The sequence below is a fragment of the Canis aureus genome, chromosome 8 (assembly GCF_053574225.1).
Source record: "Canis aureus isolate CA01 chromosome 8, VMU_Caureus_v.1.0, whole genome shotgun sequence".
NCBI lineage: Eukaryota > Metazoa > Chordata > Mammalia > Carnivora > Canidae > Canis > Canis aureus.
Window position 1 is genome coordinate 21,133,493 of NC_135618.1, and position 249,888 is coordinate 21,383,380.

The 249,888-nt window shown below is 36.1% G+C and overlaps 1 protein-coding gene across 10 annotated transcripts; it reads right to left on the bottom strand.

The window, feature by feature from the left end:
- Positions 1 to 17,406: 17,406 nt before the first annotated feature.
- Positions 17,407 to 210,689, bottom strand: EVI5 (ecotropic viral integration site 5). Of its 10 annotated transcripts, none has more exons than XM_077905436.1 (20): positions 209,963 to 210,118; positions 165,128 to 165,357; positions 148,679 to 148,868; positions 147,799 to 148,023; positions 146,958 to 147,032; positions 140,962 to 141,087; positions 138,893 to 139,036; positions 137,698 to 137,787; positions 137,493 to 137,590; positions 129,883 to 129,943; positions 121,068 to 121,121; positions 119,193 to 119,225; positions 118,491 to 118,637; positions 97,805 to 97,939; positions 94,803 to 94,943; positions 93,557 to 93,715; positions 84,214 to 84,360; positions 76,279 to 76,374; positions 46,857 to 46,952; positions 17,407 to 21,639 (listed from the first exon to the last, which is right to left on the bottom strand). In XM_077905436.1, exons 2-20 carry the CDS (start codon positions 165,274 to 165,276, stop codon positions 21,328 to 21,330), a joined length of 2,478 nt encoding a protein of 825 aa, XP_077761562.1. In that variant the 5' UTR covers positions 165,277 to 165,357; positions 209,963 to 210,118; the 3' UTR covers positions 17,407 to 21,327. The 10 variants fall into 10 exon arrangements, with proteins under 10 accessions (XP_077761562.1, XP_077761563.1, XP_077761564.1 ...); XM_077905437.1 differs by lacking the exon at positions 209,963 to 210,118 and adding an exon at positions 167,815 to 168,157; XM_077905438.1 differs by lacking the exon at positions 209,963 to 210,118 and adding an exon at positions 167,687 to 167,807.
- Between the last annotated feature and the right edge of the window lie 39,199 nt (positions 210,690 to 249,888).

A 249,888-nucleotide genomic window follows, 5' to 3' on the forward strand; every position in this document is an offset into this window, starting at 1 on the left:
AGACAGTGGTTACACCCTGTCGTATTGCCATGGTTTTTTCCTCTTGGTATTAAAAAACTATTTAATTTTTGTCTCTGGATTAGCTATTTTGGTGAGTGTAGTCAGAAACACAAGTTTTATGTATTTTCTAAATTGTATGAGTTCAAAGAAAATAAATGCAGAGTGATAATTATGTGATACCTTATTGCAAATGTTAGATATTATAATTGTCTCCCTTCTACTCTTGCGGGTGGCAGGTTATCAAAATAAAACACAAATGACACTATAAGTCAGAATAAGATAGATGGTATCATCATTTATGGAAAGTGGGTAATGCTTTTTTACCAACATACGCAAAAATTGGGAAATGGGGTAAAGGAGAAATTAGGAGATAAACAACTGAATACAAGACTTATGCTATGAGTAAGACCCAATCTCATATTATTATTTGGAACCTTTTCTAATATAAAGAAAACACTGTTTTCTTTTAATAAACATTTTGTGATTGATATATTTAAATGTGGTCACATTATAAAAATACTCCATTACTATGAAAAATTAAAATTAAACTTTTACATTAAGGATTTCAAACGGCTTAAGACATAGAGGCTCTCAGACATAGAGGTGTTCAGAGTTCAAATAAGAACGTTGTTAACCTCACCACATATATATTTTTACATTGTTCCTAAGAACAGATTGACTGAATAAAGTGTCATCTTATGTGTGGGCTGTATGAGATGACTCTTCATAGAAACATACTCGGCGTGAACTTTTATGGAAAAAAACAAAGGAGTAGATTTTACTTGGTGAATGGAAAATAAAATGAGAGAGAAAGGTAGAATTATTTTTCTTTTGAGTTTTTCATCATTTCCTCCAGGATGTTTGGTTATCATTTTACCCTACCCCAGATGAAACACTTCACTTTAAAACAGTAAAGCCTCTATATTGTAACTTTGAAAAATCATTCACAAAACACAGCTCCCCTGGGGGAATGTTTGACCCCATACCTAAAGGTAAGGTAGGAGCTGGGGATCCTGGAAACCTTAGGCCAGCTGTGAGGCTCACATGAATACCCCAGGCTCAAGTTGAGAGGCAAATCCCTGGGCAGATGGCATGAACCCGTAGTAGGCAGGTGCAGCCCACTGGGTACTCACAGCTTTGCTGTGCTGGCCTCATGGAGGAGAAGCGAAGGCTGAGAGTTCTCTGAGGCAGACGTTAAAGTCACTTGTTTCCTGCATAAGGACACCAGTGTTTAAGAAGCCCAGGTTCTGATAACTATCAGCTTTTTGAAACCCAACCAAATCTGTTGATTCCAAATCTTGTCTCTTTCTACCAAACCACGTTGAATCAGTAGATTGAGTAAAGAAGATTGCCCTCGCCATTGGCTGGCTCATCCGATCTCCTGAGGGCCCTCATAGAACAGAAAGGTGGAAGGGAAGGGTGACTCCTCTCTCTCTCTCTCTATCTTTCTTATCTTGAGTTGGGACGTTCATCTTCTCTTGCCCTCCTGGTTCTGGGCCTCTGGGGTCCAGGTACACCAGTAGTCCTCCAGTCCTCACGTGTAACTGGAGTTACACCATCAGCTACCCTGATTTTCAGGCGTTTGGACAGAGAATAAATTATACCATTAGTCCCTTGGTTCTATAGATTGCAGATGGTGGCACTTCTTGGCTTCCATTACAGTGTGAGCCAATTCCTGTAAGAAAATTCTTCTTATATATATACTGATATACCCCATTTTTTCAAGTTTGCTTTATGCCACTTGCTTTTACAAAAGACCTAGTTAGTACCTGTTTTTGCTAACAGAATGGAATCTGAAGAGGATCTCAACTTGGGTGTATGTCTATGTAAAAATTAACCAAGCCAGAATCTTAAGATTTATGCCCTTTTACAGTAAAAGTTTATTAAGTACTTTTAATCTTTATCTACAGTAAATATTACATACAGTAGATGTTTATTAAAAAGAATAAAGCACTGAAGACTTTATTTTTAGAGCTGTTTAAGAGGATATGAAAAAAAGGCAAAAAAGTGAAAATAGTATTCAGCATATGTTTTGCATCAAGCACTTACAGAGGGAGCACATACTCTGAGCAGTGAGAGTGATCCCACTAAGTTCCTTCCTTAGACACTACACTCGGCATCTCAGCATCAAGTTGCCATAGTTTAGTTTGTTTTTCTTTTAAGATTTATTTATTTATTTTAGAGAGAGAGGGCATGAGTGGGAGGGGCAGAGCAAGAGGGAGAGAGAATCTTAAGCAGACTCCCCCACTTAGCCCAGAGACCAAGCTGGGGCTCCATCTGATGACCCTGAGATCAAAACCTGAGCCAAAACCTAGAGTCGGAAGCTTAACCGACTAAACCACCCAGGTGCCCCAAGTTGCCATCGCTTTGAACTGTGTCTGTGAGCATCTGTGCTTTATCTGGACTTATTTTGTTTATCAATTAGCAAAATGTGTCCTAAGGTGTTAGAAAAGTCTAAGAGGGGTTATTTTTGAGTCTGGCAACACTCAAAAAATTTTCCATATAATTGAAGAGTAACTCCTTTTTCCTTTACACCAGTTCAGCTTACAAAAGGTTTCATATGAATGCTCTACCTTAGGAGAGTGGGGAAAACCTGTAAGTCTATACATATATATTCTATTGATCCTGCTTCCCTGAAGAACCCTGACTAATATAACCAGTTGATACCTGGCAGTTTGTGCTACAAATCTGAGACTCAAGTGATATGAAGCAGGGGTTAGGACTTGGGAGCATCAAAATATTCTACTAGTTGTAGAAGAATGTGATCTATTTTATGCACAAAGACATGTTTGCTTCTGCTCTGGGAAGCATTTTGCAGTTTAGATTGTAGAAAGGAATGGATTTTGGCATATACCATGCTACTTTTCGTACCAAAACTTAATGTTTTTGCTAGGATTCTTTGAAGAAGGAGCCAGAGAGAGGAGGTAGAAATTTCTTTTTCTTTCTTTCTTTCTTTCTTTCTTTCTTTCTTTCTTTCTTTCTTTCTTTCTTTCTTTCTTCTTTCTTTTTCTTTTCTTTCTTTCTTTCTTCTTTTTCTTTCTTTTTCTTTCTCTTCTTTTCTCCTTTCTTTCCTTCTTCCTTTCTTTCATTGCCAAGTTGAGGTTAAGTAATACTACTAACTATTTTTTGTGCCAAGATCAGATATGTTTTCCTCTGGGGTCCTAAAAATGATTATTGTGACAGAAATAAATAATGTTTTCAGATATCCTTAAAATAGATGCAACAAGGGATGCCTGGGTGGCTCAGCAGTTGAGTGGTTGCTTTTGATGCAGGGTGCAAGGCGTGATCCTGGGGTCTGGGATTGAGTCCCACATCATGCTCCCTGCATGGAGCCTGCTTCTCCCTCTGCCTGTGTTTCTGTCTCTCTTTCTCTCTGTCTCTCATGAATAAGTAAATAAAATCTTTTAAAAAAATAGATGCGACAAAAGTTGCTGTGTCTCATAATACTTAATATACATTGTTGACATCATACAAAAGTACAATTTGGTAAAAATTATACTTTGGGAAACTATGGCACTGTCTAGCAAGGTACCAGCTGTCTATTGATCTGGTTTAATCCATGGATAAGTTTTAGCCTAGACCGTCTGAAAAAAATGCATAGGTTGATGTATACTTGAAATAATCTTCCCTGAAAATTGCTTCTCCCTACTGAGTTTTTAATAAATCTTCAATGACAAAATGAGATTATACTCCCATCTAAATCCTGGAATGTAGCTGTCTGAGTTGTCAAAATTCGGACACATATACCTTAATAAACAATTCATAGTAGAGTGTGCCCTATTATGAAAGCTGAGGTACTAAGGACAGCTGGCTGTTTAAAAGGCTTTTCTCACCTGCAAGGGAAAACCAAGGCAGGTGTAAGGTTTTTCAAGGAAATTGTTTTGAGTCTGCATAGCACAAAATTGAGACCCTAAAACATTACTTCCATAGAATATGGACAAAATAATATTCTTCCAATTTTATATTTTTATATAGACAAGTTTAAATGATAGTATAATGAACATCCAAATAATTTCAGCTACACTCAGCATTGATATAACCTTAATATAAAAACATCTTTTAAAAATATTAACACTGGGATGCCTGGGTGGCTCAGCGGTTGAGCATCTGCCTTTGGCTCAGGGCTTGACTCCGGGGTCCTGGGATCGAGTCTCGCATGGGGCTCCCTGCATGAGAGACACAGAGAAAGGGGCAGAGACATAGGCAGAGGAAGATGCAGGCTCTATGTTGTCTGGTCCTTATGTGCACCACGTTAGCCTGATGAACCCAGGCTTGATAGTTGTCAACCGAGCTAATAACTAATTTGTTTTGGTTGTTGACAATGAGACTGTACCTGTTCTCTCACCATATTATCTCACTGAATACAACAACCCTTGAGGTAGGCACAATTATCATTATTATTCCTATTTTATGGGTAAGGAAATTTTGCCCAAAGTCACAGTTATTTATTTATTTTTTAATTCATGAGAGACAGAAAGAGAGAGAGTCAGAGACATAGGCAGAGGGAGAAGCAGGCTTCCTGAGGGGAGCCCGATGCAGGACTCAATTCTAGGACCCTGGGATCACAACCTGAGCTGAAGGCAGACGCTTCAACCACTGAGCCACCCAGGTGCCCCCACATGATTATTTAATGGCTTTCAAACTTATGTGATTTTGACATTAAAGCCCAGACTTTTTTTTTTTTAAGATTTATTTATTCATGAGAGACACACAGAGAGAGAGAGAGAGAGAGAGAGAGAAACAGGCAGAGATACAGGGCAGAGACACAGGCAGAGGGGGAGGCAGGCTCCATGCAGGGAGCCCAATGCGGGACTGGATCCTGGGTCTCCAGGATCATACCCTGGGCTGAAGGCAGTGCTAAACTGCTGAGCCACCCGGGCTGCCCAACTCTGCCCAACTTTAACTCTGGTTATGCTGTCCCCTATAGTAAGCAAACATTAAATTGTCTTTTATTCAGGCTGGCTTTATAAAAGATGAGATAAATGATGCTATGGGTATGATCATGCCTGTAGAGGCAACAAGTCAGCAATACCACTTGTTTATGAGGATCGGAGCTTATAATTCACAGCAATTCTTAAACAGCTCTAGAAATTGTGTTGGGTGCTTTATCCTCTTTTATAAACTTTTATTTTTTATTTTATTTTATTTTATTTTATTTTATTTTTTTTTTATTTTATTTTTTTTTATTTTTTTTATTTTTTTTTTATATTTTTTATTTTAAATAAAATATTTAATTTATTTATTCATGAGAGACACAGAAAGAGGCAGAGACAAAGGCAGAAGGATAAGAAGGCTCCATGCAGGGAGCCCGATGTGGGACTCGATCTCGGGACTTCAGGATCACGCCCTGAGCCGAAGGCAGATGCTCAACCACTGAGCCACCCAGGTGTCTCTATAAACCTTTATTGATGTATAATTTACATACAGTAAATGTGCATAAATCTTGAGTATAGCTTGGTTAATTTTTACATAGTAATACATCCAAGTCAAGGTCTAGATGATTTCCAGCACATCAGGTGTTTTATTGAATTCATATTTTTAAAAAAGATTTATTTATTTATTTGAGAGAGAAGGATAGTGTGAGCAGGAGGAGAGACAGAGTGGAGAGAATCCCCAGCAGACTCCCCACTGAGCTTATATCCCAATGTAGGGATCCAGCCTAGGCCCTTGAGATCATGACCTGAGCTGCAATAAAGAGTCAGTTGCTTAACTGAGTGAGCCACCCAGGCACTACTGAATTCATATCTTTTAATCAATTGCTTCTAGTGGAAGACCATTACTGAGTTCCAGTTACAAACTGGCTTGTGAGCTACAAAAATCCAGGCCATTGACCATGGTTTATAGAGTTAGGTACAATGAGTTACCTCCCATGAGCCAACTCACATCTAGGATATGACTCCATCATTTTGCCTCAGAGACTGTGTTTACATTGCCAAATCTAATGGCAATTTAAATGAAATATAATGGCCTACATAATCATAGAAAAGGAGGTTTTATTGTTTTTGTATCATTTTGGTTTTTGTGGGAAATAACAAATATATACAGAGAGAGTAGTAAAATATCCCCTGTGTACTCACCATGCAGCTTCAACAGTAAATCTATGGCCATACTTGTCTTATTTATCTCCCCATCCACTGCTTCCCTTCTTCCCCTGACTATTCTGAAGTAAATCCCAAATGTCATACCATTTCTTCTGTAAATATTTCAAGATGCCTCTATAAAGAATAAGGACATTTCTTAGAAATAGCTTTTGAGGCAAGGAAAAATTACAGTAGATATCTTTACTTTTATAACATTAGGTGGTTATTCTCTTTTTGTTTTTCTTTTTTATCACTAAGCCTACTAAAATTTTCTTGTCTATCTTCTAGTCCTTGACAAATCACATCTAGGAAGGTGGTAACTTCATTTTTGGTAAAAACCGATTGTACGTTTTCTACATCCAAAGCAGTTTATTTAAATTCAGCTAATAATAATCAATGGAACAGAATAAAGAGCCCAGAAATAAACCCACAATTATATGGTCAGTTAATCTTCAACAAAGGAAGCAAGAATATGTAATGGTAAAAGGATAGTTTCTTCAACAAATGGTGCTGGAAAAACTGGACAGTTACATGCAAAAGAATGAAACTGGACCACTTTCTTATACCATACACTAAAATAAACTCAAAATTTAAGGACCTAAATGTGAGGCTTGAAACCATACAAATCCTAAAAGTAAGACCATAGGCAGTAATTTCTCTGATTTTGGCCATAGCTGCATTTTTCTAGATATATCTCCTGAGGCAAGAGAAACAAAAACAAAAATTAACTATCGGGGCTACATTGAGATAAAAAAAAAAAAAAACACTTCTGCACAACACAGTAAACAATCACTAAAAGACAACCTACTGAATAGGAAAATATATTTGCAAAGGACGTCTCTGATAAAGGGTTAGTCTTCAAAATATATAAAGAATTTACACAACTCAATACCACCAAAAACAGATAATCCAAAAAATGGACAGAAAACATAAACAGACACTGCCAAAGAAGACATCCAGATGGCCAACAGACACATGCAAAGATGCTCAACAGCACTCATCATCAGTGACGCACAAATCAAAACCACGAGAACCACCTCATATCTGTCAAAATGGCTAAAATAAAAAACACAAGAAACAAGAGTTGGCGAGAATGTGGAGAAAAAGAAAACTTGTGCACTCTTAGTGGGAATGCAAACTAGTGCAGCCTCTGTGGAAAACAGTATGTTGTTTCCTCAAAAAATTAAAATTAGAACTACCGTATGATCTAGTAATTTCACTACTGAGTATTTACCCAAAGAATATAAAACCACTAATTGGAAAAGATATATGCACTGCTATGTTTATTGCAGCATTATTTACAATAGTCAGATTATGTGAGCAGCCCATGTCCATGGATAGATGAATGGATAAGAATGTGGTATGCATATATACAATGGGATATTTACTCAGCCATAAAAAGAATGGAATTGGGGCACTTGGGTGGCTCAGTTGGTTAAATGTCTGACTCTGGTTCAGGTCATGATCCGAGTCCTGGGATTGAGTCCTCAGTTGGGCTCCCTGCTCAGTCGGGAGCCTGCTTCTCCCTCTACTCCTCCCCCTCTGCTTGTGATGCCTCTCTCTCTCTCTCATGCTTATGCTCTCTCTCTCTCTCAAATAAATAAAATCCTTAAAAAATTAAATCTTACTATTTGCAACAACATGGATGAGTATAATGCTATGTGAAATAAGTCAGAAAAAGACAAATACCATATGATCTCACTGATACGTAGAATTTAAGAAATAAATAAACAAAGGAAAAAAGAGACAAAAGAAAAAAGACTTTTTTTTTCAAAGTAGGCTCCATGCCCAACATGGGGCTTGAACTCACAACCCTGAGATCAAGAGTCACATGCTCTACATACCGAGCCAGCCAGGTGCCCCACAAAAAGCAAACTATTAACTTCAGAGAACAAATTGATGGCTATCAGAGGGGAGGTAGATGGCGTGATGGGTGAAACAGATGAAAGAGATTAAGAGTATACTTATGGTGATGAGCACTGAGTAATCTGTAGAAGTGTTGAATCTCTATATTGTACATCTGAAACTAATTTAACATTGTATGTTCACTATACTAGAACTAAAATTTATTTTTTTTTAAGATTTTATTTATTTATTCATAGAGACAGAGAAAGAGAGGCAGGGACACAGGCAGAGGGAGAAGCAGGCTCCATGCAGAGAGCTGACGTGGGACTCGATCCAGGGTCTCCAGGATCATGCCCTGGGCTGCAGGCGGCACTAAACCACTGCGCCACCGGGGCTGCCCTAGAACTAAAATTTAAAAATAAACAATAAAATTCAGCTAATGGTAAGTCACCAGGTGCTTGAAAGCTCTTGGTCACCTTACTCTTTGCAGTGCCTTTCACCTTAATCTAATGCCTTAGTATCACAGCTCTAGGACAAGGATGCTTTTAAATAAGCCAGAGGAAAGATAACTATGTGTAATCCAGAGCATTTGTTCTAAGGATGGTTAGAAGCATAATAGTGTTAATATATGTTATAACTATAGTCTATGAAGCTATTGCTCAGATTAGAGAGGAAAATTTCCGCAAAATATATTCAATCCCTACAAGTTTCCATTTATAACGAATATATCTTCAGTTTTAAATTAGCTTATCTGTTTCCAAAAGTATGTTCTATAAGGAAAATAAATATGCTTTTATATTGATAATGGAAACGTTAATTCGTGAAGGGTAACTGACATAATGTACACAAAAAAGTTTTTTTTTAAGATTTTATTTATTTATTCATGAGAGACACAGAGAGAGAGAGAGAGAGAGAGAGAGAGAGAGAGGCAGAGACACAGGCAGAGGGAGAAGCAGGCTCCGTGCAGGGAGCCCGATGTGGGACTCGATCCCAGGACACCAGGATCATGTCCTGGACTGAAGGCGGCGCTAAACCGCTGAGCCACCCTGCCCCACAAAAAAGTATTTAAAATATCTAGGAATTAAGTTTTTAATAATATAAGGAAATAAAGATGTGCATTATAACTTATTTTAAAAAGTTTCATGGCAATAATAGGGAACACATACTCAACAATAGAACATTAGTTAAATAAATTTAAGATTGTTTATATGATGTACAGCCATTAAAATATGTAAAAAAAAAAAAAAAAAGAAAGTTAAGTTAAAAAATCAATGTGAGGGATCCGTGAGTGGCTCAGCAGTTCAGCGCCTGCCTTTGGCCCAGGGTGTGATCCTGGAGTCCCGGGATGGAGTCCCATGTCAGGCTCCCTGCATGGAGCCTGCTTCTCTCTCTGCCTGTGTCTCTGCCTCTCTCTCTCTCTCTCTCTCTCTCTCTCTCTCTCCCTCTCTCTCTCTCTATCATAAATAAATAAATAAAATCTTAAAAAAATAAATCAATGTGATAATATTCCCAATTTTGGAAAATGACTAATTCAATAAGGAAAACAAGAGAGAAAAAGACAGAAAAATCAGAGGATCAATCCAGGAGCTCCAACATCTCACTAATAGAATGAAAAAGGAAATTATCACAGAAATAAACACAGTGTTTCCAAATCTGAAGGACATAAGTCTCTCTATGGAAAGGATCCAGTAAGAGCCCAACGCAATGAATGAAAAAAGCCCCCATACCCAGAGACAGCATTGTGAAAGAATCCAAAGATGCTGGGGGGACATGGGGCAGTCTCTGCCATACTGCCTAAACTGTCAATCACATAGAATAAAAACATTTTCAAGCTGGCAACATCGCAATATTTAACTCCAGGTAGCTTCCTTGGGCAGCAACTGAAGGATGTAGTATATAATTTATCTATAGTTAGGGATTGATGACAAAGATGAGAACAATTCTATCACTTCATTTTTATTTTATTTTATTTTAAGATTTTATTTATTCATTCATGAATTTTATTTTTTTATTTTCCATTCCATCACTTCTTAGCTATATAACCTTGGGCAAGTGACTTGGGCTCTTTGTGCATTAATTTCCTCATCTGCAAAATGAATTACACTATTGTGAGAATTAAGTGACTTAACATATAAAAAGTACTTAGCTAAAAAAAAAGTACTTAGCTAAATGCAAGGTGGCATCCTGAATTGGATTCTGGAATAGAAAAAAAAGAACATTTGTAGAAAAACTGGCAGGATCTAAAAGCCTATATTTTTTTTTTAAGATTTTATTTAGCTTTTTTTTAAATAGAGATTTTATTTATTTATTCATGAGAGACACAGAGAAAGAGGGGCAGAGACATAGGCAGAGAGAAGCAGGCTCCATGCAGGGAGCCTGATGTGGGACTCCATCCCAAGTCTCCAGGATCATGCCCTGGGCCAAAGGCAGGTGATCAACTGCTGAGCCACCCAGGGATCCCTAAGAGCCTATAGTTTAGTTAGAACTATCATACCATTCAAAAATAAAATAAAAAAAATAAAATAAAATAAAATAACTTTTATGCCATTAATAATTTCTTATTTTGACAGATATATAATATTTACTTTAGGCATTAGGTGAAGCTGGATAAAGGCTATAGGGGAACTCTGTACTATCTTTGCAACTTTTGCAAATCTGAAATTATTCCAATATAAAGGTTTATATAAAGAAACTACTTCATCCCTACCTTACACCATATACAAAATGGATCATCAAACTAAATCTAAGGGCTAACCTCTCAAACTCCTAGAAGAAAATAGAGGGACCTCAAATTAGGCAACTGTTTCTTAGATATGACATCCAAAGTACAAGCAACCAAAGGAAAGATAGACAAAATGGATTTCATCAATATTAAACACTTTTGTGCTTCAAAGGATACCATTTGGAACGTAAAAAGACAGCTTATAGTATAAGGAGACAATATTTGCAAATCAAACATGATAAGGGACCTCTAGGCAGAATAAAGAATCTTACAACTCAATAACAACAACAAAAAACCCCAATCCAATTAAAAAATGCATAAAAGCTTTATTTTTTTAATTCTTATTTTATTTTATTTATTTATGATAGGCACACAGTGAGAGAGAGAGAGGCAGAGACATAGGCAGAGGGAGAAGCAGGCTCCATGCACCGGGAGCCCGACGTAGGATTCGATCCCGGGTCTCCAGGATCGCGCCCTGGGCCAAAGGCAGGCACTAAACCGCTGTGCCACCCAGGGATCCCCTGCATAAAAGCTTTAAAAAGACATTTCCAAGAAAGATATACAAAGGGTCTTTAAACACATGAAAAGACAATATCATAAGTCATCAGGGAAATGCAAATCAAAACCACAAAGAGCTACCACTTCATACCTACTAGGATGCTTATAATAAAAAGAATAGACAATTATAAGTGTTGATAAAGGTATAGAGAAATTGGAATCCTCATACATTGTTGATGGAATTGTAAAAATACTGCAGACACTTGAAACAATTTGGTAGTTCCTCAAAATGTTACCAAAAAACAGAGTTCCCATATGACCCAGAAATTCCACTTTTAAGTATGTACCCAAGAGAATTGAAAATATCTATGTCCAACAGAGATGTATACACAAATGTGCATAGCATCATTCACAATAGCAAACAATTAGTAACGACCCAAATGTGTATCAATGATGAATGGATAAACAAAATGTGGTGTACCCATACACAGGAATATTATGGGCGGCGGGAATGAGATACTGATATATGCTACAACATGAATGAGTCCTAAAAACATTATGCTAAGTGAATTCCACAGAAAAGGTCATCTATTATATCCTTCCATTTATGTAAAATATCTCAAATAGAGAAATCTATAGAAACAAATTAGACTAGTAATTGCCTAGTAGTAGTAGAGACTAGGGGAAGGAGAGAATAAAGAGTGACCACTGATGGGTATTCTCATTTCTTTTTTGGAGTAATGAAAATATTCCAAAATTGATGTGAATATCCTGAAACCAGTGGGAGCCATTGTCTTTAGTGATGCTGATTGAGTAATTCTGCAAGTACTAAAAATTATGTAATTGTATACTTTCAAGGGCCAAATTATTTGGTGTATGATTTATACTAAAGTTGTTTTTTAAGAAATGTATTTAGCATAGTTAACAAAGTAGGTACCATTTTTCCAAATATTCATCACTTCTGTCTGGGGGTGTGTGAATCATGGGACTTATGTTAGCCAGTGAAATATAGCTGGAAGTGATGTATATCACTTCCTGGCAAAAGTGTTGGGGGCTAGCATGTCATCACCATATCGCTTTCCCCTCTGCCATAACAATCAGCATTATTCAAAGTAGAAGTGGCTTTCCCAGCCTTGGTCCTAGGGTGAAAACAATGGAGAGCAGAGCAGTGGGCAACTTTTGATGGATATGTAGTGTGAGTGAGAAAAGATACTGTAAGCCACTGAAATTTTAGGATACACGAACAAAAAGAACCACAGGAACAAGTGGTATTATTACCACCACTGGCAGAAATAGGAAATAGGAAAACTGTCAGGCCAACATGTCAAACAACACATTTAGGTGGAAATACCATGTAGACAGTGGTAAAACAGAACTGAAGTACAATGAGAAGTCAAGGCAGGAGGAGGTACATTCAAATCAAAACTATTTTCTGAGAGGCCCGTATTGATCGGTTCTGGGGATCCAGAGATGCAATACACAATCTCTTTTAGCTAACATTGATTGAGCACTCACTCACTCACTATGTGCCTAGCCGTTTTGGGTTTGGCACACGTGTGGTCTCCAGTCTCACCAAAGAGCAGTTTGGTGATGAACAAGAAGCTTCTCCAATTTTGACCCACAAATAGACAATTCTATTTTAGAGAAATTAGTGAAGCAAATGAAAGGCTGTGGGATACATTTAAAATAGCTACAGATTGTTAAGGGCCATGAGCCAGAGCAAACAGCACACCTTCCCACACGCCCCACTTGGCCTGTGATTACTCAAATCCCAGCATTGGCCGGGGCTGCTGCCCGTCGGGAACATCCCTGCAAAGAGCACCACTGGAAGGTAGTTTGCCAGGAAAGGGAAGAGCTAGACTGTACCTGGGCATGACATTTTCCCTTGTATTTATAAATTTGTGCTTAACATCACGACTCCCCACTGTTTGGTTTTCCATCTCCTCCGCTGGCAGTTTGCTTGTGTAGCACCGGCAGGAGCTCGGCCAGGCTGAGGAAGGGCTGGGAGAGGGACGTGGCTCAGGGGCTGCTTCAGGCTGAGCAGCCCAAGCGGGACCAGAAGCTCATCTGGTAGTAAGGAGGCTGTAGGGATGTACATTTATTCATGCACCAAAGGTTTTAAACAACTTGTAAATGGAGTGTGGTTGGTCCAATCCTGAGCTCTGGTGAAGGGCACAGGGGGGCAGAAGCTGGATCTCGAGACGTAAAAACATAAGTGACAATGTGGGACAGTGGGGAATAGATGCTATCTCTTTTACTCACAGGAAGAGTCGGCCTGGTGGAGGTTAGGCCCCCCACAATTGTGTCTTGAAGGGAGATGTACAGCAAACACCAAGGCACCTAGTCCTGGGGTGGGAGGGACATAGGGGACACCAGAGACTGGAAAAGCCTCTGCCTGAAAAGGAAGAAGAGCCCTTGGCCAGGTGGGAGACATCGGGTTCGAGGCCCAGTGACTTCACTGGTTGCCCTGCTCCGGTCTGCTGTGGAGGGCTGTGTGCTGCGGCTGCCTGTCCCACCCCCTGAGGCCGAGCCAGGAACAGTTGGGGGCTCCCAGGTGCATCTCAACTGCCACAGCATCTTTCAGCCTTGGAGTCTCTCATGTGTACAGTATGCATTTCCTTTAAAAAAAAAATCAGAGAAACAGCATCTTTAAAGCCAACTAGTTTTTTTCCACCTCACTCTGATCAGAGAAGATCCCTCGCAGTTCTGAAAAAGTGGCCAGGCTGGGTGACAAGGAGGTGGGGATCTTACATGGACACAGCAGCAGCTACCTTGTGAGAATCGATTCAGGAGGATTTAGAATGGTTCTCTGGGCCTGAAATCCCACATTGTGACTGGTTGAAGAGGCTTCATTTCTAGACAGGCAGGAAGGATGTGGCCATGCACTCAAATCAGGAGATATTAGCACCTCTGTATGAGCAGGCCATTAGACTAGGAGATAGTGGGGCACACCAGGCAGTCGTGACAGGGATCATTGGCCCTGCCAAAGTGCAAGATGGGGCTTCTGAATGGGCAGGGAGCCGGGGAAGGAATCAAAGAGACCATTCCTCTATTCTGGACATAACCTTTGAGTTCCCACGACATTGTGTCAGTACAATTGCATCTCATTCCACGTGTGAGGACAGGAGTTGGTCTGGTTCCCCTGTGGCCTCCTCACTGGTGCCTGCTGGATGTCTTGTGCCAAAGCAATATTCAGTATGTAGAGGTCCTGGGAGCTAGGTTGGCTGTATTGGAATTCTGGGTTTTCCACTGACATATTTCCAAAGAGGTTTATCCCAATTTATTCATTCATTCATTCATTCATTCATTCATTCATTCATTCATGAGAGACACAGAGAGAGAGAGACGCAGAGACATAGGCAGAGGGAGAAGCAGACTCCACGCAGGGAGCCCGATGTGGGACTCGATCCCGAGACCCCAGGATCATGCCCTGGGCTGAAGGCGGCACTAAACCGCTGAGCCACCCGGGCTGCCCTATCCCATTTTAATAGTAAACAAACTGAAGTATCATGATTTATTCAACCATTCATTCAACAAATATTTATTGTGAGCTAAAGCAGTATTTTGAGTAACCGGGGATAGAGATAAACGTCATAAAGCTTTCGGTCTAGAGTGGGTAGACGAAAACAAATGAAGGCATAAAATGTGTAGAATGTGAGACAGTCGTCAATGCTATGGAGAAAAATAAGCCTGGAAAGAGACTTAAAAAGGAATTGTCACAAAAGGCCTCCTCTGTGGGTGACACCTGAGCAGAAACCAGGAGGAGGGGGGGAGCTAGCCTTGTGGGCATGTGGCCAAACCCATTCCAGGAAGGGCAAGGGTCTGGATGGGAGTGTGGTGTTCAAGGAGCAAGAAGGAGGCCATTGAGTTCTGTGATCTGTCCAGGTTTCGTCAACACAATGCTTGAGTTCCGGTCTAGTGTTAGAAATCTACATCTAAAAAATTCTTTTTAATGGGTACTGTAAATCTTATAACTACTCAGATTTTAGTTTTTTTCTCCTATAATTTATATTTGAACATATTTAATTATAAGCTGACTTTAAGTTAACATGCTTTTTTTTTTTTTACCATTTTAACAACTTTCAGCAGCATTAAATACATTTGATGCTGTGCAACCATCACTACTAACCATTTTCAGAACTTTTTCATCATCCCAAACATAAGCTCTGTATCCATTAACTCCCCTTCCCCCCCACCTCTATTCCCTTGTAACAGCTACTCTATTTGTCTCTTTTGAATTTGCTATTCTAGTTACTTCACATCAGTGGAGCTATATTATGTGTAGAACTTATTTTATTTAGCATGTTTTCAAGGTTTATTCACATTGTAGTATGTATTAGAATTTCATTCTTTTTTTGGTTGAGTAATAGTCTCTTTTATGTATGCCTCATTTTATTTTCTCATCCGTTAATAATGGGCATGTTGTTGGGCAGCCCCGGTGGTGCAGCGGTTTAGCGCCGCCTGCAGCCCGGGTCGTGATCTGGAGACCCTGGATCGAGTCCCGCGTCAGGTTCTCTGCGTGGAGCCTGCTTCTCCCTCTGCCTGTGTCTCTGCCTCTCTCTCTCTCTGCATCTCTACGAATAAATAAATAAAATCTTTAAAAAAAATAATGGGCATGTTGTTTCTATCTTTTGGCTATTGTGGATAATACTATTATGAACACTGGTGTACGATTATCTCTTTGAATCTCTTTTGAGTACATATCTAGAAGTGGAAGTGCTGGATCATATGGTAATTCTATGTTTAACTTTGAGGAACTGCCAAAATTTTTCACAATGGCTGCACCATTTTACATTCCCAACAATGCAGAGGTCCAATTTTTCCATATCCCTGCCAATACCTTTTTTTTTTTTAAAGATTTTATTCATTTATTTATTTATTCATGAGAGACACACACAGAAAGAGGCAGAGACATAGGCAGAGAGAGAGAAGCAGGCTCCATGCAGGGAGCCCAACGCGGGACCAGATCCTGGGACTCCAGAATAAAGCCCTGGGCCGCAGGCAGGCGCTAAACTGCTGAGCCACCCAAGGATCCCCATCAATACGTTTTCTTTTTTAAAAAATATTTTATTTATTCACGAGAACACAGAGAGAGAGAGAGGCAGAGACACAGGCAGAGGGAGAAGCAGGCTCCATGCAGGAAGCCCGACGTGGGACTCGATCCCGGGTCTCCAGAATCACGCCCTGGGCTGAAGGCGGCGCTAAACCGCTGAGCCACCCGGGCTGCCCAATGTTTTTAATTGCCATCCTAGTAAGTGTGAATTGGCACCTCACTGTGGCTCAGGTTTTACTTTTCTTACTACTAAAAAGTCAAATTTGCAAACTTTCTTCAATAAGTATATATATTTTTAGTTTGGGTCCTAGTGGCTTAGAGTTTTTTGACCCACTTCTAAATTATACTACAGATTCTCAACCAGGGGTGATTTCCATTCCCAATCCTCCTGACTGGGGACACTGGCAACAAGTGGAGGTCCTTTGGGTTGTAACTGAAGGATGGCTGGTACTGGCATCTAGTGGGTAGAAGCCATGGATGTTGCTGCATATCCCTACCATGTACACGACAGCCTCCTGCCACAATTTGGCCTCAAACATCAGTAGTGCCAAGGTGCACAGACCCTGGATTACAACTATCTTGTCATATTTCGTGTACCTTTATAAAGAAGTATCTTAAATCCTTCAGGAACAAAGCAGAATATATAGTGAACTGCTTCTGAAATAAACGATGTTAACATTGTGAAAAAGATGCAGAAAGCCTAACTTTTCACAATAGCATATTCGTTATATATTTGAATATACTTATTGACTTAGTTGCTAATCAATTCAATCGCCTAAAATACAATGTTAGATGAAAATATTTTATTAATATTTTCAAAGAGTTAACATGTTCCTGATTATATCTTGCCTTTCATTAAATTGAAAAATGTTATGTACCCGGCTCTCTGTTTGGCACTAATTATACATGGGTGGACCACGTGGATATGGTCCTTGTACTCATGGAGCGTAAACCTCACTAATGAATATGTGATGTTAGGCCAAGCATAATTTTTTAAAAAATATTTTATTTATTTTTTCATAAGAGAAACAGAGAGAGGCAGAGACACAGGAAAAGGGAGAAGCAGGCTCCATTCAGGAAGCCTACTCTGGGACTCGATCCCGGGACTCAGGGATTACGCCCTGGGCCGAAGGCAGACGCTTAACTGCTGAGCCACCCAGGTGTCCTGCCTCTCCCCTTTTAAGTTGAATAGTTTAAGGAAACAGAAATTCTTATAAAATGAAAAACTTTAATAATTGTTTAAAGTAAAGGCACAAGTAAACATTTCAGGTTATCATACAATGTTACAATAAGAAACTCCAACAGTAAAATGAAAAACATTATAATTTTGCATCTCTATAGTATATCTAATGTATTATTCTATCATCTTTTCTTTGGAGTGAAAAGAAAGGATAGGTCGATCAATGGATGGGATGTAAAAAGTTGGATTATAAAGAGCATCCACTCTACTTTTAACCAGGAACTTTAATTCCAGGACAATTAATTAAATTAAAATCCATTAGTTTTAAAAACTGTTTTGTTAATGATAGAGCAGCAATAACTTTCAGGCTAAAGCACACCGTTTTAATAAAGTAAATCACTGATTTAATAAAATGTACCTTACACATGGTACTACACAATGATTAAGTTGGCCGTGAAAGGGCTTTACTGAAACACAATTCATATACTTATTTTACTTTAAATCTGAAAATGATAGTGTGTTATGTAAAAGGTAAAGCAGAAGATGGAACCAATTCATTTCTTATGATGTTAAAAATAAAATACTTAAAAAGGTCTAGACCTTGTTTTCAAAGGCACTATCTGGAGAGTAACAAGCTGTATCATGCTCAGAGCTAAGAGAAAGTTTTTTTTTTCTTCCAAACTAGCGTGCCAGGTGAGACTTGATGTCCCAATAGTCATCGAACATTGAATACTTAATATCTATCAATAGAAAGGGTAAAAATTGTGTAATGTTAGATCTTTGACTGCTTTTTACAGGAAGAAAATATTTACCACTGATTTTTAAAAGGCTGCTGAAATATTTGCTTGATCTAAAAGTTCTGTTTCATCACCCCATGCAATTTCCATTTCATTCAGATCCTACTTTTAGTGTTTCAACCTAGATGGCAACAACACCAGGAAGGTAAGTACCCTGTGAGAGTACTTTGTGTGCTATTTATTTTATTCACTTTTCCTCCCTGAATATTCTTCAGCTCTAAGTGTTTAACTGAGTAACATTTAAATGACACAGAGTACCAGGGATTAAATAAAATCTATCAAGAGAACATTTTCTGATACCTCAAAAGTCTTAATATCAAATCAGGGCATAGTATCCTGTTGCATCCTAAAAACCAGGAAGATTCTAAACGCTTCTAAGGAGTATTTGAATCAAAGCTCTTAAATGAGATGATTGTTGTTTCTAGTTTTTCATTGTCCAAATTACAAGATCAATGGATTTACTTACTACGATTCTTGTTAACACCTAATTCCTAACCGGAAAACAGTACGTAGGAAATTCTCTAAGAATATCTTTCAAATTTAGAATTCAAACATGATTCTAGAAAGATGTTATTTTAAAGTCAAATTATAACACTGGCTCATTGAAGCATACACTAAAGGTCAATATGCCTGCTTGCAAGAACAGTGCTGGGATTCTGGAATTCTTCCCTTTCTCCATTTCCAAAGGTACAGATGTCCTTCCAAATTTGTCTTTGGCATCAAAGACTTCATGATATAAAACAGCTGGAACATTTTCCATTTTGAATAGTTATGAGTTTAAGATCCACTAGGAAATTTTAGGCTTCCAAACCATTAGTTCTACAGCAGAAACAGGTAGTTTGAGCTTCTACTGAGACAAACTTAAGATGTAAACCTACATTTTGGACAGTTTGTACCATACAGTACCTGTTGTAACTACTCAACTTTGCCATGGTAGCAGAGAAGCAGCCACAGATGTCAATGGACAAGCATGGGTAAGCTCCAATAAAATTTTGTCAATACTGAATTTCGTATGATTTTCATGTGACATAAAATATTGTTCTTTTGATTTTTTTTCTCCCAAGTATTTAAAAATTAAAAAGCTCTAAGCTTGTGAGTCATGTAAAAACAGGAAGCTGGTTGGAATAGCCTCATGTCCTGTATTTGCTGACCCTTGGTCTAGATCATTTAGATTTCTTATTGTGGGGGTCAAAGCAATCATGTGGCCATGACTCACCTCATTTTACCTGGGCATCAACAGCCCCTAGGCTGACAGTAATGAACTCCAAAAGAGAATCCCAAATAGCACCAGTCAGGCAATTCTAGTAGATAATTCTAGTAGACCTCTGCAGAGTTTATGAGTGTTGATACATCTATACGTATAGATCTATATATATTCAGGAAACCAATGAAATCACATTAATTGCCAGAAAAGCAGAGAATTGAGAAATTCATTAGCTGAACCTTTTCAGCTTGGTGTCAGAGAGATCTTGATGAAACTTTTGGCTCTGCTACTTACTAACTTGTAACCACAGGTAAATTACTTAACCACTAGAATTTAACCTGGTGATATGGACACAACAGGTGTTATTTTCAATCTGGTTTCCCAAGCAAATAGCTACAAAGTGCTTGCTGGAAAAGCCTAATCCATAAATATACCATAAAGCTTAACTCCTGGCTTTAGACACAAAAATGATTCTTTCTCTTCTACTCCATCCTGTCATACAAATTTTTTTTTTTTCTGCATGCAACATACTGTGCAAAGTTGTATCTCCATATATACTGAATTCTACTTTCCTCTTATCCTTGAAGGCTATTTTTTTTTCCATAGGCTGCTGATGAAAATGGAAGTGGAAAGCATCCAGTCAACACATTATTGTTATCTTTAAGTAATCTAAGTGTAATTTGGTGTTTCTACCAATTTACCATTGACAGTCACTCAAATTTCCATGAAAAAAAGTCTAGATAAAAAGGAAGAATTGGTAGAAAAAAATTCTTATGGCTTTATCTATGGATTAGTAACTAGAGAATCTGAAGATAATGTTCATAGATTATTTGCAGATATAATTTTTGTGTATCTTGGACCTCAGTCCATTGTTTAAATTATATTAAGTAGATATTAGCACTAAGTAATACGTGCTATCACCTCTTTAATCATGAAAAATTTATTAGTTATATACACATGAAGTAAAATGTCACCAATAGTGTTTCTGAACAAGCATTAGTTCACTTATGAATCTGCTAGTGTTGAATGCTAAGCAAAATACTAAAGCTATTAAAATATTAGTGTTTGGTTTTATTTTCAATTTTCTTTTAACCTATTATTTACAGAAGTCCTGTTGGAATGCTGAAGGCAGTCATTTTGCAACATGTACATTCTTCATATAAAATGATGTTCAATGTGGGTGATGTAGACTTATAAATATGTACAAAAACCCAATTTATTTTTAGTTAACCTTCTATTCTGACCAGTAGGCAACACACGGAAGCATTATGTACATAAAAATTAGAAATTAAAACAAAACTTAAAACTCTCAAGACAAATGACCATTAATTTGTGTTTGCAAAATTATATGGAAAAAAGAAAAGGCTTTGTGTTTGGGAGCTTTCAGTGGCTCATTACCAAAGCAGTAATTTTAACTGAAAACAACAAAACAACAAACAAACAAAAAAACCAACCCAAAAAACTCCCCCAACACAAAAACACAAGATTAATTCAACGTTTATATTGGTCAAATGTTTGTAGACAGCTGCCCTGAAAACAAATTGATAAATATAAATATGTAATTTGTTGAATGACCATGACATATTGCATTAGAGCAGTTTTATCTGAAGAAAATTCAATTTTCCATAGTTCTGAACTTCAAAATACTTCTCACATATAGATAAATTGCATTTTCTAAACAAGAAACATTAATATTCAGTAATACTGTTAGAACCTTATTTTTCCCATTAACCATATTCCAGTCTACTTTATGGCAATGGTAAGTCAGTGGTGAAGATTTGGCAAAGATAAAAAGGCAGATAAGACTGTAAAATATATATATATATATATATATATATATATAGGTATATAAGTATGTACATATGAAACAGATATGTTCCCCAAACCCTTAATCATATGATAATAACTGATCCCTTAAAAAACCCCACAGTCTAGGTCACAGTGATGGTCAGACAGTGGTTGAGTACGATTCTCTTCTTGGGGGCTGCTCCTTTCGGGTCACTTGGTTGCTGTCTCTGGTCTCCAACACACTGTCTTCTGTTTCGCTTTCAATACCATCTGCCACAGCGGGGTCCAAAGACATTGGGCCAGATTTTCTGTGCAAAGGAAAACCAATGCCACCTTCCCGTAAGGAATTATCCATAAAATCTTCATCAGAGGAATGGAATGATTCATCATCTCCTATTAAATGGTTGACAATGTGGATTCCATCAAAAGAAGGCTGACCTGAGAAGACCCTCTGGCCTTTTAGGCACCTGAGCTGTCAAAACAAAATCCAAGTTAATATACTCAACTGGGGGAAACACACACTAAGAAAGCAAATGTTTCATGTTTAAGAAGGAAGATACATTTTTTTCCATTTGTAGATAAAATAGTAGCTACTAATTTTTGTGTGTCTCCTATGTGTTATGTAATGGGCACATAACTTGTTATTTTAATTGAATTATCACGACAGTCCTATGTGGTAGATTCTATCATTCTCATTTTAGAGATTAGGAGACAGAAACTGAGATAGAGTAACTTGCTGAGGACACATATCTAATAGCATAATTTAGATTCAAACAGAACCTTCATTATATTATCGATAATATAATGAACTCCATGTACCCATCACCTAATTTCAATAACAAAACAACATTCTTGTTACATTTGTACCTCTCCTGTCCCTGGATTACTCTGAGGTAAATCCCAGACGTTCTATCAGTTTACTTGTAAATATTTCAGCATGCATCTCTAAAAGATGAGGATTTTAAGACCATACTCTGATCACTCACACTGTCTTAAGAGCACATCTCCCTAATTCTGTGAATGATGAAAATCATTTACAAAAGACGAAATTTTGCTGTGAGTCCCTGTTCTATTATAATATCCCAAAGACCACCAAACCACTCAAGGCAGGGATGCATCTTGCAACCAATGAGATTTCTCTCTGCATGGGAAGAGTGTCAGTAGCATATAATTTTTTTTAAAGATTTATTTATTTATTTATGATAGACAGAGGTGGGGGGCGGCACAGAGACACAGGAAGAGGGAGAAGCAGGCTCCATGCCGGGAGCCCGACGTGGGACTCGATCCCGGGACTCCAGGATCGTGCCCTGGGCGAAAGGTAGGTGCCAAACCACTGAGCCACCCAGGGATCCCCCTTAGCATATAATCTTATCTTCTTTCCCCTACTCCTCCCCAGGGAGAAGGAGCAACTTCTCTCATGAGGGAATAGGGGAGAGGAATGGCATACACTGCTCAGCTATTTTTCTTTCCACCTTTCAGAACCAGGTCTGGCTATCCCAGGAGTTTCACATGGCCAGAAGTTCATGTTGACACCATATGTTACCTGTTACGGGTGGGCAAGCCTGACTAATTCTAGAGATCAGCAATGAAAAATCCATTGTCACAAATCCAAACCACATTCTCCAAAACCAGCTTCTTCAGGAATAAAGGTGATTTCTTTCTATCATCTCCCACTTTTTTGCCTAAGTTATCTTAAATTCCCAAACCTACTGGCATGCATACTATGACTTCTACTAGCATATAATTGAGACATCACCTCCATCATCAAGAGCTTAGGTTTTAAATATGAAATTTAATTTGATATTGTCACTTGTTCAATTTCCCCCACACACCATGAATTTTCTCTTAAAATAGAGAAGAGCTAAAAACAAAACAACCCAAACAGTAATAGAAAAAAACTAATTACCAAAATCTACCTTGACTTGCAAGAATTTAGCTGAAACAGATCCCATGCCTCCTACCCTTATTGCTGTTAACCTTCAACTTTGTTTCTCAGGGGCAAATTCCTGGTCACTCATTATCTCTCAAATCTTAAGATAAAGCCTGTGTGAAATATTCAGGAACTATTACGTATACTTTCAAAACTAACGGTTCTGAAAGAAAAGACATTACTGCCTTGCTATCCACCTGCCAGCTTTCCTGACAGACTTCCAGGAAGAAGTGAAGAAACATCAACTCTTCCTGGCTGATGTGCGAACAACGGGAAACAAGAAGGACGCTGAGACTCAGTGCAGCCATGTCAGCCTCAGGCAAACCTTCAACCTTAAAGAAATTCTTATGCCCTGGGCCAAAAGAACAAAATTACAGTGAGGTACAATGTAATTTAAGTAACACCATCTCCCTTGGCAGAGAAGAAAGGACTTAAACTTGTAGTTGAATTTTTACCAAAAGTGCACAGAGCACCAAAAAACCTCCGCAGAGCTGTGATACCCACTGCATTACTACAACTGCCACGTTCTGATGCAACATCCTATCACCACATTGCAACACACAATTTATAGCTCCAAGTGTTAAATTAAGTCAGTTAATCTCTTTCTTTCTTTTCTTCCCAGATCCTTTTGAAGAAATAATATGGAACACATGTTTTCCTTTTCCCTGGCTGTTACCAAAGGAGAATGGCAGGGAAACCACAACTTCCCAATTGTTTGGAAAGCTGCAGCTCTAACAAATTTTATTGCAATTAAAAATCTGCAGCCTCCTATCAGATGTAATAATGACCTCAAATATTATATAAAACTCACTTTAGGTTGAGGGGTCATTTCCTCACTGTCAAAGGGGATGCAACTAAAGCTTTTCTGAGAACTGCTAATAAAGAATAGTATTAGCATAAAGGAGCTCTGGAGAGAAGGACAAATTGAAAACTGAAGCTATCCCTTAGTTAGCTCTTAGACCCAGGAGTGTGCTCATTGGTTCTGAGAGGAAGGCCTGTACAGGCCCTGAAAGGGGACATTTGGGCAAGGAATTTCAGGGTACTGAGAACCCATATTGTGGTCTAGAAGGGGCTGAACTTCAGGTGAGGATATCCTGGGGGACTCCTCATTCTGTGAAGAGAGGTTTGGCTAGAGAAGGCCACAGCTGGGCCCTCTAAAGTGCAAAGCTTTGGGTGACTGGATCTAAGAGCTGTACTGCTAATCCTATTACTAGACTTTTAGGAGCTAATTATATTTAAACAACAAAATCCAGACAATTTTCTCAACCTTATACCCCTCAAAACTTCCACAGATATTATTGTTATTCTTGGTAGCACACTTAGATTAGTATAGCTCAAAATATGGTCCACTGCTCATCTCCATCAGGATAACCAAGGATAATTATTAAAAATGCAGAATCCATTCTCAGATCTAAGGAATCAAAATCTGGAGTGTGAAACTTTTTAAAATTTGTTTATTATTTTTTTAAAGATTTTATTTGTGTATCTGCAGGAGACACAGACAGAGAGGCAGAGACATGGGCAGAGGGAGAAGCAGGCTCCCCACAAGGAGCCCCATTGGAGACTCGATCCCGTACCACAGGATCTTGCCCTGAGCGAAGGCAGATACTCAACCACTGAGTCACCCAGGAGTCCCAATTTATTATTTTTTTTAGATAATCTCTACACTCGCTGTGGGGCTCAAACTCACAACTCTTAGGTCAAGAGTTGTAGGCTCCATTAACTGAGCCAGCCAGGTGCCCTGAGAGTGAAACATTTTTTTTTACAAGCATCTCAGGAAATCTTGATATCTCAGTTTGAGAATCACTGTGGTAGATTGTTCAAACCAAATGAGGCTGAGTCAGAAAGCAGTTGATTTACCTGAAATGGAAGTCTTATTCACAATTTAAATGCTTCTGAACAATGAACAACTGCCTGTGTGTATCTGACATACAGAAATGGATACAACCAAGTAGTACAACCAAGCTGTTCTGAGAAAAATACACTACCTGATGGTTGAAACAAGGACCAGTCTGTTTAAATGCCTTTTCTTGAAACTTTCTCTTGGTATAGGGTAGGATCTAGGAATGTGTATGTTCAAAAGACCAAGGTAATTTTGATGCACATCCCAGAGTAAGGGCCACTACTTTAGGCAATGTTTTGTTTGGTTTGCTTTGTTTGGTATCTCCTTTGAATCAATTCCTGTCAGGATCAGGAATTTGACAAAAGCTACTGACTGTCTTTCTTGAAAAGTGCATATATATACTTTAATATACTTTTCTGTAGCCCCTTGTCTTTTTAATTTTTGGTTAAAGAGCATTTTTATAAAACAACAACAAAACAGCAAAACTTTGTGAAATGTCAGTAACACACTCATATCATAAAAAAGATTTTAAAAGTATTATTTTTCTAGGTGAAACCAGACATAGGCTTTAAAGTCACTGAATGTGAATACAAGTACTTTTGAGACTCACCAAGGAAACAGAGGAACCAGGACTCTTTGGAATTTTAGGCAGAGGGACTCTATTCTGGTGAATTTTGGGATTTTCCCAAAGAAGGGTCTCAGCTAGATCACAGTAAACAGAACCCTATCCAGGCATTCAGAATTTTCTCCCAGCTTTTTAAAGTTCTCTAAACCTAAAGTTTGAGCAGAGAGTCAATTATTTTTTACAAAACCACCTAAGAGACACTAGGGGGAAAAAGGCAACTAGGAGGAAACAGACTATTGGTGAAAAAGAAAACTCTTTAAAAATCATTTATTTCCTCTGAAGAAACTGTATCTGTGTTTAAAAAAAAATCCAGGTTACTCTAAAAAAGAGGTTTCAGACATAAATTTCTCTAACCTGACAGACATGAGCTTTGAGATTGAAAAAGCTTATCAAGTATCCATCACAATGGATAAAAGTAGACTTACACAATGGTACCTCACAATGAAATTTCAGGATACTGGGAACAAGAAAAGATAAAGCATCTAGCCAAAAAACAAAAATATGTTTTATATAAAAGATTAAGAATCACAAAGATAGGGGATCCCTGGGTGGCTTAGTGGTTTGGCGCCTGCCTTTGGCCCAGGGCGTGATCCTGGAGTCCCAGGATAGGATCGAGTCCCGTGTCGGGCTCCCTGCATGGAGCCTGCTTCTCCCTCCTCCTGTGTCTCTGCCTCTCTCTCTCTCTCTCATAAATAAATAAATACATCTTAAAAAAAAAAAAAGAATCACAAAGATATTAGGCTTCTCAACTGTAAAGAGAGTATAGCAAGGCCTTCAAAATTCTGAGAAAAAATTTCCAACATATATGTAAAGTATTTTAATTATCTTAAAAAAATGTTTTAAATACAGGGAATAATTTAGTGGGTTCCTGTGTTGTCATCACCTAGCTATTTGGAAGCAAATGAAAAAGGATTTTTATTTTCATGTTTTTTTCTCCTGATCAATATGATGACATTTATCTTCAATAGCTTTTATTCTGCCACCAGGAGTATTTGAGCATGCCTATTATATCTGGCCCTGGCCAGCATGACCGTTACATATTTTTCTCTATTATAATTCCCACTATTATGGTCACTTTGTTTCTTTGATTACTGCTGGGATGATTGAGAAATGCCTTCTAGTTCTGTAACATTTAAAAATACTTACTTTAGGTATTAAGCAGATTTGCCATTTTTCAAACATAAGCTAAAAGAGCCACAAACTACCAGAGATGATCTCAGGGACTATTCAACTCAGTAGGTCATTCTGGAGTCCTTACTTTTGGGAGAATGTTGGTGATGTTAATAGCACCCTCTGATTTCCTAATTCTCTAGAACAATAATTAATAGTGTTATGTATAAAACCTGAAATTCTTATTTTAAAATATGTAGATTCTTGGGCCCCTCCTCTTAGACACCTGGATTCAGGAATCTGTATTTTAAACAAGTACTCCAGGTAATTCTGAATAGGATGATCTATAGATCCCATTCTGAGAGACGCTGGTCTAAATGGATCATATTTAGGGATTTACTATATTAGGATTATGATTTTTATAAGATTATTTATTTATGATAGAGAGAGAGACAGAGAGAGAAGCAGAGACATAGGCAGAAGGAGAAGAGAAGCAGGCTCCATGCCGGGAGCCCGACGTGGCACTTGATCCCGGGACTCCAGGATCGCGCCCTGGGCCAAAGGCAAGCACCAAACCGCTGAGCCACCCAGGGATCCCCTATTAGGATTATGTTAAGAAAATTTGGTAAGGATAAATAAATTTGAACTTAAGATGTTCTTTTTTTTTTTAAGATTTTATTTATTTATTCACGAGACACACACACACACAGAGAGAGAGAGAGAGAGAGAGAGAGGGGCAGAGACACAGGCAGAGGGAGAAGCAGACTCCATTCAGGAAGCCTGACATGGGACTCGATCCCGGGTCTCCAGGATCAGGCTGAAGGCAGTGCTAAACTGCTGAGCCAACCGGGCTGCCCCTAAGATGTTCTTTTTAATTTATCACTGCCATCATAACATTGGCCACTGTCATATTTTAAAAATACAATGGCCTAATGTACACAACCAACTGGGGGGGGGAGCAAATAAAAATGCAAAGAGCTATGAAGCTAATAAAAATTTTAATATATGATACCTTCACCATCTAGTTTCAAATCTAGTTCCCTTGGGATTCATTACTGAGGGATTCATTACTGAGGAACATCATCCAGTTTTAGACATCTCAACATCTCAGTTTATATCCAAGTGAGTGAACACGTGTTCAGAGTCAGAGCCTTCTCTTCTCCTATCAAATGTCAGTCAGCTTTCAAGTTCAAACTTTATTCTGAGAATCAGCTTCATTCATACCCAGGCGACAGATTATGCATTTTAAAGCATAACATGTCTAACCTTAGGAGTATAGTTCTAGCTTTACAGCTCTTCATTGAAAAACTATTTCTTTTTTTTTTTTTTAAGACTTATTTATTTTATGGAGGGGAAGGGCAGAAGGAGAGGGAGAGAGAAACTCAGACTCTGCACTGAACCCAATGTGGGGTCAATCTCAAAACCCTGAGATTAGGACCCAACCAGAACCAAGAGCCAGTTCTTTAGCCAACTGCACCACCCAGGTGCCCATAAGTAGCCTGATACTAAAAAGTATATTCTATATGGTTCCATTGCAATAGTTTAAAAAAAGTTCAAAAACAAGCAAAAAAAAAAAAGAGAAAAAGAAAAATTTTAAGTTTAGTGATAGAAACACAAAGTTCATTAGATTTATTCTCCCTGCATTTGTAAATGTTTGAAAATTTCCATAATAAAAAACATGCACATTAAAAAATAAGGTTATCAATGAAACCTCTCAAAAATGCTTCCAAATTCATTTGTATCTGATCATTTTGATAAGCAGTTACACTCACAAAAGTCTCAATGAATCCAATGACAAAACAAAACAGAAAAAACTGCTTCCTTTACATTTAAAAGTATTTTTTTGTTTTCTGGTATTATTTTGGTATTAGTTTAAAATATTAGCACTTTAATCATATTAAAACATATTTAATACATTAACAGGCATAAATATTTTCATAAACTTTAATACTGTATTGATTGACACATATTTGAATGTACTATTTACAGATAAGGTTTTTTCCAAGTTATAATGAATATTTAAAATCAGCACTGGATGGTTGTTGTACATATATTCTAGCTCCTCTGTTGGCCTCTGATGACGGAAACTGTTTCTAAATCATTTTTGTATCCTAGAACTCAGCATTCTGACTTGACAAGAGTGGACACAAAAGAAATATTGATGAACTACATTGAAAAGATAACAGGATTCTTGAGAAAACCCCCAGGTACTAATTATTCATCCCATCTTTTTTGAATGAGAATATTAAGAAGAAGACAAAGGGGAGTGCTAATATACAAGACCCCAATAATGTACTGTTTCTTACCTGATATGGACTGCTTCATCATGTTATGCATAAAGAGAGTAAAAAAATAAAAACATGTAGAATTTGTTTAAATAATACTTCAGATATTCTGACATATTCATTACAACTTTAAAGGCTAACAAAATCTTAACCTCTCACTAGCTTCAAGGAGATGGATTTTAAGATTTCCCTGCATGCATTCAACAATACAACCCAAAGAGAGTATTTAGTAAGTAAAAAAAGAAAGTGTTAAGATATTATACAAACTTCTAAAAAATATAGCACAAGAGGCAGTATAGCTAATAAGAAAACAGGAAACTGTCATGTTCATAGTCTGATGAACGTAGGTTTTGACAGGAAACAGCAGAGTTTCTACTGCATGATAGTAAAAATTCAAACACTTAAAAATGAATATTAAAAACTATTATAGTTATTTCACATAAAGATTATCAGTAAAAATTGAAAGCAGGGACACAAACCAGCAGGAATGAATATTCTGAAGGCCCAAAGGACTCACAATCATTAAAGATACACAAGTATTTTAAAAATTTCTTATTAGTCTACTTCATTAACTAAATCTCTACATGTTAAGATAGAAGTTTCTTTTGTAAAACAGAGAAATGTCATAGCTTTAGATACTTGTAGACTTTAAATATAACTTCCTAATAAATAATAGAGAAATCTGTGCTGAGAAATTTGATCACCTGGGCTATGCCCAGGTGGATAGAGTACACATGTTCTCTCTGTGTTTGCTTTCTTTCAGTAATTACAGAATACTGGTAACTTGAAAAGTTTTGGGCTGATTTTTAGAGTTGATTTTAAAGAGACATAACAGGTTATCCTTCCTCAATTTTAATGTGTAGGGGTAATAGAATTAATAATAAACCCTTATATTTATATGAGGTTTTACAGTTAAAGGTGCTCCCATGCATATTATTTCAAGTTAAAAAAAATTTCCCCTGTGTGTGACTGGAGGCTGAATTGTACAGACAGCTACCACTTTCTGAGATTCAAAAGAATTAAGAAGGGCTGCACTGAATATTCTGAAAGACAATCAGTCCACAACAAAGTGGAAAAAAGTCATCCACACACCAAAAAAACCCCTAACCAAATGAACTTTGATCACTACTAGACAGGGTTTAAACCATTTAAGTGAGTCATGTGATAACCAAGTGAACTGCAAAACAGATGCAGTAAGTTTCCAAGACTGAGTCATATCAGATTATAAAAGCTCCTATTTGTACATTTGGGTTTATATAATCAATTTTTGTAAAACACTGAACTATCACTGTTAAAGCTAAATGTAACATTTCTGTAAGTAATGTAGAAGTTATAAAATTTTAAATAACTATACGTTATACTTTATATGAGAAGATGGACATAAAGTTCAACAATCACAAAGATTTGTATTTCTAAGTTCTAGAGGCTTTGCTCTTTTCCGTCAAAGAGTAATTAGTGATTTTGTTGAAATCCTTAATACTTTTAATAGTTTTTCTCAGTTTTCAAAATGTAAAAGGGAAATGGTGTGCTAAATTAATTCTCAATTATCAGCTTCTTCCAAAAATGAATTGTACGCATGACAAAGATTAAAACTAGCCATAAGCACACAAACCAAAAGATTTCCAGTGAATCAGAACAGGAAACCAATAAAAGCAATCAATTGGAGGTCATGACTTCTTGATCAGTGTATTACATAGACAAGAGTAAAAATTCAGACCTACAGTCCTTAAAAGCAGATTAACTTGAAAAATGCAAGAATTTTTTTGAAACAATACAAAACAATGTTGAAAATGGTTTTGGCTTTAAGCTAAGTAAATTATTTTTAAAAACAAAATAAAACACTTAAAATTTAAAAAGCATACAGATTCTGTGTTAAATGTATAAAATGCAATAGTTAAAGACCCATGCTTTTAGAAGCAAAAAAAAAATCTGTATACACGACAATAAGTGAAAAAGGTGGAAAGGAAAGAAAGTCTGGCACTGAAGAAATTTGTTACTAGAGGAGAGAGAGAGAGAAGAACGAAGTCATTTACAAAGAACTTAGTCTTTCTCTAGTGTATGCTTAGATTTACCTAGTATACTACGGCAAACAAAATGAAACTGCATTGTACTCTTCCTGGCAGCTGACACATCTTGATAAAATTGAAACCATTAACATTATTTAGAAGGTACTCTAATGTCAATGGTGATGAGGTTAGGAATATATGAGCTTCTATGTAAATTTATGACCAATTACAGGAAATAAATCACTTCACACTTGTTTCACTCTGAACTTTTAAAGCTACATCAAAGTACATTTCATTTGATTTAACCTTTAGCTGAAGTACTGAAAAAATTCAAATGTTTGGCAAAACATCCTCATCGAAACGAAGTACTTCTTTTCTATCTGGATTGAATAGTCAATCTCTAAAGCTAAATCATAGGTTTTATCAGTCTAATTACTTACCCTCCAAATTTTTTTTTAAGATTTTATTTATTTATTCATGAGAGAGAGAGAGAGGCAGAGACACAGGCAGAGGGAGAAGCAGGCTCCATGCAGGGAGTCCAATGTGGAACTCAATCCCAGGACTCCAGGATCATGCCCTGGGTCAACGGCAGGTGTTAAACCGCTGAGCCACCCAGGGATCCCCATACTTACCCAAAATTTAAACCATTTATCTGATAAAGGGTTTATATCTAAAATACATAAAGAACTCTTACAACTCAATTATAAAAAGACAACCCAATTATGAAATGGGCAAAGGATCTGACTAAATAGTTCTCTAAAGAAGATATAATAAGCCTATCACAAGATGCCCAATATCATCAGCCACCAGGAAAACACAAATCAAAACCAAAATGAGATGACATTCATAGTTACTAGGATGACTGTAACAAAAAAGAGAGATAATATCAAGTACTGGCAAGCATGTGGAGAAATTGGAACCCTCATACACAGCTGGTGGAAATGTGAAATGGTACAGCTGCTTTGGGAAACAACTGCAGTCTTCAAATGGTTAAACATAGAGTGACAACATGACCCGGCAATTCCACTAGTAAGTAACATTCAACACAAATGAAAACACATGGTCACAATGAAATATGTACACTCACATCAGCATTATTTATAACAACCAAAAGGTGAAAACAACCCAAATGTTCATCAATCAATAAATGGATAAATAGGATGTGGTATATACCCTTTTGATGGAATATTATCAGGCAATAAAAAGGAATGAAGTACTGATACACGCTACAACATGAATGAACCTTGAAAACACTATGCTAATGAAAACCCAAAGATGACCACACATTGTATAATCCCATTTACATGAACCAGAATAGGGAAATCTACAAAGGCAAAAAGAAGAGTAGTAGTTGCCTAGAGCTGGGGGAAGGGAGCTTGGGGGAAATGAGGAATGACTGCTGATGGAAACGGTATTAATTTTTGGAGTGATAAAAACGTTCTAAAATTGTGGTAATACTGCACAACTCTATGAAGATACTAAAAATGACTAAAATGTACACTTAAAATGGGTGAACTGTACTATGTGAATTATACCTCAAATAAACCTGTTTTAAATATATATGTTTGTATTAAAATATATATTAAAAAATCAGATCACCATATTGTGTGTTTCCTTTTTTTCTTTTTAAATTTTATTTATTTATTCATGAGAGACACAGATAGAGAGAGAGGCAGAGACACAGACAGAGGAGAAGCAGGCTCCATGCAGGGAGCCTGATGTGGGACTCGATCCCAAGTCTCCAGGTCTCCAGAATCACGCCCTGGGCCAAAGGCAGGTGCCAAACCACTGAGCCACCCGGGGGATCCCCTGTGTGTATGTTTCCAATAGAGATACTGCCACACTGAAAATGAGTAATTTTCTCTTTAGGAAATATAGAAAATTTAATTGATTAAAAAATTCATCAACAGTTTTAGTCTTCAACGTCCAATTTTTTCCTCAACAGAAAGAGGTGCTATTTCCTACAGCTTTATCTTAATAGGCAGAAAATATGTGCAGTAAAAAGTTTAATACTTTAGACAGAAGTATTAAGTAAAAGGAGATGAATGCATTTGTAGCTTTTGCTTTTTTCCAGAAACTAAAATTAACTCCTGATGGAAAAATTATTTTAAAAATACATAATATACACATATAGCTACAGACCTACAGTATTTTGTCACTGGACACAAAATGAATTTTCACACAGAAAAGGTTAGTAGCCCTCTCTTCCTCATTCTGAGGTGCTCATAAGCTGCTAAGTTAAGATTGGGCACTTGTAAACCACATGACCTCATGAATGCTATCTTATCATATCACAGGTTCCTCAGACTGACCACAACAACTTAAATCAGACAGGCAGCAAAATAGTGCTCAGTCTTTGACACATATTATTGGTATGACATTTTTAGCTGTCCAGTTCGTGGGGGAGCGAAAATCTGATTATCTCAAGTCCAACTGCATCTGTGAGATAGGGTCCATGGAAAGCACATGATTTACTGCACTAAAGACTTCCAACCACATTTAAATTTTTAGTTTTTCTAAATCTGAGGGAGCTAGCTCATCTTTTATCAATTCTCCTTTAGTTGACATTTAGTAAGTTTGCAGAACACCACATTTACAAATGTGCCTAGTTTGAAAAACTGTCAATACTATGTTACTGTTTCTTTTGAAAACTAGCATTTTAAAACTGAATACTTGATGCAAAAGAAAATAAGGTTTTAAAAAAGACTGGTTATATTTCAAAATCTTGGTATAGCTAAAGAAACTAGACTTTTAGATTTAAGAATATACAGCAATAAAAAACAAGTGTGAAGCTTGGATAGCTTGGATAATAGGAAGAGAACATCGAAATTAAACTGAAAAGATTCAAACTCTCAAATGCACTGTGTGGACCAAGGGCTTAAAGAGAATATAATTCAAAACATAATCAAGGAAGAACATTCTAATTTATGAATTTCCTTCTTGTCTGATTAAGTAAGCTTTACTCTCAGCCCTCATATCAATCTCTCTAAATGCTATTTTCAGGACCACACACTAAAAACAAACTGATCGGGCTAAGTCTCCAGTTTCAGAAATGCTCCTCTCTACTTATTTCCCTGCTACTTTTTTTTTTTTTTAAAGATTTTATTTATTCATGAAAGACAGAGAGAGAGAGAGGCAGAGACACAGGCAGAGGGAGAAGCAGGTTCCATGCAGGGAGCCTGATATGGGACTTGATCCCGGAACTCCAGGATTATGCCCTGGGCTGAAGGCAGACGCTCAACTGCTGAGCCACCCAGGTGTCCCTCCTTGCTACTTTTATAACTGTTCTGTCTCCTTTCTGAGCTCTTTATTTGCCTCCAAATCTTTGCATATGATGGCCTCTCTGCCTAAATACTCTTCTACTCTCTTTTTCTTGGCTATTTTCTCCTCCTCCTCCAACACAGTGTAGGTAGCCCCGCACCCAGAGATTTTTGGATACATTTCTAGGCCATGTTACCACATGGTTCTAGCACAGCATTGCCCATACATACTGTTCTCCCTACCAGTCCGAATTCCTTCACAATTCGGACAATGACTTTTATATACCAAGCACAGGACTGGGATGGAAAGCACTTTAGCTTATTTAGCATGACTGCTTTAGGATGCAGTAAATGAAGCAAGGCCTGAGGCATGCTTGGGAGCTAAATGATGTCTGAATGCTCATTGACCGACTGAATTTATGAAGTAAATTGGCATCCTAAGGTTACACAGTTAACCAGTGGTAGAACTACGCCTGCAATCCAGGTCTCCTGACTCTATGTCCACTGTTCCACAAATGATACTTTTCTCAACCACGTGTAGTAAATTCTTTTTGGAGAACAAAGACACAAAATTCAGCAACAAAACTAAACTTAATCAATTTAAAAACAAAAAATCCAGAACTGTCATTAAGAACTTGATAAATTGCACATGTACCTATAAATTTTCCCCTCTTCTCGCTTTTATGGATGTGTTTAGAAATATTGGTATGGGGATCCCTGGGTGGCGCAGCGGTTTGGCGCCTGCCTTTGGCCCAGGGCGCGATCCTGGAGACCCGGGATCGAATCCCACGTCGGGCTCCCGGTGCATGGAGCCTGCTTCTCCCTCTGCCTGTGTCTCTGCCTCTCTCTCTCTGTGACTATCATAAATAAATAAAAATTAAAAAAAAAAAAATTAAAAAAAAAATATTGGTATGATAATGAAAGGAGAAAGTAAGAGTCAGATGAAGAGTAGGGATAATTAGTTTTGTTTTTTTAAAGTAGTCTCCCTGCCCTGTGTGGAGCCCAACACAGGGCCTGAACTCACGAGCTGGAAATCAAGACCTAAGCTCAGATCAAGAGTCAGATGCTTAAAAGGAAAGAGTCAGATGCTTAACTGACAGAGCTACCCCAGAAGCCCCAGGATAATTAGCTTTTGAATAAATGAAAATTTTTATATTTATTTTTTTGTATTTTTTTTTGAGTTTGATTTGCCAACATACAGTATAACTAAAGGAAAAATTTTAAAAATGAATCTCAAGTCTTGAAACCTGAGTATATGAGTAAGTTCACTAGACTTTAAAACTGTAGCTCGGGATCCCTGGGTGGCGCAGCGGTTTAGTGCCTGCCTTTGGCCCAGGGCGCGATCCTGGAGACCCGGGATCGAATCCCACGTCGGGCTCCCGGTGCATGGAGCCTGCTTCTCCCTCTGCCTGTGTCTCTGCCTCTCTCTCTCTCTCTCTCTCTGTGTGACTATCATAAATAAATAAAAATTAAAACAAAAAATTAAAAAAAAAACAAAAAAAACTGTAGCTCATTTGGTTACCCAAATCAGGCTGAATGAAATCATTAAGCATGAGGTGCCTGGGTAGATCAGTGGTTAAGCATCTGCTTTTGGCTCTGGTTGTCATCCCGGGGTCCTGAGATCGAGTCCCGCACTGGGCTCCCTGTAGGGAGCCTGCTTCTCCCTCTTCCTCTGTCTCTGCCTCTCTCTGTCTCTCTCAGGAATAAATAAATCTTAAAAAAAAAAAAAATTTGGGATCCCTGGGTGGCACAGCGGTTTAGCGCCTGCCTTTGGCCCAGGGCGCGATCCTGGAGACCCGGGATCGAGTCCCACGTCGGGCTCCCGGTGCATGGAGCCTGCTTCTCTCTCTGCCTATGTCTCTGCCTCTCTCTCTCACTGTGTGACTATCATAAAATAAAATTAAAAATTAAAAAAAATTAAAAAAAATCTTCAAGGATATCCTATTAGTTTCACTTAAATGTTAACAATACATCTAATACTGTAATCACGTTATAATCTTTATACATTATTGAAATAGTTTAAAAGAAATTATATGGTTTATTTGTGTGCGGTGTAAGTCAACTGTTAACCATGTAATTTATTGCAAAGGAGAGAGAGAATCTTAAGTAGGATCCACACCCAATGTGGAGCCCAATGGGGCTAGATCTCATGACCTGAGCTGAAATCAAGAGCTGGAGGCTTAACTGACTGAGCCACCCAGGTGCCCTTGAAATAGTTTGGATTTATATCTTATTTTTCCCATGTCTAAGATTTAAGAATATGCTATTAGATGATGTTTTCATGGGAATGCTCCTATCCTTACTGAATGAAATCTATTTAAGAACACTTATTTTCGGGGATCCCTGGGTGACTCAGTGGTTTAGCGCCTGCCTTTGGCCCAGGGGGACCTGGATCAAGTCCCACATCGGGCTCCCTGCTTGGAGCCAGCTTCTCCCTCTGCCTGTGTCTCTGCCTCTCTCTCTCTCTCTCTCTCTCTCTCTCTCTGTGTCTCTCATGAATAAATAAATAAAATCTTAAAAAAAAAAAGAACACACATTTTCATTAGCAAATTTAAACATCTTTTTTTTTTTTTTTTTTTTTTTTTTTTTTTTACCTATAGTAGGAATAGAATACATAGAGGCATATAATTGGGTTGAACACTGCCCCCTTTTCTGAATATAGCATAAAACTGGAAAGTGGTTAAAAGTCTTGAATAAAAAGTCAGATTTCCTGTGTGGGATTATTATAGTTTTCCTCTGTGTTATATATTCTTTTTGGAGACAAAGAATGAATGGGAAGATATATAGCCTTGGAGATTTAAAAAAATTAATCTAGAAACAATTGTTGGAAGTTTGGTCACAAGTTAAACAACAAACTCTTGCAACAGAATGTATTGAAGAGCTGAGCTAATTTATGTCCTTGAGTAAGCTTGTATTTCTTAAATAATAGGTATATATGAAATTGGGTTAGCTATTTTTATCTAGTTCTATGTTTCTGGGAACGTCAAATTTGGCTAGAAAATCCAAGTTGCCTCTGTTTTTCAGAAAAATCATCTAATATATAAAAGTTAAGATTTTAGTAGCATCTACTGGAAACTGAAACAAAATCTGAAGGGTCAAGTCATACCAATTCTCCAGTTTCAGATGGAAGAGAAATCCAGAATCTGATGCTGGAAGAATAAAGAATACTAGGTGATAGTAGAGTTCTATTAACTAGACATTAGGTTTCCATCTGAGAGAAGTAATTTATTTTAATTTAATTAAACACTTATGGGACTCCTACTACATCTAACTAACATGTGACAATTACATGGGTCGGCAGGATTGTGGTAGGGCAGTGGGATGTAGTAGATCAGAAGTCAGAATGCCTGGGCAGTAGTTCCGTCTTTGCCACCAACTAGCTGTGTAACTTTGGGTAAGTCCCTTAACTCTTATGCCCTCAGCTTCCTCATTTATCAAGTGAAAAACTAGATAAACTTTGGGAACATGCCGGCTTAAAAATATATGAATCTGAAATCTCAGCTTTAAGTCTTCTACATAGTGATATTACTGCAGGCATAAAATACTGTACACTATTCAGTATTTTTTTATCTTATGACTTCAAATAAAATAAACCAATTATCCAAGATTAAAAGTAACATATAAGAGGAATAGGAATAATAACACTAAAGGTCATTAAGAATGAATTTTTATTCTATAAATGGAGGTTGTAAGATTTAAAAACAGTGCTAAAGGTTTAATTCAAAGAGCCTTAATGCAATTTTCATAGAAGTACAAATATGATCTTTCATTATCTATATGAGACTTTTTGGCAGCAGAGAAAATTTTCCTGTAGTGAGACTTGTGTGAACTTCTGCATGATACTTTACACTGATTTAACTAGAGAAAAAGCAAATTTAAAGGAATTTGTTCTTTTATTAAGAAGTTGCAACACTGGGAAACTGGGTACTTTTTATTGTAACAACAGGCACGAATACTTATAACTCCCTGTATTGAAATTAAAAAAAAAAAAATAATTCTAGGGCAGCCTGGGTGGCTCAGCAGTTTAGTGCTGCCTTCGGCCCAGGGTGTGATCCTGGAGATCCAGGATCGAGTCCCACTTTGGGCTCCCTGCATTGAGCCTGCTTCTCCCTCTGCCTGTGTCTCTGCCTCTCTCTCTCTCTCTCTCTCTGTCTCTCACATGAATAAATAAATAAAATTTTAAAGGTAATAATTCTAAAATTAAGATTCAATTATCAGCAGACACCAATACAAAAGAAAACACTACTTTTGTTTTTTATTTCTGCCTCCACCCACTAATACCCTATTATGAATGCAGTTTGTAAAAGTGTCAATTGTATTTTAGGTTATCTTCTGTAAACTAGGTAATATAATACTTGGGGTTTTACAAGATTTTCAAGGAAATAAAGACTAGTACAGACAATCAATATAGAATAAGCATACAGTTAAAAAAACAAAAAAATATTATTTATTGTTTGAAATAGAGAGAAAAAATAGCTGCCAATAACCAGAGCCAAATCACTAAGTTCTTTTCTACTTTTAATATTCTAGTTTTGATGCCTAGATGAAGATCAATATCAAATGATTCTTTAAGCTTCTTTTTAAAAATTCAAGTTCGGACAGCCCCGGTGGCTTAGCGGTTTAGCGCCGCCTTCGGCCCAGGGCGTGATCCTGGGGATCCAGGATCAAGTCCCACATCAGGCTCCTGGGACGGAGCCCGCTTCTCCCTCTGCCTGTGTCTCTGCACACCCCCCCCCCCCCGTGTCTCTAATACATAAAAAAAATCTTAAAAAAAAATTCAAGTTCAACTGATTTTATTAACTATGTTTAAACTGGAAAATACAGAGCAAAGAAGAAAAGATTCACAGTTTTATAAAGGGCAGTCTGTCATGTGATTCCCAAAGTTCCTCATTTCAAAAATTCTAGTTTAATAACAAATGAGTATACATATTAAATATATTAATAATGGTTAGGATATTCAAAATGACTTTTTGGTAGATATTTAACTAAATCTATAGCTCAAGCATAAACAGTTATCAGAATTTTATTTTATTTTATTTTATTTTTTTTTAAATTTTTATTTATTTATGATAGTCACAGAGAGAGAGAGGCACAGAGACACAGGCAGAGGGAGAAGCAGGCTCCATGCACCGGGAGCCCAACGTGGGATTCGATCCCGGGTCTCCAGGATCGCGCCCTGGGCCAAAGGCAGGCGCCAAACCGCTGCGCCACCCAGGGATCCCAGTTATCAGAATTTTAAAAAGAATACTCATGTATAAACATTTTCTAAGTCAAACTTCAAAATGGGTTTTTTTAGATTTTGTTTTATTTACTCAAAATTTTAATTTTGTACTTGGCTTGTAGAAATAACAGAAGATTCTTATAACACAGGATAACTTAAAAAACTGTCTCCTCAAGAGAGAAGACAGGATGACAGAAGACCCTTGGGTACTGGGAACCAGCACAAAGGCTCTCCTTAAAATGAAAGTTGGCTTTACTTACCTGGGTTGTATATTATTTATAGCATCCTATAATAGTGTTTTATATTGTTTTGGGTTTTGGCCAGCTTTGTCCTGAAATAGCTGACATTTCTGTTAGTTTTTCAGGAAGGGGGTCTCAGTGCTTGTTCAATGAAAGACAATTCCTCCTGTCAAGTTCTTTTATAAATTATCTATCATTCTCTGATAAATGGTAAAAAAAAAAAAAAAAAAAAGTGCTGAAGATAACTTAATACATTCTTCCCTGAAGAAGACCAGGGAGGTTTAGAATCAAATTAAAATAACTATGTTGAAATGCTCCCTTCTTGATAGTCTCCTTTCTGGGGCTCCTTATCCAGAGCTGCCAGTTTCCCTCCACAAGTAGTTTTGATCTTCTTTATTGGCTCTTGATCTTATAGGTCGAGAGTGCCATACACTTGCTCCTAGAACCTCTTCCCTTTATCTATGAATAGCATTTATATGCCAATAGCTACTATACCTATTTTTAGCCCCAACATCTTTTTTAGAACCTCATACACCTTATATTTTCATTTTAATGTTTAATAGGAATCTCAATCTTAATATAAGCAAAACAGAGCTCTTGATATTCTACTCCTTCCCAACCTCAGTAAATGGCACCAACCAATCACTCAGATGTCAAGCCAAAAATCTCTGGAGTCACTATTTTATCTTATGTCCCTCATATAATCCATCAGCAAGTTCTCAATCTCTAAAACGTATCTTTAATATATTCGTGTGGCTAACATTTTCACTTTTCTCATCCTTCTAAGTCACCTTTGCTCTTACCTAGACTATTTTAATAGCCTTCATTTCCCCATTTCTATTCTTGCTCTCCTACAATCAATTCACCATATAGAAGGTAGGGCAAATCAGATCACATCACTCTTTGCTTAAAACCATCCAAAGGCTTTCCAATGAACCATGAATAAAACACAATCTATTTATTCTGGCTTATAAAGCACTATATAGGATTGACCTAATCTATCTCTTTAACCCTATCTCACATTATTTTTTCCTCACCCTTCACTATACTCTAGTCACATTAGTATGATTTCTCACAAAGTCCATTATGTTTTCTCCTAACTTCTTTGTGCTAGTTGTTTCTTCTGCCTCGAATGTTCTTTCTTCTTTTCTTTTCTTTTCTTTCTTTCTCTCTCCCTCTTTCTTTAAGATTTTATTTATTAATTCATGAGAGAGACACACACAGAAAGAGAGGGGTGGGCAGAGACATAGGCAGAGAGAGAAGAAAGCTCCATGCAGGGAGTCTGATGTGGGACTCATCCTGGACCTCCGTATCACACCCTGAGCCAAAGGCATATGCTCAAACACTGAGCCACCCAGGCATCCCTGGAATGTTCTTTCCACTGATTTTTGCACATTAGAAAGCTTCTTAGCATTCCTATTAAAGCTTTTATGTTACCTTGTCAGCAAAGCTTTTTGAAATCATTTATTCATTAATTTTTTTTTCATGGAATATCTACTACATGGCAACATTGTTCTAGGTGCCAGGGGAAAAAAGTTACTCAAGTACACATTAAAACCATAATGAGAAACCTCTTCAAAGCCAGAGAATGATAGAAATTAGATAAAGACAATCAATTCTACATGTTGATGAGGATGTAGAACAATAAGAACTGTCTTCATGACTCATAGAGTGTAAAACGGCATAACCATTTGCAGTAGTGTCCTTAACAGATCAAACCCGAAATAATTCAAATGTTCACCAACAAAAAGATAAATAAATTGTAGTATACTTATACAAAGGAAAATTACACAGTGATGAGAATGAATAATCTATAGCTACATTTTAAAATAACATAGTTAAATTTCACAATTTTAAGCAAAAGAAGACACAAAAGAATATATATTATAAGCAGCCATTTATATAAAATTCAAAACTTAAACTATTGTATTAATGTTGAGATCATGGTTATCTTTGAAGGAGAGGGTGAGAATAGTGGTTTCAAGAGTGTATGAATGGGACTTTGAGTTTATTTCTCGGACATGGGTGGTAGTTACATGGGTGTGATCACTTTGTGATAATTTATTGAGCTGTAAACCTATCACCTGGGCACTTTCCTCCATGTTATAATTCTATCAAAAATCTTTCAAGGCTTTAAACTGTTCAATTTTTATGATTGTGAACCCATTTTATTATAGAATGTTAAGGGTAATAGCTGGTCTATAATAGTTGGTCATACTAGAAGGTTTTGTTCATGAATAAGCAATGAAGAAACTGCTGTTTGGATTTACCATCAGGAACAGTTGCAGCTCTCCTAACCAACTGGTCTGTTTTCATTACACATTCACTCTGAAATGTTCAAAGTGACCAGGTTTCCCCTTTTTTTGTGTTGATTGCTGGAAACCCTAGAGCCAAGTTTGAGGCCCACTTTTAAGAAATATCTAGATACTCCTGTGGTATGCATTTTTGTATGGGTCTTATTCATGGCTCCATGTTATATTCCTACAGTTTTCTTTCCTTTTGTCTCACAAAAATAGAGTTTGCTATTCTGCATCTTTTACAAACTTGCTTCATTATGTCTAGAACAAGGCAAGGTATGTATTAATGAAAAAAAATGCTCTAAAGGTTTTTTCTCTTTCTTTTTAAAAATATATAGTTTGTTTTGGTTTTACTTCATTTTAAAATTAATGCATTACAGTCAACTGAAAGTCCTACTTGATTTAAGTTTCTGCTACTTACTGATTATATGACTGAAGACATGTTATTTAGCCTCTCTGAGGCTATAAAATAATTTTCACAGGATAATTGTGAAAATTAAAATAATCACCCAAAATATCTACACCCAGTGTAACAACTACCACTAGAAAAAAGCTTAATGAAAAAAGGGAAAACTTGCTCCATATTGAAAACTTACTAAACAAATATAACTAGAATTACTTTTGTGAGATTTTAAGGACATAGAGCATATTAGAACTATTATGACATTATAAAAATTCAGCAAAGATGTTTAATAAAAATATTTAATTTTTAGCATACATAAACTATCTTTGGACTGGAATAAATTTACGTATTCCTGCAACATCCACCAGAACATATCATCATCAAGAACAAGTGAAAACATAATCTACATCCAAAAACGTTTTCAAATCAGCTATGTAGTATGCATTTTCCTATAAAATAATACTGTAAATAGCAGCAAGGCTTCAAAGGACCCAGAAAAGACTAGTCAGCTGGTAATTTGGCTAAACCACAGGATTATACCTACATAAGTCCTGAGTGTATTTCTTTTGGCTTCTAAGTGGGAGTATCTTTCTACCTTCTTCTAGCTCCCTTTCCTGGCATTTAGAAAATATTCTTTGTCTTTAGTGGTCAGTAGCTGTAAGTAGACAGACCTACGTTGCAAAAGTACATGGCTTATTCATTCCTAGAACTTACAATTTTGTTTTTTGTACTGACTTATATGCTTGTGATGCCCAATCTTCGTGACAAATTTTTTCTCAATTTTCAAAGTCCAACCCAAGTGCTGTTACCATTTTATTCCATATGTTTCAAAAAATGCTATAATATATGGCGTTAAGTACATGAATGGGCTTGGAGTCATATAACCTGAATTACCTCTATCACTAACTAGCATATGACCATGGGGAGTTATTTAGTACCCCAGAACCTCAGTTTTATTAAGTGTAAAACATGAATAATAATGATGCTACCTACTTCATAGGAATGTCATGAAGATTAAAAGAAACAATGTAAGTATAATATTTAGGACAGTGTCTGGCACAGAGCAACTATTAAATGAATGCTAGTTAACTACTATAATGCTATATTTTTCATTATATATTACAATCTATTTGTATACCTATTTCTGTTGTTAGGCTGTGAACCTGTTGAGGGATATGAGTTATATTTCAATCTTTAACTTCAGTTCTAAACTAAAGTGCCTAGTAGGGGCTGTCATGATAGATGGACAGGAGTTGTAAGAGGTGGGGAAGATGGAATAAGAAAAGCACTTGAACTAGGATGCATGTTCTTTTTTTTTGTATGCCATGAGGATAGGATGTAAAGATAGGGGAGGATTTAACCTAGGTTCTTGTCAGATCTGGGGCAGCAAGGGTTTCCACAGTGGCTTCTATGAGGGTCCTGGCAGGGTTTGAGAGGCTCCAAGAAGTAGGTAAGATTAAGAGCATAATTAGTTAGGTGATGATGATAGGAACTGCAGGAGTTGGGAGTCAGAGAAGGCACACGGACAGATCACAGTAAACTGCAGGAAGTGAAGATAAATCTCCATATGCAAAGCTAACAGAGAGAGAGAGACTCCCGTGGCTAGGTCAACTGCAGAATTCACTCACTGAATGTATACAAAGTAATGTTTCTGGGAGGAACAACACAGTTAAAATACTGTCATTAGTTTCCACTCTAGATTTTTAAATACTGATGACATGTTTTCTAATATCATGTCTGTAACAGCACAGAAAAAAAATAAACCAAACTTGATTCAATCCTGGTTCAACCATTTACTACTTGTATAACCCCAGCAAGTTACTTAATTATTGTGAGTCTTTTTATTCAACTGAGAATACTGCCATCATGTGGGATTATTATGAGGGTTAGTAACAACAAATATAAAGTGTCTGATACAATACTTGACCAATAGAGGGGTACTCAATAAACAGTAACTGCTACTGTTATTTTATAGATCTGCAAAGTTTCTCTGAACATTTCCTTCAACATTTTGAGAAGTATAATAATCAGCTAACAAAGTAACTGTTAACAGTCACATGTTCAAATATAACATGAATATTTTAAAGTTAATTTTTATGTTGAAAGGTAAAGATTCTGGCAGTCTGGGTGGCTCAGCGGTTTAGTGCCGCCTTCAGCCCAGGGTGTGATCCTGGAGACCGAGGATTGAGTTCTGTGTCAGGCTCCCTACATGGAGCCTGCTTCTCCCTCTGCCTGTGTCTCTGCCTCTCTCTGTCTCTCATGAATAAATAAATAAAATCTTAAAAAAAAAAAAAAAAGGTAAAGATTCTGGCAAATTATAGCACACAAGGCAAAAGTTAAGTTGTAGAGATCAGACTGACTTCGGTTATGGTTTCCCCCCCCATTGTGAAGTGCTGTAGCACAAGAATGAAAATCACTAGAACAAAAAAGTGATACCTTTTTAACCCTCTTAAGAAACTGGCCCAGCCAAAGGAAATGTGTATAGTAGGTGTACTTATAACCTATTACATTGGTTTGAAATTTCACTTGTTTTCATTTATCTTTTCTTTAGTTGGAAAATTTTGAAACAGGTGAATGTATTAAAATCTGTTCAGAAAACATAATGAAAAGGAACCTCTAACTGAAGACCTATAATGGTTTCATCTTATTTAGTAAATTTAATCTCTCCTGGCTTTGAAGATTCACCATAAGCTGGTTCTATGCAATCTACCCTTATTTACCACAACTTAATTTCATTAATTCTTAATCGAGTCTAGCCTCTAAATCCTACACCCATGCTGGCTCACTCTCACCTCTGCACTCTTGTGTGGTCCCCAGCTGCACTGTACTCACCCTCTATAGGTTTTCTCACTGGGGCCTGCTTATGCCCAGGACCTGTGCCCTATGAATAGCACAATTAGCATCTCATCACAAACTGTTCTAGTTTTTAATTTACACAATCCAGCTCTTTAACAGTAGAAAATTCTACTCTATTAATTAATTTCTTTTCCATGTTTGTTCAAAACAAAAGACTACCTTGCAGGCCACACATTAAAAAATGACATTGAAGTGAGACCTCTCATGAACCATCTTCTGCCAGTCCTGACGAGGAGATTATAATTTTTTTTTAGTGAAGTTACATGACAGGCAAAGTTAGTATTTGTTGGCTGATTTTTAGACAAGTCTTGGAAATAAAGTCAATCCTGTACAATTTTCTTAATTCAGCAACGTTAAAGCTTTCTAATCACTCTAAATCAAAATTATAAAAAATTAAAAAGGGAGAGACTGCTTTAGTCAAAATTTCCTTTGAGAAAAGCTTTTGAACAAAAAGAATAATTCCTAGGATTTTCAAAACGAGAAGAATTTCTACATCTTATTTGTAACTTGTTCTTTCACACATGGCTATTAGATCAGAATAGATTATAAAAACACACAAATAAGTAAAAATTAAATATAATCCTGAATTCCTTAAATGTTATTATTGGTTGAAAATCACAGGAATGACTCCCAAAATTTAGGACAAGTTAAATTAAACCACATTTAAGATTTATCATTTTTGTTACTGTTTTGTTTCTTCATTCAGAATTTACTTAGATTGACTACCTCCAGGAGTTATTACCCAAAACACTCAGACTTTAACTGAAGGGTGTAATATCAGGAAAGAGTAATGTCCAAACTTTTCCTTTGAGGTTTCAATTAATTTAGTGGTCAAAATGAGTTTCTTTCTCAACAAATGAAGTTATGTTACCTGCTCAAATCTTATCAACTATAAACCTTATTGTACAAATAATTTAAGATAAGAATATGCTTTTGTATTCATGTTTAGATAAGTACTTATCATTAAAAAATAATAAGGGATGAGGAAATTGACCTAGAGCCCCATTAACAAAAAGTATCTCTCTAATCAAAACACATGAATTTAAATTACTTAGGAGAGTACTTAATAATACTATTTGAAAATTTCATGAGTCAAATCTCATAGATTCAAGGTAGTGCCAGTTTAAAAAGTACTTAGATACTAAGAAATCTGTTAACTGATATTAGGCAAGTATCCTTTTTTGCAATCTCAGTAATACCACCATGAAGGGAATAAGAAGACAAGAGTAAAAAGACTTCCCTCTATCCACAACGGTAAATAACACAAATCTAGGTATAAAGAAAGGTATAAAGAAAGCTTTAGTTTAACAAAAGTAACTTATGACACCTAGACAAACTATCAAAGGTTTACAGATCACAATTTAAAAAAACTGCCATGCCAGTATTAATAATTTTAGATCATGATAAAAAGGCTTAAGGAAAATTATTCTCAATATTGTAAAAGAATAATTCTTATTAAAAAGACAATTTTCTAAAATATTATTATTTAATCATAATCAAGGATTCACAGAAAATATTTATCATGAAAGAGTCAGCCACAGCCAGTAATACAGTGTTGTTACAATACAGAGGAAGGAAGAAAGAAATATGTGAAGATCAAAATTTATCACTTACCTCATGATTCAGCTCTGCTATCTGATCTTTCAGTTCCCTAATATACTGGTTAGAATCAGACTTGTTAAGCTGTCCTTGAAGCTTTCCTTCTTCTTTCTGTTTTGTGACAACAGAACAAACCAAAAACAAGAGACAGCGTTCACAACATGTACTCAAATATTTGAAGATATAGGACAGCATAAAGGCATATCCTTTTACCGGCTAAATTCTGAACTAATCTGTAAGGTATTCTCAAACTATGTCTGGAACGTAATTTATAGTAAACTATACTGAATATTTCTAAATAATGCTTAGTGGAAGTTGTTTACAACAAATACAACTTGTAAAATGTACCTTTTGAGAGATTCTTAGAAATCAACAATTGAATGGGTCTACCAGTGAAAAAATTACCCTAGAATTTCAAAGGCATTCTCCTAGTTACATTGGGCACAAATGATTTTCTATCTCTACTATAAGAGATTCAACTCTTAGTTGATAAGGTAGTGGGCCTCCCACAGCTACCCTGGGAATTAGCTTTTGTTTGGCGAACAGAGGAAAGAACAAAGAAAAGGTTCTGCAACCATTCTTAAAAGGAAAAGGATAGCTCTGAATCTCTTCTGTTTAATTAATTTAGGAAACTATGTTGGGAGTCCTAGATATAGCTGATAAAAAGGTACTCCAATAATAACAAATAGATCTAGAACCACACTGTGACCATTTTCCAGGGATACAGATCGGGGAGGAGAGAAGCTGCCTTTTTCTTTATCATCGGAAAACAAATGTGACTTTTAAGATATAGGGCTTATGAGAGGATGAAACTGAATTGTTTATGACATCTCCAGATTATTTTAAGTTGATGCTTAAAATGTGAAGAAGCTGTGATCCAGAAACATCTACTGAAATTACTAACTCCTGATAGCAGAAAAGTACTGGTTTACTTTTAATAGTCACAACCACTCAATTTCCTTCCAATGGAGACAACCACCATTGACATTTTTTTAGTGTAATCTTTTCATGATATTTTGTACATACGTAATCAAACACAATTATATACACACACATATTTTTACCTATACTACAGACACTCTATACACTGTTCTACACTTGCTATTATTCTTAAAAATCCAACTTGCCCCAGGTCAGGCTCCCTGCTCAGCAGGGAGTCTGTCTCCTTCTCTCTCTGCCCCTCCTCCTACTCCACACAGGGTCTCTTGGTTAAGAAAAAAAAAAAAAATCTAAAAAAAAACGAAACAAACCAACCTGAAGATCATTTAGTATCACTACATACATATAGGTAAAAAAGAGCTACATTTTGATTGAAAGAGTTTTAAGTCTCTGTAAAAGTTATCTTAGTGCTATCTGAATATAAGTTTTTTAAAAGTAAATTTTAAAATGTACTGTAGGTCCATAAAATTACCTGGAAAGTAAAGGGTTGTACTGCAGAGCACTTTCCAATGTGGAGATCTCTACTGCAATCTTTCCATTCACAGTAAGAAGGGACCCTAGACATCACCTGGTTTGGTCCTCTGACTGTAGCTAAGTACATGCTCTACTTTCCTTCTTACATACCTTCTCCTAATATCCTTGGTAGAAAGAAGAACTAACTAGAATTGCTCCAGTAACAGAATGGGTGACTCCCCTATAAAATCAGGGTACCATTCCAAAAGAATTGCTCTTCTTCATTAACTGTCCTTCTCACCTTGATTGCATTCTTGTGTACCCTTAGTCTACTCTTCAAATCCTATCCAATTATTCTTACAGGCCAACTCCTTTTTCTTCTCCTTCTGTTTATGGCAATCTGCCTTAAAAATCTTTCACTAGAATATGGCCTGCTGAAGCAGTTTAGCTAATATTTGTATAGATATAAAGGAAAAACTATAGTTTCTATAGGCTTTAAGAGTCTCATGCTCTACCGAATGAGCTAGCCGGTGCTTCTACAGGCTTTAAAACTTTTCTTATATATTTGAACACATGAAAATCACATATTATCATCTAGGCAAAGAACTGTCTAATTTAGGGGTACCTGGCTGGCTCAGTCACTGGAGCATGTGGCTCTTGATCTTGGGGTTATGAGTTTGAGCCACAAGCTGGGTGTGGATATTTCTTAAAAATAAAATCTTATTTACAAAAAGGAACTAATTTAACAATTATATTTCAAATGCACTAGGCTTCTTAAACATATTAAACAGACACCTTATGATTTTTAGCCATAAGCCCATATTTAAGAAAAAAATATTTTTTGAAAATTTAGTTAGAAACATTGGTTTAAGCCAAAGCAATCCTGATAAAGAAGAACAAACATCTTAAAAAAAAAAAGATTGATTGATTGGTTGATTGATGAGAGAGAGAGAGAGAGAGAGAGAGAGAGAGAGGGGCAGATACACAGGCAGAGGGAGAAGCAGGCTCCATGCAGGGAGCCCAACGTGGGACTCGATCCCGAGTCTCCAGGATCACACCCCGGGCCAAAGGCAGGCGCCAAACCGCTGAGCCACCCAGGGACCCCAAGAACAAACATCTTATAATACCAGATTTCAAAATATACTACAAAGCTGCAGTAATCAAAACAGTATGGTACTGGCAAAAAATATATATAGACACATAGATCAATGGAGCCCCAGAAATAAACCCATGATTATATAGTCAATCTATGACAAAGGAAGCAAGTATATATGTGTGTGTGTATATATATTTAAATTTTTATTTATTTATGATAGTCACACACACACAGAGAGAGAGAGAGAGAGACAGAGGCAGAGACACAGGCAGAGGGAGAAGCAGGCTCCATGCACCAGGAGCCCGACGTGGGATTCGATCCCGGGTCTCCAGGATCGCGCCCTGGGCCAAAGGCAGGCGCTAAACCGCTGTGCCACCCAGGGATCCCCAGCAAGTATATATATAATGAGGAAAAGACAGTCTCTTCAATAAATGGTGCTGGGAAAACTATATAGGTACAAAAAAAACAAAAAAAAGAAACTGAACCATTTTTCTTACACCATATACACACACACACAAACCCTCAAAATGAATTAAAGACCTACATGGGACACATGAAACCATAAAAATCCTACAAGAGAGTGCAGACAATAATTTCTCTGACATTGGCTATAGCAACATTTTTTTCCTACATGTTTCCTAAGACAAGGGAAACAAAAGCAAAAATAAACTACTGGACTACACCAAAATAGAAAGCTTTATGCACAGCAAAGGAAATCATCAAGAAAAAGGCAATAAAACAAAAAGGCAATCTACTGAATGGGAGAAGATATATGCAAATGATACATCCAATAAGGAGTTCCTATCCCCAAACCCAAACAATCCAATTTAAAATGGGAAAAGGAGGGCAGCCCCGATGGCCCAGTGGTTTAGCGGAAAATGTAAATCAAAACCACATGAGTTATCACCTCACACCTGTCAACAACAAATGGCTAGAATTAAAAAGAGAAGAAATAGGGCCGAGCAGTTTGGCGCCGCCTTCAGCCCGGGGATGATCCTGGAGATCCGGGATCGAGTTCCACATCAGGCTCTCTGCATGGAGCCTGCTTCTCTCTCTGCCTGTGTCTCTGCCTCTCTCTCTCTTTCTCTCTCTCTCGCTTGCTGTGTCTGTCATGAATAAATAAATAAAATTAAAAAAAATAAAAGATGTGAGAGCCCAAAATAAACACTTATATTTTTTTAAAAAAGAAGAAGAAATAACAAGTGCTGACAAGGATGTGGAGTATAAGGAATCCTCATGACCTACTGACAGAAATGTAAATTGATGCAACCACTCTGGAAAACAGTATGGAATTTCCTCAAAAAATAAAAAATAGAATAACTGGATCATAAAATATGATCCAATGTTTCCACTATTGGGTATTAACCCAGAGAAAACAAAAACACAAATTTAAAAAGATATATGCACCCTTATGTTTATTGCAGCATATCTGCAATAGCCAGGAAGGAAGCAACCTAAGTATCCATCAATAGACAAATAGATAAGGAATTTGTGGTATGTATATTCAATAGAATATTGCATATCCATAAAAAGGATAAGACCATGCCATTTGAAACAATGTTATTGGACCTAGAGGGTATAATGTTAAGTGAAATAAGTCAGATTGAGAAAGACAACTACCATATGATTTCACTTATAAGTGGAATCTTAAAAGAAAAAAATTAATAAACACATAAAAAGCAGAATCAGACCTATAAATAGAACAAACTAATGGTTGCTAGAGGGGAAGGGGATGTGGGTTTGGGCAAAATGAGTGAAGGGGAGTGGGAGATACAGGCTTCCAGTTATGGGAATAAAGGCACAGCATAAGGAATACAGTCGATGATATTGTAATAGCAATGTAATGGGACAGATGGTAGCTATATTGGTGGTGAACATAATGTATAAACTTGTCAAATCACTAAACTGTACACCTGAAACTAATATAACATTGTATGTCAATTATACTCAGTTAAAAAAACCAAAACCAAAACAGCAGAGATATCAACTCAGAGCCCCAATTAAATCATATATGAAGCTGTGTTTTTTTTTTTTTCATTCATATGTTCCACAATTTCCCTTGGTTCTAGACTTATTCCATCTCAGTTCTGTATATCCTCAAAGTAGGAGAAGATTATGTCAAGTAGAAGGGAAAAGTAGTGAGTGAATCAAGGGGGGAGAAAAGGAAGAATGTGGAAAAAAGAAAAAAATATATGGAGAAAGAATATTCACTGAAAATTAAATTAATTTTATAGAATGTATTTTCCAAAATTCAATATATGGCATGAGAAATGGCAACTTCCAAAGGGGACTAATTTGATAAGAATCACTCCTTTGGTTATTATGTGTTTAGCTGTCCTCTTTGATGGCTTCTAATTTTAGCCTAATTTTAGCATTGTGCCATATTAACTGTCTTGAAATAGTTGATTAAATGGAAAGTATAATTGCCTACTAGGAAGAAATCCTCATGGAAGAGATGGAAAGGCTAGATATCTGTGGTTTGGGATTAGATTTAGAAAAGTTTTCTTTAAATCCGGTCTCCAGTGAAAGCAAAGGTCTTGACAATTTTGAATATCCCAAAGTAAGAGTATCATGCAGGACAAAATAAAATCCTCAGGATGAATAAAATGACAATGTCCAAAGTAAGTACTAATGTTGTAAGAGAGAAGTTCAAGAATGCAAAACACATTAGGTCTGAAAAGCTGTCAAATGACCAATAATCATAATTAATACTAATTCTTTCCTATAGGGAAACCTGCATGAAAGAAAAGTTTGGCATGTAAGATGAAATTTGGGATGCCTGGGTGGCTCAGTGGTTGAGCAGCTGCCTTTGGCTCAGGGTGTGATCCTAGAGTCCTGGGATCTAGTCTCAGGATGGAGTCCCACATCGGGTTTCCTGCATGGAGCCTGCTTCTCCCTCTGCCTCTCTCTCTCACGTTCTGTGTGTCTCTCATGAATAAATAAAATCTTAAAAAAAAAAAAAAAAAAAAGAATGATTAAATTTGTTTTACAAAAAGTGACTGACTCCAAAGATATGTTACCCCAAAGGTAGGTCTTAGTAAGATTTAGCCAAAAATTTTGCACCTTGATTTCTTTAGAGGAAAGCCAGTATTTAATAAAAAGCAGGGCAATTAAGAAATTTTACAATAAAGAAATGGAATGTTTTTTACTTAAGGAAAAAAAAAAAGACTCCTGAATGATATTTGTGAAAAGTCAAAGAAGCCCTCTTATGGCCTTTATGACTAAAAAAATCAAGTGTTCCTTGAATTTCAATTCAATGTAGAAAAAAGGCAGAATTTCAAAGGGAAAAATTTTATATATTTGATTAAATATAATTGTATATAATTGTTCTTTTAGATTTAAACATAACTATTTAAGCTTAATATTATGTTTCTCTGGAAAACTTTTAACATACATTCAAAAGTTTAGCAAAAAAATCTGATGCCGGGCAGCCCAGGTGGCTCAGTGGTTTAGTGCCGCCTTCGGCCCAGGGCGTGATCCTGGAGGCTTGGGATTTAGTCCCATGTCGGGCTCCCTGCATGGAGCCTGCTTCTCCCTCTGCCTATGTCTCTGATGAACAAATAAATAAAATCTTAAAAAAAAAAAATCTGATACCCATCAAACCATTATTTCTGTAGGTACACACAAATACACACACACCCAAATAATAACTTGTAAGGCACACTGACTAAACTGAGGGCAAAGGAAGGGTAATTAAGCAGCTCTACACTCTAGCACTGACCCCATCCCTGCACAGTTACCACATTTTAATAGCAAGCATGCCAGTATGACAGGCATACTGGTTGAAATGCTCTGCATAAGGTTCTGATTTAACAGTCTGCTGCAAGGGAATATGGCTGGTACTTCAAGAAGTGGAGTAAAGTGAGAGATGTCCTACATGCTAATTAATAAATTTAAAAATATAAGTAACATTTTCTCTAAAAGTCTGATTTTTATGCTCTGCAAATGGGCTCTCATTTAAATATGTTAATCAAAGCTCTTTAGGGTCTTCCTTAAAGGTAACTAAATACACATTTACAATGCCAAAAAAAAAAAAAAATCCAGTTAACTATTATAAAAAGTGGGTAACAATTTAATTTCACCTCTGAGAGAGTTTATTCAATTATCTAATGTTTAAGGGTTTTTTGCAAAAATTTTTAGTTTTCTCTTTTCAATCATGTCCACATGGTTCTTTTCTGATAAGGAGGTGGGAAAATGTCAGCTATACTAATAAATTTACCACTAACCTGGATTTTCTTGACATTTTCTTTTGGCTCAGCTGATAGTAACAACAGATTGCCAGTTAAGTGGTTTCCTAAGCAAAACTAATTAGGCAAGTAACACACTTAAAGTAAGAGCTCCAATACATCAACAAGTTTGGTAATTCTATAATTTCACTGAACTGACCTTAAGTATATTAGCTTTGTCATGCAATAAAAGAAACTTTAGATTAAGAGAACATAAAGTGATATTTATAAAAGGCTTCAATTCACTTTCACTCTTGGATCTTTCAATAATTATTTTAGCAATTATCATCATGATGTCCATAATAATCTAATTCATATTAAAGCTTTAAGCTATAGTTACATGTAGAAGTTTCTTAGTCAAAAGTTCATCAAAAATCTAAAGATAGGCATGTTTAAGTGATTAGGGAGAGAGTATAACAACTTTAACTTACTCTGAAATGCATAAAAAAAATAAAAGATAGTTTGAATGGTGGATAGGTAAGTATCTAATAAAGCAACAGATAAAACAAATATATAAAAATATTAATTCCATATGGAGGTGGTGAATGTTCCCTGTCCAACTCTTTCAACTTTTGTATGTTTGAAAATCTTCATAATAAAATACTGGAAGAAATCATCAATACAAAAAGAATACATGCCTCCCATCCCTCTAGAAAACAAGCACTTAAGCCATACTGTAGTTCATTTCCATATGTGGGAGGTATTTATCTCCCCAAGGTTACTTACTGGTTCTTTGTTTATAATCTACCTGTTGCTCTAAAATTAGAACTTTCTCCATATTTTACTAGAAACTTAAGAAACTGAAAATATTAAATCATAAATTAGTACTTCATTAAAACAATGTAATTTTAGAGACTAAGCTGAGTTACAGTTTATCTCTATAGTATTTTAGAGTAGATTTTACAATCGTTATATCAGGATCTATTTTCTCTCCTTCATTATGTAGTGGTCATAGGATAGGAATTATCCCCATCCTTAACCTCACAGGTAGGCCCTGATTGGTAGGGTTTAAACCAAACAGGATAGTCACATCTGTTTGTACTGTGTGTCTGGTTCAGGTCTTACTCAAATAGTGACTCTCAAAACTTTTACTGGAAATTATGGGTTATACCTTCTTATTCTGGATATTATGATAAGTAGGTATAAGGCTTATTTGTTAGCCATTTTAACACAATGAGAAAAGCCTTCTAAGGATAAAAAATGACAAGCAGAAGGGGGCTTGGCTAGCTCAGTCCAATAAGTGACTGACTCTTGATTCCGACTCAGGTCATGATCTTGGGGTCCTGAGACTGAGCCCTGCATCCAGCTCTGTGCTCAGCAGGGCATCTGGTTGAGGTTTCTCTCTCCCTTCTCTGCCCCTCCTCCCACTCGCACAATCTCTCCTAAAATGAATAAATTTAAAAAAAAAAAAGATAAGCAGAGCCTTTAGAATCACGTCTAATGAAACATGTTGGAACCCAAATCAAACTTTTCCTGAAATACATCCTATTTCTGGACTTTTCAAATACATAAGCCAATAAATTTCCTTCATTATTTAAGCCATAAATACATCCAGAATAGAGTCTCCTATTATCTGCAACAAAAACATCCTAAGAGATATATTTTTTAAAGATTTTATTTATTCATGAGAAACACACAGAGACACAGGTAGGGGGAGAAGCAGGCTCCATGAAGGGAACCTGACGTGGGACTCGATGCCGGGTCTCCAGATTCACACCCTGGGCTGAAGGCAGCCCTAAACCGCTGAGCCACCCGGGCTGCCCTAAGAGATATTTTTTAAAATGTGGCTAACTAAATGAATACAAATAAAATTTATAACATAAACAACAAGGTATACAAATATACTACAAACAACATAACTTAGGAAATGCTTAAAACAGTGATTCCCAAAGATGATAATGGTTAGGCGTTTTGTAAACACACAGATTAAGAGAATCTATTTCTGACCTAATGAATTCTAAACATCCGTGAATGGGGTTTGAAATTCTGCACACTTTGATAGTTATATAAGTGGTAGTTCTGATATAGCTATTGTGTAGATCTATAATTCAAACACACTGGCTGGGCAGCCCCGGTGGCTCAGTGGTTTGGCATCGCCTTCAGCCCAGGGTATGATCCTGGAGACCCGGGATTGAGTCCCACATTGGGCTCCCTGTATGGAGCCTGCTTCTCCCTCTGCCTGTGTCCCTGTGTCTCTGTCTCTCTCTCTCTCTGTCTCTCTCATGAATAAATAAGTAAAATCTTAAAAAAAAAAAAAAAGATTAAAAAAGAAAAGAAAGAAACACACTGGCTTGTACCATCTTTGAAAATTTTGAATACAAATTCAAAATTTTATTTATATGCCAGTTTTGAAACACTTTCACCTTTTAAGATTCTCAAATATTTTACAAGTGTATGCTTATTATAGAATTTACTTACTCTACCTTTGTATATAAAAAAGAGGTAACTTGACGGGATGAGCACTGGGTGTTATTCTGTATGTTGGCAAATTGAACACCAATAAAAAATAAATTTATTATTTTAAAAAAATTTTAAAAAGCACACAAAACAATCCCCCCATATAAATACATAAATAAATAAATACATAAATAAATAAATACATAAATAAAAAGAGGTAAATATTTCTTTTAACTACCAGCACAAAGTTTGGTAAATGACCAAGACTAATAAACTTATTTACACATAATCTCTACATTCCAAGAGTGAATGTATTTTAAAACAAAGGAAAACTGGTAAGGTTTCTTAAATTAATTTCTTCTAATTCTGCTATCAGTTTCACTTCATATTATTTCTATATTAGTTTCAGCTGGTCAGTTCCCTGTCTATAGAGGTTGGTTCAATTTTGAACTCAAATCCCTTTCTTAGTTAACTTAGCTCTCAAAGAGAAAATATTATTATTTTAAAGTTTAGTAATGTATGATGAGGAACTAAATAATGTTTAAGATCAGAAAAACAGGGATCCCTGGGTGGCTCAGCAGTTTGGCGCCTGCCTTTGCCCAGGGTGTGGTCCTGGAGTTTCCGGGATCGAGTCCCATGTTAGGCTCCCTTCATGGAGCCTGCTTCTCCCTCTGCCTGTGTCTCTGCCTCTCTCTTTCTGTCTCTCATGAATAAATATTTTTAAAAAAAAGATCAGAAAAACAACCCACATATATGAACACTGACTGAACACTAAAATACTTGTTCATAAGAATGAAGGAAAACCAAAGATCTGAGGACTAGCAGAATAATTCTTTAAAAACTTTAAAGTAGGGATCCCTGGGTGGCGCAGCGGTTTGGCGCCTGCCTTTGGCCCGGGGCACGATCCTGGAGACCGGGGATCGAATCCCACATCAGGCTCCCGGTGCATGGAGCCTGCTTCTCCCTCTGCCTATGTCTCTGCCTCTCTCTCTCTCTCTGTGACTATCATAAATAAATAAAAATTAAAAAAAAAATAAAAACTTTAAAGTATTGGGGCACCTGGGTGGCTCAGTGGTTGAGCATCTGCCTTTGGCTCAGGTCGTGATCCTGGGGTCCCAGTGATGGAGTCCCACATTGGACTCCCTGTGGGGAGCCTGTTTTTCCCTCTGCCTATCTCTGTGTGTCTCTTGTGAATAAATAAAATCAAGAAAAAAAACTTAAAAATATCAATATCTTTGAGGGGATATGCCAATAAATAAGGGATCCAATCAGCTAAACTTTTTATCAGGTAACAGGTTGATACAGTCGAAAACTATGTTCTTTAATATAACCATAAGTGTGTGTAAAGGAGCATTTTCCTAAGAGCATTGATTCTGGTGTTTCACTACTTGGACTGTTTTAATGACTTTAGGTATATACATTCATCTGTTTTATCCCTAAAACCACTGGGAGCTGCAATCCAGGAAAAGATGTGGTAGAGATGGAATGTGCCCAAGATGTATCACATATTCATTACGATTGGAAAATCAGTAAATGCAATAGTTGACAGGAAAAAAATGACTATGTATTTGTGCAATGTGTATACAGTTATAGTAGAAAGTGGACTTTAAAAAAAAAGATTTTTATTTACTCATGAGAGACAGAGAGAGAGAAAGGCTGAGACAGAGGCAGAGGCAGAGGGAGAAGCAGGCTCCCCACAGGGAGCCCTATGTGGGACTGGATCCCCAGACTCGGGATCACGCCTAAGTCAAAGGAAGACGCTTAAGTGCTGAGCCACTCAGGTGTCCCAGAAACTGTACATCCTAATCAGAGATTTCATCACCTACATCTACTGTATTCCAACATGCTCTTTAAAAAGTTGAACAATTAAAACATGCTAGGGCACTGAGCTAGAAATGCGAAATGTTTTCTTTATAGCTCTAATAAGCAGTATATTTTTTGTGTGTTACACTGTAGCAAAACTGAGGTGAATACAATGTTAACTTGCTTTGATTAAGTGTTTGGAAGAAAAAATGGGGTTTTAATAATATTAAAAAATATTGTGGAGGTGAGAGAAGAGGAGGCAGGGTCTCAGGTTTGTATAAACTCACAAAGCCTCAATTTTTAAGTGAAATTGTAATAGCATGTCTAAGAGTCCATTCGTGCTTGTTTCTTTATCTATGTTTTTAATGCTGGTTATAACTTACCCTATCTTGCCACAGGAAGGACACTTCCTTAGAGACAGGAAGATAGCAGATTTTAAAAGCTGTGTTTCAAGCCATAGGCTTTTTAATACTCTGTGCAACCAGATAGTTTGCTTAGAAGTTTTTGGGTTTTCTTAGAGAATTTAACCAGTTAATACCCAGTTAATGTACTAGATGCATAGATGAGGTAGTAGAAAACAACACGTAAAAGCACCTAGTCTATTATTTATATCTTGTGTATTTTTCTTCTAGCTTTTCAGTTTTCAAAATTTTCTAAACTACAAGAGGAGCTGAAATAGTACAATACCCATATACTCTTTAGCTATATTTACCAATTACTATTTTGCCACATTGGCTTTCATTCTTTTTTTCTAAATGTAGAGATATCTTCTGAACCATTTGAATATAAATTGGAGATACGACATCCCACTACTATATATTTTAGCATGCATTTTCTAAGAATAAGGAACTGTCCCACATAACTAAATGCCATTATCACAGTTAAAGTAACAGTTTAATTCCACAGTATCACTGAATATGTAGCTCCTATTCAAATTCCCTTAAAAGGGCCCCAAATGGATTATTACTGTCCAGAATTTAACCAAGGTTTATGGTTAAATTTGGTTATTATATCTCTTTACCCTCTTTAAATCTATAATAGTTCCTCTGCTTTGTCATGACTTTGTCAATATTTTTAAGAGTCCAAGTCTAGAAACTGTATTATGCAAGCTGAAAGTTTCCCATTCCAACAAAACTCCAAGTATAGTACTGTTTTTTTTTTTTTTTATAGTACTGTTTTTAATCCTTTTTTCAACCAAATAGGCAGCAGGATAAAACTAATATAGTGTATATTTAATTGTTGGTTAAGGGAGGAAGCATAGAAGACAGGAGCACAAAAACTTAAATATGTGAAGCCAAAGACTAAGAAAATAAATAGAAACAGCAGAAGAAGACAGCATTTTATATATTATACTGGTAAATATTTACTTATTATTTATATATATTTGATAAAAATGAGAAACATAATAAATATCGGTTATTTATTATTTATTTATTTATTTATTTATTTATTTATTTATTTATTTATTTATTTATTTATTTCCTTAAGAGACTAACCTACATGTTTAACTCTTCAATCCCTTAGGAGATCCAAAGAACTCTCTCCATATGTCACATCCCTTTAAACCCACACAAAAGCCTTTAGCCTTTCTCTCTCTGCAAAATTATTCTGTCATCAGTAGATGACTTTAAATTCTGGGAAAAGCACAGGGCTGGTCACAAAGAAATCACTAAAGAAGAAAGGATTTGTCATAAAAGGAAAGCATCAAACAGCCACTTATTAAGCTTCACTTTATTCAGTGTAACAGTGCTCACAGCTGGAAAACTCTGTAGCTGAAAAAAATGTGATTTATCTTCTGGATGGCTGGAACAGTCATATTTTAATATCCTCATATTCCATTCACAAAGGTTTATCACTCAGTGAAAGATTCATCTCTGCTTTTGTTTCTTGGCTTTGTATTTTGTTTTTGCTTTTAATACTACAAAGTTAAACACCAAATAGGTGCTCTTGTGAAGTATAAAGCAGCTTTTGTCTTGCTCTTTCACCTATGAGGAAAGGATATACGATATCTTGTTTACTAATGACAAACACTGTCATGCTAGGCTGAGTGAAGACCTGACAAGTCCTTTGGGAGTGCTGTCTTGGGATACTGAGACTTTTGAAGAATTAGTTCCCAAAAGCCTTTCTAAAACTAAGCAAGCATCACTTCATCTTGTCATTCTACTACTCAGCACTGTTATTTTTTGAGATCCTCTTCCGTCAGCTTGAAGACTATTATACTCTAGACCTATTATTTTCATATTCTAGACTCATATTACCATGTCTTTCTCTTAGCAGGATTTTTTCCAGACTGATAAATTAATAAGCCGCCCTCTCTTTTGGCATGGCCCCCATACCTGTGCATATCTTCATAGGTGGCTTGACCTAAGCATGGCCTAGATCCAACAAACTAGAGGACTAAAGAGACTCGGTGGCTAACTGATTTACCAAGGATCACATGGCTAGCTAGGAAAAAGCCAGGGGCAGAAATCAGGTTTCACTCCTTCCATGTTTGTGAGACAAACCACAGCAGGATATGTGTTAGAATTGTTTCTAAAAATGGTATCGATAATTTTCTGTTTGATTCATTTATCTTTTCCTGGACATCCCATAAAGAGTGATAGTAAGCCAAAGCTGGGGAGTACAATTCTTAGCTGTCAAAGTCTGTCATATGTCTTCCTTAGCATCACATTATCAGACAGCTTCCTATATATTCATCTGATAAAACATGCTCTTCTCTCATTTTCTCCCTAAATTTTTATTTAAATTTCAGTTAATTAACATATAGTGCAATATTGGCTTCAGGAGTAGAATTTAGTGCTTTATCACTTACATATAATAACCTGTGCTCATCATAACAAGTGCTCTCCCTAATACCCATCACTCATTTAGCCCATCTCCCATCCACCTCCTTCCATCAACCGTCAGTTTGTTCTCTATCATTAAGAGTCTCGGGGTTTGCTTCCCCCTTTTTTCCTTCTCATATGTTCATTTATTTTAAATTCTACAGTTGAGTGAAATCATATGGTATTATGTCTTTTTCTGACTTATTTCACTTAGCATAATACACTTTAGCTTCATTCATGTTGTTGCAAATGGCAAGATTTCATTCTTCTTGATGGCTGAGTAATATTTCCTTGTATTTAGAATAATTATTAATAGATACAAATTTAGTGCCGCTATAAAGCTGGTGTATCTGGTGATGTTCTCTGTTCCTTTCTAGTCTTTATTGCTTTTGGTCTCCCTCACCCTCCTCAAAAGTCCTTTTTAATATTTCTTGCAGGGCTAGTTTAGTGGTCATGAACTCCTTTAGTTTTTGTCTGGGAAACTCTCTTTCTCTGAATGACAGTCTTGTTGAATAAAGTATTCTTGGCTGCATATTTCTTTTCTCATTTGTTTGAAGGATACATAAAGAACCGATTTTGCCAACAAGAAGTTTTATCAACTTATTAGATTATTAAGGTATTGGAATTTGATAGGGACCCAGCCATTTTTATCAAGTAGAGGAGAAGGCCAGTATGAAAAACCAAATTAGAATTACTTATCAATTCAGTAATTCCTTCTCATATGAAGTCAAGGGAGAATAAGGTATAAAATTAAAGATAGCCTACATAAAGATATTACCAATAATATTTTATACATTTGAGGTTAATAACTCATACCATAAATTGTTCCCTCTCAACAATTTCAATGAGATGGTTTGGCTTGGCTGTGAATAATACAGTTATTGAGCCATTTTTTTCTCCCTGCATATGTTCCTCCATCAAACATTCATCACCTTTAGCTTATGATTTGGAGTTCATGTGTTATATAGAGGAATTTAAAGGCCTGAGGGAAAAAAATAGTAGAAAAAAACAATTTTATGATCAATGTTACCATCCTGGAAAATGTACAGCCAGGTTTTTTAAAAAAGAGAAATAATTGTTTCTGTAAAATTATACACAGTTATCTTAAATAATTCAAAGGAAAAAATATGAAGATGAAGATTAAATCTTAAAGTTGAAATTGACAGAAACACATTTATGTGGGGCTTGAATTTACAGCCCCAAGAACAAGAGTTGCACACTCTTCTGACTGAGCCAGCCAGGTGTCCCTGCTTCTGAAATTCTACATATGAGAGAAATCATATGATATTTATACCCAACAGAATATTAGTCATAAAAAACAATGATATCTTGCCGTTTACAATGACACAATGGATCTAAAGAATGTAATGCTAAGTGAAATAAGTCAGTCAGGCAAAGACAAGTACCACAATTTTACTCACATGTGGAATTCTTCATATTTTTGAATATATCTTCTTTCCATTTGTTGTGGGACACCAGTTATCCTTAGTGTTAGATAATCTACCTTTCACCATACTTGCTAATACTTGTTTTACATTCTTAATCTCTGCATTCACTATGATTACCTTAAGCCAATATTCTACTTTTCAGCATTGCTATGGAATAGACTACTCTTCTGTTGTTTCTGCAACGATGTATTTATTGGGTTTTGTTTCCTTAGCAGTACAATCTCACTTATCTCAGTTTTATTTTTTTTTAAACATTTTATTTATTATTCCTGAGAGACACACAGAGAGAGGTAGAGACACAGGCACAGAGAGAAGCAGGCTCCCTGCAGGCAGCCCAATGTGGGGTTCGATCCCAGGACTCCAGGATCATGGCCTGGGCCAAAGGCAGGCACTCAACTGCTGAGCCACCAAGGTGTCCTCCTTACCTCAGTTTTAAAAAGTCATTTCATATTTTGATTTATGTTATTGAATTTGGTTTTCTTTTTAAAGATTTTATTTATTTATTTATTCACAAGAGACACACAGAGAGAGGCAGAGATATAGGCAGAGGGAGGAGAAGCAGGCTCCATGCAGAGGCCGATGTGGGACTTGATCTTGGGACTCCAGGATCATGCCCTGAGCTGAAGGCAAATGCTTAACTGCTGAGCCCCCAGGTATCCCTATATTCATGTTTATTTTATAGTGGGAAGCAACTGTAATTCCTCTCTTATCCTTGAATTACCTTTCTTCTCGGTTGGGATCCTTTTGAATGGTATTTGTTTCTCTTTCTCCGCTATAACAATATAAACCAAGCTGTCATGTCATTTCTTGCATCATGGCTAGGTGACTGTCCAGATATTCCTAATGCTTTAAGAATACGTGTTACTTATTAACTCTTTCACCATATATAAAATCTATTTTCTTTGCTCTCCAAGCTCAAGTTTGACTTTTCTATAGCCTGAGGGGATAGCATAGGGAAGGAAAGAACCTGGCTAAACAAGGGCTCTGCTTATTCTTCTGAGATTTTGCTAAATATCTGTATTCCCTAACTGGAGGGATAGAAGTCAAAACCTGGGTTTAGGGTTCAAATAGTTCTCCAAGGGATGCCTGTGTGGCTCAGCAATTGAGCATCTGCTTTTGGCTCAGAATATGACCCCAGAGTCCTGGGATCGAGTCTCACATCGGGCTCCCTACATGGAGCCTGCTTCTCCCTCTACTTGTGTCTCTGCCTCTCTCTCCCACTGTGTTTCTCATGAATAAATAAATATTTAAAAAACAAAACAAAAAACCCAAGTAGTTTTCCAAATTCAGTGTGTTGTCCCTAAGATCTTCACTTCAGTTAAAATTCATATGTTTACTTTTTAAATCTCTTTGACTGGGTTGTCCCTTATAGAAATTTTTGTAATTCCTCAGTCAGAGAATTATATATTCATTTTCTTTCTCTCCACATTTGGCATATGAATGAATGCTCTGGGGACTTGCTGACTTACCTATATAGCTCAGTGAGTAGAATAGGAGAGGGAGACAGTTGAGGTTAGAAGCCAAGCCCTGGTAGACCTCTTTGCTCTAGACTAGTCTATTTCTTTCTTAGCTGTCATGTTTAAAGTTTATTATACTATCCTATGCTCCTTTTCCTCTCAGTCTGCTTTTAGTAGAAAAGTATTTGCCTTAAAAAAAAAACGAAAACAAAAACAAAACAAAATGAAAAAAACAACAACCCTATTATTTACTGTTTTGTTAGATGGCTGGATAGGAAAATATAGGATCAATTTCAATCTATTTCTGAGGCACCATTTTAAGTAAACAAATCTTTACATATACAGGCCTTAGAACATGCTACTACCTCTTATGGTATAGAATATCAAACTCCTTTATACATGGCTGTTTTCTGCCCCCTAAAATTCATCCTGCAATTATTTTTGAGTACCTGTTATATGCTAGCCATATGTTTATCTTATTCAAACAAGGTTCTAATATATTATACGTTGGAGTAAATTAATTCTTAAGGTGAAGATAATTAAAGACTCTGATAGTAGTCATAAATAACATAAAAAATGATGATGAAATAGAGAGTAACAGTGTGAGGGGCCAATTTTACAAAAGTGGTCAGGGAAAATCTCTATGAATGGGTGGCTTCTAAGTTGAGATAAAAATGATGCAAAGGAACTACCAGGGGAAGCTCAGGTGTTCCAAATGTAGGGTAGAGCAAGAGCGAAAGCCTTTTAGGAATGAATAACCTTGGTCCAAGAAAGGAAAAGAAGGATGGTGTTGCTAGAGCATAACATGTGAAGGGAGTGTAATTTATGATGTAGTCAGAGAAATAGGCAAGAACCAGAAAACTCAGGGACCTCAAAGCCACAGAATGAGTGTGGCACTTTTGCCAGGTGGACCAAATTTTCTTTGTTGCTATTTTCCTTTGATTATTTGGAAGTTCTAATTCTTATTTCCATTCTAGCAATGATTACCTTAAAAGTTATTTAAATGTATATTCATTTAAAAAAAACAAAATAATAATATAAGTTCATAAAGTCTAAAAGGTGAATTCCTGCCCCTTACTCTTTGCACCAAGCCCTCTACTCTCCCCAGAGGGAACACTGTCAACAGTTTTGATAAATCTCACAGGAGACACTCTAATGCATTTAAATATGTGTAAAACAAGTAATACACACACATACACTTGTAAAAACACACACATGGAATGATCTACATTCTGTCTATAATTTGTTTTTCTCATTTAATATGTCTTGCAAATCTTTCTTCTTAAAGACAGAGACTATTCCAACTATGGATTTATTGCTGTTTAAAAATTCTATTGATGAGTAGTTACCAGTGTTTTTAAATAATAAAAATGATGTTGGATTTAGGCATCCATCTTAAGAAGTTACATAAAGAACACAAAATAAGCCTATAATAGAAGGAAATAATACAAACAAGAACAATAAAACAAAAACAGAGGCTTATCATTAAATTTGCATTTGCTTACTAGTATTCTCCTGGCCAATGGTATCAGAAGTATTGGCTACTGGAAGTACTATTGCTTTCTCCTTTCTTGAATGTTCTGCATATGTCTAATATACCACCCAATTCTCAACTGAAACTTATAATTAGTTATTACATTTTTATAACTTTAGAATAGGAAATCAGTATTTAAATATACTTCAACATTTTAAGCCTCACATATTAAAACATGGTTTACAAATAGACATCACACCCTTAAAGGAAATAACAGAAACAATTAGTAATCTCTCTATGCTCTCTTCATAGAGATTTCAAAATAAATCTAAGGTTATACATAGGATGTGGGTTTTTCACTGGGAGTAGTATTACAGAAAGTTTGTGGTATTAGAAGGGTCATGACACAATGCAGGTTGCTTAGTCTCAAATGCAAGTGTAAAGCTTACATTTTAAAAATATTTTAAATTACACTCACATATGAAAAATGTAACACAAATGGAGGCTATGCTAAAGATATATCCAAGTTCTCTCTCTCCTTTGTAAAAGCTAAACTATTTTAGACTCCATGAAGAAGGCAATATCTTGACTGTTTTTAAGGTTAAATAATACTTTTTTTTAAGGCTATATTATGAAACTATGCTCAACGGTCACAGAGGCAACCATATTAACTTGCAGCAGGGGGACAATTTTTAAGTCCTAATTTGATATTTTCAATGCATATATTAAAGCAAAATGTATTAAGCAAATTATAACTGCATATGAAGTTACCATAGTAGAAGAAAACCCAATGATTTGAGTAAATCCCTGACAGTTGATAAGTAATCACTGTGATTAATCAATATAACCTTACTGAAACATCAATAGCAACCACTAAGCTTTAGTAAGTTATTACTGATTTGTACTTTGCCTCAAGAAAAATTAATCATAATAGTAAATGTGGTAAATGGTAGCCTTTCTGTGACTTCAAGGTGACTCATTTGAAACATCTAAAAACAAATCATACTCATATCATGTACCATCCTAAGTTTCTGAAACAGTTTCCTGTAATCTAAAGTCACAGACAAAAAGGTTTGAATATTTTTTATGGTTTAGTAACTAGAAAAAAAAGTACATATAAATATTTAAAGAAAATAATATGGTAATTTGAAAAGTATGGAAGGGAGAAAATAAATCTAAAAATGTTTTAATGCTAAACTGATTTAATTCCATTTGAGAAAAGAAACATGTACACTAATAAACATTTTAGAGTAATCTTTCTTATAGGACCAACCACATGCCCACATGAATAATCAGGATTTGCACAAAGTCCAAAAGCTAGAGAATATTTCTTAAAAAGAGTAGTTTAATTAGAAACAAATCAATTTTGTGACAAAAACTTAAAATTTATATAATTCTTAGGTTCCTAAAAATCATGAAATTATATAAACTAATTTTATAATAGACTTCTTAAAGAACAGTTTTGGATTTACAGAAAAAAATGAGAAGACAGAGAGTTCCCATATACGTCCTGCACTTAATTTCCCCTATTATTAACATCTTCTATTAGTATGGTAAATTTGTTACAATTAATAAACCAATATTGATACCTTATTACTAACCAAAACCTATAGTTTATTCAAATTTTCTTAGTTTTTTTTTTTGTTTGTTTTTAAGCTAATGTCTTTTTTCTGTCCTAGGATTCTATGCAGGATACCATATTACATTACATTTTGCTATCATGTCTCCTTAGGCTCCTCTTGGCTGTGATAGTTTCTTGGACTTGTTTTTTATGAACTCTGAGGAGAGCTGGTCAAGTATTTTGTAGGATGCCCCACTATCAAAATTTGTCAGATATTTCTTCTCATGTTAAGATTGGGGTTTAAGGGTTACTGGAAGACTATAGAAGTACCATTTTAATCACACTATATCAAGGGTACATACTATCAATATGATTGATCACTACTGACGTTGACCTTGATTATCTGTTTGAGGTGGGATTTTTCAAGTTTCTCCATGATAGGGGATCCCTGGGTGGCTCAGTGGTTTGGTGCCTGCCTTCGGCCCAGGGCGTGATCCTGGAGTCCCGGGATCGAGTCCCACATTGGGCTCCCTCCACGAAGCCAGCCTCTCCCTCTGCCTGTGTCTCTGCCTCTCTCTCTCCCTCTCTGTTTCTCATAAGTAAATAAAATCTTAACAACAAAAAATTTCTCCACTATAAGGTTATTCACTTTCTTCTGTTCTTTCCATACTGTCCCCTTTGGAGAGAAGTCATTGTGCACAGTCTACACTTAAGGAAAAGGACTTCTTCCTCTCCTTAAGAACAGAATATCTACAACAGTTATTTGGAATTGCTCTGCATAGAGATTTATCTTGTCTTTCCCATTTATTAATTTATTTAATCATTATATCAGTATGGACTCATGGGTATTTTATACTGTTAGTTAAAATCTACTACTACTTTTAAATATTTTTTCCTACTTTGGCCATTAGGAGCACTTTCTGTTGGCTCTTCTGTCCTTTTAAGACACTCCTATTAATGTAGTGATTTGCTTTGTTTTGTTTGAAGCCCTTCCTTTCGCTAGTATCACAAAGTGTCTAGGCTCATCTTTGTCCTTGCTATGTTTCCTGCCCCAGTCCTGGAATCAGCTATTTGTCTGAGGAGCCTTGGTTTCTTTCATTAGAATATGGTATGAGAAACAAAGATGTGTTTGCTAGGCATACATAAACTAACTTTTAATAAGACCAAGATGATCGCTGATATTATGGTACTTAAGAGTCTAATTCTCCTTCACTAATTTTTCAAATGCTACTATGAACTCGTTTTCGGTACTTGAATGATATTTTTCATTTCTAGATACAACAATACCTTAAAAACCTCTAGGTACTTAATTTCTTTATATTTAACTGCATACTAAAGTTGCATACCAAAGAATCTAAGCACAAAATTTTGAGAAAATCATTTAAGAAAAATACCTTAATATTTAAGTAAGTTGCTCAAAACGGAAATCATTATACTTTAAGGGGAAAAAAACAATCTTCCAAAAAGAAGTTAGCCAAGAGCTGGCATATAAACTACCACTTGTGAAATTACTAACAAATTAGCTCAGGAAATATTGAAAAGCACAAACTGATCACAAAGTTTTATGATAAACTCCATCATTTAGTAATGCCACTGTAATTTAACATTATTAATACACATATTTTAAAGTTCAGCGATAAAGATTTTATCACTTCCTCTCCATCTCTGCCAAGACTACATACTGATCTGGGCACACTGATTTAAACCTAACTCACTCATTTTATGTCAGAACAGAATTTTGAGTGGGTGTTTCTTAAGTCAAGAGTGGTTGGGGTATTGCCCATCTGAGGCATCCCTAGAGGTTATCTGCTGGGCAAAGTAACGAAAGTGGGTAAATGTTACTGGGTACCAGGAAAGAACAAAAAGTTGGATTTGAGTAGAACTACACTGTTTTAAGTTTAAAATTTTCCATTACTTATAACAAAGCAGCATTCATTTTACAGATATGCTTGATCCACAGAAGCTTTTAATATGGTTATGACAATTAATATGCTTATCTTTATAATAACCAAAATACAAACTTAATTCTGGGTTAAATACCAGAAAGCTTTTAATTCCCACCTATTTTCTTCAACTACCTGAGCAAAAATCAACTTTTCAGTGTTTTGTTCTACCATCTGCAAAGTAGAGTGAGTTTTATTTAGTGTGAATATAAAGTCCTGGACAAATAAATAACATTTGGATCAATAAAGGTGGAAAATTCCACTATAAGAGGAGGAAACACTTATTAACCACTATTTCCTCCCTCCTAAGTACTATGAATTACTCTTACAAGCATTTTTTTTTCTGAATCAAGTTCAATTAAAATTTGTTAATAGGTTAAATGTCTTCTAGTTGATCATTCTTATGCTCAAATGACTTTCCAACTTACTCACAGAAAGCCAGAGTTCTTAGGCCTACATAATCTGCCCTATTTACCTCTTAGACTTTTCTACTTCCCCTCTTACTTCACCCAGGGATTTTACTCATGCTACTGGTCTTAGGCTCTTTGGGCTTACTAGCACCTTAGCAGGGAATTCTTTCCCCAAATCTGCATGACCTACAAATGTTTTCTCATTTAATACCAACAACTGTAAAGCAGATAACTTTCAGATACTCAGTTCTGAATCAGTAAATTAAAAAATAGGTTAAACAAACTTGTCAAACATAAGATACTTATTAGTTTGACTTCAAAATCTATTCTTAACAAATGAAATATCTCTAGCATTAATAAGAAAACAGAAAGATAAAAAGTTGTGACCACAGAATCACATAGGATTTAAAATCCTCTTGCTCTTAATAATAATTAAATTTCTTAAAGTTTTTTATTCTGGTAAGGTTCTATATTTATTTTTGCAGGCTGCTTAAAGAAACAAAGATACATTCAACCAGAAAATCAGTTTGTAAAGTATATGTGCAGATAGGAACAAAAAAACAAATTTCTTCCTTAAAAGGTAACTCGCATCACCTCAGATGTAACTGAAGCCATTGACACCAACAATAAATGTACACGAATTTTCAGAGGTTTAAATTCTATTCAACAACCTTTCAAAGAAGGGACCCATGCTCAGTCACTCATTTATCATCCTACTAAGTATCATATGTTGTTCTTGGGGGTGTCAGATGATAAATGTATTTATAAATGAATTCATTTTTTCATCCTCATCAGTGACCTAATGCTAAAAAATATATGCAAAATGATGCAAATGTGAATACGGTAATGATCTCTGAATTTTAAAAATTTGAATACTCTACATACAGTAAAAATCACTTGTAGAAACTGCAGATGAGTTAATTATTGTATTAATTTAACATCGAATACAAGTAGTTTAGATCACTTAACTACTTAAGGTTATGCACCAGCCATTATATACCAAGCCACTGAGGAATATACAGCAACTGAGTAAGACAGGCCAAAAATTCCTCTCACTGCACTTCCACTCTGGTGGGGAATGTGAACAACAACAATAACAAGAAATGTATATTTTTATGGAAAGAAATAATTGTTTTGAAGAAACATGAAATGACAGACGAGCACAGTGATTAGAATAGTAGTATTATTTTGGATGGAAATTTGGCCAAAGGAACTTTATCTAATAAAATCATAGAGATCTGAATGAAATGAAAGGATTACATAGTATTAAAATTTCAAAATGGTAACTTTGAATGATCAAAAGATTAAAATGATATACATGGTATAATTTTTATATTTAATGAAAACTTAGAGTTTAACCTCTTAATTTCGTAGGTGTATATCTGTTCCAAACAAGCATTATAATAGAATGATGACTAAAATCCATCTGTAAAGTGGCATTCTGCTTGAGAAGGAGGAAACCCAGCTAACAACTTTCTCAAACAGTTCTAAGAAAACAGCTAAAATCTGCAAACTGCTACACTTAAAAAAAAGATTAACTTCACTGTAAGACACTAATATAAAACAGCTCCTCCAAAGACGGGGGGAAAGATTATAAAAATCTTAAGTACATTACAGATGTAGATATCTCAATCACATACGGAAGGATTATAAACTTTAAATCAGATCTAACATTTCATGATGACTGAAGAATCTTTGAAATCAAACTTAAAACTTCAGCCTCATAAGTGTATCTACCACTGAAAGCTGGTGTTTATAAAAATGACTATTTGTTCATCTAATGTACTTCCTCATCTAAATACAATACTTATAAAAGTATAATTTTCATAAATACTTTAAAAAGCAGGTCTACTTATATTAATAACAGATTATATAATATGATAATTTATTAAATGAAGAGTTTGAGAGAAATTGGTTTATGGAAAAAATTTTTATTCATGAGAGTAACATTAATTGGAAGAGTTGATCCGAAGAGATATGAAGTACATAATATTTGACAGAGTTCTCCCCCTAGTGGAACTTGAAAATGATCTAAAGCATTTCCATGACGAAGAATAGCCTAAAATGTATTATTCTTATAATTGAAAAAGGAGTTTCAGATTTTAGCAAGAGATCTATTATGGATCTGCCTGTAATAAGCAAATAAATGAATGATAGTTGGATCATCAAGAGGTTTACTGAAAACACATTTACTAAACATATTAATAGCAAAAGAACTCAGAAGAAACACCTTAAAAGCAGAAGAATGGGGGTATAGAGAAACAGCAATTTAGGAAGACAGAGTAGCTCACAGAATGATACAGAATTATGAAAGAATGTAAAAATCTTGTGTGTGTGTGTGCATGTGTGTGTGTAAGGGGTAGGGAGTGAGGATGGGGAGATAATGCTGAGAGATGAGACAGGACATGCAGGTCTGGGCAACAATGAAAAGGTAAGCATTTTATGCTCAGGAATTTTGATATCATTTGCTAGGTAAAAGGCAGTCAATAAAAGTTTTTATTTTTCAGAAATAAATTCTGATAGCTCTGTGGAATTGCTGAGGCTAAAGAAGAGAGAACTGACTAGGAAGTTACTATAATAGTTTAGGTAAGGCTGAAGAATTCAGGGAATGGCTAGGGGAATAGAAAGGCTAAGAGAGATTAACAGAAAAGTTTATGAAATCAAAATTACCTTTGGTTTAGTTTTAGATTTACTCAGGACTTTTCTCTTTTGGAGGAACTGAAGAGTTGGGCAAGTCTGTATGAATTATTAACAATTATCTGAAAGCAAAACTACAAAAATAGGTGAGCAGGTAAAATGTTGGTAATGTTCACTAGCACAAGCACTTTGTAAAATAATTTGATATTATCCACTAAAGTTAAAAGTTTACATATTCTCTCTATATAGCTTTGATACACAGCGTTAAGAAAGGCATAAGTGAAGCTCCTACTAGGCTGAACAATTCGGTAAGAGATGCCATCACTAATCAAGACTAAAGATATAAAAAGAAAAAAATTTTGGATAAAACAGGAACACATATAATTTTAAAGTCTGTTTCTTTTTTTGACAGAGAGAGAGAGAAGAGTGCACACACACGCACAAGCAGGAGGAGAAGCACACAGAGGAAGATAGAGAAGCAGACTCCCTGCTAAGCAGAGAGCCTGACATGGGGCTCGAACCCAGAACCCTGAGATTATGACCTGAGCTGAAGACAGATGTTAACCAACTGAACCATCCTGGCACCCTGGAACACATATACTTTTAGACATGTTGAATTTGACGTGCCTGTGCAACTTCTAGGTGGAGTGGTCTATTGTCCATTAAAACTACTGGTATACTCATCAAAAGACACAATATGTTAAAAAACAATAAAAGACAAGAGTAGAAATAGATATTTGCAAAATATAACATCAATAAAGAACTATATATCCAAAGATAAAGACAGAAACTTAAGAGAAAATATATATACAAAAAGACTTCAGCAGGCCTTTACAAAAGAAGAAATTGAAATGGCCAGCCTCATTAGTAATCAGGTAAATGGAAATTAAAACCACAATGAAATATCACTGCATACCCACCAGAAAGGCAAAAGTTAAAACATCTGACACCACCAAGTGTTGAGGAGAATATGGAACAAGCAAGAACTTTCATATGCTGTTCTTGGGAGTTTAAACTGGTACAAGCACTTTAGAAAATAAAGTTAAAGATTTGCATGCTCTGTGATACAACCATTCCACACTACAGAAATATACACATGTGGTCAGTATAGTGCATAAGATTGCTCATAAATACAGCACTGTTCAAAACAGTCCTAAAGTGGAAAATCCCAAATGATTGATAATATTAGAGTGGATAGATACGTTGTGATGTATTCATAAAATGGACCATATACAACAATAAAAATGCTTACTCTTACTAAAATAATGTTGAAAAAGGAGAGCCAAAAAATATTTAAGAATACTCCATTCAAAATCAGAAACAGGGGACGCCTGGGTGGCTCAGCGGTTGAGCGCCTGCCTTCAGCTCAGGGTGTCATCCTGGAGTCCCGGGATCGAGTCCCACATTGGGCTCCCTGCATGGAGCCTGCTTCTCCCTCTGCCTGTGTCTCCGCTCCTCTCTCCCTCTCTCTCTCTCTCTCTCTCTCTCTCTGTGTCTCTCATGAATAAATAAATAAAATCTTTAAAAAAACTATCAGAAACAGGGAAAACTAAACTGTACAGATCAGAGAGGCATACAAAGATAACACAATTCTAAGGAAAAGTAAAGGAATGATTATCACAAAACTTAGGATAAAGGAGTGAGGTGTGATTGGGTAGACTTCTGGGGCACAGGAAATATTCTGTATCTTGACCTGAGCAGTGATTATATGGGTAATATGTTTACCCATATTATAATGTAGCCTTTTATTATGAACTTCTTGGTATATTGTGCTAATAATTTTTAAAATAATTTAAAAAGATTTAAAAACTATTGTTTGGGGGAAACATGGTAGGGTTGTAGTTACATAAGGATTTGTTGTTGTACAGATGGCTCCTAAGCCATGTAACTGAGACCCTTCATTTAAATTTAGCTTTTAAAAAGCCAAGAACTTGGATTCTCAGGGGAATACAATCAGAAATGATAAGACTGAAAACAATAAGGAAGAAGAGAGGCAAAAGTGAGTGGTGAACGGAAAGCCATGGGAGGAGAGAACATAAAGAGCATGACTACTCAGCAATGACAAATGAGATAAACTCAAGCAGGATAAATACCAAAAAAACTCCAATGAATTTAGCAATAAGGATTCCAGTGATTATTCAATCAAGAGCCATTTGATGCTAACATATTCCTGACAGTAAAAATTCCATGCATTTTCTATTTTCAGAAATGATGGAACATGTTATATTTCGTTTTAAACAAAACATGCAGCGTATCAGGCTCTTCTCTTTAATAACTATTTCAGAATAAATAAAACAGTGATATAAATCTTACTGTTTGTGACTAAGATGTACAGAATTTTAAGAATATCTTATAATTTTTTAAAAAGATTTATTTGAGAGAGAGCATGCGCACAGAGGGAGAGGGACAGACTTCTTGTTGAGCAAGGAGCCTGATGGGGGACTCAATTTCAGTACCCTGGGATCATGACCTGAGCAGAAGGCAGATGCTTAAGAGACTGAGCCACCCAGGCACCCCTATAGTTTTCTTGATATCAGAAAACTACAGGCTTAAACTAGAATTGCATATGATAGCATGATATAATTGCTGATTACAAATATATCATGTAGCAATACCTACCTATCTGACGTTTTTCTGAATATGTGCTACTTTACAGGGAATATTACAAAAAGAACATAAAGGCTATATTTTTTATAAACTTACACAAATCACAGTGTGTTATGATTACTTTTGACCCAGATCAAAAGATGAGGCTATAATATATATCAGTCTTAGAAATGAACCAAATTTTAAATTGAAACTTAATTCAAAGGATATTTCAAGTGGGAAGAAAATTCTAGATGTTGCAACAAAAACTGTATTATGGCTTGGAATAGAATATGAGACATTTTGAAAGAAATAAGATTTCAAACATAATGTTTTTCCCATATTAGAAATTTACTACTTTATTAAAGATTTTATTTATTTATTTATTCATAAGAGAGAGAGAGAGAGAGAGAGAGAGGGAGGGAGAGGCAGAGACACAGGCAGAGGGAAAAGCAGGCTCCATGCAGGGACTGACATGCAGGGACTGACATTGGACTCAGTCGTGGGTCTCCAAGATCACACCCTGGGCTGAAGGCGGTGCTAAACTGCTGAGCCACTCGGGATGCCCCCAAATTTACTACTTTGTGTTGTACAATAAGAAATAGGACATATAACAACAAAATGGTTAATTTTGAATTTTTTGAAAATTGCTTTGGCAATGTACAAATATGGTAAACTATCACTCAAAAATGGACTTAGAGTAGAGGCAACAAAAGGAAAAGAGGTAAGTTGGACTTCAACAAAAATAAAAACTTTCATGCATCAATGAGAGCACTTGATGGGATGAGCACTGGGTGTTTTACTATATGCTGACAAATTGAATTTAAATAAAATAATATAAACAAAATAAACCTTTCATGCATCAAAAAACAAAACAAAAACAAAAAGGCAACCCGCCAAAAGGAAAAAAACTATTTGCCAACTATCTATCTGATAAGGGACTGACACCAAGAATATATAAGAAGATTCTACAACTCAACAACAACCTGATTAAAAACTAAGCAAAGAAGTCACATAGACTTTTCTTTAAAGAAGACATACAAACAGCAAGTAAGCAAATGAAAAGATGGTCAACATCACTAACCATTAGTGAAATGCTAATCAAAACCCAAATGAGCTACCACTTCAGACTGACTATGATGACTACTATAGAAAAACAATCAACAATCAAAAACCCCAGGAAATTAACAATTGTTGGTGAGGATGTGGAGAAATAAAAGCTCTTGTGTATTGGCTAGCAAGAATGTAAAATGGTGTAGCTGCTGTGAAAAATAGTACAGCAATTCCTCAAATAATTAAACACAGAATTACCACATGATCTATCAATCCCACTTCTGGGTAAATCCCAAAGAAATGAAAGCAGGGATTCAAAGAGATTTGCACAACTATGTTCAGAGCAGCATTATTCACAATAGCCAAAATGCGGAAGCAGCCGAAGTATTTACCTATGGATAAATTAACCAAAAGTGGTGTATATATATAATATGGAATATTATTCAGTCAAAAAGGAAGGAAATTTTTTCGCATATTACAACATGGGTAAACCTTGATGACATTACGCTAAGTGAAAAGAGCCAGTCATAAAAAGACAAATACTAGGGCACCTGGGTGGCTCAATCAGGGGGCCAACTCTTGATCCTGGCTCAGGTCATGATCTCAGGGTCCTGGGACTGAGTCCCGTGGTTGGTTGGTGGGTCAGGGGAGTCAGCTTCCCCTCTCTCTCTCTCCCTCTGCCCCTCCCCACTCCTTGTGCACTCTCTTTCTTTAAAATGAATAAATAAATCTTAAAAAAAAAAAAAAAGACAAATACCATATCATTTTACTTATATGAGGTAACTAGAAGTAGTCTAATTCAGAGATAAAAAGTGGAATGGTGGTTTCCAGTGGTTCGGGAAGATGGGCATGAGGTGATACTCAAGAAGCAGACTTTCATTTTTGCAAGATGAAAGGAGTTCTGGAGACTTTTACATCAATTTGAATGTCACAGAACTGTAAACTTTAAAATGGTCAATTTTATGCTGTATGTATTTTACCACAATAAAAAAAAGGACTTGGAAATGAGTATGTGTTGAAAATAGAATCACAGTCATTAGGAGGAAGATATAAATCACTTTTCAGGTGCAGAAGGAAAGAGAAACTACTGCATTATTTTTATGTGTACTTTATTATTTTCATATGGTACCTGGATTTCCAGCTCAGCAATGTGCTGCTGTAATTCAGCCACAGCAGCAATGCTATCTGCTTCCCGGAGTCTCACAGCCATCACTTCTTCTTTGTTCTAGGGCAGCAAACAAAATAAACCAAAAATAAACCATGCAATAAGTCAAAATAAAACCTGCTTCAAATTTAAAAAATAACAAATAGATCTATGATTAAATGAGAGGAAAAAGTGCCATTATTTCCTGAACTTGATATAAAATGAAGACTGAATATATAGGATTCCATCTTTAAGCATTAATAAACAGCATTCATATAAATAAATATTGCATAAAAAGCTAAAATTAAAAATGAACTTATTTAAAACAATTCAAATCACTGGTGACAATGAAAGCTGCTCACTTTTTATGCAAGAACAAATATCGAGACCTTTCAAACACTGAAATAGCTAGGACAACAGATTAACAGAGACTATGGATACTGAGAGAGTATATTAGCTAGATAATATTTTAAAATTATATTCTTTCTGAAGCAATAAATGTTAATGAGTATTTACAATATACAAAAGAAAATAAAAATTATATTATAATTCTAAACTTCCTAGGAAAAGCATAGCACTTAACTCTACCACCTCAAAATTTCACTAAGAAAAACCCCCAAACTATTCAACAATATTTATGACAAATAATACTGATCCAGAAATAACAAAATGTGAAGAAAATGTCAAAGTAGGCATGCAAAAATATTTTTCTCCTCCATTAACTTCAGTTGAAAGTTAGCAATTATTCATATAAAAAATGTATAGCATGGTGATCTTAGGAGAAATTTAGCACCTGACAGTACTATAATACCAAAATTTCTAATACCAAATTTAGAAGTGTAATAAACTTTCAAATAAAAATTCATATTTATTTTTGTATCTCAGATACGATATTGCTGCTTGACGTTAAGCAAATACTTCTTTAAATATTTTGCCAATTTGCATATGGCCACATGTATACCCACTGCTGTGCTAGTAAATGTCTAACAATCAGCTTTCTCCTGGAGGGGGTGTATGTGTATACACATACGTGTTCAAGCATAAGCTTATTATATTTTTAAATATAAACTGATACATAGGATATACAGAACATTCAGATAATAAGATAAAAAATACTCATTGCCAATTCTGTATAGTCACAATATTCTCACAGAATGCCTTCACTGATTTTTTTCTAAACTACTGTATCCATAAGCCATCGATGGTTGAAAAAGTAGTAAGTGAAGTTTTGATATAAACGTTAAGTATTTTTGTTAGAAGATGAAAAGTGAAACAAAGAAGACTTATGTTAGAATTTCACACATTTGTTAATGTGAGAGAGAGTTTTTTTTGTTGATTCTGGCAATAGTAATCAAACACTGAAAGAAAATTTCCTTAAAAATTCTGTGTTATTCATAATGTGTAGGTCGAAGAAACAACCCTTTTTAAACTTTAACCTGCATTTAAAAATCTAGCACAGGAGTCAAAAGCTTTTCCTTAAAGGGCCAGGTAGTAAATATGTTAGATTTGTGGGCCATACCATGTATCACAACTATTCTACCTAGCATCAATGCAGTGTGAAGGTGGACAATATATAAATACATAGGCAAGGCTGTATTCCAATAAAACTTCATTTCCAAAAACATGCAACCAAACAGATTTGGGCTATGAGCTACAGTCTCCCAACATTTGGTCTAGATAATTTACAAAATAATAAATCCAGCCCTGATTTATAGTTTGACAACTAATATGATGTAAATCCTCCTTTACAATGTAAATGGCTCCTTTCAAGGTACCAACATACGTTACTGAACACTGAGTTGGGAAAAAATGTGCAGTAGAAAACTATTATATCGTTATTTCCACCATACAAGAGATATAAATAACTTCGAAAGCACAGATAGTGGTAAAATGTAAAAACTAAGTAGGAAATGATGAAGTTTGAGTATTTATTATTTTTGTTCTACCATAATTTAATTATGCTATATAACTTAATTGTTAATATGGCTGTTTTAATAAGCGAGTCACAGAATTCCTGAAAATTTAACAACTGGTTCTTATAAGCCTTTCCTGGCTGGCACCAGCACACCACTGTGTCTATATTTCATAAAATTCAAATCTCATTTTGTCACTCCCTTATTTTAAACACTTTATGGCACTCCACAGATCTTGAGATAATGACTCAGGTCCTTATATACTGATAAACTAGATTCTATATGATTTTACTCCTTATTCACTTCTCTAGCCTTGTATCTTACCAATATTCCTTATGACACTTACCTCTAGCTACAATGAACTTTTTAGTTCAAGCAACCTCTTGTTCCTTCTCATTTTACTTTTCACACATGCTATTCCCTTTCTTCAGTGAGCTCTATTGTTATTCCTTAACTCCTACATAGTCTTAATGCTTTAATCACTCCTCAGTTAGCCATTCTTGAACCATTACCCTAACACTAAACTCCCATTATAATGCCCTGTATACCTCCTCAATCATAGCACTACTCATATTGCATTGTGCTTGTGTGCGTACTTGTCTAAATCTTTTACTAAGAGAAATCCCCTTGAGGGCAGTAATGTCTCCAACAGTCCCAGCACCAACTTTCAGCCTGTGAGCCACCTAAAACACCTTATCCTTTAGCTCCAGTTAAGCCACTGGAAGACTGCAGCCTCCTTAGAGATTCTAAGTCAGAACCATTTGGATAAGCTGCTCCTCAATTTCTGACCCATGGAAACTCTAGAATATTGGTGCTTATTGTTATTTTAAGCCACTAAGTTTTAGAGGTAATTTTAAAAATAGTAATAGATAACTAATACATTTATACTCTACTAATTTTATACAATTAACAGTGTGTAAAAATTATATCAAGTAAAACTGTATTATTTATATAAATATATATAAACTGAATTATATAAATTCATAATACTTACAAATGTATATATTATAAATCATACAAAATTATGTTAATCAAGTTAAAAAAAAAAACTTCCCCTAATCTTCTCCTTCTCCAATCTAATCACCAAGTCTTGTTGGTTCTCTACAAAAACAGACTGTGCATTTATCTACTTCTCTTTATTTAAATGCTAATATCTAAGCCCAAGCTAGCACCTCTGTCTTGTACGATTTCCTGATGATCTCATATCAAATCTCTCTCCAACCCCACCTCAAACCTATCTCCAGTGGTATATGTGTTCTTTTAAAAAATAATTACATTAATTGCTATAAGCAATATCCCTTAATAAATGCTAAAAGTAATTGCTGAAACTTTACAGATATTTGCACGGCCTCAAAATAGTTCCCCCCAAATATTTATTAATTACTGTGGTGGTTTTAATATGCATCCATAAATTCTTTGATATTCTTTACTTGAGGAGGTATAACTTAACAGCCCTGCCTGCTGTTGGACTATGGGCTGGACTTAATAACTTGCTTGTAAAGAAGAGTAGCAGAGGAAAAAAGCTCTGTAGTGTTCGAGAAAGCAGACATCAACTTAAATGATGAAGGTTAACAGCACTAACCATACGATATATTAATATATGTCTTCTAACATGATATGTTGTGAAGGACACTTCAACTCTGTACTCTTTCATAAAATACATTATCTCAGTCCAGTCATGAGAAAACGGACAATCCTAAACTGAAGGATATTTTACAAAATACTTGACCAGTATTCTTTAATAATCAAGGTAAGGAAAGATAAGAAAACATTAAGAAACTGTCACAGATTGGAGGAGACAGAGACATAATGGGGAAATCTAAATAAAGTCTATAGTTTAGTAATAATACTGTATCATTATTCATTTCTTAGTACTGAAAAATATATCGTGGTTATGTAAGATGTTAACTTTAGGGGAAGCTGATTAAAAGGTATATGGTAACTCTCTGTACTGTTTTTGGTACTTTTCTGTAAACATAAAAATATTTCAAAAGTAAAAAAAAAAAACTGAAGCAAATACAACAAAACAGAAAAAAAAAAAATCATAGTTTTCCTGCCTAAAACCTTTCAGTGGCCTCTCATTGAGTAAACCCAAATTAATTAGTATGGACTCTAAAATTTTACATGGCAAGAAATGGAGTTCCAACCTACTTCCATGGTTTTATTTTATTAGCTTTTCTTTATTTTTTAAAAGATTGATTATCTATCTATCTATCTATCTATCTATCTATCTATCTATCTATCTATCTATCTAATCTATCTATCTATGAGAGACTGTGAGCAATAGAGAGCATGAGCAGGGGAGAGAGGCAGAGGGAGAGGGAGAAGCAAGCTCCCTGCTGAATAGGGAGCCTGACATGGGGCTTTATCCCAGGACTCGGGGATCATGACTTGAGCCAAAGGCAGACGTTTAACCCACTGAGCCACTCAGGCACCCCTAGCTTCTCACCTTATAGAAGACTCAACAACCAACTTCTTTCCCGCTTTTGGATCTTAAATTCTGTGACCCTTTTCTTGCAAGGATCTTCCCCTGGCTCTTCATATGTCTGCTTCTTTCCTATTCTTCATGTCTCTCAGCTTTCACAATCACCACCTGGCATTCCATCTTCACCACCACTTCCCCTTACCTCCCACTTTATAGTACATCATTAGGAATGATGTTATGTATTTTTTACTTCCTGTCTCACTAAACGTTGTGCTCATCTTCTTCACTACTGAATCCCTAGAACCTCTAAGACTGAGAAATAAGGGCTGCCTAAGTATTTGACGAATATGTAAATAGATGCCATTATTCTTTGAAGTCTCATAATCTCATCTCCTACCATCCCTACTTGAGAATCACTGTCCTAAAATATGCAAGTTATATCTATTTAAAATGAAAAGGTTTGGCTCTATGCTTTGTAAGTAACATAATGGAGAAACAGGTACTACTATCATGTCCGCTTGGTCAGAGTACAAAACGGTACAATCCTAAGGAGTGTAATCTAACAAAATTTCATGAAAGTACAAATGTATTTACCCACTAACCAAAAAATCTACAGGAATGTGTAGATATACCTCCATAGGAATGTGGATATAACTCAATGTGTCTGAAATTATACATGTACAAGGTCAGTCACTACACTGCTTATGGCAGCAAAACACTGGGAAAATCTATATTCCCATCAACAACGACCCAGTTACTAAGTATATTAAAGTACATCCATGCAATGGAAAACAATGTACCTTAGAAACTAATGAGAAGACTCTTGAAACACTGATATTGAAAGTTCTACAAAACATGGTGACATAAAAACATAGTGACAAAAAAAGCAAAGAGAAGAACATACAGTATGTTAACTTTCATGTAAGAAAATGAAAAGAAAAATTATGTACTTTTACTCTATAGTATTTGCCTAAAAGAAACTCTGAAAAGATGTATCAGAAAATAATAAAAGCAGTTACCTAGCAAAAAATAAAAGAAGGGGTATGTGGTAGAGTCAGGAAGAGAATGAGATAAAAGGGGAAAGAGCGTGAGCAATGCTTTCATTTACACTCAAAAAATCAAAGCATTATGAAAAAATGTGTATGTATTAAGGTATTTAAGTTTATATTACATATAAGCACCAGATTTCTTTTCTTCAAGCTCCCTTCCTGTCATTATTCCATATATGCACAGTATTATAATCAAAGTATAATATTTTTATTTTCTTCACTTAAAATCACTTATCATACAATTTTACAAATTTATATATGAATTAATATATCTTTTCTCATGGATATATAGAGATCTATGTTGGTATATCCATATATATATATAGAACCAGAGAATATAAAATCTTTCTATAATCTTCAAACTTAGATTTATATAGAAAATTCCACAATCTCATTACTAAAATCTTGGGGGCTAGGTATGTCATGGAATTTCAGAATTTTTAGATTTTAGAAAAATAATAAGGTACATAAACCATACATTAATATGATCCAGTGGCAGCATCCATAATGAAATACTATGTTCAATGCTAAACACAAAGAAACCATAAAGTATAAATATCTATACAAAGTGGGATAAAATAAAAACTATAAATGGCCATTCAAATGAATTTGTGTGAAATTTATGAAAAACGCTTGGGCTTCAGTGTTTTGAATTTTCATATTGGAGATGACAGACTTACACTATTTTCACCTTTAAGTGGAAACATTCAAATTCAGTAATAGAGGGGGAAATAACATTAATATTAAAAACAATATCCTGATAATGAAAAATAAATGAACTAAAAATAAAATGAAATTTAATAATTACTTATCAACAAATTATACTATAATAATATAAAACTCAATGAGGGGCTCTTGGTGGCTCAGTTAAATACCTGCCTTTGGCTCAGGTCAGGATCCCAGGGTCCTGGGATAAAGCCCTGAGTTGGCCTCTCTGCTTAGTAGAGTCTGCTTCTCCCTCTCCCTCTGCCCCTTCTCCCAACTCGTGCTCTCTCAAATAAATAAAATCTTTAAAAATATCTGAATGAAAACGAATCAGAGTTTCTATAATTGAAGGACTAACTTCCTTGAAAAAGTTAGGGTTTGTTCCTGAACTGTTCAAGTGTAACAAGGTAAAATACTTAATTACAATGTACTAGGTGCTACGGTAACAATGAACACACTGGTCATTCTCAAAATCTGCAAAAGGTATTATAAAATATTGAATAAATCAATACAAAGGGTAAATACGGGGAGATATCAAAGTCAGCATCTATAACATATTTCACAGAATTATTAATGAACTTCTAAAAATTAAATAAAAGTTCATAATGGTTCTTAAAATTTTCTAAAATTCGGAATCTGAGTCCATTAGTTAAATTCAAAAGAATATATATTTTTTATCAGCAAATCCCATAGATTATTTCCAAAGAACACTTTGCTTAAAAGGTGCTAAAGCATTTGAGAAGGAATATTAAATCCAGTAACAGTGTGAACAACCTATGTTTAAGGAAAACTTACACCAATAATGAAAAAAGACTAAGTTTAGCTCTTTGTTAAAAATAAATCAGCACAGACAATATGACATCATGAAAATTCAGTCACATATTAGAAGGGCAAATCAAACTGATATAACCTCATGTCACATAATTTTATTTTTAAATTAGTCATATCCTTCTAAAGGGACTAATTTTAAGTTAGTACAAATTTCAGTACTGCCTACAGATTTCTGTCAGTGTAAACTGCAACATCCATGCATATTTATTAGGATGTAATTTCATCTCTGGATTTCAGTGACACTGATAAACCACTCAAGCTTCATTCTTGGTTTTTAATGACACCAGAACAAGTTGATGGAATTACAGCTTCATATGTACCATTGAAAGTCTTATTTCTTATCATAGAATAATAAGGCTGGAATCTTTAAAGAGCATCATTCCTGCTGTCCTATCATGAAAAGATGGATATCTAGTTTATTTTTAAAATCCCGTAACTACTCCTCAGTAATCTACTCTAATGCTCAGACCATAGTCATCTCTTCAGTTATTTCTTTCTCTAACACTCTCCTTCCACCTCCCTCCTCATCCCACCCCACTCCTTATCCCCCTTACTCTCTCACCACTGTTGTACTGTAAATTGATTTTTAAAAAAATTTACTTGCATTCAAATACTTTTCGATGCTTTATAAATCCAAACACTTCACACACCTCTCTAAATCACCTATATTTTTGGTTGCAATTTTAAAAGCTTTTCTTTTAAAGGGTTACAAGTCAAAAGAAAAATTGCAGAAAGATAGCAATTTTCAACTACTTGTTTAACTTAATTTCCTACACTGGCATTTAACCAAGTGGGTGAAAATGAGGTTTCCTGCCTGAAATCCACCTCACAGCAAGATGAGCTAACCCTGTCTGAAAGCAACCACTAAACCCAGTTCAGGAAAAGTGGGGGGAAAAAAACTAGCTCTTTTTGGTTTTATTTGGTTTTAAATAATGAAGAGACAAAACAAAAAGGCATTATTACATTGACAAAAACAATAGGTAGCTGATATATTTACCTTGCATTCAATCTCTGCTTGTTTGCGTTTTGCTTCACTTAATTGAGTAAGCAGTCCTTTGTTCTGTGCTGAAAGATACTGCACCTTCTCGTGTAGACTGATCACCTCTTGTTCTGCTCTTCGAAGATGGTTACTATTGATCTGATTCTAATAATTAAAAATGTAAATACTCAGACACTAAAGACTCCAAAAAACCTACAAATTTCTATCTCCCTATTTTATAAAATGATATTAGTTACAGTTGAATTTTTTATATTTACTATTTTTTATTTAATTGTTCAATACTAAAAAAAAAGTTATAAAACAGGCTTAAAAATCAAGTCATCCAAAAGAATACTTAAGGTCTATATTACAAACTCTTCCTAATTTTCTGTTTATACAATACGTATCTACAAACTTTAAGAATGTTTACACAGAATGTTTCCAGTTTCCAAAAGAAAGCACAGACGGATTGAAAAGTACCATCACCATATACTGAACTGTAAAATCCTTGGTGTCATGAAATTTGTCATAGGCAGTTCTATATTCCTCTAACATACAGAACAGTCTTTTTATGGAGCATGAATTGGTTTTGAATTCTGACGTTTTATCTGATGATTAGGCAAACCAGTTATAATATTTGAGTCTATTTCCTCATTTGAAAAATGTATATAAAAATACTTCCTATTTCGCATTTGATTGTCTTCAGTATTAAATGAGAGATCACATGAACAGAGCTTAATATATAGAAAGAACTCAATGAATGCTAGCTATTTAATGTGTTACAATTATAGAACATGCTAAAAATATATATATAGGCCTTAAATTGGCTGACATGAGGTAGTTTCCCCATGTAGGTTTCACGTAGCCTGTTTCTCTTAACCCCAAAATATTCTATTAGGGGTCTGAAAGAAACAGTAGGGATTTTATAACCAAAGATGAAAATCTGGCTCCTCATTTTACAGTTTTTCAACCTTGCTAAACTTATCTAATCCCAACAAATTTCAGTACACTGGTATAAGCACAGAAACTACTACTTGACTTTAAAGGCTGTGTTTTAAGAATCATATGAGAAAAGTTTATGAAAGGAGTCTCATATAATGTCTGAAATTAAACAGATACTTAATAAATTCTGGGTTGTTACCTTTATTATAACTATTCTACCTCATTCAATAAAAAGAACCCTGCCTTGATTTTTAAAAATCTGCATCATAGAATAGACTTAAGGTCCAAAACTTTCTACCACTTCTGAGTTTCTTCATCTTTAGTTTTATTCATCTTCCTGTCTACAAAATAATGAACTTCTTAGTACTCAAGTACTTAGTGCTTAGATTCAAAATGTTCCACAACTTCTTTTTACTGTCTTCTTTCCTACCACTAAATACTTCAGAAGGACATACCTTCAACATAAGCTTCAAAGAATTCTCACAGAGAGAACTCTTCCTCCCACCCCTCAATACAAGTCTATGACCCAAAATTATAAAACTCCACACATAAGCAAAACTGAAAATTGACAATGAGTGAGAAATTGTAGACAACAGGACAAAAGAATAGATTTTTTAAAAACTCTAGTTGGAAAATAATCATGTAAGGATTTATATGAAACAGTATATTTAAAATTATTAGGCATAAAAAGAGAGAGCAAAAACCTAAGCAAAGAACAACTAATTATCAAAAAACATTTAGCAAATTTGGGGGCGCCTGGGTAGCTCATTGGTTAAGCTTCCAATTCTTGATTTCGTTTCACTTCATAAACTCAGGGTTGTGGGATGGAGCCCTGCACCAGGGGCCTCAGTCAGTTGTCCCTCTCCTTCTGCTCCTCCCCAACTCATGCATGCATGCTCTCTCTCTCTCTCTCTTTCTCTCAAATGAATAAATATCTTTTAAAAACCCCACATTTAGAAAATCTGAAAAATAATCAAATACAATTTCTAGAAGTTAATGTGGCCAATAATGTTTAAAAATTAAAGGGTTAAGTAGGTGATTAGCTACACTGAAAAAAAAAAAAAGTGTTCCAGAAGAGGTCAGAAAACATAGAAGAGAGTAAGGAGTTACAAAATACACCCAATGGGGGGGTTTCACGATAAAACAGAAAACAAAGAAAAAGGTAAGATATGATTGTCTAAGAGTTGACTATAGTTGACAGTTTTTACAACTGATAAAGATATATGTAAGAATCTACATTTTGGGAAGCACAACTAGTCCCAAACAGGATAAATACAAATAAACCCTCACTAAGACACACTTTAACAAAACAATGCTAACGAAGATGCAAATCAAGGGCAAAACTGAGGATCTGTGAAAAGGGAAGGTGAAATATGCAATAGACATTGCAACAGGAAAACTCTGTAGTGCTTTAAAAACTAAATTTCATCCTACTTTAGTGTATTCAAATAAACTATCATATAAAAGTGAGAAAAAAAAGTATATTTACTGTTAAGAAAGTGAGACTTTACAACTCATGATTGAAATCGGAAAGAAAACTGTTAAAGAGCAAAAACTCAGCAAACAGGCAGACAAATCCAAATAAGCACTGACTCCACAAAGCAATAATGTCTCGTAATTTGGAGATATAAAAAAGATGTACAATAACAGTAAGATATAAGATTGGAAAATGAAAGAAGAGCACATGAAGATCTTCCAAGGCCCTTACATAACTTCGAAGGAAGATGGGGATAATTATCAACATCAAACTTTGTTCAGTCAGGTGAGCATTTTTTATTTTTTATTACATAGGTAACAAACGCTAACAGAAAAGGAATTATAAAAGTCAAACCAGTAGCAGAAAAAGAAACATCATCTAAATTAATCCAATAAAAAGGGAGGGAAAAATAGAAAAAAGGGAATAAAAAAAGAAAACAATTTAAAATACATTATAATAAAGAGTTTGGATTCCTGATGTGGTTGTAGAATAGAAAGAACATTATTCTCACTCTTTCAATTAAAAAAAAAAAAAAAAAAAAAGGGCAAGCCAAAATCTAAATTCATGACTTCTCTTGAAATCAGAGAGGTGAGGTCACAAGGCAATTAACTATCCCTAAAATATAAGGACAGACAAGACAGATGAAGCCAAAGCTGTTAAGAATAATTCAGCCAGAATATAATCAAATTGGTAGAGACCAAGTGTTGACTGGCTAGAGAGTGTGGAGCCTAAGGGAGCAGGAAAGTTCACAAGCTCTTACACACTTTTTCTTCATGGACCACACAAAAAAGACAGATGAGAGTCTTGAAAAAGAGATCTCCATTGCGCAGGCTTGAGGGAGGAGAATAACAGCCAATGCGAAAGGAGCATTAAACCTTGCTTGTCTCCTCTAGGGAACATAAGCTTGAAATGGGGCAAAAAACACTATTGCCCTTAGAGCACTGGAGAAACCACTACATGTGAGGAAGGGACAGGACGATATTGTGGACCTAGGACTATAGCTGGTGGTAGGGCAGGAGCACCAAGAAAGTCAAACACTCTAGATCCAGGGACACTATGCAACCTAAGATTAAGGCTTTATTAGAAAAATGGGCAACACTTCTGCCCCTCCAACTTCCTGTAAAAAGTAATAGTGGAACACTTCTGAATACTGAATCTCTGAAGTGCTGTGCAAATGGAAGACCTAAAGACACTAAGAAAACCCTCTGGCAAACCAGCCCCCATTCTAAAAATAAGATCATGCTAGAGGAATTTGAAGCCTGTGGTGCAATGAGGGTAACCACAGAAACAACAAACCTCAAACCCAGCCCAACTCCTGACTGTATTAACTCAAATCCCCCACATTAAAGGCCTAGCAGAGGAAAAGGTATGCCCATTTCCAGGCATAAAAACTACTTACCTAAGTCTATTGTCCTACACAAGATATTCAGTTTTCAACAAAAAATTACAAAGCATAGGAAAAGATAAGAAAAAACAAAACACTACCAAGAGACAAAGTAATCAACAGAATTAGCCTCACATATGACACAGATATTAAAATTGCCTGACAGGGAACTTATAATAACTGTGATTAATATGCTAAAGGCTCTAAGAAAAAAGTGAAAAGCATGCAAGATCACATAATTACTATCAGCAGAGAAATAAAAACTAAAAGAATCAAATGGAAATGCTAGAAATGAAAAAACACAGTAGTAGATGTGAAGAATGCCTTCAATGGCTCATTAGACTACTCACAGAGTGGAAGAATCAGTGAACTTAATGATAAGTCAATATAAATATTTAAGTCAATAGATACTGAAATGCAAAAAGAACAAATAATGAGGGGGAAAAAAAGAACAGATCATCCAAGAGTTACCATTAATATAAAATAATCTAACATATGTGTAATGGGAATCCCAGAAGGAGAAAAGAGTATGGATAGGGCAGAAGAAATATTTGAAGAAAGAATAACCAAGAATTTTTCAAGTTTCATGACAGGCACAAATACATAGGGCCAAGAAACTCAGGATAAAAACAAAGCAAAAAAAAAAAAAACAAAAAACAGAAAACAACAAAACAAAAAACAAGTCATTTCATCTTTAAGCTCCTAAAAACAAGAGATAACCTTAAGGGTAACCAGAGGGTCAAACACATTACATGCAGATGAAAAAACCAGAATTCTGGCTTGCATGGTTTCTGACAAGAAGAATAACTTACACCATTGAAGAAAAACAAGAAACAACTCCAAATACAATATCCAGCAAATATGCATTTTAAAATTGAAGAAATACTTTCCCAAAGAAATAAAAGTACTGCCAGCTAACCAGCAGTACAAAAATGTTAAAGGAAGTTCTTTAAGCAATAGGAATATGCCACCAGACAGAAACGCAAATCTATACAAAAAAATAAAATGCCAAAATGCAATAATTGAAGGGAAAATGTTAAAATTTTTAAAAATTTTTCTGAAAGGTAATGATTAAAGCAAAATTAGTAGCACATGACATGGTTGACTATATGTAAAATATATGAGAACAATAGCACAAAGAAAGGGGGAAGAACTGGGAATATACTGTTGAAAGGTCCTTATTACATGTGAAAGGTACAATATTATTTGAAGACAAGCTCTGGTTAGATGTATATTGAAAAACCTAAAGAAACTAGTAAAAAAGAAAAAAAATGTACGGAGTATAAATAAAGAAAATTGTGGAGATAAAACGTAATTATAATAAATGCCCAAAACCCAAGAGAAAGTAGAAAAAAGAAGAAAAAAAATACAGATAATGGAACAAAGAGAGGATAGGCAGCAAGCTGATAAATATTAATCCAAACTGAATCATCAAACATGTACTACACATGACAGCTAAAAGAGACCGAGACTGCATTTTTATAGCTTTATTGGGATGTCCACATCATAAAATTCACCTAAAGTGTACCTATACTTCAGTGGTTTTGTATATATTCACAGAGTTGTATGATCATTTGTCAGACTGGATTTTTTTTTTTTTTTTCAGACTGGATTTTTAAAAATACATACCTATATGAAGTTCATCAGAATATAATAAATAGGTTGGAATTTAAAGGATGGAAAAGATATATTAAGGCAAATGCTAAACAACAAACAGCTTAAATAACTATGTTAAGATGAACAGACTAAATCAAAATGCATCATGAAGGATAAAGAGGATTAGTATATAGTGAGATTCATTTTACCACAAAAGAAATAACAATTATATATTTGTATGTCCTTCTAAAAGAGGCTCAGAATATTTTAAGCCAAAAAAAATTATTATTCTGAGGAGAAATAAACAAATCCATAATCACAACAGAAAATATCTACTAGTTAGTATTTCAAAGATAAGGTGACACACACAAAAACTAGGAAGGATATAGAAAATACAAACAATACATTAAATATATTTAAGATACATTAAATAATTAAGAAGTTTGATCTAATATAAGACTCTACAGACCACATTCTGTGACCACAAAGCAAGTTAGTTAACATAATGACATAAACTACTAATCTATACTTCTGGAAATAAAAGAAAACATAATAGGAGTACAAACAAAGGGGAAAAAGATGAAACCCAAGCAACATATAATAAAAGAATATAAGGAATAGAACTAAATTATACAGAAAACAATGGTATTAACATGGAGGACCAAAAAAACTAAAAACCCAGTCTTTCGAAATATATATTTTTTTAAGATTTTATTTATTTATTCATGAGAGAGACACAGAGAGAGAGAGGCAGAGACACAGGCAGAGGGAGAAGCAGGCTCCATGCAGGGAGCCCGACATGGGACTCGATCCTGGGACTCCAGGATCATGCCCTGGGCCGAAGGCAGGCTCTAAACAGCTGAGCCACCCGGGCTGCCCCCAGTCTTTTTTTTTTTTTTGCCCCCAGTCTTTAGAAATATTAAAAATGGCAAGTTTCTAAAAAATATGGTCAACTTCTGTGTCTTTCCAAGAAAATACACAGGCACAAATAAACACTATTAGAAATGAAAAAAGAGACCAATATTGATCCAGTAGAAAGAAAGGATATTTCTTTAAAAACTACTCTGAACAACTCTAAGTGATAAATTTGAAAATTTAGATGAAATGGAAGGGAAATATTAACTTACCAAACCAGACTCAAGACAAAAAAACAGAAAACCTGAAAAGACTTGTAACTTTTCAGTAAGTAGGATTGATAGTTACTATTCACACAAAACAAAACAAAAAGATAACACTGTTTAAAGGAATGGATTCCAGTAAATACTGAAGTGACAAGTAATTCAAATCTTAGATAGTATTTTATAAACTATAACAAAAAAAGATAAAATACAATCCAATTAATTCCATGAGCTTTTTATAACCTTTCTATTGAAACTAGTAAAAGCCTCTCCCAAAAGAAAAATTGTACATTTTAACTTAGGTACAAAAAAATCCAAAATATTAAAAACCTGAATCCAGCCATGTGAATGCGTTGTGTACATCTCTGTACCTGTATATTGACAACTGTACCTCAATATAACTAGTTTGCTTTGCAGTCCTATGTATTTTACTTTATGCATTAAAAAACCATTATTTTTGAGAAAGAGTCCAGAGGCTCCAGACTGCCAAAGAGGTTTATGGTATTAAAAAAAAAAAAAAAAAAAAACTCTGTCCTGAAGAAACTCTTAGAGCTATCCACTAGGAAATATGTGCAAGAATGTTCAGAACAGCACTATCTGTAATAGCAAAAACTGGCACACAGAAAGAAGAGTGTGGTTCAATAAACTAAGATGTACTTCCTCGGCATTTTCTAAAAGGCACTAAAATTTTCTAAAATTAAGGAATTGAAACTACATGTATCAACAAGGACAAATCTCTTAATCTGGATGCTCTGTATGGACCATCACTAGTTCGAGCACTGGCATTTAGGAAAAAGTGCCTTATGCCATTCCTCTTCCAGCAAAATCCATTCAAAATCACTCTTAGGTACAATTCAAAGTACAAATTGTTCAAGCTTTTCCCTAAACTTTCTAGTTGGAATTTATTTTCCCCTCCTATTTTCCATAGCAATTTCTATTGAACTCTTTAATTACCAAATTTCAAAATTATACATTTTCCAATTTTATTGAGATATAATTGATATATATAGTGCTGTGTAAGTCTAAGGTATACAGAATAATGACTTGATTTACATATAGTGTGAAATGATTATTTAACAACCATCATGTAATATAGTGAATTATAATAAATGTATTTTGTGCATGCCTGATTCCCATGTGCTAAGTTTTCTAATGGCTGGACGGTGGTTTGTATTCAAAAGTTCTCAAAACGATGTTTGTGAATTTGATTCGTTCACCACTTTGAAATAAAACCTAGGGGTGCCTGGGTGGCTCCGTCATTTAAGAGTTTGCCTTCTGCTCAGGTCATGACCCCTGGGTCCTGGGATTGAGCCTGCCTTGGGCTCCCTGCTTGGTGGGAGGCCTGCTTCTCCCCTTTCCCTCTCCCCCTGCTTGTGTGCTCTCATGATCTCTCTCTCAAATTAGATAAAGTCTTTAAAAAAAAAAAAGAACGATAAAAACCCTGAATATAGGCTTAAAGGCTGTATTGCATCTTTAATGTGTGTACAAGGAGATAAAAATCTTTTATGAAATAAAACTTCCCAATACAAAAGCTAGATTTCTTTTTTTTTTTTTTCAGATTTTATTCATTTATTCATGAGAGACACAGAGAGGCAGAGACCCAGGCAGAGGGAGAAGCAGGCGCCATGCAGGAAGCCCAATGTGGGAATCAACCCCAGGACCCCAGGATCATGCCATAAGCCAAAGGCACACAGATGCTCAACCACTGAGCCATCCAGGTGTCCCAGAAGCTAGATTTCTACTTTTCAAAATTTTACTGTTATTTTTAATTATAATGAAAAATACAAGAAAATAACTTTGAACAGTGTAAAACAAGGTATATTGTTTAACCTAAAGGATTTACAGATTCGTGTGACCATATTCAAGTTCAGACAATTTTACCTATAGGTATACAGAATGATACGTGAGTTAACTATGCCCCCTACTGACTAAGTACTTAGAAAACCAACTAACATTACAGAGAATACAGAAAGAATATGGTCCACACAAATGTACCACATAAAAATTAAATGTACTTTATAACGCAAGTGAGTTCCATTAAAAGAATTTTGCAGATCTTAAATCAAGTATATTTAAGATAGAATTTATTACAGAAAGGGGAGACTTGAGAAAAAAGAAGTATAAATTTGGAATTAACTGCTCAGAGTCACCACATTACACATACGGAAGCATCATTCACATTATATTCTACGCCAGTTATTCTCAACCAGGGGCAATTATGTCCCCTAAGGACATTTGGCAATGTGTGGAGATGCTTTTGGTCATCACAACCTGGGGTGGGGAGTACAGTGAAATTGGATCTAGTGGGTAGAGGACAGCGATACTGGTAAACACCCTACAATGCATAGGCCAGTCCCCCAAATAAAGAATTACCTGGTTCAAAATCTTAAGAATCAAGGTTGAGAAATTTTGCTCTACATGAATATTTCCTCTCAACTTGTGCAATAAGGCAACAAGTTAAATACAGTTTTATGACGTGCTTAAACTTTGCCGATTGGGTCAAAGAAAACATTAAAATCTCTGATATCAAAGACTACAATTTTTAGCGGTTTTCATTTGGGCTAGGAAATTATAGTCTAGACAGTTTCATATATCCATCTTTTATATCTATTCTACACCTATTCTAGAGATGATATAACCTGTGCATAGATTTTGACCTGCTCATGATGTTTTTTTTTAAGGGGGGGGGGGGGGGGGGCGGAGAATCTTAAGAAGGCTCCACACCTGTACTCCTAAGGTCATGACCTGAGCCAAAATCAAGAGTCCAAAGTTTAACCAATGGAGCTACTCAGGTGTCCCACGCTAATGGCCATTTTTTAAAGGTACTGGGCTTTCCCATCATACCTGTGTTTCCATTTCCATCATCCTTTGTTTAATTTCTCTTATTTCTGCCTGAGTTTCAGCTTCTCTAAGTCGAATGGTCATCAGTTCATCCTGTAACTCATTTACAGCATTTTTCTTAGGTGGGTCTTTCCATCTCCCAGTAGTACGAGCTAAGTGGCGCTAAAAGACAGAAAAAATTATATTGCAACAAATATTCCCAGTATCAAAATAAGAGCTAACTTTCCTGGAACTTATTTCATGTCCAGTACTATATTTAGCACTATATATACATTATTTTATTTAATCCCCAGAAAACTTTAATAGTTATGTACTATTATCTTCATTATACAGGTCAGAAAATGGAAATGATGATTAAGTAACTTCAGAAAGGTCAATATAGCCAGTAAGTGGCAGACCTGAAATACAAGCTCAGATATAGTTCAAATCTGTTTATACTGTGGATCATTGTATAGAACACAATTTTCACCCTAAATTTATTATGACAGATTTCCAAATTTTTAATGAAATCCCAAGAAAAGAAAAAACGGGGCCATTCATGAATTAAGGAATATTAGAAATGTTCTCAAAGTATCCATGGTGAAGCATCGGTTTTGTTTTTAATTTACAGTTTATTGCTGCCTGATACTTCTGGGAAAAAAGAAAAATGTTGTGGCAATATCAAGGACTAATTTCAATCTTTGCTAGAGGTAACCCTACCCCAAAATTCAAACCAAAGTCACTAATCTGAAATGATATATAGTGTTTTTTATTTTCCTCTCCTGCTTCTAGATTCTGTTTTTTGGTTCCTTATCAGCACTTTTCCTCATATGTGAAAAAATCTGTGGGCATATAAATGCCTGATTTTGTGAAACAACCAATTTTCAAAACAGTTTACAAATGTATAGACAAATTTATATTGGTGTCATCCTGCTGTTTCATACTGACCAATGGATTTAATATCAACAGAAAAATGTCCTATATAAGGAAAATTTTCTTTTCTCTTCATTAGAAGAAGTTACATAAATCACAATGGTACAATAACAACAACTTGAGTTGATCTCTATTTTATCTTTTTAATTATATGAATTAAAAAGGAAGAAACAGCTTAAAGGTTCTTTCAATTTATAAATGCCTTCATATTTTTGCATTTAAAGAGTCTCACTTTAAACTCAAATCCTAATGATGATCATCAGCACTTCAAACTCATACAAATTAAACATTTAGGCTTCACCTGCTTTTTAAAAGCGCGCAAAGTATACTGATATACCTGCCAGTGTTCCTCTAAATCCTTGACCTGTTGTCTCAGTTCTTTCAATCCCATAATAGCTTCTGCTTCTCTCAGTTTCACAGCAATGAGCTCCTCCTGAAGCCTTGCAATGTTATTTTCATCAGGAAAAGAGTTGTTTCTCTAAAGCAAGAGAAAATTTGGGATTTTTAAATTTAAAGAATGAAATAAAACATATGCTGTAAGAACTATTTTGTCCCATACACAATTATATTTAATTTTATACAGTTTTACTAAAATATAAATCACAAACAATAAAACTTACCCTTTTAACGTACACTAGTCAGTGGATTTAAGAGTATTCACAGAATTGTACAACCATCATCATGATCTAATTTCAGGACATTTTAATCACCCCACAATGAAACCCTATACCCATTAGCAGTCCCTCCACATTTCCCCTCCCTCAGCCCCTGACATCCACTAGACTACTTTCTGTCTCTGTGGATTTGTCTATTCTGAACATTTCATAACAATGGAATCACATGATATCTGACCTTTTATGATTAGCTTCTTTCACTTATCATGTTTCAAGGTTCATCCCTTTCTTTGACAAATAATATTCCATTGTGTGTGTATGCTACATTTTATTTATCCATTCATTAGTTGACAGAAATCTGGATTGTTTCCATTTTTTGGCTATTATGGAAATGCTGCTATGAACATCTATGTAAAAGTGTTTGTGTGGACTTATGTTTTTAATTCTCTTGAGTTTATACTAAGGAGCAGAATTGCTGGACCGGATGCTAATTCTACACTTAACTTTTAAGAAACTGTCAAACTTTTCCAAAGCAGATGTACTGTTTTACATTCCCACTGGGAATGTATGAGGGCAATTGTACTTAATTTTGAAGACACAAAAAGTCTAACTGCTTTGTTTAAGAAAACAGTAATCAGAGTTTTGAAGCAACATAATTAAAATGTTTTTAACATGGCAATAAGCTTACTAACCTCCGATTAGGACTCCAAACAAAGCATGAACATCACTTATATTTTAAAGACTTATAGAAAAGAATAGTCCAAAATCTATTTGTAAAATAGATTGTGTACAATACAAAATACAAAACGTATTTTCTCAGCATGTCACTTTGGAAAGGAGTATAAAATCGTTGAACATTAGTTATTATTTATATCAAGATTAAGAAATTAATACTAAGGTGATCTACATATTTGCTTAAAGAGTACAAGATCTAGACTAATCTCTTACTCCACTGAAAGACCCAGTCTAGATACAGGGTAGCCCCTATTACACTGCTCTGGGCTATGACCAACAGATCCTAAATTAGGCCACAGTAAAAGCTCCTTGGGTAAAGTGGGGTACTACTAAGATTTCAAGCACTGAGTCTATGAAATTTTATAACTCTAAAATATTTCACAGTAGGACATGAAGATTTTAGCTCCTAGAGATAATGAATAAAGTTATTCTTGCCAATTAAACATTTTTACAGTGGACTATAAATACTTTCTCGATTGAATACCAGAAATTTACTGTATATGCATAAAAAGAGAATCCTGCAAGAAGAAATTAACCATAGGAAGCATGAAGACTTCTAATTTCCTCTCTATAATATGAATACCAACAGACCTATTTAAGAACTCCATTTCTAAGTTGGATCCAACGACATTTCTTTCTACCACATACTCAAAACTAACAAATTGAGATTCTTATCTACATTATGGTACGCGGAGTACTCCTAACTTAGAAACCAAATATTCTCTTATGCATTTTTTATAACTCTCTTGCTGCCTTTTTCTCAACAAATAGGAAAATAAATTCTCTAAAAATAATATAAAAATCTCAAGCAGATCTCTAGCAAAATTATTCCACTACTTTTTTTTTTAAGATTTTATTTATGAGAGACACAGAGAGAGAGGCAGAGACACAGGCAGAGGGAGAAGCAGGCTCCTTGTGGGGAGCCTGATGTGGGACTCAACCCCAGGATCCAGGATCACAACCTGAGCCGAAGGCAGACACTGAACCATTGAACCATCCAGGCGCCCCAATTATTCCACTACTGATGGTTGTTACACCCTGATTTCATTAAGAAACAGGAACAACTTGAGGCTGTCATGTTCATTATTTATAAGTCTTTGATTTGATAGCTAGATACTACCTGGTAAAAAGAACAAAGAGCCTAAGCCACCAATGATTTTATAGAGGACAAAAAAGAGATTCAGGGTTTGTGATCTAGAACACAGACTCTCAAGTCTGAAAACTATGAGAAACCTAAAAACATTTCTATTTCTAATACTTATCTAATCCTTAAAGTTCTTTAGTAACCTTGAAAAGAAGTAAATTAGCTTCTGTAAGTACACTTTAGGCTAAGATCTTCTCATATGTCCTGAGGTGGCTTATAGCAGCTTGGAAATTTTTAACAGTAACACTCGGATGAAATTTTTTTTGAAATGTTTATTTATTACTCATATCCTATCTCTTACAGATAAAGATACACTATTTGAAGACAACCATTAATATATATCCCCTAAGTTTCATTTAAATATTAAATCATCTCAAAATAACCGTGGTTGCTTTCCTCTAAAAGCGTTCCAATTTTTTTTTTTTAAACCCTTAAAAAAGGGGCTTTGAGTAGTATGGCAACAACAAAGAGTAAGTGAGAAGCTTATTTTCTTTCTCCTTTTCTCTTATGGTAACTAATGTGTAAGGTTTCCAATGTAGAAAAACACCAAGTCCAATTTAACTGTTCAATAAGTACATCTATCACTTCTCCTCTAATTTGGGAATGACAGGGATCCCTGGGTGGCACAGCGGTTTGGCGCCTGCCTCTGGCCCAGGGCGTGATCCTGGAGACCCGGGATCAAATCCCACGTCGAGCTCCCGGTGCATGGAGCCTGCTTCTCCCTCTGCCTATGTCTCTGCCTCTCTCTTTCTCTGTGTGACTATCATACATAAATAAAAATTTTAAAAAAAAAAAATTAAAAAAATAATAATAATTTGGGAATGACAGTACTTATATTGTTCTCACCTTCTCTATATCCAGGACTTTATCCTGCATCTCCTTTAGTGCACACTGAGACTCAGCTTCACTCAGACGGGCTTGGACCAATTCCTTCTCTAGTTGCAGCACAAAATCTTCATTGTAGTTGGAATTGCATTTATGCTACAAATTATAGGCATATAATGAAATTTCATAAAGTATGAACATGTACGTACAATAAAAATAAGTGCAATTACACAATACAGTTACTAAGAGCAATCAAATGTAAAAGTCCAATCTCCCCATTACTTCTAGTTTATCTACTCCAAATAACTTTCCAATGAATAAAAAAGTCCAGTCATGGTATCTATGGATAAAACACATTACTCTTTGCTGGTAAACAGTTATTATACTAATCAAATCCAATTCATGAAAGATAAATATCTCCTTTTATCTGTCCATCCATCCAGATACTAAGAACTTGTTCTGACTCTATAGACATGCCCTGTATGAGAGTGTAGCCATTAGCCACATATGGCTACCCAGCACTTGAAATGTTGCAAGTCCAAATAAGAAAGGATGTAAGTGTAAATACAAACTGAATTTTGAAGATGTATTATGAAATAAAAGCAAAAAATACCTCATTAATAATTTTTATATTGATGACAGGATGAAATATTTTATACACAGAGTTTAAGAATATTAATTTCATCTATAATTATGACTCCTTTTAATAAGGCACTTTAAAATGCATATGTGGCTCACATTCTATTGCTATGGGACAATACTCTTATACACTACACAGTACACATTTACTGAAAATTCTATTTTAAAGTAATTCTTTTTTTAAATAAAAATAAGGCATTCACAAATGACGTGAACCATCCTAAATCCCAACAGAATAAAAATGTATTTGCTCTTAGAAATGTAGAGCTCTTTAAGGCTATGCATGAAAATCACTGCTGGAAACCGAGAAAAAGAAGATGCTGCACAAAGAAATTAACCACAGAAGCACAAAACCTTTCCATCTCCTTTCCTGCTCTTTAATGTGAATACCAATGCAGCCACTTAAGAAATCCCTTTTTAAACCAGTTTCTATAAAAAGCTGTCCTAAGAAAGCAAAAAGATATCTAATTCACCATTATATAAGACTTCTTAAAAGAAACTATCATTTCACATTTAAATCACATAGTAAAGAAACAACTCAAAATTCCAAAATAGTCACAGAGAATCATCTCCTGATGAATTAGCTTGAATAAAGAATAGTTCCTTCTTCAATTAATAGTTTACTCTTTAATACATTAGGAATAAAACCGATGTCAAATTAAAACTTTATTTAAAAACTATTAAATGTTTAATTAAGACATAATACTCCCTTACCTCAGTTACTCAAAAAGATGGTTTTTTAAATGAATAGTTGACTTATTAAACAAAGGAGGACTTTTTAATTCAATGTATTAACATTATTTTTCCTAGTAATCTGGTACGATTAAAACAGTATTCTATTTTTTTTTTTAAACAGTATTTCTATACAAGGAGTCTATGTGCAACAGGTATATCTCTTTAGTAAATACTTACCTTACTAAATAGGGAAAAAGGACTCTTGGAATAACCACATCCAAAATGCAGGTGCCACAAATTTTGTTTAATGGGACTGTGGTTATTCCATGAGTAATACTAGAATTTCTTGCCCTAATCTAAAGCCCTGACAACTGTAGTTCAGGTGTGTTTGCCAAGATTCTATATTAGGAGATCCCCAGGAAAACATCAAGCCCTGATGGCCCAAAAGAGAATGGAGTCACTGATCTGGTGTAAACCAACTGATATACCCAAGCACAAAAAGACCCTTGTACTAATATTGGGAACACATTTTTATCAATAAAATTTAAAAAACTTCTAATTGACTTCTATTGTTCAAGGGACAAATTATACATTCCATAGTTTATATGTTACTTCTTCCTTCATACTTCGCATTGAGTTGAGGGTTGTTCCTCAATCCACTGTAAACTAGCTTTAGTTCTTATCCCGTATTGAAACTGATCTCATCACCAACATCATATACAGTAACAATATAAAAAGTCAATGGTAAGCCCTTTTATTCAGCTTTTACTTTCACTAGACAGTATATGGAATTTAATACAACTGATCACTCTTAAAACTTTTTACTTAGATTTTGAGGTGCTACTCCTCCATAGTTCTACTATCCTATCTTCTCTGCTGCCTCTGCCAACTCTATTACTTCATATAGGTATATATGACTATATGTACATGTTTATGTGTCTATCAGTCCCCAGGGGTTCAATATTGTTTTCTGTCAATCTGTTTTTTTTTTAATTTTGTAGATTCATCCTATGTGAATATCTACAAACTATCTAATATAGTCTGTGTACAGGCAGTATCAACTGCTATATATATGTAGTCTGTATAGGCAGTGGATGAACTCACCAAGGAAAATTCTGTATAACAGTTAAAAAGGGAAAGTAGAGGGGAAAGAGGGACAGTAAGAGGGAGAACATACAATGATGAAATTCCAGGGACAGTATACACATAATACATAGAGTGCATAACACTCAAATCTGTATTATCAGCCCAGATCTTTCTACTAAGCTACAGATCCATATTCATAAGTTGTTACTAGTCTCTGCTATCTGGCTCAAAGCATCTCAAATTCACCTCACATTCAACATGTCAAAACTGAACTCCTCATCTTTTCGTCCTCAAGTATTTACTCTTCTGCTAGGGATCCAACCATGTAACAAATGACCAAGTCAAAACTTTCCCTCTTCTATTTAACCCATACTAATCACAAAACCTTAATATTTCTTCCAGGTATCTTTTGAATTTGTCTGCTCCTCTAATCTCTACTGTCCTTGTTTTTATTCATGCCCTCACCTCTTTCTCTGAACTGCTGCTATAGTCTTACACAAATCCCTTCCTATTATAGCACTTACAGTGGGTATTAATATTCTGTTACATCTCATTGTAAATTATAATAAAAACAAGGCATTCTTACAATTCTACCACCTGGACTAGGTATGTGTTTTGTGATCCTACTGTTTTGAGTCTGAGGAAGTTTCGATTCTGTTTATTAATATAATTATGTTACTGAAAATTATATAAACATCAACATGGAATGAATCTAACTCTACGAAGTCAGTTTCACCCAATTATCAGTTTTCTAAATGGCAATTAGCCTTGTCCAATTATATTCATATGCATTTTTACTGAACAAAAAGTACTTCCATTGGAATCAGTTAATATTCATATAGGTTCAGTAAACAGAGATTCTACATTTAGACTTAGGGAGTTAGAAAAGGTTCTAGCGGGCAGCCCGGTGGCTCAGCGGTTTAGCATTGCCTTCGGCCCAGGGCATGATCCTGGAGACCCGGGATCGAGTCTCACATTGGGCTCCCTGCATGGAGCCTGCTTCTCCCTCTGCCTGTGTCTCTGCCTCTCTCTTTCTCTCTGTGTGTCTCTCATTAATAAATAAATTTTAAAAAATAAGAAAAAAGAAAAGGTTCTAGCATTTGTTTGGTTGTCTGAAACATGAACAAAATGTGGCCCACGGTGAGTGTACTGGAAATGCCAGATATGCCTTGGTTTAATGTAGAAGGGAAAAGTGATGACAAAGAAATTCAGGGAAGATGTAGACAAATCTCTTTGAATGGGCTAAAAAACATGAAGACATTTCTTTGTGTCCCATGGGAATGTTCACCAAAGGGTGACCTCAGCAAAGGATTTTAAAAATCAACTGGATAGGATGACCCACTTTGTGGATATCAGTCAGCTTTTTTCCTCAGTCACCGATCACTGTCCAATAGACTTATGAATGAAACAGCCATGGTGGGAGGGATGGAGGTTATGCATGGACTCAGCAACCTAGACTTCCATTCACCAAGGTTTTGGCCACTGCTGAGAGCCCAATGTGCCAGCAGCAAAGGCATCTTCAACCCTGGGCCCCTGATATGACACCATTCCCTGGGATGACTAGCCAGCTATTTGGTGGCAGGTTGCTTACACTGGACTGCTTTTATCATGGAAGGGCAGCACTTTGTTCTTACTGGAACAGATACTTAGTCTAGATACAGATTTGTCCTCCCTGCACATAAATGGTTTTGTCAAAACTACTATCTATGGACTTACAGAATGCCTTATCCATTATCATGGTATTCCACAAAGCATTGCTTCTGATCAAGAAGTTCACCTAATATCAAAGAAGTGCATCAGTGGGCCCATGCTCATGGAATTCACTAGTTTTGCCATGTTTCCTAACATTCTGAAGCAGCTGGCTTGATACAATGGTGGAATGACCTTTTGAAGACCAAATTACAGTGCTAGCAAAATGGCAATATCTTGGGCTGGGGCAAGATTCTCCAGAATGATGAATGTGCTCTGAATCAGTGTTCAATATATGGTGCCTTTTCTCCCACAATCAAAATTCACAAACTCAGGAATTAAGAGGTGGAAATGAAGAATATGTGTGGAACACAGAAGATCCTGTAGAGTGTCTCTTAGCATTATCATGCCCTGTGATAAAGGTCAATGAAACATTAAGAAGGATTAATAATGGCCCAGGAATGAAGGTCTGGATTACCTCCCCAAAGAATCATGATCAGCTGATGTGCTTGTTGAAAGCAAAAGGAATAGAGTGGATAGTGGAAGATGGTAGTTATAGAAGCTATGAGTATATGACAGAAATGAAATAGAGTGGATATTGGAAGATAGTAGTTATAGAAGCTATGAGTGTATGACAGAAACGAGGACTGTAATTGTCATGAGTATTTCCTTCTAATTTTGCTACGAATATGTGTATTTTCTTTCATTTCTTTATCATATAAAATGTCTTGACTTTATATCCAAGTATTTATTGTTAGTTTTACATCATAGTATTTAAGTTATAGGATATCAAGAAAACATCACTGAAAGACTAACTTCTCTTCTGGGGAAGGCATTAGTGCATTTTCAGTTGTGCACAGGCTAATCCTATCATGCTAGTCCAAATTATGACTTTGTTGTTGTCTTTATGTGGAGACTAAGTAGGTTTATATGGAGATGCACATGGTTGCCAAGTTGACAAGAGTTGGACTTAATGATGGTTAATTTTGTGTGTCAACTTAAATTTGGGCCCCCAGCGGGCCAAGACTAAACATTATTTCTGGGTGTGTCTGAGGGTGTTTCCAGATGATTCAATAGATTGCCCTCTCAATGTGGGTGGGCATCATCCAATCTATAGAAGGTCTGAATAGAACAATAAGTGGAGGAAGGGAGGATTCATGCCCTGCCTGCTTGCCAGCTTGATCTGGGATATGGGTCTTCCCCTACCCTTGGACTGGAATTTATACTATTAGCTTCCCTGGTTCTTCGGCCTTTGAACTTTTACTCTCAAAACTGTGTGTGTGTGTGTGTGTGTCTCCCCTACTGACTGCGTCTCTGAAGAACTCTGACTAATGTATGATAAATTTTACAAATAAGAATTAAACTCACTGATTGGAATTTGATCCATTTCAAATTTGACCCATTAGAGCTTCTGCAATTGAATACTTTTTTGGTCATAATTTCCACCATTTCCAATTTCTTTCATTCAAATTATTTTTTCTTGGTTCAAATTTTTGCCGCTCTAAATACAGTCAGGAAAGTGATACTTCTGTCAATATTCAGCCTATTAAAAATTCTGCCTTGTCAGTTTTAGCCCTAAGTTTTGGTTTTTATTACTAGCAGCCTATGACATTCACCAAGCAAGTTGGTAAATAATGGAATAATGTTAATACTAATCCTAATAATAAGTACACCATTTATTTAACACTCACTATGCGCCAGGCATTACCCTAGAGAACCAACTCCCTTAAGTCTCAACAACCTTCAACTATACACAGGACAAACTATACCACAAAGAATTTAAGTAACTTGTCTTAAGTACACACAACCAGCAAGTGGAATTGGCATCAATGTGGCAATGTTAAAATACGCTGCTGTGGAATGTAAACTACCTGTTTCAAGTGGTTTGTTTTTGTTTTTAATTTTACACAGGAAAAAAGAAAGTCTTATTTACAAAACAGGGTGGTTTTTTTGGTTTGTTTTTGTGAAGCCTTTTAACTCACTCACAGTAGAAATAGAGATGTCAGGAAAGGTGACTGGTACCACAAAGCCTGAAAAAAAAAATTCAGCACATGTGGGCAACTGCCTGTTCCTTACCAGGAGGAAGTGCTATAAGGGGCAGAGGCTGTGAAACAGGTGAACACTGAGGAACAAAAATCCCTAGTTCCATGTCTATTTAGGAGAACTTAGCATGGCTCATCCACCTCTTTTTAGAGTTTTTCCAGACCAAACAGACAAAAAACCAAAATCCTGAAACCAACAACATTATAGCAAAACCTTAAATACAAACCAAAACAAAAACTAGGCTTCTATGAGGTCGACTGGAGTTCAGAATGCTAAACTTTTGAGAGGAAGAAAGAAAACCATCAAAGCCAAGGAAAGCTCAGAGATTTAAAAGCAGCTATCTAGCCATGTCCAAACCTTGACCATTCTTGATGCTGCTGTTTCATTTTAAGATGTTCTGTTCCACTTACTATAAAACAAGTTTTTTTTTAATATGAAAAGTGTACTTCATATTCACATGAGTAACCTAGACAAATATATGATTTATCAAATGAAAACTGCTACAATTACGATGGCTAAGTCAGCAAGGGACAATTTATTCAAAAGTCTATAAATAATGACTTCTTTACACTTAACATCAAATTCACTTTTGTCAGTGAGTCTCTTAAAGCTTCTGTGATACCAGCAATTCCACTCTAATGAAACAAATTGTCTTTAGTAGGTGAAGTCTTTGCTTTTCAATTCCATATGCTTTTTTGGTGTTACAAAAGTTACAAAGGTAGGATGAGTTACAGTAAAACCCTTAGTAATCTTTTTCTCTTGTGTCTTGGTAAAACAAAAAATATAGATTTTCACATTTAATGTCTGAAGGATACATGAGTGATATAATGAAAAGCAAAAATTTGTATTTGGAGAGGTTCTTGTATTATGAAGTAAAAAAAATTCCAACTGGAAAAATGTTTGTCTACACAAATGTATCATATATTCCCTGAATTTAATTATGTATCAAGCAACTAAGTTCAAAACCTGATAATTAAGTGTCCCATTCAGGAACCCACATTTCATGGAACTCTATATTCTTTTTTATAGTATTTATCACAACTCTAACTAAATAATTAAGTGTACAATTAATTTTTAAAATATCTACCTCTATATATACAAGCAGTGCCAGGAAGTTTGGCTGATTTGCTACTGTACTGTCAGAACTAAACTGTGCTTTTCATAGTAAGTGAGCAAACAATATTTAGTGAGTAAATTAGCGAGTCAACTCTTGGTTCAAAAAACAACAATATGGGGGCCTGGGTGGCTCAGTCAGTTAAGCATTTGACTCTTGATTTTGACTCGGGTCATGATCTCAGCATCATGAGACTGAGCCCCATGCTGGGCATGCACCCTGCTTAAGATCCTCTCTCTCCCTCTTTCCTTCTATCTCTCCCCCCACCCAAAAAAGAAAAGAAAAAACCAACAATATAAAAAATACAGTACAGGGAATACAGTCAATAATAACTTTGGTGACAGTGAGAATTTCATAATGCATAGAATTTTTGAATCATTATGTTGTATACCTGAAACTAATATGTCAACTATACTTTGATTAAATAACATCAACATTCCCTCTATTATATATTGTATGTTAAACATAGGTAGTGGTAACTGAATGTTGCAAAAATAACTTATAAAATCTATTTGTTTCAAAAATAAAATTTATAATAATATGGAAATACGGTACATTTCTACTGTCACATCTAAAGCACTTGAAAAAACTATTATTACACAAGGCTAGTAGTCCAGACTAGGATTTTTTTTATCACAAAACAAAATCATAACAGAAAAAAATTAAGTAAAAAATTTTATCTTACAACAATAAAGAGAGAAAGAGACTCATAAATGTGAGTGGCTGCCAAAGGGGGAGGAAGAGGAGGGATGGGTGAAATAGGTAAAGGGAATTAAGCAGTACAAACTCCCAGTTTTAAAATAAACAAGTCATGGGATGAAAAGCACAGCATAAGGAATATAGTCGATAATACTGTGATATACTTTTATTGTGATGAGCATTTTGTAATGTATAGAATTACTGAATCACTATGTTGCACACCTGAAGCTAAACTTCATATATCAACTGTACTTCAATTTTTAAAAAATGTTATATGGGGCAGCCCGGGTGGCTCAGCAGTTTAGTGCCACCTTCAGCACTGGGCCTGATCCTGGAGACCCGGGATCAAGTCCCACGTCAGGCTCCCTGCATGGAGTCTGCTTCTCCCTCTGCCTGTGTTTCTGCCTCTCTCTCTCTCTGTCATGAATAAATTTTTTTTAAAAAAAAATGTTATGTCCTTCTCTCTCTCTCTCTCTCTCTGGTCTCTCATGAATAAATAAAATATTTTTAAAAAAATGTTATGTCTTGCTCTCAGCCTCAGCATATGACCCCAAGAAGATTTCTATCATCCTCCCTACAAGCTCCAAATAGCTATTTAAAAGAAAAAAAAAAAAAAAATCCAAAGCGTGTGGGTGGCTCAGTCAGTTAAGCATCTGCCTTCAGCATTGGTCATGATCCCAGGGTCCTAGGCTGGAGCCCCACTCTGGCTCCCTGCTCAGTGGGGAACCTGCTTCTCCCTCTCCCCCTGTGCTTGTGCTCTCTCGCTTTCTCTCAAATAAATAAAATCTTTAAAAATTATAAAAATTCAAGCAATATGAATGTACTATTTAAAGATCTAATACACTGAATTTTTTTTTGAAAAATTGGTATATCCTTTTAAAATGATTTGTTCCCAATATCTGAAAAATTATATACATCCTTTAAGGTCGAAGTTTGTCTCTGCATATATATATATATATATATATATATATATATATATATACACACACACATACACACACACTCAAACTGCAAGGGTTTTTTTTTAATGCTGAAGAAAATGTTTAAAAAAAACAATTACTTCCATTAAAGTGAATGTTCATTTATCATTTAAGCTGATAAAAAAAGATGACCACATATGAATGTAAAACATTTAATTTTAGACTAATGTCAAAATTAGTTTTGGAAGAAAACTTCTTAAAAAAAGGGGCGGGGGGACTCCTGTCCACATGTATAGGCATACTGATGAGCAGTGTTAAGAGTCTGCTAAATTTGTAAAATCATTACTCTATTTGAAAAAAAGACTTATGTAAACTTACTAATAATTACAAATTAAATGCCTTTTTCTTGAAATGTCCCTGAAGTAGAGCTAGAGTGTTTAGAATGCAGGAAGAGATGTTAAACGTTAACTTCCATATTCCTTTTTTTTTTTTTTAATTTATTTTTTATTGGTGTTCAATTTACTAACATACAGAATAACCCCCAGTGCCCGTCACCCATTCACTCCCACCCCCCGCCCTAACTTCCATATTCCTAAAGAAAAGTAATCCACTAGGTAAGTCAGATGTGAGGCAATTCCTAATGCCGCTAAACACTTTTTCTAAAATAAATCATCTAGAAGATTTCATAACTTCTACTGAAAAACCAGTTGGTTTTAGTTTATTAACCTTTATTTGTGTGTTCATTTTAGGTAAGATGAGTTTTTATTCCTCATATCAAATCCTTGGTTCTTTTTTTTCTTTTTAGGATTTTATTTATTTATTTGAAAGAGAGCACAAGCAGGAGGGAGGGGCAGAGGCGGAGAATCCTGCTGAGTAGGGTAAGTAGCTCGAGAGAGGCTCCATCCCAGGCCCCGAGATCAGACCTGAACCAAAGGCAGAAGTTTAACTGACTGAGCCACCCAGGTGCCCCAAATCCTTGGTTCTTAAAAGTATTACATAATTCTTTCATGTTTTATTCTGGAATTATAGGAAAAGGAAGGACTGTCTGAAGAAATCTTTTCTAGCCTCCCCTTAAGTACTCCCAAGTACAAAGGTCCTGAGAACTTCAAAAGGCAGTCATTTCAGCACTCAGCAGTTTTAACTGTTAACAATTCTTGTTGATGCTTGATCCTAGTCAACAAACTGCTGGACAAAACTGCTTCTTCAGAATAACCTGAACGATAAGCTCTCAGGTATAGGTTAAAAAACTTAAATAGATCAAGCAAGACTCAAAGACCATTGGTTACCAGGAAATATTGTCTAAAAATACATTTATGCCCCACCACACTCAAAAGGGTCAGAGTCAAACATGCAGCTATATGAAATACCACTGGATCGGGCAGCCCCAGTGGCTCAGCGGTTTAGCGCCGCCTTCAGCCCAGGGCCTGATCCTGGAGACCCGGGACTGAGTCCCATGTCAGGCTTCCTGCATGGAGCCTGCTTCTCCTTCTGCCTGTGTCTCTGCCTCTCTTTGTGTCTCTCGTGAATGAATAAATAAGTAATCTAAAAAAAAAAAAAAGGGGGGATCCCTGGGTGGCGCAGCGGTTTAGCGCCTGCCTTTGGCCCAGGGCGCGATCCTGGAGACCCGGGATCGAATCCCACGTCGGGCTCCCGGTGCATGGAGCCTGCTTCTCCCTCTGCCTGTGTCTCTGCCTCTCTCTCTCTCTCTCTCTGTGACTATCATAAATAAATAAATAAATAAAATAAAAATAAAAATAAATAAAAAAAAAAAAAAAACAAAGAAATACCACTGGATCATTTCTATTTCTAGGGGGTTCATGGAACATGTAAAACAAATACTTAAAGGAACAGTTTAATCTTAATGTTTGGTTTTATCTTATGGCTGGTTTAATATTTCATGTAATACTACTAAATACTAAGTATTAAATTTTATTTAATGTCCTAACTAGTAAATTTGCTAATAAATTCACTTGATCATTTTTGAAAACAACAACATCAGGTTTAAGCTATTAAAAGCCAGCACAAAATGAAATCAATGATTTGTCAAAGGCAATCATTCAATATTTGTGACTGCAGAAATGCTTTACAGGGGCACCTGGGTGGCTCAGTCGGTTGAGCATCCAACTCTTGGTTTTGGTTCAGGTCATGATCTCGGGGTTGTGATATCAAGCCCCACGCTGACTTTTACCTCAATGCAGAGTCTGCTTGAGATTCTTTTCCCTTCTTCTCCCTGCCTCTCTGTTCCTTGCCCAACTTGGGCACATGTGCTCTCTCTAAAACAAATAATCTTTAAAGAAAATAAAGAAATGCTTTTCAAACAACATCAAGGATCAAAACTAAGTAAAAATAAAATTTACCTTTTAAAAACTGCTGCTCAAAAGTTAAATTTATTACTGTGAAATAAGTATGGCATATCATTATAACAACAATATTAAAAATCATTAAAAAGTACATAAAACATTAAACAAACTAAAGTCCATGAATCTGGAGTGATATGAGTACATAAGTGAGTATAAAAGATTAAGGAGGAGGGCAGCCCCGGTGGTGCAGTGGTTTGGTGCCACTTGCAGCCCGGGGTGTGATCCTGGGGATCCGGGATCGAGTCCCACGTCTGGCTCCCTGCATGGAGCCTGCTTCTCCCTCTCCCGCTGTCTCTGCCTCTCTCTCTCTCTCTCTCTCTGTCTTTATGAATAAATAAATAAAATCTTTAAAAAAAAAAAAAAAGAAAGATTAAGGAGGAAAAAAAAGAAAGACTTTATAAAGGAACATTAGCTAATATGTGTAGAAAAAAATGAGAAAAATACGAAAATCACCATTTTGGTAACCTAGTTAGTGGATACTAAAACCATCAGGTAAAAGGTGAATAGAGGACAAGATATTTATGTGGCACAGAAGTATTTCCCAATAGATTACTTAATAGTCACAAAGAAGAAATCTTATTTTTACAAGGCAGAGAGTCTGTGGTAAACTCAACACGATAATCAAACTCAGTATCATTACAGTGAGAACAACTTATGTTATGTGCTTCCTGATTTAAAGCAAAATAAAATTCACATTATTGATCTTTTAGGTGTTAATATTTTTTAACTGACTCTAATTTACAGTAAATATAATACCATGAAGAACAACTCCAGAATATGAAACTTGACTCCATCTATCAGAAGTCAAAGTCATCTCTGACATTGGTTACTGCTTCTTCTTAATTAGTCAGTCTAGACAGAAGTTTATCAACTTATTAATGATTTCTAAGAATCAGTACTTGGTTTCATGGATATTCTCCATTTTTGTTTTGTATTGTTTTCAGTATCACTGATTTCTACTTTTTTTTTTTTTTAAAAGATTTATTTATTCATGAGAGACACAGAGACACAGGCAGAGGGAGAAGCAGGCTCCACGCAGAAAGCCCGATCCAGACTCTGGGATCACACTCTGAGCTGAAGGCAGACACCCAACCATTGAGCCACCCAGGCATCCCTACTCTTTTTATTTCTTATTCCTTCTACCTGCTTTCGTTTGAATTTCCTCTCATATGTCTAGTTTCTTAACCTTAGAATATCAGTTTGAGACTTATTTCCTTTCCTAATAGAAGCATTTAATGCTATAAATTTTCCACTACATACTGCTTTAGGTGAATCCTACAAATTTTGGTAATGCTGTGTCTTCAATTAATTCAATACATTCTAATTTCCTTTGAAATTTTTCTCTTTGACACATGGATAAAAATGCATCAATTTCTAAATATTTGGGGGATTTTCCAGATATCTATTATTAATTTCTAACTGAATACTGTTAAAGACAATACTTTGTATGATTTCAATTATTTTAAATTTGTTAACATTTATTTTATAGCCCAGAATATGATCTATCTTTGTAAATGTTCTATGTGCACTTGAAAACAGTATGTATTCTGCTGTTATGTTATGCCAAACAGGTCAAGTTGGCATAGTTCCAAGTTGTTGCACAGGTCTTCTACATCCATATTGATTTTCCAACCACTTGTTTCATCCATTACTGAGACAGCGATATACTGAAGATGACAACCATAACCGCTAACTGTGGATTTGTCCATTTCACCTTCCAGATCTACCAGTTCAGCTTCACATACCTCTATTGCTAGGAGCACACATTAGGATACATATATTCCTAAATACATACAATCCTAAATAAGATTATGTCTTCTTTGTGAATTGACTCATGAAATGTCTCTCTTTATCAAGGAACTATTCCTTGTTCTGAAGTCTACGAGGGCACCTGGGTGGCTCAGTAGTTGAATATCTGCCTTTGGTTCAGGTCGTGATCCTGGGGTCCTGGGATCAAGTCCTGCATCAGGCTCCCTGTAGGGAGCCTGCTTCTCCCTCTGCTTGTGTCTCTGCCTCTCAAAAGAAAGAAAAGAAAAAAAAGAGAAAAAGGAAAAGAAAGAAATCAGTCTACTTTATGTGATATTAATACAGACACTCCAGCCTTCTGCTTAGTGTTTGCTAGTATATCTTTTTTTCATCTTTTTACATTTTTTCCTAATCATAACTAGTAGTTGTAGCCAACAGTTATAGGTAGACCTCCTTGATCCTTCACTCCTGTAAATTCACTGTGAGGGAGTCACCCGCATTAGCTACTATGCTATCTAAATTTCCAATATTCATCTCAATGCGACCATAACTCTTGATTGAGACATGCCCAACCCCAGCCCTGAGGAAGCTCCCGTTCTTCTCAGGCTCCCCATACAAGCAAGCTAGTTCACTTGCTTCTGGTCCTACTCTGACCTTAACCAATGGGTTCCAGCACTGCAATGTAATATATTTTCCCTTATTCCCACCTTCTACTGCAATCACAAACTAAATGTGTCATTTCCTTGAGACACATTTCTTGACTTCTGCAGTCTCTTTTTCTTTAAACATTTAGGTAAAATTCAAATAACCATTTTCAAGTGAACAGTTAGGTGGCATTTAGGCCATTCAAAATGTTGTGCAGCTACCAATTCTACCTAGTTCTAAGAACATTTCCATCACTTCAAGTAAAACCTCTTACAGAGAAAGCAGCTTCTCATTCCTTTCCCACCTCAACCTTTTGGCAAACACAAATCTGCTGTCTCCATGGATTTATCTATTCTGGATGTTTCATATAATAGAGTCATGCGTCTTTGTGTCTGGCTTCTTTCACTTAAGATTTTGGAGGTTCATCCATAGTAAAGTACTTCAACCCTGTTTGTGGCTGAATAGTATTTCACTGTATGCATATACCACAATTTGTTTATCCATTCTTCCACTGATAGACTTTTGGGCTATGTCTACTTTTTTTGTAGATAATGTTGCTACAAATGTGTGTACACATACTTGTTTGAGTATCAGTTTTCCATTATTTTGGGTATATACACAGAAGTTGAATTTTAAGTCATATGGTAAGTCTGTTTAACTTTTTGAGGAACCGCTAATTTCCACCAGCAGTGTACAAGGATTCCAAGTTCTCTATCTCCTCGCCAACAATTGATTTTTTTAAATTATTATTATAGCTGTCCTAGTGTGAATTGGTACCTTGTTGCAATCTGCATTTCCCTAATGACTAATGCGTTGAGTTCTTTTCATATTCTTGTTTTCCACTTGTATATTCTCTTTGGAGAAAGGTGTAATCAAGTCCTTTCTTCATTTAAAAATTTTTTTGAGGCACAACTGACATATATTAGTTTTGGGTGTAAAATGTAAAGATTCAGTATTTGTATATATTGTGATGATCACCACATCAAGTGCTGGATGCTGTTAACATTTGTCACCATAAGGTCACAAATTTTTTGTAATGAGAACTTTTAAGATCTATTATCTTTTCAACATGCAACACAGTAACTATAGTCACCATGCTGTACATTAAATCCTCATGACTTATTTGTAACTAGGAATTTGTAACTTTTGACCCCTCTTCATCTGATTTCACCTCCCCCTCCCCATCTCTGGCAACCACCAAACTGTTCTCTATGAGCTTTTTTTTTTTTTTTTTTTTTAAAGATTTCACATATAAATGAGATCACATGTTGTTTCTTTCTCTGATTTATTTCACTTAACACCCTCAAGGTCCATCCATGGTTGTTGCAAATGGCAAGATTTCATTCTTTTGTGGCTGAGTAGTATTTCTGTGTGTGTGTGTGTGTGTGTGGCATGTACACACGTGCATATGTACATGTGTGTACACAATCTTTATCCATTCATAAGACGCTTAGGTTGTTTCCAAGTCTTGATTACCATAAATAATACAGCAATCTTTTGCTCATTTTAAAATTGTGTTGTCTTTTTTTTAGTTTTAAAAGTTCTTTATATATTCTGGATGCTAAATTTCTATCAAATAGGTGATACAAGTATTTGCTACCATTCTGTAAGATGCCTTTTCATCTTCTGGATAATGTCCTTTGATGCCCAAAAGGTTTTAATTTTAATGAAGTCCAATTTACCTGTTTTCCTTTGTTGTTTATACTTTTGGTATGAAAAAACTCATATTCAAGAATCCATTGCCAAATTCAAGGTTATGATGATTTATTCATATGCATTCTAAGAATATTATATGGCTTTAAAACCATAAAAGTTATTTTAAAATGATAAAATCTCTTTTTAAATCCATTTTAAATTAAATTTTTATATGTTATGTGGTAGGGGTCCCAGTTCATTCTTTTTCATGAAGATATACAGTTTTCCCAGCACCATTTGTCAAAGAGATTATTCTTTCCTCATCAAATGGTCTTGGCACCCATGTTAAAAAATCAACTGGCCACAGATAACATGGGTTTATTTCTGGACTCTCAAAATTCCTAACCCATTGATCTATATGTCTATATTCATGACAGTATCATATTATTTTGAATACTCTAGCATTGTAGTAAGTTTTCAAATTGGGACATGTGAACCCTTCAATTCTGTTCTTCTAATATTGTTTTTAATATTTAGGGCTCCTTACAATTCCATGTGAATTTCAGGATCAGCTTTCCCATTTTTGCAAAAGACAATTAGAGTTTTGTGGATAATACTGGATAGTGTTGATATCTTAACAATATTAAGTCTTCCAATTCTTAAGCATCAGACATCCTTCCATTTATTTATGTCTTCTTTAATTTCTTTCATCAACAGATGAATAAACAATGATTCACAGTTTTCAGTACAAGTCTTTCATCTTCTTGGTTAGATTCATTTCTAGGTACCACAATGAAATATCACCGCCAATTAAGGGATGGCTATACTATAAAACAAAAAACAAAACCCAAAAACACAGAAAATAACAAGAATTGATGAGGAAGTAAAAAAATTTATTAGAACTCCTGTACATTGCTGGTGAGAATTAAAATGGTACAACCATTGTGGAAAACAGTTTAGTGGTTCCTCAAAAAGTTAAACAGAATTACCGTATGATCCAGTAACTCCACTTCTAGGTATATATGCCAAAGAATTAAAACAGGGATTCAAACAGATACTTGCATGTTAATGACCACAGTGGCATTATTCATAATAGCCAAAAGGCAAAAAACCAAAATGACCAAAGACGAACAAATGGATAATCAAAATATGGTATAACCATAAAGTATTATTCAACCACCATAAAAACTAATTAAATTATTATACCCTGAAGATACCATGCTAAGTGAAATAAGCAAGACACAAAAGGACAAATATTCTAAGATTCCACTTATATGACTTACCTACAAGAGGCAAATTCATACAAGACAGAAAGGAGAGCAGAGATTATCAGGGGAAGGAGAAAGGGAAGACTATTTTTTAATAGATACAAAGCTTCTCTTTGGGATCATGAGAAAGTTCAAGAAATAAATGGTGGTTATTGTTCACAGCACTGTAAAATATATTTAGTGCCCCCGAACTGTGCACCTAAAAGGTTTTTCTCATTTTATCACAATAAAGAAAAAATTGCCAAAAAAGAAAAAAGTGAGTGTATATGCTAACTGAAAGAAGTCAGACACAAAATCCTCATACCTTATGATTCCATTTATATGAAATCCTAAAAAAAGGCAAAACTACAATGACAGAAAGCAGAACGGCTGCTAGAAGTGGAGAAATGAACTGCGAAGGGACATGACAGAAATTTGGGGGGTGAGAGACATACTCTATTTTGGTTGAGGTGATGTTATACAACTAGATGTATGTGTTAAAACACATCAAACTATACACTTAAATTGGATGAATTTTATTGCATGTGAATGTACTCAATTAAGTTCATTTAAATAGTCAAAGAGACTTCAGATGGTCTAGCCCTATGCAATCATTTATTTTTTTAAAAGATTTTATTTATTTATTCATGAGAGACGCACACAGAGAGAGAGAGGACAGACATAGGCAGAGGGAGAAGCAGGCTCCATGCAGGGAGCATGACGTGGGACTCAATCCCGGGTCCCCAGGATCAGGCCTTGGGCTGAAGGCGGCGCTAAACCGTTGAGCCACCTGGGCTGCCCTATGTAATCATTTTAGAGGGAAAAAAAAAAACCTAAGTCCTTGAATATCAAAATCACACAATTTAGCAAAAACAATCTGACTAGAATTCAGTCCCATAAATGAAATCCAAAGCTCTTTATATCATATAAAATAATACTATTAGCAATAGAGGGGGATGGTGGTGGAAGAGTTACATTGGTAATTCAATACCTCCTCCTGGAATAGAGATTTGAAACCTTTTATTCTGAGTTCTGAAGAATTCATGAAGTTATACTGGAAGGCTGTAATCAAAACATGTAGCAACTGATGTCCACTACTTTCAAGCAACTACTCCATTTATCAAAATCCCAATGCATAAGATTTTGTATCCGTCTACCTTAAATACATTCTGGCCTCTGAAGCAATATCAAAAAAAGCTAATCATTCTTCTATAAGATCACCTCTCAAATACTTTTAAATGACTATATCTATGATGTTCTCATAAAGTCTTCTTTAGTGTTGTCTAAAAATATCCAGAGCTGCTACAGTCTTTCCTACATCTGGCCATAATACAGCATGAAAACAGTTCACATGAGTTTTGGTATTCAAACTAGAAACAACACTACAAATTTTCTGCAAGCTACTTAAAATTAAATTGGATCACTATACTTCTAGAAAGACTACTTCAGATTGGTGGGAGGAGAGGGTAAACCCATATTACATTATTGGCTAATTCCTGATTTCTTGTTAATTAAAAAAATTTCTAGGTCTTTGTTACATAAAGTATCACTAAGACATCTCTCTGAATATGAATCTTAAGGGCAAGGTTGAAGATTTATTTTGGTAAAATAACCTTTTATTTTAGTTTCTCAGTTTAAATATACTTTAAATATATTTTAGAATCTTGATTCATTGTGTAACATATTAACTAAATTTCTGAAGTATTTTTTTTTTAAGATTTTATTTATTTATTCATGAGAAACACAGGGAGAGAAAGAGGCAGAGACACAGCAGAGGGAGAAGCAGGCTCCATGCAGGGAGCCTAATGCAGGACTCGATTCCAGGTCTCCAGGATCACAACCCGGGCTGCAGGTGGTGCTAAACCGCTGCACGATCGGGGCTGTCCTGAAGTATTTCATATATAAAATTCTTTTTTTTTTTAAAGGTTTTATTTATGTGAGACACAGAGAGAGAGAGAGAGAGAGAAAGAGAGAGGCAGAGGGAGAAGCAGGCTCCCCGCAGAGAGCCCGACGTGGGACTCGATCCCCCGTCTTCAGGATCAGGCCCTGGGATGCAGGCGGCACTAAACCACTGAGCCACCCAAGCTGCCCCTCATATATAAAATTCTTAAACATACCTTGCATATAAGGGTTTAGTAACATTAAAATACTTGGAAGCATAGGTTTAGGAGACAAAACATATCTGACATCTCTTTGCTTCAAAATAGACAACCTCTTGATATGGTTAATTACCTATAAAACCACTTAAGTTTACTACTTTCATCTATATTTCTCTACCTTGACTAGAAAGATACCATGAGAGTACCTAACAACTTTTAAAGCTGCAATTATGGCACAGTTTTTGTTTATTGCAGAAACAAAGTCAGTTTGTTCTGACTTATACATAGTAAATTCCTTTTTAATGAGTAAAAGTTATTTTTCTAACTGTTCACAAACCAGATGTTCTAGGAATTTTTAATGAAGCATCATCAAAGTCACTGATTCTCTTTTCAGATATCTAACCACTATTACTTAAAGAGCTATGTTTGACTCACCTCAAAGCCTTTAGTATCTCTTATTTTCTAAAATCCCTTAAAAATAATATTCCTGTATTCTGCAAATTAGTTTATTATCTAGAGATATGCACTTTGCTTTGAAGTTGGAAATTTAACCAAGGCTCTGTTACTTTCACCTGTTTTGTACATCACTGCTTTCTATGTTTGTTTTACATTTTATTCCAGTTTAGAAGAAAGTCTGCCAAGTGAGAAAAAAATATAAACAAAATCAAAGTAGAGATCTGCATTCTACTTGTTACATTTTAGCCCCATAATGTGAGACTATCTTGTCCTGGAAACAGCATAAAGATTCTTTTGTTATATTTTATTTTCAAAAGCTTCAGTTCATTCTGGCCAATTTTGCTTGCCCATTTTACTTTTTTCATTATAAACCAACATTTTTATTTTTATGTCCAAAGGTCTCAATACTTGAAAAACTATGCAAAAAACCCAGTAATTGATAATTCTAATGTATTAGCACTGTAGCTTATACTAAATGCAAAAATAATACTATCTTTCCCTATAACAAAATCACATTACACTGATAACTCAGCTCAAATTAATCCCCAATAGGATGTCCCCAATTCTTTTTTTCTATTCTTTATGCTCTGATATTGACATTTCATACAAAGGCAGAACAAAATATTTGAGTTCCCAATGTTTTAGTATTCTTTTACTCCTTTGTATTAATTTTTCTTAATACCTTCACTAAATAGAAAAAAATTGCTTGTCAATTTCTTCTTTTTGCTTTCAATTTTCTGATATTCATAGCCAGCTGATAGTTTCTTAATTTTACTGAATAAAAGTTTAAGTCCAACTTTGAAGTCATTCTATTTGCCTTCCAGACTTGTACAGAATTCTACATTTAGCATAACTCTTTCTGCCTATTCCTGTTACAATCCAACTCTTACCTGAGAGCAGAAAATGGAAACAAGAAGTAATATCTTTTTAGAAATACATAGTTGGCCTTTTTAGCCCTCATATCCTTGCTCAATATCACACTAGTCTCAATATGCCAATGGAAAATGATGTCTCAGTTGCAAAAGATAAAATCAGTAGCTATTTAGTAACCTAAATTACTTAACATAATTTTTTAAAAGTTCATTTTTTTCATTTTGAGACTTCTCTCTTCTTGAAAAAATGTAAGCATATATCTTAATCCATTATTTGATGTCTTGATGTAGGAAGTTAAGGCTGTAGTTTTTCACAAGACATAAATCCCCAAATTATCAAAACTTTGATGAGGTAATTACATATATTCTCCATGTTGGATAATATTTCATCTGCACAATTAACAAGAATTAGCTGGAGTTAAGACTCAAAAATTACCCATAGCAAAATACCAACATGAAACAGATTTCTAAAACGTAAAAAGCAGGTCTGACAAACATCATTTATTTTCTGTGACTTAAAATATAATGTAAGAAAAGATAACCTATTTCTAACAAAACTGTGTGGACAGAGAAAGAATGTTAGAATGAAGAGTCTTTAGACCACAGTAAGATCCCTCAGTATTACAGAACATAAAATTAAGAATTCAATTAAAGTAGAAAACAAAATTACTTAGAACAAGAGCACAGAAGTTGTGCTTTCCCAAAAAAAAAAAAAAAAAAAAAAAAAAGTTTAAAGGAAAAGGGATGAGAAAGGTAAGAAAAAGCACTACCAGACTCCTTACCCATTGTTGTTGGTGCTGGAGCTTCCTGATGGTATTTTCAGCTTGCTCCAGTTTAGCACTGGCCTCATCACTCTGCTGTTTGATGGTGGCCAACTCCCGTTTTATGAGGTAGTTTTCCTCAGCCTCCTGGGCTCTTGTCACTTGTCCCTTAGGACATAATTTGTGTGTGTGTAAAGCAATTTAGGATAGATTCAAGAAAGACTACCTTTGTGAGGTTTAGTTATTTACTGTGACATGTTAAAAAAAAAAATCACCTCAGAGAACAGAACAGCCTGAGTAATTATTAACCAGCAGCTCATTATTGCTCCAGCAAATTTGGGGGAACTAAATTTAAAAATTCATCTGATAATCTTAACAATTCTCTCAGTCAATAAAAATTCAATTCATGCAATATTACTGAGTACATGCAGGACTAAAATTTTCAATGAATAGTAGTTAATTTTGCAGAATCCACTGATTGATATTTTGGAATAAGTATTTTTAAATAAAGTTAGCTTTAAAACGTGCATAAGGTGTTTAATAAACCAGGACAACACTGTTATCAAAAATTAAGTTTACACGCATATATACCAGCCCAAAAAATTATTTCTAGGAAAATGCATGTAAAATTGCATGCGTTAAAATGTGAATCTCTAGGTTTAGGACTTCCCTTAGAAGTAAAGTTAGAGAAAATGCTAAAAAACAAAAACAAAAAAACTATACCTGTATCAATCTATCTGCCAAGGAAGCACTTTCCTATAAAAGGAAAAATTCAGATAGAAATTTAAGAGAAAGAAATAAAATAAAGGTGCATAAAATTAGGAATAAGAAGAAACAAAGCATACCCAAATTCCATCTACTTTTCATTGTAATTAAATCAATGTTTAGGTTTGATTTTTAAAGCTTTTTTTTTTAATTTTAATTTTTTACTTTTTACTGTGTCTGTTATTCTTAACCCTTAAGAAAAATATATCAAAAATATATCAAAAATAAGCATAGACTACCAAAAATCATATGCTTCTAGAAGACCAAACACAAGAGGTTTTTTCATCGTTTGGGACAAGCAAATAGCTTCTTTTTAAAGCATACTTTTAACTCTTCATGTTTGGGAGTCAGCCATATTGTCAAACCACTTATAGGAAAAGGAGAAGGAATTTGAGTAAGCAATTCCACTTATAAAGTGTGACAGCAATTTGTATAACAGCAACTTCCAAAGAAGCAAAGCAAGGAAAATACGACAAATGAAATTAATGAGCTCACCGTAATAAACTAGCAATAACTCAGTAAGTAAACATTTTAGTTACAGAATTTAATGGATACCTAAGCATTTGTAGAATTCTAAGTGCTAAAGGACAGACCTAGGCCATGTAAGCCAGCAGAAAGGTACTTAATTTTCTAGAGGTAAAATCAAACTTAACACTTTCCTACAGCACCTTTATCTTTCTGACAGTTCAATGAAATGAAAACACTTTCTCTGTGAAAATATCTCATTCCAAAGATAAAAGACCACCTAAGAAGACAGATATTTGTAAACTGAGTATTTAATGGAAAAAACAGTATGCAATTAGAACTTAAAAACTAAATTAAGCTCATCCTTTTTTGCAGAGTCACCAGAAAAGTAGAATTATCCTCAAAGCAACTCTAACAAGATGAAGGAAATACAGGCAAACTATTTTTTATCTAATATAATGTACCTGAAATTTCTATACAACAAAAAGACATGTAATAAACATCCTATCCTTGTGTGTAGTGCAATGCTTTCAAATAAAACACAAATATCCAAACTATCCATTTCTTCATGTCTTCTTTCTTACCAATCTGTAGATTTTTAGGGAAGATTTTAAGATACTTGGCAATATCATTTATAAACCTACTTACTCTCATCTTTGGTTTAAAAAAAAAGCCCCTCCAACACCAAAAGACTTTGTGAATTCAGGTTTTTCTTTTAATAAACCAAAACTCTTAGACTATACTTTTATTACTCAATATATTCTTAAAGCATCAGAGCAAGACTACAAAAATAATGCAAAACTTTCCACATCTGCCCAGTTATTTTATATGATACAAAAAGGAAGAAAGAGGTAATAAGTAGTATCAAAATAAGTCTGAGAATCAAATGTTTAAGCATAATTCCCCTGTATTGAAAACCAACAACATGGTGAATTTTTATGAGAAATCAGTCATTCTGACTTAACTCAAAGGAATCCTAGGCTTTAAAGGAATCACTGGCACATTTAATATGTGGCTAGAAAGTCAGGGCAACATTTTAAAGTCATTTTCAAAATACTATACAGAATGAATTCTTAATTAGGTTACGCCTAAAGAGCATACTTTTTAAGAAATTATACATAAGGAAAGCAAATGATATCAATGTTACTCTAATAATAACCTTAATTAAAACTTTAACCTTAAAGTTCAAGGACTTATAGTGATCAATATTTATTAATGACAAGTTATTTAGTTAAGTAGTAAGCTAGGCAAGCTAAGCAGTTAATGCCACAACTTTGGAGATTTGTGATAGAGTTTTTGAGCCTTTATTAAAATAGAAAATAATGCTGTGCATTCAACAGAAACTTGCATAAGTAGTTATTTACTTACTTTTTCTAATGTTTCAATGCGCTGTTTTAAAAGTCTATTTTCTGTGCGTAACCTCTGCAAAAAAAAAAAAAGAAAAGAAAAGAAAAAGAAAAAAAAGAAACAAACAAAACAAGAGGTTTGTTTGCAAGCATTCCTGAGAGGAAAAGATTCCTAAATCATAGCCCTTAAAATGTACCACCTTTAATAAATAGCAAAGGTCTAAGGAATGATAACATTATTATCTGTCAAACTCTTACAGGTTCAGAGTAGGAAATACATAGTAAAGAAAATGACCACATTTAATCAATCCAGCTGTGACTGCATTTTAAATATAAGCTGCATTACATACAGAAATAATCCCTTTCTTTTAAAGTACCTACCATGACTCATAATCAGTATTTTCTCATCTATCTTAACATCCCCATCATATAGAAAAGATTCCAATTCATTTACCTCTTACAAAGACTATCTATACAAATAGAATTCAAATGTTTATCAAATAAATAAGAAATCTGAAAAATGCAGCTCATAGAAAAAATACCAAATAGTCAGTTCAGAACTAGACCAGCCTTCATTTATGCCTTGTATATGAAAGCTGCAAAACTCCTCCCATTCTGAAAATATAAAGATTGAGTTACTGGCATCAAATTAATTATGAGTTGTCCTGAACATAAAAAAATGGCTCAGTCAGCAGAGAGTATGTGACTCTTGATCTCAGGGTCATGAGTTCGAGCTCCATGTTGGGCATGGAACCTACTCAAATAAAAGATTAAAAAACAACACACCACCAAACTTGGAAAAAAAAAAAAAACTTCTGATTACTAGCATTTTAAAATAGTTCCAAAAAGCAAAACCAGATTTGGAACACCTGGGTAGCACAGCTGGTTAAGAGCCTGACTCTTGATTTCAGCTCAGGGCCTGATCTCAGGGTCAAGTCCGAAGTTGGGCTCTGCGCTCAGCAGAGTCGGCTTAAGACTCTCCTTGCCCCTCCGCCCTCTTGTGCTCCCTTTCTCTCTCAAATAAATAATCTTAAAAAAAAAAAAAAAAAAAAGTAAAACCAGATTTAAAAAATCTTCACCTAACCGCTCAATACTCAACTCCCTAAACTATCAAATTACTGCTATTAAGTATTAAAACTAAAACACTCTACATAAAAAACTGCCTTTTTGCATATTCCATCAACATATTTTTGTAAGAATCCTGATGTTATTCTTTCATTTTAGAATCTTTTAAGTTACCCCTTTATTTTGCCATCATTATAATTTCAAATTCCCCTTACCTTTTGTACAAATTTACTCCAGAACTCAATCCAGCCTTCTTCCAACCCTATCATCCTCTATATTTCTGCTTTTAAAAATGTCTTCCTCAGAAATTTCTATTAATTCAATCTACCATTTTTCCAGTAAAGACTAAAATATAGTTAATATAACATATAAAGTCTCAGACCAAGGAAATAGAGATTCTATGAATTACTGTATCTTGTTAAGTGAACCACAAATTGGAAGAAATAAATCTTAAGAGTTATTATAAAGATCTGCAAATTAGATTTTCTTATTCTTGGAAGACACATATTTACAACATATTTAGGTGGTCTGAAATCATTATTATTTTATGTGTGATTTCAGACTACAAAATAGCTTAAGAAGAAAAGGTTTCTCATTTCTTGGCTATACATATTATGTGCAGCACAATGGTCTAGGCAAATAAGCAATTATTAAATGCCTTTAAAAATCTGCAAGTCCAGGGATCCCTGGGTGGCGCTGCGGTTTGGCGCCTGCCTTCGGCCTAGGGCGCGATCCTGGAGACCCGGGATCGAATCCCACATCGGGCTCCTGGTGCATGGAGCCTGCTTCTCTCTCTGCCTGTGTCTCTGCCTCTCTCTCTCTCTGTCTGTGACTTAAATAAATAATAAATAAAATATTTAAAAAAAAAAAACAAATTTATTAAAAAAAAAAAAAGAAATCTGCAAGTCCAGAGAAACAAATGTGATTCTCAAAATGTTCTCAACATACTTAATTAGAAAAAAAAAATTTTTGTTTATCCCAAAATACTTAGAAAGCTAAGTTCAACCAGACAATTGAGTGAATAAAGTTAATGTTACAACAGAAATAATGCTAAAATATAAAATTTAGAACTAAAAACATTCATCTGGGTTTCCCTCTCCATCTCCTTTAAATCTTCTGAATGTCTGCTACAGATTAAAGTCTAAATTGATTTCTCCCACACACATACACCCAAATGTCTGAATACCACTTTTTAAATAAACCAATTCCCCATTTATGTGACATCTACTTCATCATAAATTGATAAACTTTATCAGTTATTAAAGACTATTTCAGGATTACCTATTAAATTACAAGTGTTTCTTTTTCTGGACTAGTACCACAGTATTCTGGTAATTATAGCTTTGCGATCTCCTTTTGGTCTGGTGGAGCTAATTTCTCCCATTCTTATATTATTTTGTTTATCCTTCCCAAATCCTAAGTGCTAATATACTAAATTAGTTGAGAGAATGGGTTTTGTAGTTAGATGGGTGTAGGTTCAAATCCTCACTCTAAAATTAATACCTGTGCTCGTTAATATTGTAGACTCTCCATTTTCTCATCTAGAAAATTAGAGTAACGCCTGCAATGATATGGGAAGAATTACTGCACATAATACCAAGAGCTTAATTAATGATAAACAATGCTCATAACATTCTTTTAAGTCAGGCACGAGTAGTATTTTATCATTTTTCTCTATTTTTTACAACTATCTTTAGATTTTTTTAATGTTCTGCAAAATCATGGGGAATTAAATGACTGGATGTGTTAATATGTATTTGATGGGGAAATAACTTTATTTAACACAGAATTCTTTTTGTTTCTTCCCTTTAGTCATCCTTTTTAAATGCCTTTATGCAAAGTTTTTCAGTGATAATGTGTTAGGCTCTATCCTATTTTTCATTTAGGTGATCCCTAAATATGCTTTTATTCTTATTTTAAGTGGAATTTCTTTTTCTAAGATATTCTGGAAATGTTTATTGCTGAAATATAGGAAAGTATCTAATATCTATCACTTGACTGAATTCTCATTAATTTTTAAGTATTTGTCTTTTTAATTACATTTGCCAGAGTGAATTAAGAATGTTTTCTAACCTTTAAAGTGAAAACTATAAAGAGAAAGACTAACAGATGCATATACTTAAAAGAGAGAGGGAGAGACTTTTTTGACCTACCAAATCAGAAAAGAAAAAATGAGATAAGTGTGACAGCAAAAATGAAATAACCAATGTAGGCAAGATGTTAGTGGAATGGAAAATTGCTGCCCAAAAAAACATACCCTGGAAATACTCTTTAGGAAATTTACTTAGTACATATCAAAAGTCTGAAAAATACTAATATCCTATAATACAATAATTCTACTCTTTAAAGCTGGCTAAAAAAATATAAGGTGCCAGAAAACTTTATACATAAACATGCTAACTATATGTGCTATTTTTAATAATAAAAAATGATTAAAAAAAAAAAACAAAATATCTCCAAATGGGGAAATTTCAGTTTCTAATAACTCACTTTATTCTTGCCATTTTATTCTTACTCATTTTATGAAATAACTCAAACACAATAATCTTCCTTATGGGGACAATTCATTGATCCTATCAACTTTTCATTGTCCCACATCTGATGTGCTCCCTTCCTTCTTTACAAAGTTTAATTTCCAATCATTAGAGATAGATATTCCCTTGCTTTTATCCTCCTCTCTGCACTCTCTCCCTTAGAAGTTAGCATACTTGCCTGGTAAAACCACTACTCTGGGTCAGCGTACTGATAACTCTGTGTCTGCACCTATGCTGGTACATATAACTGAAGAAAAATAAAACACTGAAGTTTGTTTAAATTAACAATCACTAAATTCAGTTGGACTACTAATGCACTGTAGCAGTAATAATGTATTTCCATAGGCCATTCCTTCTCTCACCCTCTCAGGTCATATTTCATACTTACTCTTCTTTCTTTAACCAAGGAACCCTTCATCTCACTATCACTCCTAAATGATAATCTATTTCAAATTTCACTGAAATAATAAAACAGTAAGAACAGAACTTAGCAAACTCCCACAACAACATCCTACATCTTACCTACATTTTTCCCCATATATTTTAGATCCTTTCTTGTTCTTGTGGATTAACTATCCATGATAATAGACCAATTCTCCTACCATGGTCTAAATCCTAAACCATGCTGACCCTAGTAATTACTCCCTGCCATTCACACATCATCAACTTTTCCTACTTGGTTATCACCATAAAAAACATGGTTATTTCTCCCGTCTTAACAAAAAAGTAAAGAATAACCAAAATCCCCTCAACATCATGACCCTCTCTCTAAGCTACTGCCTGTCCCATTTCTCTCTTTATAACCTATATCCAATTTTTTCCAGTTTTTAAAATTTTTTTCCAGTTTCATTCAAGTTTTAGTTCCCACCTCTTCTCTGCTTTTTTCTAGCTTATCTCCATGCTGACAAATTCAATTACTATTTCTCCATCCTCCTCTCACAGGAACACTCTTTAGCACTGACATAGTAAAATAAAATCCTTCTCTTACTGAAACTCTCTCTTCTCTTGGCTTCTAGGACACTATACTTCCCTAGTGTTCTGCTTTGCTCTCATCTTTCTAACTTAAATGTTGGCTTACGATCAGACTCAATTCTTGAACTCTCTTCTCTATTTCATCTATACTCAATCCCCAGATAATCTCAACCACTCTAAAGGTTTTTACTATCCTCATTCTGGCAATAACTGCAAAATTTATATTTTGAGCCTGTCCTCTCTTACACTCAACACTGAATATTCAAGGGGCTCCTTGAACATCTCCTAGGCATCTGATACTGAAAATACTTCAAACTGGGCTCCTGATGTTCCTCCCAAAACCAGATCCTCCCATAAACTTCCCATCTCAGGCACTGGGAACTCTATTTTTCTACACACTAAAGCCAAAATGCTGAATTCCTATCCTCTCACACCGCCACAATCAACTTGTCAGCTTTATCTTTAAAATTTATTCAGAATCCAATCACTTCTTACCACCTCAATCCAAGCCACCATCATCTCTGGCCTGTAGTACTTCATCAGCCTCTACTTAGTCTTCCTGTCCCCTGTAATCTACCCTCAACCTACCTTCTCCTCCTTCACTGAAAACCCAAATGGCTTTCCGGATTCAAAGTTATTGACTTCACATGTTCAATGACACCCTACTCCTCTCACTTTCCTCATCATGTATGCTGTCCCATCCACAATGGTTTCCTTACTGGGCATACTCCTGACTGGATTCTGCTCTCCTTCCAGATATTTATATACCTAGGTCTTAAACTTCCTTCAAGTACTTATTCAAAAGTATTCTAGTCAACTTTTCTAAATTTTTAATCCAAACACTAACATTTTACCCTCCCTTCCCAGACATATTCTTTTCTCTGTTTAACACTTATCCTCAACAAAGTATTATATATTTTACTTGTTTATTGTCTGACTCCTATACTAAAATATAAGTTCCATGAGGGCAGAAATTGGTCTATTTCATCAATACATTTCAAGGGCCTAGAACAGTGCTTGGACATGTAGTAGGCTCTACAAATATCTGTTAAATCGATGACTTCTTGAATAAATTATACTATTGTACCCCCCATGGATATTATTATATAGCCATCAGATATTTAATGAAAGTTTGTGATGCCACAGAAAAACGGGCATCCAAAACCTTACATCACAATGCATTAAGTCTTTTTTGGAAAGCAGCACAGTGTATACACTGAAGAATATATGGTCTTAGAAAAACATAAATCAGATTTCAAATGCTTGACTTTCACCATTTTCTAGCAATATGACAACTAGCATATTTTTGAGCTTCCTGAAGCTCAAGAAGATGAGGATAAGAACCCTCTCATAAGGTTATTAGAAGAATAAAAGTAGATGATGCATGTAAATGACCCTTCACATATTAAGTGTTAAATAAATGTGTCAATATAACACTTCACACCATTAAATATAACTCCTGGATGACTCAGATAACATTAGTCATATTTTCCTTTTTTATGCCAGGCAGTGAATACACAAGTGTTTTTATATTATTCTGTTTGTCAACATATCCAGAATACTTCATAATTTTTAAATTAAAAAAAAATCGACCTTCTGGCTAAAAATCCGTCAGAATCTCTAATTCCTCCCATTTGCAGCACTTATATGTCCCACAGCACAAAATTTAAATATGAATATTAGATTATCAGTTCATATGTCAGTCTTAAATAGAGTGGGGGAATAAAAGTTTTTCATTTTTAAATATTTGTGAGGTACCCTAATAAAAGCTAGAATTTTAATATTTCTTACCTCCTCCCCCTCAGGTGGAACATCAATAGATTGGAAGATACTGAGAAAGCTGTTTCTATTAACAAAAAATTTCACACAATAAAATGTAAGATTCTCCATGTGAAACCATTATTATCAAAATCTTTCTGTTACACTTTCAGAAAAGGGTTGAAAAATAATTAAAAGTTATTATCTTCATCAGGGAGCCTCCAGATATAACTGTTAGACTAAAAGGTCCACAACCCAAAGGTCTTAGAATTTTAAGTTAAAAAAAGGGAAATGTTAACAAATCAATGGCTGATTTTTTACTTCCATATCAAAACATCAAATAATTTGATGATCATACCATTTACTTGTGTGAAAAACAGCATAAGATTATCTCGCTGAAGGCTTCTGAGGAGGACCAAGACAAGAAAGTATGAATTTAAGAGAACTCACTTCCTTGTAAAAAGAGACCTCGGGGAGAAGGGAAGAGAGTGTGACTAAGGAAGTGGCGTGTCCTATTATAGAGAAAGGCTCCAATAATACATGGCTAACCATCTGCAAATGCGGTGGTCATCTGATTGTGACTGAGATGAGTTGCCAAGTCAAATATCAGACATACCCAAGCTTATATAAAGGAAAAAAAGAGGGGGGACAGTCCTACAAAAATTATCATGGCTTTGTCCTTTTTGGTGACCAGAGGAGTGAAGAGAGAGAGATGCAAATGGTATGAGAGTAATAAAACACTATGTGGAAACAAAATTTTATAAAAGGAACAAACTATCTTTGAGATCAGATTTTATTTACCCAATGTGTTTCTAACTTTTTGAACTTTCATTTCTCCCCTCCCCCCACCATTTCTTCTCTATAAACACTTGTGCCATCTGTTTTTCCTTAAGACACATGGAGCTGGCATCCAAAAGTACTCTGTGAGGTATATGAACTATAACTTTCCCCCAAAACTGAAGTTTGAAAAAAAACTGCAAATACAAGCTAAATTTTGCTAAAGATCTTTCTGAAAAGCCCTCTTGGTATTCCTACTATTCATGTGATTTAATTTTAGAAGAAACTTCTTTAAGAGCAAAAATTGTTCATAGAACTGTGTTTTGTTTTGCAATAACATAGCATGGTGAAATGAACAGGATGGCTTCCCATCCTCAGATTCTTGATTTGCAGTTCCGAATATTCGTGGTATGCGATAACCCATACTCTTTCCCCACTCATCAGGATGACGTACTTTTCCACTTTTAGTAGGTTGAAGTGGAGGGTATGATTTAATGTTACTCTTACTCATGGTACCTAAAAGAAAAGCAAATGGTAGAGCAGCAGTTGGGTGACAGAATTTTTAAAAAGGAGGGAAAAACATCCACAAAGGTTTTTTCTTTCTCTCTCTGAAAAATGTAGAAGTATCTATTTCCTATTGATAGGGAATACGGATAGAAATTAAAATAAAACATCTAGAAAAGGGAGACAGATGAGAGAGAGGTCACACATAAAAAAGGGAGAGGTTGTCTCCAAGAAGGCTTTTGAGAAGGACCATGGCAAGAAAGTATATCAATTTCATAAAACCTATTCCCTTCTTGTAAAAAGGGCCTGTGGATGTGAGTAATGAAGAGGTACTTTATAGCAATGGTGAATTAAGACATGGCTAAAGAATCATAAATAAGGTGATCATCTAACATCTTGCCAGGTTCAAGTCAAAACTCTCAGACACATCCAAATGCAGAGTTTAAAAAAAAAAAAAAGTGTAGTCACTCAAAACTTGCTTTATTTTGGGTTTTTTTTTGTGGGTTTTTCTTTTTGGAAGGGGGAGAATATAAGACAGATAAAATCCAATGATCAGCAAGTCAGTTTCTTCACTAACTCCTGCTTTTACTCATTATCCTCATCCTGAAATATCAGCATAAAGCCTATAGAACTTTCCTTAACTCTCAGCTCAAACAATGCCAAAGATCCTCATCTTAAGAATTTCTAGCCTACAGGGGGCACAAATAAGAATTTTGAGATATACATAGGAATTTACATATCCCTTAAAACTGGCAATCTACCTGTTTCCATGGACAGTTCAAAAGTATAACCTTTGCTTAGAGATGAGAAAATTGACTAAGAGAATTAGCCAAAATTTCCTTCAGCTTTAAGGCATCCGTAATTGGTTTTGGTGCAAATATTTGTTCTATTAATCTACACATGTTATAGATGAACTTCTCTGCATTTTTAAAAATATGTTTAAATTAAGTGGTAATTATCTTCCCCATAGAAGTATTTTCTCTTCATGACCCAACAACAAATCCAGAAATACTGCTGCTCTCACGCTACAATAAGAATCACTTGTTATATATTTCTGGTTTTTGAAAGGTTTATTTTAAACTATAACCTAGCGAGATGGTAAATATCAGTAAGTAGTAATAAACATCACTGTTAAATTTGCTACAGGAAATAAATATATCAACATAACCAAACAACCGACTTTAATAAGTTTATGTTTGGCACTTCTAAAAGTCCTGAGATGCTTACTTTAATTTCAACTTGTTCTTCCATTTCTTTAGTTTTTATTGTAGTGTATTCCTTTTCAAGCCTAAGAGGAGGAAGAAAAAAAAAATCAAAGATATGTTTTTACTCCAAAGTAGTTACTAAATTATAAAATTTGAAACTACATATTAACACAAAATATAATTTCAGTAGGTTCCAACTTTTAACTTGAGATACTTGATATTAGAAAAATCATCTAAATAGTTACATGGAATTTTATCAAAAAATTACTTCACAAGTAAAAATGAGAACCACACAAAAAACTTTCAAAAGTGAAATATACAAGGCACCAGAGAAGTGAGTTTACAGATTCTATTCAGTCCTAAACTTATGAAAAGAACCATCTTTCTTCCTCAAATTAAAATATATTGATATAGTTCAACTGGATTTCAACCAAAAAAAAAAAAAAAAAAAAAAACAAGTACTAAAAACTGAGTGTAAAATTTATAATGGGGGAAACGGAACAAGTCTTCCTAACAAAAGGATTCCTAAACATAGAAAGAATGAGGCAAATATTAAAATCACCATTAAAAATAATGACAATAAAACATTAAAAACACCATTAAAATTCCACAATACTCCCCACAGGCAAGAAAAACCAAAGGATGTTAAAATTAATGGGTAAAAACTTAAGCACAGTCTCAAAATATTTCTCTCAAAATAGTAAATTTGTAGTATATTGGTATCCTGATAGCACCTGAGCCAACTGATCAAGATTAACACCACCAATAATACATACGGACATCATGCATCCCCTGTTTAGATGTACTGAGAAGGGTACTTCGCTTCCATGATATGCACACCCTCAATTTAATCAAGAGAAGTCATCAAACAAACTCAAACTAGCAAACCCATTGACCAGCTCACTTCAGAAGTATCAAGGTCAAAAGGTAAAGACTGAAGAACTGTCACTAATTGTAGGAGAGTAAGAAATGACAAACAAATGCAATGTACTATTTTTGCAACTCTAAGTGTAAAATCATCTTTACAAAAATTTATAGGCCATACAAAAATTACTCCCACCAAGTTACTTTTAGATCTTACTCTGGACCAAAAATGTTAGTAACTTTAACTTCTCCTAATACTAACAAGCCAAGGCCCCCAAAAAACTTAGACTTGCCATCAAAAATCAAATTCTCCCTTAAAGGAGAAAAACCCATTACTTACTATTTATATATAAAATTTCATTTAACTCACAATAACTTTTTTTATTGTGATAAAATACACCTAGCAAAATTTACCATCTTAACCATTTTTAGGTATACTGTTATTAAGTATATTTATAATGTGCAGCCATCACCACCAGCATGTCCACTGTTCTGTTCATCTTATGAAACTGAAACTTTTTGTTTCTCAAATTCAGCAATTTCTAATAGTCTGCCTTCAACTTCACTTATTTTTCTGCCTGCTCAAATCTACTTTTTAATCATTCTAGTGAATCATTCATTTCAGTTACCAGACATTTCAGATCCAGAATATTTTTTTTTGTTCCCTTTTACGTATTCTATCTCTTTACGGATATTTCCATTTTATTCATCTATCTTTTTCTCGATTTTCCCCACATCTTCCTTTAGTTCTTTGAGCTTCTTTTAAAGTCTCTACTTATCTACTTTATCTGCCATCGAGTCGCTTTCAGATATAGTTTCTATTTACACCTGACCGTTGAACAACATGAGAATCAGAAGTGCTGACATCCCTGTGCAGTTGAAAGTCTGTGTGTAACTTTTGATTCTCCAAACATGTCACCACTGTCGACTGGAACTCTTACAAATAGCGTAGTCAACATATTTTGTAAGTATCATATTTTGTAATCTTAAGATGAAGGAAGCTACAGAAAAGAAAGAGTTATAGGGAAAATTATAAGAGAAAATACATTTGCAGTCCTGTGCTGCATTTCTCAAAAACAATCTGCATATAAGTGGATGAGCACAGTTCAAATCCATGTTGTTGAAGAGTCAACTATATTCTTTTCCTTTGGGCCATACTTTCCTTTTTTTTTAAATATGCCTTGTGATTTTTGTTATAAGCTAGGTATTTGCTTTTGTTTAAAATATTTTATTTATTTATTCATGAAAGACACACAGAGAGAGGCAGAGACATAAGCAGAGGGAGAAGCAGGGTCCCTGCGGGGACCCCAGGATCATGACCTGAGCTGAAGACAAACCCTCAACCACAGAGCCACCCAGGTGCCTGTTACAAACTAGACAAAGGGGGAAAAGGAAAAATAAAGGGAAGAGAAGAATGATGGCCCTTCAAATCTCTTGGCAATTATTTCAGCTGGAGGATAAGGGGACTTGCAACAATGGAAAGTGGTGCAACACTAATGGCACCTTCCTTGCACCTGTGATCAGAAATGGCACAGCAATCAGATCAGAGCACATAGATTCCAGGTACCTGGAAGACAAGGTCACTTGTGCCCACCCTGGTTCCAAGTTGCATGAAAGTTGCTCCAGAAATACAAGCAAGCACAGCTGCATACCATGGGCTGAATGAAGGGTGAAGAAGGATGGTGCTAAGGGGTACTAATGTGCTAAGAACTGAAATTGACTAAACTAGCCACAATTCAGTTCAAGCCTTCCCCTAGAAGTTACAAATCTTCAGTAAGCCCCAGAATTCCAAAACAATTACATCAGATTCTGCCACCGCAATTGTTTTCTAGGTGGGAGACCGATCCCTGGCGATTTCTACTCCATTTTCTTACAATCCTCTGTCCACAATGACTTTTTAATGCTGGTTGTTATGCCCATTTGTATAGGCTTAGAAAGACTGAGAAACTTGCCTAAGGTCACACCTTTGACTGTTACACTACCATGTCTATTACTTTGGTGTATCTAAAAGAGTAATATATTCAAAAGAATTTACAAGACTCTCAAGAGGTGCAGAATGTTTGAACAATGGCTGCACTGCTGAAGTAAGCTTATAGTCCTCACAAATGCCTCCTTTGTTATGTATTAGGTGATAAATGTTATTATTACTCACTCATGTACCTAAAACACTTGAAATCATCATTTAATCTTAGTTCCCAATTCAGTCACCAAACACGTTCAATTCAACCTTCTTAACAATGCTCGCAAATACATTATTTCTTCTTCAACTGCACTGATGGTTTTTAAATAAACTTTATTTTTGAGAAGTGATTTTGATTACAAAATAATTGAGAAGAGTGCAGAGTTTGCATACCCCCGCCCCCAGTTCTATGTTTAACATCTTACATTAGTATAGTACCTTTGTAACAATTAATGAACTAATATTAATACACTGTTAACCAAAGTCCATACTAAATTCAGATGTCTTAATTTTTGTCTCATGTCCATTTCCTATTCTAGGATACCATCCAGGGAATCATATTACATTAAGTTGCCATGTCTTTTTAGACTCCTCTTGTCTATGACAATTTGTCAGATTTTCCGTATGTCTGATGACCCTGATAATTTGAGGAGTACTGGTGAGGTATTTTGAAGAATATTCCTCAATTGGGATTTAGCTTATTTTTGCTATGATTGTACTGGGGTTATGGGTTTGGAGGAAGAAGACTACAGAAATCAGTTCCATTTTTATCACATCATATCAAGGGTACAAATTCTCACCAGATATCACTGTTGATGTTGACCCTGATCATCAGTTGGCCTAGGTATGCTTATAAGGTTTCTACAAAGCAACTTCAAAGTAACTACAGAGCTATATCATTCTTGTATTGGCAACATTTTTAGGCCTTCATTATAGCTTAACTAAATTACTAGAGGAATCTGACAACTGTCCTCTCTACTGCCAGTTTCATAATTCAATCTTTTCTGCACACTATTACCAGGATAATGTTTTTATAAATGTCGATTTGGATCATGCCACTCCCGGAGTTCAACTGTTTCAGTGTTTATCCATTACCTTCAGGCTACATTTCAAAGGCTTATTACTAAAAATAACCAAGGCCTTTTGGAGAATGATTTGCTCCTGTGCAGGAACAGGAAAGGCACAAGATGAGTCTGGAGATTTCTGTTGCCTTACAATAAGGAAATTCTCAAAGAGCCATGGGGACATGTCAAAAGGACACCACAGCCAGTTTGAAAGGGCTCCTACTAGACAAAGCAGGGTAACTGGAGAGTAATGAATTATAATTCACCAAATAAAAAAAAGAACCCACAAGTTGACACTTATATAAATAAATGAGTAAATATATCAGAAGGACTGGATAGGAGAGAGAATTAGGTGGGGATTTGAAAGGGGAGATAGTTACAAAGAGTATTATTGAGACAAGTGATAAAACTTGAACATGCTTTGGGAATTAGGTAATAGTACTGTATCTATATAATTTCCTGATTTCAATTAACTATTAGATTCTGCTAAAAAAAAAAATAAAAGTCCTTGTTCTTAGGAAGTACACATTCATTCAAGTATTTAAGAAAAAAGGGCACAGCATCTTAACTTACTCTCAAATGGATCCCCTAAAAATGAGTATGGATTTTACTTACATGCACACATATTATTTATAACTCTTAAAAGGTTTAAAAATATACCAAAATGAAATTACAACAAAAAAACAAAGCCTAAGAATGATTGCTTGCAAATTTCTTGTCTTAAAGGAACCTCTGAGCCTTTGTACATATTACTTTTCTGCCTAAAATGCCCACCTTCTCTTCACCTTGTCAACCTCCACCTACTCTTCTAGACAACAAAAAGAGTGAAATTTTAAAATAAGGTGATGTCACTTTTGTCAAAATTCTCTAATGCCTTCCCTCAGACTTATATAAGTCTGGTCCCTGAGGAGATCAGTATGTCCAAAAGAACTTTACAATAGTGAAAATGTTCTAGATCTGTGAGTCTAATATGGTAGCCACTAGCCAAATATAAGTGACAATGGGCATTTGAAAAGTGGCTAATATAACAGATGAATTAAATCCTCAGTTTTAAAAATTTTAGTAGATACATGTAGGTAGTAACTACCTTATAAAAAAATCCCAGCTTTAAATATCCTTTGCTCTCTACTATGTTTTAGATTTCATTAGCCAACATACTCCTATTTGCCTACACTACAGTCACGTTGGCTTTTTGCTGTCCTTTAAACATATCAATCATATTCTGGCCTCAGTCATCATTACATTTACTTTACTATCAACATGGAATACAATCACATGGTTCACTCTCAATTTTCTCAAGTATCTGCTCGAATGGAACCTTATCAATTTATGTTCTATCCTTGAGTGCTATACCTAAAATAGCACTCCATCACTCTATGTCCTTCATCCTGCTTTTCTCTACTGAATATTGGAGTGAAATATCATAATATCCGTAATTTACTTTCAAATAAAATAAAATTTTATCTAATAATGTAGATGAAGTAAATGACAAAGTATTAATGTTGCACTATATTGTATGCCTGAAACTAATATAACACTGTGTTAATTACACTAGAATTAATTTTTTAAAAGATTTTATTTATTTATTCATGAGAGACACACAAAGAGAGAGAGAGAAAGAGTGAGAGGCAGGGACACAGGCAAAGGGAGAAGCAGGCTCCATGCAGGGAGTCCGACATGGGACTCGATCCCGGATCTCCAGGATCAGGCTCTGGGCTGAAGGCGGCGCTAAACCACTGAGCCACCTGAGCTGCCCTAGAATTAAAATTTTTAAGAAGATAAATATTAACTGTTTAATCTAGATGATAAGCATATGGGTATTTACTATTCCATTATGTCTCTGTGTATTTGAAAAATGTCCCAAATGGAAAAAAAATAGCAGATGAAATATGATCTGAAGCTAATAAATAAATTATTCTTTCCTTCACAATTAAATTTCATAAAAAGAGAATGAAATGCTATGTTGAGGTCAGTTTTGTTTTGACGCTTATAAGTCAGAAATCAAAAATACCTTTGTACATTGAAGAAAATGAAACAGAAAGAAGGGATGAAGATAAAAGTAGAAACAACTAGTTCAGCAAAGACCTGGAAGAGATGGAAATAACATACTGAATTAGCATTGTATAGGAATAGAAATACTATATTCTGAAAAGGGAAGAAAAGAAATATGGCTAATTCTGCAAGCTGCAAATTATAGGAGAAAAAGTTCAGAGAGCTTGAAAAATGATGGCTGATGAATTAATTAACAAGCAAAATAACCTGCCAAAGAGTTAGGGCAAAAATGGGGACACAATCTAGGGAAATGGCAAAGTTTGAAATAATCACCATGGGGAATGGGAGAATTAATCAAGGTCAATAAAAATACACATGAAATGGCAAAGAGATACAATTTACTGCCAGTAACCTGTTTATGCAATTTTCTCCAGCACTTGACTACATGAATACAGGGTACAAAACATAGAGGTATACTTATTTGGATCAGAAGAAGGCTATCTAACATCAGAGTAGAGATCTTAAAGTTGAACAGAGACATCATATGAGTACGAATGAAAGAACTAGGGTGTCAGAAGTTTGATAAGTATAGAGAATAAAATTTCAGAAATGGGATTATACTGGTGATAAAATCTAAAAGGAAAATCAATTATGTTGTTTTCTGTAATTAAAATACAATAAATTCTATTCTTGGCTAGTGTGATTTAAATCTGGTTTTACCAAGAGCTGAAAGTTGATATGGCTCCTAAAGGTTTTATCAATTATAGAAGGGAATAGCTTTTTGGTCAATAATGTCTCAACATTATGATGTAATGTGATTTAGAAATTTCACAAGTTAAATAAGTTAAATATTAGTGAAAGCTCATAAATTTGCTTGTTTTTGCAAATTAGAGCTAATTTTAATAACTTCACAAGTTATTTATTAATACTAGTGAAAGCTCATAAATTTGCTTGTTTTTGCAAATTAGAGCTAATTTTAATAACATAATTCTCACTTATATACTTTCTGGGGTAGGAACATCCATGGGAGTATGTAAGAGATATGAATGTAATTTTGTTACAACAGTGAAGATACTGAGAACTGTTAAAATATAGTAATGCTATCATTTTAAAGTATCTTGTACCATAGAAACTAGTGTCAGGAGTGGTAACTATGACCTCTGGCTAAGATTTATCTAAGTATCGGAGGCTGGAAGACCAACAGCTATCATTCTTAATTATCTTTATCACATTTCAAAAAATTAATCCTTGGGATTTCCTTGAACTTCCATTAAAAACATATCAAGAAAAGCTTTATTCAAAAATAATTCACAATAAACAAAAACTTAAATTCTCAATCTATACCTCATGCCTATCTTGTTGGTTAGACTAATCCTGAACTTAAGTGACACTCTGGAGTTGAGCATAAAAGAATGTCAGTGAAGTGGATCACACTACAGAAGTAGTTTTCAAAGTAAGAGCACACTCACGTATATACATTTACCAGGTTCCTAATTCCAGTCAATGTGGAATGGGAAAGGGCAGTTTTATAGGTAATACATAATGGTCCCAAGCACCAATACTAAGAGAAGTATGAAATTACAACATTAAATTTATGTTACCACAAACCAACACCATGAACTAAAATGCTACAGTTCTATGAACTGAGGAAGAAAACTGCACTTATCACTGTACTGTTTTGACACTTCTATTTAATCTCCTATATGCTTCAACAAACACTCATGACTAAAAATCAAAATATAAAATACTTACTTTTTCATTTTTTTTGAGTTATATTTGACTTGGTAAGCTGCCTGGATTAATTTGTCTGGTCCACCATCAAACTGATGTGGAATGACCTTCTGAAAGTGCTAATAAAACACAAAAAAGGAAAGCATAAGAACTACTTAGTGTTGCTTATTATTAACTAATTGGCAGTAATATCTAAACACACTCAAGAAATCATGAACTGACCTACCTGTAACATCCCTTCCATGTCAAGTTGCATCAGTTCTGCCTGATTCATTTGAAGAAGTGCTAATCCTACTCGAAACACTATTTCTAAACCCTGTGGAAACACATTTTAAAGCCAAATTTGTCTTACTCTGCCATTGACAAAAAATAATCATTCAAAAGTACAGCACGGTAAACATTTAGTGATCTTACTAGAAATTGGCAAATTTTGTAAAAAGTCAGATAGCAAATATTTTAGGCTTTGTGGGCTATTTGGTTACTATCACAAATACTCAACTCTGCCACTAAGCCCAAAAGCAGACAGAGATAACACAACAAATGGGCATGGCTATGTTCCAAGAAAACTTTATGTACAAAAATAAGTGGTAGGACAGATTTGGTACCTGAAAACAGGGTGGTCAGTACATGAATCACAGTTTGCTGGCTCCAAACTAATTTAACTAGGTAATAGAATAAACTAATCTTCCCCAGATCTAATTAATAACAATGAACACTGGGTTTGATTAAGAATTTGTCTGTGTGTTTTTTGTTTATTCATTTATAAGTTCTATGCCCAACATGGCTTGAACTCACAACCCTGAGATCAAGAGTCACATGCTCTCTCAAGCTGAGCCAGGCAGCCACCCCCTGATTAAGATGTTATTAACAATAATAATACTTCCAGGTGCTACCATTCATTGCCTAACCTTGCCTTCCTACCTTATCATCCAAAACACAGAATAAAAGACAAAGGATAACTACAACATGACAATGACAATTAAAAGGACTACCTGCAATATATTCATGGAATAGAAGAAACTTAATTATACATTCATTACTTCTTCCTCTTTGGGTAACAGATGCAGTGCAATAATATTAACTATAAGGCAAATTTCACTTCTCACTAATTCTCACTGAATCATTCAGGAAGTGATACAGAGGTTTGCTTGAGTGTGAGCTCCAGATTTTGACAGCCTGTATTTGAACAACAGTTACTACACTACTACTACATGCTATGTGTCCACAGACAAGCTATTTAACATTCCTTGAAGTCTCAGCTTCCTTATCTAACATCCATTAAACATACTGACAGGTTTAAAGGAGAATATCCGTATGAGTAGTTTAGTATGGAACACATGGATCTCCTTTATTTTCTCCTCAATGTCCTGCTCTAACGATTAACCCAATGATTACTCTGCTCAGCTTGCCCATTAGCTTACCTCAGACATAAAGATATCAAATATTCTTGTTGCAATTGGTAATGGAAAAGTCGTAAGAAAGATAGTCAGAAACCAAGATGATGCATACATTGAGGTATGAAAACTCTGAGACTGAAAATGTACAAAGAGCTCTGGAAGATGCTCCTAAAGAGAAGAAAATAATTAATTAAAACATAATAAAATTGAACATTTTAAACCAGATTACTGTGTATATATTAGAAAAGACTTTATCAAACACAAAGATCAGGCATCAATTATGATGTTGAAATTGATATTCAGGATGATGGTTACTATCAGGGAAGGGAAGAAGGGGAAAAGGATGTAGAGTTGGAAATTAGGCTGTATCTGTAACATTAATTAATAAAAATAACATTTAAAACAAGTAAATAAACTTTAATATTTGCTTAATCATGTTGGTGGAAACACCAGTGTCTAGTATTTTTAATACTTTTCTATAAACTATAATAATTACAAAATTTTTTTTATTTTATTTTTTAAGATTTTATTTATTTATTAGAGACACACACAGAGACAGAGAGAGACAGAGAGATACACAGAGAAAGAGAGAGAGAGAGAGAGGACAGGCAAAAGGAGAAGCAGGCTCCATGCAGGGAGCCCGAAACAGGACTCGATCCCAGGTCTCCAGGATCATGCCCTGGGCTGAAGGTGGCGCTAAGCTGCCGAACTGGCTGCCCTCCAAAAAAATTGTAAAGGAAAGAAATGCTATGCTGAAACACTTTCAGGTGCTATCTATCCTACCTTTTCGTCCAAAATACACATGCTCCCTCAATTCTAGTAATTCAAAACATAAATGACACATTGAACTGAAAATAAACCAAGAAAGATTAAGGTTGGTTAAAACAAGCCTACAGGGGTGCCTGAGTGACAAGTCTCAGTCAGTTAAGCGTCTGCCTTTAGCTCAGGTTATGATCTCGGGGTCCTGGGATTGAGCCCCACATAGGGCTCCCTACCTACTTGGCAGGAAGTCTACTTCTCTCTCTTTACCTCTGCTCCTCCCCTCCTCATGTCCTCTCTCTCTCTCAAATAAATAAAATCTTTAAAAAAAAAAGCCTACTATTTCAGAAAGAAAAATTTAAGAATCATCTCAAGACTTTATCTTCTCTTTTTTTTTTAAAAAATATGTGCAAACACACACAAAAAAAATGTGCAAACACTTTGCATATCCCTTTTTTCCCACTACACATACAAAAGATAAAGGATTTTAAAATTCTTGCAGGTAAGGCTGCCAGGAAAAGGAGACTTGTAAAATTGGCTCTTATGTCAGCTGAATCATTAACCTATATTCTTAAGTTCTGCTTATCTAATTGAAATTTAAGTATATGAAAATACACTATTATATTAAAGGACAATATAGTAAACTATATATATGTGTGTGTGTGTGTGTGTGTCTACTATATATATACTATGTATATGTATTATTATATATGTATTAGTTAATACAATATGTATTAGTTTACTACATATAAATATATAAATTAACTCCAGAAAGGTAAAATATTACAAAGAATATTTTTCATTTGATTTTGATTCCTCTGCTCTTCTCTACACCCTCACACTAGACTCTCAGTCTTAAACTAGGAACATAAAAGCCTTATTTTAAGAACAGATTACAGGCTAGCAAAAAAGTGAGATAAAAAAAGAAAGGCAGGAGAGAGGACTGAAAGAACCAGAACAGACAAGTCTCAAAGGAAATGAACTGATGTCAGTGTCATAATGTCAGGAGCTCCTATAAGAGCACAGTCTATATAACAATAGAATACAATAGGGCATAAAGGGGAAACTCATGCATTCAGGCAATGTGGTTGTGACAGATTAGGCACAAATGCATAAAGTTTGAATATGAGAACGGCAGTCAAGTTCCAGACTGTGATCTACTTGTAAACAGTAACTGGGAAGTAGGTCTAAATTGTGTTAACCAATGAATGATCATGTGATTAAAACACTGATTTTTCAATTGCTATAACACTTTAAACATTAAGTTTACTTAGTCATCACTCAAACCAAGATGACAAAAATTCACAATATGCCTGTGAATACTACAATTTTACCTGTATCATGCATTCAAACTGGTACATACAAAGGCCCAATTCTGCCATACTTGGTTTAAAAAGTTCACGAAGTCTATAATCTTGCATTAATTTAACAAATACACAGAAAGCTTCTTCTTCTGGCATCTACATTAGAAGGGGGGGGAAGCAATATAGGTTAATGTTCTGTGATATACAAATAAGCTAAATTCTATTTAAACTAAGTACCCTTCCAACGAGAAATACAGTTTTGAGAGGCCATGTGATACAACGTTAAGCACACTGAACCTGGAATCAAAAGGTTCTGATCTCCTATTCTCAGAATGAAAAGTTAAACAACTCTTATAACCTCTGAGACTAACTGTCTCACTTGCCTGATTCATGAATTCAATAAATCAATATTCAGTTAGAGCCAGATACTTCTGTTTTTCTGGGTATATACCACTGAACAAAATAAACACTCTACTCTCATGAAACCTGAACATCCTACTGAGGGGAGATAGACAATACATGTAATAAACCAATTCATATGTATGCCTAATGGTTTTGAGTACTATGGAAATAAAATAGAGTAGGGTAACAGGAAATGCTGGGGAGATACATTATTTATGTAGGTAGGTTAGGGCAAGTCCCTTGATAAGGGAGCATTTCAACAGAGTACTAAAGAAAATAAGTGAGCAATTGAGGAAAGAGTAGTCCTGGGAGAAGGAATAATATAAGGCCTTTAAGTAGAATCACAATTGGCATGCTCAAGCAACAGCAAACAAGAGACTACTAATTAGGAGGAATTCTACAAGGGGTGGTTAGGTTATGAAGGAGAAATACAGGGAACCAGAATACATAGGGTTTTAGAAGTCACTGTAAGGATTTGGGCTTTTACCTTACATGAAATGGGAAAACTTTCAACAGTTCTGAGCAAAAATGATATGATACAGCATAAGTATTTTTAAACACACACACATAAAATAAGTTTTCAAAGAATCTGTAAGCAAGGTTTAAAAGTACCAATTTCAAATTTTATGTATAACTCACAAAAAAAAAAAAACTATATCAAATAAGATAATGAATGTAAGAGCTCTTAAAAGAGCTCACAGATATTCAGAACATTTGCTAATTTTCCAATGCTCATTTACTCACATTATATCAAGGTGTTTTAAAAGAGGAAACCTAAGTCTCTCTAGGTAGTTTTCTTACTAAAGACTGCTAATTACATTTCTCCTGGTCTTGCCACAGCCATGGATAGAAGTGTTACTGTTGGTAAAACCTGTACTTCCTTCTTCCCAAAACATATAGCCACAATTCTGCCTTGGAGACCATTCTTATCAATCCCATCATTCCCATTAATTTATTTCACTGCAAGAAGCCCAAGAATCCAGAACTCTAATTTCATGTGGTTCTACTGCTCTTTAATCTAACCCCATATCCAGCCTTCCCTATACCTTTTCCATAGCACTTTCTGGAACTCATAACCTGCCATCAACAAAATATCCTAACTAGATCCTCAATCTCTTTACCAAATGTTCTTTCATCTTTTTCCTCTAACTGAATCTTGTCTCCCCTAAGATGGCTGTTTCCTTTCCCATCTCACTGGAAGAAACCAGGAAATAGGTATATGCCCTTCCTTGGACCTTGCTGACTCATCGTCATTGCAATGACTCCCTCTTCTCTCTGAAACAGGTACTTGTGGGTATTACTTACTACTTCTCTTTTTTGTAGTAACTTTTAGGTCACGTACCCAAACCCCACTCATTTTCATGAGGACTAATGCCCTGGCCTAGCAGATCTTTGCCTTCCTTTCTTCCAGTGATCCCTGCTCAGGCTCTAGAGCCACACCACTTAAGATTCAAAGTCCACTTAATAGCTATGTGACCTTCAGCAAATTAACCTCTCTATTGCTCAGTTTCAACATACATCAAATGGGTAAAATAACAGCACTTAATTTCACAGTGTTATGATGAAGATTAATACACAAGGAGTATATATGACTTGCAAGTCTATCACTCATTTATACCACATTACCTTTTTTCTGTTCCCAGCTCTTTTGTGTGGTCTTTGCTATATTTATTCACTCATTTAAATCCACAATTGCACGTCTTTCTCTCTCAGTAATAATAATTCCAACTGAAAAACTCCACCCTTGAATAAATCCAACTCTACAACTACATTTAGGCAGGAGAAAGTGGCTGGATAAAAACAAAACATTTAACCATGCTGGCTGGTCTCACTTTGAATTCTGTGGGCCTTTAATGCTTCTGGTATATTTTATTTCCCTACTTCAATCACTCTCATTCTCCTAGGCCACCATTTCAAACTTTCTTCTCTGTCCTCAAGCTTCCATTACCTCCTTCCCACCAACTCTAAGTTAATGATCTTATTGGTATTTCAGTTTTTTAAAAATTAGAAGCAATTACAACAGAATTTTCCCATTCTCACCTCACCACAATACCATTCTACCTACATCTGCAACCATTTTATAGCCCCCAGTCTCTCTCTTCTATTGGCCTGAACTTTTAGTTCTGGTCTCATATTTCCAACTACCCTACTTATACTTCCATTGGGATGTCCAAAAGACATCTCAAACCACTCCTAGTTTCCTACCTGCCATTCTTTGCCCAAACTTCCACTCAAAACCTTTATGCATCATCACTGTCTCCTTTCTCTTTTACTACACATCCAATCTATCAGTAACTCCTGTTGGCTCTAAATTCAAATTATTTCAAGAATCAACCACTTCTGACCAGAGATACCTAGTCCAAACCACCATCAAAAGAGCAGTCCATTGTCTGGACAATTCCAAGAACCTCTTCACGGATGTGGGAAGCAAAAGTGGAAGAAAAGTCTTTCCATTCCATCCCACTGACAAGTCCTTGAAACAGGCAAAGTGACATTCCTCCAGGAACTCAGCTGTCTCAATGTTAATAATTCGCTAAGGGCAAAGGCAATCTTAGCCTGACCCCAGAATTCTGTAAGTCTACTTTGACAAATAAAAAGTCCTTTGGAAACTTCCTTTATCTCTACCTTCCCAGATACATGTTGGCAATCATCCCCCAAGCATATGACCGACCCACCAATACATATCTAAAGGGTCTCATGACTAAGGTTTCATTAGGCAGTAATAAATGACCTTTTCCCAACCATAACTAGCTCCATCAAAGTCCTGGAAACCCTGTTTTCAAAATTCCTTGGAGACCTACACTATCCCTAACCCCCTCCCAACTTGAAAGTACAGAATAGGCCACTCCTCATGAACCCAGTACAGCTCTTTCTGCACATGGTCCTGTCCCCATGCTTTAATAAAACCACCTTTTTGCCCCAGACATCTCAAGAATTCTTTCTTGGTCATCAGCTTTGAATCCAGTATCTTTCCTACATCATTTATGGGTCTCTCTACCACCTTCCTATGTTTCCTTCCCAACTGTCTGTTCCCCATCAGCATGGAGCTGCAAAGTGATCCTTTCAAAGCATGAATTAGACAATTTCACTCTACTGCTCAAAACACTCTAGTAGCCTGTCATATCGTCAGTAAAAGCCAAAATCCTTACAAGGCCCTACATTATATGACACCTTACTATTTCTCTAACCTCTTCTACCACTACCTTTCCCTTTCCATTCCATCCCTACCACCCCTCATTCTAGTCACAGTGAGGATGAATAAATTTTTTGTCTTATAAGAATTTCTTCTCTTCTGAACATTATCAAAAAAGTTTCATTCCCTCCCTCCTCTGCAATAGCACTGATATGGGAACTGACAATATTTTTTAAAAAGTTGAAGTAACTGAATAAAAGAAAAAAAAATCATTGGGTCCTTCTCAAGAAGACTGAAACAATGGTCACAAAACAAAAAGTGTGATACCAAGGAAAATATAAATATGAAGAACAATCACCCAGTTGTTTTATAGCCACTCCTTTCTATTAAAAATCTGGGCACCGAATCTTAGAGCTGCTACATATTTTCTCTATGACACTGACTTAATGAGAATCCATGCCTTTTGCAAAGGTCTACAGGAGACAAAATCCACCTAATTTTATAGGAGTATTAAGATATACACCAAACATATATCCAGCACTTGTAGCTATTTTTAAAAACATGTATTAAAAAAATGTATTAATTAAGCTAACTTTGCAAAATTTTTTCTCAGACTCTGAGTTATTTTGCCAAGCTAACATGTGGGAGGCAATATAACACACAGCATTAAAGAATATACTTTAAAAACAAAGAGAGGGAGCTTTTGAATCTGGCTGCACCAAATTTTCTAGTTTATGGCCCTGGGCTAGAAAATTATTATATGGTAATATATTAGCTGCCATTGATAATTCTAGCTAAGGAAATTAATCATTAAATAAAAATACTGCTACCAAAAAAAAAGAAAAAAAAAATACTGCTACCAGCATTGCCTACACTATCCTGAAGAAAAATGTAATGGCCCCTTAGGATTCATACAGGCCTAGCTCTGCAGTTATGAGATTCCTAACTCAAGTAACGAAAATCTGTTCTTTAAATGCTTAACAGAAATAAATACTGAAAGGGTATTTTGAAGCTAATTTAGAAAGTAAGAAGAATAGAATTATGAAAAAAAAAATCACTGGATTGATAATAGGAATGCTTGAGAGTTCAGTAGTAAAAACCCTACTGAATACAAATTAGGAAAAATCACAACTGTGCAAAGCTGTTATACCTCAACAAATATAGTTTTGTTTTTATTATTACAATCCAATGTCACCTAGAAATGGAAAGTTATCTTACAACAATCGGTAGTAGTTATGTTATAAAACAAAATAAAAATCTGTCACTCTTATTAATCTTATTAATCTGTCACCAGTGTCTCTGACATCAGGTTTTTGCTACTCAGAAAAGTAGTTTGATAGTTACAGAGGTTTAAAACTCAGGCAGAACTGCTGGGAAATTGAAGCAAAGCCAGGGGAAACAGTTTCAGGTTCCTACTCTGCTTTTATCTACCAAGAAGAGTGATCTTGGGCAAGTCACTGAACTTTGACTGCATGTCTACTATGTGGCAAACACCATGCTAGATTTTTACATTTATTATTTCATATGACCTCACAATGCATTGGAAAGTAGACAGTATTATCTAATTAAGGCTCAAAGAGAGATTAAATAATCTAGCCCACATTCACAAAACTCAGTGTAGTACTGAGGTACTGAGATACAAAAAACCAACATACATACATACATATATATATATATATGAGTATCATATATATATATATATATATATATATATATATATATATATATATATATATATGATACTGGGTTCAAAGCTGATGACTATATGTGTGTGTGTGTGTGTGTGTATGAATGACTCAAATCAAGCTATCTCCAAGGTTTCTCTTCAGACTATATTTTAGTCTGAGAATCATATAGAGTACAATAGACTTTAAAAAAAATTTCAACAAAGGTGAAGAGAAAACACTATTAGTCAATTCCCTTAATTCAATTTATAAACTGAGGATCTGTTCATGACTTCTAAAAACATCCCTCCCAAACCCACTCCAAATTAGTTGCTGCTAATAGAAATATAGGTTATATCTTCAGGACAATAAAAATAATTGAGTACCTATATTTTAGAGCCTATATAACAAGATAGGCGTAACAAGCCCTCAAATCTATGACAACCAATCTTTCTGTGTAAATTTCAAAGATGGATGCTATAAACAAGATTTTCATACCAACACTTCAATCATGTCCTCCTTGGATGAGAAAAGATTAGTCTTTATTAAATATTAACATATAATTTAAGATTTAAAAGTAGATACAGGCTTTAGTGGGATATTATGGCCACAATGAAACTGACATTTCATTTAGTGGCAGGATATTATTGCATATGTTATTTTCAACACTTTTAATATTTTCAAGTGCAAACTAAATATCCCTATTTAAATGATGCCTAGGGAAAAATTTCTAGTATCAAACAATAAAAACAAGTTTGATTTTTAAATTCACCAACCCAACTTCAATAAAGAACTTAATCAGACACTTAATACTTATACTAACTTACCTGCATAAGCAACAATCCAACTATAAAAGCACTTCCTTGACAGTAACCAACCTCACGATCCACTAAAGAATATGCCTAAAAAGTAAAAAATGTTCAGAAGACTTTAACATGCTATATTAATATCTTCCTTCTCTAAACACCTAAAAATATAGAGTGGAGTAAAGACCATTTATTTTTTAGAAAAGCTTTTGCTTGCTGGTTGTAGAGGTTATCCTATAAGTGTTTAAAAAGTAGGTGATTTATTACATAAATTTTTTTTTTACAATTTCCCAATTAGAAACTGAGAGCTCCTAAGGACAAGAAAATAAATCAGTGAAGTAACAAATCTTATAAAATGTTTACCTGAGGTAAAACCAGAGTAAGGTTAAGGTAAAGCACTGGAAAAACTGAAATGGTTTAAGAAGAAATTAACATTTCACAGAAGTAGTTGAAAGGGAAAGGAATTATGAGAAGAAAAAAGGCAATATTGAAAGAAAAAATGACAATGGCACACACTTTTAAGAGCTAAGAGCTTTTAGCAGTATTTGGCCACAGTAAGCAGAAAACTTTGTTCCTAGATTATGGAACTCACATAAGATAAATGATCCATTTTCATAAAGGATCTTTCTATGGTGTATATTGATTTATAGGCTATTTGATTTTAACCAACTAATACCAAGCAAAGGGATGAATTTTGTAAGTTCTCCAAAATGAACAGTAATGTAGCACTAAAATTAAAGCAGAAATTATTCTAATGACAAATTTCTGAAAAAGAAACTTGTGGTGAAGGTTCATGCTTCACTATATGTATAATTTCAGCCTCCTGAGAATTCACTTCAAAAAATGAATAAATAAAACTTACCTTCATTACATTAAATAAAACCTCCTGTCCAAGGCTATCTTTTTCCTTAAAAAAATTGTGTTCAGGATAAGTTCTAGCAATGTCCCTTCGGATCAATTTTTCACACGGTGAGGTCATTTTCAAGAGTTCTGAATACTGATCCTTAATTGGCATACTTTGTGCGCTACATAAAAGTTGCCAAACTATTGCTCTAAAGTGGTGGGGTATCCCTTTACGAACAAGCTCCTAAAAATAAAAAGATAAAATTTTTAAAATGAACCATTTAAGTCTCCTACCTTAAAAGCCATCAAAGACATATTGGGGGTTGGAATGGAATGGAACACTTTATCAAATTTATAATTTACAAAGCTACCCTTAATACTAGGGAACCTTTTAACCAAGGCTAAGACTTGGCCCTTGAGTGTGTCCTATTCTGGTCAGGAGGCTACAATACCATGGATAAATTCTTGGCATTTCTCCCAAAGTATGGCCTCTAAAGCTATTAAGGAAGGAATTGATAATCTGCAGAGCTGTGAATGAAAGCACAATAACCACTAACTATCAAAGAGGTGTTTCAGGCCAAAAAAAAAAAAAAAAAGTAAAATACTAATAATTCAAAGATGCTGGGTATTATAACTTCATTCCTGAATATAAAAAAATGCAAAAATTTAATTTCTAAAATAATTTTCAGCTATATATTTCTGCCATTAGGAGACACTTATAAAAACTGGTATCTACAAATCAAAACTTTTATAGGCACAAATAAATGAAAACATATAAAGCAGAGCTCTTTATTATAGCACTTGGAAAGTATTAGAATCTGATTTTTAAAAATCTATTAACTCATGCCTTGATGCCCCTTTGGGATAAGAGGAAGAACTTCAAGAAAGAATATGAATACCTTAACTTGCTTTTCCTTTTTTTTGCGTACATCTTCCCATTCATTTACAATTCTTCCCCAAAGAATCCAAGAATCTTCTTCAAGGTGGCTGAGGTTGCTAGAGGCTGATGAACTTGATACAAGGGAGGAGCCGCTGTTTCTTCTTGACCCATTTACAGATCTTAAAGACTTACTATCCGTCTCTAACAATCTAAAACATAATTAAAAATTGCTCAAGATCTAATTTCACAGTGATACCAGATGAAGTAATGATGATACTTAGAGCTGCACTATAGCCATGGTTTTAGAATATATACAATTTCAATAATCTTCTTGGCATCTATAAAATTACTGCTATATTTTTTTCATCTAAGAATGGCAATTTCAAAAACTTTTTAAAGACTTTGAGAGATAGGGAGAGGGGCAAAGAAAGAGGGAAGGAAAAAGAACCTCAAACAGACTTCTGCACTGAGTGCATACTCTGTCTGACACAAGGCTCAATCTCACATCCCTGAGGTCATGACCTGACCCAAAACCAAGAGTCAGATGCCTGACTGAGCCATCAGGTGCCCCAAATTTCAAAACTTGATAGTAAATTATGTGAAATATTTTAGTGCTATTAGTCCCAACATAATTTCCCTTCATCTCACTAAAAAATACAAATTAGAAGAAATTCAGTGAGAAAAGTAGTTGGGAGGGCTTCAGAAATAAAGAAACTACAGTTGGAACAGGTATAACAAATTTTATGAAAGAACTAATCCTAACATGTTTAGAATGTGTCGTAGGCTAAAAAAAAGCAAGGCAGGGCCATACAAATCACCCAAAAAGACCACTTCTTTTTTCACTTTTCTCTACCCACGTATAAATCTGCCCCCCAAAGTGTTTTTGTTTGGCCATACAGTGTTTGTATAAACTGAACAATTATTAATATTAAATTGGAATATTTTACTTGTTTATATACACATATATTCATATTTATTCACAACTCTGGGGATTCTGTTGAAAAATAAAAAGATAGGACAAAACCAGGCCCATATTCCTGCACAGGAACAACAAGGTATAGCAGAGTAGGTGCTTCACTCTTTAGATGGAGTACTTTAACCCACTCAGTCTCCATAGTCTCTACTATTTTTTTTTAAGATTTTATTTTATTTATTCATGAGAGACAGAGAGAGAGAGTGAGAGGCAGAGACATAGCAGGCTTTAAGGAGCCTGATGTAGGACTCAATCCCAGGAGTCTGGGATCATGCTCTGAGTCAAAGGCAGACACGCTCAACTACTGAGCCACCCAGGGATCACGATAATCCCTACTATCTCCCAAAAACTCAGGCAACTAACAGCTGTTATTTATCATTGGGTTTGCACTCTCAAAGTGAGACCTCTTCACTCTTAAGGCTCTATCACCTTTATATTTCCTTATCTGTTGAAAGATGAATTAAGATAATTTCAGAGATCAAGTCCATGACTCATCACATCAAATCCATGATTTCTTTCATAAAGAAACAGACTATCAAGAAAGGTTGGGAAATGTGGCTTCATCACTATAAAGATGTAAATTACATGTCATTCAAATAAGAACCCTAAAAGATCTATTTGTGTTTTTAACATGGCTACTATATACTTCCAGTAATTTCTTGAGAAAGTCATCTGCTTAGGATACAAGAAATGCTCCCAATAGTAATTTAAGATAAATAAAAACTAATAAAGAAACATATATGTCAAATTCTACTGAATAGACTATAGAAATACCCTTTGTGTGGGAGATTTTTTTTTAAGTATTTTTTTAATTTTGATTTATTTATGATAGTCACAGAGAGAGAGAGAGAGAGAGAGAGAGAGAGGCAGAGACATAGGCAGAGGGAGAAGCAGGCTCCATGCACCGGGAGCCCGACGTGGGATTCGATCACGGGTCTCCAGGATCGCGCCCTGGGCCAAAGGCAGGCGCCAAACTGCTGCGCCACCCAGGGATCTCCTTGTGTGGGAGATTTATAACTTAATCATCCTTTTGTTCCTGACAGGATTTAGCTCAGTGCAAAGTACATTAAATACTGAGTTAAAATAAAATCAAAATCTCCATATTAAAAAAAACTTCAAATCCCAAATCTGTCATATTCAATAATAAAACACAATAACATAAACTGAACAAATTCTATTCTTATTTATGGGATAATTTATTTCCATTGCAACAATAATTTATATAAAATATCTCAAATGTTGCTAGAAACAGAAAAATTAAGGGTCAAACTATTTGCTATAAATATTCTTTATTAGAAAAAATAATTAATGATGGTGTTTACTTAACTACTGTTTTTTCCATAGATATTACTTCAGTAAGTCCACAATATATCTTATGGAAAAAATTAGTCTACCTATGTAAGTACTTTTATGTATGAGTCTAATCCCTCTGAATTCTAAATAGTATAGAAAAACAAACTTTACTTAAATAACTTGAGCCAAAGTTCTTTATTTCAGTTAATTATTCATTAAGTGCTTGTTATATGCCAAGTAATTTAATTACTGCACTACCATCAATAGAGACATGTAGTTAAAAAGGAAATACTGGTATTTCCTAAGCTAAACATAAGTTTGAGATACAAAGGAAGTATAGATGAAAAAGTCCCTAAACAGAAGGCTTTTAGAGAGTTAGAAAGGTCTCAGATATTGCCAAGTTATAACTTTTGGTGTAAGCAGGAATGCCAGGTGCAATCATGGGTGTGAGTCAGAAAAGAGGATAAAATAGTTTATCTTCAGAGGACACTGAAATAGGTCCTAAATGAGAAGAACATGCAGCCAAGAATACTTTATCCAGCAAGGCTCTCATTCAGAATAGAAGGAAAGATAAAGAACTTCCAAGATAGGCAGAAACTGAAAGAATATGTGACCACCAAGCCAGCTTTGCAAGAAATACTAAGGGGAATTCTATAATAGAAAGAGGAAGTGCAAGGGAACAATCCACTAAAACAGGGACTGAATAGGTATCATGATGACACTAAATTCATCTTTCAATAGTAACTCTGAACGTGAATGGGCTTAATGACCCCATCAAAAGGTGCAGGATTTCAGACTGGATAAAAAAGCAAGACCCATTTATTTGCTGTCTACAAGAGACTCATTTTAGACATAAGGACACCTACAGTCTGAAAATAAAAGGTTGGAGAACCATTTACCATTCAAATGGCCCTCAAAAGAAAGCAGGGGTAGCCATCCTTATATCAGATAAACTAAAGTTTATCCCAAAGACTGTAGTAAGAGATGAAGAGGGGACACTATATCATACTTAAAGGATCTATCCAACAAAAAGACCTAACAATCATCAATATTTATGCCCTGAATGTGGGAGCTGCCAAGTATATCAATCAATTAATAACCAAAGTTAAGACATACTTAGATAATAATAATACACTTATACTTGGTGGCTTGAATGTAGCGTTTTCTATAATCGACAGATCTTCTAAGCACAACATCTGGAAAGAAACAAGAGCTTTAAATGATACACTCTGGACCAGATGGATTTCACAGATATTTACAGAACTTTACATCCAAACGCAAACTGAATACACATTCTTCTCAAGTGCACATGGAACTTTCTCCAGAATAGACCACATAATGGGTCACAAATCAGGTCTTAACCGATACCAAAAGATTGGGATCATCCCCTGCATATTTTCAGACCATAATCTTTGAAATTAGAACCAAATCACAAGAAGAAGTTTGGAAGAATTTCAAACACGTGGAGGTTAAGGACCATCCTGCTAAAAGATGAAAGGGTCAACCAGGAAATTAGAGAAGAATTAAAAAGATTCATGGAAACTAATGAGAATGAAGATATAACCTTTCAAAATCTTTGGGATACAGCAAAAGCAGTCTTGAGAGGGAAACACATCACAATACAAGCATCCATCCAAAAACTGGAAAGAACTCAAATACAAAAGCTAACTTTGCACCTAAAGGAGCTGGAGGAAAAACAGCAAATAGATCCTACACCCAGCAGAAGAAGAGAGTTAATAAAGATTCGAGCAGAACCCAATGAAATAGAGACCTGAAGAACTGTGAAACAGATTAACAAAACCAGGAGTTGGTTCTTTGAAAGAATTAATAAAATAGACAAACCATTAGCCAGCCTTATTTAAAAGAACAGAGAAAAGACTCAAATTAATAAAATCATGAATGAGAAAGGAGAGATCACCACCAATACCAAGGAAATACAAATGATCTTAAAAACTTATTATGAGCAGCTTTATGCCAATAAATTAGACAATCTAGAAGAAATGGGCGCATTTCTGGAAAACCACAAACTACTAAAACTGGAACAGGAAGAAATAGAAAACCTGAACAGAGGACAGTGAAATAACATACACAAATATACAGAAGTATAAGAAAAAACGTATAAATGAAGTATTCCAAATAAAGATACATTATTTAAAATACTGTCCCTGACATACAGAAATGACTCAAATGGACAACAGCTATGAATATAAAAGTTAAAATTATTAAAACTCCTTGAAGAAACAGGAAAAATCCTTTACAACCTTGGAGGAAACAAATGTGTTCATGGGACACAAGAAAACACTAACCATAAAAAAAAATTGATGAAAAAATAAAGTAGACTTAATCAAACTTAAAAACTTTGCTCTTCAAAAGATACCCTTAAGAAAATGAAAAGGTAATTGATAGATTAAGAAAAAAGTGTTCTCAACATATGTATCTAACAAAAGATCAGTATCCAGAATATACAAAAAATCTTAAAATCAAAAGTTAATACAGTTTTTTAATGAGTAAGACCTAAAATTGACATTTTACAAAAGAAGATCAAGTGGCCAATAAGAAATCAAAAAACATTGAACAACTTTAGTCATCAGAGAAATGTAAGCTAAAATCACACTATGTATGTATTAGAATGGCTAAATTTTAAAGATTGACCATAACAACTGTTGCCCAGGATGGCAGCAATTTTAACTGTCATATATTGATGGTCATACTTCAACCACTTTGAAGGACTAAATACATTTTCATATGACCCAGCAAGAGAAACGAATTCCTATGTCCTCAGAAAGACTTGAAGAAAGTTCATAGAAGCTTTATTCATAATAGTTAAAACCCAAAACAACCCAAATATCCAGAAAAAATAAATGATCAAATTGTGATACATTTCATTCACTGCAATACTACTCAGCAATAAAAAGAAAAAAAAACTAAAAAAATGAAGAAAAAAGAAAGTAACAAACTGCTGATACACATAATAACATAGATGAATCTTACAAATGTTAGGTTGAGTGAAAGAAGCCAGATGCAAAAAAGCATATACTACATGATTCCACTTATATGAAGTTCAAGAACAAGATAGTATAGAAGAAAATATAAGAGTAAATCCTCATGACTCTAGGTTAGGTAAAGCCTTCTTAATATGACACCAAAAGTATTGAATAAGTAATACACAAACACACACAAATTGAACTCATCAAAACTAAAAATGTTTCATACCTTACTAGATCCATCAAGAAAGTGAAAAGAAAACCCACAGAATAGGAAAAAAAATTGCAACTCAGAAGACTTTTATCTAGAATATATAAGAAATTCTTATGACTCACTGAAAAGACAAACAAGCCAATTAAAAAATGGTCAAATAATCAGAATAAACATTTTTTAAAATGTTTACATTTTACAAATGGCCAATAAGCATATGAAAAGTTGTTCAACATCACTAATCATTTGGGAAATGCAAACCAAAACCTTAATAGGCACCAGTTCACAACCACTAGGATGGCTATAATCAAAAAGACCTAATAACAAGTGTTGGTGAAGAAATGTAGACATAGGAACTCTTAGGCACCAGTTTTAGGAATGTAAAATGGTAAAAACCATTTTGGAAAACAGTATGGTAATTCTTCAAATGATTAAACAAAGAATTATCATGTGAACACCAATTCTACTCCTAAGTATACAATCAAGAGAAATGAAAATCTATGCCCAAGAAGGGAGGGGAAGTGACTGCTAATGGACACGCAATTTCCTGTGGTGACAGTGCACAAAAGTTACATAACACATGTTAGCGGCAGCATTATTCACATTAGCCAAAAAGTGGAAACAATGCAAATGTCCATTAATTGTTAAATAGATTTTTTAAAAAAACCACACTGGTATAGCCATACAATGAAGTATTACTCATTCATGAAAAGGGATGGAAGTATTGGTACATGCTACAAGGACAAACCCTGAGAACATTATGTAACGTGAAAGAAGTCACAAAAGGAAACACTGTATGACTCTACAGATATAAAATATCTAGAACTCAGAAAGTAGATTAGTTTTTGCTGAGAAATGGAGTAGAAGTGAGAGGAGCAAGAAGGAATGGAATATTAACTGCTTATGGACATGTGCTTTCTTGTGGTGATGGTTATACAGCTCTGGATATGTGAAAAAAAACAGAGTTGTATGTATACTTTAGATTGGTGAATTGCATGTATGTGAATAATATCTCAAAAAGTGTTATATAAAAAAAGAACAGGTAAAATATATCAATGGCAATAAAAATCAAAATAAGTTTCAGAGGAGTGAGGATGCTAGAAAGGGAATGAGGGAATTTTTTGGGATGACAGAAATTTTCTAACATGATAGAAATCATCTATGTGTTAATGGACGGTTTACACACAAATGTGTCAAAACTCAAACTAAAGAACTGAGCATTTCTCTGATTGCAAATTATATACCAACTTTATAAAAATTTACAGAAAATACTATCTATGGGGGCAACCCGGTGGCTCAGCGGTTTAGCGCTGTCTTCAGCGTGATCCTGGAGACCTGGGATCAAGTCCCACATCAGGCTCCCTGCAAGGAGACTGCTTCTCCCTCTGCCTGTGTCTCTGCCTCTCTCTCTCTCCTCTCTGTGTTTCTCATGAATAATAAAATCTTTAAAAAAAAAAAAGAAAGAAAGAAAAAAATACTATCTATGGTTAATGACTCTGGGAGTAGTGACAATTAGGGGAGAATCTACTGCTTTTCTATTCCTGAAAGCCCTTTCAGGAAGGCTAGTTTGTTTCTTTTTATTGCTGAGTAGTTTAAGCCCTTTAAAACTTTTTTTTAAATGACTATTACTTTGTAAAGGACTGTTTTTTATATATTAAATATATGTATTTTGTTTTGCTGTTGTTGTTTTTTAAAGATTATATTTATTTTAGAGACAGAGAGAGAGAGAGCACAAATAGGAGGGGCATAGGGGTAGGAAGAGAGAAAATCCCAAGAAGACTCCATGCTTAGCATAGAGCTCAATGCAGGGTTCAATCCCAGGACCCCGAGTTTAGGGCCTGGGCTGAAACTAAGAACCGGACTCTTAACCAAATGCACCACCCAAGTGCCCTTAAATGTATCTATTTTGTAAAGAAAGGAAAATATGAACATTATTCCATTTTTTCCTTTTCAAATTCATTGGTCACTCTAGCAAATTTCAGACTTTTCTAAAGATGAACTTCAGAATTTTTTTTCAATGCTATAGGTATAATGAAGAAGTCTTTTGTTAGAGAGTTGGAACATTTTCCAGAAAGTAATACTTGAACTGATACTGTCAAGACTCTCCCCATTGAGCTACTAAATCATGGTACACAGAAAAAGAATTTACACATTCATAAAGAAAATGTAGACTTGGGGAGCCTGGGTGGCTCAGTTGGTTAGGTGTCTGCCTTTGGCACAGGTCATGATCTTAGGGTCCTGGGATCAAGCCCAGTATCCGGCTCCCTGCTGAGCAGGGAGTCTACTTCTCCCCCTCTCTCTGCCTCCTCCCCCTCCTGCTCATTCATTCTCTCTCTCTCTCTCTCTCTCAAATAAACACATACAATCTTTGGGGAAAAAGGAAAGAAAGAAAGAAAGAAAATGTACTTTACAGAATATGTAGTTAGAATCATGTATTCTTATTCCTCTTTGCTAAATACAGTAATGAAACAACTCAGGAAGACTCCTAAAAGGTTGCCACCTAGTTGTAATATAATTAAAATATTCTGACATGGTAGTAGAAAGTACATACTATCTGAAAATGTCAACAATTTCCAAAGACTTGAGGCTAGTTGGGATGCCAGAACTAGTTGAGCTTTAGCCCAAGTTGTGATCCCGGGTCCAGGGATCAAGTCCCACATCAGGCTCCCTGTGAGGAGCCTGCTTCTTCCTCTGCCTGTGTCTCTGCCTCTCTCTGTGTGTCTCTCATGAATAAATAAATAAAATCTTAAAAAAAAAAAAAAAGTCTTGAGACTAGCAACTGGAAAAATGGTAATACAGCATTACTCACAGATCTGTGTACTGCTGAGAAGTCTATTCAAAACGTACTTATTTCCTTTTTTGCAATGCATGTGGGTTCACTGCCTTGCACAGATTTATTGCAGAAAAAGAAAGTACCTTTCTATCCCATCACAATTTCCTTATGACTAATATAAGAAGAAATTTAACAGATTCAAGGAAAAGAATACTGACCCAGCAGGAATATTGTATATGCTACAATCAAAGGCATTCTCCACAGGTTTGTGTGGCCTCCTGGCCATTTTTTATCTTCCACTATTATACAGTAATTCTTTTTTTTTTTTTTTTATACAGTAATTCATAAGCCCAAATTTATTCATCCTCCCAGAATGCTGCCAGACTAAAACATCAAAGGTTGGATGTTTATTTATTGGAGAATACATAATCCTCAGCCTAAGTAAGCAACTCCAAGTTTTTGCTCTAAGGGCAGCATTTACAATTCTATAACCCCACATTAACTGAGATGGGAGTGCGAGAAAGCTAATTTTCAGTTGGACTACACTTTAAGTGAATCTTCATTTGGCTGCTCCAGAAGCTTAGAAGACTCAGGAGAGAAAAAGAACTTCCATTTCCCTGATGGACAGAACTAGTGACTAAACTGAGAACAAGCGAATACGCCAACAGAAAGTAGTTTCAATTTTATCTTATTAGGAAGATTACCTTCACCATAATTTTGCTACCATAATTATTCTCACCAAAGGGTCACCTATTTAAGGAAAACAGTAGAGGGTGTACTTCATGATGGGCATATGAGAAAAAAAGAGTAGCTTGATAAACATCAAAGAAAAAGCCTCTCACAATAATACCATCATCGAAAAATATAATGGAGGAGAAGGAAAACAATGGGTTCTCTTTTGGGTATCTGGAGTATGAAGTACTTGGGGGACATCAATGTAGGTAAGACGCACGGCAATGTAAAAGAACCTTAGAAAAGAAGTGAAGCCTACAAATAGGAACCTGGCAATTATCATAGTCCCCCCTCCCCCCGCCCCCTTATCCACAGCTTCACTTTCTGCAGTTTCAGTCACCCACAATCAAATGTGGTCCATTAACAGGTGATTCTCCTTCTGACTTATAAACAGAAGATCAACAGTGGCCTAATGCTATGTCACAATGCCTACGTCACTTACCTCACTTCATCTCATCAAGGTAGACATCTCACATCACCACAAGAGAAGAGTACGTTAAGGTATTTTGAAAGACCTCATTCACACAACTTTTATTACACTGTATTGTTGTAATTGTTCTATTATAGTATTAGTTGTTGTTACTAATCTCTTACTGTGCCCAATTTATAAATTAAACTTTATCATAGCTATGTATGTATAGAAAAAACAGTACATATACAGAGTTTGGTACTATCCACAAATTCAACCAAGCACTGGCATTCTTGGAATGTATGCTCCACAGACAATGGGGAACTACTCTATTTATGATATCCTATTTTACTCAGCATAATGCTTTCCTATGGATATCAGAACTAAAAGATCAGGATACACAGCAACAGGTCATCATGCCGTTTAGAAATGTGTAAATTGTTAAGATAATTTACAAACAGATAAGGAAAGATCCAAGAAAAGCTAATGTAAAAAATTACTACATAAACTAAATTCACTGGCACTTGGTTCAGGGGGATCAACTTTCCAAACACTGTTTAAGTATCTCTCGTAATGTTACATCAAAGAAACAGGATATGAATGTACTAGAGAAAGAATAGCAAGTAGCAAGTTAAAAGAAAGGCAAATCAGTAGCAACAAAATATCTGGCTGATTCACAGAGGAAGCACACCTTTTCTCATCAACACCATCAAGCACAAATTCAAGTCTCAAAGCAACAGAAACAAAAAGGGGAGAATTAAGAGAAAACCCAACAAATTAGCACAGGAAACAATTCAGAGACAACTTACAGTGGGATACCTACACATGACAGGGATGGCTCCAGTTCTGAAAGCATGAGGGTTTTCTTTTGCTTCTGTTTAAGATGGGGTCTCAAAGAAGGCAAACACAGGAGACTCCCACCTCCCTCCCAAATATCCTGATCATAAACTGATGGTTTGGGGATTACTTTTATACAGACATTCCAGACAGACAAGCAAAGCAGACTTCTTACATTTCTTAATTTTAAAACAATAGGAACATAAGTTTAATAAATTCTTTAAATTATATTATCAAATTCCTCAGAAATCAGTTGATAAAATTCAGCATAATCCTCAATAAAAAGAAAAAAAATAAAGAGTTTATGTGAAGATCTTAAAGGCCTCTTATACAATTGAAATTACATGAATTTTTAACAGAGATATTTGAAAAGATCTGTTTTTACTTCCTTAATAGTCATGGTTGTGTTATAGAGAGTATCCTCAGGAAAACAAGGTAATGCTTTAGTAGTAAAATTATAAAGATAAGATGAAAGTTAGATCATCTAGATTAGCACTGTACAACAGAAATATACTGCAAGCCCTTTATATCAGTTTAAGTGTTTAGAAGCCACATATAAAGTAAAAAAAAAAATTAATGTAATTAATTTTAATAATTTTTACCAAATATAGTCAAAATATCATTTTACCATGTAATAAAAAATTTAATTGAGATATTCTTTTTTCAAATCAACTCTTCAAAAATCTGGTATACATTTTACTCTTACAGCATATAAAAATTCAGACCAGCCACATTTTAGGCATTCGATTTGCCACATCTGGCTTGTGGCTAACATACTGGACAGGGTGAATTCAGATGTTGGTAAGATAAAGATATGTAAGTTAAGGTTTCAAGGATTCTTGTTTACTACATTTAAAAATACATAAAATACATTTACTTTAGTTTAAAAGAACCCTTATTCATTTCCTTATTCTCATATCTCATCTCCAAAAATCTGTTAAAAAGTAAATGTTTATTCCAAATAGTCGAATATAAAAGGAAACAAACATGGTTGCATTGCCGAACTTTTGAACCACACAAATAATGGCTGACCCATTAAAAATTTAAATCAGCAACATTCCCTCCTTAATTAAAATGCACTGCTATCACACTTGAACCTTACCTTCCTAAATTCATCTCTGCCAAAGCCTTTGTATTTTTAAAATGAAAAACACATTTAACACATTAGAAAAAAATAGCTGTCCCATTTCAACTTTAAGGCTATCAATTATTAACTTTCATCAAACAGATCTTTGATATTTCTTCACATTTCTTCACATCTTTCTGGGATTGCCACATGCACTGATTTTTTTAAAAGTCATAATTGCAGTAAAACTATAAGTAGGAAAAACTATATAAAAATTTGGTACTTTCGGACGCCTGGGTGGCTCAGCGGTTGAGCGTCTGCTTTCAGCTCAGGGCATTTCCGGGATTAAGACCCACATGGGGCTTTCTGCATGGAGCCTGCTTCTCCCTCTGCCTATGTCTCTGCCTCTCTCTCTCTCTCTCTCTCTCTCATGAATTAAAAAAAAAAAAAAAAAAAAAGTTGGTATTTTCATGTTTCTTAAATCATTTTCTAATATATAGCCATTTTTATACTTTCTGAATTAAAGAGAGTTAAGTAACATAACCAGAGACTCATCTATATTTGGAGAAGAGAACAAAAAATCCTAAATAAAAGCATATCCATAAATCCCTTATTTTAAGTAGTAGTTACATCTCATAATTTTTACTTTAGTTATGTAACTTGCATATCTACATTATATACCCCAGAAGTGGTCAAAGAAAATTTAAGTTATTATTCTTATAATTTTTCCATGGGTTTAATAGGTTAGCAGGATAGTAGGGCAGAACAGGGAGAGGAGAGCTAGACCTACTGTTTGCCATTTTACTTGTTAGAGTCAGAGATGTGTTTTTCCAGCAAGACTATTATGTAGATCACTCCCTAATAGACATTTTAAGGTATTCCCACTCTATTTCTTTTCCATTTGCTGCAAGTCTGATTTATCCTGAATAGGGGTTGATTACTGGTCCTAAAATGAAGAAGTGTGGAACAAAGATGTACTTAACCTGCAGCATGAGATGAAAATGAAATGAGAAACAAATAAAACTTTGTTGTTACAATTTTTTAAAAAGTAAATGGTGTAAATACGCCAATTAAAAGGCAAGGATCATTAGTCTGTATTTTAAAAAGCAAGACCCAACTATATGCTGCCTGGCTGACAAAGATTAAAAAAAAAAAAAAAAAGGATGGAAAAATATATAAAATTTTAACACTATTCAAAAGAAAGCTACAATAACTATACGAGATAAAGTAGATTTCTTTTTTAAGATTTATTTTAATTTTTAGAGAGAGACTGTGTGTACACATGAGTGTGGGTGGAGAGAGAGACAGACTTAAGCAGACTTCCTGCTGAGCCAGGGCAGGGCTCAATCTTACTACCCGAAGATCACAACCTGAGCCAAAACCAAGACTCAGATGCTCAACTGACGGCAACACCCAGGTGCCCCAGGATAAAGTCGATTTCTAAGCAAACAATATTACTAGGACTAGAGAAGACATTTCACAAGAGGGCATAACAAACTCAAATGCTTATATACTCAAAAACACAACTTTAAACTACATGAAACAAAGCCTACAAAGAATTTAAACAGAAATAATCAAATCCACAATTATGGTTGGAGGTTTCAATAGTCTTCTGTCACTATCCAATATCACAAGTAAACAGGAAACCAGCAAAGATACAGTAGACTTAATATTATCAAATAAATTTAATTGATTAATGTTTACAGAATACTCGAAACAACAGCTGAATATACCTTCTTCTCAAATTCACATAAAATATTTACCAAAATAAGATCACATTCAGGATCATAAAACAAGTCTCAACAAGTTTAAATGGCTATTGCTAAAGGAGGGCTTAAAAAGAAATATACAGCACCAAACATTTATATTAGAAAAGACAATAAAAGGACACAAACATTACATACAAATGTCAAAAAAAAAAAAAAAAAACCACAAGACAACTATAGATCAATATCCACTCTGAACATAAATGCAAAAATCCCAAATACAATTTTAGCAGATCTAATCCAACAATATTTTATAAAGACAATATATCATGACCAAGTGAGTTTATCCCAGAATGCAGAGTTGATTTAACATTCAGAAATCAATGTAATTCACCATATTAAACAATAAGAGGAACACCACATGATCATCTCAATAAATGCAGAAAAAGCATTTGACAAAATCCAAAATCTATTTCTTTTAAACTCTAAGCAAACAAGGAAGAGAAAGGAACTTCCTCAATCTGATAAAAGCCATCTACAAAAACCTCGTTAACATATCTGATGCTTTATCCCAAGATGAGGAAAACAAGAATGTACGTCCACCACTTACATTCAAATTTGCTAGAGGTGCTGGCCAGTTGTGATAAAGCAAGAAAAAGAAAATAAAGGCACCCATATTGAAAAGAAAGAAGTTCAAAGTGCTTTATTCAAGATGACATGCTCATCTACATAAAAAATCTCATGGAATCTAAAAACAACAAATATATAAACCTACCAGAACAAGTTTAGCAAGGCTAAAGGATACATAAGGCAATACAATTCCAATCAAAATCTCAGCAAGTATTTTTGTGGAAATTAACAACTTGAGGTAAAATTCATATGGTAATGCTAAGTTCCAAAAACAGTCAAAATGGGTGAACTAAGTTGGAGGATTAACAAGATCTGATTTCAAGACATAGTATAAAGTCACAGTAATCAAGATAGAACTGTACTGGCATTAAGATAGAAAACAGATCAATGGAACATAGTTAAGTCTAGAAATAAGCCTATACATACAATAACAACTAATTTTTTACCAAAGTGCAAAAGTACTTAAGAAAGAATAGCCTTTTCAACAAATGGTACAGGAACTATTAAACATGCATATTCAAAGTATAGATACTTTGAATCCATATACTTTGCTCCATAAACAAAACTAACTCAAAATAGATCAGATCTAAACATAAAGCTATTAGAACTTCTGTAAGAAAATACAGGAGTCAAGCCGTGTGACCTTGAGTCATCAAAAGCACAATCTGGGGGCAGGCCCAGTGACACAGCGGTTTGGTGCTGCCTGCAGCCTGGGGTGTGATCCTGGAGACCCAGAATCAAGTCCCACATCGGGCTCCCTGCATGGAGCCTGCTTCTCCCTCTCCCTGTGTCTCTGCCTCTGTGTGTGTGTGTGTGTGTGTGTGTGTGTATGAATAAATAAAATCTTTAAAAAAAAAAAAAGCACAATCTATAAAAGAACCATTTTAAAATGGACTTCATCAAAATTTAAAACATATGTTCTTCAAAAGATACTATTAAGAGAATGATAAGCCACAGACTGGTAAAAAATATTTTAAAACCATATAGCTGATAAAGAACTCATATTCCAAATATACAAAGAACTCCTAAAATACAATGATAAGAAAGCAAATAACCTAATTTTTAAGGGGCAAAAAATTTCAAATTTCTTTTATCGAAGATACTTCAATGGCAAATCAGTACATAAAAAGATTCTCAACACCATTAGGAAATGCAAAGTAAAACAATACTGTTAGAATGGCTAAAACTAAAGACTAACCAAGTATTAGCAAGGATGCAGATGAACTGAAAATTTCATAGTGATGGTGGGAATGTGAAAAAGTATAGGCCCTTTTGAAACAGTCTGACAGCTAAATATGCATCTATCATATAAACCAGCCATTCCAATCCTTGGTATCCACCCAGGAGAAATGTAGCATACATCTATGTATACTAAGGCTTGTACACACAAATAAATAATATTCACAGCATTTCATAACAAAAAGTGAATAAATTATGATATATCCATAATAGAATACTACTAAGCAATTAAAAATGAACTATTCATACACACTACAACATGGATGAATCTCAAAATAATTATGCTGAGTAAAATACTCCATGTAAAGAAAAGTACTTATTATATTATTCCATATTTCTATAAAATTCTAGAAAATGCAAACTAATCTACAGTAACTGAAAGCAGATCAATAGCTGCCTAGGGATGGGAAGGGGGATAATATGTTCATTCTCTGGACTTTCGTGATTATTTCAGAAATATATATACGTATCTCAAAACCTATCAAACTGCACACCTTAATTATATGTACTCTATTATGTCAATTATATACAAAAAAAGTTACTAAAAGTTATCTCTCTTGTTACCCTTAAAGCCAGTGGTAGTATATATCTTGACTGAACATAAAAAGGAAGTCTTCCAATAATTCTTTTGTAGCTAATGCCCAAAAAGAGCTTCTGATAATAATAATGTGAAAGGGTTTATAGGGTCCAGAGTATACATTCCTAACAACTATTCTATTTCATTCCCATTAAGAGAAAAGGGCATTGTGCCTTCCATGAATAAATTGAATGAAGAGATTTCCCACTCTAAACCATAAATCAGATATCTAAATTAAATTACTTTATAAATTAACCAAAGGGGACTAGAGTTTAAATTAAAAATGGCAGTTTTAGGGGCACCTGGGTGGCTCAATTGGTTAAGCATCTGCCTTCAGCTCAGATCATGATCCCAGAGACCTAGGATTGAGCCCTGCTTTCGCATCAGGCTCCCTGCTCAGTGAGGGGTCTGCTTCTTCCTCTCTGTCCTTCCCCACCCTCCCACTGCTCATGCTCACTCTCTTTCTCTCTCTCTCAAATAAATAAATAAAATTTAAAAAAAAAGAAAAGAAAAAATGGTAGTTTCTTTGCCTTAAAAAAAAGAATCCTAAAATTCAGGAACTTAGGGAATTTGCTATATTAAGAAAACAAATCTCTAAAGCAGGGATCCCTGGGTGGCACAGAGGTTTGGCGCCTGCCTTTGGCCCAGGGCGCGATCCTGGAGACCCGGGATCGAATCCCACATCAGGCTCCCGGTGCATGGAGCCTGCTTCTCCCTCTGCCTGTGTCTCTGCCTCTCTCTCTCTCTCTCTCTCTCTCTCTCTGTGTGTGACTCATAAATAAATAAAAAGAAAAAAAAATTTTTTTTAAATCTAAAGCAATCTGAGCCAGGAGAAAATTTTAGTACAACTTTAGTTTTAAGACCAACTCTTCCAAAAAAGACTTGAATACTCCTGTTAAATAATTTTGATAAACAAGGAGCCAAACACTAGAAAATAAATATTCATAGTATGGGTAAACTTATATATACATATATACATAAATGAATGATTGAGCTCGTATAACTGCAAAGAAAGAAAAGCCAAGCAACCTCACTCACCTGTTTTGTTCCTCCAGTTTAGCCAGGAGTTCTAAGTCGTCTGGACTCAACTGTGAAGGGGAAGATGGAGAAAGGGCTGGCGTGGATAGTGTGGTAGATGAGGATGTAGTGTGTAATGAAGCAGATGGACTTGCCACCTGACTGGCCATCTGACTGACTGTATGTGATACTGTGTTCTTCACCCATGAGAGAGTAGAACTCAGCTTTTCTGCAACCTTGTCTGTCGCCACCTACAAATAAAAATGAAAGTTGAATATATTTTAGTTTTATTGCATTTATTACCAAGAAGGTAAGAAGTTTTACCTAATAAGTTAAGTTATACCTAATAACCACCATCACAATATTTTCTTTGAGGTTATAAAGGTAAAACCTACTTTAGCAACAATTGTCCTAACATCCAGCTTTTGGAAAATATTTCAGTTCTGCAACATGAACAAACTAGAACAGTGTTTTCCAAACTACATGCTAAAGTTCTTCAGAGAGTAATAAAATCAATATGACAGGTAATGCCAGCACCTTTTAAAAATGAAAAAGAAAATATCAATGTAAATATATACTGTTCTTCTTATGAAATTGTCTATATGAACATATATTCTTATGAAATTGTTGGTTTAGTTACATATATGTATTACAACTACGTACTACACGTACATACATTTTTTAGCATACTGAGTTGGAATATAAATGTATTCTGTAATGAAAAACATTTGAAAGCCAAATAATTAAAACATGTCCAATGGGTGATGAAGACCCAGAAATGCTGTAACATAACTAATAATTCAACAAAAACTAGGGTTGCTTAGCATAAATTAAAATGTAATAAGACCCATGATACCTGTCTTCAAATGGCTAAAGAGTATTTTTATAGAAGAGGGACTTTTTCTAGAAGAACAAAATTATGACAAATGATTAAGTGAGTAGAGTGGGAGAGATGCAAGGCACAATTTTCACATAGTTTGAACAATTCAGAAATAAAATGGGATGCTTAGAAAGAATAGACATCCCCATCAATGGCTATAACAAAGCAGTTATTTTAACAGCCAAATGTCAGAAGTTGAAGATAACTTTCTGTTTGACGTAGGTAACCAAAATTTAAAAAGCCCTTAAGAGCCCTCCGGTTGCTAAGATTCTGATATCCATATATTCAGCATAAATCATGCCCATCTCCTAAGCAGATATGTATACAAATTCAGCTGAAAAACAAAATACATATAAATAATATTCAAACATGGCATTATCACTTCACTAATGAAAAACAATATACATAATAGCCATATTTGAATATCTATATAAAACTAAACATTCTTAATGATATGTTTATAAAATAAGGTATTAATAGGCTTTTTAAGGGCCTACATTTTCTAAAAACTATCATAAAAAGAGCTTCTTTTTTTTTTAAGGTTTTTATTTATTTATTCATGAGAGACAGGGAGAGGCAGAGACACAGTCAGAGGGAGAAGCAGGCTCCATGCAGGGAGCCCGACATGGGACTCGATGATCCCGAGACCCCAGCATCACACCCTGGGTGTGAAGGCAGGCATTAAAACCGCTGAGCCACACAGGGATCCCCATAAAAAGAGCTTGATTGTGAAGTACTATATAAAAGCTAATAACTATGAAGCACTTTTATGTGCTTTGAGAAGATCTTAAATTCTGTATCATAGGTAAATGGCTAAAACACTGTGAATTATTTTCGGAATCAGCATAGTCTCAGCTAATCTTAGTTATATATAGCAATTCATGCACACAGAAATTACAACACCAAGACATACAATCCCACTGAAACTATTTTAGCAAACACTATTCTCATGGTTTGCCCAAAGCCTTTTTTGTCACCTCAAAACATAGATGACTCTCTCTCTATCCCCCTGCCCTATTTCTTCCATCTCAACCCAGCAGAATATTTTGATGTAAGGAAAGGATAAAATGGAAAAGGGATTCTAAGGTCATATTTGAGCAACTCAATATGAGACTGGAACTTCTAAGACAAAAATGTGATTACAAGTGTTGAAAGGGACAGAAGTTTTTTTTAACCTTAGAACACCTCTTATCTTTAGTAACTCATTTTAGAACTTACTTCTCTTAGAAACAGTATTATAGGTGGTATAAGGGGACCCACACTGTTGAGGGAAGAATCTCCAAGAAAGACAAGTCGGATACAGTGTGGAACCCAAGGAAAAGAAGTATGGGGCAGATCACTTAGGCTTCCAGGCAAAAGAAGGCCTCGCCAATGCACAGAGCAGCAGCATACCTCCTCAGGGCAAAAAGCCTGACTGACAGGAACCAAAGGATAATTTAGCCAGAACTTCCTTTAAATAGTAGGAGTCATGGTATACCACAAAAAGGCCTATTGTGATTTGTTATCCTATTGATCTTCTCTACATAATTACAACTACAAATTCATTTGTGAAGATGGCACTAATTTGCATCACAGTAAACAGAAAGCCTAATGTAAATCACAGTAAACACAGTAATCACAGTAAATAGAAAACCTAATGTAAAATTTACAGAAAACTGTTACCCTTATTAATACTAACCATTAATTTCAAATATACTTACAAACTTTCAAAAATTAAGACTTCACATTTCCATTACATAAAAGTTCTCTACTAGAGTTAACTGTAGGAAAAGCAAAAGATTCCTATTTGCTTATTTTTCATTTATTAAAACAAATAAACTTTTCATACCCCTTCTGCACACTGTAGCAACAGGCTTCCATTTAAAGAGTTTGAAATAACCAAGAGCACAATCCTGACATCCTTAATCTTTGCTGAAATTCAACTGATACGAGATTCAATCTAGATCTAATGAAGGCTCATTATCTCATCTTTAAATGTTAAATACTTAAATATAACTGGAGTATTTAATTGCAGTTGCATTTTAATAAAGTTTAATACTCTTGGTTCTAAAAATCCCATAGGACTGATTCATTTTTCAATATCATCATGTTCTATTTTTCCTTTAACTCTACAGTACTTTTCCAAATCTCCACCCTGTCACCTCTAAATCTCCTTCCCTCATCCTATGGTAAACTGAGGTCATGAAGACATAGTAAATCTGACAATGCCATTACATCACAAAGTTCCTGTCTACCTCATAGAGAGGTTATGCATTTATTTTTAAATACTGAACATACTTTGAAAAGGTTAAAACCATCATTAAAAATGCTTAGTAATCAGGCACAAATGACACATATTGTAGGACTTCATTTTTATAAAATGTCCATAACAGGCAAATCTAGAGATTGAAAGTAGATCAGTGACTTCAAGGGGATAAGGGATGACTGCCAATGTGCATGGGATTTCTTTCTGGAGTGACAAAAATGTTCTGGGATTGGATTGTGCTGATGGCTACACAACCTTGTGAATGTACTAAATGCCACTGAACTTTAAGTGAGTGGATTTATGGTATGTGAATTATTATCTCAATTTTAAAAGGGCTTAGTTAATCTCAGAAAACTACATAATCTATGATTACAGAATCTATGATTCCAACCATACAAAAAAGGCAAAACAATGGAAACAGTAAAAAGATCCATAGTTGCTAGGGGCTGGAGTAAGGGAGAGATGGACAGGCAGAGCACATAGATTCTTAGGGCAGTAAAAACACTGTATGATACCACCTGATGGACACAGATCCTTACACATTTGACCAAATCCATCCAATACACAACACTAAGAGCGAACTCTAATGTAAACTAGTGGATTTGGGGTGATTATGATGTGTCAATGTAGGTACGTCAATTGTAACACATGTACCATGCAGATGGGGAATACTGAAAAAGGGGGAAGCGAAGTATGTTGGAGGACAAGGGAGTATATGGGAAATCTCTGTACTCTCCACTCAATCTTGCTGTGAGTCTAAAACTGTTCTAAAAAAGTAAAATCTTAATAATAAAGTTTAGTAGGATTCTCAGATATTACTACAAGATTTTAATAGGATCTCCCATGAAAAACGATCATGGTTCTTCTACTGTTCTGTATTTTACTATAAGGATGCTCTTTACTCCCAAAAATGACTATTTTATTCTTTTAAAATTTATTTTTATTTTAATTCCAGTGTAACTAACATACAGAGTTATATTAGTTTCAGGTGCACAATTTAGAGATTTAGTAATTGGGCATATTAGTGCTTATCAAAATAATTGTACTTTTAATCCCCTTTGTCTATTTCACCCACCCTCTAGCCACTTCCCCTCTGGTAACTATCAGTTCCCTATAGTTAAGAGTCTGTTTTTGGGGGCGCCTGGCTGGTTCATTTGGTACAGCACACAATGCTCAATCTCAGGGTCATAATTTCAAGCCCCACATTGGGCATGGAGCACTATTTAAAAAACAAACAAACAAACAAGGTCTGTTTTTTGGTTTTTCTCTACTTTATCCATTCATTTATCAATAGACACTTGGGCTGTTTCCATAATTTGGCTATTGTAAATAATGCTGCAATCAACATAAGAGTGCAAATATCCTTTTCAGTTAGTTTTTCATATTCTTTGAGTAATATGCACTAATACCCATTATGATATGGGAATTCGATTTTTAATTTTTTTTAGGAACCTCCATACTGTTTCCATAGTGGCTTGCATTCCCATCCATGTTGCAAGAGGGTTCCTTTTTCTCTACATCCTTGCCAACACTTGTTTCTTGTGTTTTTGATGTTAGCCATTCTCATAGGTATGGAGTGAAATCTCATTGTGGTTTTGATTTGCATTTCCCTGATGAGGGGTGATATTGAGCATCTTTCACTTTGTTGGCCATCTGTATGTCTTCCTTGGAGAAATGTTATTCATGTCTTCTGCTCATTTTTAATTGTATTGTTATTTAGGTGCTAAGTTGTGTAAGTTCTTTATACATTTTAGATACTAACCCTTTATTGGATGTCATTTGCAAATACCTTCTCCCAGTCAGTTGTCTTTTAGTTTCGTTGACTGGTTCCTTTGCAGTATACAAGTTTATGCTTTTCTTTTTTTCTTTTTTTTTTTTTTTTAAAGATTTTATTTATTTATTCATGATAGTCACACAGAGAGAGACAGAGAGGCAGAGACACAGGCAGAGGGAGAAGCAGGCTCCATGCAGGGAGCCCGACGCGGGATTCGATCCCAGGTCTCCAGGATCGCGCCCCGGGCCAAAGGCAGGCGCCAAACCGCTGCGCCACCCAGGGATCCCAAGTTTATGCTTTTAAATAGTCCCAATAGTTTATTTTTGCCTTTGGGAGGGCTTTATATTTTGCTTTAGTTTCTCTTGCCTCAGGAGACATATCTAAAAAAATACTGCTATGGCCAATGTCAGAGAAATTACTGCCTGAGCTCTCTTCTAGGATTTTTATGGTTTTAGGTCTCACATTTAGATCCTTAATTCTATTTTTGTCTACAGTATAAGAAAGTGGTCCAGTTTGATTCTTTTACATATAGCTGTCCAGTTTTCCCAACACTATGTGCTAATGAGATGTCTTTTTCTCATAGCATATTCTTGTCTCCTTTGTCAAGAACTGATTGACCACAAAATCATAGGTTTATTTCTGGGCTCTCATGTGTCTCAAACTTTGTGCCAATACCAAACTGTTTTGATTACTGTACCTATGTAGTATATCTGGAAATCTAGGGCTGTGACACCTCCAGCTTTTTCTTTTCCAAGATTGTTGTGGCTATTTGGGGTCTTCTATGGTTCCAAATTTTAAGATTATTTATTCTAGTTCTGTGAAAAGTGCTATTGGTATCTTGATAGAAATTGCACTATATCTGTAGATTCTTTGGGTAACACGGGCATGTATCAGTATCTTCCAATTCAGGACTATGGAATGTCTTTCCATTTGTTTATGTCATCTTCAATTTTTTTCATTGACGTTTTATAGTTCTCAGAGTATAGATCTTTCATCTCCTTGGTTAAATTTATTCCTAATATTTACTATTATTGGTACCATTGTAAATGGGATTGTTTTCTTAATTTCTCTTTCAAGCTTTGCTATTCATGTATAGTAATGCAAAGGATTTCTGAATATTGATCGTGTATCCTGCAACCTTACTGAATTCATTTAATAGTTCTAGTAGCTTTTTTTGGTGGAGTCTTTAGGGTTTTATATATATAGTATCATGTCATTTGCAAAGAGTGACAGTTTGACTTCTTCCTTACAGATTTGAATGTCTTTTATTCCTTTTTTCTTGTCTGATGCTGCAGCTAGGGTTTCCAGTACTATGCTGACTAAAAGTGATGAGAGTGGGGGTGCCTGACTGCCTCAGTTGGGAAAGCAGGCAACTCTGTCTCCGGGTTGTGAGTTCCAGCCCCACATTGGGTCTGTTCATTTTCTATTTCTTCCTGATTCAGTTTTGGGAGGCTGTATGTTTCTAGAAATGTATCCATTTTTTCTAGGTTGTCCAATATGTTGGCATATAATTTTTCATAATATTCTGTTATAATTCTGTTTCTGTGGTATTAGTTATTTCTCCTCTTTCATTTCTGATGCCTTTTTTTCTTTTTTGATGAGTCTACCTAAAGGTTTATTAATTTTGTTGATCTTTTCAAAGAACAAGCTCCTGGTTTCACTGATCTGTTCTACTAGTCCTGGTTGGTTTTTGTTTTGTTTTGTTTTATGCATTCCATTACCCTGTGTCTTTTGACATTAAGTCCATTTACATTCAGAGTACTTACTGATAGGTATGTACTTATTGCCATTTTGTTACTTGCTTTTCATGTTTTTAGTAGTTCTTTGTTCCTTTCTTCCTTTGCTCTATACTCTCATAATTTGTTGGCTTTCTTTAGTGATATACTTGAGTTCCTTTCTTTTCTTTTTTTATACCTATTACTGGTTTTTAATTTGTGGTTACCATTCAGTTTGTATATAAGGATTTCTGCATATAGCAGTCTATATCTTCTCTCCATCCCTGAATCCCCATCCATGTTCTAGATACATGGTGTCATACTTTACATCCTTTTGTGAATCCCTTGATTGATTTTTACAGATATACTTATTTTTACTTCTTTTGTGCTTCCTACTTTTCTTACTCTTATTTATGGTCTTTCCTTTCCACTCAAAGAATGTTCCCCTTTAACATTTTTTGTAGAGCTAGGTTGGTGGTCAGGAACTCCCTTAGCTCTTGTTCCTATCTGGCTAGGAACTCTTGATCTCTCCTATTCTGAATGATAGCCTTGCTGAATAGAATATATTCTTGGCAGCAGATTTTCTCCTTTCAGCACTTTGAATACATCATGCCACTTCTATCTGAGCTGCAAAGTTTTTCCTGAAAACTCTGCGGATAGTATTATGGCCTTTCCCTTGTATGTAAATGTTTTATTTCTTTTTGCTACTTTTAAAACTCTCTTAATCACTATTTTTTGCCATTTTAATTACTATGTATCTTGGTATGACCTCCTTGGGTTAACTTTTGACTGCCTCAACCAATAATATATAACAAAAATGGCTACCGAGACTCACTTTTGGAACCCAGCCACCATGTTGTTGAAAAACCTAAACTAGCCCACATAAGGACCACACAGAAAGGTCAAATATAGACATTCTGGCTAACAGCCCAGCTGAGGTCCCAGCATCAACCGCTGGACAGGAATGAAAAATCAACTCCAGCCTCTAAGTCTTCCCAGCTTCTCTGCTGCACAGGCATTTTGAAGGAGAGACAAGCCTTTCTCCTAATGCTCTGTCCAAATTCCTGACCCAGAGAATCCACGGACACAGTGAAGCAATTATCTTAAGCCACAAAGTTTTATGGTGGTTTGTTATACAGCTATCGTAACTGGAACAGTATCATATTATCTCACATAATTATTTAACAATACTTAAAATTAACTGAAACCAGGAAACTAAAGTATAAATTATTAGTAAAGACAGCATTCTGAAATTGTTTTCGAGGGGATCGAGGGCTCACATAGTGGAGAAAGACCATCTTTTTATATACTTGTAGTGTGATATAAGTAGATACAAGGACAGTACACTAAAATAAAATCAGTAGACATTAGAACCAGAAAATTACATTAATGCTTCGGAGGCCTGAGAGAATAGAATTTAATTCAGTTAGGAAAATTTATCCTTGATTTGTGGCTCAGAGTCAAATGTATTTAAACCACATCATTACTTTTCCACTGCTATTAAAATGGCATTTTGATTAGCATGCTAAAGTAATGCCAAGAAATAAGAATTTCAAGGAAGCCTTTCCTTTAACAAGTAGGCTATTTTCTTAAAGTTAAGAATTTGGGGTTTATTTTTTAAAGATTTTATTTATTTATACATAAGAGACCGAGAGAGACAGACAGGCAGGCAGGCAGGCAGAGGGAGAAGCAGACTCCTTGCAGGGAGCCCAATGTGGACTTGATCCCCGGACCTATGATCTGGAATCACTCCCTGAGCTGAAGGCAGACACTCAGCCACTGAGCCCCCCAGGTGCCCCAAGAATCTTGTTTTTTTTGAGTGATACAGGATATAAGTAATTTGAAGACTTTATTATAAATAAATATATTTTCATTGAGACTAAATTAGAAACATTTCAGTAAAGATATACAAGAGCTTAGTTCAATGGCAAAGCAGTTTGTAATTAAATTTACACTTTACAAACTATGTCACAACTATAAAAAGAAATGAAGCACTGACATATTCCATAACATGGATAATATTGAAAACATTATGCTAAGTCAAAGAGTCATGAAATACTACATATGATTCCACTTGTAAGAAATGTCCAGAATAGGCATTATCTATAGACAGAAAACTGATTAGTGATTGCTTAGGACTTCAGGGAGAGGAGGGTCAGGGAGCTAAAGGTTTCAAGGTTTCTTTTTAAGGTAATGAAAATGTTCTAAGATTGACTCTGATGATGGTTGCACATATCTGGACAAATTAAAAACCACTGATTTGTACACTTTAGATGGGTAAATTGTATAGTACATGAATTATATATGTAGGAAGCTGTTTTTAAAATTCTAGGTTTGGGGCAGCCCGGGTGGCTCAGCGGTTTAGCACAGCCTTCTGCCCAGGATATGATCCTGGAGACCCAGGATCGAGTCCCACGTCACGCTCCCTGCATGGAGCCTGCTTCTCCCTCTGCCTGTGTCTCTGCCTCTCTCTTTCTCACTCTCTGTGTCTCTCATGAATAAATACATAAAATCTTTAAAAAAAAAAAATAGGTATGAATGAATTTCTTCGTAAAATAACAGAGGATATTATGATGCAGGGAATGCTTGACAGCCCTCCTCATCTCTAATCAAGTTTTTATTTTTGAACATTCCCACTTTAAAACACTCTGACCTGCTCCATTCTGAACTGGCTGCTATTTATACCTGGTGCTCAACTACCACCTGGGGATCTCCCTTCACTAGGATCCAGGTTTTTCCTTCACCTCTCTTTGGGTTGGATAATGTTTCCTAAATCCCATGTCTATCTTCCTTTTTCTTGATACGTTCTCTCATTTTGGCGGGTTACCTCTTTTCATAGCTACCTAAAAGGTAAATATAAGACACTGCCTATGTGAAAATACCTTTATTCCACTGTAACACTTGAAAGTTCAGCTGCATTATAAACCACATTAGAAATAATTTGGCCTCAGATTTTTGAAGACCATTGCCCTCAGTTGTCTTTTATCTTCCATTACTTTTCTTGAAAAGTCTGAAGCCACTCTAATTATGTTAATTATCCTATTTCCCTTCACCTCTGGGAACTTCATCTTCTCTTTGATCCTTAATTGCTAAAATTTGCGATGAAATGCCTTGATGCCAGTATTTTATTTAGCACTTTGATGGGCTCTTTTAACTTAGAAAACTCATGTCCTTCAGTTCTGAGAAGTTTTCCTGATTTATTTCTTTGATGATATACTCCCTAAATTTCCTCTTTCTTAAATTCTTATTATTCAACTATTGTATGCCTTGAACTGGCTTTCTGATTTTACCTTTCTTCCCAATTTAACTGCTACTTTCCACAAGTTCTCATCTCACACAGCCTCACTTGATATTGTTACAAAGCATGACTCAGTGGTTGAACACTGGGCTATGACATTAGAGACCTGGGTTCAACCCCAGGTCCTCTGCTTACTGCTGATATTAAGCTTCAGCTTCTTATTTGTAAAACAGATAATACTTAGCACTCAATAAATGCAGCTATTTTCCTACTATCATTTTTTCTTCTCTCTCTTCCCAAGGCTTTTATGACAACCTGTTCTTAGGGCTTTCCTTCTACTTCTCAGGAATTTTCTTTGTTGGATCCTTTCTATGCTTTATCAAATGTTGTCCCCCATAAATCTATCTTTGGTCACTTATTTTTATTCTAGGCTGGATCAAATACAAACTCCATACCCAGGTTCTAATCATCTTTACCACTTAACTAGCTGTGTGACTTTAAGCAATTTACTTAACCAATTGACACCTCAATCCCTCATCTGAAAAGAAGTGGATTAATAAGTATAGCAATGCCTGGGTGGCTCAGTTAGTTAACCGTCTGCCTTCTGCTCAGGTCATGATCCCAGGGTCCTGGAATCAAGCACGGGATCTGGCTCCCCGCTCCGCTCAGAGGAGAGTGGGCTTCTCCCTCTCTCTCTGCTCCTCTCCCTGACTTGTGCTCTCTCATGTTCCTGCACTCATTCACTCGCTTTCTCTCTTTTTCATGAACAAATAAAATATTTGTTTAAATAAATAAGCATATCAATCCCCTATGCTTTGCATGAAAATTAAATGTTTTGTGACACTCAGAACACTTCTTGGCATAGTAAGCACTCAAATGTTTGTCATTATTACTACATTACTCTCTCTACTGCTTCTACTACTACTACTACTATGATTACTATTAAAAAGGCCCACCCAGGTGCTCCCAACAGATCTCCTAAGCTTTTTCAGAGATGTAAACTAATCACACATTTCAAAACTATATTTGGAATCTTGCTTCTTTTTTGTCATCTTTAACAGTTTACAAAGAATTATCTTCCTCCACCTCCTCCAGACTTCTGCTGTTATTGATGGTCTCATAATCAGTAAAGTTACAAACTATGTTAGTCACCCTTGTTTTCTTTTGGGGGGACAGGGGAGGGCAGCAAAGCAAGGTTTTTTGAACGATAGTAAAGTGATAATACAAAACTCCTGAAGAGGAAAGGGACTCGAGAGGGTTGCTCTCACCCTTTGTTTTCTTATATACAAATACAGCTGTATAACTACCAAAGGAAAAAAAAAAGTCAAATTAAACTAAACTTTGTGACAAGTATCCTTCCTACAGAGGTAATTTCTTAAAGACTTTCACTCATAACTTAAGCATGAACTTAAGCAATTTACTTGCTGAATACCTGAATACTTACTAGCATAATGAGCTGTATTCTGGAATTGCCAAGAAAAATATACTGCCAAAACTGAAAGGAACAGGTGTTCATTTGCAAGTATTTTAGCACCTGCTATTTCTGAGGTCTGATACTATTTAAAACACCTAACTATCCCTACAAAGAAAATTAAAGGTATAGAAAAAAAAAAAACTTCTAAAGGAAAGGAATAGAAGTAATGGTTTTTAAGGAATGTTTACAAAACATAACTCTCAAAAGCTCTAGGTGATATAACACATGAATAATGTGTCAAACTATTAGATGAAAAATTTGAAGAACACACTGAAATGCAAGCTAAAGTCACAGATTTTGCTTCATCCAATTAAATCTTAATTTCCAGAGGTATACAACCAATTTATTCAGCTTTTCTACATATAAATTAGTACAGCCCTTTATAGTTTATAAAATAGTTCCACACAGTTGATCCTTAAAGCAGATTCGAGAAGATAGTCCTGTGTTACTCATTTGACACGTATTTATTAAGAACCTACTCTAAAAGAGTACTTTATTGGGTATTGAATACATATGAATATATAGTCATAAAATAGACATGTTCTTTCCCCTCATGGAGCTAGTTAAGAAGTAAAAGACTGAACAAATGTGGAGAAAGATGTATGACTTAAAGGCAACAAACAATAACTTAATTTGATAGACTGGTTAAAGACTGTCTTTCCCAAGAGGCAATGTTCAACTTAAGATTTAGAAGATGGGCAAGAAGCAGCCAGCTGCGCAAAGATCTAGGCAAAAAAACAGAGTTAGGGAGACGACATGTATAAAGGCCCTGAGGAATTTAAAAGCTTAGTGGGTTAGAGAAGGTCTGTCTATCCCATACAAATATGAGGTAGACCACAAATGCAAATATTAGTTATTTTAAATTTTCTAGGAGCTATACTTTAAGAACAAAAGAAAGTGAAATTGTATCTTTTAACCCAAATATATCCAAAACATTATTTTTGACAGATTTTAATGAAATATTTTACTTTCTTTATTTAATACTAAGGGTGCAATTCAGTGTATATTTTACACTTATAGCACATCTCAATTCAGACTACTCACAGTTCAAGTGCTCAATACGTGGTTTGTGGCCTCCATATTGAACAGCACAGGTTAGAAGAACTAAGATAAGAGGAGACCATTAGGGGGGATCCCTGGGTGGCTCAGCGGTTTGGCGCCTGCCTTTAGCCCTGGGCACGATCCTGGAGTCCCGGGATCCAGTCCCCACGTCAGGCTCCCAGCATGGGGCCTGCTTCTCCCTCCTCCTGTGTCTCTGCCTCTTTCTCTCTCTGTGTCATAAATAAAAATAAATAAATAAATCTTTAAAAAAAAAGAGACCATTATAGCTAATACATAGTAATTTAAAGGGAAGTGTAGGGACATCTGGGTGGCTCAGCAGTTGAGCATCCGCCTTGAGCTCAAGGTGTGATCTGGGGGTCCAGGGATTGAGTCCCACATCAGGCTCCCTGTGGGAAGCCTACTTCTCCCTCTATGTCTCTGCCTCTCTGTGTCTTGAATGAATGAATGAATGAATGAATGAATGAATAAATAAATAACTAAATGTGTAGAAAGATGAGAAGTCAATGGGTACCCAATCATTAATAGTCTTACAGGAAAGGAATTTGGAATCTATTTGGAGTACAACTGGAAATCACAAGAGTTTAAATATGCAAAGTAAAATCTGATATTTTCTGTTTTATAAAAAGAGTACTCTCCTTTTAAACTACAAATTACACAGAATAAAAGCTGAAGTAGAGAGACTAGGAAGAAAGAGAAATCTAGGTGAGAAATCATTAAGGTTTAGGCTATTATGGGGGCAGCAGAGATAAAGGAAACAGATGCATGCAAGATATTGTAGAAAATGAAACAAAGTAACTATGATTAAATGAAAGTGAAAAAGAATGAAGGAGAAAGAAAAAACATGAGTGTAATCTACTCTGACTTGAGCAATCAGTGGTGCCATTTACTGTGACAGGAGAAACTAGCATTCTGTGGTTATTTGGCAAGGGGTGCTGAAATTGGTGGAACTGAATCAAGAATTTTTCCAAATACAAAACAAGCTTGGAGAGGCTTAGACTTACTAATAAAAACTAAAAGACTCAAACCCAGATATTCTAAAATTGGATATAATACCCTCTTGCTGGTAATATATTATCTTTCCATAATTCAAAAACAAAAAAAGAATCTATTAGAATGTAAGTAGTAATGCCTCCTGTACATACACCAGCAAAGTCCTCAATTAAAAGGGCTATAGGTCTTTATAATTCTTTCATATTTTGAAAAAAAGAAAGGAAATATTTAGCTTCAGTTAATATGCCTAGGAGTCTGAAATTAAATCTACAGAAAACATTCTCTAATCCAAGCTCCAGAGAACAATAGCAAAGTAGAAGTCAAATATCAGAGCACCTGGATAGCTCAGTTAAATGACAGACTCTTGATTTCAGCTCAAGTTATCATCTTAGGATTGTGATATTGAGCCCTGTGTGAAGCCTGGTTAAAATTCTCTCCTTCTCCTTCTGCCCCTCCTCCACCCTCTCTCTCCTCCTCTTAAAAAAACAAAAAAACAAAAAAACCAGGCAAAGAGCCAAATATCATGACTTCAAAATCAGTGCCAAACTCCTACAGCCAAATCAGCAGTAGTAGTTCAGAAGTTGACCAATGCCTACTTTTTAGAAGAAATAGGGCGGTCTTAACATGCTATCTGACAATGACTCAAAAATCTGGCTACCTACGCTTCAGGGATTTAATATTCCTTCTAAGGTCTTTACATCCACTACAAAAATACTTAGGGTAAGTACAGGGCCAGGCACTGAGTGGGATGATGAGTAAGACACATAGTTCTTGTCTTGTCCTATCCTCAAGTAGCTCACCCTAATAGAGTGTGAGGAGACAAACATGGGAACAATTACAATATGGCAAACGCCACAGAAAAGTATATACAGTTCACCCTTGAGCAACACAGCAGTTAGGGTGCCAACCCTCCCACTACTTGTGCAGTCAAAAACCCATTTACAGTTGACCCTTGAACAACACAGGTTTAAACTGTGTGGGTACACTTATACAGACCTTTTACAATACAGTACTATAAATGTATTTTCTCTTATGACTTTCTTAATAACATCTTTTCTCCAGCTTACTTTATATAGCATATAATACATATAACATACAAAATATGTTAATCAACTGTTTATGTTATCAGTAAGGCTTCCAGTCAACAGTAGGCTATCAATAGTTAAGTTTTCAGGGAGTCAAAAGTAATACATGGATTTAACAGTGCAGAGGTTCTGCATCCCCTAAGCCCCATGTTCTTTTTTTTTTTTTTTTAATTTTTATTTATTTATGATAGTCACAGAGAGAGAGAGAGAGGGGCAGAGACACAGGCAGAGGGAGAAGCAGGCTCCATGCACCGGGAGCCCGATGTGGGATTCGATCCCGGGTCTCCAGGATCGCGCCCTGGGCCAAAGGCAGGCGCCAAACCGCTGCGCCACCCAGGGATCCCAGCCCCATGTTCTTCAAAGGTCAACTGTGCTGTCATTCTTTCTGACCACCCAACATCTGCATCCCCATTAGTATTCTGGAATTTCCCCCATCTAATTCTAAAAAGTACCAGATAATCATTCTCCTAGTCTCTCTTGAAAATAATTCAAAGCATGGACCAAGGTTCCCATATCTACCTATTTATCTCTCTCTTTCCTTCTTCCATTACCCCCAAATCTAGAAGCTTAATATACCAAATATTAGTTATCTCACAGTTTCTGTGTGGCAGGATTTAAGTCATAGTTTAACTGGGTGATTCTGGCTCAGGACCTATCATAAAATAGCAGGCAAGCTCTTGGCCAGTGCTATCATCTTTGAAGGTTTGACTGGGCCTAGAAAATCTGCTTCAAGATGCTTCAAGATGTCTCCTGCACATGGTTATTAGCAGAGGGTTGCAGCTCCTCACAAGAGAACCTCTCTAGAAAACTGGTGAGTATCCTCACAGTGTGGCAGCTGACTTCCCCCAGAATAAATAAGTAAAACAGAAGATGTAATACTTTATATGACCTTGCATCTTAAGTCACATTCTTTCATTTCTGCAATAACCTATTTATTCCACAAGTCATTTTTAGTGTAGAAGGAAACTATACAGAATGTAAGTATCAGGAAGAGGGTTATCAAGAACCATGCTAACTACCCTATGAAATATATTATGGCTATATGTTGTATTGTTTATAAATATATACATATTCATGAGCATAAAAATATGTTTGGAAGGAGGGGGACACAATGGTTAGAAGTGCTTTGTAATGCTTTATTTGTTAAGGTTGGTGATGGGAATATAGGCATTTATTACACTTTTTTTAATATCTTCTGAGTTTGGAATATTTCATTATAAAAAAAATCCAATGCTTTGAATAAAGTAAATGAATATTTTCAAACACATTACTGTCAGCACATACATTAGTAAATGAAGTTGTTTTGAAAGACTATATGGAAGTATATATAACAAAATTTACATGTGCATAAGCTGACTCAGGAACGTGTCTAAGGATGTATGTACTAAAATTAATCACAGAACTATTTCTTTTTTTTAAGATTATTATTTATTTATTTATTCAAAGGGGGGCGGGGCAGAGACACAGGCAGAGGGAGAAGCAGGCTCCATGCAGGGAGCGTGACGTGGGACTCAATCCCGGGTCTCCAGGATCACACCCCAGGCTGCAGGCAGCGCTAAATCGCTGCACCACAGGGGCTGCCCTCACAGAACTATTTCTAATATGAAACCATTGGTGATAATCTCAATGCCCATTAAAGAATGAGCAGATAAATGACAACAGTATACAACAGAATGGAGCCATTAAAAAAAAATGAAATTCCCAATATGATGGAACCAATCAGTTATTGGTGAAGAATAGGATGTGCAGTATAATTCCATTTTTTGATAGGTTATTTTTCAAGCTATTAACAGCTACCTCAAGAGAGTGAAAATTTAGCAAGGGAAATAAAAGCAGACAGAGAAAACTTTCCTTTTGTACTTTAAAGACTTCCATTCTCAAAAATTTTTCTCTGTCCTCTATAGGCATACTTCAGAGATATTGTGGGTTCAGTTCCAGACCACTGCAATAAAGAGAGTTAAATGAATTTTTTGGTGTCCCAGTATATATAAAAGTTGTTTACACTATATTGTAGTCTATCAAGTGTGTAAAAAGCATGTCTAAGAAAACAATGCATATACCTAATTTAGAACTATTTTAATGCTAAAAAATGCTATCATCTGAGCTTTTAGCAAGTTGTAATCACTGATCACAGATCACCATGACAGATAATGAAAAGGTTTGAAATATTGTGACAATCACCAAAATGTGACAGAAAAATGAAGTAATAAGGAAATGCTATTGGAAAAATGGTGCCAATAGACTTGCTTAGCCAGAGTTACCACAAACCTTCAATTTGTAAAAAATAGCACCTGCAAGCACAATAAAGCAAAGCACAAAACAACGAGGTATTTTGTAATTTCTGTGGTTGTTTTGGTTTTGTGTTAAATAGACTTTATTCTTTAGAACAGTTTTAGGTTCACAGCAAAACTGAGCAGAAGGTACAGATTTCCCAAATATCCCTTGCCCTCATGCATACATAGCCTCCCAACACCAACATGCCCCACCACATAGAATATCTGCTACAACTGATAAAAGTAATGGGACACCATTATCATTCAAAGCCCATCGTTTACATTAGGGTACACTCTTGGTGTCGTACATTCTATAGTTTTGGACAAATGTATAATGACAAGTATTCATCATCATAGTACCATACAGAGTAGCTATACTGCCCTAAAAATTATCCTATGCTCTCCTTCCAATCCCCTCAACTCTTGGCAACCACTGAGCATTACATTATCTCTATAGTTTTGCCTTCTACAGAATGTCATGTTAATGGAATTACATTGTGTATAGCCTTTCCAGACTGGCTTCCTTCACTTATAAATAGGCATTTAAGGGGTGCCTGAGTGGCTCAGTCAGTTAAACATCTGACTCCTGACCTCAGGGTCATGAACTCAAGCCCTGCACTGGGCTCCACCCTGGGTATGGAGGGCAGGAGGGAGAAAGAACATTCTCCATGTATGTCATGGCTTGATGGCTCCTTCTTTCTTAGCACTGAATATGATTCCATTGTCTTGATGTACCAGTTTATTTATCTATTCAACTATTGAAAGATATCTCGGTTGAGTTCAAGTTTTATCAACTAGAAATAAAGCAGGTTTTTCTGTGGGCATAGTTTTTCAAATCCTTTAGGTAAATACCCAGAAGCATGACTTCTGAATTGCATTCATATAAACTTCTGAATTTAGTTTTATAAGAAACTGCCAAACTGTATTTCGAATCGAGTGTACCATTTTGCATTCCCACTAATAATGAATGAGAGTTCCTGTGGCTCTACATTCTTACTAGCATTTGGTGTTTTCAGTGTTCTAGATTTTGGCCATTCCACTAGGAGTATAGTGGTATCTCATCATTGTTTTAATCTGCATTTTCCTGATGACACATTATGTGGAGCATCTTTTCATATGCTTATTTGCCATCTGTAGATTTTCTCTGGTGAAGTATGTTAAGATCGTTGGTCTATTTTTAAATTATGTTGTGTTCTCAATGTTGAGTTTTAAAAGTTCTCTGAATATTTTAGGTAACAGTACATTATCAGATATGTCTTCTGAAAGTATTTTCTCCCAGTCTGTGGCTTGGGAGAAATTTTTAATTTTAATGAAGTCCAGGGATCAAGCCTTTGATGTTACATCTAATAAATCATTACTAATCTAAGGCCACCTAAAATTTCTACTGTTATCTCCTAAGAGTTTTTATAGCTTTGCATTTTACATTTTCGTGTTGGATCTATTTTGAATTAATTTTTGTGAAGGATGTAAAATCTATACTTAAATTCATTTTTGTGCATGTGGAAGCCTAATTGCTCCAGCACTATTTATTGAAAAAAAATGATCTTTTATTTTTATCCATTTTATTGCCTCTGCTCCTTTGTTGAAAATTAGTTGACTATATTTTATGGGTCTATTTCTGGGCTTTCCACTCTGTTCCATTGATCCATTTGTCTATTCTTCCACCAATATCTTATTGCCTTGATTACTGTAGCTTAAGAATGTATCTTGAAGTAGCAGCAGTCTTCCACCTTTCTTCTCCTTCAAAACTGTGCTATTCTGAGTCTTTGGCTTCTCCATATAAACTTTACAATCAGTTTGTCAATATCCACAAAATAATTTTCTGGGATTTTGATTTGGATTGCATTGTATCTACATAGTTGGGAAAACTGACTTTTTTACAATATTGGGTAGTCCTATCAATAAACATGTACTATTTCTCCATTTATTCAGTAGTTCTTTGATTTCATTCACCAGAGTTTTAGTTTTCCTCACATACACTTTGTACGTATTTCATTAGTTATGTCAGACCTTGAACATATTTCATTAGATTTAAATATGCTTCATTTTTGAGATAGTAAATAGTGTTGTTTTCAATTTCAAATTCCACTTGTTCATTCCTATATACATAGAAAAATCAACTGACTTTGTGTACTAACATTTTTTCCTGTTACTGTACTATGAAAACAGTCCATGATTTAACTTACAATTTTTCAACTTTATGATGGCGTGAAAGCGCTACACACTCAGTAGAAACTATATTTTGAATTTTAAATTTTGATCTTTTCTCCCTGTTTTTCACTTTCATTGCAGTATTCAATAAATTACATGAAATATTCCACACTTTATTATAAAATAGGCTTGTGTCATGATTTTGCCCAATTGTAGGCCACTCTAAGTGTTCTGAGCATGTTTAAGGTCCACTAGCTGAAGCTATGATGTTAAATTAGGTTAGGGATGTTAAGTGCACTTTTGACTTAGATATTTTCTACTTACAATGGATTTATTGGTTACCCCATCAAACAAAGAGGAAGACTGTGTTTATTAGTTTCAGAGGAGGTTTTCCTCCTACGTATCTCAGATTTTCTACACAGACAATTACAGCATATGTGAACAAAGAGAGGTTTTTTTAGTTCTTTCCCAAACCCTGTACACCTTGTCTTTTCCTACCTTATTGCATTAACTAGGACTTTTAGTATGATGTTGAAAGCAGTGGTAATAGGGAATATCCTTGTCTTGTTCCTGATCTTGGTAGGAAAGCTTCAAATTTCTCATTGGTAATTAAGTATGATGTTGTACTTAATGTTGTAAAATACTGTACACATTTTTATATGTATCTTTATCAAGTTTTTTAATATATCTTTATCAAGATATATCCTTATCAAGTTCTCCTCTAGTTTATTATGAGTTTTTATCATGACTGGGGATTAGATTTTGTCAAATGCTTTTCTACATCTATTGATATGCTCATGTGATTTTTCTTCTTTAGTCTGTTGAAGTGATGTATTATATTAATTGATTTTCAAAAGTTAGATCAGCCTTTCATATTTTAGATAAATCCCACCTGGCCATGGTATGTGATTCTTTTTACATATTATTGGATTCCATTTGCTAATATTTGAGAATTTTTGTACTAAAAAAATATATAAAAACTATATTCATGAGATATGAGTCTGTTTCTTTTCTTATAGTATCTTCATCCAGTTATGGTATTAGGGTAATGCTGGCCTCATAGAATGAGTTATTAAGCATTCTCTCTGCTTCTATCTTCTGAAAAAGATTGTAGAGAACTGGTACTTCTTCCTTACATATTTGGTAGAATTCAGCAGTGACCCTATCTGGCCCTGGTATTATCTGTTCCGGAAGGTTATTAATTATTGATTCAATTTCCTTAACACATATGACCTATTCAGATTGTTTATTTCTTCTTACATGAGTTTTGGCAGGTTGTGTCCTTCAAGGAATTGGTTTTACGTTCCAAGATGCAGTTATCCTGATGAGTGTTCATGTGAGCTTGAGAAGAATGTGCATTCTGCAGATGTTGGATGAAGTAGTCTATAGACATCCATTATAATCAATTGATTACTAATGTCGTTTAGCTCAATTATGTCCCTACTTGTCTGCTAGATCTGTCCATTTCTGATAGAAGGGTAATCAAATCTCCAATTTTGGTAGTAGATTCATCTACTTCTTGGAATTCTATTAGTTTTTGCCTCATTTAGTTTGATATTCTGTTTTTAGGTGCATATTAAGGATTCCACCTATTAAGGATATTAAGGATTGTTACGCCTTCTTGGAAAAGTGACTCCTTTATCATTATGTAATTCCCCTCTATCTCTGAAAGCTTTCCTTCATCTGAACTCTCCTCTATCTGAAATTAATATAGTTACTCCTGCAGGGTGCCTGAATGGCTCAATTGGTTAAGCCTCGGATTCTTGATTTCAGCTCAGGTTATGATTTCTGGATCTCAAGATTAATCCATGCATCTGGCTCCACACTGGGCATGGAATTGCTCGAGATTCTCTCTCCCTCTCCTTTTCCCTCTGCCCTGCTTCCACTCATGCATGCTGTCTCTTAAATAAATAAATAAATAATTTAAAAATATATACATATAGTTACTCCTTTCTTTTAATTAGTGTTAGCCTGGTTTATCTTTTATATCTTTTTCCAACCACTTTTTAATCTATATGCATCTTTACATTTAAAGTGGATATCTGGGCAGCCCAGGTGGTTCAGCAGTTTAGCTCCACCGTCAGCCTGGGGTGTGATCCTGGAGACCCGGGTTCGAGTCCCATGTCAGGCTCCCTGCATGGAGCCTGCTTCTCCCTCTGCCTCTATCTCTCTCTCTCTCCCTCCCATGTCTCTCATGAATAGATAAGATAAGATAGAAAGATAGAAAGATAGAAAGAAAGAAAAAGAAAGAAAGAAAGAAAAAGAAAGAAAGAAAGAAAGAAAGAAAGAAAGAAAGAAAGAAAGAAAGAAAGAAAGAAAGAAAGAAAGATAGATAGATTGATTTCTGAGGCACCTGGGTGGTTCAGTTGAGCATGACTTGATTTCAGCTGAAGTCATGATCTCAGGGTTGTGAAAGTGAGGCCCTCATGGGCTTGAGTCTGCTTGAGATTCTCTCTCCCTCCCCCTTTACTCCTTCCCCTGCTCACACTTACTCTGTCTCTAAAATAAAATAAACATCTTTTAAAAAATAAATAAAGAGGATTTCTAGTAGACAACAGAATTGGATTTTGTTTTTTGATCCACACTAATAACCACTATCTTTTCATTTGTGTCTTTAGACCACGGTTATTCAAAGTGAATACCCATATAACTGAATTAACATCTACCATATGCATTTACTGTTTTCTATTTGTTTCCCTTGTTCTTTGTTTCTATTTTTGTCTTTTCCTGTTTTTCTGCCCTTTGTATTTTTTTTTTTTAACTGATTCATTTATTTGGGAGAGAGTGAGTGTGCACAAGAGGAAAGCGCAGAGGGAGAATCAAGCAGACTCCATGCTGAGCAGGGAACTCAGGTCAGTGCTCGATCCCATGATGCCAAAATCACAACTTGAGCCAAAACCAAGGGTCCAAGGCCCAACCAACTGCACCACATAGGCACTCCTGCCCTTTGTGATTCTGAGAGAGCATTTTATACAATTGCATTTTCTGTCTTTTTTTGGTATATCCCTTATACATCTTCTTTTCCTTTTCCTTTTTTTTTTTTTTTAAGATTTTATTTATTTATTCATGAGAGACACACAGAGAGGCAGAGACACAGAGAGAGAGAGAGAGGCATAGGCAGAGGGAGAAGCAGGCCCCATGCAGGGAGCCTGATGTGAGACTCAATCCTGGGACTCCAGGATCACACCCTGAGGTGAAAGGCAGACGCTTAACCCCTGAGCCACCCAAGTGTCCCCTCTTTTACTTTTCCTCATGGTTGGCCTAGGGTTTGCAATATACATGTATAGCTAATCAAATTCCACTTTTAAATAACACTATACCATTTCCGGGATAGTGTAAGCACCCTATAATAATAAAATAATTGTAACTGTCCCCATCCCTTGTATCATTGCTGTCATTCATTTCACTTATGACTAAGCATATATATAAACATAAGCATTTATAATCATATACACAGTTCCTATTATTTTGAAGAAACATCTGTTAGAACAATTAAGAATAAAAATAAAAGGTATTTTGCCTTCACCTATACCTTTTCCCATGCTCTTCCTTACATTATGTAGATTCCAGTTTCTGATATGTATTATTTTTCTTCTCTCTAAAAAAGTTAACATTTCTTGCAAGGCAGGTCTACTAACAATAAATACTCTTCATTTTTGTTTGAGAAAGTATTTCTCCTTCACTTTTGAAGGATAGTTTTGCAAGATACAAAATTGTAGGTTGAGTTTGTTTTGTTTTTTTCTCTAAGCACTTTAAATGCTTTACTCCATTTTCTTCTTGCTTACATGGTTGCTGAGAAATTGGCTGTAATTCTCATCATTACTTCTCCATTGATAAGGTTTGTTTTTCCTCTGGCTTCTTTCAGAATTTTTTCTTTATCTTTGATTTTCTGTAGTTTGAAACTGATATGCATGAGTGTAGTTTTTCACAGTTATACTGCTTGGTATTCTGTGATTCACTAACTGATGTTATTTTGGGGCAATTCTCAGTCATTACTGTTTCAAATATTTCTTCTGTTCCTTTCCTTTTCTCATTATGGAATTCTCATTACGCATATGTTAAACCTTTTGTAGCTGTCCCACAGTTCCTGAATATTTTGTTGTTGTTTTTTTCATCTTTTTTCTCTTTCCTTTCAGAGAGATTCAGAGATTCTTTCCTCAGCCAGTAGTAGTCCAATCTACTAAGCCCATCAAATGGTTACAGTGTTTCTCTGTTACACTGCTACAATGTCTTTGATCTCTAGCATTTCTTTTTGGTTCTTTCTTAGAATTTCTATCTCTCATCTAACATTGTCCATCTATTCTTACATGCGGTCTACCTTATCCATTACAGTCCTTAGCATTTTCATCAGTTATTTTAAATTCTTTCTTGTTCTGATAATTTCAATACCCCTACCATACCTAAGGCTAGATCTGATGCTTGTTCTAGCTCTTCAAACTGTCTTTTTTGTCTTTTAGTATATCTTGTAATTTTTCTTGATAGTTGGAAATGATGTACTAGGTTTAAAAAGCTGTTGTAAATAGGTTTTCATTACTGTGGTGTTAAGATGGGAAGGGGGGGGCAGCCCAGGTGGCTCAGCGGTTTGGTGCCTGCCTTCAGCCCAGGGCATAATCCTGGAGTCCGGGATTGAGTCCCACATCGGGCTCCCTGCATGGAGCCTGCTTCTCCCTCTGCCTGTGTCTCTGCCTCTCTCTCTCTCTCTCTCTCTCTCTCTGTGTATCTCTCATGAATAAGTAAATAAAATCTTAAAAAAATAAAAAATAAAATAAAATCAAAAAAGATGGGAAGGGGGGAAATACACAAGATTAAAACCAAGGTTATGTTAGAATTTGAATGTTAGAATTTCATTCTTTTCCCAATTATTTCCAATTTGGTTATATAAAACTTGTATAATTAAAGAATATATATATCAAAAATAGTGAGAGATGATCAGGAAGAGATAAAGGATAAGAGAAAGAAAAGCATACTATTTATAAGGTATACTAAAGATAAAAAAAGAATTTTTCTGATTTCATTTTGTTTTCAAAATGTTTCTTATTTATAGATTTTTTCACTGAGTGATGTACATTTATAGCAAAAAAAATTTTTCTTAATTATCCATAAAATACCACTCAAATAATCAGTGCCAGCCTGTTTCAAAAAAAAATATGGAGCAGGAACTAGGGGAGCACGATGGAACATGAATGAGAGAGATCACCTCACGCAGAAGTAAAACTGTGAACTAGCCACATGCCCTTAAGAGTTCTAAATAGATTTTTTTTTCCTAATTATGGTAAAATATATTTAACATAAAATTTACCACTGTAACCATTTTAGGTATACAATTCACTGGAATTAATTATTTTCACAATGTCGTACAACCATTACCACTGTCTATTTCCAAAACTTTTTCATCACCCCAAAGAGGAACTCTGTATCCATTCTTCCTTCCCTCCAGCCTCAGGTAATCTCTCATCTATTTTCTGACTGTATAAATTTATCTATTCTAGATTCATAGGTAGAATCATATTTGTCCTTTTGCATCTGGCTTATGTCATTCAACAATGTTTTCAAGATTTATCCACACCACAGGATGTATCAGAGTTTCATTCCATTTTGTGACTGAATAATATTTCATTATATATATGCTTCTCTCATTCTACAAGGTGTTAGAAACTCTGGACTATGAAAAACTTGATATATTTAAGGTTGAAAGATAGGTATAGATAAGTAGGTAGATAGATAAATAGATCTCCACTCATCTGTTGTTTATCCATTCATCTGTTGATGGACATTTGGCTTGTTTCCTCCTTTGGCTATTGTGAATAATGCTGCTATAAACATTGGCATACAAGTGCCAAACATACTTTTAATAGTCTGCTCTGGCTGGAACACCAACAGAGGGACTATAAAGGCAAATAGCAACAGAAACTGCCAACAGGAATTACCACAACAAAATTAAATGGACTATCAGGCTACATTCTATTAGATATAAAATATATATATACATATATAGAATATACAAAGTATAATATATATAATTATATATTCTATAATATTCTATTAGATGTAAAACATATATACATATATAGAATATACAGAGTATAATATATATAAAATTATATATTCTATAATATATAAATGTTAACTTTATGGTTTCATGCTAAAACCCCTATTTATATTTCTTATTTTTTACAAATTTTCTTGAAAATATGTATTATTTGCATAAATGAAGGAAAATCCTTTTCGTAAAATCCTTTGTCATGACAGGATATATATGTTCTAACCTGAAAAATAATATATAATAAGGAAATAAATGGGAGAAAGCAACAAAATGCTGAAGATACTAAGAGATCAATACTGAGGTCAGGATTGCAGATTAGGTATACCACTGAGAAGGGAGAAGAGTTGGAACCTGACAGCATCTTTTTTTTCGTTCTGACCAAAAAGAAGGTGCTACTTTGCCCTTCAGCATGCCTAACACATACCTGCTATACACTAGACACTCAACAACAAAAGCCGGCCTTAAGAATAAATAGATGAAAAAAAAAAAAAAAAAAAAAAGAATACATAGATGGACAAATCTATAGATATTCAAGGTCTTCCACCTACATCTTACTTTTTAAATCATTTATACAGTTAGTCTGAAATTGATTATTACAAGCATATCAAGTTTTACCATAAGCTTCACAGGAATCCATAAATTCACAGGGAATCTGGGAGGTAGGTGAATGACAGGATGTTGTATTTCTGGGATTATTACTTAAGCTACAACTCTGCTTATACAGGATTACAAGTCCAGAGCTCACCAACTTCTAGCAACATGTTTTTTTAGTAGGTTTTTGCATGTTTTTAATGGCAAATGGATGCAGAAAGGTCTTTTATGCTTCCAAAATAAACAATGTACCAAACTTAGAAGTACATTCTAAAACGTTTGCTCAAATTTCAAAATGGTCTATATCAATGTAAACATAAAAAATTAACTTATACCTGTATACATTATTTCTCTTCATTCTTCAAAGTTCTGGAAATTCTGAGCCAATGAAAAACTTGATATTCAACTGAATAAATGTGTGAAAAGAAAAAAAATTATTTATACTTAACCTTGTTTCGGTAGGACTTAAGGCTGGTACAAATGTAATATACATCTTCAATCTTTTTACCAGGATATAAGAAAGTACTGTTCCAGAAGCACCAGTATGGCTTAGTCGGTTAAGTGTCTGGCTCTTGATTTCAGCTCAGGTCATGATCTCAGGGTCCTGGGATCAAGCCCCGCATTGGGCTCAATGCTCAGTGCAGAGTTTGCTTGGGATTCCCTCTCCCCATCCCTCTACCCTTTCCTCTGCTTGCTCGCTCGCTCTTTCTCTCTCTCTCTCTCTCCATAATAAATAAAATATTTAAAAAAATAAACAGTAAAAATCAGATCATGTCATTTAAAAAAAAAAGTACTGTTCCAATTCTGTAAACATGGGCATAAATATAAATAGCAATGTCTTGTACGTTTTAAGTTATTATCAATAAATATAGGATACAGATTTATTTTTTTAATGTTTTTTGTTTGTTTAAAGATTTTTTATTTATTCATAGAGACACACAGAGAGAGAGAGGCAGAGACACAGGCAGAGGGAGAAGCAGGCACCATGCAGAGAGCCTGACGTGGGACTCGATCCAGGGTCTCCAGGATCACGCCCTAGACTGCAGGCAGCGCTAAACCGCTGCGCCACCTGGGCTGCCCAGATTTTTTTTTTTTTTAAAGATTTTATTTATTTATTCATGAGAGACACAGAGAGAGAGAATTGAGAGGCAGAGACACAGGCAGTGAGAGAAGCAGGCTCCATGCAGGGAGCCTGATGTGGGACTCGATCCCAGGTCTCCAGGATCACACCCTGGGCTGAAGGCAGGCGCTAAACTGCTGAGCCACCCAGGGATCCCAGGATACAGATTTCAAAACATAGCCTGTAAATATCCACGAAGAATTTCAAACTATGTCTTTCATTTATGTAAGTTAACAGCTGTTAAACAGAGATGGAGGAAGGGAAGATACAGAGCACTGCCTTCAACAGGAATCAAAAAACAGAACAGATATTACAGTGAAAGGGAAAAAAACAGGAAATAAGAGCAACACTGCTGACTAGTTTCCTTTAAGTGTCATGACAAATTTCTAAGTTAATTTATTTTCTGTAGGCATACAGTGCATTTCCATCTCTATGATCCCTCCTACGTCTAGAGCTGAATTTCAAAAAAGTGAAATTTGTATACAAATTTGTACTTACTACTGCAACCACCACCACCATCTATAATATACTTTATTATGTACCAGACACTGTGACATGATTTACATCCACTATCTTTTTTTTTTTTAATATTTTATTTATTTATTCATGAGAGACAAAGAGAGAGAGGCAGAGACACAGGCAGAGGGAGAAGCAGACTCCATGCAGGGAACCTGACGTGGGACTTGATCTCCAGTCTCCAGGATCACATCCTGGGCCAAAGGCAGCGCTAAACCGCTGAGCCACCCAGGCTGCCCAACATCCACTATCTTATTCAATCCTCACCATAACCCTAATATAGGTTTTACTGATGTTTGTGTAGATTAAACAACTTGTCTAAGATCCATTAGCTAATAAATGATGAAGCCAGAATACTGACCATTTGGCCCCACCCAAAACAAAAACATCCTGACAAGTATAAATCACTGATAGGAAGGTGAGCTAAAACTAACTGTAGAACATCAAAGTAAAAAAATAGCACTTTTGAACATGTCATAACCCTGGGGATTTTGACAGAACAGGGCCTGCCCAAAACCAATCTGATTACCAACTTAAGAAGTTAACTAAAATATTGAGATGGAAATTCTATTTAAAAATGAAATTGTCGGGATCCCTGGGTGGTGCAGCGGTTTGGCGCCTGCCTTTGGCCCAGGGCGCGATCCTGGAGACCCGGGATCGAGTCCCACGACGGGCTCCCGGTGCATGGAGCCTGCTTCTCCCTCTGCCTGTGTCTCTGCCCCTCTCTCTCTCTCTTTCTGTGTGACTATCATAAATAAATTAAAATTTAAAAAAAATAAAAATAAAAAAAATAAAAATGAAATTGTCAACGTATCACATGAAGATCTGTATGTCCTTTGTAAATAGTCTATTATAGACTGCAATAGTTTTTAAGCCATGTAATAATACTAATACAAAAAGTCTTAAGAATATAAACAAAAACCTCTTTTATAATTTTTTATATTAACAGAGCAGATCTGTACAACATATCTAGAGAAACATTGGTCATTTTCCTGACTTTAACATTATGCACAAAAGGAAACCTTCCCACTTTACAAACTACAACAATAGTTTCTAAAGAAAAAGGAAGAAAAGAAAATGAACAGAGAATAGAAACCAATGGCCACGACAATTCCATGCCTATGTTGGAGGAAAACAGAATTTTACCATGGCTACCAACTCCAACTAACCTGTTTATGGGACTTGAGTTTTTTCAAAAGATCTTCTAAATATAAAATATCAGTTTGTTGCTAATATTTTATATTTAATGTTCCAATAATAAGTTTACAGTTTAATAGTTGCAAATCTGTATTTATAGTTAAAGAACTTTTCTAAAGGGTGCCATGTGCAATGCTCTCCAGCTAACTAAATTCCTTTAATTCTTTTTTTTTTTTTAAGATTTTATTTATTTATTCATGAAAGACACACACAGAGAGGGAAGCAGAGACACAGACAGAGAGAGAAGCAGGCTCCATGCAGGGAGCCCAATGTGGGACTCGATCCCAGGTCTCCAGGATCACGCCCTGGGCCAAAGGCAGGCGCTCAACCACTGAGCCACCCAGGCGTCCCTAAATTCCCTTAATTCTACTGGACTTTGCTCAGAAATACTGTAAGCTACATATAAAGTTACCCCCTCCCCCCACACACACACACTCTTCCAACCCATTCAAAACATCTGAGTATTGCTGATATTTATAGGCTACATGATTGAAACATTTCAAGTGAATGAAGTACTACTCAGTTTTAATATTTTAAATGTTTAAAGTATCTGAAACCGTACTAGAAATAGCATGCAATTATCCTGAAGAATTAGCATTCGCTTAGCATTTAAAATCTAAGAGTTAGGGCAGCCCAGGTGGCTCAGCGGTTTAGCGCTGCCTTCAGCCCAGGGACTGATCCTAGAGACACAGGATCCAGTCCCACATCAGGTTCCCTGCATGGGGCCTGCTTCTCCCTCTGCCTGTGTCTCTGCCTCTCTCTCTCTCGGTCTCTCATGAATAAATAAATAAATAAAATATTTTAAAAAAACAAAAACAAAAAACAAAAAAAAAAAAAAAAACCTAAGAGTTAAAAAAAATAAAAATAAATAAAAATAAAAAACCTAAGAGTTATACAAGTTCAATCATATTCAAAAATTTAATGAAATATTTTAACTGGCCATTTCAAGTACTACCCAGTATTAAGATATTTTTCATGTTTATGAATTCATATATTAATTACTAGGTAACACATATTTCTTAAGAAGAAATAGTGCTCCTTTAAGCCATCTTGATTAAATGACCAAAATTACAATGAGCTATGGATCTGAATTAAGTTTTGTTCATGCTAAAAAAAGTCTTACTTAATGCTATACACTTCAGTAAAGAATCCATAAAAGGTATTACACAAACCTAGAATCTCTCCTGCTACTATGCCAACTAAAACCATCCAAAGAATAAGATATTTTTAAGCACACACAATAATTAGGTATATTATTATTTATCACCTTAACATATGAGAAAATGATCTTACAGTTAGTTTTGGTAAAGCTATTTTGGTAATTCAAAACTGAATACAAACTTGAAACTAATCTTGCTGTCAGATTGATCTTCCTTATATACTACCTTCCATATAAATTTCATTTGTCCTTTCTGCATTTTTTAGTCTTCCTTTAATAACATCATAATCATAAAATAACAGCTGCTATTTATATTGGACATCAAAACACATAACAGCTACTACTCCAGGAACTTTACATCTATTACTTGCACTCCTCATGTCCATCTTTGCACAGTAAACATGAAAACATACTTTCTGGTTTAAAAAAAAAAAAAAAACAGACCCAGAGGGATGCCTGGGTGGCTCAGCAGTTGAGCATCTGTCTTCAGCTCAGGGCGTGATCCTTGAATCTGGGATCGAGTCCCAAATCCTGCTCCCTGTGAGGAGCCTGCTTCTCCCTCTGCCGGTGTCTCTGCCTCTCTCTCTCTCTCTCTCTCTCTCTCTCTCTGTCTCTCTGTGTGTGTATGTGTATGTGTGTCTCATGAATAAATAAAATCTTAAAAAAAAAAAAAAAGTACCAGGTTCTATTTACAACACACATGTGGCCTCCTCAAGTCACTTAAGCTACTCAAAAGTTATTTAAGCTCTTTTTGTTAGGAACTTGAAAATAGTTGGAAGTGAATGTTATTTCCCATGCTTTCCTCTTGTAACATTCTAGAATCAAGAGAAAACTGATTCAAACTTATATAAGCAGATCTTTATTTTTAAGATATTATTTATTCACGAGACACACAGAGAGAGGCAGAGACACAGGCAGAGGGAGAAGCCAGCTCCGCATGGGGAGCCCGAGGCAGCACTCCATCCCCAGACTCCAGGATCACACCCTGAGCCAAAGGCAGCCGCTCAATGGCTAAGCCACGAAGGTGTCCCTAAGCAGATCTTTTATTTTATTTTTTTAAGATTTTATTTATTTATTCATGAGAGACACAGAGAGAGAGAGGCAGAGACACAGGCAGAGGGAGAAGCAGGCTCCATGCAGGGAGCCCGACGTGGAACTCGATCCCGGGTCTCCAGGATCGCGCCCTGGGCCGAAGGCAGGTGTTAAACGGCTGAGCCACCCAGGGATCCCTAAGCAGATCTTTTAATGCAAAAATTAGTTTCAGTAACAGTAAAAAAAAAATCCCAAAATGTTGCACCTAGAAAACTATGGTCTAATCTCTGAAACTCATATGCTAGACTACTGAAACAATCAGAAGTTTTGAGGACAGACCAAAACAGTGAGAGTGCATTAAAAAGACTAAATTTACATAAACAATAACCTCAGACTTTCAGAAGATGCCAAAGCAGCAAGCAGGATTGCAAGAGATTTTTTTTTTTAAATCTGATAATACTGAATAAAACTACAACATAAATTTAACTACTATGCATAGCCAGCCACACTCCTCTAGGTCTTAGCTGCTACAAGCAAGTGGGTCTTCTGCTTAACCAAGTCAGAAGACCTCGGCCTCATGCTCTTTGAATTATCCTGGAACTCAGTTTCTCTCTCTTCCTCCCAGTTTCTGCCCTCAACTTTCAAACCTGCTGCTCTGCCATATTGAAAAATCTCACTGGATCTTATTTATCCCTCTAAGTATCCCAGTCTCACAGCATCCTGCCACCCCTCATAGCTAAGCAACTGGAACAATATTTAGCTGTTCATTCTTCCCTTCGTCACCTCCCACTTTTTCACTGCAATCTGGCTTCTATGCTACCCTTTTACTGAAACCACTTGCTAAGGTCACTCACCAAGAGCCTCTATCTCTCTACAACATGTAACCCAGTATAATACTCTATCCTTTATTTTGTGCCATTTCTCTGTTTAGAAAATGTTAGTTAAGAATTGAAATATCTTGATGAAGTCCCAATAGTTCATTTTTGCTTTTGTTTCTCTTGCCTTCATGGATGTATCTTGCAAGAAATTACTGTGGCCAAGTTCCAAAAGGGTGTTACCTGTGTTCTCCTCTAGGATTTTGATGGAATCTTGTCTCACATTTAGATCTTTCATCCATTTTGAGTTTATCTTTATGTATGGTGCAAGAGAGTGGTCTAGTTTCATTCTTCTGCATGTGGATGTCCAATTTTCCCAGCACCATTTATTGAAGAGACTGTCTTTTTTTCCAGTGGACAGTCTTTCCTCCTTTGTCAAATATTAGTTGACCATAAAGTTGAGGGTCCACTTCTGGATTCTCTATTCTGTTGAGACTTCATCAAGATAAGAAGCTTTTGCACAGCAAAAGAAACAGTCAACAAAACTAAAAGACAACCTACAGAATGGGAGAAGATATTTGCAAATGACATATCAGATAAAGGGCTAGTATCCAAGATCTAGAAAGAACTTATTAAACTCAACAGCAAAGAAACAAACAATCCAATCATGAAATGGGCAAAAGACATGAAGAGAAATCTCACAGAGGAAGACATAGACATGGCCAACACGCACATGAGAAAATGTTCTGCATCACTTGCCATCAGGGAAATGCAAATCAAAACCACAATGAGATCCCACCTCACACCAGTGAGAATGGGGAAAATTAACAACACAGGAAACAACCAATGTTGGAGAGGATGTGGAGAAAGGGGAACCCTCTTGCACTGTTGGTGGGAATGTGAACTGGTGCAGCCACTCTGGAAAACTGTGTGGAGGTTCCTCAAAGAGTTAAAAATAGATCTGCCCTATGACCCAGCAATTGCACTGCTGGGGATTTACCCCAAAGATACAGATGCAGTGAAACACCAGACACCTGCACCCCGATGTTTATAGCAGCAATGTCCACAATAGCCAAACTGTGGAAGGAGCCTCGGTGTCCATCGAAAGATAAATGGATAAAGAAGATGTGGTCTATTACTCAGCCATTAGAAACGACAAATACCCACCATTTGCTTTGACATGGATGGAACTGGAGGGTATTATGCTGAGTGAAATAAGTCAATCGGAGAAGGACAAACATTATAGGTCTCATTTATTTGGGGAATATAAAAAATAGTGAAAGGGAATAAAGGGGAAAGGATAAAAAATGAGTGGGAAATTTCAGAAAGGGAGACAGAACATGAGAGACTCCTAACTCTGGTAAATGAACTAGGGGTGGTAGAAAAGGAGGTGGGCGGGGGGTGGGGATGACTGGGTGACAGGCACTGAGGGGGACACCTGATGGGATAAGCACTGGGTGTTATTCTATATGTTGGCAAATTGAACACCAATAAAAAATAAACTTATAAAAAAAAAGAATTGAAATATCACAGAAAAAAATTATTTTTAAAAGATTTTATTTATTTATTCCTGAGAGACACACAGAGAGAGAGAGCGAGAGCGAGAGAGAGAGAGAGAGGCAGAGACATAGGCAGAGGGAGAAGCAGGCTCCATGCTGACGTGGGAATCGATCCCGGGTCTCCAGGATCACACCCTAGGCCCAAGGCAGCGCTAAACCGCTGAGCCACCGGGGCTGCCCAATCACAGAAAAAAATTAAAAGTTTAAATACTCTGTAATCCTACTCTCAAAGATCACCCATTAGCAGCACAGTCTATCTCCATCAAGATTTATTCTTAAAAAAAATTATTTTCTATACATATACTGAGTATATATGTATTTTTAACTTAAAAATTAGATCATACTATACATATATTTGAGAATTTTTAAAATGCATCTCAATCTTCTGTCCTTGTTAGTATTATGTAGTAGCCTAATTAATAGTCTCCTAGAGAGCTCCTCATCATAATACCCAGAACATATGAATGTTATCTTAAATGGCAAAAGAGGCTTGGTGGATTAAGTCAAGGATTTTGTGATGAGTAGGTTATCCGGATTATCTGGATTGGGCCCATCTGAAGATACTAAACTCTTGGCTTAGAAGAGAAGAAGAGGCCACAGAAGACAATGCAAGTAATACAAAGAATGCAATTCAAACAGCTGGAAAAGGCAAAAGAACAGATTCTGCCCTTGAAAACAGCCCTGCCAATATCTTGACTTTAGCCTAGTGAAACATTTCAGACTTCTGGCCTCCATAACTATAAGAGACTAAGTCTTTGTTTTAACCTAAGTCTGCTAATTTATTACAGCAGCAATAGGAAATGTAGCAATAAATATACAGCATATTACATTAGCTGTATAACATTCTATCATAAGAATGTACCGTATTTTATTTAGCAACCCTTTTTTTTTTAAGATTTTATTTATTTGACACAGAGAGAGTGAGTGCACAAGTAGGGGGAGCAAAAGAGGCAGAAGCAGGCTCCCCACTGAGCAAAGAGCCTGATGTGGGGTTCGATCCCAGGACCCTAGGATCATGACCTGAGCTGAAGGCAAATGCTTAATCGACTGAATCACTCAGATGCCAAATTTAGCAATCCTTTATTGACAGCTACTTGAGTTGTTTTCAATTTTTTTATTATTATATACTAGGTGCCATGAATACCTCTAAACATACCTTTCCATATTTCTGTGGTTCTCTAGGAGTTATTCCATAAAATAAGAGATCAAGAAATGTGAAATTTCAGTGTGCCTGCCTGGCTCATTTGGTAGAATGTGCAGCTCTTGATCTCGAGGTAGTGAGTTCAAGCCCCACACTGGGTATAAAGATTACTTTAAAAATAAAAAGAAGGAAAAAAGAAATGTGGTGCACCTGGGTGGCTCAGTCGGTTGAGCATCTGACTCTTGATTTCAGCTCAGGCCATGATCTCAGATCATGAGAACAAGCCCTTTATTGGACTCATGCTGGGTGTGGAGCCTGCTTAGGATTCCTTCTCTCCCTCACTCTCCCCTCTGCCCTTCACCACCCACCTTGCCCTCCCTGCCCATATGCATTCACATGCACTTACTCTCAAAAAAAAAAAAAAAAAGTGATATTTAAACTTTTTGCAGATATACATAGAAAAAATTAACCTCCAAAATGGCTGTACTTATTTTTTTACTCACAGGCACTACATTCAAGCTCTTCTCTCCTCCTTCAAAGTTCTCAACTTCTGTTAAATCAGTTTCCTGGTTTTCCTTCTTTAGTGGCTACTCTTTCTGTTCTTTAGCAGACTCCTCTTCATCAGGTCATTTCTGAAACGTCAATGGCCCCCAAAGATCCCATTCTAACCTGGGCTTTTCCTCACTACATGCACTTCCAGAGCTATCTCATCTACTTCCTTTTACCCCCAATTACTACTTATAAACAAAACAGAATTATTACCTTCTTTTCCCTCCAAAATCTACTCTTCAACGGTTCCATTAATGCTGCCACACCAATATTTACCAGCCTAGAACAGATACATGGAGGTCATTCTGACTTCTCCCTTATCCTCACTCCACATACCATAGCTCTAGAATCCCCTAAGATTCTCTCTCCCTATCAATTACTTGAAACAGGAATACATCAATTTTCAACTATATTACTTTACTGTGTGTTTTCCCTATCTTAAGTCCTGTGCCCCACTGTACCAGAACAATCTTTCGGAAACTCACTTCCGATTTGTCACTTAACTAGACCTTTCACAGACTGCCCGTTAGACTGTAGAATAATAGAACCAATCAGGAAAAATATATGGTATGGCAACGTCTTCTAAAGTTAAACACATATCTGCCCCATGACCCAGTAATTTCACTCCTAGTTATTTATCCAAGAGAAATAAGAAAAAGTATGTCTATAAAGAGACCAATAATCAAGTGTTCATGACAGCTTTATTCACAAAAGCCAAATGGCAGAATGGATAAACTATATCATAGTTATACAATGGATAACACACCAACTAAAAAGAACAAACTATTGATATGTGCAAAAACAGTTAAATCGGTTAAATCAAAACAAAACATGGTTGAATTTCAGAAACATGTTGAACAAAAGAAGCCAGACAAAAAAGAATACACACTTATTCTATTTTTATGTAAAGTTCAAGAACAAGAAAAACTACTCTGTGGTTAAAAAAAAAAAAAAAAAAAAGAGCAGGAACTGACTAAAAGAACCATGAAGGAGAGGGTGAGAGATTCACAAAGGCATATGCATTGATCAAAACTCACTGCATTGTATAGTTAAGTTCTATGCTATATATAAATTTACTCCAAAAACTTTTAAAGCAAATATTAAGATTTAAAATTTATTTCACTCAGTATTTTCCCTTACTAGTTATAAAAAGCCTCAAGATTGAGGGGCACCTGAGTGGCTCAGTGGTTAGGTGTCTGTCTTTGGCTCAGGTCATGATCCTGGGGTCCTGCAATTGAGTGTCACATCAGGCTCCTCACAGGGAGCCTGCTTCTCCCTCTGCCTATGTCTCTGCCTCGCCTCTCTCTGTGTCTCTCATGAATAAATAAAATATTAAAAAAAAAAAAAAAGCCTCAAGATTTAAGCAAACTATTCACTTACTTTTCTTTTTTACAAAACCATCATCTCACTTAGAAACAATGTATCAACTGTGCCTTCCCCTAGTTTGTAAATTTTGTGAAAGGATTTTATCTAGTGATCCCTGGGTGGCGCAGCAGTTTGGCACCTGCCTTTGGCCCAGGGCGCGATCCTGGAGACCCGGGATCGAATCCCACGTCAGGCTCCCAGTACATAGAGCCTGCTTCTCCCTCTGCCTATGTCTCTGCCTCTCTCTGTGTGTGACTATCATAAATAAATAAAAATTTTTAAAAAGAAAGGATTTTATCTATGTAGAATAGATCATCATTATCTTCCCAATACTTATCATTATGTTAGACATTGGAGATGCTCAATGTGTTATCTTGGTGGTTCTTAATGACTTATTGACAATTTTATAGCTTCTTTGTATTTCTAGATCACTTACTGATTCATTTTTCTGATCTTGTATGTTAACACGTAAATGTACCATCATATTTGACAACCTTTATAAACTTTGCTCATTGACGGTAGAAAAGAAGCTTCTCCACATTTTCAAAAAGGCAGTCAAGTCTTTAACTTTGTGCTCATCCCTTACATGTATTTCAGATAAATATTCAAAGGCATTAGACTTTCCATGGGCTTATTCCCTAAAACTCATTTTCAATTTACTTTAAGGGGAATTTCTGGGTGGCTCAGTGGTTTGGCACCTGCCTTTGGCCCAGGGCACGATCCTGGAGTCCCGGGATTGAGTCCCACATCGGACTCCCGGCATGGAGCCTGCTTCTCCCTCTGCCTGTGTCTCTGCCTCTCTCTCTAGGTCTATCATGAATAAATAAATAAATCTTAAAAATATATATATATTCAATTTACTTTAAGCTCTATCTTCTCACCATCGTGTCTTCTTAACTATCTTAATTTCTAGTATACCTGGTAGCATTAAACTTTTCTCTCATGCAGCTCATTTAAACATATTATATAATTGTTCATTAAAACTACACTTTTATCCAGTATCTATTAACATTGATCTAACAAACTTACTAAGCATAATTCATGAGAATGTTGGATTCATTTTTAACATAGCAAAAGATCTGTACTAGGCCAAAAAAGAAGACAGCTATTAATCTTTTGAACACCAACTGAAAGTAAGACAAAATTCCCATCTTCACTTCTGTATCAGTGCTTGCACTTTGCTATGAAAAACAAAAAAGAGGAATGATCAATAATAAAACCAGTTCTGTTCCTATCTCTCATCTTCACTTCTGTATCAGTGCTTGCACTTTGCTATGAAAAACAAAAAAGAGGAATGATCAATAATAAAACCAGTTCTGTTCCTATCTCTCATCAAGGTCTCTTCCAAGAACACAGGAATTAGCAGGTCCTCAAGGAGAGAGCCCTAATCATGAACCCACAAGATGATGAATAGCGAAACCAACAATGAAGACCAGATAATGGCCAGTTTGACCAGCTTTAGGGAACACGTTTCAGAGCACAACTGTCAGGGCTAGATTAGTACAAAGAACAATTAACAAGCACTAAATCCACATTATCTTTTTAATAAATTTTTTTTTAATTTTATTTATTTATGATAGTCACAGAAAGAGAGAGAGAGAGAGAGAGGCAGAGACATAGGCAGAGGGAGAAGCAGGCTCCATGCACCGGGAGCCTGACGTGGGATTCGATCCGGGGTTTCCAGGATCGCGCCCTGGGCCAAAGGCAGGCGCCAAACCGCTGCGCCACCCAGGGATCCCTAAATCCACATTATCTTTGGCCACTTAAAGGATAAACTGCAAATAGCACAGGCGGGGGAAAGCTCTCTTGAACTACAGATACAATTTTAAACAGACCTAGAAATGGCAACAAATAAACACACCAGGAAATTTGAAATAATGAGAATGGGATGATCCTTTCTGAGCAAACATATGGGGCCACAGCGAACAAGTTCTATCTACAAAACACTAATTAACCTACATGCTTCCAAGACAGAATTAGCATATGACCAAGATAGACAGTGATAACTGCCAGTGTTATCTTTTATTTATATTTGAATTTTATATGCAAACAGAAGGAAAATAATTGGTGGAGGAGCAAAAAAGGCCACTGAGAATTGTGGGCAGTGATAAGCAAACTTTTACATTTTATAAAACTTGTCAGAAATTAATTTTAAGAGCAAAATGGGGCTGGCAGCCTTTGGTGTCAAATAAGGACATTAAGTAATAAAGACAGTAAGAAATCAATAAAATACCACCACAAATTTCTTATGAAAAAAGATATTTTAGCACAGAAAAGGGCGGACACAATTTAAAGGTAAATACTTTAATTTGTATAAATTTAGCCTAAGAGAAAACAAATTATATTGAGAATAGTATTTTCATTTCATTGTAAACTTTATGGTAAAAAACTGTCTCAAAGACCTTTTGGAAACCTAGAGACTTAATAAGTATTTTAAAGAAAATAAAGAGTACAAAGAACAAAGCTATTAGCGAAACTTAACATAAAGCTTTTAACGGGTGGTTTTAATTTATCAGTTTATGTTAACTACAAACTAAAATCGCTACAACTTTATCTTTAGCAATAGTTTCCAATATTTTCTAGTATATAATCTTTCTTCAAAATATTCTTCCTTCATGACCATAGTTGAAGTATTATTGACTGAAAAGACAACCACCATTATTTTTAGTAACTTTTATATGTTACAAATATGCAAGATTACTTATTCTTTCAATATTAAATGTTTGATGTCTATATGGATTTTTCACACCCCTTGCAGAGATCCACTATCCTGTTTCTCCAATCATGAATCCCCTCTTCACCAGGAGATTCCCACTTTATACAAAGTATCAGTTCACTAGACTGGCTTACCTTTGAAATCATTTCCAATCCTAAGAATGTACAATTCTGGGACAAGAACTTCTTGAAAGAATTTGGGGACTTCTAGAAAAATGACAGTTTGATCCAATATTTAGGTACTCTCCCTCCTGACACTCTACTTAGATAACAGTAAAGAGATTTAAAAGATATAGCCCTACAAGTAGAAGACAAGAGTGAACAGCAGATGGCAACACATTTTTGTATAAAGGAAAGCAGATGATGGACTTCCAGGTTAAGTTTGCAGATTGAACACACACATCTAATTTTCCTCTCTCCCCAAAACTCTACTAAAACAAGGATAAAGAAAATGATGTTGTTGTGTTCTGTTTTTAGCTCATAAACCATAAGGACAGAAGAACAGAAGAGATGACAGCAATAAAATTTTGGAAGCTGGAAAGAAGATGGAGGATTGGTAACTGACTTTGTTAAAGACAGCCAAATTACAAACTAGCAGTGCTGGCAACTCAGAACAAACCTAATTTATACTATACACTCCTCAAAAGGCTCCAGGACTGCCAAAACAAAGAGGGGTATAGGAGACTAAAGAAAGGATCAGGTGAAAGCTATGAACATTTAGAAACCTAGACCCCATTCCTCCTCAAGCTGCTGGGTGGCCCATCCTCAGTGCAGCAGCTGATTGGAGATTTAATCTCTCAAAAGGGTAAACCACACATGGTGGAAGACACAGGTATCCCAACAAAAAAAAAAGCAAATTATGTGATCTTATATACTAAATGTTCTTTTTTTTTTAAAAAAAAAAGGTTTTATTTATTTATTTATGAGAGAGAGAGAGAGAGAGGCAGAGACACAGGCAGAGGGAGAAGCAGGCTCCATGCAGGGAGCCTGACATGGGACTCAATCCCAGGTCTCCAGGATCACGCCCTGGGCTGAAGGTGGCGCTATACCGCTGAGCCACCCAGGCCCGCCCCTATACTAAATGTTCTATGGTTCATTACCTACTCCCTTTTCTAGAGTTCTCAGATCACTGGCAACCAAACTGCTACCCTCCAAGAACAAAACTGAAAGATACTCTCTGGGAAATCTGGCCAGACCAAAGGAAAGATGCTAGAGTAACTCCAACAGTCCACCTGAACCAATGGTTTCAATCTTGGCCACAAAGGGGAATCACCTGGACAACTTTAAAAAATACTGATGTTAATCTATGGGGATAGAAATCAGAATATCAGTTGCCTCTGGGCAGGGAGTAAAGGAAGACAAAGAGATATAAAGGAATTCTTTCTAAGGTTCTCTGTATCCTGTGTTGATGATATGGGTGTATACATGACAAAATCAAACTACACTTAAAATTTGTGTATCTTTCTGTATGCAATCATACCTAAATGTTTAAAAAATATTGCTACTTGGGTCCTAATCTGAGTGATTCAGTTGTATTTAGTTTAGCTGTGTGTTTGTGTATTTTTAAAGTTCCCCATATGATCCCTGGGTGGCTCAGTGGTTTGGCGCCTGCCTTTGGTCCAGGGCGCCATCCTGGAGTCCCGGGATCGAGTCCCGCGTCGGGCTCCTGGTGTGGAGCCTGCTTCTCCGTCCTCCTGTGTCTCTGCCTCTCTCTCTCTCTCTCTCTCTCTCTCTCTCTATCATAAATAATAAATAAATAAATAAATATTTTAAAAAATAAAGTGCCCCATATGATTCTAATGTGCAACCAAAACTGAGAACCACTGTTCTATGGAGTTCATAGAGTAAAACTGGAAGTAAGCCCCATCTACAAGCTCAGGGCTTCCAATCGGCTTTTAGTTGTCCACTCTCACTCATGAACAAAAACCAAGGATTATCAAAACTCTGAGGAGGATCTCTAGTGCTGAGGCTATGCCAAACAGAAAAAAAGTAACTTGGAGGAAACAAACTATGCAAGGAAAAAGAAAGCTTAAAGAAACTATCTTTAACATTCTCAGATAGATAAAAGAAGATAAGGCATTCGTGAAACAAGAAAGACATAGAAAAATACACAACTAAGTAGAAAAGAAGCCAAACCTACAGGCCTGCATAAGGGAATACGGTCAAAAGCTGATATGCTTCACTCATAGAACCCCAGGCAGGGTCAGGACTTGGGAGTTTCCAGACAGTATGTGGTCAGTCAGTGGGGACGAGGTATGGGGCTGAAGAGCAGGTTAGCAATTTAAAGTCTGCATCAGGGATCCCTGGGTGGCGCAGCGGTTTGGTGCCTGCCTTTGGCCCAGGGCGCGATCCTGGAGACCTGGGATCGAATCCCACATCGGGCTCCCGGTGCATGGAGCCTGCTTCTCCCTCTGCCTGTGTCTCTGCCTCTCTCTCTCTCTGTGACTACCATAAATAAATAAAAATTGAAAAAAAAATTTAAAAATAAAATATATATATATCTTTTAAAAAAAAAAATAAAATAAAGTCTGCATTAAGGGCAGCCCCGGTGGCTCGGCGGTTTAGCGCCACCTTCAGTCCACAGCGTGACCCCGGGGACCCGAGATCGAGTCCCATGTCAGGCTCCCTGCATTGAGCCTGCTTCTCCTTCTGCCTGTGTCTCTGCCTCTCTTTCTCTGTGTCTCTCATGAATAAATAAATAAAATTTTTAAAAATTTTAGTCTGCATCAAATTTATAAAATATAGACCCTCTAGTTCCCTTCATTTATGTCAACTCATAAATTTATTCTCTAGAAACAGTGACTTGGAGAGACTCCAGACTCCCAAAGACTGGAGTGAGGCTAAGGTTGAAAGCCAAGGGATTAAGCAGAAGCTTGTATAGTAAATAGCAGCCCCTATCCACCCACAGCCCACTTCTTTGCTCAGCTCTCAGAACAGTGCGAGCCAGTCATATTACCTCCCCCACTTTCTCCCCTGTCCAGTTTGATTTAAATGTCTTTTTTGCATGCTGCCAAACCAATTTTGATAATAGCACTTTTAGTGGAGGATAAAGGTCTCTTCTTGAGTTTCTACTTAACCTTCCTAGACTCTAAACCCCTTAAGGGCAGGGGCAGCATCTTAATCAGCTTTGTATCTACAAAGGCCTAACACAGTGATTTTCAATATACTCAATACTATATACTCCTTAATTGGTACTAGACTAGACACTAGACACCACACACACACACACACACACATAGAAATTGGAAAACTAGAACATACAAAGTATAATTTGGATTCAGTCCTGAGTGAAGATTAAAGTCTTAAATAGCTGTACTTCTATATAGTAGCCACAAATGACATTTTAAAATATCATTTAAAGGGGATCCCTGGGTGGCTCAGTGGTTTGGCGCCTGCCTTTGGCCCAGGGCGCGATCCTGGAGTCCCGGGATCGAGTTCCGCGGAGGGCTCCTGGTGTGGAGCCTGCTTCTCTGTCCTCCTGTGTCTCTGCCTCTCTCTTTCTCTCTCTACATGTATCATGAATAAATAAATAAATAAATAAATAAATCTTTAAAATATATATATATCATTTAAAGTAACATCAAAAATTTCAAATAGCTAAGAATAAAAGATATGCAAGACTTCTACACAGAAAACTACAAAACATTACTGAAATTTTAAAAAGACTTAAATAAATACAAGTATATGCCACGCTCATATACTAGAAAACTCAATGTTAAGATACTCTCCAAACTGATATATATAGATTCAATTCCAATTTCCAAAATCTATTGAAATTGACAAGCAGAATCTGAAATTTATACGGAAATGCTAAGAGGAAAGAACTGACCAATATTTAAAAAAAACAAAGAGGCCTTATACTATCACATATCAAGGCTTATTATACAGTTACATTAATTAATAGTGATACTGGTGCAAGGATAACAAATAGACCAGTAAAACAAAATAGAGTACCCACAAACAGATCCACACTTAAACAATCACCTGATTTATGAGAAAGTGCCACACAGTGCAGAGGGACAAGTATGGTACTTTATTTTCAAAAATGGTGCTAGGTCAAAAAGATATTCACCTGGCTAAAAGTGAATCTTGATCCCCTACAATCCACCTGAAATTTACTCGAAATTGCACAAATTAAATGTGAAAAGTAAAACAAAATAAAACTTCTGTAAGGAAAAAAACTTCTGTAAGGTAACATAGGAAAATAACTTCATATTCTTAGGCTAGGCACGATTTCTTAAATAGGGCACAGAAAGCAGTACTCAAAGAAAAACAGTAAATACATTTCATTGAAATTAACAATGTCCATCAAAAAAAAAAGAAAAAACACTATTAAAAGATGGAAAGACAAAATGGAATAAGATAAACTATGTATAGGTTACAGATATGGATATGTGTGTGTGTGTACCTCCCAGAAAGGGCTCTTATCGAAAAAATCCTAAAAAATAAGACTCAGACATCTCACAAAAGAAGACATACAAATGACCAATAAAAGATAAAGCCACAACCATTAGGAAAACACAAAATAAAACCACACTAATATATTATTGCACCTCTACCAGAATAGCAAAAATGTTTTGAACTGACAAGCATCAGCAAGAATGTGGGGTAACTGGATTACCATTCCCTGCTAATTAGCACAACCACTTTGGGAAAATGTTCAACAGTACCTAATGCTAGAGTTTTATCATTCACATACCTCACAAACCAACAATTCCACTCCCAGGTCTAAACCCCAACCTAGGGATCCCTGGGTGGCGCAGCGGTTTGGCGCCTGCCTTTGGCCCAGGGCGCGATCCTGGAGACTCGGGATCGAATCCCACATCGGGCTCCCTGCATGGAGCCTGCTTCTCCCTCTGCCTATGTCTCTGCCTCTCTCTCTCTCTCTGTGTGTGACTATCATGAATAAATAAATAAATAAAATCTTAAAGAAAAAAAATTTTTTTAAAGAAAAAAAATGTTTTTAATAAAAAAAAAAAAAAAAATAAACCCCAACCTAGAAATACTGTTTCCTGAACTGCGATGGCACACTTAGTAAAAAAAAAAAAAAAAAAAAATCCTTTACCTGCACTCCGGATTGTGCACTTTTTCTGTTTATTATTCTTCAATAAGTTTTCTAAGTTTTCTTGACACAAAGTTCTCAGAGACCGTAAGGCTAGTAGCGTTTTAGAACAGAAAAGGAGCTTCAGGTGAACTCAACAAAGTTTACGAATGAAATTAAAAACCAATAAAAAAAAAAATAAAAAAAAAAACTGCTAACACATATCAGTCCAGAACAAAAGTAAAAACCACCAACAGATAGCTTTTCTTGATTTTCAAGGAGCACTGGGTTTCTCTCATTTCAGCGAAGAAAGGAGTTTATTATTCTACAGTGTAACCCAAAGAAAAGATATCTGTGCAAGAAAATGCTGCTTTTTCAAAGTCACCTCTAACGGCAAAGGATACAGGGAAAAGCAAAGGAACCACTCCAAAGTTTTTGTTAACTCTTCGTTGAAAGGATGACAACTGACTTAAGACGCCCCCCTCCCCTCAAAAAAAAAAAAAAAAAGGCACAAAGAAATCACGGCAATTCTAAAGCAAACACCAACACCACAATCCAATGTACCGGAAATTCTGCGGTCAATCTGAGGCTTGCCCCGCTAGTCATGAGGTGATCCGGGCACGGGTGCGATCGCTGCCCGAGCGCATCCCTGGGGCTCACGCAGCACACCTGGCGAGCCCGTCACCCACCCGCCTGGAGAAACGCCTTGCGCAGAATCCCGGGGCCCACGTAAAGACGCCAACTTTGCAAGTCAGGGGCGCCGGCGGTCTCAGTCCGCGAAGACGCCCGGCGAGCACGGACTCCTGGCCTCGAGGGCGGGGCCGAAAGGTCAGCGTCCCCCGGGAGCCGCGGGCGAGCGCCCCCGAAGCCGCCCGGTCCCTCCGCCTCGCGGCGAGTCCAGTGCAGGCGCCGCCGGCGAGCTTCCTAGCCGGCGCCCACGGCGGGAGGGTCCCGGGCCGCCGCGGCCTCAGCGAACTTAGGCCCCGGCGGCGCCGAGCGCGCCCGCCCCGCTCGTGCGGCAAGTTCGGCGGCGGCCCCCGCTCGCCGCGCCGCGGCCCCGCCGTCCGCCGCGCGCCCAGCGGAACCCGGGCTCGCGGCCCGCCCGGCCTGGCGCGGCGCCCCTCACCTTGGAAACGTTGGGTGGACTCCGCCGTAAACATTAACTTCCCATCCAGCCGGCAGCCTCGCCGCCGCGTCTCAGCGCCTCGGCCCCGCTCCGGCTCCCCGGGCCGCCTTCCTCGCCCCCCGGAGCGCCGCGCCCGCCCGGCAGCTCAGGGCCGCCTCCGAGCCTCGCGCAGCCTGCGGGCGCCGCCGCGGCGCTGCTCCCCGACCCCCGGCCCCCTGCCCTGCCCGCCCGCAGGCTCCTCCGGGGTCCGGCCCGCCGCGTCAGGAAAGCCCAGGGCGCAGGCGCGGCGGGGCCTTAAAGAGACCGGCCGCCTCTACCGCATAATGGGTTCGAGCAGGTTAGGGGCCGGGCGGCCGGAGGAGAAAAGGAGAAGCCGAAGGGATTGGGCCGTGGGGGAACCGGGGCGGGGAAATCCCGCTCCCTCCCCCGCCTCTCTTTGAAAGCGCTCAGCCCTCGGCCTTACAAGCTGCAGACTTCCCGGTCTCTTGAACCGCCCCCTTGCGCGTACGAGCTGCCCCGGACACCACCCCCCCCCAGCGGGCCCCGCACGACCCCGAGCTCGCAGCTGCGGGCCTCCCGCTACCGCCTCGCCCACGCGCCTCCCAGGCCGCCGGCCCCCGGCGCCTAGCGCAGGCTTCCGAAAGGCCCCCCGAGCTCCCCGAGAGTGACCTCGGTCACTCTCCAAAACAATGATCACTGTGCAAATACCATTTGTGATGGCAAATGCTTCTACCTTCAGTCTTCTGGCCACGCTGGGTTTATGCAGAGTCCGACAGGGGGCGGAACATGGGCACAAACACGTGAAGTCCAGCCGGGCAACCATCCAGTATCAACGAAGAAATAAATTCTTAGAAGTAGTTAGTTTGGGACCGAAACTATCTACCAATTCCAGTCCAACTCCAAGAAAGGCGGACAAGAAAAAATGATAAGAGCAATATAAATTACTTTCATTACACATTTGTAAGTTACAAAATGACAACTGCCAGCACAAAAGGACTCCAAAATTGTTTGCCTAAATATTAGATAGCCCCCGGTTATTTTCTGATATAAATTTACAATCTCCAGAAGGGATTCCACTGTGGTAAGCATTTTAGAGAAAAGAACTCTCCTTTAAAAAAAAAAAAAACAGGCTTAGGAAATACTAAAATATAGGAAGTAGAAACATGCCCTCCACCCAGCTAGCAACTTTGAAACCTTGAAATTTTAAGGGGCAAACTTTTTCATGACTTTTAGGTCATGCCATTATTTAAAGTCAATTTTGGTCAACAATTTTATGGAAACTGAATCCATTTTGTATAAGAAAGTTAAGAGATAGGGCAGGCCTGGTGGCTCAGCGGTTTAGCGTCTGCTTTCAGCTGCTTTCAGCGTGATCCTGGAGACCTGGAATCACGTCCCACGTAGGGATCCTTGCATGGAGCCTGCTTCTCCCTCTGCCTGTGTCTCTGCTCTCTCTCTCTCTCTCTCTCGCTCTCTCTCGAATAAATAAATAAAATCTTAAAAAAAGAAAAAGTTAAGAGATATTTTGAAAATCTACTTCTCCTTCCTGTATTATATCTATCAGCCAATCCTCTGAAATTTTCCTTGAATCTGTTCTATCTCCTTCATCACCACCCTAGTCTAAGCCACCTGGGTGAAGGGGGAGTGCCTAACCTACTCTTCTAAATGGCTTACCCACATTCGCCCTAGTTCCTCTCTCATCTCTTCTCCACACAAAAGACTACATGTGACCCTGTCACTTCCCAGGTAAACCACTTACATAGCTTCCCATTCTCTTAGACAAAATCCCTTACTAACCAAGCCCTGCATATTCAGGTGCCTTGTCAATCAATCTCTTCTCTCCACCTTATCTTACTGTTCAAACTACTTCTGTCTCTTCCAACCTGCTCTCTGTTCCATCCACACTGGCCTCCTCCAATCCCTCAAATCTTCCTCTTTCCACAGAGCTTGTGCAAATGCTTTGTTCAGTGCAAGTAGCATTTCCAACCTTCATCCTTCTGACTTCAGTCAGCTCTTGTCTGTACCTCTGAGAAGCACCTTCAGACCTCACCTTGGTCTCTTCTTATCACAGTGTGCTAAAATGGTAGTTGTATAATTTTGTTGAATTTTTATTCCCCACCACTGGACTATACATTCATAAGTCCAGGAGCTTGGTTTTCTTTGGATCATGTTTATATTTCCATATTTGTTCAATATGTTTTTGTTTAATTGATGAATGAAAATCATAGAATGTTAGAATTTGAACAAGATGTGGCTTAAAGATTACCTAAGTCATAGAAAGGTAAAATGTCACAGTTTGACATTTGGAATCAGAAACTAAAAAAAACTCGTTATTTTTAAAACCGATTTTATATTGTTTTAGCTGGGCTATCACAATATTCTTTGGGTAACCTATAAAATGGAGTTCTCAAAGCTCCTGGTATAAACCCCTATATTAATGGTAGCTACAGGACAGGCCCACATGGAACTAATAACATTGGTTGCTTCAAGAGAGGAAAACTGGGTGCCTGGGAGACAGGACTGCCCTTTTGTACCTTTTCAGTTTCCACCCATGTGAACATATTACCTTTTAAAAAATAAATAAATGACACAATAGAGTGCTTACTGTATGGTTTTATTTATTTGAAGTTCCAGAAAAGGCAAAACCAAATCAGTGGTGAAGAAAGTATAACTGGTTGCCTCTGGTAGGTAATTTACTTTGAAGGTACATGAGAGAAATTTCTGGGTAATAAAAATGGTTTAAATCTTGATAGAGGTATGAGTTACAAAAGTGTGTTCATTATGTCAAAAACCGTACAGTTAACATTTCAATTAATGTGAATTTTACCTTGAAGAACTATATAAAAATAAACAAGACTTACTATTTTAAAAATAAACTAACACACGGTTGAGTACTTTCTGTGTATGAGTATTGGCAAGGGCTGTACAAATGTTATTTTAATCTTTGTAGTATGGTCATGAAGCAGATATTATTATAACTACCTTGCATATGAGAAAAATGAGACAGTAAATACCAAGTAACTTGCCCCTATATAGACTGGAAAATGGTGAGGCAAGGCTTTGAACCCAGTCAGTCTAATGCCAAAAGTAGTTTATATATATTGTCCACTAGATCAAGAGCTTTTAATGACTGAAATCATACTGTCTTACTTCTCAGTAGCCCCAGTACTTGAACAGTAGCTGTTCAATGTTTTTTGAATGAATGAAAAAGAACAGCTTAGTGTGATTTTATTGATACAAATTACATTTTTTTTTGTTTTTTTGTTTATTTCAAATTATATATTTTTTAAGATTTTATTTCATTTACTTGAAAGAGGGAGGGAGAACACGAGTGGGGGAGGGGCAAGGGGAGAAGTAGGTTCCCCTCTGAGCAAGGAGGCCTGTGCAGGGCTCCATCCTAGGACCCTGAGATCGTGACCCGAGCTGAAGGCAGACACTTAACTGACTGAGCCTTACAGGTGTCCCCAAATTATATTTTTTTAATTGGCACTATATAAATATTAATATATATGAATATAAAATACATATACGTATTCCAAATAATCTAAATAATCAGCATCGCTGTGTTAAATGCCTGAGATATTTTATCTTAAATGGCTGGAGGAGAGAAGCTCCATTAGCTCTGACGCTCTAGCAATCTCCCTGCTTTACCCCTTTCCTGCATTCACTCAATTTATTTGATGAAAGAGCTTACACTTTAACTTTTCACTGAAATAGCTCAATCCAACCAGAGAAATAGCTAATTCTGATTTCTCACGAGTGCTTGAGCACTTGCGTAAGTGAAATTCTACCGTGCGAATTCCACACCAACACCACCTCTGCTCCAGCTCGCAACCTCTCTGCTGTTCGCACTCTGGGACTTCAAAATAGAGGAAGCATGGGTGCAGTGGGCAGTGGCACCCTCCTTGAAGACTGTTAAATTTGAGGTAAATTCAAAAGTTTTCTATGTTCTAATGTCATACACCTTGGCATTGATTTGTGTCACCACACAGGAGAGGGTCTGAGCTCTATTCCCTCTAAACCCGGCAAGGGTTAAATCTCAAAACACCAAGCATTCAACTGCCAAAGGTGTTTTATAAGTCAGCCTCGTGAGTCATTGCTCACAGAAAGGAAAAGCAAAGGAGGCATTCCCCTGAGAGGCAAAAAACCACCCAGTATATGGAAGAGGAACTCAGCAGTGTAGTGGAACCACACCCCACCCTCACCCTGGGCATCTGGCATTTGGGGCTTCCTTAGAGAACCAGGGCATCTCAGTTACATTCTAGGATTGCACTGTCCCATACAGCAGCCACTAGCCACATGTGCTTGTTTACATTGAAACTTAAATTAAAATTTGTTTCCCACTCACACTCACACATTTCAAGTGTTCAGTAATAGCCGTATGTGGCTATTGGCTACTATCTTGAACAGCACAGATATAGAACATTTCCATCTATCAGAAAGTTCTCCTGGCAGCACTCTTCTAGAAAAAGAAAAAAAACAACACTCCATTGAGACTTCAGCTTATGTTCAAAATATCTTGCTTTGAAAAATGAAAGCTCATGATGAAATAGGGAAAGCCTATTTCACTTGGCTCACTGATTTCCACAACTTGAATCCAAATTCACTTGAGCACCAAAGTTGTGGCCTTTCAATGTATCAAAGTTTTAAGAATGGCTTTAACCTCACTTATTTCTACCATAGTCCATTGTTTGCAAGATACATTATCTTAGAAAAGAACATTGTTAAGAGGCACACAGTTCTATTGTCATCTCTTGGCACTTTGTGCACAGGTAGAGACTAGATCTGCCACAACTGTGGTAAAGAACTAGCTCTCTGGCTCGAGAATTGGGACATTTGTATATGTGATATTAGACATTCACACTATCAATCCAACAACTTTTAAAATTGAGCCACCAAAATGGGACATCAATAGAGGGCTGGTTTCCATCCCAGCAAATCTGTTCTTCTCTTTACTTTCTGAGATAACTGTTTTAAAGCAAGATAAAATTTGATGCAACTAAAATAGTAATTTCACTTAAACTATCCAATTATCTGAGAATTAGTAACCTCTTCTAGACTGTGACCTAAAATTTCAAATGTAAAAAATAAATAATAAATAAAATAAAATAAAATTTCAAGTGCTTGCCAAAAGTGTGCTTTAACCTCTTTGAGATCCAATCTTCTCATCCATAAACTATGAAATAATAATCATATGGACATAAGCACTGAAGTGACAATTAAATGAAATAATATATGCAAGGCACACAAGCAATTCAACAAATGGTAGCAATTGTAATTGCTATTAAACAAAGCAATAAAGCACCAAGGTGCGAAAATAGAAAGATTAAAGATTTTTTAAGACTCTGAACTAGAAAAATCCTGACTCTACCCCCTGATAATTGGCCTTTAACTCCTGTAGCTTTCAGTTACTTCATCAAGCAAATAAGTATAATAGTTGCCAAAGATTGAGATACTGAGATGTGTTATTTCATGTGAAAATGGTCTAACAGTAAACTACAAACTTTAGCCAATGTTAATTAACACTCGCCCTCACCTCCACAAAAAAGGATGAGGAAACTACATTAGGAAGGTACTGCTTTATGATAAAATTAATTTAGCTTTTATTATAAACTGCACTCCCAAACAACAGGGAAGCCACCACTGCTGAAGTCATCACTGAAAGACCACACAACCTTCAACACTGCCACCAAATGGAATTTGTGAATGAATACTATGGTAACCCAGGCATTTTTCTAGCTATTCTTTCTCCACACATGAAAAATTTGAAGCCCTTATGTACTCATCAGTTCTACTCTGAGAATGCACATTCAAGAAAGATAATCAGTAGCCTCTTACAGCAAGGAAAAGAAACAGTATTGAATTACAAAAAGTCAGTTACTAAAATACCTCTCCTACGGGTATAAAATTAAACCTAATGCTCATAAATTCTTATTAATCCCTTGAATGGTTATAATACAATAATATCCTTAAAACTGAAGAAGTGGTAACAAGCTGTTCCTGTGTTTTGAAGACTAAGTTGAGTATATAAACCCCAACTCAGTAATAAAATATCTCATGTTGCAGTGCTTACATTTTTAGAAGTTTTGATAAAATCAAACATTGTAGACATTTAACTGTTTCCCACTAGCATTTCTAAAGGCAGCAGTCATTTTGGTGGTAACCATGATAAGCAAAGACAGGGAGACTGGGGATTTGAATTGAATTTATAGCTGACTCACAGGGAGTGTTTACAGTGACTGCCACTGGGATCCACCCATTTAACACCCTTTCAGTTCCACCTTATACGTTTGTTTGGTAGAACCTTTAGAGGAAGTTGGGAATGTGGAGGACTAGAAATGCAGTAATCAATGCTTTTTTGGTCTTTTGAGAAACTAATTGATTTTGTTTTTCTTCCACCTTTCCTTCCTTTCTCCTTCCCTCCCTTCCTTGCCTCCTTTCTTCCTTTCTCTTTCCTTCCTTAAATGGCTTGACTTGTCTCAGGATGACAACTGTCTATGAACTGCTGTATTCTGAGGCATGGGCTAGAAACTGATGCTGATGCTGATTCTGAGGCATGGGCTAGAAACTTCTAAATATTAGGTGGTCTTAGATACTAGACAAAATTATTAATCTGGTAGAACTTACATTTTGGGGTTTGTTTGTTTTTTTTTTAATACCTCAACTCTTAGAACACTGTAGGCTACTGTGTTCTATTAATGGATATAGCATTTGTACGACTCAGGGCTAGTAGTTGAGAGTTTTCTGTGAAATACAGAAGCAAATGATATGCTTTTTGAGAGATATCTAAAGAGACATATTCTCTTTTCCATTATTCTCCCACTGTCTCGGAAGAGACCCAAAATGTTAATTTCAGAAAACCACTTCTCTAATAATGATAGCTTTTTTTTTCATAAGTCTTACCATGAGTTGTGCTTTGGAAGCACTTTTCATCTATCATCTCACTTAATCTTCACCATAACAATATTATAATCATCATTTGCAAGTGAACCCCAAGCAAGTCACTAAGAATGTTTCATTTATTTACTCATTCATTCACTCACAAATATATTAAGTATATACAATTGTGTCAGGCACCTTCCTAAGGAGGAAAAAAACTAACACTCTCATTTCCTACAATATGTCAACAAAAACATTCTGTGCTTCCTGTGAGATAGCCATTATCAGGCCCATTCACAAGATGAGGAGATTAAGGCTGGTCCAAAGTCACAGTGATAGTAAAAGGAAAAGTAAAACTGCAAGCATAAGTCTCTCTTCGCTACAAAGCCTATGTTGTTTGTAGTTACAAAAATGTAGTACAGGTGTTCAGGCTCTAGTTTTTTGTTTTTGTTTTTTAAGATTTTTGTATGTCCATTCATGAAAGACACAGAGAAGCAGAGACAAAGGCAGAGGGAGAAGCAGGCTCCCTGTGGGGAGCCCAACGTGGGACTCAATATCCGGGGACTCTGGGATCATGCCCTGAGTCAAAAGCAGAAGCTCAATTGCTGTCCCTGTTCAGGCTCTAGTTTTAGAACATATAGTCTGGTGTAGAAGACAGACGTTTGAAGAAATAAATGGACAATAATGAATATTCTATTATATATGGTGATATGTTATGGTGGAAATATACAAAATGGGGAGTACCTAACATGCCTGAAGGAATTGTACTATTTTTATCTGCTCACACCCCCTTCCATCTTCTATTAACAGATGTAGGTGCCTCACACAAGCTAAACTATTCATGTTACCCCATGACTACACTGACTGGTTTAAGGGGTAGGCCTGGGAAAGTTGTGCCATGGGATTTTTCAAACCAGACTTGGACAAGTAAAGGCCCTTTTTCTTCTCATTATGAAGCTCTAAAGATATGAACCCGGGACGCCTGGGTGGCTCAGTGATTGAGCGGCTGCCTTTGGCTCAGAGTGTGGTCCCAGGATCCAGGAGAGTCCCGCCTACATCGGGCTCTCCGCAGGGAGCTTGCTTCTCCCTCTGCCTGTGTCTCTCTCTCTTTCGGTGTCTCTCATGAATAAATAAATAAAAATCTTTAAAAAATAAATAAAGATATGAGCCCAGAGATCCTGGCTATATTCAGAGAAACAAAAATGAGTTGGAGAACATCCTGAATATTAGAATCCCTGAGTCTAGTCAATCTTGCTTTTCCCAAACTTTATATATAATATATAATACTTATTAAAGCTGATTATTATTTTTTGAGATTTTATTTATTTATTCATGAGGGACACAGAAAGAGAGAGAGGCAGAGACATAGGCAGAGGGAGAAGCAGGCTCCATGCAGGAAGCCTGACATGGGACTCAATCCCGGGTCTCCAGGAACAGGCCCTGGGCTGAAGGCGGCGCTAAACCGCTGAGCCACCGGAGCTGCCCAGCTGATTATTTTAACAGGCACTATTCTAGATACATGTGTGCTACCCATCCTCTAATTTGGCCCGGTGATTTTTGCTGCCTGTTTTTCATGCACACCTACAGACCCTTATGTATTGAATGAGGCTGGTCTGTGGGACCAATAAAATATGGCAGAGACAGAGTACAACCTCTGAGGCTAGCTAGCATCAGGACGCTGGAGTTTTTGCCTTGTTCTATTAAACCACATGCTTTGGGAGAAGCTGGCCACCATGTGTGCAGAACTCTGTGAAGAAAAAAAAACCCATCAGCACCGAAGACAAACCTGACAGCCACTCAGTGAGCCACTATGGAAGTGGATCCTTCAGTCCCCAAGGAACTTCTTCAAACAACATCTGTCTGCATCTCATGTGAAACCCCAAGCCAGAACCAGTCAGAAAGCTGATCCCAAATTCCTGACACACAGAAACTATAAGAGAGGGACACCTGGCTGGCTTAGTTGTAGAGCATGTGACTCTTGACCTTAGGGTTTTGAGTTTGAGCCCCACATTGGGTGTAGAAATTACTTAAAAATAAAATCTTAAAAAAAAAAAACTGTAAGAGACAATGTTTACTGTTGTTTTATGGCACTAAATATTTGGTGATTTTTTAAAACCACAAATAGCAATAAGTAGAATAGCAATAGATAATTAACATATCAGTGACAAAAACAGACATAAACTCTGCCAGACGGAGCTTAAATTATAGTGAGAATAAACAGACAATGAACAGATATGTACTGTAAGTTAAAAAATATAGTAGGAGGGGGATCCCCGGGTGGCTCAGCGGTTTAGCACCTGCCTTCGGCCCAGGGCGTTGATACTGGAGACTCGGGATCGAGTCCCATGTCGGGCTCCCTGCATGGAGCCTGCTTCTCCCTCTGCCTGTGTCTCTACCTCTGTGTATGTGTGTGTGTCTCATGAATAAATAAATAAAATCTTTAAAAAGATATATAGTAGGAAAACTGAATATATCACATGCAAAAAAATAAAGTTGGATCCTCACCTTATCTCGCACTGAAAAATTAATTCAAAATAAATTGGAGACTTAAACTCAGGAGCTGAAACTATAAAACTCTTATAAAAAAATAGGGGAAAATCTTTATAACATCAAATTTGACAACGATTTTTTTTTTTGGCAACGATTTTTAAATGACACCAAAAACATAAGCAACAAAAGAAAATATACATAAATTGAACTTAATAAAAATTTAAAATATTGGTACATCAAAAGACACTATCAAAAGAGTTAACAAAAATAACCCATGGAATGGGAGAAATATTTTCAAGTCATATTTCTGATAAAGGATTATCAGATTATAAAAAGAACTACTACAAATCAACAACAAAAATAAGCCAATTACAAAATGGGCAAAGGACTTAAATAGACGTTTCTCTAAAGAAAGTATATAAAGTCAAGGGAGGCACGATGGCAGAGAAGTAGGAGACCTTATTTCATCTGGTCCCCTGAATTTAGATGGAAAATCATTCTGAATACCTATGAATTCAACCTGAGATGCAAGAAAAGAATTGCTGCAATTCTACAATAGAAAAGCAACCACTTTTTGCAAGATAGGAGATGAGAAGTGAATCTGAGGGGATACATCAGAAGATAAAGTCTGGGGGAGCCTCCATAAGCTGCCTACCAGAAAGTGATATAGCAACGGACCACAAAATCAGAAACTTTAGAAATCTGCTCCAGAGAGAGACATCCCAGGCTGAAAGGTGCTCAGGTGGTAAAACAGAGCAGAATTCTAGGTGGGACAGTGTGGTCTCAGGATCCTGAGACTCACAGAAAGAACAGGGGTCCCAGAGGCGACAGAGTTCCTAAGCGTTGGAGCACGAAACCCAGTGAGGGTCAGTGAGCAGGGGTGGGGATCTCAGCTCAGGTCACCATAAACCCCAAACCAGCACGATGGGGAGACAGTTCTATTGGGGGGGGGGCTTACAAAGGACAGAGAAGTGACAGCCCTCTACCTTCCCCGAAGAGTGTGCATGACCTAGTGACTGCTGTCTGTGCAGGGACCCTGCAAAAGACGGAAATGCAGACACCCCACCCCACCCCCACCCCTGCCTTCCCCTGGGACGATCTGTGCCATAGCACACCAAAGGAGTCTGCAGAACTTGGCACAAACGAAAGTGAGGACTGCTTTCTCCTGAGGGCTTACGGAAGAGGGAACCACGATCTTTCAGCTCTGGAGCTGGTGACCTGGCATGGCTATTTTTATTTTCATCCTCTAAAGAGGCGGAGAAGCCTTCAGGGAACAAAAGCCACACGGAGCAACCAGTAGTAGCTCACACTGAGCCCTGCGCCCTGGCAAGGGGCAGATTAGGTCCGCCCAGGCAAAGCCCCTGAGATTCTGCACAGCACACCCCTCCCCCAGAAGACCAGCTGAAATAACAGGTGAACACAAAGATTATGAAGCACGCAGGACTGCAAAACTTCAGGACTAGGGGAAACTAATATACAGAATTTGAGGGGTTTTTTTTCTCACGATTCACTTATTTTTCAGTTTAAAATTGTCCATTTTTTCTTTTTTCCTTTTCAACTAGTTTCTTATTTTCTTAAGTCTTTGTTTTTAAGTTTTTTTAACTTTCATTTTTTATATTTGCATTTTATAGATATATTCTTCATTGTTGGCTTCCTTTCACTGTATTCAATTTTATTTGGGGGTGTATATAAGTTTTGTTTCCTTTATAATTTTGGGATTTAGTGTCTCCTAACAAACAGACCAAAATACACCCCGGACCAAGCAAATCACACTGTTTTGTCCACCTGTAAGATTATATTCTCTCTCCACCCCCCTCCCCACCCCTGCTTGCTTGCTTGTTTACTTTCCTTCTTTTTAAAATAGTTTATTTATTTATTCATGAGAGACACAGAGAGAGAGAGAGAGGCAGGGACATAGGCAGAGGAAGAAGCAGACTCCCCTCAAGCAGCTGGATGTGGGACTTGATACTTGAACCCCAGGATCATGCCCTGAACAGAACGAACAAAAGCAGAGCTTAACTGCTGAGCCATCCAGGCGCCTCTCTTTTTTTCTTTTTTGGTTTCTGACCTCTTTGGATTTGTCTAGTGTGTATTTTGCTTGGATCAGAGTTGGTATTTTTGATTTTGTTCACTTGTTCACCCATTATTCTCTGGGAAAAATGACTAGATGGAGGAACTCACAGCAAAAGAACCAGAGGTAATACTCTCTGCCACAGATCTAACTGATCAGATATAAGTAAAATATCAGAGATGGAATTCAGGATAACAATTATAAAGTTACTAGCTGGGCTTGAAAAAAAAATAAAAGAGACTAGAGAATCTCTTAGTCCAGAAATAAAATCTAATCAGGGTAAAATAAATGTTTTTAACTGAGATGCAGTCTAAAATGGATGCTCCAACAGTTAGGGTAAATGAGGCAGAAGAGAGAGTAAGTTACCTGGAAGACAAGTTGATGAAAAGGAAGGAGGCTGAGGAAATAAAGAGAAAAACAACTAAGGCGAGGCTTCAAGAAATCAGCAATACCATAAAATGAAACAATATAAGAATTATTGGGGTCTCCAAGGAAGAAGAAAATTAGGGACAGAAGGTTTATTTGAGCAAATCATGGCTGAGAACTTCTCTAATCTATGGAAAGAAACAGGCATTCAAGTCCAAGAGGTAGAGAGAGCCCCTCTAAAAATCAATAAAAATAGATAAACACTCAACATATTAGGGTGAAACTTGCAAATTTCAGAGATAAAGAGAAAATAATGAAAGCAGCTTGAGACAAGAAGTTCTTAACCTACAATGGTAGAAACATTAGGTTGACAACAGACTATCCACAAAGACCTGGCAGGCCAGAAAGGGCTGGCATGATATATTCAGGGTACTAAGTGAGAAAAACGTGCAGCCAAGAATACTTTATCCAGCAAAGCTGTCATTCAGAATGAAAGAAGAGATAGAGAGCTTCCAGGACAGACAGAAACTAAAAGAATTTGTGACCACTAAACCAGCCCTGCAAGAAATATTAAGAGGGATCCTGTAAGCAAACAGAGAGCCCAAAAGTAACATAGAGCAGAAAGAAACAGAAACAATCCATACAGAAACAGGGACTTTACTAATACAAAGGCACTAAATTCATATATTTCAATAGTTTTCTGAATGTAAATAGGCTAAATGCCCCAATCAAAACACACAGGGTTTTGATTAGATGGAAAAGCAAGATCTGGGACTGGGACACCTGAGTGACTCAGCAGTTGAGTGTTTGCCTTTGGCTCAGAGCGTGATCCCCGATCTGGGGATCCAGTCTACCTCGGGCTTCCTGCGGGAAGCCTGCTTCTCCCTCTGCCTATGTCTCTGCCTCTCTCTCTCTGTGTCTCTCATGAATAAATAAATAAAATTAAAAAGGAAAGAAAAGAAAAGCAAGACCCACCAATATGCTGTCTACAAGAGACTCATTTTAGATCTAAAGAAACTTCCAGATTGAAAGTGATGGAAAAATAATTTATATGCTAATGAACATCAAAAGAAAGCTAGCGTACCAATCCTTATAGCAGACAAATAAGATTTTAAATCAAAGCCTGTAGTAAGGGATGAAGAGGTACACTATATCATACTTAAAGAGTCTATCCAACAAGAAGATCTAACAATTATAAATATGCTTCTAACTTGGGAGCAGCCAATTATATAAACCAATTAATAATCAAATTAAATAAACATATTGATAATAATGCAATAATATTAGGGGACATTAACACCCTACTCAGACCAATGGACAGACAATCTAGGCAGAAGATCAACAAGGAAATAAGGGCTTCAAGTGACACACTGGGCCAGATGGATTTCACAGATACATACAGAGCATTCCATCCTAAAGCAACAGAATACACATTCTTCTCGAATGTGCATGGAACACTCTCCTGAATAGATCACATACTGGGTCATAACTCAGATCTCAACCAATACCAAAAGACGGCGGGATTATTCCCTGCAAACTTTCAGACCACAATATTTTGAAACTTGAACTCAATCACAAGAGGAAATTTGGAAGGAACTCAAACACTTGGAGGTTAAAGAGCATCATACTAAAGAATGAATGGGTCAACCAGGAAATTAAAGAGGAATTTTTTAAAATTCATGGAAACAAATAAAATGAAGGTACAACTGTTCAAAACCTTGGAGCAAAGATGGTCCCTTTTTTTTTTTTTAAGATTTATTTATTTATTCATGAGAAACACACAGAGAGGCAGAGACACAGGCAGAGGGAGAAGCAGGCTCCATGCAAGTAGCCCAATGCGGGACTCAATCCTTGGTCTCCAGGATCACACCCTGCAGGCGGCATTAAACCACTGCGCCACCGGGGCTGCCTGCAAGGATGGTCCTAAGAGAGAAGTACATAGCAATATAAGTCTCTCTCAAAAAAATGTAAAAAGTCTCAAATACATAAGCTAACCTTAACACATAAAGGAGCTGGAGAAAGAACAGCAAATAAAGCCTAAACTAAGCAGAAGAGAAATAATAAAGATTAGGGCAGAACTCAATGAAATATAACCAGGACAGTAGAACAGATGAATGGAACTAGAAGCTGGGTCTTTGAAAGAATTAATAAAATCAATAAACTCCTAGTCAGACTTATCAAAAAGAATAGGACCCAAATTAATAAAATTGTGAATGAAAGCAGAGAGATCATGACCAATGCCAAAGAAATACAATTTTAAGAACATATTATGAACAACTATATGCCAACAAATTGGGCAATCTGAAAGAAATGTATGCGTTCCTGGAAATTTATAAACTACCAAAACTGAAACAGGAAGAAATAGAAAACCTGAACAGATCCATAACCAGCAAGGAAATTGAAACAGTAATTAAAAACCTCCCGACAAACAAGAGTCCAGGGGAATTCTACCAAACATACATTTATTTATTTATGTATGTATTTATTTATTCATGTATTTATGTATGTATGTATTTATTTATTTATTATAAAGAAATGAGGTTTGCAGGGTTTTTTTTTTAAGATTTTTTATTTATTTATTCATGATAGACACACACACACACACACACACACACACACACACAGATTGGCAGAGACACAGGCAGAGGGAGAAGCAGGCTCCATGCAGAGAGCCTGATGCGGGACTTGATCCTGGAACTCCAGGATCATGCCCTGGGTCAAACGCAGTCGCTGAACCGCTGAGCCACCCAGGGATCCCTTCTACCAAACATTTAAAGTAAGCCTAATACCTATTCTTCTAAAGCTGTTTCAAAAAACAGAAATGTGAAGATTTCCAAACTAGTTCTATGAGGCCAACATTACCTTGATCCCAAAACCAGACAAAGACTCAACCAAAAAAGGAGAATTACCAAAAAAGGTCAATATCCCTGATGAACATGGATGCCAAAATACTCACCAAGATACTAGCCAGTAGTATCCAACAGTACATTAAAAGGATTATTCACCACTACCAGATGGATTTATTCCTGGGCTGCAGAGGTGGTTCAACATTTGCAAATCAATCAATATGATACATCACATTAATAAAAGAAGGACAAGAGCCATATGATCCCCTCGATGTCTAAAAAAGCATTTGACAAAATACAGCATTGTGTCTTGATTAAGACTGTCCACAGTGTAGGTAGGAATAGAGGGATATACCTCTACATCATAAAAGCCAGCTATGAAAAGCCCACAGTGAATGTCACTCTCAATGGGAAAAAACTGAGAGCTTTTCCCCTAAGGTCAGGAATAAGGGATGGGATAACAGGGTAATGGGCATTAAGGAGGGCACAGGATGTGATGAGTACTGGGTGTCATACACAACTGATAAGTCGTTGAACACTACATCTGAGACTAATGATGTACTATATGTTGGTTAATAGAATTTGAATTAAAAAAAAGAAGGTATATGAAGCATGTGAAAGGATGCACAATACTATCAGCCATTAGGAAAATGCAAATCAAAACCCATAATGAAATGTCATTTAATACCCACTATGATTACCGTTATGAAAAAAGCAAAAAATCACAAATGTTGGCAAAGATGTGGAGAAAATTGGAACCTTGTGCATTGCTGGTAGGAATGTAAAAACTGGAATCAGCCGCTGTGGAAAACAGTTGGCATGTCCTCAAAAAGTTATACCTAAAATTACCATATGACTCTGCAATTCTACTCCAAGCCACTTAATGGAATTCAAAACAGGATCTCAAACAGATACACAGATGTTCACGGCACTACTTTTTATAATAGCCAGAAAGTAAAACAACTCAAGAGTCCAAATCAAATATGGCATATCCATACAATTGAATAGTATTCAGCCAAAAAGGGAATAAAGTTTTAATTCATGCTAGAACCCAGATGAACCTTGAAAATATAGTCATAGAGACAGAAGGTAGAATTGAGGTTACTAGAGCCCAAGAGAGAAGTAAATGAGGAGTCATTGCTAAACGGACACAAAATCTCTGGTTGGGGTGATGAAAAGGTTTTGGAACTAGATATTCATGATCCTTATGCCATATTGTGAAGGTACTTAATGCCACTGAATCATATACCTAAAAATGGTTAAAATGGTAAATTTCATGTTTACCAAACTTCATGTTATGTCTACTTTTCTACTATAAAAAAAATAAAAGAGGGCTTCCCAGAAATTTAGATCACCTAAGAAGAAAAGAATGGAGAATGAGGAGAAAGAATCTTGATTTGACTTAGTTGAAATAATAAATTGAACAAATAAATAACAACAAAAATGTATAGAATATTAGATGGTATAAGTGTATGGAGGAAACTGAAACAGGGAAGGGGAAAGACAATGTAGAGAAGAGTTATTTTTTAACTGGGAGAGTCAAGGAAGACCTCACAAAGAAGGTGGTAAAAGAGCAAGCCATCTGGCAAAGAACATTCTAGGTAGAGAAAAGCAAGTACAAAAGCCTTGAAGGAGGAATGTGCCTGGTATATTCAAGAAACAGGAAGGAGGCTGGTGGTGTGGTTAGAATGGCACAAGCAACATAGAAAATTCTAGGATATGAAATCAGGGAGAAAGCAGAACCAGACAACATAGGCAGCTTTACTGGCCATCTTTTACTCTAAATGGGACAAATAAGCAGATTGACGTGATCTAATTCATGTTTTCTGTTTAAAAGCATCATTTGGCTCCCATGCAGTGAATTGACTCTCGAGAAGGGTGGAAACTTGGTGACCAGTCACCAGAAGCTATTGAGAAATGATGACTGTGTGGATTGGAGTGGGAAGAGCAAGAGGGTGAGAAAAAGCAAGCAAATGTGGATATAATCTTAGCCAATGTAATTCCCCTTCAGGTTAGCTAAGGGAAGTGAGCAAATGTGGATTTGTTTTCAGCCTATGTAATTCCCCTTCAGATTGGCTATGGAATAAAGATCAAAGATAACTTTGAGGTTTAGGGGCTAGTCAACCAGAGGATAGAGTTGCCATCTGCTATGACAGGGGAAGACTGAGGGAGGAGGAGGAAGGGATGGTAAGGAACTAGTTGGAGTTGGGTTTTTAATTAAGAATTAAAGAATCCTGACTAATACTAGGGTGGTCAAAGAAGTTTTCATAAAGTAAGGCAGATTGTAGTGAACAAGGAGTCTATGAATTTCTAAAGGAAATACTTTGGGATAGTCCTCAAACTATAATGTGTATGCAAATAACCCCAGGGATTTTCATAAAATGCAGATAATGTAGACAGTAGATCTAAACAGGGAACCTAAGAGGCTGCATTTATAATTGCTCAGGTAATGCCAATGCTGCTAGTCTCAGATCAGGAGCAGGAAAAGAGAAGAAAAATAATCCTTTGCCGGGAGATGGGAGATGAATTAATGAGCAAAGATATAGGCAAACATGTAGCTAGATCTAAACAAATATATGTTTAATGCTAATTTAGAGGATTAAGAAAAGGATAAAACTAAGAAGCAGGAAATAATGACATTTAGGTTGGGATGACCAGAATTAAAGGGTTCAAAGTTTGTTATATTGTTTTGGAGGGAAGATACTAACCTTGGATATTGTTAAGTATGCTTCAAGGGTGATCACTAAGAGAACAGAAATAGACAACGCTATTTCCAAGCTAGTAGAGAGGATAAAATGGAATACGATCATATACAAGTTAACAATTTTTTTAAAACCTTAATGTAAAAAACGAAAGGCGTCAAAGAAGCAAAATAGCATATGAAAAAGAAAAAGAAAAAATAGAAATTGGAAACAAGTAGATATGTTACTAATTTAGTAAATGTAAATGGGTTGAACTAGCCTATTATAGATTGGATTAAAAAATAGAAATAAAATCAGAGATAAACTATAAGAGACAACATATCTAAAACATAAGAACATGAAAAGATGATAGAAAAAAGTGATAGAAAAAAGGCAAATTATCCATGTTAGTAACCTGGTTGCAAAATACTATAGTATTGCAAAATGTTATTGCGAGAAACTGGGCAAAACACAGAAGAGATTTCTCTGCATGATTTCTTATAATTGCATATTCAATTACTCAATAAAATTTCAACTAGAAAAAAAAATCAGGCAAATATCAACTAAAAGATAACTGTGGTAAGTTTTAAACTTTATTTGGCATCACAATCACCTGGAGAGACCAGTAAGTCTGAAGTTTCTGATTCAATAGGTCAAAGGTGGGACCCAAGATTTTGCATTTCTAACAAGTTCCCAGGTAGTTTTGGTGCCGCTGATTGGAGACCACACTTTTAAGAACCCTGGTATGAGGCTCCCTGCATGGAGCCTGCTTCTCCCTCTGCCTATGTTTCTGCCTCTCTCTGTGTCTCTCATGAATAAATAAATAAAATCTTAAAAAGAAAAACAAACCCGTTATGATAGAATAAGCCCCTAAGTACTATCATTCATTTTGGTAATCTTACCTAAAATATCTCTCCAATTATTTCTGAGGGAGTTAAGAAGAACTGGAATATTTTAAAACAAATTCACTTCACCTGTAAATACTTTTTAAAAGATTTTACTTATATATTTGAGAGAGAGAAATAGCGAGAAAGAACAAGAGCAGGGATGGGGGAGGAGAAGCAGGATCCCCACTGAACAGGGAATCTAATGTAGGGCTCAATTGCAGGACCTGAGATCATGACCTGAGCTGAAGGCAGACAGTTAACTGACTGAGCCACTCAGCCCACCCCCCCCCCAACCTGTAAACATTTTAAAAAATATACTTAGAGGTGTCTGGGTGGCTCAGCCAATTAAGCGTCAGACTCTTGGTTTCCACTCAGGTGGAAGGGTAGTGAGATCAAACCCCACATCAGGCTCAGAGCTCAGCAGAGTCTACTGAAAATTCTCTCTTTCCTTCTCTCCATGTCCCTCCTCCTGCTTAAACATACATATACACACACACACTCTCTCTCTCAAATAAGTAAGCAAGTAAGTAAGTAAGTAAATAAATAAATAAATAAATAAATAAAATCTTAAAAATATGTTTAAATGGGGGCATATGGGTGACTCCATCAGTTGGGTATCTGGCTCTTGAGTTCAGCTCCAGTCATAATCACGAGGTCCAGGGATTGAGCCCTAGGATGGGCTCCATGCTCACCTGGGAGTCTGCTGGAGATCCTCTCCTCCATCCACCTCTGCCCTTCCCCCTGCCCCATGGACCTGTGTACACTCTCTCTCAAATAAATCTGTAATATATATATATTTAAACAATGTAAGAATCTTAATTTATCACATAAAAATAGAAGCCTATATTCAATAACTTGAGAATACTCACTCATCTCAAGCACTCATAGAACATTAATAAAAATTGACATAGAATATTTCTAAAACCTGACCACTTTTCAGTCCATAAATCATGTTTCAACAAATTTCGGACAATTGGTATTATATGGAATATTTTCTCTGAACAAAATGCAGTTAAATTAGAAGTCAACAACAAAATTTTTCTTTCTCTTTCTATATTAAAGATGAAAAAGTATTGGGATGCCTGTGTGGCTCAGTGGTTGAGGGTCTACCTTCTGCTCAGGGCATGATCCCAGGGTCCCAGGTTTGAGTCCCACATGGGGCTCCCCACTTGTAGTCTGCTTCTCCCTCTGTCTATGTCTCTGTCTCTCTCTCTGTCTCTCATGAATAAATAAGTAAAGTCTTTAAGAAAAAAAAGATGAAAAGATAGAGAAATCAATTTTAATCTCCAGAGATCTCAGTATTTGAATATAAACTTCTAAGTGACTTCTATTTTCCAGCCATAACTCTACAGCATAGAAGCATATAACAGCTAGCCATCTGTGCCATGCAGGTGTACTGAATTACTGAGTAAAATATACTCATTATTTGGGTTGCAGTGAAATGAAGCACAAAAGCTATTGGCCTAGAAAAACTTTAACCCATGTGTATCAGGAGACAGTTTTGAGAAAGCTCAGATTAGCATTGTTAGTAATAGAAAAAACTGAAAACAAACCAAATATCCATTGATTGGTGAAAGTATATGGTATATTAACACAATAGGATATTATATAACAGCAGAAATGAATGAACTACAGCTCCATACAACAATGTGGATGAACTTTAGAAACATAATATTGAGTTGCAGAAGCAACTTACAGAAAGCATGATAAGGTATGATGTTATTTTTTGGAAGTTCTAAAAAGAAATAAATAAGAAATTGTTTAAGAAAATATATACCAAACAAAACTATTGAAATAGATATGGAAATGATAAATTTAGATTAGTGTTCTTTTTCTCCAGGGAGAGAGGCAGGCAAACAGGATAGGAAGGGAGTGGCATAAATACATGCAAAGATATTGGTAATGTTTATTAACCAAGTGAAGTTCCAGGTTGAAGTTTGTCTGTTTTAATTGTTGAATTTCGTTACACCCAATGTTTTTTGAACAAATATTACATGATAAAATTGTTTTAAAAGAAAAACTCTGATTTTATAAACAAGAAGTAATACTATTGAAATTCCAATTTTAGGAAACAAAAGCATTCAGTGAATTTTCATTCTACTTCAAAGAAAATCTCCAAGTCTAAGATCCTTGAGAGGATAAGATCCTTGAGCCTTCCGATCTTCCTATTTTCCTTTCCCAGGAGAATGTCCCTCTCAGTCACTTAACACCTAGGAAATATAGTTAGGTCCCCTCCTGGACAATGCAAGTAAGTTGGCACAGTTTTTGTTGTCCAAGGCTCCTTCTCTTCCATCTCTAAAGAATTGTTTCAAATCTGCATGGCTCTCATTATTTTCGAAGTGTTCTGATGCTTTGGGTGGGAAAAGACTGTTTTATTTTATTTATCTATTCATGAGAGATGTAGAGACACAGGCAGAGAAAGAAGCAGGCTCCACGCAGAGAGCCCAACATGGGACTCCATCCCAGGACTTCCAGGGAGTCGCCCTGGACGCTAAACCGCTGAGCCACCCAGGGATCCCCTGGGAAAAGACCGTTTTAAAGTTTATTGGGTGAGGTGCCTGGCTGGCTCAGTCAGTAGAGCATGGTGTTGGGGTTGTGAGTTTGAGCCCCACATTGGGTGATCACTTAAAAATAAAATATTAAAAAATAATAATTCAAAAATACAATTAAAAAATAATAATAGAGGTTATTAGGTAAGTCTCCTTGCATTCCTCCAGCCATGAATCTTTTTTTTTTACCTGATTACAGAAACAATACACATTAATTGATTACAAAAAAAATAGAGATTAAAAGCATTTATAATCTCATGACCAAATGATAATCACCATTTCTTTTTTGGCCTATTTCCTTTCTTTTCTTTTTTTTAAATTTTTTTTCCTATTTCCTTTCTGTCTCATTTCTGAGTATTGAAAACCTACTGTTTTTTTGTTTATTTTAAGAAATGAGATCAGACTTATGGACACTTTTGAAGACATGAAGTTGAATTAAGGGAATGAGTATAGATTAAAAAAAAGAGAGAGGAGAGGATCAAAGACTGATTCTTAGCCTGGGGAAAATGAAAGTTTGGGCTGAAGAGGAACCAATGAGAGACTGAGAAAGAGCAGCCAGTGAAGTGGAAGGAAAACCAAGAGAAAAAAAAGGTGTTTCAAGAATGCTGAGTCACTTGTTATTGATAGGTCAAGAGAAATGGTCATAGGATTTAGCAATATAGAACTCACTGGTGATCATGAACTGTTTCCAAGAACAGTGTGGGCAAAAGCCTGACTGAAGTGGGTCCAGGAAAAACTAAGAGGAAAGGAAGTAGAATTAGAGAAACAGACAAGTCTTTGAAAGGGTTTTGCCATAAAGGAAAGGTGAAAAATGTGGGAGTGGTTGAAGGAAGTGTTTTTTGTTTGTTATTAAAGCAAGACAAATACCAACATGTTTGAATGTGTAGACATTCTTTCCTGGTTGTGCTTATTTCTTGGTGAATTAAAAAGAGATGTCATCATCTGAGAGTGGAGGTGGAAAAAATATTGGCAGTTTAAGGAGCCAAGAAAAGGTATGAAATAGTCGTCTACGAGAGTGAGAAAATGAATTCGCTAAAGAAATATAGTATGATTGCCAGGCATCATCAATGATCCACCTGACGTTCACAGTCATGAATTAAAAATGAGAGCATTTGGTGCGGTTATGTGTTTTACCCTAGGCACGTTGAATTACCTGGGTGTAGATACAGAGTAGGCAGTGACATAAATGAGATCAAAACTCAGATTTTGGTCAAATGAACAATAATTTTCAACAGTTTTATAGTTGCATTCTTCCTCAAATTATTTCTCCCATCGAAAATAGGATGAAACATATTTCTGGCCTAGGAGTGTGACAATGGTACGCCATCTTTGGCACTTCATCTTGTTCATGTCCACGCAATGACCTCCCTCAGGGCTACGTGTTTCAGCCCCCTCAGAGATTGATGTATGCCCTGATTGGAATGAAGGAAGGTTTGTTCTGATCTTCCCTAAAGTTCCTTAGATAACTAGTAGAGATAACATAGTCTCTTCCCCTCCTTCGCCTCTGGCTCTCAGATGGTGCACGAGGTCTGCTACATGTTAAACCCTTGACCTCACCTCAGTGACCTCTGCACATCCCTTCCTTTATAAAATTTGTGGATTAAGTTCCAGACTTTGAGGAGAGTAGCTGCACAGCACCTGCATCATTGTCTGCCTGGTCTCCATGCCCTCCACTCCTGTCAGTAAGTTATCCGGAATAAAACCCACGTGTAAATGATATGAAGTAGCTTCCTTAGCTTTCTGGTCACATAGTGCCTTTCAGTTTGGAGGATACTTAACGTTCTTCTTTCACCTTCTAACATCTACCAATATAAAATTTTATCCATATGTGCTCAATATTTGCCTCCTCAATCTAGTCTTTCAGTTTTATGGTCATCAGTTTTGCTGTCTAGCCAATTCTTCCTCACTCCTCAGTTTGATTCCTCAGTCAATGCCCCCAAATTTTTTAAAAGATTTTTTATCCATTTATTTGAGAGAGAGGGAGAGAGAGAGAGAGAGAGAGACAGCATGAGCAGGGGGAGGGGCAGAGAGAAAGGGAGAAGCAGGCTAAACAGGGAGCCCGATGCAGGGCTTGATCCCAGGACCCTGGATCATGACCTGAGCCAAGGCAGATGCTTAGCTGACAGAGCCAACCACGGCCTGAGGAAGCTCATTGTTAATCTGATAAAACTGGGATCCCTGGGTGGCGCAGCGGTTTGGCGCCTGCCTTTGGCCCAGGGCGCGATCCTGGAGACCCGGGATCGAATCCCACGTAGGGCTCCCGGTGCATGGATCCTGCTTCTCCCTCTGCCTGTGTCTCTGCCTCTCTCTCTGTGTGACTATCATAAATAAATAAAAATTAAAAAAACAAAAAAAAACAAAAAAAAAGCCTGGAATTTCAGGAAGGTAAAACTTAATGGAAGAACAGAGGGAGGGCACCTGGTGGTTCATGGTTGAGCATCTGCCTTTGGCTCAGGTTGTGATCCCGGGGTCCTGGGATCGAGTCCTGCATCAGGCTTCTTGCAGGAAGCCTGCTTCTCCCTCTGCCTGTCTCTGTCTCTCTCTCATGAATAAATAAATAAAATCCTAAAAAAAAAGAACAGACTGAGAGGAAAAAATGCTGATGAGACCCATGGTAATAGAAATTTAAGTGAGATAAAATTGGCTATATTTAATCACCTACACATTTAATATGTATAATGCAAAAAAATCTTTTTTATCAAGACAATCCACACTGGTAGTATGCCTCTTAGGTTTCCATTTGTTCAAATGGTCTTCAATGCACAGTAATATCTTGATTTTTTAAGTAATTTTAAGTAATGTGTGAAATGAGTGGTTTTTAAGTCATTTGACAAGTTGATTTTTAAAATCTGAATCATTAATATGATTAATGTATAAAGAAAATCTGAAGTAACTGCTTCATTGCCCAGATACAGTAAGTAGTTTATCTGAGTTTTAATTAAAAACTAGGTGCCCTTTGGGACCCTAAAACAGCAAATTCCAACTCTGATTCTAATCACTATATTGTATCTATATTTGTTTTGGAAACATATAAAAACTAGTACATGACATAAACCAGGAAAGAGTCAACCCTTGGAATCCTTAGGGGTTGGAGGAGAATTGTGTTCCTGAGCATTTTGTTGCCGTTTACCTTGTGTCCAGAGCCACTGAGGAATAGGAGCCTGGGAGGGCCAGACTTCCTGCAGTGTTTCTTTTTTTTTTTTTCCTCCTCCTTAAGTAGGCTCCACACCCAGCATGGAGTGAACTCACAACCATGAAATTGAGACCTGAGATTAAGAGTTTGAACTCACAACCATGAAATTGAGACCTGAGATTAAGAGTCTATACTATGGCACTTAACCAACTGAGGCACTAAGGCACCTGATTCTTGAACAGCATCATTCAGTCTTCAGATTAACTGTGAAGGGCCTGAGCCATGAAAAAGAGGCAAGTCTGATAGCTCCTTCCAGTGAATCCCAGAGGGCCACCTTGGAAGGGGTATGGTAGAGCAAGCAATTCTCCATGGGAAAAGATCCTCAGTAATAGTGAAGTGAAAGTTTGAAAGTTCTCCAGGGAGACCAGGCCCAGCTTTGCGTAGACACTTTGGGTTATGCAAAAGTTGAGGGATCCTACTTCCTGGAAATTTTAATTGGGTCTAGTGAGCATCCTATATAGAGGATGCTATTTTTCTTAGAACTTCTCTTGTCCTCTCTCCTTCCTCCACTATCTCTAATGGATTTTCTAAAACTCTTGTATTGATCTATGGCCAAACTACATTTCATACATATACAATACTATTTGTATCAGTCAGGGTTCTCCAAAGAAACAGAACCAATAGGATACACACACACACACACACACACACACACATTTCCTTTATTTTAAGGAGTTGGCTTATGTGATTTGGAGGATTGGCTAGTCTGAAATGTGTAGGGCAGCCTGGCAGGCTGGAGATTCACACAGGAGTTGATGTTGCAGTCTTGAGTCCAAAATTTGTAAGGCAGCTGCAGACTAAAAAGTCAAGCAGGATTTTATGCTGCATACTTGAGGTGGAACTTCTTCTCCAGGAAGCTTCAGTTTTTACTCTTAAGGCCATCAACTGATTAGATGAGGCCTACTCACATTATCGATGGTAATCACTTTTACTTAAAGCCAACCAACTATAGATGTTAACCACATCTACAAAATACCCTCACAGTAGCACCTATATTTGTATTTGATTAAATAATTGGATACCATAGTCTAGCCATGTTGACACATAAGACAAACCATCATACCCCTACCATAAAAATAATTATAAAAATAGCTACGCTTTATTATGTATAGCTAGGTATACATGCTAAGCACTTCACATGAACTATGCATATATTTTTTAATTGGGGTATAATTGACATACAGTGTTATATTAGTTGCAAGTGTACAACATAATGATTTGACAATTCCGTCATTACTCACGGCTCACCACAATAAATGTAGTCACCATCTGTCATCAGTCAATGTTATTGTAATATTGACTATATTCCCTATGCCGTACTTTTCATCTTTGGAATTTATTTATTTTATAACTGGAAGTTTGTACCTCTTAATCCCCTTTATTTATTCTATCCATCCCCCTTCTCATCTTGCCTCTGGCAGCCACCAGTTTGTTCTTCGTATTTAAGAATCTGGGGATTTTTTTTGTTTGTTTTTTTGTTTGTTCATTTGTTTTGTGAAGTATATTACTTAATACTCATAACTCCATGAAGTAGTATTAATCTTTCTTTTACAGATAAAAAAACCCCTGAGGTTTAGAGCAGTTAGGCAATTTGCTAAAGTCACACAGTGAGTAAGCCATTGAGTCAGGACTCAAACATAAGCCTGTCTAACTCCTGACAAGTCTGTGATTTAGGAAATCTCTTTGGTCTCCAACAGATCTCCTATGCTTGCTCAGTCTCCAAGACTCTAGTGAAATCATGGAAACTACATCAAAGCTGAGAGCCATGGGTCTGAGTGGGGCCGCCATACTCATTGTGAGCCTCAGTTCTAATCCTGTTTCCAGGACCACCTGCATTTGCCAGATAATTCCAACAGCGTGGGTAAGCAATCTAAGGGAGGTAGATAGGGAAGCCTAACCACTCACCCTGCCTTCTAAGACAACACCTGCAGACAGCAGTTTCCACTCTTCATGTTGACTTGTCTCATTACCCAGACTCATAATCTGCTACAATATCAGGATTTTGCAAATGGACTCTCTTAACTCTGACATTTTAATCATTAAACCTTTTCATTTGTCCTTGGAATACTCTCTTCTCAATATTCTAATTGTTTTTTATGATTATCAGAAGTCCATTGCCCTCCATATTTTCTCCTTTATAATCTCATTCAAAATCCCTCTTCTTAGGAAAGAGGGATTATTCTAAGAATTATTCACTCCATTATGTTCCCCAGCAGTATTTATTTATATTTATTTTTGAGCAAAATTCTTACCTAAGCAGCCAGATTTCAAATATTCCAAATATTTATGGAATATTAGCCACCAGTGAGGGAAACATTTAATAGCTATGAAGCCTTCCAGTTGCAATCCTGAAGAATCCCTTTTACCACTTGCCTGCTTTGTTTATATCTAGTGCTATTCAAGAGAAACTCCCTTTAGGCCCTAACACTTTCTCCATATTGATTTCAAGAGATAAACCTGAAAACCAAGAAGATGATGAAACATCCGAGTAAAAATTAGGTGTATGTGTATTTCCATCAATACTACTAATAAGAAAGAGCAACTGGGTGGCTCAGTTGGTTAAGTATCTACTGTCAGCTAAGGTCCTGATCTCAGGATTCTGGAATCGAGTCTGCATAGGGCTTCCTGCTCGGTGGGAAGTCTGCTTCTCCATCTCTCTCTGCCTACCCCCTACTTGTGCTCCTTTCTCTCTCTGAAATAAATAAAATCTTTTTAAAAAAATAAGAAACACTGAGTATTCTCTAATCCTCATAGTAACTCCTGCAGGTAGATACTATTATTATTGTCATTTTCCAGATAAAGAACTTAAGGGTCAGAGAGGTAGTGACCCTCTCTGAAGCCATGTTGAAATGGAGAAACTGCTCACTCTGAAGCCTAGGACTTAACAGGTATAGCTAAACATCCAACCCAGAGAACAGGATGCAAAAGAATAGAGTATGAAAGCAACATAAATTAGTTTTCATACCCTAAAAAAAACTTTCAACATAAATCTGGAGAGATTTGACAACATTAATTCTTAGGTGCATTGAAATTCCAGTCTTAGGGATCCCTGGGTGGCGCAGCGGTTTGGTGCCTGCCTTTGGCCCAGGGCGCGATCCTGGAGACCCGGGATCGAATCCCACGTCGGGCTCCTGGTGCATGGAGCCTGCTTCTCCCTCTGCCTGTGTCTCTGCCTCTCTCTCTCTCTCTCTGTGACTATCATAAATAAATTTAAATAAATAAATAAAAATTAAAAAAAAAAAATTCCAGTCTTACATCCTGTTTTCTAATAGTTACCTACATTTTTTTTCAAATTTTTATTTAAATTCAATTTAGTTAACATATATTGTATCATTAGTTACTGCAGTAGAATTTAGTGATTCTTCAGTTGTATATAACACCCAGTGCTCATCTCATCATGTGCCCTCCTTATGGCATAATCCTCCTTAATCCAGTTACCCCACCCCCCACTCTTTCCCCTCCAGCAGCCCTCAGTTTGTTTCCTAGAGTTCAGTGTTTCTTATGGTTTGCCTCTATCTCTATTTTCATCTTATTTTATTTTTCATTCTCTTTCTTTTTTTTTTTTTTAAGATTTATTTATTTATTCATTCAGAGAGAGAGAGAGAGAGAGAGGCAGAGACACAGGCAGAGGGAGAAGCGGGCTCCATGCAGAAAGCCCCACGCGGGACTCGATCAGGGTTTCCACGATCACGCCCTGGGCTGCACGCCCAGGTTCACCGCTGCGCCACCGGGGCAGCCTTTCATTCCCTTTCTTTATGTTCACCTGTATTGTTTCTTAAATTCCACATATGAGTGAAATCATATTTTACTTAGCATATCCTCTAGTTCCATCCTCTAGTTCCATCCATGCCATTGCAAATGGAAATATTTCATTCTTTTTGATGGCTGAGTAATATTCCAATATGTATATATATTCCCTACCTCTTTTTTTTTTTTAGATTTTATTTATTTATTCATGAGAGAGAGAGAGACAGACAGAGAGAGAGAGGCAGAGACACAGGCAGAGGGAGAAGCAGGCTCCATGCAGGGAGGCCGATGTGGGAATCGATCCCGGATCTCCAGGATCACACCCTGGGCTGAAGGTGGCGCTAAACCGCTGAGCCACCGGGGCTGCCCCTCCCTAAATCTTTATCCATTCATCCTTCAATGGATATCTGGGTTCTTTCCACAGTTTGGCTAATCCACTGCTGCTATAAACATTGGCGTGCAGGTGCCCCTTCAAATCACTATGTTTTTATATTTTGGGTAAATATCTAGTAATGAGATTGCTGGGTCCAAGGGTAGCTCTATTTTTAGCTTTTTGAGGAAGCTCCATACTATTTTCCCGAGTAGCTGCACCAACTTGCATTTCCACCAATAGTGTAAGAGGGTTCCCTTCTCTGCATCCTTACCAACATCTGTTGTTTCTTGACTTGTTAATTTTAGCCATTCTGACCAATGTGAGGTGGTATGTCATTGTGGCTTTGGTTTGGATTCCCCTAATGCCAAGTGACATTGAGCTTTTTTTCCATGTCTTCATATGTCTTCTTTGGAGAAATGCCTGTTCATGTTGTCTGCCCATATCTTGACTGGATTATTTGTTTTTTGGTTGTTGAGTTTGAGAACTTCTTTATAGATTTTGGATACTAGCTCTTTATCTGATAAGATATTTGCAAATATCTTATCCCATTCCATAGGTTACCTTTTAGTTTTGTTGATTGTTTCCTTTGCTGTGCAAAAGCTTTTTATCTTGATGAAATCCCAATAGTTCATTTTTGTTTTTGTTTTCCTTACCTCCAGAGACGTGTCTAGTAAGAAGTTGCTACAGCCAAGGTCAAAGAGGTTGGTGCCTGTGTTTTCCTCTAGGATTTTGACAGATTCCCTTCTCACATTTAAGTCTCTCATCCATTTTGAAATTATCTTTGTGTATGCTGTAAGAAAGTGGTCTAGTTTCATTCTTCCGCATGTGGTTGTCCAATTTTCCCAACATCATTTGTTGAAGAGACTGTCTTTTTCCCATTGGATATTCTTTCCTGCTTTGTCAAAGATTAGTCAACCATAGAGTTGAGGATTCATTTCTGGGTTCTCTATTCTGTTCCTTTGATCTATGTGTCAGTTTTTTTTTGCCAGGAACATACTGTCTTGATGATGACAGCTTTGTAATATAGCTTGAAGTCCAGAATTGTGATGCCACCACCTTTACTTTTCTTTATCAACATTCCTTCGGTTGTTCAATTTGGGGACTTTTGTGGTTCCATACAAATTTTAGGATTATTTGTTCCAGCTCTGTGAAAAATGCCAATGGTATTTTGATAGGGATTGCATTGAATGTGTATATTTCTTTGGGTGGCATAGACATTTTAACAATATTTGTTTTTCCAATCCATGGGCATGGAATGTTTTTCCATTTCTTTGTGTCTTCCTCAATTTCTTTCTTTTAAAAAATATTTTATTTATTATTATTTCATGAGAGACACAAGAAGAGAGGCAGAGGGAGAAGCAGGCTCTCTGCAAGGAGCCTGATGGGGACTTGATCCCAGGCCCCTGGGACCATGCCCTGAGCCAAAGGCAGATGCTCAACCACCTAGCCACCCAGGCACCCCCTCAATTTCTTTCATAAGTGTTTTATAGTTTTCAGAGTACAGATCCTTTACCTCTTTGGTTAGGTTTAGTTTTGTAAACAAGTTTTGTAAACAAGTTTGTTTGTTTTTAGATTTTATTTTCTTTAACTAATCTCTACACCCAATGTGGGGCTCAAACTCACAACCCCAAGGTCAAGAGTCACACTCTCAACTGACTGAGTCAGCCAGATATTCCTGGTACCTACTTTAAAATAAGATATATTTGGGACGCCTGGGTGGCTCAGCGGTTGCGTGTCTGCCTTTGGCTCAGGGTGTGATCCCGGAGTCCTGGGATCCAGTCCCACATCGGGCTTCCTGCATAGAGCCTGCTTCTCTTTCTGCCTATGTCTCTGCCTCTCTCTCTGTGTCTCTCATGAATAAATATTTTAGTATATGTGCTGCCGAAGCGAGCACGTCTCATGAATAAATAAAATCTTAAAAATAAAATAAACAAGATAATCTAAAAAAAATAAGATATATTTCTGCAAAAATTAGGGGGTGGGAGTTTTATTTTTATTTTTTTATTTTATTTTTTAAAATATATTTTTATTTACTTATTCCTGATAGACATAGAGACAGACGCAGAGACACAGGCAGAGGGAGAAGCAGGCTCCATGCAGGGAGCTCGACGTGGGACTCGATTCCAGGTCTCTAGGATCAGGCCCTGGGCCAAAGGCAGGGGCTAAAACGCTGAGCTGGAGTGGGAGTTTTAAAAAACGGAACCAGTAGATTCTTTAAGGTAATGCCAAAAAAGCCAATTCTTATTATATGTTTTAAATTTCCAAGTGATAAAGTTAGGTGGTAGTTATCCTTCCTTTTAACTTGAACTGTCAGGCTTCAAGATTTGTGTCAGGCAGTGCTCTACCTTCCTAAAATAATTATCTTTGAGGATTATTTCAGATTCACCTGGGAACTCCCTTGACTCTCAGAGAGCTCAGTCCCTCTGTTTCTGATAGTTATAAAATCCAGTGTTCTAATCAGGATTTCTGCTAATTCCCAGTGTTTATGATTTCATGGTCATATCTGTCTTTGGCTCCTATTTTGGGGCTTGCTGTTTTTGTTCCTTTTTCATTGATACCTTCCCAGAACTCAGCCCTTCATAAGTTGTCACAAGAAATTTGCTTCCAACAACTTCTTGTGAATTTTAGTAGACTTTACTGAAGATATGTGGAGTCATTTAGAGGGGTGAACCCATAGAAAGCCACTGCAATGGCTTCACTCTTTTCTGTCGCCCTCTCCCTCTCTCTTGTCCACCCTATTCCCTCTCAGAAGAAAAGCAAATTCATCACCTGGCTTTCTACATAGCAATTTAGCAAGCTTGCTGCTTGAACATGTCATTAAGGTCTCACCCTTCACCAGCATCTTTACCAAGTATTTTCTCCAGTAAATACTGGGCTCTACCTGAGAGGAATTCTAGGAGAGAGAGAGAGAGAGAGAGAGAGAAAGTATATAGTCTTTTGTAGAAAAAAACTTACTTTGGGGGATCCCTGGGTGGCTCAGTGGTTTAGCTCCTGCCTTCGGCTCAGGGAGTGATCCTGGAGTCCCTGGATTGAGTCCCACATAGGGCTTCCTGCATGGAGCCTGCTTCTCCCTTGGCCTGTGTCTCTGCCTCTCTCTCTTTCTGTGTCTCTCATGAATAAATAAATAAAATCTTAAAAAAAGAAAAAAGAAAAAAACTTACTTTGTTATGGGGAAAATAATTTATGATTATTTACCAAATGTGTTGAGTAGCCTGGGTGGCTCTGTAGGTTTAAGTGTTAAGTGGCTACCTTTGGCTTGAGTCATGATCCCACAGTTCTGGGATAGAGTCCCTCATTGGGGCTCCCTGCTCTTCCCTCTTCCTCTACCCTTCCCCCTGCTCGTATGTGCTCTCTCTCTCTCTAATAAATACATAAAATCTTTAAAACAATAAAAACAACAAATGTATCAAGTAATGGGAATAGCAAAATGTAAAGTCTGTCATCTAGAAAGTCATGTGAATTTTACAGTCTTAGTGGACAGAAAGTTATTCTAAATTGTTTGGCTTTATTTTTTTTTAAATTTTTTAATTTATTTATGATAGTCACACACACACAGAGAGAGGGGCAGAGACACAGGCAGAGGGAGAAGCAGGCTCCATGCACCGGGAGCCTGACGAGGGATTTGATCCTGGGTCCCCAGGATCACACCCTGGGCCAAAGGCAGGCGCCAAACCGCTGCACCACCCAGGGATCCCAAATTGTTTGGCTTTAAAGCGAAGAGCTATTTTAGAAGTTTTTTACCTGAGCCTTTACCTATGATTTAATGCTTTAATGATCACTACTGTAATTAAAGAACCAATGAAGTACACACAGTAAAATAAAGGCAAACATTTCAGTTTAGTAGAGAAGTTAAAACTATACCTACTTGTGCCCAACTAATGCTGATCAGAACCTATTATTCCAATGTAAACATTGAAACTACACTTAAAGTTGGGCAAAGTTCAAGCATTCTCAATTGCATTTACTCAAAAACTAAAGATAAGACTGTAACCATCAAGCCAAGACAGGAAGCCAAATGTTGTGGGTCACTACAGATAATGAACTAGCAATGGCTTTAGGATTTCCACATAGCAGGGGCATGGGACAGACAGCTTTCTCAGTGGGGAAGTTAGGCTGAGGGGTAAGATCTTGAAGCTGCATTTACATGACACTTTAGAGAAATTGAGAAAATACTAATTGTCTATATCAACTACTGTGGTGCTAATGAAGATTTTGTGCATCCTAAACCTCATTCCCCCTCTTTGTTGCTACTCTGGCTCTGAGGCCCAAAATGGTCTAGAGTGTTTCTGGGTTGTTGGTTTCAAACTTGAAGCCATCTCAAAATTGATTCACTCCCTTAAGGTCTTTAAAATATGCAATTCACTACTACTGAGCCTTAGATATTCTTGAAAAGGCGTTCCATCCTGAGTTGGTCTTTGCCTCAACCAAAGACTGGCAGCACATATTAATGCATTAAAGAAAGGGACAAAAATTAGGAGACAATGGCCAGGAAGTACAATCAATTCCATACTAAAGAGAGAGTGTCCGGGCAGCCCTGGTGGCTCAGCGGTTTAAGTGCCACCTTCAGTCCAGGGCGTGATCCTGGAGACCCAGGATCAAGTCCCACATCAGGCTCCCTGCAAGGAGCCTGCTTCTCCCTCTGCCTGTGTCTCTGCCCCTCTTTCTCTCTCTCTCTCTCTCTCTCTCCCTGTGTGTGTGTGTCTCTCATGAATAAATAAATAAAATCTTTAAAAAAAAAAGAGAGAGAGAGTGTCCATCTGTGTTATAAATTAAGATACAATGAACAGTTGTGGCACACGTAGAGATTGTGTCATATTTTAGGGCCAAATGCACAAATGTACATTAATATGACCTGCTTAATGTCCATAGAGTCTTGTTCTTACTTCCTGGTTTTAAGAAAACAGCACTTTGAATTGTAAAGTCATTTACTGACACCTACTGAGTCTATCATTAATCAGTTTCTGTTCCTAAGACATTCACCATGCTCCCCCAAACACACACACACACACACACACACACACACACACACACTCAAACTAACCCGCTCCTGCCCTTTGGCTATTGGAAATAGAGGAATCCTGACAAGCTTCTCCCAGCCTTTCACCTACATCCTCCTCTATTTCACAGTTTTGGGGACAGCAGCTAGTATCTGCCCTCTCCTTCAGGTACACTTAGGTGTAGAGGAGTTGGTCACTAGTTCATTTTGCTATTTGTCTTTTGCTTCTTGAAATACAGTTTTATGTTCCGGCAGCTTTCTGATTGCACTCCTCCTTCTGGTGCACAGAGGCACTGCAAGCAATATCCGACCAGCCAGAATCAGCTGTAAACTTCTATATGTCAACAAATACTTCACATAAAATTGAAAGGTGAACAACAAACCAGGAGGGAAAGATTTAATGTTCTTGTTACATTAAAAAAAAACCTACTTATGAATCAAAAGGGCAAGACACTAACAATCCAATAGTAAAATTGACAAAGATTGCAAACAGGTAGTTCAAAAGGGTTGTTCAGGTGGTATTTGCAAAGGTCAAAATTTTAACCCATATCTATTCAACTGCACAGAAGGAGGAATATTTGAAAAAAATTTGGTTAAGAATCAGAACATTTGGGCAGCCCCGGTGGCCCAGCGGTTTAGCGCCGCCCTCAGCCCAGGGTGTGATCCGGGAGACCGGGATGGAGTCCCACGTCGGGCTCCCTGCATGGAGCCTGCTTCTCCCTCTCCCTCTGCCTGTGTCTCTCTGTGTCTCTGCCTCTCTCTCTCTCTCTGTCATGAATAAATTAATAAAAAATCTTAAAAAAAAGAAAAAAGAATCAGAACATTTAAGATGTGTGATCAGAATACATGTATTGAATTTTTTATTGGTACTTTAAATTTTATTCAATATAATTGTTTAATAGTGAAGAAGAAAAAAGAGCAAGAATTCAGTCCTTCTTGAAGTCAGGGTTTGAAGAGGTTTTTTTTTTGTTTTTTTTTGTTTTTTTTTTTTTTGAAGAGGTGTTTATCAAAGATGGAGAAGAGCCACCAGAGGTAAAGTCTGGAGAGAAATTGGATTTTTTTTTTTAGCATAACTAAGCATAACTTGTATTTAACATGAACCCAAGAAAAGTGCAGCTATTGTATAGGACAGTTCCATACACATCAATATTTTTGTTGTTGTAATTATTTTATAATTTCTCCAAAATTGGTTTAATTAGCATGGCAGATTATATTCTTAAAAGATATCAAAAGATGTTGCCCATTCTGCATGTGTTTCTAGAACCATGCCACTCCCCCATTAAGAGGTGAAATCCACGTCTCTTTTACTCTTGGATGACCTTTGTGACTGCCTTGACTAGCAGAGTACTATAGAAATCACACTATGCCATTACTTCTACCTTGTTCTCTTAGAATACTCAGCCTTGGAACTTAGCCATCATTCTGTGAAGAAGCTCAAGAAGTCACAGAGAGCACACATGGAGAACAACCAAGCTCCTAGCCAATACCAAGCTCCAACTTACCAGCCATGTGAATGATCATCTTGAATATGGATCCTTCCAGCCCCAGTTGAGCTGCTTTAGCTGTTGCCAAATGGAGCCAGAAAGAAGCCTTCCAAAGTGAGTTCTGTCCAAATTGCAGATTCATGAGCAAAACAAATGAGAGCTATTATTTTAATCCTCTATGCTTTGAGGTAGATTATTACATACCAATTGATAAATGGAATCATTAGAATAAATGATCAGATATTACAGAGTGCCTAACATATCATAATCATTTCATTTACTCAATTTATTTCATAACAAGTTTTGTTCTTCATGTTGAGGATACAGCACTGATTGCAACAGATAATGTCCCTTTTCTCCCTTCATGCAGCAGGAAGGGCAGACAGACTATAGGCAAATAAACAGATTTATAATTGCTATAGTGCTATAGAGAAAAAATAGGAAATGGGAAATCGAGAGCAATGGAGCATTCTAATTTAGATGGAATGGTTAGGAAACATCTTTATGAAAAAAAAAAAACAACAATTGAATAGAGAGTTGAAAGAAGCAAGGCAGCACACCAAATGAGTATCTAGGGGATGTGCAGTCTAGGCAGAGGGAATAGTTAGTGCAAAGGCTCTGATATAGGAATGGCTTAGAGGCTGGTAAGTTGGAATAGAAAAAGCAAAGAATGGAAAAAGCAGAGATGAAGTTAGAGAAACATGGGGTGGGGGACAGAGCATATAGGGCTTCATAGGCTCTGGTGAGGACTTTGGCCATTGGAAGGGTTTGAGGATGAAAGTGACATATTCTTTTCTTTTTTTTAAATTAAGGTAAGTGTACCCTTTAATCCCCATCTCCTATTTCTCCCATTCTCCCATCCACTTCCCCTCTGGTAACCATCAGTTTGGCCTCTGTAGATAAGACTCTGTTTCTTGGTTTCTCTCTCTCTTTACCTTTACTCTTTTTTGTTTGTTTGTTTCTTAAATTCCATATGAGTGAGGTCATATGGCATTTGTCTTTCTCTGACTGACTTATTTCACTTAGCATGATACTCTCTAGATTTTTAGCACAATTTTAGAGGCAGACTTAGATCTGAAAACTACACTGATGACAGCCATCCACTTTCCACTGTGATTGGCTGCAGCATCCACTTCTTCACTTGTAAAATGAGGCTAATAATGCTATCTACTAGACTAGTTATGAGATTAAATGAGATAATGTAAGAAATACCATAGACTCTGGCATATATTAAGTTTTCCATAGATGTTTGTTATTTATATTATGTAGAAACCCTACAGTCCCCTCTCTTATCCTTACTTACTAATCCGCCAGTCAAATCTGAGTCACTGAGATGATTCCGGTAGAGCAATACAACAGGAGGGGTCTTTTGAAGCAAAGAGACCTATTAAGAGGTTGATGCAATGATCCAGATAATAGATAATGGTAGCTTGGACAAGGACACGAGAAGTAGTGTATATTTTGCATATATATATATATTTAAAGAGTAGCCATGTACTTTGTGGATGTGGAACTTGATTAAAAAAGTGACATCAAGTATGACTCTAAAGTTTGGTGTTACTTTCTCTATAGCAAATGCGTCTTAAGTGCTTGTTCTGTTTCCTGCATCAGAGCTCCTAGGGTAGTTCTGTATATTCAAACACTCGTATAATGGCTATGATGTCAGTACTGAGTGCCCTTCAAGACACTGTGCCTTTAAGCACAGACTCTCGGAGATGCTGACACACAGAAATGCAGGAATGACTCAGAGCATTATGACCATCACTTTGAAGTTATCTGTAACAAATATAATTACACCTTTTTTGTTTGCAATCTTTCCTTAAAGAAGTTGACCTGGGAGATAGGTAGAATCCGGAAATTAGCTTTACTGCCATGTGCTATGGGGAGAATCAGCCACAATAATTTATGATGTTTCTCCCAAAGTACTTGATCAGCTCTCAATGGATCCTCCATATGTGCCCAAAGTTACTGAAGAGGGACACAAATATTATTAGTGTCATTTAACAAGTGGAATCTCAAAAGGATTTATGAAGTTAGTCATTAGTCATATTTTTAGCCTTGAAGAACAGGCAAAATAAGGCTATTACTTTTGATGATTTCAAGAATGATGTAGACACATACTTTTTTTTTTTTAACATTTATTCATTTATTCATGAGACACACACACACAGAGAGAGAGGCAGAGACACAGGATCACACAGAAGCAGGCTCCACGCAGGGAGCCCGATGTGGGACTCAATCCTGGGACTCCAGGATCATGCCCTGGGCCAAAGGCAGGCACTAAACCACGGAGCCACCCAGGGATCCCCTAGACACATACTTTTAATTCCCAGGTAGATTTCTTACCACTTAAAACATTCCTAGTCAGCTGCTTCTTTCCCCTTATTTCATACACCCCTCAATCTTGTGGGAATAAGATATTTTTTTAGAGTAGCAGTATAAAGGGTAACTGCCCTTAAAGCAGCATTTCTAAAGTTTAGCAATCCCCAGACATTTCTAACTTTTTCTCAATGACTTATAATAAACCTAGTTTTCAGGAAACCATCTAAATATTAGTGAATCATTAAAAAATAAATGTTCTGAATCTTTTGATTTTCATACATTAGTTAACCATCTAATAAAGTGGTACTGGACTTCCCAGATTTTTCCTGAGACCACCTTCTTTAAGCTTTAAGCACTTCCCTCTTAATTTTAATAACGTGGGCTTCATCTGGTGAACAAGTCTATGTCTCTCAGTTCATTTTGGTCAGAGTTTTGTAAGTTTTCACTTTCTGGAATTTTTTAATGCCCCAGGTTCAGAAAATGATAATCAGTTGGTGAGCTGCAGTTTCACTTCTATTTCTAAACTAAATTATTTGTAGCTAGACTAAGCCAAATAATGTTTACATCTTTGCCAAAAAAAAAAAGACATGGAATATATTCCAAAGTCAAATATACAGGCTTAGGAATATTTACAGTCCTTCTTTTAGCACAATTTAAAGGCAGACTCAGATCTGAAAATTACTCTGATGACAGCCACCCGTATTCTGCTGTGACTGGCGGTGGCATCCACTTCTTCATTTGTAAAATGAGGCTCTAATAATGCTATCCACTAGACTAATTATGAGATTAAATGAGATAATGTAAGAAATGCTTACAATAGACTCTGGCATATATTAAGTTCTCAATAGATGTTTGTTATTTATATTATGTAGAAACCCTACAGTCCCCTCTCTTATCCCTACTCACTAATCCGCCAGTCAAATCTGAGTCACTGAGAAGATTCCGGTAGAGCAATACAACAGGAGGGGCTCAGACATTTCAGATCCTATGATCTTTGGTGGGTATGAAGCTTCCTCCCTTTGGCCTAGCAAAAGGGGCCCTTATCTGGGCCCATTCTCTGGCCTTGCACTTTGTAATACCCTGCATGTCACAAAACACACAGAAAAGTAAATTTATTAAAGAATGCATGGCTGTGGCTGCTTCAGTCATGCAGGACTTGATATTCACCTCTGACCAGAAACCCTAAGCATCTACCTTGGTAATCAACACCTTCCAGGACCCAGGGAAATGCTATCCCACTTTTCTTGTGCTTTGTCCTTGAAACAAAAGTCTATTGTATCTGAAGGTCATGAAGGTTTTGGGTTTGTACTGCTGTTGACATTTGAAATAGACACTGCTTTGGAATGTGGGAGGATTTCTGTAATGGAAAATATTTTAGGAAAGAGGAAGAAAACAAATTAACTTGTCAAATCCTTTCTTTGTGATAATGGTAAACCCCTCAAATTCTGCTGTAACAAAGTTTCATGTCTGAGTAAAGCCCAAACTCCATTTTTTTGTCTACTTCTATGTTCCAGTTCCTGGTTCCAGAGGTATTCATCATGTTAAAACAGTTAGATTGGATTTAGATAAAACATGAGGTGCTGTAGAAGGTTAAAGTGAAAGAATAGAAGGTGCTCAAAGAGCAAATCAGAGTCTTTGGAAGAAAAATGAATTTTGAATTTGTGCTATCTAGTTATTTGATATATAGTATTGCTTGCTTCTTATAATACTTAAATGTATTCAAAACTCAAACAGATCTAATTCTTAAAAGGATTAAAATTTTAGGGATGCCTGGATCGCTTGGTGGTTCAGAGTGTCTGCCTTCGGCTCAGAGCATGATCCTGGAATACCAGGATTCAGTCCCACATCGGGCTCCCTGCATGGAGCCTGCTTTCTCCCCCTGCCTAAGTCTCTGCCTCCCTTTTTCTGTGTCTCTCATGAATAAATAAATAAAATCTTTAAAAAAAAATTTTTAGACAAATTTTTTCTAAATTAAATAAAAATGCATGAGAAATATTCAACATTCTTTTTTACAATTTTATTTAAATTCAATTAACATATAATGTATTATTGGTTTCAGAGATAGAGGTCAGTGATTCATTAGTCTTATATAATACCCAGTGCTCATTACATCACATGCCCTCCTTAATGTCCATCACCCAGTTATCCCGTTCCCTCACTATCCTCCCCTCCAGTGACCCTCAGTTTGTTTCCTATGATTAAGAGCCTCTAAAGGTTTGTCTCCCGCTGATTTTGTCGTTTTATTTTTCCCTCTCTTCCCCTAGGATTTTCTGTTTTGTTTCTTAAATTCCACATATGAGTGAGATCATATGATAATTGTCTTTCTCTGATTGACTTATTTCACTCAGCATAATATCCTCTAGTTTCATCCATGTCTTTGCAATGGCAAGATATCAATTTTTTTTTATGGCTTAGTAGTAGTCCATTGTATATATATATATATACATATACCACATCTTCTTTATCCACTCATCTGTCAATGGATATCTGGGCTCTTTCCATATCTGGGCTCCTTCCAGTTTGGCTATTGTGGATATTGCTGCTATAAACATTGGGAGAGTGTTTTAACATTTCTCCTTGAAAGCTTTCTTGACATTGGCCAGAGTGGACTCGATGTACATTTTTCCTGCTACATAAGAAGTTACAAACTGAAAGCAGAGGAAATTGGCATCATAATTCTAATTTATTCTAGTGGCAGTTTTCTGGAGCCACTTAACTTTGGCATCCTGTTTGTCAGACCCTTTTCTCTGCTCTGACACTGAGCAGTTTAAACACTGATTTTTTTTTCCTGATAGATTAAACATATACATACTCATCTCCCAAGAGTAGGTTTAAATTACTGAGCAATGGGGGTATAGAGTTAACATTCATTCTGAGGATGGGAATATTTTAAGCAGCTGTGTCAGTAAGTAATTTGTCTTCTTTTCCTGGTAGAGTCAGTAAATTCCATTATTGGGCAAAACAGGATTTGTTTTCTGCTTTCCTGAGACCTCCTGAATTGATTAAGATTGAGGCCAAGTTAAAAACACCGATTCCTGGTCCCCA

Excerpts from the sequence above, each read along its gene's own strand:
- EVI5 (XM_077905436.1), bottom strand. The coding sequence starts at position 165,276 with ATGGCCAGTCAGGTGGCAAGTCCATCTGCTTCATTACACACTACATCC. Across the intron at positions 137,788-138,892 it reads TTGATATCTTTATGTCTGAG|GGTTTAGAAATAGTGTTTCG; the intron begins GTAAGCTAATGG and ends GTGTTTCCACAG. Across the intron at positions 119,226-121,067 it reads GCATTGAAACATTAGAAAAA|GAAAGTGCTTCCTTGGCAGA; the intron begins GTAAGTAAATAA and ends TTCCTTTTATAG.